Source organism: Polistes fuscatus, unplaced genomic scaffold (assembly GCF_010416935.1).
Source record: "Polistes fuscatus isolate 324 unplaced genomic scaffold, CU_Pfus_HIC Scaffold19, whole genome shotgun sequence".
NCBI classification, from domain to species: domain Eukaryota; kingdom Metazoa; phylum Arthropoda; class Insecta; order Hymenoptera; family Vespidae; genus Polistes; species Polistes fuscatus.
Window position 1 is genome coordinate 1,416,768 of NW_025113095.1, and position 269,403 is coordinate 1,686,170.

The 269,403-nt window shown below is 33.3% G+C and overlaps 22 protein-coding genes and 11 long non-coding RNA genes across 51 annotated transcripts; 10 read left to right on the top strand and 23 right to left on the bottom strand.

Moving 5' to 3' along the window:
• Window positions 1-28,598: 28,598 nt before the first annotated feature.
• On the top strand, window positions 28,599-30,416 carry LOC122515834. Its single transcript, XM_043633338.1, has 4 exons — window positions 28,599-28,628; window positions 28,948-29,153; window positions 29,626-29,769; window positions 29,971-30,416. The coding sequence occupies exons 1-4, from the start codon at window positions 28,622-28,624 to the stop codon at window positions 30,055-30,057; spliced, it is 444 nt and encodes a 147-aa protein (XP_043489273.1). The 5' UTR covers window positions 28,599-28,621; the 3' UTR covers window positions 30,058-30,416.
• Window positions 30,417-41,330: 10,914 nt separating this feature from the next.
• On the bottom strand, window positions 41,331-42,362 carry LOC122515889. The gene is made up of 3 exons (XM_043633382.1): window positions 42,106-42,362; window positions 41,682-42,003; window positions 41,331-41,594 (listed from the first exon to the last, which is right to left on the bottom strand). The coding sequence occupies exons 1-3, from the start codon at window positions 42,360-42,362 to the stop codon at window positions 41,355-41,357; spliced, it is 819 nt and encodes a 272-aa protein (XP_043489317.1). The 3' UTR covers window positions 41,331-41,354.
• Window positions 42,363-43,128: 766 nt separating this feature from the next.
• LOC122515890 (odorant receptor Or2-like) lies at window positions 43,129-44,767 on the bottom strand. Its single transcript, XM_043633383.1, has 6 exons — window positions 44,505-44,767; window positions 44,097-44,244; window positions 43,784-44,014; window positions 43,589-43,702; window positions 43,262-43,417; window positions 43,129-43,179 (listed from the first exon to the last, which is right to left on the bottom strand). The coding sequence occupies exons 1-6, from the start codon at window positions 44,765-44,767 to the stop codon at window positions 43,129-43,131; spliced, it is 963 nt and encodes a 320-aa protein (XP_043489318.1).
• Window positions 44,768-45,661: 894 nt separating this feature from the next.
• LOC122515891 (odorant receptor 4-like) lies at window positions 45,662-47,495 on the bottom strand. The gene is made up of 7 exons (XM_043633384.1): window positions 47,489-47,495; window positions 46,957-47,224; window positions 46,561-46,888; window positions 46,240-46,473; window positions 46,057-46,170; window positions 45,831-45,986; window positions 45,662-45,740 (listed from the first exon to the last, which is right to left on the bottom strand). Exons 1-7 carry the CDS (start codon window positions 47,493-47,495, stop codon window positions 45,690-45,692), a joined length of 1,158 nt encoding a protein of 385 aa, XP_043489319.1. The 3' UTR covers window positions 45,662-45,689.
• Window positions 47,496-48,223: 728 nt separating this feature from the next.
• On the bottom strand, window positions 48,224-52,634 carry LOC122515892 (odorant receptor 22c-like). Its single transcript, XM_043633386.1, has 13 exons — window positions 51,923-52,634; window positions 51,507-51,828; window positions 51,193-51,423; window positions 51,001-51,114; window positions 50,683-50,838; window positions 50,523-50,566; window positions 49,611-49,769; window positions 49,334-49,454; window positions 49,133-49,276; window positions 48,816-49,046; window positions 48,647-48,766; window positions 48,426-48,581; window positions 48,224-48,335 (listed from the first exon to the last, which is right to left on the bottom strand). Exons 1-13 carry the CDS (start codon window positions 52,186-52,188, stop codon window positions 48,285-48,287), a joined length of 2,115 nt encoding a protein of 704 aa, XP_043489321.1. The 5' UTR covers window positions 52,189-52,634; the 3' UTR covers window positions 48,224-48,284.
• Window positions 52,635-53,424: 790 nt separating this feature from the next.
• LOC122515827 (odorant receptor 4-like) lies at window positions 53,425-54,895 on the bottom strand. Its single transcript, XM_043633325.1, has 5 exons — window positions 54,495-54,895; window positions 54,172-54,402; window positions 53,979-54,092; window positions 53,685-53,840; window positions 53,425-53,475 (listed from the first exon to the last, which is right to left on the bottom strand). The coding sequence occupies exons 1-5, from the start codon at window positions 54,792-54,794 to the stop codon at window positions 53,425-53,427; spliced, it is 852 nt and encodes a 283-aa protein (XP_043489260.1). The 5' UTR covers window positions 54,795-54,895.
• Window positions 54,896-55,717: 822 nt separating this feature from the next.
• Window positions 55,718-60,169, bottom strand: LOC122515840 (electron transfer flavoprotein-ubiquinone oxidoreductase, mitochondrial). Its single transcript, XM_043633344.1, is given in 8 exon segments — window positions 55,718-56,014; window positions 57,101-57,322; window positions 57,417-57,811; window positions 57,873-58,114; window positions 58,178-58,495; window positions 58,568-58,914; window positions 59,001-59,111; window positions 59,880-60,169. Coding segments are annotated over 8 exon segments (1,833 nt in total). The 5' UTR covers window positions 59,914-60,169; the 3' UTR covers window positions 55,718-55,850.
• A 2,639-nt stretch (window positions 60,170-62,808) lies between these two features.
• On the top strand, window positions 62,809-106,522 carry LOC122515799. 3 transcript variants are annotated; one of them, XM_043633258.1, is made up of 12 exons: window positions 62,809-62,988; window positions 101,177-101,830; window positions 101,903-102,114; window positions 102,180-102,280; window positions 102,360-102,476; window positions 102,563-102,713; window positions 102,793-103,131; window positions 103,225-103,320; window positions 103,412-103,541; window positions 103,626-103,792; window positions 103,852-103,974; window positions 104,066-106,522. In XM_043633258.1, the coding sequence occupies exons 1-12, from the start codon at window positions 62,904-62,906 to the stop codon at window positions 106,442-106,444; spliced, it is 4,554 nt and encodes a 1,517-aa protein (XP_043489193.1). In that variant the 5' UTR covers window positions 62,809-62,903; the 3' UTR covers window positions 106,445-106,522. The 3 variants fall into 3 exon arrangements, with proteins under 3 accessions (XP_043489193.1, XP_043489195.1, XP_043489194.1); XM_043633260.1 differs by having other exon boundaries at window positions 62,822-62,988; window positions 103,867-103,974; XM_043633259.1 differs by lacking the exon at window positions 62,809-62,988 and adding an exon at window positions 92,407-92,981.
• On the bottom strand, window positions 98,719-101,228 carry LOC122515865. Its single transcript, XR_006303414.1, has 2 exons — window positions 101,191-101,228; window positions 98,719-98,909 (listed from the first exon to the last, which is right to left on the bottom strand). It is a non-coding gene; the product is annotated as an uncharacterized LOC122515865 (long non-coding RNA).
• Window positions 106,523-114,317: 7,795 nt separating the features above from the next.
• Window positions 114,318-122,432, bottom strand: LOC122515807 (mitogen-activated protein kinase kinase kinase kinase 5). 7 transcript variants are annotated; one of them, XM_043633280.1, is made up of 21 exons: window positions 122,166-122,432; window positions 122,035-122,092; window positions 121,671-121,826; window positions 121,231-121,463; window positions 120,890-121,153; window positions 120,617-120,812; window positions 120,436-120,539; window positions 120,280-120,347; window positions 120,003-120,032; window positions 118,630-118,668; window positions 117,712-117,765; window positions 116,857-116,927; window positions 116,634-116,780; window positions 116,377-116,552; window positions 116,090-116,294; window positions 115,799-115,982; window positions 115,446-115,723; window positions 115,286-115,369; window positions 115,111-115,203; window positions 114,897-115,023; window positions 114,318-114,819 (listed from the first exon to the last, which is right to left on the bottom strand). In XM_043633280.1, the coding sequence occupies exons 1-21, from the start codon at window positions 122,277-122,279 to the stop codon at window positions 114,720-114,722; spliced, it is 2,781 nt and encodes a 926-aa protein (XP_043489215.1). In that variant the 5' UTR covers window positions 122,280-122,432; the 3' UTR covers window positions 114,318-114,719. The 7 variants fall into 7 exon arrangements, with proteins under 7 accessions (XP_043489215.1, XP_043489216.1, XP_043489217.1 ...); XM_043633281.1 differs by lacking the exon at window positions 120,003-120,032; XM_043633282.1 differs by lacking the exon at window positions 118,630-118,668.
• A 1,193-nt stretch (window positions 122,433-123,625) lies between these two features.
• On the bottom strand, window positions 123,626-124,805 carry LOC122515844. 2 transcript variants are annotated; one of them, XR_006303389.1, is made up of 2 exons: window positions 124,189-124,805; window positions 123,626-124,068 (listed from the first exon to the last, which is right to left on the bottom strand). It is a non-coding gene; the product is annotated as an uncharacterized LOC122515844 (long non-coding RNA). The 2 variants fall into 2 exon arrangements; XR_006303390.1 differs by having other exon boundaries at window positions 124,178-124,805.
• LOC122515817 (ero1-like protein) lies at window positions 123,953-126,125 on the top strand. The gene is made up of 8 exons (XM_043633311.1): window positions 123,953-124,075; window positions 124,340-124,543; window positions 124,618-124,775; window positions 124,843-125,028; window positions 125,105-125,151; window positions 125,240-125,588; window positions 125,670-125,963; window positions 126,034-126,125. The coding sequence occupies exons 1-8, from the start codon at window positions 123,953-123,955 to the stop codon at window positions 126,083-126,085; spliced, it is 1,413 nt and encodes a 470-aa protein (XP_043489246.1). The 3' UTR covers window positions 126,086-126,125.
• Window positions 126,126-127,669: 1,544 nt separating this feature from the next.
• On the bottom strand, window positions 127,670-129,950 carry LOC122515821 (threonine aspartase 1). Its single transcript, XM_043633318.1, has 9 exons — window positions 129,585-129,950; window positions 129,417-129,484; window positions 129,038-129,309; window positions 128,880-128,959; window positions 128,657-128,724; window positions 128,468-128,584; window positions 128,095-128,275; window positions 127,863-128,014; window positions 127,670-127,781 (listed from the first exon to the last, which is right to left on the bottom strand). The coding sequence occupies exons 1-9, from the start codon at window positions 129,622-129,624 to the stop codon at window positions 127,707-127,709; spliced, it is 1,053 nt and encodes a 350-aa protein (XP_043489253.1). The 5' UTR covers window positions 129,625-129,950; the 3' UTR covers window positions 127,670-127,706.
• Window positions 129,951-130,042: 92 nt separating this feature from the next.
• Window positions 130,043-138,797, bottom strand: LOC122515797 (endoribonuclease Dcr-1). 3 transcript variants are annotated; one of them, XM_043633256.1, is made up of 25 exons: window positions 138,706-138,797; window positions 138,439-138,626; window positions 138,211-138,326; window positions 137,941-138,094; window positions 137,455-137,750; window positions 136,978-137,340; window positions 136,734-136,888; window positions 136,249-136,412; window positions 135,962-136,145; window positions 135,691-135,869; window positions 135,272-135,423; window positions 135,051-135,192; window positions 134,726-134,956; window positions 134,479-134,658; window positions 134,205-134,418; window positions 133,887-134,068; window positions 133,557-133,735; window positions 133,201-133,454; window positions 131,984-133,131; window positions 131,484-131,874; window positions 131,299-131,381; window positions 130,993-131,224; window positions 130,696-130,916; window positions 130,430-130,595; window positions 130,043-130,344 (listed from the first exon to the last, which is right to left on the bottom strand). In XM_043633256.1, exons 2-25 carry the CDS (start codon window positions 138,496-138,498, stop codon window positions 130,103-130,105), a joined length of 5,688 nt encoding a protein of 1,895 aa, XP_043489191.1. In that variant the 5' UTR covers window positions 138,499-138,626; window positions 138,706-138,797; the 3' UTR covers window positions 130,043-130,102. The 3 variants fall into 3 exon arrangements, with proteins under 3 accessions (XP_043489191.1, XP_043489190.1, XP_043489189.1); XM_043633255.1 differs by having other exon boundaries at window positions 131,299-131,874; window positions 136,294-136,412; XM_043633254.1 differs by having other exon boundaries at window positions 131,299-131,874.
• Window positions 138,760-140,625, top strand: LOC122515820 (protein arginine methyltransferase NDUFAF7, mitochondrial). 2 transcript variants are annotated; one of them, XM_043633317.1, is made up of 6 exons: window positions 138,760-138,841; window positions 138,910-139,265; window positions 139,338-139,445; window positions 139,516-139,803; window positions 139,895-140,011; window positions 140,111-140,625. In XM_043633317.1, the coding sequence occupies exons 2-6, from the start codon at window positions 138,942-138,944 to the stop codon at window positions 140,612-140,614; spliced, it is 1,341 nt and encodes a 446-aa protein (XP_043489252.1). In that variant the 5' UTR covers window positions 138,760-138,841; window positions 138,910-138,941; the 3' UTR covers window positions 140,615-140,625. The 2 variants fall into 2 exon arrangements, with proteins under 2 accessions (XP_043489252.1, XP_043489251.1); XM_043633316.1 differs by having other exon boundaries at window positions 138,835-139,265.
• Window positions 139,734-144,079, bottom strand: LOC122515813 (CWF19-like protein 2). Of its 3 annotated transcripts, XM_043633303.1 has the most exons (12): window positions 143,880-144,079; window positions 143,632-143,772; window positions 143,124-143,540; window positions 142,561-143,037; window positions 142,352-142,460; window positions 142,122-142,264; window positions 141,983-142,048; window positions 141,597-141,902; window positions 141,366-141,521; window positions 141,105-141,287; window positions 140,855-140,984; window positions 139,734-139,994 (listed from the first exon to the last, which is right to left on the bottom strand). In XM_043633303.1, the coding sequence occupies exons 2-11, from the start codon at window positions 143,764-143,766 to the stop codon at window positions 140,859-140,861; spliced, it is 2,118 nt and encodes a 705-aa protein (XP_043489238.1). In that variant the 5' UTR covers window positions 143,767-143,772; window positions 143,880-144,079; the 3' UTR covers window positions 139,734-139,994; window positions 140,855-140,858. The 3 variants fall into 3 exon arrangements, with proteins under 3 accessions (XP_043489238.1, XP_043489237.1, XP_043489239.1); XM_043633302.1 differs by lacking the exon at window positions 139,734-139,994 and having other exon boundaries at window positions 140,611-140,984; window positions 143,880-144,078; XM_043633304.1 differs by lacking the exons at window positions 139,734-139,994; window positions 143,880-144,079 and having other exon boundaries at window positions 140,611-140,984; window positions 143,124-143,535; window positions 143,632-143,723.
• Window positions 144,080-144,730: 651 nt separating this feature from the next.
• On the top strand, window positions 144,731-146,738 carry LOC122515893 (odorant receptor 49a-like). Its single transcript, XM_043633387.1, has 8 exons — window positions 144,731-144,874; window positions 144,952-145,071; window positions 145,184-145,635; window positions 145,711-145,845; window positions 145,941-146,031; window positions 146,113-146,249; window positions 146,329-146,461; window positions 146,542-146,738. The coding sequence occupies exons 1-8, from the start codon at window positions 144,731-144,733 to the stop codon at window positions 146,590-146,592; spliced, it is 1,263 nt and encodes a 420-aa protein (XP_043489322.1). The 3' UTR covers window positions 146,593-146,738.
• A 2,204-nt stretch (window positions 146,739-148,942) lies between these two features.
• LOC122515850 lies at window positions 148,943-149,602 on the bottom strand. Of its 2 annotated transcripts, none has more exons than XR_006303395.1 (3): window positions 149,560-149,602; window positions 149,388-149,477; window positions 148,943-149,308 (listed from the first exon to the last, which is right to left on the bottom strand). It is a non-coding gene; the product is annotated as an uncharacterized LOC122515850 (long non-coding RNA). The 2 variants fall into 2 exon arrangements; XR_006303396.1 differs by having other exon boundaries at window positions 148,943-149,311.
• Window positions 149,603-150,583: 981 nt separating this feature from the next.
• LOC122515894 lies at window positions 150,584-154,784 on the top strand. Its single transcript, XM_043633388.1, has 12 exons — window positions 150,584-151,053; window positions 151,134-151,256; window positions 151,364-151,454; window positions 151,537-151,673; window positions 151,752-151,884; window positions 152,971-153,090; window positions 153,162-153,279; window positions 153,387-153,624; window positions 153,717-153,836; window positions 153,908-153,998; window positions 154,131-154,270; window positions 154,324-154,784. The coding sequence occupies exons 1-12, from the start codon at window positions 150,809-150,811 to the stop codon at window positions 154,580-154,582; spliced, it is 1,815 nt and encodes a 604-aa protein (XP_043489323.1). The 5' UTR covers window positions 150,584-150,808; the 3' UTR covers window positions 154,583-154,784.
• A 457-nt stretch (window positions 154,785-155,241) lies between these two features.
• LOC122515895 (odorant receptor 46a-like) lies at window positions 155,242-157,098 on the top strand. Its single transcript, XM_043633389.1, has 8 exons — window positions 155,242-155,620; window positions 155,717-155,787; window positions 155,852-155,969; window positions 156,055-156,316; window positions 156,402-156,519; window positions 156,585-156,677; window positions 156,757-156,893; window positions 156,957-157,098. Exons 1-8 carry the CDS (start codon window positions 155,452-155,454, stop codon window positions 157,096-157,098), a joined length of 1,110 nt encoding a protein of 369 aa, XP_043489324.1. The 5' UTR covers window positions 155,242-155,451.
• A 582-nt stretch (window positions 157,099-157,680) lies between these two features.
• On the top strand, window positions 157,681-159,933 carry LOC122515896 (putative odorant receptor 85d). Its single transcript, XM_043633390.1, has 8 exons — window positions 157,681-157,956; window positions 158,022-158,141; window positions 158,209-158,365; window positions 158,416-158,677; window positions 158,759-158,878; window positions 158,963-159,053; window positions 159,142-159,278; window positions 159,351-159,933. The coding sequence occupies exons 1-8, from the start codon at window positions 157,819-157,821 to the stop codon at window positions 159,490-159,492; spliced, it is 1,167 nt and encodes a 388-aa protein (XP_043489325.1). The 5' UTR covers window positions 157,681-157,818; the 3' UTR covers window positions 159,493-159,933.
• A 1,637-nt stretch (window positions 159,934-161,570) lies between these two features.
• Window positions 161,571-167,721, bottom strand: LOC122515843. The gene is made up of 5 exons (XR_006303388.1): window positions 167,278-167,721; window positions 164,442-165,670; window positions 161,925-162,062; window positions 161,773-161,845; window positions 161,571-161,690 (listed from the first exon to the last, which is right to left on the bottom strand). It is a non-coding gene; the product is annotated as an uncharacterized LOC122515843 (long non-coding RNA).
• LOC122515824 (vascular endothelial growth factor C-like) lies at window positions 162,412-170,305 on the top strand. Its single transcript, XM_043633322.1, has 6 exons — window positions 162,412-162,956; window positions 166,708-166,807; window positions 168,031-168,242; window positions 168,333-168,443; window positions 168,723-168,907; window positions 169,995-170,305. Exons 1-6 carry the CDS (start codon window positions 162,771-162,773, stop codon window positions 170,146-170,148), a joined length of 948 nt encoding a protein of 315 aa, XP_043489257.1. The 5' UTR covers window positions 162,412-162,770; the 3' UTR covers window positions 170,149-170,305.
• Window positions 163,217-163,749, bottom strand: LOC122515864. The gene is made up of 2 exons (XR_006303413.1): window positions 163,710-163,749; window positions 163,217-163,635 (listed from the first exon to the last, which is right to left on the bottom strand). It is a non-coding gene; the product is annotated as an uncharacterized LOC122515864 (long non-coding RNA).
• Window positions 170,306-175,006: 4,701 nt separating the features above from the next.
• Window positions 175,007-183,910, bottom strand: LOC122515842. Of its 2 annotated transcripts, XR_006303387.1 has the most exons (9): window positions 183,762-183,910; window positions 183,112-183,663; window positions 181,216-182,508; window positions 180,641-181,084; window positions 179,514-179,985; window positions 176,744-177,170; window positions 176,196-176,305; window positions 175,404-175,591; window positions 175,007-175,328 (listed from the first exon to the last, which is right to left on the bottom strand). It is a non-coding gene; the product is annotated as an uncharacterized LOC122515842 (long non-coding RNA). The 2 variants fall into 2 exon arrangements; XR_006303386.1 differs by having other exon boundaries at window positions 175,007-175,591.
• On the top strand, window positions 177,103-179,154 carry LOC122515847. Its single transcript, XR_006303392.1, has 3 exons — window positions 177,103-177,856; window positions 177,942-178,159; window positions 178,258-179,154. It is a non-coding gene; the product is annotated as an uncharacterized LOC122515847 (long non-coding RNA).
• Window positions 183,911-184,227: 317 nt separating the features above from the next.
• On the bottom strand, window positions 184,228-187,361 carry LOC122515846. The gene is made up of 4 exons (XR_006303391.1): window positions 187,327-187,361; window positions 185,424-185,721; window positions 184,975-185,359; window positions 184,228-184,714 (listed from the first exon to the last, which is right to left on the bottom strand). It is a non-coding gene; the product is annotated as an uncharacterized LOC122515846 (long non-coding RNA).
• A 1,624-nt stretch (window positions 187,362-188,985) lies between these two features.
• Window positions 188,986-190,914, bottom strand: LOC122515854. Of its 2 annotated transcripts, none has more exons than XR_006303402.1 (3): window positions 190,113-190,914; window positions 189,406-189,784; window positions 188,986-189,313 (listed from the first exon to the last, which is right to left on the bottom strand). It is a non-coding gene; the product is annotated as an uncharacterized LOC122515854 (long non-coding RNA). The 2 variants fall into 2 exon arrangements; XR_006303403.1 differs by lacking the exon at window positions 190,113-190,914 and adding an exon at window positions 189,969-190,101.
• Window positions 190,915-191,327: 413 nt separating this feature from the next.
• Window positions 191,328-199,334, bottom strand: LOC122515851. Its single transcript, XR_006303397.1, has 8 exons — window positions 199,020-199,334; window positions 198,030-198,936; window positions 197,316-197,957; window positions 196,011-196,166; window positions 193,489-193,800; window positions 192,894-193,304; window positions 192,242-192,697; window positions 191,328-191,355 (listed from the first exon to the last, which is right to left on the bottom strand). It is a non-coding gene; the product is annotated as an uncharacterized LOC122515851 (long non-coding RNA).
• A 187-nt stretch (window positions 199,335-199,521) lies between these two features.
• Window positions 199,522-202,563, bottom strand: LOC122515852. The gene is made up of 2 exons (XR_006303398.1): window positions 201,887-202,563; window positions 199,522-199,649 (listed from the first exon to the last, which is right to left on the bottom strand). It is a non-coding gene; the product is annotated as an uncharacterized LOC122515852 (long non-coding RNA).
• Window positions 202,564-206,403: 3,840 nt separating this feature from the next.
• Window positions 206,404-215,625, bottom strand: LOC122515825. The gene is made up of 2 exons (XM_043633323.1): window positions 213,111-215,625; window positions 206,404-206,793 (listed from the first exon to the last, which is right to left on the bottom strand). The coding sequence occupies exons 1-2, from the start codon at window positions 213,913-213,915 to the stop codon at window positions 206,693-206,695; spliced, it is 906 nt and encodes a 301-aa protein (XP_043489258.1). The 5' UTR covers window positions 213,916-215,625; the 3' UTR covers window positions 206,404-206,692.
• Window positions 215,626-232,947: 17,322 nt separating this feature from the next.
• On the bottom strand, window positions 232,948-246,495 carry LOC122515832. Of its 2 annotated transcripts, none has more exons than XM_043633333.1 (3): window positions 246,398-246,495; window positions 233,544-233,730; window positions 232,948-233,330 (listed from the first exon to the last, which is right to left on the bottom strand). In XM_043633333.1, the coding sequence occupies exons 1-3, from the start codon at window positions 246,415-246,417 to the stop codon at window positions 233,022-233,024; spliced, it is 516 nt and encodes a 171-aa protein (XP_043489268.1). In that variant the 5' UTR covers window positions 246,418-246,495; the 3' UTR covers window positions 232,948-233,021. The 2 variants fall into 2 exon arrangements, with proteins under 2 accessions (XP_043489268.1, XP_043489267.1); XM_043633332.1 differs by lacking the exon at window positions 246,398-246,495 and adding an exon at window positions 236,615-236,940.
• A 10,131-nt stretch (window positions 246,496-256,626) lies between these two features.
• On the bottom strand, window positions 256,627-262,799 carry LOC122515897. The gene is made up of 2 exons (XM_043633391.1): window positions 262,161-262,799; window positions 256,627-256,745 (listed from the first exon to the last, which is right to left on the bottom strand). The coding sequence occupies exons 1-2, from the start codon at window positions 262,495-262,497 to the stop codon at window positions 256,627-256,629; spliced, it is 456 nt and encodes a 151-aa protein (XP_043489326.1). The 5' UTR covers window positions 262,498-262,799.
• Between the last annotated feature and the right edge of the window lie 6,604 nt (window positions 262,800-269,403).

A 269,403-nucleotide genomic window follows, 5' to 3' on the forward strand; every position in this document is an offset into this window, starting at 1 on the left:
ATTAACGAAGAGAAACTCGAAAGTTGTAACAGGTTAACACAAGTCAATTCCTGTGTATGGTACGGTATAGGCAAACTTGCAACACACATCGATACATAAATGTTCTATCCTCCTGCGTTGGCTTTGAAACTCTGAACGGGCATTTGGTGGTATATATACATAGAAGCAAGCGTCACAGGTCGTTAATGTCTATTCATAAATGTCAAAGTAACGAAAGACCTTAGCGATCACGAGTTAATGATCGTATCCTCCTTTTAATTACTCATACGTAACGTTTCTAATCGTCCTATCTTTCTTTTTATTTCTCTTTATTCCCTATGATCCTATTAAAAGTAATATATTTCTATGAAGAATACAAGAAAATACGAACGGCGAAATAAAACGTTAGGTACGTGTTTAGATTAATAGAATTATCCAACATGCGTGACAAAGTGGACGGTACATATTATATTATACGTAACGAATTTTCATTTTCGTGCTGTCAGCGAAAATTCCAGTTATTTTATCTTTCTCTTTCTCTCTCTCTCTCTCATTCTATGTATTTCTCTTTTACTCGTATCGTTTAATAGGTATCCATGTAGAAGTGTATGAATTTATATCGGTGAAATGGGCTTTACTTCCATTCATGCGTAAGATACATAGGAATTTATATCGATGTCTCTGATAGCTTCAATCGAATGAGTCATAAATTTGAGTAATTAGATAATAAAGAGATATCCAATGATATCATCGATTATTCCTGGAAACAAATTTATTCGAGTCCGAGAAAAATTCATGGTTGATTTATAAATAAAAAAAAAAATTCAAAACAAAAAACGAAATATATAGCACTAATAAAACTATCTACAAAATACGCGCAAAAGGTAATATTGATGTAAAAAAGATACAAGTACCAAGAGAAAAAAATACTTAACACAGTTAATAGAGCTTTAGAAAGGGAAGAGCTTTTGATATCGTTAAGGTTTGCTTTGTGTTTGGGTCGTGATACGAGTTATGGAGGTTTCGAGCAAGAATAGGACTTTCATAGGACGCATGCGCAATTAAATGCTACTCTAGCGCGGATATCGCTTTCGGCCGAATATTGACGTGTCTTTTGCGATCCATGGGTTAGTTAGCAGGTGGCAGAAGAGCCCTTGGCCTCGGCAAATCCCTTTCGCTGGCTAGGACTACGCGAAAATCGCTGGAAAACAAAACTCCTGGATATATGCTGAGTTAAAACTTCCATCCTAGTTCTCCATAGGACTCCTGTTGATAATGAAAAAAAAAGAGAGAAAGAGGCAGAGAAAAAGTTTATTAAATCATATTTATTTGATTGCGAGCGACGCAAGTTTACTTTTTATTTTCTTCTATTTGATTATTTTTTTATTTTCTTTTTTTATTTTAAATTTATTTGTACATTTTAAAATTGGATCTCAACTAGAATACAGACGTTAACATCTCAAGGTTTTCAAATAAAAGGAGAGAGAGAGAGCTAGAGAGATGCAAACCTCTAGCTAACTTACACTGTTTGCTCATTCGTTCAAAAGTCAGCTGTGGGAAACTCCAGCGAAATTTACGGTCGTGCTTGGGTACTTAGCCAAGGGGCTCGTATTACCAAACAGACCGCATAATAATGCATACCACAATATGGCTAGCCTACCTTCTCTTTCCCTCTCTTTCTCTCTCTCCCTCTCTAGAGAATACGTCCTAATTTCATGTATCTCATTTCATAATACACTTTTAATAAGTACTATCTCATTAGAGAACGAGTTAATGTAAATATATTTATTTAATTATTCACTTATATCGTACAAATGGTTTCGAATCTTTCTCTCTTTTCTTTTTATTACTTTCTTCCCTCGAATCTAGGAGAAAAAAATGCTAAAACATAGGAAATAAAAGATCGTCGAGGAGACGCCGTATCGTCAAGACTTCTCCATAAATTCGCGCCTTCAATCTTACCGACAATAAGCACACGTATGACAGGAAGTTGGTAGAAAGGTTTCATGGATTCCTCTTAACGAGCTGTCAAAAACAGACACAACCAGAGAACAAACCATCTGAGTATGACAAATAGACCATGGACTACTAACTTGTCCAGTTCACGTCCACTTCGTCCTTGGATGATTTTAGATTTCTCTTTTTCTCTCTAATCTACAAATATTGTAGTTTCACTACAACGTCAACATTTATTCTAATAGCTTAAGTCAATCTATAAATGTTTCTGTGCTAGATATCCAACAGTCATTTATTTTGGACATTTATTGCGCAACAAACGACTCTACTAAATTTCTAGAACGGAGAATCTCGTTTAATTATTCATACTATCTCTTTCATCTTCAAAATTCAATAATAGATGTTAAATTAATTCCTGTCCAAAGTTTCCTCGCCTTGAACATAGAGAAAAGAAAGACTAATTCCTGATGTACCTGTGATTAATTGTAAAAAAATCGAAAGTACGAGTCGTCTTTGATCCTTAATAATTGTAAATTATCAACTAAATGAAATCGATGAAGAGATTTCGATATATCGAACTAAATACTTGTTTAATGTCTTTCTTTTCTTCTCTCTCTCTCTCTCTCACTCTCTTTGACGCTATTACCTAGCTGTATTCCCAATAGTAACGACCGTCCAATCCAAACTAATCCAATAGCAAACACGCAAGGTTGATTAAATTGCGTCCGATCGTTCGCAAACTTGGTTCGAACGAAAGAACGATGGAGCCGTAGTTTCTCTTGGATTTCGGATAGAGGAATTCGAGATGAGGAAGTTAGGAGATAAAAAAAAGAACAAAGGAAAGACGAAAGTAAATTACTCGTGCGTTAGGAAATTATTTGGACATTCGAGTTTGCTTATGGTTAGTTGACAATCTATTTATTTGTATCTGACGCGAAAAAGATTTTCTCTCTTTCCCTTGTTAACGTTTATTTTTTCTATTTCATCAATGCGTGCACATGCACATATATAAGATGCACATATATAAAGATGGAGTTCTATTTGTCTATTATACTCTTCTCTTTTTTTTTGTGGAAAAAAGGAAGACGTAGGATCCTAATGGATTTAACTCCCCATGGAGAGTAGATAGCATAGTCCAGAGTTGCTTTTGAAAAGGAAAGAAGATTCTCCTCGGTGCTCTCTCGGATATCGCCGGCACGATTGAAAAATGAATAAGTAAAATCGTGGGAAATATTGGAAAGATCACCACCGAGCAAAATGATTCGATGCTTGCTTCGCAAAAGAGTTTGGCCTCCTTATCCAGATGTCTAATTTTCCTGATTTTATTCGATAACGTATGTTGCCCTAAACCAATACACACTTTCACCAACAAAACTACTTGTTTATTTTTTAATAATAGAAATATTAAATAACATTGATGAAAATCCATTCTCGTAGAAGAAAATAAATGTAAATCAAATTCAATCAGATTGGAACGGAGTTGTTAGCGCGAAAATTAGAAAAGTTCAGACGAAGGCATTCGATTTATTTCGAAATTATCTCCATTCATTGAATTCTCACTAGAATAAGACTTGATTAACGAGTAGAATACGTTAATCGTCGATCATTATCGATTAGATGGCAAGATTTGATTTAGAAACGTTTTAATTTGGAATTATGAGGGAAACACCGAGTTTAAATGATTAAACGAAACACGAAACCAACGAACTTCTCGTGTTCTGCTAGCTCCTGTTAACGTATTACATAATTACGTGTTAATGTGTGTCGCGATGCGATACTACAGACTGGGTTACGTGTGCATTACATAGCTATATATATATATACATATATATATACAAAGCTGAGATACAGTTGAATATCCCTACAGAAAGATTTTCTCTCTAATTCGAGATACCATTGCCGAGTTCATCATAAACGCGAAAGATTTAATCAATTTAACTTGGTATTACCGAATTATCACTTTACTTTTATTATCTAATATAATATATTATAATTTAAAACATTTCCAACTGGAGAAAAAACCTAAGGATTCACTCTAATAAATCATTCATTTATTTATTGGTCAATCTTTATCCATTTTTTATAGTAAATATATATTTATATATAAATAGCTATGTCGTACATATATATATAGATAGTTACGTTATGTTTAATGATAAATTACGATGGGATATAATGGGTTTGCAAGGAAGGAAGAACATATCGAGTAGGAGAGAGTAGCGTGTTCGCGCGCTAACGATATTAGACGGCTAATTGATCGTCGTCGTGGTTTCCCGCTTTCGGCAAATGTCACCAAGGTAATTACATCTAATGAAATGAGAAACTAAGGGATGATGTGGAGAGAGAACAAAAAAAAAAGAAGAGAAGGAAAGGGAAGAAACGAAAAAAAAGAGGAAAAAAACTCGAGCGTATTTCAAGTTGTCAAGCGTTCCAAACAATTTCTCTTTTCTTTACCGTTTTATTAAATGCAAAAGAATAAAGTGAAATAAAATGAAATAAAATAAAATAAAATAAAAAAGTTTAGGTGACATAATTCGTGTGTTAAAAATCTTATCTTCTAACGATAATAATTGCAACATTCGATGAAATCTTTCTGACAGGAAAAAGAATACTGTATTATACGTTATCTTTTGATTTCGTGTTTATTTTTTTTATTTTTTTTTCTCTTTTTTTCTTTCTCTCGGTAATTTCGTATAAGATACGCTGGAAGATATTTTTTGTTAGCACATCTTTCTCTCTTTCTCTCGTTGAAATAGCAACAGCAGCAGCAGCAGCAGCACTCGCTTTTACACGAGCATCAATCGAATTATTGGGAGAGTTCGTTCGAATCGAGGACATCGAAGATTCGCAATTAGTCGAACGAAATTTCATTCGAGCTTCATAGACGATCGAAGAGAGAGAGAGAGAGAGAAAAAGAGGGTTTGATAGATAGATGGAGATAAACATATACCGTTGTTTTATCTTTCTCGAAACGGTTTATATCATAGAGAATGATTTTATTTTATCGATGATTTGGTCCGAATTTATTCGTATTTTATTTTTTACATTAAAATTAAATAATCGATATTCTCATTTAGTGTGATTCGTTATAGTTAACAAGATTACAATATCATCGTAATAAAATTTAGTTAAATATCTCAATAAAAATTTATCGAGTTTAATTTTTCGGAAACCACCATCGTTCGAACGGTATTTCAAAGAATTTTCAAAAACGGGAGAGAGAGAGAGAATGGAAGAAAATAAAACAAGAGAGCCGTGAAATACGAAACATACGTGGCTACATAATGTTAGTAACCAGAGAAATAATTAGCCAAATTGGGAAGTAGATTTGCGAGTTTCATCGCGAGACAACGTTTCCAAACTTTTTGGATCACGCGAGAATAAATGTATACACGCACAAGTTAGTTATTCGTTAGTAGACGCGTATATATAGTTCTTCAGTTAGAGCAGAATCTAATATAATTTATCGACGTGAAAATAAATAAAATTACGTGAAGTGAAAAAAATGTACTCTCCGCGTTATTTCATTTTCGCTTGTAAGAAAAAGACCGTCGCAGTGTTCGATTCAATACAATTCAACTTGACTCGGCTCGAAGGGTGGTCTGATTAAATTCCTTAGGAAAAGTACGAAAGAGAAAAAAGAGAACAACATCGAACCATAGACAAGATAAAGAAGATTTATGAGTTCTGACTTTTCTTTCAGTCGAAAATTTGATAAAATGAAACGGGTAAATATATATCATTGCAAAAAGAAATATTATATGTGTGTCATTACAGTTTTACATATAATCTCTTTTATTTCTTTTCTTTTTACATATTTTTATTTCCGTTCATAGTTAGTCCCATTGTCAAAGATATTATCGATAATCGCATGCTCACAGTGTTAGAAAGAAAGTTTAAAGAGAGATAGGATCGATGAACATAGACGATACCTTTCATCTTGATCGACTAAATCGATGTAGGAAAATCCAATAATGGCAATCACACACGATTGTCAGGTAAAATCGTCTAGTATTCAGTAATTTAACAGAGACCTATGGTTACCCTTTGTTTCTATCTCAGCTCTTCTCCAACAAAATCATGCGAGATAAGCTATTGTGTTCTAGGATACATATATCATCCAATCCCCATCTTTCTCTCCCTCTCTCTCTTCTCTCTTAAACTCGTACTTACAAGTTAAGGAGAATGCTGAAGAAATATCCTCTCTCTCTCTCTCTCCCTAAGGATCGCGATACAATACGAATCGACTGGAATCGTCTCGAATCTTCTCGATTAAATGCTATAACCACTATACCAGCGGCTCTCAGTCTCAACAAATAGAAAGTGCTTAATTTTTAATGTCTTTTCAAACAGGCGTCATCTTGCTACCCTATAAATTTTATAATTGACTTAATAAAAGAACAGAATTCCACATATCAAATCTAATGAATTAAAGTTACCATAATTAACATATAAAGTTAAATAATAGATTCATGTTCTCTTTGAATTAAAATAGTTTATTATAGGGTATCTCTGAATGCTCACCCTACCATTATTCAATTTAGTTTGGTTTAGTCTTGTTTGAATATCCGTGAAGGAGCAAACACGTAGCCCTTAAGAGTACCTATATCCCAGGTTGGGAATCACTGAATTATACCTATTGTTTCGCATAGGTCGTCGACTAGCACGAGCTACCCCTCTGTGTTAACTCACCACAAAGCATACACAGATTCAGGAAGCTCCTACATATACTCTAGGAGAGTGTAACGTGAAGTCTTGTAACCTGCTTCGTTGATCGTAGTTACGATGACGACCCTAAACGTGAAAGGATCTTCAAGCTCTTCGCGCACTAATTATTCTGTGCATCGACCTCGTTCTCAATCATCATTCATGTCTCCTCCGTTCATTAATAAATTCCTCGCTTAAATAACAATTTATCTATTCAAGCATAAATCTTATTATCATATTTGTTGGAAAGATTTATAGTAGGTATGGCAAGTGTTATTCGATATTTTGTCGATAATTTAAATATAATAATCAAATGAAATATTTTTCAGTCAATATTTTAACTTTGATCGTCGAAATTTTAGTTGAGAAAAAAAACGAATACGAAAAGAAAATTGTAAGAATAAATCGCAATATCGTAGACTTTTGAAGGATGTGTTACGAATCTTGCTCTGATCTCTCTTTTCTTTGGGAGATTGCCCTAAGGGAAGAAAAGAAGCTAGAAGGGGATGTGAATTCGCGTAATCCGTGCGAAAAGGAAGCCACGTTTTGGAGCATTCGAGTGAGAGCTTGTAAGCTCTTCGGCAACGCATCTGCATCTCGCTTGGAGCTTACCCACGATGCTTAAGCTTTCAACGATCACCAGAGAACGGTGTGTGTGTGCTCTTCTGTTTTTCCTCGCGGTGGTCACAAGGCACGATCGCGAGCTTAAACTACCCGAGAATTGAGGACTTCATATTAAAACGTCCTTTTGGACTTTTCTTATCTCGCACGAATTAATCTTACCTAACACAAATTTCCAATTTTATTCCACGATCAATGTTTTCTTATCATACAATGATCTTCGAATAAAAATTGTAGAAAGACAGGGATACGTTTTTTCTTTTTTTAAATTATATTAATCCAATATCGATAAAGTTCGTATAAAAAAAAGGAAAGAAAATGTTAGAATGTCTTTCTTTTTACCACGAAATACAAATATCAGTCGTGTATATCTAGTCGTAATTCGACGTGACATCCCTCTTTCTCGTTTTCCTTGTTCCTTTTTATTTATTTATTTTTTTGTTTTTGAAGTGAAACTTCTTTTAGGAGGGTACCGAAAATTTTCAAGTCAAACAGAAAGTGAAAGGTTTTGAGGGGAGCGCATTATTTGAATGGTGGGAGAGAAACGGGGAAATATCGATCGGCCAATACTTGTGGTAGATATAAACAATTTAATATTCATTGTATATAATAATCTAATAATTCAATAAAGTTACTAATATAAAAATTTAAGAAATTTCACTTCAGTCGCTTGTGGGTTTCACGCGTTTTTATTTTGTTCTCTTTCTTTTTTTTTCTTTCTTTATTTTTTTCCTTTTTTTTTTGTTTCATTTTCCTTTAAAATAGGATCGAGTTTGTGGTTTAACTTCCTAACCGGACTTCCGTTGGTATCCGCTCGGCATGGTACTACATGGAAATCCGATTTAGTTCAATTTCTCTCTCTGCCAAAAGTATCGTCCAACTTTCTCGTCTGTCCTTTTTCATTTGTGGTTATCCATCCGAACGCCTACGAAACTTTGTCTCTTTTACTATTTAATCCGATCGACATGCAAGATCTCGGAAAGGCACGAAAAAGAAATATTCCGAGAAATCTGAATTACGTCGAAGGGACATAGGTATTCCATCCTATAATAATTTACGAACAAACAATATTTCAATCTTTATACAAAAATAAAAATAAAAATATATTCTTTCTCTTTATTCCCTTAGAAAATCGATATATATATGAACAAGCGCAAGATGATCCATCAAATACCGTGATCAAAACCTCGTGTCATTTTATCCAAAAAATGTTATTAAATAAATTCTCGACGATCCGGAAGTAATTAAAAATGACGAAGAGTACTATCGGACGTAATCTTTGGAGAATCTGCAAAAGCTTCGAGCCTTTTGCTCGATTTCTAGTCACGTGACCCGAGTTATTTAATTATCTTGGGCCGCACGAACGCGACTTGTCAGCACTGGACGTGAAACGATTTGATTTAACCGTTCCAAGTCGATTTAGAGGGAGAAATCAGGATCGGGAGCGTGTGTCACGCGAGACGAGAGCTTGTAAATCATCCAATTAGGATAATCCGTTCGCTATACCTCTCTCTCTCTCTTTCTCTCTTTCTTTCTTTCTATCTCCTGTTATCTCGGATTTTGATATGATATCTTGGTCAAAAAATGTACCATTTCAATTCACATTTTCTGGGAAAAATAATCTTTAACATTTAAACAATGTTCTATCGAGTTTGCTCATTTTTACCGATTCTTCTCCTTTAATCTCCAAACACTTCCTTATTGCTATTTCAAAATTAAAATTTATATATTCCCACGATCCAGGAATATAGAACAATCGAATCCGAATTCCATGGAAAACCAAGGGAAGATTCTTGGAAAATTCCATCCAAGCACATGCTTAAATTTCGAATTTAATCTTTGGCAAGGAGGTGGAGAAGAAAGAAGATTATAGAAGAAAAGGAAGAGAGAGGAGGGGAGGAAAACTAAAGAGCTAAGTTTACTGGTCGTTGTCCTAAGGGAACACTGTGATCTCGGTGAAAAGTAGACTTTAATAAAAGGATATGATTCAAGGAAAATGGAAGAAGGAAGAAGGAAGATTGGAGCCCAAGAGAGAAAAACCTATCCCAGAGCTTGTTTCGCGTGTCCTCGGCTTAAACGGATGCTTCTGTTAACCTCTGACCCTCTTCTCCTCTCTCTCGCTTATTCTTTTATTTTTTATGTTCCCTTTTCTTTAAGAAGGTCTTTTGAAAAATATTTCGAGCCGGGACTTTCCAATGAATTCTTCATAATAGATCCTTTTTATGAAATAATACCGATGACCGCAACGTGCTTTTCCATCGCTTCATTAATTAATCATGGTTTTAGATGAAACAAGAGGGAACAACTGGACAACGGTTATCTACCCCTAGGCAGTCATTGCCATCCACCCTTCGACCTTTCAGCTTTCAAATTTAACAAACTCGATGTATTTTCACTATCCTTTGCTGGTCCCATTAATAAGAGATATCAAGTTACAAGCTACTTTATGAAGCACCCTTTTAAATACTTTATTAGATCGTGCCAATTTAATTTTTTCTTTTCAATGACTTTGTTTTTACTTTTTAATCATTCGAATTCTTTTTATTTGTTTAATTTATTTAAATTTTTCTTTATATAGACATATCTTAAGAATTGACAAATATTCATCATTCGATAGAAAAGATAGAGACGAATTGAAAGAGAGAAAATAATTTGACTCAAGTTCGATAATAATACACGAATAGAAAAGGAATAGGATAGTACCCCGATGGGAACTTAATAATATTCCAGTGGTACCATTACCTTTAAGAGCATACCTAGTCATTCTAAAGTACCACGAATCTTCTTTCTCCACTCGCAATTGCACGAAACATATTGCAGTTAGTAATAGTAGTAGTTGTAGTAGATGTAGTAATCAGAAGAGTCAAGAAAAGACACACGAATAAAAAAGTAAAGAATTACAAGTTCTCTACAATTCTAGTAATCACTTCGGATAAGGGTGAGTAGGATCTCGCTCTACTAGCTTTTCCCTTCTTTACGAACTTTTACTTACACTCGAATAATTTCTTTTATTCTTGGAAAAATATCGACTAAGTTTGTTAGTTTATTAGTTTGGCTCGTATTTATTTAGAATAGGAAATAAATGTATTGTTACGAGTTTAATTTATAAAAATAAATTATTTTGTTATTCCCCACTAAAAAAGATCGGGTTAAAACAAAAAATGATGCATGATTCATCATCGGACTAGGAATACTCCCGAGTAAAGACATTTTTAAGCACGTATAAGTCCCGATTCCCTCGAAGTAGAGATTTTTTTTGAGAAACTCTTATCTCAACCACACACGAGGGCCACTAAACTGTTTCTGGCTGACATAAACATTAACACATGGCCGAAGAGAAAAGCAGAGAAAGAAGGAGAAAAAAGAATTTCTCGTTTGGAAGCAAGGGTGAGCAAGTAAAATAGGATTCTATTTTTATGACCAAGAATTACTACCTATTCTTCAAAAAAGAGAACAAGAGAGAGAAAAAAAATCGATCTCGAAAGGTTCTCGTTAAATTTAATCCAATGATACGTTCCTATTCAAAATCGAACAAAGGAGGAACTTCATTCTTCAAGTCTGATCAATTCAAAAAGAGAGAAAAGGAGAGAGAGAGAGAGAGACAATGCACATGGTGCACAAATAATTCCAAGTATCCAAGTATCTAATTTAATAAATAATATATTTTTGTTAATATTATCAGATGACCAGAAAGAATTATTTCTGCATCAGTCCAACAATAATCATCATCGATGAAAAAAAACATTGAGCATAATTACCCGTCCCTTTTTTTGCATAACATGATCTTATTTTTCATTGGCCAGGTGGCTCGTCATCGTACTAACGACACGTTCATTTGTACTCGAACATGTTCTGTCTGTCTCTCTCTCTCTCTCTCTCTCTGATTTTGTCGAATATTGGCGTAGTATATCCGGGCTGAGACATCAAAGAGAAACGCTCGGGGCTTGTTAGCATGGCCAACCTTAGAGCCATATCGATGTAGTTAGCGGCCTATGTAGGAAGATATATATGGGAGAAAGAGAGAGAGAGAGAAATTGAAGTGCACAGGGTTTCTCGCGCACGCGTATATCGTTAAAGAGAAAGAGAGAGAGAGAGAGAGGGAGAGGGATAGCGAATAAACCAGGAATCAAGGAAAAGCGTACAGGTGCTCTCACAAAGTGGCACCGATGTGTCATGAAGGCCGGATGAACGTTGCTAGCCAGCTGCCGCCATTTCTCTCAAATGACATCAATTTATCGTCCAACTTTACGCGTCTGTTCTTCTTTCTTTCTTCTTGTCCTTTTTTTTTCTTGTCCCTTTTCTTTTTTTCCTTTTCTCTCTGTTGGTTGGAGGTGCCATAGATCAAAATCATTTTTTATTAACTTAGTTCTCATACATTATTTATCAAATATATACGTATGTATTAGATAGTAACAATTTTGTGATTTCTTTTTTCTTTCCGAGATGGATTGTTTCTCTTCTAATTGATGGATTTGATTATCCTACTTTTTATTTCTTTTCTTTTCTCTCGTAATTAATATTACAACTGGACTGTTAGAGTTTTAGAAAGAAGAAAAAATATGGTCAACCAGCAATAATAAAGAAAAAATAAAGTCGTAAAAGTTAGGTATTTTTAATGACTCTTACATAGCCGAGAACAGGTGTTGCCGACGAAAAGAAGTAAGCTATGACGCAGGTTTGACGCACGTAATGTTCTCAACCTTTTTTTTATCGATCGAACGCGTTAAACGCGTAACTGATTATGAATTTCTATGTGTGCGAGTATGTACATACGGGTTCGCGTAATAAAACAAATCTAATAATCCGATGTGCATAAAATCGACTATAAGGTAATCGATAGATTCTACTTTATTTTCAGTACAACTAGGATACTCCAATATTCCAAGGTCAATTAAAAAGCGGTCATTTTATTGAACAAAAAAATCTAATAACTACATATATGCATATACTGCACAACTGCATTTATGCATGCGTGCATGCATGAATACACGTACGAAATAGACTATAAGATAAACGATAGGCTCTTATTGTTCGATATACCAACAAACGGTGTTGTATTGTGTGTTAAGCTTCGAATAGGAACAACATTGGACTAGGTAGAGAAAAATGCTTCGAGTCGAGTATACGTATAAGTACATATGTATATATGTATGTATAGGTAGAACGTAACCAGTGGGTTCACCCTTTTCTTCTTATTGTTAGTTGACCGTGGGTGCATCGATAGTGGGCTACCTTTTCCTCTTCCCTTTTCCTCCCCTTTCTTCTCTTCATACTATTCCAACCGGTCTGTTGCGACTCCGCACGCTTTTGCTAAAGTACCTTCCAAGCAAGCATTCATACCTTACAACCTATGTTCGTTACGCTACGAGCAATAGTAGTAGTAGTAGTAGTAGTAGTAGCAAAACTCTTACTAGAGTCGAGCTAGACCACTTGTTGCTGACTGCTTCTACAAACGATTAAAGTCTCTAGGCCTACCTAAGGATTCTACCGTTGCTGTTACTGTTTCTTTTTATTATTGTTGCTTATACTCTTGATATTTCTACTTCTCTACTTCGTGCCACTATTGTAACTCTGACTACATCGTCAGTTCCTAGTAGGTACTTGTACTTATCAATACTCCTTTCCCACGGAACGAACGATCCATAAGGTTGCATCTAGCCGGTCTATGCTACGTAATTATGTCATCGTCCATCGGACTTTTCTCGCGTGACTTCTCTTCCTATCTGAGTGTTCGTTGATAATCTTTTCTGATTGCACGAACTATTGCGTCTTTCTAGTTTCTCGAGAAATTGTTCACAGGATTTTCCTATGCAACGGTTCTTCTTATTCGTCCGTATCGACTAAATACAACGAACGCAACCACCCTGGAGACCCAGTTTCACGTCCCTGTCCCTTTAATTTTAAAGTTATTTACCTCGATGCTTATACGTACGTGCATACTTACATAATTACCACCGTAGATGTATGTAGGCTACGTCACGCATTATTAAACTTTACGAGACAGAAGCCCTAAGCCTTTTTAAAAGGGTGAAGTTAAATCATTTGTCGCTAACTACTTGTACGACCGATCAAAGTCTCCGTTTCTACTTCGCTTGGCACGCGTGTCCGTGTTTCAAACGCTTCTTCGCAGTTTCTAACGTTCTTTACTTCTGAAAAGAGATTTGCCTTTCGAAATGCATGCTATACACCATGTTTAACACGATGTACAACATGCACGAGCGGACGACGTTTGAGAATAACGATTTAAACTTTGCCATTGTAATTGCAACCAAAAATTCGAAGCCTCCTGTGTTATTTCTAATCAATTTTTTGTTTCAAATAAAAATATAACATTGACACGCAAATACTTTGAATATTTCAAATATTTCAACGAAACAAGCGGTTACGATTATTACGAAATAAAAAATCAAATTCCCATCGCCGTTTGAGATTTATCGACAACCGGACGAGAAGGAGGCGTTTTAACCGGTTCGAATACGACTTTCACTTTTCATCAGTTTGATGTAACCTGCCCGAATTCTTTGCGAAATACATCGGTCATGAATCCTGTCGTTTCCTTGTCCTTTCCATGGATCCTTGTGTTATCCTTAATATCAATTTCTTCATTTGTCGTCCATACATCTACGTTTCAAGTACACGCACTCTAGTTTATTTTTTTTTCACGTTACAATTATCAATTATTATAGAAGAACAAATAATATATAACACGTTTTACTTATAATCCCATAAATTGAAGAGCCTAGTAAAGTAGTAAAAAAAAAAAGAAATAAAAATAATAAAAAAAGGAAAAGAGAAAAAATAATGGAGCACTAAAAGACGTGTGTTAAGAGGACTGGAAAAGATAGAGGGCTGTGTTAGAGGGGCGAGACAAGAGGGAGGAAAAAGGACAAGCATATACGGAAGAGGCAAAAGAAGGGAGAGGGATGTTGGATAGTAAAAGCCAGCAGGTAGCTAGGAAGCTGGCACCAAAGCAACATTTTCTTATGTTACGGGCCACCATAAAAGTGGAATGACTACGTTAAGAAATTTTATAGGTCACTGCTCTCATTCTTTCTTTCTCTTTCTTTTTCTTTTTCTTTTTCTATAGTCATGACACAATTATAGTCTTTCGTTGAATCCATGCTTTTGTAATATCCAATTCGAGAGAGATAAACGATAATTTGTTTTAATCGATCGAAATTATAAACGCAATTAATGAAGAAGATTATTATTTATTAATGAAATAAAAAAGAAAGTAAAACAAAATTAAAATCCATTTATACATCGTATAATAACTTTTAAAAGAGAGGAAAGAATTAATGAGAGAGAAATGGAAAATTAATGAGATTTGTGGTGAATACTTTGTTTCAAAAGATTGCAATATCATTGATAAAATTAATGAATGAAATTAATAATAATGAAATAAAATATTGTATTAATGGAGAGAAGGAAAAAATTTAGATCGATCGAAAATAACGTAGAATAATTTGCAGAAAATTTACAAGGGAGTGGGAGTGGGAGTGGGGAAGATGAAATGAGATCAATGGGGAGTTTGGTGATGCATTCATTTTATAAAACGAGTCCCTTAGAATCGACTGGTAATAATTTGCATGTCGCGTGAGAGCGACAGATGTCCAATTTTCGGGCCTTTGCCACTTTCGTTAGCCTACCCTCTCTCTCTCCCTTAATCATCTTTATTTCTCTCTTACTTTCTTTTTTTTCTTTTTATTCAAATTCTATCTCGTGGAATAACCAGAGACCCCTCGCGGAGAGAAGCCACCGAGAGAGAAAATCAGGTCGACCCTTGCACGTACTTTTCCTTCTTCCCTTCCCTCTTTTTCCCTCTTCTTTCCTCTTCTTCCCTCTTTTTCTTTGCCGCAAGGGAGCCACCAGGACCATAATTTCAAAATGACGCGTCTCTTCCGCGACGATTTTTTATCCTCCACCTTCTTCGTGATATAAAAAAAAAACAAAAAAGAAAGAAATAAAAAAGATAAAGATAAAAAGAATAAGAGGGAGGGAAATAAAACAAATGCGAGGGGAATATGGGGGTGAACGAAAAAAAACGAGGCAGAGAAAGGTTTTTCTTTTTTATATTTATTTTTTTCTCCTCTTTTCCGTTAGACATTATTTTTCTACCAGTTATTAATATATAAAATAAATTGTTATATATATATCAATTCTCTCAGTGTAATTAATTGGTAAGAATAATTAATCGTATCGTTGGAAGTATAATGATATAATAAATATTAGATTTGTGGATAAAGTAAAAGCTTGGTTAAATGTGAGATAGCCAAAGCGATAACACGTTCCGTTTGCAATATAGGTACCGTCAGATATGGAAGGACGGCTCGTTTCCTAGGATTAGAAGATCTCTCGTGGGATGTGACCCAATCGTTGGCTCTGCATCATGCATCCTCGGATAATGCAATTAGATCTCTCTCCCTGTGTATATAAACTACGTATATAGACAGACTAAAAGTGCATCTTCGTATCCATCACAAGTTTTCGAACCAACGTTTCTACTTTTTCCTTCTTTTCCAATAATTTTATAAACCCATTCATAATACCTCCAATTATAATGGATTAAACCAGGTTAACAGTTACTAGCTGCGATTCGAAAAATCGATTAATCCTTTGTTAAATATTTTAGGCTAATTTTGGATGCACATTGTAAATCTACGAGCTTAGATTTTTCATACTATGAGACTGACACGAGAGGAGAAGACTAACTGTTTGAAAAAAGACAAAATAATTATTGTATGGAATTGGTTAGAAACTTGTAGCCCACTCTGTATATATAGGAACTACGTTTGAACGTTTTACTCGGGATGCTTCGCAGTCACGAAGGAATCTGGTCCCGGGTTTGTCGAGCGCAAAGCAGAGGTCATAGAGGTCAAGGCAGTGAGGGCGTTCACCAGAATTATTCTCCTCTTTTCTTCCTCTCTTTCTCTCTCTCTTTCCCTTCCTTGGATCGGTTCACTTCCTTCCATGCTCGAATAGTTCTTCTTCTTTGAAAATTTCACGTTCCGTGTGTTTTAGAAAATCTTCGAGAATTCATAATAAATATAGTCATTTTTTGTCATTTTAATATTTCCTAATAAAAATTCTATAATTCGATAATAAATTTAATCGTAGCTTCGCAAATTCGTGATATCAAAAATTGTCTGATTGATCTAATAGACAAGTTCCTTCTCAGTTTGACGATAGTCGAAATCGATTATGTTTGATGGAGTCGATGTTTCCGCGATCGAATAAAAGTCTATTTGGTAAGCAGGTAATCTGTGATTATGTTTCGATTTGGATAATTATTATAACCGAGTTTCTAATTGGTCACAAGCCAAACGTCCATTTAATTATGCAACCATAAGCGGCCACAATTTAATTACAATCTAGTAATGTAGAATAGGAGAATATAGGAGAGGAAATACAGAAATTAATATCCTCCGGCAACATTACAAATACATACATGTGTAATATATAAACTTATCATCATCATATATATATTTATATATATATATACATACACTTGCATATATCTGCGTACTCGTGTAAGCAAAGATTCTATATATTTCAGTATAACGTAACGCTTAGTATAATACACGTGAAATTTAATATTTGTTTCGAATTAAATTCTAATCCATCGTTTTTCTAATTTACTCGAACAATTTTCTAAATCATTTTTTGTTCAATTTTATTGATTTTTTTCTGCCTCGTTTTATTTAGGAGGGGATTTTTTTTTTCTTTAATTGGAAAGAAAAAAAGAAACGTTTACTTTATATCAAGATAGCTTAGTTTTTCCAATCGCGGTTTTCATAAAAGAAAGATGACTAGGTATATTTCCTGAAAGGAAATTGCACGATTTTAATTCGCGACTGTTTTCTCTCTCTCTTTCTCTCTCTCTCTCTCTCTCTCTCTCTCTCTCTATTTCTGCCTGTCTTGTTCTTTATCTTTTCAAGAAAGAAGCAGAAGAGGATAGAAAGATAAAGAATTGGAAGAACGTTTATTTTTAAGAAGGAACTAGAAGATATCTTTTTTCCGCGATAATAATTTCCTTTCCAATCTCACCGACGACGACTTATTTGTAGTTCCCTTAAATAAACTTCTCTGATAAAAGAACGATTGTGTATGTGTGTGTGTGTGTGCAAGAAAAGAAAAAAAAAATAGTCCTTGAAGGAGAGAAAAATGATTTTAAAATTCTCCCTTAAAGCCGATCCAACTTATCCTGCGTGATTTAATTTTTTTTCTTTATTTATTTTATTTTTATACTCATGTTCCTTTTTTTTTTCTCTCGGATTTCATTTAGAAATGGCTGCGTCATCTCGAAAAAAAGAAAATATATGATTAGAAAGATGCTCGGTCGAAATCGATGAGAAGAAAAAAAAAAAAATAAGAGAGAGAGAAGGAAGATAGAGGTAATCCTTCGTCCTTTTAGGGCTCACCCTTCGATAACGATTCGCTTTTCGCTTATCTTTTCTTAGAAGAAAAATTCTATGGCGTTTCCTTCCTTTTTCTCTTTTTTTTCTTCTTCTTTTTCCTTTGATTCGTTGGACTTGGGAACCCTTTTAGGGTGTGTGCGTCGAATCTTCAACTAAAGTTCTGTTGTATGTGTGCGAGTAGAAAAAAAAGGGTGTTCCAGCCAGAATAACTCTCAAATTCGTGATGAAGTAAAGTAAATGTGAGGTGAGAATAAGGGATGGCATGGAAAGGAACAAAAATCGAAGATTCCGGGTACTACGCCACGCGCGTGAATTCGAGAGGGTGATTTCTACCCCTAAAAAAGAAACCACCAGCTCTTCTTCCTCTTCTTTTTTCTGTCTCCCTGTCTCCGTCTAACTTTTTTCGACCCTTTGAAATCCTTATTGATGATATACCTTCCTTTACCTATTTCAAGGTCCCATTTTTATCCTAGATTAAAAGAAATATGTAGAGAATATCATCCTCCTTTACATTTGGATATTATTCTTTGTCAAACTACTCCAAACGAATTTTGTAATTTTATGAAAAAATTCCACAGAAGTTTATACCAATTGAAATCTTTTAAGAAAGAATCTTATATGTTTGTAATATGTGCTTATCATTTTTATGAATATCTTTCAAATATACGAAGGGGTTTTTGCTTTCGTTATTTCTTTCGCAAAACCAGAATATGTTATATATGAAATGAAAAGTATATTACAAAAATTATATTCTAAATAAAATAAAATATTGAATCGACGCAATTATAAAACGAACGTTTACAATAGACAACTGTAACACATACTATCTGTATCGAGTTAGTGGCAGTGAATTTTATTTAAATAATTCATTCGACATTGGGGGGGAGGGGGAGGAGGAGGGGAGACTGATATAAGCCACAAGCCCCGGAGTATTATCGGAGTATACAACGTCGACAAGATGGATGATAGATGAACGTATGTATCTACGTTCCACTCGTTTTCCTCGTAAATTCGATGCTTGTCGCACTGGAATTAATTTGAATAATCTACATTTTGCGCTAGAAACTTCCGTATAAAGGCAAACGATGTTATGCCTGAACGACGTTCAACGAAAAAGCGTATTCACATACACACGCACGCTCACGCACCCATACGTAAATGTAAACTATACATCCATTGATAAACGATTAATGAGCTCTTTAATACGATATTAATTGACTAATTAATATGTCAAGTAATTATGCACGTCAATATTATCTATCTAAACTTTAAAGTGATCAATTTAACATTATTTATCAAAAATCAGCGATCTAATTGATCTAAAGATATTTCTATTATAAAATAAAAGTAATCAATTTTGCGTTATTTAATTATTTTCCCTGAATATTATTATACGATTTAATAATCTATGATAATGATCTGGCTCATTAATATAGATATTATAATAAATGCATACACATTTTGTTTGTAAAAAATATATAATCTCGTATCGATGATAGATATAATTTGGATAAATTGTTATCTAAATTGTTTTCATAAATAACGCATAATCACATACTCGCTTCAATAATGGTATCACGTAACCTTTCTCAACGCCTCGTTGTAGCTCGACTAACGTTAATTAAAGGTCGAAGAAATAGCGTTTGAAAGACAATAGGAATCTTGGTAAGGTGCGAGGGAATAATAATTATTCGCTTTAACGAAGCGCGATTAAACGTTCCGCCTCGAGACAATAATAAACTCTGAACGTGTGTTGTTTTTACAAATAATAATACTAATAACATCTAATACTTTCTAGCGTGTTGCTCGAGCCGTGTTACATTCATATGTATATATGTATTATCTAGCTGTGCAACCATTACGATTATGAATATTTCTTCCCTTATTTTTTTCTATTTTTTTCTGCGTAATCTTTTCTATCTTCCGTTATCTAATCCCGTTTATTTTTTTTCTTTTTTTTTTACAAATTCCAAACAATTTGAAGCTAATTTCTTATTTGATAAAATTGCCATATATATACATATATCAAGAATAATTATCGTTAATAAATTACCACGAATTGCTTAAAATGCTGGAAATATTTCAATTAATATAATCCTTATCTCATTATCGTTATTCCATTACAATAAACACAGCGATTCGTTATCGATGAACTTTAAAACGCAATCTATAAGAGAAATTCAATTGGGAAATGTTGTTTCTCAAGAATAGAGACTGACAAAAGGGTTTACCAGAAGGAAGAAAAATATAATGTACATATTTATCCATTGCGTTTGTGAGTTAGCAATCTGTAAGAATTGGTTCGTACAGTTTACGTTAGATAGATGTATAACAAAATATAGAATGGGCCCTTTTGAGCTTGTAATTTAATAAGCTGAACTTGTAGTTTCATCCAACTAAAATATAAATTAAAAAGAACTTAAAACATTTAAGAACTCTCGTAACTCATTTCTATAAATTAGAAATAAAAGTTTCTTCTATATGCATTATTGTTTTGCAGCGAATTGCAGAACATCGTAAACATTGATATCACAACGAATTTCGTGCTTTCGGATATTTTCTTTTCCTTCTTTTGTTTATTTTTCATTTTGTTTATTTACTTTATGTGTTTTTTTCGTACTTTTTATTTTCTTTTTTTACGACAGAAGATCCGCAGCCGATCGTATCGATATATCAATCGAAAACGATAGTTATGGTTTCGATATGAAGTTACTTTTTCCGTATGGATTTACGCTCGATTCATAGATATTGATTGAACAAAACGTATGGACAAACGGAAAGAGAGACAGAGAGAAAAAACAAGAGAAAGAGAGAGCTTTCATTACAATTACCATCGATGTATATTGTATATTCGATTCCCCTACGATAAATCCGTAGAACGTTAAAATTGACAGAAACGATAGTTTGCAAACCGTCGAAGTTGATTCAAGTCATCTTTTTCAGAATAACATTTGTATTTTTGAGAAATGCACATCATTTATACAATAGCCTTATTAGGACCTTTCTTCCTAAATAGCCTTCCGCCTAAATAGCATTTGTCATTCTATGGGATGCATAAGGAAATTATGTAATAATTCTCATATTTCATACATTGCCAGTAATATGTATAACAGTTGTGCCAAGCTAGATAAAGCACTGAACAATACTTAGCCCGTTATTTATTTATCGTATTTTATCTTTTGCCCATCTCTCAAAGAGTTGAAAATTGCGAGGAAACTATGCGCGTAATTCTCAACGTTTTGCGTCGCGACGTCTACGTCGACGTCGACGTCGACGTTGGCGTTGGCGTCGGCGTCGTTGTCGTTGTCGAGTTTCTAGTCGCTTTCATTTCTATGACTCATACATTAATTACAAACTCTTTAGAAAAGCACAACTCGCTGAAGCGTGACTCAAAGAAGGAAAGACGTGCCAGCAAATCTTTTTTTTTCCTCTCTCTCTCTCTCTCTTTCTTTATTTTATTCCTTATTTTTTATTTATTTTAAGCCCGACGATGCTTCGTTTGCAACCCTCGTTAAAGAATATACAAAAAATATGCAAATAATATATAAGTAGACAAAATAATCCTATCAGGAGTGTTTCGTTTTAATCTAAAAGCTTAAAAGCAACTTCAAAATCTTTGGGAGAGTAGACAAGATTTTTCGATTAGAAAGCATACTTTCTGTTCTTATGGTGCGATAAATAAAACGAACAAATCATTAAAAATGAACGGTTTTCTAAAATATTAAAGTCACAAATGATCGTGTTATCGTTAGCAAACGTGTCCTTCTCGATGTATAACACACATATACACGTGAACATTGATTAAAGTAGCAGAAAACAAACACATACATATTTATAAGATCTTGGAAGAGAGTTGAGCATTTCAAAATCCAAAGAGTCATGAATTTTTCTTCTATACCTACACTATCGCATTAGCAACCTGATCGACGTAGGCAAAGAGGGCCAATGTTACTCACCCACTCACACTTATGTAACATTGTATCGCCTACATGGACACGTCTGACGTGTCAGAGCGCACGTTGTGCACTATATTTGCATACTCGGTCCACTCCACGCGGAATCGCGGCCTCTTATGTACTGACAGAAAGTGAGATAGAGAGACAGAGAGAAAGGAGGTGGAGGAGGAGGAGGAGGACTTAACGAACGTGGCACGAATGAATAATTTACGGTCCACGATCTATAGCGTCTTACGGAACGCCACCGTTAAACCTACACTTATGTATTACATACATGCATTTATACATATCGGTACATACGTATGCAGTAATATATCCATACATAGAAACATATAACATACGCATATATTTTAATGAAATACATATATACATACGTATATATATTAATGCACATAGGTGCATTTAATATTTGCATAAAGGTACATACAGGGATGAAATGTGTATGAATATACATACGTACAGAGTAAGAGAGGGGGAGAGAGAGAGGGAAGAGATAAATACGTAAAGATTGGTATATACATACATATATGTACATATATGTATACAAAGGTATATTTAATCGTCTTGGTTCTCTAACGATGTGACCTTAACTCTCTCTCTCTCCCTCTCTCTGTCCCTGTCCACGTATCTTCTCGACGACATAATAAATAATCTCTCTCTCTTTCTCTCTCTCTCTCTCAGTGTGGTATTCAGCTCGCGAACGAGAAAGAGGAGAGTCGAGAAATTATTGGTGAGCTTAATGATGAATGAATCTTTGAATATACATATCGGCTTTCTCTTTACCTCACCCATCTCTTTCCTTTTTTTTTTTTTATTTTGTATTTTTATTTCTTCTTTACCCAGCGTTAATTACGAGTACTAACGTAACATAAATACACGCAATTACTTGGTACTTATAAAGACAGAGATAAAGATTAGTATCATAGATTTGAGAGAGCATACCAGTCGTTTCTATGAATTTTTCTAACGATCGATAAATTTAATACACGAGTTTCAGATTACGGATTAATATCTCTTCTCGATTAGTTTTCCGACTAGATTTCAATATAGTAAAACAAATAAATACGTTTATTCTATCCTCCCCGTCTTTTTCGTTATCGTAAGGGAATGTTTAACAAGCTCGCGTACGTAGGACGAAATGTTTGTTTATTTTGTAAGACTAGATAAAAAAGGAGAATTGTTTGCACGAGTTCGACCTAACTTTACATGAGATTAGCCTTGGTATAAGTAATTTCTGACTTTTTTTTCTTTACGACGAGTATACTTTGGCCATATTCTTACCGACTAATGCGTTCTCTCTCTCTCTCTTTCTATCTTTATCTCTGCTCCTTTTTTTTTATCTTTTCACATTGAATTCTCATAAAAATTCTCGACAACAATAACCATCGATAGATTTACGACGAAACTGCATTACCTTATATACGTATTTATACAGATACACGTATAGAAGAATACATGCGAAGATAGGTCGAGGTTTCAAGATACGTACGTGTTCCGGAACTTTATCTCTGCTTTTATCTTCGTGTCAAAGAGATAGCAATAAAACCCTGAACTTCGTCCCTAGGAATTTATTCATATGCTCGGGACAATCATTTTTTGAAAATAAATAAAAATATTTTATTGGGAGGATCGAGTCAATAGTTATCTGTAACTAAAAAAAAAATTACTGTGATTAAAATTTACATAGGTGCATCGTATATGAGACAAAAATTATTACTAATAAATAATATGAGATTTTGAAATGAAAATGAAAAATGATGTAAGAAATATTGACCCAGTTCGATATTTGAAAAGGCTTATAGTACTCGCAGAGACAAATAAAAAATATCTATTTTACGTGGGCCCTAAAATCAAGTAGCATTTCGTCGTGGGATATGCTCTTCTGTTGCATAATAAAAGAGTAGGGAAAGTTAAGAGCGCAAAGAGGGATGAGAGTGAACTGGGGTTTGGAGTTAGGGGTTTGGGAAATAAGCATCCTTATTTCTCTATGGCTTTACTAGGATTTCGTATCTTACCCTTATTCCCACTCGCGCATTTACGCGAGATTATTCTACCTGTTTGGTAGAAGAAAGCAAAAAAGAGAGAAAGAGAGAGAAATGATATCCCTCTTACTTAGATGACAAATGCAAAAAAGATATTTGAAAAAGGATGCTTGCAAAAATGTAGATTTTTATTTGTCCATCTTTTAGTTAAATCTAACCTTTGATCTTAATCCTAAGATTTTTCTTACCAATACTCGGAGCATCGTATTTATTTTTTGTATACGTTCCAGTTAATATATTATTATATTTGTGTTTGTGAAAACGTTGAAAAATGAATGCCGGCAACAAATACATATCGGATTGTTGAGCAATAAAATAACGATATATATATATATTCACGTCGTAGAAGATTTTTCTTTTATATTTTGCCATAGGCCGGAAAGAAACGCAATGAATTCTTCGTAGAAACAGAACGCGAGTAAAAGAAAGAAAGGGAAGTAAAGTTACATAAGCTGTCGCCAAAACGTGCATGCTTGACTCGTAATACGAGAGGCATATCTTTCCAAAGCTTTTGAAAATAATCCTAATGGTAGTGACGTCGGACTAGTAGCGAGTGGAAATTCAGAAAGTAATGTGGACTTCTTAACGAGAAGGTGAGGCAAAGCGCTAGGAAAGCAAAAGAGAGGGGTTAATGCATTTTAAATGGAACGAATTCTCTCGGTAGATGCATTCGCCGAAGGATCGAGAAGATGTTGGTACTTCGAGAGAATCTCGAAAGAAGCCAAGTGTGACTAAACCTCTTTTTAAATCCTCCTTCTTACTTGTCGACTGTATCTTCTTCCTCTTCTTATTCTTCTATAGTTTCCACAAAGTTTCAAATAAAAGTATTCTTTTTCCCGAATCATCTATAAATGTAGAAATGTGTTATCGATTATCAAAGTATGGTCTACGGTCGACGTTAGAAACTAAAGGGTTTATTAGGAAGTTCTGTAACTGACAAGTACCTACTCTTTTACCATGTAAAAGAAAAGGAAGTTTCAATAAAAAAAATGATACTTATCGTCACGCAAGGATTTTCCTCGAAGTTTACTAGAGCACCACTTTTCTTTATCCACTTGGTAAGTTTATTCTATTGTTCGGAGTCAATGCAAGTGTACCGGAACGAGACGTTGTCTTCTCGTTCTTACGAGTTAATCGCCATCCTTTCGATGCGAACAATGGTTCAACGTTCAAACAAAAATAGACGAAGATTTAAAAAACGGTAAAAGATAGAACGAGATGAGAGAAAGAAAAGTATGAAAAGAAGTAGGAGAAGTATAGAAAATTTGTCGTTAATTAAATACACGTTCTCGCCGTAAGAAAATACGTGATCCTCGTAAAAAGATTGCATTACCCTTTGCATCGCAACAAAGATTAGAAGCAAGTTAGATCGAAACGATTCGGTATTATAGAAGATTTCAGTAGTACGCGTCGTTGTATAGTCGGGCAATCTTCCTTAGTCGCGCAAGAGAAACTATCTTTTATCTTCTTATGCATTCGAAGTTGTTTTCTCAACGATACCGGGCATAAACGTAAAACGAAGTGTTCCGAGTCCTTATCGAATCCAGATTTCCTTTTCTCGGTAAATACGCGGGTGTAAGATTTCTTGATATTTATTCAAGGGGAATAAACATTGAATATATTTTAGATTAAATTCATTTAACGGTTATAAAGCATAGGAAGTATTTTTGATCATAGATCGATCATGGAGATAACTACCGTATGATTTTCCAATTAGAAGCATATGAAGATCTTTGAAATAGATTATAGAATATTCTGTACCGAATAGAAGATAAAGGAATAATCAAAGGTAATTAGGAAATAGCAGGAAAGACATAAAGATGGTAGGACGGGGAGAGAGAAAGAAATAGAAGGTAACGTCGACCGACTGGAAGTTTAACGAACTCGAACAAAGAGAAAACGTTCTCTCGTTGGATAAGGGACGAGGATTGACGAATAGGGTGCTGCTACCATTGCAAAATGGAAGGAGTGCACGTACTATACACGTTCCATCCTTCTCTTTCTCTCAGTTTCCCTTGTACGCTCGCTAACTCTCGCTCCCTCGCGTGTATTACCGGAGAGAGCCACCCCCATAACACTCTACCCCTTGGTGCTGTATCGATCCATCGCCATGCCGGCTTCGTACCAAACCACCCCTCATTCGAAGCAACCCCTCTCCAATTCCCCGTGCCTACCAGAAACTTCGGCACGTCGCGTGGCGGCGAGAATCGAACAAAGGAAGCGTAAACCCGACAAAGAGAGCCCAACCAGCCCGATTTTCCTTTCTTTCTTTCTTTCTTTCCTCACCGTAAACGTCCACCCCAAACATCCACCCTCTTCTCTTTCTTTTTGCAACTTGGAAAGTATCCTTCCTTCCAACAATTTTCCTCCTTTCTTTTCCAAATATGATTTTAGATGGGAAAGTATCTGACCAAGTCGAATCAAAAACTTTAACTTTTCTTCTATCATATTTTTCTTTTTCTTCTTTCTCGTGATCAGAGAAAAGGCAGAACGTTCGTAGTCGAAGCTCTTCTAGTGCTCATTATTTCGTTCAGAGTAAGAAACAGAGAGAGAGAGAGAGAGAGAGAATTATCCTAGATGTTATTATTCATTTTTTAATAAAGATATTTTATGAAAATATTTCATCAAGAAGAAAGAACGTATTGGATTCGATTCGTAGTAGTTTTATTTGTCTATTTTTTTCCATTTCGGGTTCCCCATGATCCGGACCATCATTGTCCTCCCATGAGACCCCTCGACGCGTCATGGGAATTCTAGCGATTATTCGTCCTTCCTTTTATGCGTAGTGTGCCAACACCACCCTCCTTTTTCCAGCTCACTCGATAACCGAGAATAATAAGGGGAAAAGTTATCGAGGTCGCGTTCGCGGATTTGCGATTAAATGTAAATCTCATTCTATGGACTGCGCGTGTGCACACATGCGTGTGAACATATCAAATAAAATTTCGGAGAGAAAAAGAAATGAAATCATCGAAATATCGCGATATAATTTAGTTGAAAAAGATAAGATAAGATAATTAAATTAAAACGAACGACGTAGATATATATATTTTTGGTTTGTCGTTCCTACTTTTTTAGTAAGTTCACTGTAATATCGAATAGAAACGTATTCGCATGTTTAGGTTTCTTCATCCACTTACCGAGTTGGAGCTTTTACCGCGAAACGAAATGATTTTGGTCGAACCGATTTCATAGTAGATAATTACACGGTACGCCTGTACACCGCTATTTCCCGCTTGTTAAAGGTAAACCGCAAATTACGAAGCACCGCCGCGATTCCACGGAAGCGTTTCTCTTTCATTAAAAGCCTTCGACTTCGATTAAAAGGGAAAAGAATGTTTAGAAGGAAACGAATAAAAAATAAAGTTCGATACAAATTCTTTCTTTTTAACCAACTACTATCTCCGATATTTCTCTCTCTCTCTCTCTCTTTCTATTTCCGTGGAAAATAATAATACTCAGAAATATAGGGAATATTTCTAATTTCCGGAATATTTGTTTTCCATTTTGTTTAGAATTCATTTGATCTGTGATTCTTTTTTTTTTTTTTAATATCATCATCCTTACTTGGCGTAGGAGTTCAGAGATTAACCGTTTGCTCTTCTATTATTATATTCGAAAAAAATACACGAACGTTTAAGAGAGTATGCGTAAAACACTCCTACAGACATGACAAAATTTCATAGTGATCTTAGGCAGCTTATAAAAAATGTAAAAGACCCATCGATCGACTTAAAATCATACTCGGTTGGTTTACGACCATACTTCTCATCGTCGACAATGCATCCTCTTGTGTTTATGATACTTCAAATATTCCTTAATCTTTAGACGCGTAGTGAACGCAACTATACATATGTATAAGAAGCGAAAACACATTAATCATCGAAGTATTATCGATAAGATACTCGATTTTGAAAATCGATCTATCTACTCTTATGATCAATGATCAATCTTATCTCGGTCTTCCATGAAACGTGGCGATACTTAGGCTAAAGACCATATTGATAACGTTTATATTTATCTTTTACTATCTATATACTTTTGAAATAGTACGGAAGAAAAATATGTAGGAATTTTTGTTCTTATTTTTGTTTCTTTCAGTTAAAAACGAATTCCATGAGTCGGATATTTTATAGAGTAGTTTTAAAAAGAGAATAGAAATCGGTAAAAGTTAATAGATTTTTCGTTATTAATCGGGTCAATTAATCGAGTCAATTAATCGAGTGCCTCGAGCACACACTCATATAGACGCACATATATATCCACATACGCGCTCGCATTAGATGGCTCTTAATCATTCTGCCTCGCCTACCATGAAACGAATGAAATTATCTCGCAACGTAATCCGTCGTCGGTGCGCAACGAATTATGCAATTAATCCAGATTGACTTTAAATCGAATCGTCGTCGGACGACGCGCGAGCTCATTTTTAAATCGAACCGCGTCGCCTCCATTACGAATGATCATCTTCCTTTCATCCTATTTATATGCATAAATATACCGGGTGCCTCGCGTATCGAATGATCTAATGAACGTATTTCCATTTTTTTCATCAACAAATGTACGACTATTTGTACTACATTATGTTTTATTCGATAATTAAAAGCCGACAGAGCCGTGAGTTACTTTCGTAGAAAGAAATACCATCGAATCTAACCAGACAAAATACGTTTCATATGTTTGAACTGAGCAGACGAGTTCTAGCGAGAAACGATAAGCCTGTTTGAGATAACGCGTTAAACGTGTCTATACTTCGTTTTTGATCTTGTCAGTTACGCCCAGTCCGTCGCACGTTACTCTCATAAAACGTTAGCAATCGTTTAACGTTAGATAATAAACTTTCAAACTTGGACGTGTCGGAAAACGCGAGGAGAGTTCATTGCGCAAAATATATATTAAAAATAAGAAGCGTTATATCTTATCGATTAATCGACGCAACAAAATGCCAGGTATATATATATACATACTATTTGAAATATTTCTAATTCGTTAAACAAGCCTGATTTATATTCTAACAAATTTTCACGCGACTAAAGTACGCATCATTTGATATTTTTGACTCGTGTTTTGACACCTATAATAGCAAGTCGTAATTCAGATAAATCTTATCTAGATTCGATATCTCTATCGCGATATGTTCTTTTAAATAACTTATTATTAAAACGTAAATGTGTTCTATCAATGGAATAAGAAACTTCTCGAAAAATCTCAAGCATTGGGACGAAAAAATAATTAAGAAGAATACACCATCATTCTTCGTCATTTTAGGATATAAATGGGTTCCTTATCATCACGGTGTGAGATGTTACTGGCAACCAAATATGATTACAATTGGCAGAGATTTAGATGGTATGAATCTCGTGGTTGGTCGTGCCAGACACCATGGCGATGTTTTACCAGCTAAAGTAAAACCAGATCACAATGTTGCTTATGTTTGTTACGATGGGGGTGAACATATAAAACATGAATACGAGGTAAATCAAAAATCTAAATACTCCATTGATATTTTCCTTAAAAATTTTCAACGTCGAGTCGTTAAAAGTAGTTTAAATCTGTAAATGTTGATTTTACGAACAAACAGACGAACAAAGACGTAGAATTTCTTCGTGGAATATTATGCTAATGATTTCACGCATAAACATGAAATCCTCTGTTTGCCGTAATACTTTCGAGTATCAGCAAAGAAGAGAGAAGCGTGAATAATTAACGCTATATAGCCATGTATAATAATTTATTTGCTCTGGCACGATATTAAAGAGGATTAGCTAATAAACTTTTGTACAAATTGTATATACGTATATATTCTAAAGTATATAATTATATCAACTATATTCCTTATCTCTTTACTCGAGAGACTTACGAATCGATTAGAGCAAGTATAGGCCACTCGAAGAATATTTCTAAACAAAGTTTAATAATCCTCGTCGTCTATTCTCTGTCGATTAGATTCTAATGACAGCGGAGTTCAAATGGATTCCTGCGAGTCATGGACATGTACCCGAGGATGCCGTTGAAGCTGGTAGGACAGTTGATGGCGAAGTTCTATTCGTTGGTCGTACTTATCACAATGGTGTCCCTTGCGTTGGCAAGGTAATTTCTATATTCTTATATATTAGCTTGTCCCATAAGTTCCTTCCTTTTTTTTCATGCCAAATCAATAGACGATATTTATTGTTTAATAGACAATAGATAGTTCCAAACAAACGACCAAAATGTGCACTTTCCTCCGTTGCATCCTCCGAACTCTTGAGCCTTTCGCATGCTAGACTCCATTTTTTTTGTCTATTTTAGGTGCAAAGAAGTCATGGGGTTTTGTATATACCTTTCAACGGACAGGAAGTTCCTTACAGGCAATACGAGGTCCTCGTTCAAAATTGATTCTTTCGGCAATTTGATTGCTTTGGATTCTTTTAAACGAAATAGATCAAAATCGTACATAACTCGAAAGTTGTCTTTTTCATAATAGAAAACTCATAGGAAAGAAGATGGTTGTTCTTTGCGATATATACGACGATCGTCCCGTTATCTGCTTTTGGCAAGGAACTTCTAACGACGTGCTTAGTATGCGAAGAAAAGTCATTTATCATCCCCTTTCTCTTCCGATGAAAACGATCTCTGTGTTTCGTTTATGGGGTCCTCCATCGAGTGTACGAGGATGACTATTAAATTCGCTTCCATTTTAATCGTGTACTTTGAAACCGTTGTTAAATCTTCCATTAAATTATTCGTTCGAGGTATACACAGATCATCTTTAAAGAACATACTGCCTTGATTATGACACATTACATATTATTATTACATATGCCTTGAAAGCGATTAGAAAAATAATTCGAGTAAGATGTTCAATCGAAAAGAAACCATCGATCTACTCGCGAACAAATGGACGAATACAAATAAATCTGGCTTGCGTGGGATTTACTTTTCATCCTCAGTCTTTCTTTCTCGTTCGCTTCTTTGTTCCAAACCGTTCTCTTCGCGATAATTCAAAAAACTTTGGCAAAAAGTAATATAATGGAAGAAAGGAGAGCAACCGGTGGTCGTTTCCTCAGAGTACACCCGTTACGTGTTGGGCACGTGGCCGTTGCGGCATTACAACTCCCATGGACGGCACGTGGCCAGCCGGCAATTTCCCCTCCTACCCCTTTATCCACCCCGTTACTACCGTCATGGACACGTTCGTAGGGTGAACGAAAGATAAGAAAGATAGAAAAGGAGAAGGGCAACGTAACTAGAAGAAAAAAAAACAGTAAGAGGGAAAGGGAATAAGCTTTGGTAAGAATAGTTGAACGTTGTTCATGCTATTTAATATTTGATCGAAGTGAGATGCTTCCCCATGAAGAAAGAGAGAGAGAGAGAAGAGAGAAGGTGGTAAGGGGGCGATGTCCACGTGCAGACGATCCGTTCCCTTTTGATTAATTTTGGTACGGATCGTCGCTCGGTACGTGGATGATTTTCAACAAAGGAAAATGCGCGTTGGAAAAAAGGGGGAGGTGAATGAGTATGAGAGAAAGAAAAACGGGGGGAGGAAGGGGAAAAAAAATGGCAACAGCTGGCACTGAGACGAGAATCTACGTAGGACAATGAACAACCCTCGTCCCACCCAATTCCCTCCCCTTTTTTCGACACTGGGGGCATATATGTATATGCACGCGTATATATACATGTATATTATATTAGGAACAAGAGCACTGCTACCCTTCTTACTTTTACTTCGAAATCGTTTCTAACTCGTTTCGCGATTGAACGATTTGCCCGAAGGCAGTACCAGAGTGATTATTCTCGAATGCAATTGTGAACGACAAAATGAGAGAGAAGACCAGGGAGAGATTTATAAAAGGATTATCGATTCTTTTTAACTTTCGTTTCTTTTTTAATTCGTAAATAAATTTTCTTTTAGTCAACATTATAATATATTTGATATTTAATTCGGGAGAAAGAAGTACGCTTGTTTCGCAATTAACTGGAACGATTATCGTTTATATTTTTTTTTTTTTGTATCTTTTGGAAATAATATTTTTTTTGGGGGAAAAAGAAAAATGTAAAAGGCGTTGTTAAATAGGAAAAAATTGTTTGAAAAAATAACGTGACAGGCAATTTCGGCACGGTAGATATCCGTTCGTACTCACGGTGGGAAGACAAAAGTGGATATGAACTAGCACCACGCGGATTTAATAAACGCGTTGCATCCGTGGCGCATCCGTGGCGCATCCGTACCGCGTATACCGTCGGAAAATAATCCGCATACACGCGATTGTCTTTTCATTCGCCATTCCATCTCGCTCGAAACGCATATCATTCTACCTTTTATCCGTGTACGCGTGTATATGTATATCGAAATCCTCGTTTATTGCGATTTCCTCTGGACACACGTCGATTCGTCACCATCGATAAACGACTATGACGACGAGCGGAATTACGCGCTCGCGCGCACCATTGCCGGTCAACCCTTTCCTCGCACCCACCCACCCACGCACACACACGCACACACACGTTTATCTGGATAGATAATCTGCATCGAGAATCCAACAAATGCTTCTCTGTCTCGTTGAAATTCCGACAGTTCGGTACTACTCTCTCGACAAAAATAATCATTTCTTCGAGATGAAACGGACAATATTTTTTCGAGGATTAAATATTAACAAAAAAAGAATAGAGAGAAAAAAAAGGATATCTAAAACTGGTGAAAAACGTTTAGAAATTAGTTTCAAATATAAATCACGCGTAAACGTAAATAATATATTTACCGACTCGTTGATTAACAAAATAAAAAAACGAAAAAGAAAGAGAAAAGGAGTATACATATCTAGAAATGTACCGTTTTATCAGCACAGTAGTAGTTCGATTAGAAAAACTTTGACACGAGATTGGCGAGACTGGTTGGACGAAGAATTTATTTAGGGAATACAGAGCCCACTCGAATCTAGACGGTCCATATGGTGCAAGAGACACGAAATCCAGAAGCAGAATCGGGATATTCGAAAAGAGAGAAGGAGAGAGAGCAAGAGAGAAAGAGGGAGAGAGGAAGAGGACAGCTGCTCACTCGAGTCGATTCAAATAATTTCGCAGCTGCTGTTGCTGTTTCTTCTCTTGTCCTGTTAGCATCGGTACTGTTTTCCATCTTGTGGATATAACACCTCTTTCATTCTAAAGCTTTCACGTAAATTGTAACTTACGAATAAAAGCTCCATGATTTTATTGAATCCTTATTGTACGGAAAAATACACGAACACTACGAGAAATAGGAAAACCTTAAGAGGTAAATTTTTTAAATCCATTTTTCTTCTTATTCTTCTCGCACGAATAGGAGTATTACTTTGATTCGACTTCGTAAAAACTCACGCAGACTTTTCTTTACAGGGGGGGGGGGAGGAAGGAAAACGATTACTCGAGTAAAATCGAATGTTTCCTACGCGCGTTCTTATTTTTTTTCTTATTTTCTTCTACACTCTCGAACGAATATCATGTGTTAATAATTAATTATATTACGATAGGTGTATATATATGGCCGCGCATCTCAGTAAGTTTTTGTTAAAAGAATAGATAGATAAAAAGAAAGAGAGAGAAAGAGAGAGGTCCCCCGGAGACCTGTAGGTTTTTATTAAAGTAACCATACTCGCTTAGTTGCCAACCAAAAAATCCGCACTTATTTGCCAACCCAATAAAACGAACAGGTTCTTCTCGTTGAGAATAGAATTTTTCCTTGGTATTCGAAGAGACCCAATTCATGGGGCCTGCTCATTTTGGACCCTCCCCTTTTTTATGAGGCTTCTCGTTGGTCTACCTTAATACGCGTATATGCATGCTACTATCTGCCACGCTCTAATTTCTCTCTGTCTCTCTCTCTCTCTCTCTCTCTCTGTCTTTTTTTTTCTGTAGAGCACATATGCATACTTATATGTGTATATACACATAGGATATGTCCGAGTTGCAGCTGCCTGACGCACGGGCCTCCTCGTGCCATCTGCCATAAGTAGAGGCTATGCGTACACGCCTCCATCACAGGACCCCAAGGTCCTTAATGGCTTCACGACAATACAGGGTGTACCAAAATTTAACGAATAATCTACCAACTTCTTCTTTATACATCTCCCCAGCTTTATTCTATTCGAATCTACAGTTTGATTCTTTCTATGGTAACTTTACACCCACTTACGCGTGTTTCTGCGAAAATGAAAATTCGTTGGTTCGATGGAAGATGATTAAGTATCATATTTAATATATCAACGAACAAAATTCGTGTAATAATTGGATTAATTGTCGATTGAAAAATCATAAACAATAACGTGACAGGCGTTAGTTCGCGATATTAGATCGGTAGAACGAATCGATTAGGCTCGTCCGATCGTCGTGCATACATATATTAAAAATAAAGAGAGAGGATTGGACGCGGGATTTCTTTTACTCTCTCGGATGAAATAAAAGTGGACACACCCGAGCAATTTTCAAAAGAGGGAACGGAAGGGAAGGGAAGGGGGGTGGGAGAGGTTGTTGCAAAAGATTTAACAATAGCGAATCTAATGTTATACGTGACCTAAATAAGGTAAAATAAAGAAAGAATTTTTGTATGGGGATTCTCTTGGTAGAAAAGAAGAGAGAGAGAACAAGTATCCGTATAAAAATTAACATAACGAGTGCAAAAGCCGAGCGAAAATAATACGCGTGCGAGAAGAAGGGGTAGAAAGGGAGGAACGGGGTGATGAAACGGATGGGGGGTTAGTCTCGCACGCAACTGGCACGCGACGACATCAGCTGGCTCTTAACAATGGATCGGATCAACGATCCTCTCTCTTTTTTCTTTTTTTTTTGTTCATGCAACCATAGCCTCGGGCTCTTTTGAAAAAAAAAAAGAAAAAGAAGTTACACTAACCGAGCACCCTTTTGCGCTTGTACAATATCGTTTTCTCTCTCTTTTTATGTCGTACTTTTTACTATTCTACATTATTCTCTCCATCATAACACCCCAATCGTGTGCGGCGCAGGAAGAAGATTAAATAACGTATATCGTTGCAGAATTCTTCTTATCGTTTCTCTCGTGAAAGTATGAAAATCCAATATTAAAATGGAATGCAATTGAAATGCGAGCTTCGATAGGTGGAAATATATTTTTCAATAGACGAACTTTCCTCGCTAAATCGAATGTTATTTTAACGTTCGAGTTAATGTAGCGTAGGAGAGTTACAATCAAATATTTACAATATTAATGTATTATATTTTAATTTTCATTCATTTATCCCAGAGATAGAAATTTTATGATAGAATGCAATTATACGTTATATGAAATTAATGAAATTTCTCTTTTCCCCGAAAAGATTAATATCACGCGTTAGAAAAAAAATAAAGAGAAAAGGATGAACGAAAATACAAATAAAGAAAAATAGAGAGAGAAAGAGAGAGAGAGAGAGAAAGAGAGAGAGAGAGTGAGAGTGAGATTTGCTTTGCGAATTAGCATGAATAAATAGAACCTTTTGTTTTCACGAGTTTTACATATGCATGCATACCTGCCTCCGTGTATATCTTTTCAGACACACATATTTACATATACGTATACATATACATACATACATACATACATATATATGTTGGAGATACAGAGGAAAAGGGCAGTTTCTGTTAGAACTGCATCCTTGAATTAACACGTACAATTGAAGATGTCGAGGGTGCAAACGTTCCTCTTTGAATTAAATCTTTTCGATGTACACGTACACACACACACACACACACACACACGCGTTGATGAAATTTCCTAGAACATTCGTAAATAAATTAACATAATCAAAAAGTATGATATTATCAATCGAACAATTTTCTGCAGTTAAATAAAAATAAATAAGGAAAGAATGGAGAAAGATTTTCGTGTAATTGCCTTTACTCGAGTAAGAACGGTTTGTAATGGTATCACGATAGAATAGTACTCTCCTTCTCTCCCTCTCTCTCTCTCTCTTTTGATGGATATTGTTGAACATATATCGTAGTTGGTAGGGGTATATGCCCAGACACTATCTCTCTTCGTGAGCAATGCAAGCAGTAAGCTCCGGTGCTTTCACGATCAACAATAGAAAGAGGAAAAAAATAAAAATGCGAGATAGAAAAGCAACCACCCCCTCCTCACCCCTTACGATATATATATGTAGCCCGTCTAAGGTTTAAAGCATACTGATAGATATACACTGCAAAACGTATCTAGATTCAAGGATATCTTTCTTTCTTTCTTCTGCGCTCTTTGTAGGATGTTAAACTCGCGTGCGCGAAAAAGATTGGCGTGCCAGGTTCGCATTATCGAAAATTCGTTTACCTTAACATCGTAAAGTATTCTTTCCACGTATCAAGACAACGCGTGGATATGCCAGTGAATTGTTATACTCTTGGTCTCTTTTTGTCTGGCCGTTTTTATCTTTCCTTCCATAAACAAATATAATCGATCCGCATAGAAAAAAGACCTCGTTCGATAATTCACGTTTGATTATTTCTATCAACGATTTGCGTATATAAATCTATCGAAATTCAGCATGTGTATACGGTCCGTTTGCTATTATCGATTACCGGTGTCGGTATTATTGGAAATGAATTCGTTTCATTAAGCACCTAATCCAACGTTATTTCAGGCTCGATCGTTGACACTCGAATCGAATAAAACAAGTGGTCGATTGTTTAAACGAAATTATGGTTAGTCGATAGTAATCGTTTGTATCTTCTACTGTGTATAAAAAAAGAAATAAGAGGATCAAAATAAAAACGGCAGGAATATGAGACAATTGTTCGTTAAATTTAGTAGAAAAAGATTAAAGTATAGAAATTAGATCCGACTTCGTACATCAACCGCATTATGGTTGTTTGTTAGAACTCGAAAGTATGGATGGAAAGATAGGGAGAGGGTTCTTCCTTCTCTCGAAAAAGAAGAAAGAAATATAGGAAGCTTCGATGTTCCTTCTTCTATCGCTTGTTCGCGACAAGAGCACAAAGGAAAATCTTCTTCCTCTATATAGTTCCTAAGCTTTTCCTCCCTCATCTCACCAGAGATTTAATTATCGAAGTTTTCGTTAAGGGCTGGCTGGCTCGCCCTTCTTTCATCGTCCTTCTCCAACTCCTCGACTGAGTTTACCTTATCGAAATAAGGATATACCGAAGATCTCGCCGCGAGCAAAACTCAAATTTCAATATATACATGGATAGTCAAATTTATATTACTTGTACAAACATTGAAAATTTTTCATTTCGTATAACGTAAATTCAAATGAAGACACTTGAAAAAGAAAGAAAACAAAATCTTTCTCCCTCGAATCGAATAAAAAATTATACTTAAAAATGAATATAATTTGTTTTACAAAAAATCTATGGAATCTAAAGGAAATAAATAAATAAATAATTAATAATCAGAAAATTGTTTATATCGCGTATATAAATAATAGAAGATTGTATAATATAAAAGGGATGTATGACTAAGGGTCCTAAGGATTAAACGTTCGGTCCTGGGCAATCGGGCACGCAACAGTGTCTGCGGGGTTGCATGGTGCTAGGCGCACAGGGAAAAATCAACGATAAAGAGAGATGGAAATACAGACAGACAGGAACGAGGGAAAGAGGGAGAGAGAGAAGGAAGAAGCAGAGGGAGAAGGGTGAAAATGCTGCTGGAATATAGAAGAGAGAAAGATAGGGGTTGAAGAGGGGTGTGGAAAGCGAGGTAGTTGCAGACGCGCCTCGACAGGGGTAAATGTCCGTACGAATGCACCCCGGATTGGCTTTGGGGTGGTTTCCATGGAGACCAATTCGCTCGGCCCGGGGAAGTTCCTACTGCTGGCAATACCGAGCAAGAGGGAGAGAGAGAAGGAAGCATCAGCTTTTCCTGGAGAGAATCGTGCACGAAAAGCCTTCGTCGTTGTGCTTTCGATTCCAAAATAGTCGAAACTCTCTCTCTCTCTGACGTAGTCGCATGTATTTCGTCGAGCATATACATACAATATTATATAAACGTCCTTTTTTCTATTTCTATTTCTCTATGACTGATAAAACTGCTTTGAACGTTGTTAGAATGATCGATTCGATCTCTAAACTTCGATCGTCGATCATTTTCCTATCTTTTTTTCTTTTTTATCTTCCTACGATTAATCTTTCTATCTTTCTTCTACTTTCTTCTACTAAGATCGATCACACTTTTTTCTCTATTTTCTAAAATTGTTTCAACATTAATAATAATTATCATTATTATTAGCTTCAATATACGCGTATGCACGTTTCTGTAGTTTTATTTTCTTTTTCTTTTTCTTTTTTCCTTTTTCTTTTTTCTACGATAAATATATGCGAGGATCGACAATAGGGATAATCTAGAAATTTTTAGTTATATAAAGTGTACGTATATATAAGGTATTATGAACATTAGTTATATAAACCATGGGATAATTTAATATGACGTCCGAACGTTGCGTAAAACAATTTCTAACAATATCTTCTTACAGAATAGTTGTTTGTTCGTTCCTATTGTTTGTTATACATTAATCACATTTATTTTGACGCATGGACATTAGCACGTATCTAATCTGTGTTTAGTTTGTTGTATTATTATTATAAAAGAATTATTATCAATTAAAATTGACTAAAGACTATCGTTCAAAATTATTCTATCATTGATAGCAATTGTAATTTGAAATATAGCATATGTAGAATTGAAAAATTTAATATGTTAACTCGTAATAATTATTAATATTTTAACAGAATTTTGAATGCATATTCACGTACGGATAGATATACGTATAAATGACTATTAATAATCATCTGATCGATATATGACGAGCAGAATAGAGACGTGTACAACAGCCGAAGCTGTTATAATTTAAAACAATTTAATATTAATCGGTAAAAGAAATAAAAAGAAAAGACAAAACCAAATAAAAATTGCTTGATTGGATTATTATGAAATATAGAAAAAAATATGTAGAAAATATAAATTTGTTGGTTTTGTTTTTCGACAACATGAGGAAAGAGAGAGAGGATAGAAAGGAAGGAAGGAGGAAGGAAGGAAGGAAGGAAGAAGAGAAAAGGACAGACGAATAGCGTCGAATCGATCGTGTCTGGCTCCGACCTTGGCAGTGACGTACTCTCCTGCGAACCAGATGACAAAGGCCTCGATCACGATCGCTATGTACAACAAAAAATAGAAGAAATTGCATCTTTGTATTCCTTCTGCTTCAATTTTTAATTACTTGCTCGATTACAACGATCCAATTTATTTATTTTCCTTTCTCTAATATATATTTTATTTAAAAACCATACCTTATCTAATTTTATTCGATATATTACATCGTATTAAATGCATTCGCGTTAAAAAATGCACTTTTACATTTATCTCTATTCTTTTACACGATGCACGAAATTTGTATTTCCATGTGTCTTCTTCATTTTCCTTGTTTTCTACATTTTGTTGTACATCACATTTATATCAAATGTATTTTTAATTTTTTTCTTATCATTTTTTACCTACCCTCCCCACGACATTTATAATACATTAAATGTGTTCGTTATTATTTTCTTTTTTCTTTTCACTCTTGACGTTTCTATTAAAATGTATTTTCAATTTGTTACTCGCGTCTCTTGATAAATTTATTTTACGAGGATACGTTTAATACCAATGTTTTTATTCGTGGCTTTCCGATTTTCATTATATTTTTTTTCTTTTTTATCAGGATACATCCAACGTAGACAAAGTTAATGCAAACGCATTTTGATATTTGTTTAGTTGTATTTTGTTTTTTATATTTTTGGATTTTAATATACTCACAGCAACATACGATGAATATGTTTGTCACAAATTGCATGAGATTGAAATATACGAAGAGAGATTCGATGTTATTCGAGAAAAAGGATGATTCTTTGATGTTTAAAGATCGCAGACAGAGTGTATCGAACGGTGTACCTCTTCCTTTCATATCCTTTCCACTTATACGTAACAGGATTTCACAGAGTCTATCGTCTTGACCACCCAACGTGAATTACCTGCAAAAGAACATACGAGTAAACACTTTTTTTCAAAGAGTTTTTACGTTTGTAGAATCACATACCAAAGAGACGATCACCAAAAGTATAAAACTGCAATCACAGCTGTGATCGTAAGTTCGTGAAAAAATTAATAATAACAAGAACATCGTTTTATATTTCGATGCCACGTTGCTACTGTTGAAAGGTAGAATCATTTTCATTAATAAGAATTAAGGATCGGTATCCTCGTCGTAATTAACATAATCGATAACGAATTTACCAGTATAATACAATAACGTAATAAAGGCCGATAATTAAATTTGAAACACAATGAGCCCAAATGATTTTACTTATTATAATAGAAGAAGCCTTTACCTTCTGTATCGTAGAATGATCTAGAACAATACTGAAAGCGATCTTAATCTATTATTACCATAAGATACGGTATTTTATTTCAAACGTTCTCTCCTACACAACACACACACACACACACACACACACTCGGCAAACTAAACACAGTTTATCTATTATTCTCTATCCGTAATTTCCACCTACTGAATACTTCATCGTAAAACTCGTACTCTCGGCGTAAAACAAAGTTTCTCAATGATCGTGAAACTCCTCGAATAGAAAAAGGTGACGAAGTACAATATTACGAATTAATATTAATAAGAAAAAGAACGGACATTTATAGCAGTGGAACATTATTCACGATCGTATTGGAAACAGCAGTGATCGTTAAATATGTAATACTTTGAAAACAAAAAAATGGTCAAAGAGAAAGAGAAAAAGATGATTGCGTTTCGTAGCCAAGCCAAGCTTGTAATTTCCTTTTGTTTTAAATAAGCAATAAAAGAGAGATGATACAAAAAGATAAGGTTTTATAAAGTGAACTTTGAACTCTACTCTCTCTCTCTCTCTCTCTCTCTATTTTTATCCGATGCAACCACAAGTATTATGGAATTGATATCTTAGAAAACGATGAAAGGGCTCTACGAGAAAGATGCATTGATTTAATTATCAAAATACGCTATTTCAATATTCTTTTGTTAATATATATGCAAAATAATTATATATTTATTTAATTTTCTTTTAATAAATAGAGATAACTAAAAATATAATAAATTTCAAAATTCAATTTAATAGCTGGCATAAAGTACAGAAACGTAGGAAGCTGATGCTTTCAACATCTACAACGATAAAAAAAACAAACGAACAAGAGAATTAAATTAAGAAAAATATCAAAATACTAAATTTATTTTTCAGAGAGAGAGAGAGAGAGAGAACTTACTTGAGCGAATCCTTCCAAAGATAACTCCATAAATTTGGCAGCAGTGATTTTAAATCGTTTTTGAGATCTGATCATCAGAAACAGTAAAGATCTGCTGTCGTTGTGATCGAGTTCGTACCAATTACATTCGTATGCTGCTTTTTCGATAGCCGTGCTCTAAAAATAAAAATGATACATTTTGAAATCATTTATGAACTTGCGTATCATTGCTAATATTATTAATAATTATTACTTTACCTTAGATCTTATAAATTCGCCAGCAAAACAAAGAACAAAAGCTTCCAAATTGACTAAAATATAATATGGAATAGTCCTTGCCAATATAACAGATCTTTGTTCCGAATCGAGCGACTGTTATCGAACAGCATATTTTCCACAATCTTCGAATGAATAATTTAAGAGAAAGAAAAATCAAATATCAGCTCACCGTAACGATCAAAAAACCCAATAAACCGATCACCAATGTATTCGAAAGAAATTGCATCAATGCTATGTAAGAAAATATATTCTCAATATTCTCAGCGAAAGTTATGACCTTTTGATGACTGTTGATCAAAGGTCTGAACGTTTTATTACAGGGTAGACGATCCTTCACCATTTTAGAAATTTCTGACAACTTTTGACAGATTATTTCCGCTTGGCCGTCGACGTGGAGTATCTCAAAATTTCATATAAAATAAAACGTTGAAAAAGAAAAAAGTAAAAGGCAAAGTATTTAAGTTTTTCGGTGGTAACTTTTTCTCACCAAAGTAACCAGCAACGCGTTCGTCATACCCGAGGTAGAAGCAGCCACGAATTCTAAAAGAAACTGAGCAAGATTGACGAGCTCGTAAATCGGCGATCTCGTAGCGTCAAATGGTAATTCCATCTTAAGAAGCAATTGTTTTTCTTGAGCAAATAGACCGAACGAAAGGAAGAATGTAACGCCTACGGAATAAGAACCAACGAAGAAGTTCGTGTAACGACGCGATAATTTCACTTTCTTCGACATTATTTCAACGTTTTCTTTCAGGATTAGACACTCTCTCCACTCGTCTATCATCATTTTCAAAATCTCACTAAACACTCTGATGGAATAGATCTTTTCATTGAATTTTATCAACGATCTCGACGAATTATATCAAAAATGAAATTAAACAAATAAATCTTATTGATAAAGTAACACTTACCTGTGTTTCATCCAAAGTATAATTAATTTCAGAAAAAGTAAACTATTAGAAACAGTGATACTTAAACAATCCATCAAACCTGGTAAATCCCCCGATCGATAGTGCGTCAAAATATACCAAAACTGAAAAGACAGGGTAGAACACATTGTCAAAATCCAAAGAACTCGATGAATAATAGCGTAAGCGTAACCAGGCCATAATCCAGTGAAACGTAGACTAAACTCGAGCAAAAGATTTATTGGACTGGCAGGTAACATTGAATTTGTGATTTCGAATTTTCTTCAACTTCGAAACTTTCAATGCGTATTATTTATTTATTTTTTATCACCATCGATAAAACAGTATCTCGATCATTAGACAACAACGAAGAAAAAGAAGAAGAAGAAGGAACTCCGATCGAAAGAAAATGAAGTAGAAATGATACGAGATTTGTTGCATAAACGATTTCTATTGGTGCCTCTATCAGCCCCCTCCCCTCAATCTTTCCTTTTCCTCACTTCATTTTAAATTGATAGTTTTTCAAGTATGATTATAGCGTCCAACGTTAAAGAATACATAAAGAAAGAGGAAAAACATATTATTACGTAGATCTTGAATTGAGAAGGAAAAAAACTAAAATATAGAAATAATAAGTTTAAGAGAGAGAGAGAACCCTTCGTGATCGAAAATCATTCGATTTAATAATGCAAATCCATATTCATGGGAGTTACACGCGAGAGCTGTCCACATCGTTCTTGTTTTTCTTACTAAAGAAATAACGTACAAAGTTTTATTTCCACGAAAATGTGACAGAGAGAGAGAGAGAGAAAAGAAAAAATGAAAACAAATTGAATTTTGTTCTAACAAAAATTCCAACATAGTTTCTGGTAAGTTCAACGTTAATTCGATTTAAAAAAATATCGTATTTTTTGGAGGAAAGAAAAAGCATACAAAAGAAATATTATAAAAGCTACCTAAGGGTTCTATTTATATTATACGAATTGCCAAAAGAGTGTGTGATAGAATTAAATTAGTTAGAAATGTTTAATACATCGCATAAAGAACCGATACGTATGATCCAGAAGCTTTTAACATCTGAAACATATGATTTCTATATACTATTATTCTAATTAGAAAAAGAAAATAAATAAAATCTCGTCGGGGAAGAATATCTTACACTAGCGAATACTTCCAACGATAAATTCATAAACTTTCCAGCAGTGATGACAAATGGTTTTCTTGATCTGGCCATTAGAAGCAATAAAAATCGACTTTCGTTCGGATCCAATTCGTACCAAGTCGAATCGTAAGCTGCTCTCTCGATATCTGCGCTCTAAAAATAAAACAGTTACATATTTATAGCAATTAACATTTTTTTATATAATCTGTCGAATGAAGAAAATGGATGTTAGGTGATTTTAAAAATTATTACGCATTTTTCAATACTCGGTATGTTATTTTTGGAAGTAATTTATATTTCAAATTACTTAGGAATTAAACATACCCTGGAACTGAGATATTCACCAGCATAACAAAGGGCAAATGCTTCGAGATTTGCAAGAACGTAATAAGGGACCGTTTTAGCTAAAATTACAGACCTCAATTCGGAATCCAAAGACTGCAAAAAGAGAAGAGATTTTTTGAAAGAAACAAAAAGATATAATACATAATTACGAAATATCGATCGATATTTATTTACCGTAACAATCAGAAATCCAAGGGAACATATAACAAGTGTATTTGATAAGAATTGAATCAGTGCAATGTACGTAAATATATTTTCAATATTATCTGTAAAAGTTATGATCCTTTGATGTTTGTAGATCGATAATTTTAATATCTTACTACAGGATTCGCCGTTTCGGATCATCGATGATATATCTGATAGTTGACGACATATTATTTCAACTTGACCATCAACGTGCAATATCTAAATTGATTTTAGCTTTTAAATTTTTATAATTGTTAAATGAAAAACTTAGAAAAATGATTATTATTAATATTGCGCTTACCAATGTAACAAGAAATGCACTGAGCATACTTGACATCGAAGCAGCCATAAATTCTTGAAGAAACTGAACGATATTAACCAATTCGTAGATCGGTGATCTCGTAGCATCGAATGGCAATTCCATTTTCAAAATTAACTGTTTTTCTTGGCTGAACAAAGCGAAAGATAGAAAAAAAGTAACGCCTATCGAATAAGAACTGACGAAGAAACTCGAAAAACGTTTGGACAACGTCACCCTGTTCGACATCGTTTCCAAATTATTTTGTACGTTCGCGCAGTTCAACCAATCTTCGTTCATCATTTTTAAAATATCACCGAAGACACTGAGAATAATATATGCACAGTTTGAAAGAGAAAACAATTGACCAAAACTTCTAGATGCGTAGAAATGAATTTATCTAACGCTTACCGATTTTTCACCCAAAGTATAATTAACTTAATAAAAAAGACACTATTGGACAGGGTTATACTCAAACAATCCATCAAATCGGGCAAATCACCTGACGTTAAATGCATCACGAGATACCAATATTGAAAAACAAGAGTAGAACACATACTAATTATCCAAACGATACGATGAATTACTTCGTAAGAATAACCAGGCCAGAGACCAATAAGACGAAGACTTAACTCTACGAGTCGATTTATCGGACTGACGTTAGAAATCATCATCGTTGAAATTTTACTTTATAAAATACGCCGCCAACACTTGGTTAGAAAATTATCTCGATGATATGAACCGAACAAAACTTTCTTTTCTTTTCTTTTCTTTTTTTCTTTTTTTCTTTAACTCTCAACACGTTTGTCCTGAGTGAAACATTTTTATTCTACAGGCTACATAACTTCTTTTCTTTTTTTTTTATTTTCTTCTTCTAATCTCCAACGTAAGAGAGTTGGAAGAAAATAAATAAAAAAAGAAGAAGAAGAAGAAGAACGATCGACGTTCGAAGAAAAGTTTTGCAATATAAAATCCTGCGTGTATTAAACGAAATCGTTCTTTATATCTAGACGATGATTATAGGTTTTACGCGAGATTGAAAAAGATAGAAAGATTGCGAGCGTAGGGTGTGATGCCTCTTCTTTCTTGAACTTAGAAAACAAAAAGGAAATGAAAAAATAAAAAAAATATATATATATAAAAGTAAGAACGCGATCCTCCCCCTCTTCGCTAAGAAAATAAAACAGAGACTATGATAATCGAAAGACATTTGATTGAATTATTCAAAAACTTATGTGAGTTTACACGCAAACTTCTTTGCTATATGTCAACCACCCCTCATCTTCTTCCTCCTTCTTTTCCCCCACCTCCTTCATTATAGTCATCGTGAAACGTTGAAGTTGTTTCTTGCTTGTAAACTTCGTCAGAATAAACGCATCATCGAAATAACTATTTTTGTTGTAACTAACAATAAGTTTTAACTACCATCACATCGTTACTCCTACGTAGGAAGACACTGCAATTTGTCTTCATCGATAAAACTATTATTTCTAATCATTCGAACGATTTAATCCTCTCGATCGTATTTTATTCTATTTACATTGCAACTAATGAATCTTTATATTGGACAAGATTCTCTTCGACTATATTAGGAATTTAATACATCGCGTGTAATACGGATGCGTAAGAAGCCGAAGCCTTTAGAATCTAGAAATAAAAAAAAGGTAATTTTTTAATTCGATTATTAGAATATATAATGTCGCTCAACAAAAATATCATGAACAAAATATTTCTCACGCTCGCAAAACTTTCCAACGACAAATCCAAAAATTTGCCAACGGTTATGGTCAATTTTTTTTGACCACGAAGTATCAGCAACAAAATGTATCTGCTCTCTTTTGGATCCAATCTGTACCATGAAAAATTGTATGCTGCTACTCCAATCAATACACTCTGGAAAACAATTATATTTAAGCCCCTAACAGGAATTATACAAAAAAAATACGAATATACAATATCTCACCTTTGAACTGAGGTATTCACCGATATAACAAAGAATAAATGCTTCTATGTTAATGATCACATAATATGGAATAGTTTTTCCTAAAATAGCACCAGCCTCATCGCTGTCCACTGACTTTACCATTAATTATGATCAATTTAATTGTTTAAACGTATAGACAAAAATGAATATAAATGCACTCACAGTCATAATGACGAATCCTGAAAAACATATAGCCATGGTGTTAGACAAAAATTGCAACAAAGCTATGTAAGTAAACATGTCCTCGATGTAACTCGAAAATAATATTATTCTATCGTGTTTGACTATCAAATATTTCAAAGTTGTCAAAGGAGACGAGCCATTTTGTTGGACTCGATCGAACGTATCTTCTATTTCTCTACACATCACATCGATCTGACCACCAACGTGAAGTATCTACGAAAATCAGAATATAATTCGTTCTCTTGTTATATGTTTCATAATTCTATAACGAACGAACAAATTATACCGATAGTCCCTTACCATAGTCATGATGACACAATTGAGCATACCAGAAGTGGCAGCGAATGCAATTTCCTCGACTAGCTGAACGATACAAATGATCTCATAAATCGGTGAAACGAATGGATCGAATGGTAATTCCATTTTGAGTACAAGTATCCTATCGTCGGATAATAATACAGGAAATATGAACATAATGGCACTGAAGGAGTAACCACAGAAACATAGTTTGGTAAAACGACGTAACGATTTAATCTTATCGATCATGGCATTGCAATGTTCGATGGGAAGGGTTGAAATTGTCTTGGACCAATCGTCCTTCATCATAAGTAGAAGATCACGAAGAGTGCTAATAGGCGAAATTGTTCATTTGTTGATCGATAAAGTACTTTTTGTTTTAAAACGCGATCGACGTACCCTTGATGATGCCAAAGAATACAAAGTTTCATCAACAATAAACTGTTGGATACGGTGATACTGAAGCAATCCATTAGTTCGGCCAGGTCATCGGTAAGAACGTGCATCACGATATATCGATATTGAAATATTAAAACTGAACCCAAAGCGATTACCCAAAGAATCCGATGTAAAATCGCATAAGTATAATCTGGCCATAGTCCAATAAAGTATAGAATATATTTTACGGGCTTGATAACCAAGTTTGGAGGTATAGTCAAAGTTAATCCTTCAAAATTGATTGAATTCTCTCAAATCCCATCCAGCCATCCATCCACGCGCGCACGCACAACATACGCGCGCGCGCGCCTTGCGTTATAATTCACCTTTTTTTTTTTTGTTTCTTTTATACATATTTCATTGAACAATAAATGATGTCCAAAATTTGGAGATAACAAAATATTGGCGTTATTTGTAATCAAATATAAGCTGATCATAAATTCCGGCATTATTTATTGATCAATTTTTCGATAATAAATAAAAATCAACTTACTCTTCATCGTTCGTTCGTTTGTTCGTTTGTTCGTGTATCGTAGCAAAGAAAAACCCTTGTATAGGTTCTAATCGTAGATCTCTTGGCGATAGAACGAAACGTTTGCCCCATTAACGCGAACTGTTCGAACCTCCGACCGCGTTCGTCTTCGTTCCTCATCAAATATTCTTCTCGTGCGAGCTCGAACGGAAATCGACTCCTCCTGATTATAGGTTTTACGGGGAAACGTAATGGGGAAAAGAAGAGGAAGCTTTTTTCCCGACAACAAAAAAAGAAAAGAAAAAATAAGTCGACGATTCTAATGCCATCTAATACCTATCTAATACCTATCGAACAGTTTCATTTGTTTGAATAATCCAAGAGTCGTGGACGCGACTGTTAGAACTTGGCGAACGCGCCAAATTGCAACTTTACAAAAATATAACAAAAAAATAAACAAGTTAAAGGATGGTAGAAAGAACACTTAAAAGAAGTTTACGGTCTTGCCAATGAAGTTAAATCTAATTCTGTTGAAAGTGTGTCGCGTTGCACTTCTCTCTTTGCTTTTTTTTTTCCTTTCTTTTTCCCTTCAAGTTCAAAGAAAGTTTCTCGCGTTGAATGGAATGGTCGTATAGGTCATAGGTCATAAAATAATTTATGCGCAAAGTAAGTTAGAAAAGTAAGCCGAGTAAATGATAATAAGTATTGGTCGAAAGTTCTTTTAGATTGGAGGAATACAAAAGCGATGGAAAAATCTTCTCTTTCAAAGTTTATTCCTATATTGGTAACAACTAATTATAAACTGAGGTAATCTTTTTCAATACATTGCGTACAATACCGATAAGTATGATCCAGATGCTTTCAACATCTAACACAATGAGAAATAAAAATCCAATATTTAATTGATCGGAACGAAATTCGTTGAGAGAAACTTTCGAAATAATTCAATATCACTTACACTGGCGAATCCTTCTAAAGACATGTTCATAAATTTCCCGGCAGTTATGGCAAATCGTTTTTGAGATCTGATCAATAGCAGCAAGAAAATTCGACTATCGATTTGATCGAACTCGTACCATGCTGTATCATAAACTGCCCTTTCGATGATCGAACTCTGAAATAAATCATTGAAATTGTTTAATCGTAAAAACATCTCAATTGTAAAAAAATCGTTCGAACCTTGGCGCTTAGAAATTCGCCAGCGAAACAAAGAACAAATGCTTCGATGTTAGCCAGGATGTAATAAGGACCAATTTTACTTAATATCGCATACCTTTGATCGGTATTCAATGACTGGAAAAATAACAAGTTAAACGAATGAAAATAGTAAAAATATTATCGACCATACCGTGACGATTACAAATCCGAGAGCACAAATGACGATTGTGTTTGAAAGAAATTGTATCAATGCTATGTACGTGAAAACATTTTCAAGATTATCGGTAAAAGAGATGATCTTTTGATGTCTAATCACGGACAATTTCAACATTTTATTACAAGATTCGTGTTTTTTAGCCATAGCAGAGATCTTTGATAATTCTCGACATATTATTTCTACTTGACCATCAACGTGTAATACCTAAAAAGAAAAAACATTAAGAATGATTATTTAAATATTATCTTTTTCTTTCTCACTGATTTTTTGTCATAAATCATTATGCTCACCAAAGTAACGAGAAGTGCACTGAGCATGCTCGATGAAGACGTTGCGAATAATAACAAGACGAACTGATCGAGATTGACTATCTCGTAGAGCGGAGATCTCGTGAAATCAAATGGCAATTCCATTTTTAGAATCAACTGTTTGTCCTTGTTCAAGAAAACGAACGATGAGAAAAATATTACGTTTATTACGTAAGAACTTACAAAAAAACGAGAAAAACGATAAGACAATGTAACTCTGCTCGTCATAGCGTCGATATTGTTTTTCGTTGCAACGCATTCTTCCCAATCCTTCCTCATAGTTTCAAGGATCTCTCTGAAGATCCTAAAATAAAAGGTCAACGTCATCGTCCGATCGGCCGACTTTCGACCCAAAATGCTTACGCTTACCGATTTTTAATCCAAAGTATAATTAATTTGATAAAGAAAACACTGTTAGACAAGGTAATGCTCAGACAATCCATCAGATCAGGCAAATCACCTGATTTCAGGTGTGCCACAACGTACCAATATTGAAATACCAAAATCGAACACATCGAACTCACCCAAAATATTCGACATATTATCGCGTACGCATAATCTGGCCAAATTCCCATAAAACGTAGGCTCAATTCGACGAGATTGTTTATTGGGCCTGTTGCTGTTGGTATCATCGAATTTAATTTACGTTTCTATCTATTTTATAGTTGTACAAAATAATCGTATATTTTGTAATTCTTCAAATTTTGAAAAATTCACGATGATCGATACTTTAGAATTAGATCGGGAAAAGATATTACTCGAAATTCGTTATTCGAAAGCCGATTAAAGTCTTCTATGCCGTTGAAAAACAAAGTATTGCGAGAAAAATAAAAAAAAAGCACACGCACGCGCACGCGCACGCACGTACACAGAAAAAGCAAGTATAAAATCGTTCACGGTTTTACGAAATTACTGGTTTCCTTCGTTGATTGCAGGTTTCCTCGTAAAGTTGTCAATTGAAGGAAAAGCACGGGGGGGTAGTAGCGTCATTATTTCTTATCCGCAAAGCTCGAAGAATAAAAAAGAGAAGTAAAATAGAAAAGGGAAGGAGAAAGCGAAAAGAAAAACAAGTAACAATTCCTTGATAATCAAAAGGCATTTTGTTTAATAATGCATAAGTGTCTATTCGTGTAAGTTTCGCTACATGTAAGCCATAATTTCCACTTTGTCTCTTTGAATCTATAGAAAAGTTCGTCAATGAAACCGCTAAGAAAAATAAATGAAATCAAACTTATGCTTCTTCTCTATCTTACACTTATTGTTTCTTCTCTTATGTTAGTTGTACATCATTTTATTTTATATATCTCTGATATAATCATAACAGTTGATAGATAAACTAATGTAAGTATCGATAAATTTAATTTTCTAATACATTGCGTGGAGTACGGATGCATATGATGCAGAAGCTTTCAATATCTAAACATAAAAGGGTAAGTGTTACGGAATATATTACTCCTGTTTTTTGAATTCATATAAATTCTGTTTTATCATTAATAAAATTGTTAATTATAATTAATTTCAATGATTCTTACGCTCGCAAAACTTTCCAATGACAAATCCAAAAATTTGCCTACGGTGATAGTCAATCGTCTTTGGGCTCGAAGCATTAGAAATAAAATATATTTGCTCTCGTTTGGTTTTAGATCATACCAGTCGGTATCGTATGCTTTCTGGCCGATTATCAAGCTCTAAAATTAATTCACATTAACATAAGAGAAATAATGGATCCTTCTGCAACTCTGTAGAATTTATAAAGACAAAATAATTGATGTCCCGTCGACGTGGCTTTCCCTTTCCTAATGAAATATCGTATAAACGTGCTATAAAATGATGCAATTAATTGTACTAACTTTGGAACTGAGATATTCTCCAGCGAAACAAAGTATGAAAGCTTCCACGTTGACCACAGTATAATATGGTACAGTTTTTGCTAATATCGCGTTCCCTTCTTCCGTGCCAATTGACTGTATAACAATTTCACACGCATTTAAGGATTCGATTCTCAGTTGTAATGGAAAAACAACGAACAAATTTCAGCTCACCGTCATTATAACGAATCCCGAGAAACAGATGGCCATTGTATTGGAAAAAAATTGCAACAAGGCAATGTAAGTGAACAATTCTTCGATGTAACCGGAAAACAATATAATCCTATCGTGTTTGACAATTAATTTTTTCAATACGTTCAAACAGGAACCGTGTTCGTCTATTTGGTTCATAAATTCTTCCATAGCTTGACACATTATTTCAACTTGGCCACCTGTATGAAGTATCTACAAGTAAAAAACGAACGAACGAACATTTTCATTAAAAAAAAGAGAATGTAATAAATAGAAAAGGAAAATAAAACTCTCACCATGGTCATCATGACGCCATTCAACATTCCAGATGCCGAGGCAAAGGTTACTTCTTGAAAGAATTGTATCATGTTGATGAGTTCATAAAATGGTGAAACAGTAGCGTCGAATGGAAATTCCATTTTTAATACGAATATTCTTTCGTCGGCAAAAATGACGGGGATCAAGAACATGATAACTCCACCCCCGTAAATGATCGTTGATATTTTGGAAAATTTATGAGCTATGAAAATTTTGCTCGTCATCATATCGACGTTTCTACCAATAGTTATACATTCCAACCAATCCTCGTTCATCATAGCTACGATCTCGTCGAAAGTTCTACCTTATTAGGATAGTCCCTTTAGTAGTCATTTCATTATACGTTATAGATACATGCTATTATAATTAATTGATTATTTCAAAATCAACTCACCGTTGTTTGAACCAAAGTATAATTAATTTGATGAACAAGAGACTGTTGGACACGGTGATACTAAAACAATCCATTAACTCTGCTAGATCATCCGTTGCAATGTGTAACATCACGTATCGATATTCTAAGATCAAAACTATTCCTAATATTACCACCCAAAGTAAACGATGAATTATACTGTAAGTATAATTTGGCCATAATCCAATAAAGTATAGACCTAATTCGACCGGTTTACTGATAGGATTGTTATATGTAAGTTCGGTCATCTTTCCAGTTTATTTTTATTCTATTTTCTAGGATCACACTCGGGCAAACCAAATCGTTCACAGGGACGAGTAAAAATGTATTTAAATTGATTCTTTTGATGCTTTTTTTGTTCGCTCCTCGATCTCTGATATAATCTAACGTGACTTATAGTCTAATGTGACCATTCGCGACACTGTTCGATGTTTTTTTTTTCCCGAGCGACATGACAGTTTCATCTGCGAGATATCCTGAGCTAATAAAAGTACGCTCCGATCAAATATTCTCTCTCTCTCGATAATTATACGTCTAAAACTCGTCTCCTCTCCTTCTCTATCCGAACGTTCGTAAATATATACTAACTTTGAAAAAAGTTCATGGATAAAAACGTTGAAAGTTCTAAACAAAAAAAAAAAAGAAACATCCAGCTAGAAAAATAATCATTTGTCCTGAAAACTTTTGTTAATGCACTTAAACGTTATTATCTTAGTTCCTAATGAACGGTTTTGATTCCAAGAGTTAGGAGAATTACCTACCCCCAAAGCTAAAATTTATTTATCCCCGTATCTACGTACCCGTCGCGAGTACGCGCCCGCTTACCCGCGATAAACGGGAAATTGCAGAGGAACACGTGAAAAAAGAAAAAAAGAAACAAAGGAAATAGAAGAAAAAGCAAAAGACAGAAAACGAAAAAAGCGAGAGAGAAAAGTTTACAGCTAAAATTGTACGGCCAATCAATCGCTTTGTACGAGACCATAAGATAATTATAGTTCGTCAGCCAGGAGTGGATTGATGATAAGCTCTCTCTTCGTCAATTTTACTCTTTGGTTTGGCTTTTTTTCTTTTTCTTTTTAACGTTCAACACGTCACTTCCCACTCCGGTCCCTCTTCTATCGTGAATTTTGAAGAAAAATAAAAAAATAGGAGGAGAGAGAAAACTAAAGTCCACTCTACCGACGAGTACTTTTAATTCTCTTTTTTTCGACAGACCACACGCATCGTCCAGTTATTTCTTTTCTGCTTCTTTTATACCTTGCCATGGATATCGTGGGTGAGTTGAGAAAGATACGAAAAAATTCCAAAATAAAAATAACAAAAATATATATATAATATAGAGACTTTATATTAAATTATTCCATGCAAGATTTGTATCCAAACGTTGCATACCTTTGTGTATTATCTAATCTTGCAATTATAATATATAATATAATATAATACATTTTCCAATAATAATTAATTAAAACGATAACATATGTTATTCAGTACATAGCGTAAAGTACTGAAACGTACGAGGCTGATGCTTTTAATATCTGAAAGATAACAAAATATTAGTGCAGATATGTTTGCGTTAGAAGATCGTTTTTAACAAATTAAATATAACCGAAGGTTTTCTTTTTTTGCTCTAGTTTTTGGAGATATGCTGGCCTGGTTTTTATAACGAGTAAGGTGATTTTCTGAGTTGACCCTCATTTTTTATGGGGTCACGTTTGATTAACTGTACGGTTAATAAAAATCTTACACTTGCGAAACCTTCCAAAGATAAATCCATGAATTTTCCGACGGTGATCGTTAATCTTTTCTGGGACCTGAGTATCAAAAGCAAGAAATATCGACTTTCATTCGGTTTCAGTTCGTACCAAGTGGATGTGTATGCGGCTTCGCCGATAGCTTTGCCCTGCGAAAAAGTATTCGATCGAAAGTTCTATCGAAAAATTCCGAAAGAGATGAAATCTTATTCGAGCCAAAAAGAAATCAGCTTCAAAGTAAAAAAGAAACAAATAAGTAGCGTCGAAATAATAAGAGAAAAGAAAACCTTTGAGGTGAGATATTCGCCAGCGAAACAAAGAACGAATGCTTCCAAATTGACCACAGTGTAATACGGTAAAGTCTTGGCCAATATTACCAATCCTTGATCAGAATCAAAGGACTATGAATAATAAGGATACAAAAATTATTTATCTTAATAATAAATTCATAAATAAGAACCCCCCTAATGCTACATTCACCGTTATTATCACAAATCCAGAAAAGCAAATGGCCAAAGTATTGGACAAAAATTGTAACAAGGCGATATAAGTGAATACACTTTCGATGTCGAGAGAAAAATTGACGATCCTTTCGTGAGAAACGATCAACGATTTCAAAGTATCCTTGCAAGATTTTCCTTTGATTATTTTAAATGAGATGTCAGTCAGTCTTTGGCACATAATCTCTGCTTGTCCACCGAGATGTAGCATCTAAAACTATGCTCAATAATGTAACACCGTTGATGTAACACTGATGTAACACTTGATTGCTCCCGGTAAAAAATAATTTAATTTAAACTTACCAAGGTCACGATCAGGCCATTCAACAGGCCAGAAGTCGAGGCGAATAATAATTCTTGAAGAAATTGTAATATAGAAACCAACTCGTAAATAGGAGATCGCATCGCGTCGAAAGGTAATTCCATCTTTAATACTGGTACTCTTTCAGGTGCAAAAATTACCGACGCCGAGAAAAGGATTACCGTTGTTGAATATAACAAAATGGTACAACTTGCGAAACGTTGAGATAGCATAACTTTCTTGTACATTCTTTCGCGATCGTTTTCTTCCTCGTTGTTTTCGTAATCTTCTGTTATCGTCATTAAAATTGCTTCGAGAATTCTGTCGAAAAAAACGAGTTCATTACGATTCTTAATTGTATATTTTCATTATCAATCTTTCACCACTCTGACTCGAATTAATTTATCGCTGAAAACGTTCGCTTACCGATCATTGAACCAAAGTATGATAAGTTTAAAAAATAGAAGACCATTGGACAACGTAATGGTCAAGGAATCCATTAGATCAGGCAACTGATCCGTCTTGATATGTTTTACCACGTATACGCATTCAAAATAAAGAGAAAATATCATAGCGATCGTCCAAAAAATTCTATGAATCATCGCGTAAGCATAATTCGGCCAGAGACCTATCAAACGCAGCCCAAATTCGACAGGACTGCATATTGAATTTTCCCTCATCGTTAGAATCATGCTATCAAGCTTACGTTTTTTTTTCTATATATGTTTGTTCCGATTCCCTTTTTATTCTCGGTATTTTTTTCTCCGTTTACACTGCGGGAACGCTGATTACGAAATGTACTTCGCGACAGACAGTTTTCTTTTCTCCATCGTCGCAAGAAAAATGTATTTTTCATGAAACATGAATAATTTGTTATTCTCGACGCAAGAATATATTGCATATACGTAAAAGGCTATCAAAAGTTCTCGAAAATAGGTATCTTCAACTTCACCCCACCTACCTAGCCACCCCCAACTCGGTCGATCTCTCCAATGCAATCAAGAGTTGTTTTCTTTAAAAATTCAACGATCGCGGCCCTCAACACACGCGATCGTATGTTCGCAATAAAATATCAGCGAACGGTGAAAATTGCAACGATGCAATATCACAAGGAAAACAAAATATTGAAAGCTTTTACAAAATATGAGAGAGGAATCGGTGGAAAAAAGGTACACACGCATTACAATTCTAATTTTTTAAACGGTCATTCGCTAATTATACAACATTTTTTATACAAATTTGAATACCTTTACTTTGTTTAACTAATTATTTACAAATAATAACCATGCAGTTTACGAAAATCGATATAAAAAAACAACGTTAACTCGCGAATAGAATACAGTCTATCGATTGTCCGTTCACATTCCGTTATAAGCTGGACCACCGCCACCCTCTGGTACAACCCAATTAATATTTTGACTGGGGTCTTTGATATCGCAAGTTTTACAGTGAATGCAATTTTGTGCATTGATCTGTAATCTCTCGCCATCGCCACTTTCAATTGGAACGAATTCGTACACTCCTGCGAACGAGAACAAAACGTTTTTGATTAAAACCATGGAAGAAAAAAATAAATAGAAAGGAAAAAACATAATTACGATATCACATAAGCCTGAAATATATCAATTAAAATCATACTTTCTTTTTACAGAGGATTTTCAAATTTATAGTTTGTATCATCGAAAGAACCTTTATTCAAATGTACCCAGGGAAAATCTCGACTATGAAAAATCATTCTAATCACGAAAAATAAATGTTTCGGGTGAAATTATTCATCGGAAGCGTGAAAAGGGATGGTTGGGCGGATGGTTGGATAGAAGATGAACAAAGAATTCCGTATTCCGAGGTTGTTGGCCCAGCCTACGTGCAGTGTGACCCTCAATTTTGGTGGTTGTGCTTGGTCGGGGGTTGTCTAGCCGAGCGGGGGTGGTTGCCCGGGCGGTTCAGGTTCAAGGACGCTCCGGTCGATAAACTCCCGACGTTGGGGAGCTGGCAAGAGTAAGGGAAGAGAGGGAGAAAGCTCCTGCAAAGGAACTCAAGCCGGAAATGGAAGAGGTATGTAGTCGATCTATCAAAGAGGAAAGGAAAAAGATATGGATAGAAAGAGAAACTAGAGTTACTCGAGTTATTTAAGGACTCCACAGTTCTTACTATCCATAGACCATTTAAAACTCCAAATCTGCAATCACTTCGTACTTGTTGATAAAAGAAAACGAGTGGAAAAAAATAAAGAAAGAAAATTGCAAGTTTAAAATATCGGAAGGAAGTATGCGTTTACAATGAACTGATAAATATCAGCTATAAATATTCGTGGACATTTCAAATATAGCTATGAGAAAAATTTCTTCGTCAAATATCAAATAACAAAGGAAAATATATTAATATGCGGAGGAAAAAAAAAAGAACAGAATACTCCCGGCTATGTGAAAATCCGCAATGCGGATTTCGCAGAGTGAGCTTGGCGAATGGTGAATGCAGTTACAAGACAGATAGACTTTTTCTATAGATTTGTCAACGACACAGTACAATTTTGACTTCTTACACGAAAATATAAAAGGCTGAAGTAATCTTTGCATCTAATATTACTGTAAAATATATTTTTACATACCCGCGGGACAAAAACGACCTTCGGGGCCATCGTATATAGCCAAGTTTTTTTTTACTGGCACAGTGTCGTCTTGCAAAGTCAAGTGAGGTGGTTGGTCGCCTTCGTGATTTGTTCCAGTAAGAGCGACCGACGATAATAAATCGAACGATACCTCGTTATCCGGTTTTGGATATTCGATTGGTGTACACTTAGATGCAGGTTTTAATTTTGCATGATCAGGTCCTGATAATAAAATAACACATGATAAATACATCGGGTGATATCTCTAACAATTTTGATATTATATATTTTCTGAGAGAAGAGAAATATTAAATACCTCCATGAGAAAAGGTCCAAGGTTCTCTACCACCGATTAACATAGAAAATCCAGAATACATAATTCCTCCATAAAGACCAAGAGTCGTGTGAAAACTTGGTCTCATATTTCTAACAGCCTTTAATTCTTTGTATATCCAACTATTCTTTATTTTGTCAGAATAAGTTTTTGGTTCAAGACCTTTGCTTGACGAAGGATTCGTTTCTGCTTCTACGATAGCTTCAACCACGCTCTCCGCTGCTAACATACCGCTCTTCATAGCGTTGTGCGTACCTTTGATTTTAGGTACATTGAGGAAACCTGCCGTACAACCAACCAAACAACCACCAGGAAATTGAAGCTTTGGAAGGGATTGAAATCCACCTTCTACTAATGCTCTTGCACCATAAGCTATCCTATATTTATCATAATCAGGATCAAAAATCATATTTATAATTATTATATTTATATTATTACCTCTTTCCTCCTTCGAAAGTAGGCCTAATGCTAGGATGTTGTTTGAATTTTTGAAATTCTTTAAATGGATGCAAGTAAGGATTAGAATAATCTAATCCTACAACGAAACCTACTGCAACAAGCGGTGTTTCTTCGTTGAGATGATATAAAAATGATCCACCATATGTATTCTTATCCAATGGCCAACCAACCGTGTGTTCTACCGAACCAGGCTTATGTTTCTTAGGATCAATTTCCCATATCTGAATAATGAAATAGAAGTTATTAGAATTGGAAATTGTAGAGTAGTTTTACAAGATACGTACTTCTTTCAATCCTATACCATAGCTTTGCGGTTCACAGTCCTTCCTCAAATTCAGTTTCTTCGAAAGCTGTTTAGTAAGATGACCGTGACAACCTTCGGCAAAGATAGTACACTTTGCGTGTAACTCCATACCTCTTTCAAAAGTTTCTTTCGGAGAACCATCTTTTGCAATTCCAACGTCATTCGTTGCTATTCCTTTCACGGAACCATCTTCGTGGTATAAAACTTCTGAGCCAGCATAACCAGGATATATTTCTACACCTGCAGCTTCAGCTTGTTCTCCAAGCCATGATACAACATGGCCTAATCTGTAAACAACCTACTTCTTTACAAATTTTTAAAGGATATAAGAAAATTCTATTTCCATATAGAATGTAAAATGTATTTTTACCTAACTATAATTCCCATGATTGTACATAGGCATACCCTTGAAAATAGGTATCGATATTCTTCCTTTTTCTGTAAGAAAAGCAAATTTATCTTCCGTCACTGGCGTATGTAACGGTGCACCTAATTCTTTCCAATTTGGAAAGAGTTCAACCAAGGCAATTGGATCTAAACATGCACCACTAAGGATGTGTCCTCCTACAGTAGAAGCTTTTTCCACTAAAGTAACCCTAAGTTCTTTTCCATGCTTCTCTGCTAATCTTCGAGCTTGTATAGCTGCTGACAATCCTGCTGGACCTCCACCAACAATTAATATATCTGTCTCGTCTACGAATCTTTCCATATTCACATCTAAAACATATACAGATATTTATATACGATATATCAGTAATAATAATTAATATTTAAGTGATAATTAGTTAGAATAATACACCAACCTTTCCATCTTGGATCTGTTTCTCTCGGTACTATGGTATAATGAGTTGTAATTTTTGGATATTTGACATCCGAATAAGCACGATAAAAAATTTGTCGTGATCTCTGCTGCACTATCAAAAAGGAATAAATAAATTAAATTTTCGTGATTAGATACATAGTTATATACTATAACGAAAAAAAAAAAGATTTTTAATTGCATAATCGTATTGAAAACAAGAAAACAACGTTGCATATGATTCATAAATCGCGCGCAAATATTTAATGCATTAGCATGCAGACCGCCATGTTGCATCAGCCAATCAGAAGGCAATGTATCGTTGCCATATCAACTAGCAAGCTTCCTATTAGTCGATGCGCGTTCACGTCGAGATGCATCTACATCGCATGCGTGTACCTCAATAGTAAACAGACACGATGCAACAACCTTAACCTATACGAGAATTTCTAAGGACTATTCGATAAATGAAACGATAAAACAAACAAGTATAACATATAAATTTTAGACCGATAAAATATTGTACTCAATTAGTTACATAAAAATTACAATTGGAACAACCTAACGATTGATGATAAATTCGTTTCGATCGATCAAATTGATTCTAATAATCGACCCCGATCAAAGTCCAACTTTCTCGTGTATTATTTTTCGATTTCGTCGCTTTCGAAAAAACAAAATATATTGAAACATGATTTTTTTTTAAATATAGAAATATATTTTTAATTAAAACATTTAGTAGATATCAGCATAATAAGTGCAACAAATGTTTTATATAGGAAACGAAGTTATCACATAGGCATAATTTTTTATTTTTTTATTATTAATGCAACAATTTTATTAACAAAAAAAAACAATATCGACGATACAATAATCAACTTACCAATTCTTGAAGAGCGAAACACAGAGAAGGCCATGTCTACACACTGGCAAAGCACGGATATCAAAGATTAGATATAAATAAATGAATAACTTTATTAGACAATACAAAGAGTCGTAATTAATTCTATATCACATAGAAGTTCGTGCCTTGTAACAGCAACGATATTATTTCTTTTTTACTGCAATTACATTTATTATCTGACAACAAGTGATATCTCATACGTATTAAAAAGACAACGAACGATTTCGAAAGTCAAACAGTTCTATCGTCTTTGATTTATTTCAAGAAAAAAATAGTCGTTGATTAACTTATCATCTCGAATACATACAAGTAACGACATCTACAAGTGGAACTAAGAACTAGGAACTAATTCTTGACTGTCGGTAACGATAATGAACGAACGTCGGTAATAGTAAGTTTCTATTTGTAAAACATCGACCGTTTTTAATGAGAGTTTGTACTTTAATAATATTGACCGTCAGGAACTTAAATACAAAATATTATCGACGTAGAGTAAAAAAAATTTTAAGTCTATTATTACCGACGTGGCAGTTACCGACGTGGTAGTTACCGACGGTAGCAGTTACCGACATGGCAGTTACCGACATGGCAGTTACCGACGTGGCAGTTACCGACGTGGCAGTTACCGACGGTAGCAGTTACCGACGTGGCAGTTACCGACGTGGCATTTACCGACGGTGGCATTTACCGACGGTCGGAAGATAAAGGTAGAGCACTGCAATTACCGATATGCGCCTTAGCCGGCCTGCCACTAAAGTGGCTTTTACGATTATTTTTTCCAGGTCGATGGCCACTATAGTGGCTCACTCGAGTAGTCCACTGTCTCACCGTTTGAATTAAATAATCGTCTTCATAGTCATTCATATTTAAGTGAAATGTTAAAGTTTAAGTATATATATATATATATGTACAATATATTTTAAGAAAAATTATAATTTAATCATTAAGGAATCTTTACGTAAAACATACGAACTTTGTTTATATACGGTTGATAATTTAAAAACATTTAGAAAGTAAAGTATGCCAAGTTTTTTGAGCTGCATGTTAGTCCTATCTGAAATGGCGAGCAGATTCTTGGAATAAAGTTTGGCAAAGGAACACAAGGGTGTAAAAAAAGGAAAGAAGAAGAAAAAGAAAACGCAAGCGAGCAAGAAAGAAAGAAAGGAAGAAAGAAAGAAAGATCAGCAGTCTGCAATGGTAGGATCTCGAAAGGGCTAACGTCCTAATATTCAAAAACCGTCCCTCCCATTCATCCTGTCGTGAGATGCAACGGCAAAGGCAGGCATTGCGCCCGTCTTCTAATAATAGAACACCGATTCCGTCGACATATTATACATATGCTCCCTAATATGCATACGAGTATGCGTAGTACGTATATGTGTACGTCGTCGATGCGCCGCGTACCGAAAAAATAAACGCATCGTGCGTGGGGGTGGGAGGTTTGAAGAAGAAGAAGAGGAAGAATGTAAGGCTGCTTTCACGCCGGACACGTTGTTGTTGTAGTCCCATCGAATTTATATGTACATACTAAACGTCTTATTCTTTTTCTCGGAAGGACGAGAATTCGTTTCAAGATAATGAATGAACGCGACTAATAAATAATCATGAATATATATATATATATATATCCGTTCGATTGCAAATAATCGAACGAATGATCGAGCATTTTGGATAATATATAAACGATCATTGCGGCGCGTTGTTTGGAATTTCTATATAAACTTGTAGAAATTGAATGAGTAATGAAAGAAGAAGGGGAAAAAGGAAAAATTGTCTCAGGCACTTTAGGTTATTCCACTCTTTGACTGTTTTTGAAAAGAGTAAGAAGAGCTTATCGGTTAAACGCGATCCACATTGCCTGGTTCTGTTGAGCGGGCGAGGATACTCGGTGCATTGAGCCGGCTTAAATACGACGTTGCGCAGAGACAGAGGCGTGGGACAGACGCTAAAAGAGAAAGAGAGAATGCATAGGAGGAAGAAAGAAGAGTACACGTAGAAGAGGGAGAAAGAGGGAGAAAGAGAGGTTGGTGTACTACGCACGCATGCACGAAGTTGGAGAGCGAGCGCGTGTGGCGATTCCGCGGGTCCGTGGCTTTGGTACCAGCCGAGGGCTCCTCAGTCCGTCTCGCGAACTCGGCGCCGAGGGAATGCGGCTCCTCCTCGGAAGGCGCCCTCCCTGCATTACCAGCCCCTTCCGTGATCTACCTCTTAATAACAACAACAACGGGAACGAGTAAACAACGAGTTCTACTCCCTTTTTTCTATCTGTCCTTCTTCCTCTTTCCTCACCCGCCATACAAATAGACACGGAAAAGAGGAAGATCGAAGTTTACAAAGAAAAACTGTATATTAGTCTCGATCTCTCTTACATTTTTATCATCCGTAGTCTTTTTTTTTTCCGTTACACGCAAATCCCAAACTTAAAGAAGAGAGTGATCCAGAAGAGGAAGAAGAAAAACGAGAGGAGGAAGAAAATGAAGATCGAAAGATAGAAAAGAATTCCGTATTCCTCGTTTCTTTCTCTCTTACGTTAAATGCACGTTTGTACTTAGAAAAAGAGAGAGAAGAGTAGTCCACAAGAGGAAGAAGAAAATTACAAGATAGAAAGAAAGAGAGAGTGTATTCCGGCGCCTCGATAAAAGCATCATCCCTCCTTCTCTTTCCGTTGCTCGTATCGTCATCTCGGGGAAGCTAGCTGGCTAGCTCTGTTAGCAGTCCGCTGATCGTCCGCCCGCGTGCGGGCGCGACGCGGCCTCTTCGTACACGAATAATACCAACTTTTCATCGCATCCTTCTTCTTCTTCTTCTTCCTCTTCTTCTTCTTTTATTCATTTTTCTTTATCCCGATTTGTTGTTTATCCTACCGATTTTAATTGCATCAAATCGTAGAGAGAGAGAGAGAGTTGTTTGATTAGTTAACGCGAGTGTTGATTAGAAAACAATAAAACAGTTGAAGAACATTGCAAGGCCGCAAAGAGGCGGGAGAAAGGATATTAGAAGAAAATGGGTTGCTCCGAGGCCGATGCCGAAGCTGCCAGCTCCAATGCCGTTGACTCGGATGGATCCGTCAGCTGGGAGGATTTCTTTGGTATTTTTATATATTTTATTTATCATTAATATCTTTTGTATTTTATTTTCACGATATTTCGGTGAATTATAACATAGTATAATGATCGTAATAAAAAATGTGCCGTCGGAAATCGGAAGTTCTTATCGTTGTAAGATTAGAATCTAATTGATCCGATTAGATCCATTTAATCGATTGAATCATACAGAAAGGTTGACTCATAATTACTTGCAATACATTAGAACATTCATTTTTCTTTTCTTTTTCTTTTTGTTCTTATAGATAAGGAATATTTCCACGTAGTTTGACATCGTCTTAGAATTGTTCAAACAATTTTGTAACTGTCGTTAACGAAAACTTCCTCGACTCGTTAAGATATTCCAACTCCTTATCTCTAAGTATACGTATGCATTAGTTTTTGCATATCGCGTTAAAAATACCGAACGTTTCGCGCTCGTCCAATATTTCACTTCGCAAGGACATATTTCTCGATCGTTTTGCGATGCACGAACGTATTGTTATTGAAAATATTTCCAAAGGTAAAAAAAAAGAAAAAAAGAAAAAAGAAAATAATAATTAAGGAGTAATTAAAACGTACAAAAATAATTTCATACAAAGTTATAAATATTTTCAACGTAAAAATGCATTCACAGTAATCGAGTATAAATCTAAGATTCATTTCTCTTTAGAATTCTCTGTCTCTGAGGCATGCACAGTCTTCTCCGTTTCTCTGCTTGCCACGTGTTGCACGCTCGGTGAGCACGTCTAAAAGATCTTTCAAGCATCTTCACCGAGAGACGAAAAAAAAAGAAAGAATGAAAGAGATAGATGCATTGATAGATAGATAGATAGATAAAGTTTATTACATAACACATCTCTCATTTGAAACGGTCATTAATAACAATGAATGTTAAGAATTTTCTGAAACCGGTACGTCCGCGTCCGCGACTTCCGATCGAATGATCTTTCCTATTTTTTTATTTATTTATTTATTTATTTTCTATTTCGTTTCTATGTTTTAAAATAGAATAATCCGCGCGTAATCTGCGGAAAATTTACGAGCAGAGATAAAAGAAACTTCCGAAAGAGAAGAAGAATTTGTATCTTTTTTCCCAAATATTATACATCGATACTTTGAACGTAAAGGGAAAGAATAGAAAAGAAGAAATGATAGGTCGGTGATGGGAAACTACGAGCGGCTTTTACTCGGAAAGCCTTTAAAACTCGTCTTTTTAAGCGCGGCGTCTTTCTTCCAAAGAGGATAGACCTTCCAAGTCGACAACGACGACAACGGCCGATTATAAAGCGAACAAAAAGAGAGAATTGCTACCTACCTGCTGAAGGAGAAGTTTGCTTTGATATTTTGACGAAATTATTTCACGTTGATTCCCCGTGAGAAAGGGCTGGAGGGGGGAGGGGGAGCAGTCTTTTTTCGAATTTGAATAAGCTTGTTTTTTCGTTCGTTTAAAAAAAGAAATGTCGAAACAAATTCGTCGAAGGTGTTCGCGTGAAGAAAGAAAATATCTAAGTAGGAATGGCGCAAATAGCAGATCCTTCGGCTCATAGAAAATGCTCGGCACGAGTATCGGGAGGATGTGAAAGAACGATTCACACTAATGACTTTCGTGTAGGTGCACTTCGTAGAGATTTACGCGTACACATTTATGCTCGTCGTAGCGCCGTGATGGCACGTTGAGTTTAAATGGCGACGGCGACGGCGACGGCGACGACGACGACGACGACGAAGACGAAGACGGCTAAGTCCTTTTCTTTCTCGTCCTATTCGCCGACGAAGGTGCCTCTCGCAGGTGCCTCTCCGACACCCTAAGAGAATAAATTATGATCGAGCGCCGCTGACAAGATTATCGAAGCAACCTCAAAGCCTTTTCCTTCTTCTCTTCCTGAATTCTCCTCCCCCTTTAGCCATTGGACTTCGTGACTTATCTTATTTAATCAAAAATTTCAACTACGATAATAATAGTAATAATCTCGTTCGTAAAATAAGAAGGAAAAGGGGAGAAGAATACGACGTTTTAAAACAATTAGGATTTCATCGAATACTTCTAATTGAACGATTTAACAATGATCGATAGCAATCGATCCGTAAGTAATCTCGAATGAAATGAATTGTTCGACGAAATAACGGATATCTAAAGCACGATCGATAATGTTCCTAACGGTTTACACACTCGTGATTCCAAAGTGAAATGAGGAATCGTAATAGAACTATTTGCTAGATATACGTAAGTAGAGATAACGCCATTATTGCCACCATTTTGATTATTTTCAAGACCACTGTGCATTATAATCGCGTCGTTTCGTATATCTTTCGAATACCGAATTAATACGAAAGATATGTTATTTACGTTTAACAATGAATTCTTTAAAAGATCGATGTGGAAATTCATGTATATATGTAAGTATGTGGTAAATAAGATTAAATAAGATATAGGCGAGAATGATCGTGGCGTATTTCACGCCATGGAAGAGAAAACGTTCGCGAGGTTCCTTCCACTGATACAAAGATACTCCTAGGAGATACTCATACGTATAGATAGACGTACACGCGCGCGCGCGCACGCATATCAATTTATTTATATATACGGATATGGTATAGATGTAGGATTCGATTCGATTCGTCCGTAGTATCTTTCTCTCTTTGCGAGCCACGATTCGTGTGTACCGTGAAAGCGACATTACGCTCTATCCTTCCCTTATCTCGAAATTATCTCGAACACGCTCTCGACGATTCCTTCATTTTTCCTCTTCTCTTCCCTTTTTTTTTGTCATACTTATATATACATGTATATATATATACCATATATCTATATCCTATGTCTTTGACGATCGCAAAATTCCTCGATAAAATGTTCGAGTAAAAAGAACGATCAAAAAGATGAATAAAACTGCATGGAAAATTTAGGAACGTAAACGCGAAAGTTTTCATTTTGGTTGCTGCAAGGAGACGGTGATTATGATTAATACGGAACGAGACGTAACGAAGGCAACGACTTTGAAGACACAAGTGCTGAACTTAAGGATGCTGGGTGCTAAACAAAAAACTCTTTCTCTCTCTCTCTCTCTCTCTCTTTCTGTCTCTGCCGGATGCAGTTTATGTTAGAGAAAATGAGAGAAAGAGAGAGGGATTATTCCGAAGGGGAGACAGAGATCGTCTCGCTTCCGTTCCGTCTCCGAGTTTCTCCTATCCGTCTTTCTGTCTCTCTCTTATGTATGCACGTCACGTGAATATATTTCCCCAGCCCCCCCCCCCCATATTACACCCCACACGTTTGCGAGGTGGACGAATGTTCGTCCAAAAATTGAGCAACTCCTATCCGTCGTCTGGATTTTTATAATATTTGATTATTATGGTTAACGAACGCGTCTCGAAACAAGAAGAAATATAATTCGAGAATCATTACTGTTAATTAAAGTTAGATAAGAATTCATTATCTCATCCCCATTTGGCGATAGACGTTCGGCATTTTAGTAAAAACACGATGGCTGCATTATAATCCACCTCGAACATTCCGAGATATTATTTAAACTCATTTTAAAATAATGAACGAAGAAAATATCGAGGAATTCGTTTAGAAAAAGAATAAATTCTCGCGAAGAAGAATAAGAAGTAGTTTGTTGCGAGATACTAAAACGCAAAAAGCAAAAAACAAGGGGAGGAAGAAGAAGAAGAAGAAGAAGAAGAAGTGTAGTTACTTGTTGAAGATTTCAGGCACAGGCAAAATGCGATTTCGAAGGGCCCGGCAAATTACCGCGAACGAAAAGAAGTCGGCGGCGAGGTTGTTACTCGTAAGATCGAATGTGCCTACACACCTTTTGTTGCCACCCGTAGGAATTGCCTACCCTCTCTCTCTCTCTCTCTCTCTCTGTGTTCCTCAGAGTTACACCGACGACCACTTGTGTGGCCTCTCTTTTCCTCGCGTCGGCTCGTTTCGATCGAATTCTTCGAAGAAATTGCCTTCTCCAACTTCCTGGAGAAAGAAGCTAAACGAAAAATCCCAAACGGATAATCTCACGATGATATCATCTTCGTGCGGAAACTTTCAAACGGTTCGAGAAACTAACAAAATTGATGTTTCTATTCTCCCCCCTCTCCACCCCCCGCCCCCGCGGCGAGGATTTTGTCCCCTTTGATATATTACGCTGACAATAAGCGAGAACGGAAAAATATTCACGAGTCGAGATTTTCGTAGACCCCCATCGTAGAAAAAGAAAAACTCCGGGGGGAGGGAGGGAGGGAACTTAGAATTTGAGAAGAGAGCAACGAAGGAGAACTACGGGCGTACGTTTCGAAAAAGGAGAAGATACGATCTTCTTTTTTTAATTCTCGGAGCATTCCAGAAATAAAGGGAAGAGAAAAAAGAAAAGGAAGAAACCTGGTCAGCAGCATTCTGATCGTCGGAGTTCAGTCTCAAATGTGTCTCCCGTTTGTTCGCGTGGGTTTTAGTAAAGCGTAGGCGTATACCTCGGGCCAGCTGCATTTGTAACTCCCGCCGGTTGAATAGAAGTAGGGTATATATACTTGTACGGTGCAGCCAGCACGCAGCTAGCTGGTGTTTCAGAGAGACACGTGAAAGCATCGAGAGCAAGCCGCAAATAAGAAGGAGAGAGAAAGGTATATGGAAAGAGAGTATTCTCTATCCTTTTCTATATTTCTCTTTCTCTTTCTTCATTTTTTTCTTTCTTTATTTCTCTCCGTACTTAGGAACAGGTTGCTTTTGTTGCATTGCCTAGTCGTTGTTGGTCGTTGGGTCGTATGGAGGAAAACGTGTCTCGCGTGTGCTAGGAACTCTGATCTTCGTTCGACTTGGAACTTGACGCCATTGAACTTGATTTCCCGAGCGTTGCACGTGCGAAAACTTTAAAAGGAGACGAACGAGACTATCGACTACGTATTCCTCTATGCGAGACTGTTCATCTATTATGCGCGTACGAAACGTAACGTAAAAACTCGATTTGGCGCGATACGTTTTCTTTCCAAAAATTCGCGCTAAACGATTTGTTTTGAAAAAGAATTCAATTCCATAGCGGAACTGGGTCAACCTGTATAACATAGTTTATATATTACACGTGCGCGAATACGGAAAAGAAAATATTCTCTAGTGTTATCGAACCTGGTACAGTAATCTCGTCGAAAATCACGTTCGTTAGAGTTTACAACTTTTAACTGGAAGAGAGAATGCGCAACTTTACAACGAAGTATATACTCGTTAGACGTACTTCCATATCTACTTATTGAACTACATTGCAATGCGATAAGATTACGAATGCACGTAAGAATTATATGTAAGAATCTTTATCGATTAGCTAAGGAGAACAAAAATATTCTTTCTTTTATGCGAAAAAAGATTACTCGTTTGCTTACTGACGTCATTTGGAACACGGGAGAGAAACAGGAGCAAGGCGAGAGATGCGTTTTCTAAGAATTCCGTTCTTTGGGAAGTTTCTTCTCGTATCGGGTGGACGAAAAGTATCTACATTGGAAAGAATAACTTGAAAAGAAAATCGATCGATTTTGAAAATGATTCGACTATTGGTTTACCGCGTATCAGTCTTGCACCGTTGTAATGCGAACTTTAGTGACGCAGTCAATGCGAAGGTAGGATGACGAACGAGAGTCGGATTATCGTAATCGCTTTGAAAAATGTTATACCAGCGATAACATTTCTACGGATAACATTATTTTTTTTGTCCGCTAAACAATTATAACGTTCGGCGATAATAAACGAGCGCAATTATCGTAAGTATTTACCTTGGTATTCTCGATCGTCAAACTCCCATTAATTCTTTGCAAATTTGCCAGATGTAATGCCGAGTGTAGTTTATTTTTTCTTTTTTTTTGTCATTTATTATTCTTCTCCTCGTTAGGTTTAAAAATTGAGTTAACACGAGAAAAGATAAGCAACTATGTACATCCTTTTCCTTTCGGTTCTCTCGCGTCGTCATAAATGGCGAAACATCAGCGATATCATCCACCCCACCCCATAATGGCGAGGATGTTTATTGGCTTTGTTCTTCGTCACATCGGAGAGCTCGTATCTCGTGTGAACTTTTTGGTTGCTCGAGTCCACACCCACGCAGTCCTGTCCCATTAAAGGCCTTTCATCAAATCGTATATTATAATATAATAATCGTCGAGTCGACTGACGCTAAATAATTAAAATCGATCAATGCTTTCAATTTCCTGGAGGAATATTATGAAATATAGCCTGACGAGAAGAATGAATTTAACTCGCAAAGAGATGGCGAGCATCGAACGAACTCCAGTGTCCCAAATCCAACTATTTTTTTCCCCCCAACTTTTGGATAATCATCAAACCAAAGTTCCACGAAGAAAAAAAGATGAGGAAAGAAGCATAAGAAGGAACACGCGAGTAAATGTCTCGAGCAAGAGCTCTTCTAGTCAGAGTCGTCTATGCATTTATCGATCGAGAAAGGGGTCAGCACGAACTCCGTTGGAAGGTTTCAAAGTATGTTTCTATCGGTGATTTCCCTATTAGCAACGAGTTACCGGAAGAAAAGTTCCCTAGGATGAAAAAGAACGAGAAAAAGAAGAAGAAGAAGAAAGGAAAACAAAGAGAAGAGGACCTTAGGAACCTAATCGTGCTTTGGGGTGGGGGGGGGCGAGGGAAGGACTCGAAGGATCCTTTTTTTCCTCATTAACGAAATCACTCGCTAGAAATCGTGCTTAAAGCGAAATAAGAAGAAGAGAATAAAAATAAGAATAAGAAGAAGAAGAAGATGCTTAAAGAGTTTTCGACGAAGATGGAACGTGTAAACGTGTAAAAGGTTTATCTTCGATCCATGAGCCGGTGCAAACACAACGAAAGAGAGAGAAGAAAATATATATATATATATATACTCGGTGGTGTTACATATAAGGAAATCGTAACGAGTAACGACATTAGGCATCGTTGCTATCACGTACATGGCAGCCGAGAAGTCAGCTTAGACTCCCTCGGATCCGGTTTTCTTCGGCCATATTGGATACACGCGAGTCAATTGTGGAGAGTCTCGAAGAAGTCCACCGTATGTGGCCGGATCGGGATGTACTTTTTTCTGCTGTGCACTTTAAACTCCTCTCCTCTTTCTCTTTCTCTCTTCTCTCTCTCTCTCTCTCTCTTTAGCAGTGTTTTACTCAGTCGGAACGTTCGTGCCTTACCAGGAATCTCAATGAACCCGGAATTCTCCTGATCGGAGTTGCTTTTCAATTCGTGCACGTGATTGTGTTAACTCGACGAGAAGGAACAACCCTCCTCTCTAGGTCGCGAGAATAGTTTAGCACGAACTTTGCTGACGTGTTTGAAATGATATTCGAAAAAAGACTCTTACGATTATTAGTCATAAAGACCACCATGCGCGAGTATCGATATGGGAATAATCCTAACTAGACCTGCGTTACTTCGTAAACACTTTATCGCGAACGTGCCGTAAAGAGAAAGAGGCGGAGGATTGAAAAGTTTTGAGCCTAACTCGAGCATTACAGATCTTTTATTATTTTGATTTTCTTTCGTAGGAACGCGAATGCATTGGATCGCGGCCGATTAATAAAATTCGATGTTATCTTTGCCGCGATCGTTATTGGTTTATAATCGTTACTATCGAGTTCGAATAAGATAAAAAAGAAAACTGTAAAAAAGAGATATTAGTCCGCGAGTTAACGCGTATTTCTATTCACTCGGTCTTGTTGAAAGAACACACCATGGAGACGTTAATGTGCATGTCGTTCCTAATATGTAACAGGAGTGTGAACGCACTCGTAAATCGTACTCCTCGTTTCTCTCTCTCTCTCTCTCTCTCTCTCTTTCTTTCGTATTCCCTTATGCCGCTTAGGCTCGTTCACGAGTAGGCGAACGAACGAACAAACGCGTTGTGGTAATCGGTGCAGCCAACGGTAATATCGTTACCAAGCTTTGTGACCAATCCATAGGATTTTCTTTCTTAAGCCTGCTTAGCCGCAGAAAAAAATGCATTCGAGCTAAACGAAAACTCCATAACGATAACGAACCTTCCTTCGCCATTCAGTGATCGTACCGTGGTATATGTGAATAAGTAAGTACTTTAAGTACTATATCTGGAGCTTAGCTCGCAGTTCGTTTCTGCCCATTCAACTCCTCTCGAAAGTTTTATTTTATTTTATTTTATTTTGTTTTTTGTTTTTTTTATTTATTTACAATAGCACAAGACCGTAATTATAGTATAACATTTAACGTCCTATTGTATTAATAATAATGATCGATAGATCATCGAGAGGGGAGGATTTCCGATCGAGTCATTGAATAATTCTAAGAAATATTCCGGAGTCACGCATACATCGTGTTTTACACGTACGCCCAATAATTGTTACATACGAGGATTGATTTAGAACCAGTTGTTATAACCCAAGGCAGATTTACCTGTTGCTCCGTTGCGCTGTATCAGCGTTGTAAGTATGTGTATTCGAGTTACACGAATCATAATGCATTCTCATCGAAGGGAACACGGTAATTGGCCTGTCGTCGAGTACTTAACTGATTAATTCACTGACCGTGGTACACGTACGCTATTTTATTACCTAGCTCCGTTTTATTCTTGTTCTTTTCTTCTTTTTTCTTTCTTTTTATCAGCCAAATAACAATATTAAATGAATCAGATAATATGGAATAGAAATAAAAGATGTAACGGTGTTATATAAACAGGGTGTTCGTAAAAAACCATTAGAAGTGGAAGATGGACGCGTGGTGGACGGTAGTAAGTCAATTATGATAATATCGAACAAAAATGCTTATATCCGAAAAGACGGTTGACCATTACCTATATATACCATATAAATATTGAATGGTTCTCGAACACCCCGTATATATATAATATGTCGATAGTCGAATCGATCAAGATAGTAAACATTTATGTAATAACGCGTGAGGTATAAATATTGTGTATACGGGGAGAAGAAATTTCTCTCTCCGTGCATTAGCGGCCGCTTTTGCGATGGAACGTTCATATTACCACCGTTATATCACGACTATGTTTCACGTAGTAGTATAAATAGCTCGCGTTACGTCTATCGATGCGCTATTTTCAACCGGTGTCACTGTCGCCGCGACGAGTTGCAAAGACTAATATAAAAAAGAAAATAAAGAAAGTTATCTCCGTTATTATTATTCCGATCTTTATATGTCGCGCGATTCCACAAATTTCGTTCCTCGATAAATCGCATACATTTTTCATTTCGCATAATTCGTAAGATTTATTTTTTATCAGACTGGTTACGCGACGCGGGGATCGCAGGGATTTCAATGACCGGATAAGAGAGACTTTATTTCGTATCTTTCTTTCGTTATATATTTCTTCATTTCTATCGGAATGAACAAACGAGCGGCCTGAAATCGTTAGAAATGCATTCGCGTGAGCATCGTCACGCGCGTGACCGACGACAGAGCGCGTTTGTTCCACGCCAAACGTTTATGTGTTTTTCCCTTTTTGAACCGACCGACCGACCGACCGATCGACCCACCAATCGTCGTCGTCGTCGTTCTTGCTTTCTCCACCGGAACGAACTTATTTATTTCCGTCTCATACGTTACCAACCGACTAATGTGTTTTAATTTCTATTATCATTCCGCTTATTTTTTTTTCTTTTCCGTTGGATAAATCATCGGGGCGAAAGACAGATGCATTTCCGATCAAATCCAATGGAATTTACGCGAATTCTAATCTGTTTCTCGGATTAAGAAATTATAAGCTTAGAAAGTATCGTTTCATTTTTCATCGAAGTTATCTAATGATTCTTATTAGAAACCTACGTCATCGTTTTATATCAGCGAAACGAATCCCATTTCCGAATCGTATTCTCGATAAACTTTTCTCATCATCGTCTAACAATTTAACCCCCATAAGATCGAAGTCTCGAGATAGATATATCACTCGCAATTAGATCAATATATACCTAGTCAAATGTATATAACCCATAAATTTTCATAATATAACCGTGCAGACACTAAATTCTTCTTTCCTAGCCTCTTTCAATGAACTTTTCGATCCTCACCTTTGATCTTCTCGTTGAACTCTCTTTTCTTTTCTCTTCTCTTCTCTTTAAAGCACGTTCCAAATTACATAATCGAACTGAACGCATAAAACACAAATATATATATACGTATAATCAAACGCGATCGAATTAACCAACCAAATGTACAAATATCTTTATTTAATTTGTAATAAATTTAAAGAAAAAAAAATAGAACGAGATCATTTATTTTTATAAATGATTTATTTACAATGATAGTAAAGTGTTCAAATAAATCATTGGGAGACTCGTGGGTAGTTAATAAGATCGAGCGGAAGCCGTGCCCTTTGAATCGTTTAGAAAGGGGGGTAGGAGCAGGAACCATGAACGCTGTCAAGAAAAAAAGAAGGAGAGAGAAAGAGAGGTGGGGGTGGAGAGGGATAAATAGATCTTTCACGTGGGAGATTAAACGACCAATTGCTTCTATCCTTTCGATATGGACGCGCACGTGACACACACTTCCAACTTCGCTAACTGGATCGATAGATCCCGATCTATACTTCTAACGTTCGAGAACGTTTCGTAACATATTTAGCCAATTAACGTATCCATTTTAATTAACGAGTCATGCATTCGTTTCGCGCATTTCTTCCATGTCAATTTAACATTTCGCATTATTTTCAATAATCATTTGAATTTGTATCCAAACATTTTTTATCGCGGGTGAAAAATTTGATCGTAAGTGAAAAAGTACGCGGGTGGTCTTCGATTTTTTTTTCTTTTTTTCTTTTTTTCCTTTTCCTTTGGTAGAATTTGAATGAATAAGAGAATTCAAAAGGGGACGGCCTTGAAAGCATTCGTGCGATTTTGCAGCCACACATCATGCTCGTTCGTTCCGCTTAGAAATTTGTTAAATGCGAGCGTATACCGTAGTCTGTATAGCCTTAACCTTGCAAGCACGGATCGTATGTTTAAAACGTAAGAGAGACAAAACAAGCTTTTATACCCGAGGCTATTTCGTATATCATTCTAGTATACTTCTTATATACGCTCGTCTAATCTCTATCAGGCTCGATGTATTATCATAATTATTAACTATTATCGTATTAAATCGATCTACTCTTAAAGAGAAATCTAATTAAATCTTTCCTCCGTGTACGTATATGTCCTGTCCTATGTGTACGTGAATATGTATGTGCATTAAATTTTATCTAATGTTGATCTTGATTATTATTTCATTACAATTTTTAATATTTTCTCTTTTTTAATTATCATCATAGATTTAATAAAACACATAACGATTATCACTGTAAGGGGAAAAGAAAATTAAATGATATAATTATTTTCCTTCTATTTTTCTCTCTTTTATGATTGTCTTGAAATGTTTTTTACGGAATATAGAAATAAATAGATAGATGGTCATTTAGTTAATGATTCAATAAACAATTTATACTTGATGAAAGATTAATGATCGAACGATCTGCACCCGATTAGTTAGATGGCAAATAGGAATACGCAATTTGCAGGTTGCTAAAAGGGAAAGTAAAATACATTCCTATTACATACATGCATATACATAGACACACATACACACATATATATATATATATATTTATATATTTAAGAAAAGTATATATACAAATATGTGCATGTACATTCGTACACATGCAGTTTATTATGCTCGTTTTGTGAACTTTCTCTTTGACTCAAATACGCGAAGAAAACTTCCGTTCTTTGAAAATTCGATCGATTCTTTGATTTTATTTATATAAACATATTTCAAATAATATATATATATATATATATATGTATTCTAAGAAATCTTAAAGGATGTCGGAAGGTTTCGAGCCCTCGAAGAAGAAACAAATCCCACGGGATGAAACGCGTTCGAGAATAAACGCTCTCGTTATATTTGTCTGTTCGAAGATACTTTTTCTTTTTTTTTTTTTTCTTTTCATTAGAGAAAACGTTAGAATCCCCCACGTGTTTCTTTCATCTCATGAGAGGGAGAGAAAGAAAGAGAGAGAAAAATAATATTCGGCGAGTAACGAATATACGAATTTACACTAAAATAGAAACATTTACAATAGGAAGAGTGGTACGCGCTTTTTTCTTTCTTTTTTCAAAGTATTTCTTCTCTTTTTTCATGCGAAACGAAAATAATCGGTTCAGTCTTTTAAACGATAGTAAATCTTCTAATGTTTTATGTCTGTTCTCTCTAATGTTTTCTTATTCACAGTTTATACGAACGATCCTCTCTGGCAATTAAAATGTTGACTTAAAACATTAGAATTAATCAAATTTTCTTTATATAAACGATAACAAGTTTTCTACCAATGATAAAATCAAGATAATCGAGACAGGAAGATTTATTATACGAAAAATTCATTCAAATGTTTTCTATATAAAACATATACACACCATGAATAATACCACCATAATTTCTGTTCGTCTTGTTTAATTTCAAAGAGAAAATGATTTTTGAATAATTCTTTCTCGATGCTCGCGAGATACGTATACTTCTAAACAAGGAAGCCAGCTTATGCCATTACAGTTTCTACCACACATGTACATAATACGAATGTACGTATGTGGTACTCGCGTGTCTATGGGCAGATCACTTTTCTATAGATCATTTCTTCCGCGATCATCCTTATAAGAGATTATTTATGCATGTGTCTTCGGTAAGCTTAGAAAATAACACCAGGTATGTTGCAATCTACTATGTTTTAAAACTAGAATTATCGTATTTTACTATCTCTCGTATTTGTCTATTTATTTCTTCAAACATATGTTGAAATCAATTGATTTGTGTCTAATAACGTTGCGATTGAAATTTGCAATAAATTCGATCATACGTTAATATATAATATATCTCTCATCATATTTATTCTAACGCAATATAAAATGTGTTATGTAATATATATATATATATAAATTAGATAGACAGTGTTTGCACTTTGCAGATAAACCGTGACTACGAATCTAAATTGCGAGCAGCTGGTCGCGATAAAATGCGTCGTTCTCGGACGATTCTTTCAGATACACATGCACGTTTGAAGTATCAACAATTTTAGATAAGCTAAGACAGTAGAAGACATTGTAATATAGAAACAGACAAGGGATAAATTATTTAGACAACGACAAAATTATTATCATCATTTTCGGATAGATAAGAAAGGAAAACGTAATTGAAATTAAAAATAAAAAAGAGATAGCACCTAGAGATCAAATTGATATTTGCCGTATATCGGAATGCGAATGAACGTCCAAATATAAATATAAATATAAATATTGTGAATGACTATAAGTACATTCATTTCTGCGTAGAAGTTAAAAAGTACACGTGGGAGTTGAAATAAATGGTGTACTCCGTTGGTGGTGTATCAATGGCGTAACCACGATAAACAAACTCTAGTCTAACGTTCGAGAATCGAGTTAATAACATTAATGTATTTGTTAGAAACCTGTTGAGTTTTCCAAGTTAGTCTATCGATCTAACGATCGATCAATCCAGATCGATCCAGCTTACTTTTTCTATTTTACAATCGCCCACTTGTACGTTTCTACCCACTTTTCGTCGGTTCTCTCGATCGTTCCTGTTCCTTTATATTCGATCGATAACAACGTTCGTACACCTAATTAACTCACTCGATTACTCACATACATATTTTGTATATCTCATTGGAACAAATGGGGGAAATGAAAGTATTTTACATTAAATCGAATTAAATTTAATCCTTCGATTAGTCGCGCCAATGTTTAGAAGAATTCGTACGATTTAATCGAAGCAATATTTCGATATTTATCGTAATATTTCTATGGGATATCTCTAACAAGCCGTTGAATTCCATTTAATTTTCATTTTCTTATGAGGAGGAACGAGCAAATGCATCGTATGTCCTTGTAGTAGTCGGGATACGGGTTACGGCACTGCGTGATGCAACTTTGTGGGTGCAATGACAGGAAAGCAAGCAAGCAAGCAAGCAGGAGCAGCAGCTGATCGTAGTATAGTTGTCGCGAAGAGAGAACTATCGTTTCTCTCGTAGTCCGTTGTGTGTTGCCGTTGCTGTCAGAGACCCGTCGATCTGCGGACTCGTTTCAGACCGGTTCTCTTCTTTCCAAAGAGAAAGAGAAAGAGAAAGAGAGATAGAAAAGGGCCGTGGCAAAACGAGACCGCACCCCGTTGGTCCCCGTTGGTTATTTCCGTCCTAAACGTGAATCTTCCCAACTACGATGATCTAAATTGTATAGATCTTTCAGTGTTTCAACATCCCTCAGCCATTTCGTTCAACCTTTTAAGATGATATCCTTGAAGTAGGGATGAACGACGTTTAGTGCGGTAATTATTCTATTTTTTGTTACTATTGTATTCTTTGACGATTTTATTTCTGACATTTGTCCGATGCAATTTGTTCGCGTGACACCAATTGGACGACATAGTGTTCAATGTAAAATATTAATCACAGCGTTATTTCGTTAGTGCACGTATAGCAGTTGTGCTGTCCAATTGGCGAGCCGCGAAGCAAGGTAATTTTTTAAAATAAAAATTTAAATAAACATCCATCGATTTGCAAGTGAATAATAATTAATCGCATCGTAGATATGTCGAGACGAGATGTCGTGGGCGTTGTCTCAAGGCTTGAAAAAAAGAAAAAGAACAAAACGAGCAACGCAATCTTCCGATATTGTTCTCCGTTACATCGGTTATTATTATTACGATCACGAATGCATGTCCTTGTTCAATATTCATTGTTTCTCTCTCTCTCTCTCTCTCTCTCTTATTTTTTCTCTTTTTTTCATCAACCGTAATCCACATGTGTAATATGCATGATCGTAATCGTATTATACGTGTAATCCACGAGCATAATCGTATAAATTATAATAATATCAAAGTATCGTTAAGTATTACTCTCGTTAATTTTACAATTCGTGTAATATACGTGGGAAAGAAAATCTAGAAAATGGATAAGAAATAATGGAAGTTGTTTGCTCGGAATATGAAATTTGATTTCAAAGGTTTGTAAGTTCTGTGATACTTACAAACCCTTATCGTTCATGGCGCCTGGCACGATCATTAATCAGGGACAATGATAAGGAAAATACCATAGACGATTTAACTTCGACTATAATTAGTTCACATGTACCAGCAATAGTTCAATGCTTCGGGGATTTATCGAAGATTTTATTTCTTTCTTTTTTTTGTTTTTTTTTGGATTCACGAGTAAAAAATTATCTCACAATAACATAATTAGAAACAGCGTTAAGGATTAAACATATCTAGCTTATCATTTTTCCATGAGATTCTCAATTCATTCTCGTAAATTATAATAACAGGAATCGTGCGTAGAATTTTCATGGTGAAAAATAAATAAGAATAAATACAAACGTCCGACGAAAACGTGTGCGCGTGTATCTGGAATTTCTCCGAGAGGCTAAAAAAAATATAAAAAGAAAAAAGAACGAAGCAACGCGAGAACGCATTGAAATTTCGTCAAGTTTTCTCTTTTTTCTGGTTAGAACGAAGCGTTCTTTCGAAAATTGGATTTCGTCATCGGTGCTGAGAAGAAGAAAAAGAGGAAGAAAAAAAAAGAACGCACGTAAGATGAGGAGTACAGATCGCACCTGAAATTTGTAGAAAACTTGAGATTTTTTTCCTTCTCTCTCTCTCTCTTTTTTTTCTATTTCTCTAGTCGTAATATAGGATAGATGATTAGGATTAGATGATTACTAAACTCAAACGTACTTTTTCACGCACACTCTTAACGACAGATGAAAATGACAACTTTCACGTATCATAACTGAAATAAAAAAGATAGAGAGAGAGAGAGAAAGATAGCTTACTGTGTGTAAAAGTATGACGATTAGGTTGTGTCTTTCGCAAGCGTTTGATAGACGAGAGATCAGTTATGTTGAATCATAGAAAATATGAAATCGATCTATTCGATACCATGATTCTCCTTTCAAAAGAACGATCATTTATCAATCTTAAATATTCTCCCATTTATGGGTGTTAAATTTATTCGAGTTAACACTACAGATACATATCTCTGCAACTTTCGTTCAAGCAAATAAACTAAAAAAAATCCGAACGAGAAACGGTGTAAAACATGTAATAAATGTACTTCGAAAAATATAGTTGCAGAAAATTGCTATGGAAATAGTAAGAAGGAGTAGAAGAAAAAGTATCTCAAACGTTAGCGCTCAGTCATTCTGCTATACTAAGTTCGTAGAGTATGAACACTAGTCTGCTTATGTAGGTTCGATGTACTATGGCATTAGAGTTAAACCGTATGCAATTATCGGCATTGCCTAGCATGTTCTCATCCTTGTTTCTTGTCGCCGTTTTGCGAAAAGAAGAAGAAAAAATAAAGCGGGAGCTTCTCGAGACATCTTTTATCTAGACTCGATACCTATATTTATCGAGTCAATAGTTATTTCTTTCTTTTTCAATATTTTTAATCATTATAATATTCGAAATAAGCGATCAACAACATTTATAATAGAATATCGGGATGTAATAGAACGATTAAATTAAATTGAACAATTTTAATAACAAAATAATATTTCCCATATCATATATTCGTACGCCTATAACGACAATTTATTTTACAAAATGTTTGATATCGATCGATATTCAAATACTATAGCATTTCGTTTAATTTCATCTTAAAATTAGAATATTTTGTATCGATTTTTGCGCATCATCCTTTCCCTATCTCTTTGATTATTTCAATTTGGATGGTGTACGAAGGTAAAAGATATTAGCTAAGCCAAGTTACAGCGAGTACATATATGGAGGTGAAACAGCTCGGTCACAAAGGACATTCCATTCCATCTTACGTTGGTTGCATTAGCTTTGTCCCGCTACTACTGTGCCTTCTCTCTCTTTCTCTCTCATCTTCTCCTCGTTGTCGGGTCAGAGGCAAAGGGACCTAAGTCCTGGACTAAAATATTCTCGAGCATGCTATCCTCTCTCTGCAAGAGTCCAATCCTCCGCCTCCTCCTCCTCCTCCTCCTCTTCTAAATTTTTCTCCTCTGTTCTTCAAAATTTAAAATATTTGCTACTTCATTCTTTTAAGTTTCGCGTCACGAATTTCATTAGATTTCTAATATTATTTTATTAGAAATGGACAAAGATGATAATCGATCGATGCGAAATTTAATAGGACACATGGCGAAACACAAAAAGCTATTCTATTCTCTCGTGTCTGTAATCGTTATCGTTATCTAACATCCGCAGAAGATAAGATAATGCTTTACTCGTAAATGTTCGTGGAGTAAGTTAACGCGTCAGGTGAGAAGAACAAAAAATACGGAGTAGACAGCCTCGTGTAAATGCATATTCCCTCGCACATTCGTAAATGTACAAATAGTAAAATACACGTATGCACATATAGAGACACATAAACGTGTAACACTTACGGAATACGTGGAAGTGGTACACGCATGCACCACATACGCGAAAACGTACACGTATATAAGATAAATGTCATAGTTAGTAATAAAATACAATATTAAACGTTGTTAAGAGGTTGATTCATTTATGAAAATATCTGTATTACATAAAAAAGAAAAAAAAAAGATGCAAGTCTTGCAACGTGCAGTCGAAGCACATTTTATTTTGTATTTTTTTTATACCGTTTGTTTATCGACGACCCAATTTGGAACAACGACAACGTCATCGTTTCTTCTTCTTTGTTTTCTCTCTCTCTTTTTTCCAGTTTTATATTACGCAAAATGCGATTTTTCTTCTTCTTTTTTCTATTTATCTTTTTTTATTCTCCGAGGTTACTCCATGGTAACCTTGAAGATTAATTACTCATTGACAGAAAGAGACGCTCTCTCGAGTCATTTCGAGTTGTTTTTGAAGTTATACTTCTTTTGGCGCGTTTGGAAAAAAATAATGAGAGCGAATTTTTACGATGCGTGCGTTTAAAAAAGGGCTAAAGTAAATACGAAAAGAGTGGGAACAGCTGCATTTGATTCACGCGGCAAACTCGGCGTTCTAATTGCTACAATTGGTTGTCATTGTTCTTAAAGAGACACGTGTGTGTGTAAACGTGTTTAGATGTGTCGATAATTCTTATGTGTAAAATGTCTGGTAGTAAAGGATAGGGTTAACATCGTGAGTGTCACCGTCCTCAATACAGTTACTCGAATTTTCCCTCCTTTTTCTTTTTCTCTTTCATTATGACATCAAATTGTCTTTATGGTGTTATTAGACGTTTACAATGTAGCCTCGAATTTGATATTACCAAGAAAATCCTCGTCAAATTTATCCTGCTGCAAATATTTATATATATATATCGCGCGCGTAAAAACATTTAAAAAAAAGTATTAAGAAGAATAATCCACACCATGGGAATTCGAAATAAAAGTAAGAAGAAAAAATAATAAAATGAAAGTTTCTAATAAAGATATCGAAAGATACTTAATGACGAAGACAACGACGATGTTAATGATAATGACAATGATAATGGCAATAGTAATAATCGTGATAATGATAATGACGTTCATAGATTTGCCCCTTTTCTTGTATAAAAAAAAAAAAGAAAAAAGAAAAAAAAATATATTAAAAAATACAAAAAATCTGGGCAAGAGATATCGGAAAGGCAAACATTGGCAACATTTCTTAAGAACATTTAATGAGTATTATTAAAAGAAAAGTATAGTTATGTAGGTGTGTATGTGTATGTGCGTTTGTGTATGCGTTTGTGGAATGGACCGTACGAGAGTTTGCCATTGAAAATGAAGAATCCGGTTAAATGTTCTCTCCCTCTTTTTCTCTCTCTCTCTCTCTCTTTCTCTTTAATGATCTCACTCACGATCGGTCACAGATTTCTCGTACGATTTTATCGGCTCTAATTCTATATGGCGAAACGTTCAAATATTATCTGCTTATACAATCTATAACGAGTTTTCTGATTAGAAAGTACGAACACACAACGGGAATACAACTACACATAACACGCACTCACGCATGCACGTATACATATAATACACACACACACACACAGACACAGGTAGGAACTAGCCCGTTACTACAATCGTTATGGTATTACCCTGCTTGGATAATTATGGGCACGCGACCATAACACAACCTTTTCTCGTCCCATCATTTAATATCCATTGTCGTTTCTCGAATTATAACTATGGTTGGGTTAACAATCGTTGTTGAAAATCAATGATTAACGATATTAGGCGCGATGACCGTCATCGTGGATCTTTAATTAAGCAATTTAATTTGTCTTCGGGAAAGATCAGACGATTTTTATTTGTTTATTTATTTTTTTATTCAAACATTAACGGGAATTACTCATTTTTACATAACCAGAATAAATATTAAAAAATAAAGATAATATAAAGATAATATAAATATCAACTCAAAATTATTACTGGCCGGAAACGTTAAAAAACTTCAAGTGTCTTTATTAACAACGAAATAACAACAAATTAGTTTACCGTTGGATTTCGAGGATAATGGTACGTTGAAATTTTACCGATACCGATACTTTTTTTTTCTTTTACTTTTGCTGATACTGTTTTTACTTTTAAATTATATTAAAATCAGATCGGATAAATTGGTCAAAGTTCAAATATTTCGTTTACTCTGTTTTACGAATCGATTCGTCGAAAAGAAAATAAAAGAGAGAGAGAGAGAGAGAGAGAGAGAGATATTGCAGAGACGTTAATAACTTCTCGGTATTTCATTAAAAACACGGTCATTAAAAGTGACGTACAATTTATTAAAAGGGCCCCCTTTCTCTGAACATTATGAATAATCGTGATCGCGTTTATTTCCCATAGATTTCTTCGTGGAATTCGTTCATTCGCATATAATTCGTTCCATGCGCAGTTCGTCCCTTTTCGATTTACATAGAATCGATTGCACGATTAATACGATACTTTAAAACGATTTCCTCGACGTTCGATTCTCTCCCCCTCTCTATCCTTTTTTTATATATACTATGATATTTATTTTATTTGCATGAAAGTGCACCTGCTTTAAGAAATGTATTTAATTTATATATTAATTATGTATATTAAACGTATATGTACACGTGAGTTCGTTGTATCGAGAAGAGGAGGAGGAGGAGGAGGAGGAGGAGGAGGAGGACCGGTATTGGAGTAGAAAGGGATGGCCGGCTTTTAAAATCGCCAGGTTCAGTCCTTTTTTGGAAACTTCTTGCAGTAGGTAGGATGAAACTTTTATACGAGTCTCGTGGTGTCGTCGTTCCTACGCGATCCAAGGAATCATATTTTGCAATTGGTTGGAAATTAAGTTGAGTAACGTTGTTGTTGGTTCGATCGGATCCTTGCTTTACCCAACAGAGAGGAAATATAATAATAGGATATGCATTATATATGTTATAGTATATATAGAAACGTAGGGTTCGATTATATCAAAGGTGGATTTTATTGTACGTAAGATTTCTCCAAGAAATCGTGCGTCACCTGCCGTCTCGATATCGATTATCGATTCGCCGAGCCGTCGTCCGTCGATCTCCTTCGTCTCGGTTCGATTAAATCGCTGAAGGAGGAACGAAAGAACGATCTGGCACACCTTGGGAAGAAGAGAGTACGTTAACACGAAAACAAGCTTATCGAGTTTATCGACTCGTTGTTTGATCGTCTACGCGATCGACAAATCAAATGATTCATCGTCCATCCAATGATTTTCTCTTATTTAACACTGACCATTTCTCAACGTACTATTATATTTCGTCAAACCTCTATCAAAATTACTTTAACTATTATTTCCTCGTTACTTGTTTTCCCTTTTTCGTCGTAATTCATTCGTAATATTGTCTTAAAGCAAAAAAAAATCTCCTCTCGCTTTCCGTGTTCTATAAAAATGATCTATAAAAATAATCTATAAAAATAACGCGCGAAGAGATCTTCATCCCCAACTTAAAGCAACCCAAAAGAGAAAAAAGAGAAAACGAGAGACAGCTACAATACGTTAATCTGAAAGTTCCTAAAACTGATCTATAAAAAAAGCCTAGATCTTCGTAACTTCATAGATCATTGTGGCTCGAAACGAGACCAACTCGAGTGAAAAAAAAGAAAAAGACAAAAACTAAAGGGACGACATGTATAATACATAAATCTAGATGGTTCGTAAAAGTGAGATCCCCGGCGGTTGGGCTGGAACACGTGCCCTTTTGGTCGTAAGGGCGATAAAAATATATCGAATGATTTTTCATCGATTGGACAAGGACTAAAGCAAGTGATTGCGAGAGATCTTGGATCGCGAGTAGCGGTCACGAGGCGCCGTTCCTCCGAGAAAAACGATCCGCCGAGCCAGACATCCGAGACAGCCGCCTTTCTTTCTCTTATAAGCCCCCCTTCTACCACCCTACCCTACCCTACCCTACCCTTCCTTGCCCTCTCTCTTTCTTTCTTTCTCTCTCACACTTGTACTCTTCTTCCAATCGGTCGACGGTCCCCTTTCGTTGCCCCTCTCTCTCTCTCTCACTCTTTCTCTTTCTTTCTTTCTTTCTTTCTCTTTTTCTTTCCTTAGAAAGAGGAGGAGAGAGAGAGAGAAGAAAAAGGGTGTGGGGAAGGGCAGAGGGGCACAGGGCGTCTCGTATTGGCGCCATCCTGCTGCCACTGCACGCATTATTCCGTACGCATTTTTATCATATCGATGTGGACGCGCGTATGTGTGTTTGTGTTACTTACTTACGTTCTCCGCGTTTCACTCTAAATAGGCTTGTTTGATTTCTCATCGAAAGTTCTTCGGAATTTTTAAGGGATTTTCTTTCTTTCTTTTTCTTTTTCTTTTTTAAGATAAGCAGACGTTCTTGAAACTTCGTAGTTATTGTATTTACAGAAAAAAAGATTAATAATATCAGGGATATCTAATGAACTATAAAATAAAGATATTTTCTAATCATTCTTAATCTTCTTAGAGAGAGACAGAGAGAGAGAGAGAGAGAAAAGGGCGAGAGATGGAGAGAAATCAAAAATGTATGAGTTTCGGTGTTCCCGATTTCACTTTTTCATCTTTTCATTTTCGACCATAAATTTTGATGGGATATAAAAGATAAAGAAATAAAAGAGTAAAAAAAAGAAAAAGAAAAAAATGTGTAAGAGCGCGTATATGCATTCTCAGGTATTATGAACTTATAACATGGGTGTAGAAAGAGAGAAAGAGAGACCTTCCAGTGGATTCTAATTTAAGCATAAGATACGCACGCGATACTTAGAATGCATGTTTCTAAATATATGTGAGAGTTTAAGCGAAAGATTGCTCCTAGCTCGCGTGAACTTCTACGATGACGGAATATAAACTGAAATCCCCCCACGTGAAAAAGAGAGAAAGAAAGAGAAAATAAAAAAGAAAGAGAGAAAGAGAGAGAACGACATCGCGATCGGATTTCTCTTTCCATCGGCTAATAACAGCTTAGACTCTATCTTAATTACCTAGACGCATATCGCGACTTATTAATTTGAGATCATTTATAAATACGTTTAATTTTTTACCAACAACAAATTCAGTCTTATCCTTAAGCGCGTTTATTTGCAAACGTAACACGAATTTTTCATAAGATCGATATACGATCAAAATCATTTTCAAATTGCTTTCTAACATTTCTTCCTAATGATTAATATAATACTTTGAGAATTTTTTATCGAATATTATAATCATTACTTTATATATATATTTCTTGGAATAAATTTGAATTAATTTTTGATCTTATACGTTGTCCTATAATTCGAACATTCAAAATCAAAAGGGGTGTCGAGAGAATTGAAAATAATTTGCGATGCAAATTGGGAGGGCAGACGAGATTTAAAAATTCGATTAAAAATTATCCGTCGATACGAAAAGATGACTAAATCAGTAGTTATAGTATATACCAAAGAGATTCCTTTGAAGGAAGGAATGCGAAAAACGAAGGGACTCGTGTCACGCTAGTGGAAAGGGAAGATTGAAGGAGTAGTCCTGTGGTAGAAGGGGGGGATATGAATGAGAGGAAGAAGGGGAAACATCACGCAGGATGTACCAAAAATTCCAGGTCTCTCTCTCTCTCTCTCTCTCTGTCTCTCTTCTCCACTTAATCGCGACCTGTTCTGAGGTATCCTTCGCACACGTACGCACAGAGATACCCACAGACGCGCACGTATACAAATATCCATAACGTGCAATCTTCTTTTCAAATATGTACATTCGTTGCATACAAATATATAAATGCATACCTATATAGAATATACATGCAGTACGCGCAATTTTCTTCTCTCGGATACATTTGTTCTATACAAATATATTTACACGGCGAGGGGGGTGGATATTTTCTCAACGCACACATTCCTTGTATACAAATCTATATCATGCATACAATTACGTGCAATCTTTTTTTTTTCAATACACTTCTCGGATATACACATATTTTTATATAAATGAATACACAAATGCACATGAACTTGCACACATGTATGCGAGTATGAATTTCTCTTAAATATAGAAATATGTATATATAAGTATATAGATGGGATTCTTATGAAAGCAACGTCCAGTTTCCGATCGACAACGATAATAACAGGACTCTAACTACGGTGTATATTTATATGTATAGGTAAAAGCAAAGGAACACATGGATATATCGACTTTATGCTCGTAATTATTCGCGAAGTCGGGCAAACTAATCGCGAGAGAGGATTACTCGGTGAGAACGCGTATACGGTAAGCTCTCCGTTACTATATATAGACATTTCTAATGCATTCTCTCTATGTATTAGAGAGAAGGTTTTGTTGCAACAAAGAGAGAGAGAGTTCTATTTATATTAGAATAATAATATTTCTCTCTCTCTCTCTATCTCTATCTCTCTATCTTTCTATTTAGAAGTGTAACGCACGATTATGCAACGTCGATTGATTTTATTCCTACATTGAAATCTTTAATTAAAACAAAATTAAACTTTTTATATATTAGAAACGCAAACGTAGACGGAGATAAATTAAATAGAAATAAAAAAAAGATAGAAGGATAGAACGAGTTAGGGAGAGGAAAAAAAGTAGAAAGGGAATAAGTAATAAAAAAAGATCATAAAGAGAGAATGATAGATAAAAAATTAGAGAAAAAGAGAGAGTGAGAGAGAAAAAGAATGAGAGGAAGAGATAATAACAGTTTGAGCACGTAGAGCATATGTGTATATCTATATATATATATATATAGTCTTCCATACATCTCATTTGCAAGACGATGATTATTTCTTGCGGCGTTCACGATTTACACGCACGGCATATATTCCTCTCTCTCTCTCTCTCTTTCTTTCTTTTAACACGCGATACGTATAAAACATCTTACATGCATTCTTTGATGCATTTTCATTCCCCGATCGAGAAAGTTTCTAAACTGTTGTCACGTTCAGTGAACCCCTTCCGTCTAGTTTTCGAATGATATTAGACGAATACACTCTCTTCGACACTTCGTGTAATTACTATTTACTAGTATGTTTTAGACCAGTTATGTTCTTAGAACACGCGTGCGCGCGCTTGTGTGCGTTTAACTACAGATGGGCAAGGAAAGATGGAAAACGAGGACGAGACTCGAACAATTGGCAAATCGTGTTTTTCCGTCATCTTCTATATATAGATCGTCTCGATCATTTATCTAGGTCAAACAGATTATCTCGAAAATTCATGTTCGTTGTCAATGTTAAAGAATAATCCCCCGTAATACTATGATTATTAATATTCTTATCATTAGATCGATATTTTGAATGATTTGATAAGTGAATATATTAACAAGGATAAATAATTAAATATATTTTCTTATTTTATCTTGCGTGGAATTCTAATTCTAATAATAATCTCTGATTGTCGATTAGAAGAAAAGAGAAAAAACAAGACATCATCTTTATAGTTTCATTATATACATTTTTCTCATTCTTCTAATATACGCCATAGTCTTTTATAAATTCTATGTCTAATAATAATCTATCTATCTTTCTTCAGCTATCTATTAAAAAAATACGAAAAAAGGAAAAAAAACACAAGATTGTCATTATATAGCTTCATTTTATGTCTACATTCTTCATATTCCTTTCAGTATACTCTACACGCACCTTCATATAAATTCTCATTCTAATTCTAATAATAATCAACGATTTCTATAAATACCAATCGACAACTATCGAGTTTCACCATAGATTCTTTATAATTATCAACCTATCGACTAACAGAAATAAACTAATAATCAGAGACTCCATGTTGAAGCTTTCCTTATGCTATCCTAACGTGCATACATATAGATGCGTACACATTTTATATACTATGACTCATGATAGGAAAATCCAAAGAACATCGAAGATCGTAGCAATGTATAACTAAACACATCAACGATTCCCATGATCAAACATTTACAAGAGTGTGTGTATGTGTGTGTGTATGCATGCGTGTTGGAGGATTCCCATCCTCGGAGCAAGCAGACACGACGCACGCATCGATCTTCCTGTTAGACATTGGCACGCGTGAGATCACGATCGTTTTGCAAATATCATTTCTTTATCGATTCTCAAGTGCGAAAGGTGTATGAATAAAAGATGATTATTATATTGATTCTATATACACGGTGTCTCTCGGAATAATAATCAAATGTTTTAGAAATGATTTGAAAGTATCCAAACGATAAAGAAAATTCATAGAAGTCTAATTAATGGGGGAGGGGGATTTAAAATAATTCATCGTACGATTAAAAAATATAAAACAATGTTCAATGTTAGGTGATGCATCTGGTAGGAACTTTCGTCGATTGTTTTATCTACTGAAAATAATATTAAACATTTTCTTGACTAATTTCGAGACACTTAGTAGGTGTTGGTAGTAATGTTAAATATCGAGAGAGAGAGAGAGAGAGAGAGAGACTTCTCGCATCGATCTCTCACGCTTAGGAGAACAGAACTTCCGTGCTGAGAATAATTGGCACGGTATGCGAGTGAGAGGGCGTTGATCGTAGAAAGAAAAAGGAGAAAAGGGAAGAGAGAAGAGAGGAGGAGGAGGAGGAGGAGGAGGAAATAGAAATCATTGCTTGCTCGTGCCAACCATAAGAGAATTAAGGTGCTTACACGCGAGGAAAGAATTAGGATGATTTCTCGTTCGTTTAGGATTAAATAAATAGGATTAAATACATTTTTCGTGACATAGTTACTTGCTACTTGCTACTGCAAGGTTTGATGAAATCCCCCCTTGTAAGTTTTAAATAAATATAAATTATAATAGAAAAGAGAGAGAAAGATCTTTTTACGACATAGGCTTTGACCTCGAATGAACGCAAGTAATGGCAACGAAAGAGAGTCACGTTACGTGTGACAAGTCCGCACATAACTGCTACTAGTACTTCTACTTACTATACTGTCTCATAAGTATCACCGTACGATTCAATGCTTATCGAGGATTAACGGTCAGGAGTGGAACTCGGCAACAGCAGCAGCAACTAAAAGTCTGAGAAAAGAACACCATGGACGAACGCCATTAGTAGTATCGTATCGGATTACTCTTCTTCTCCTTTCGATGATTATTATCATCTTTCTGACACTTATATTTGGTGTTAATGACGTTTGGTAAAAAAAGTCAATGCATGACCTCTCTCTCTCTCTCTCTCTTTGAAATATCTTACGTGAAAATATTTTGAGAAAGAAAGAATGCGAGTCATTTCTCACATACGTAAAATACTTATAAATATTGGTTGTATACGAAGGAAGTACTCGGAAGTCATTGAAATCTCCATTACCCTGATTCAAGATGGCGTAGCCCGTTGGATGAAATCTCTCGTGAAAAATGCATGCTCCTTAACCCCAACAACATAAATCACTGGGATTTAACGGGCTTCCGAGATACTATTATTATTTTTATTATTATAAATAGAATTTATTGTTCGAAAAGTCCAAATTCGATCGACTTGCATACTCGGTCGAACGGGGAATTTCGATTTATTAGCAATCATTTACGCGTAACATACATGCACGCACGCACACGCAACTTAAACGCAACACTATACTAAAAGCTTTCATCATTTCGTTCAACTATCGATCAATTGCGAGTAAAACTGCAAGGACAAACTATACAAAAAATGGTTTTAAAAATGATCTACGAATTTTTAGCTTATCTAAGAATTTATGGTTAACTTTCTATTATGAAATTATTCGATGTTTTTTGATATTTCGAGTAAGACTCTGTTGGTTTTGAATCGAAATTCCTCGTTAACAGAATAGCGTGGCTGGAAGAAAAGCTTTTATCAGGGTGACTCTTTCTCTCTCGTCGATGCAACGGCGGCTAAAGCACCGAGTGCTCTGGTGAGTCACTCTCAGTGACTGGCTCGTTGTAATTCATTGCGATGATTGAAATTCCCCCTCTCTCTTTTTCTCTTTTATTCTTTTTCTCTCTCTCTCTCTCTCTCTCTTTTTCTCCCACTCTGTTAGAGAAACGTCAAAGGAGCATGCTCGCAAGCTAAGACTTTGTTCACACCGAACGCGAGTTGCTGCCATTGTCAAGACAATTCTTTTGTTACGATTTCAGATCCGTTGATTTGAAATTTCGTTAAGTAATTATTTATTTATAAGGTAAGCAGGAATTATGATATTTTATTATTTCAACTGTTAGGGAAGATTTTTTGTATCTAATGAAATATATTAGCGGCCTAGTCGATCTTTTTCAATTGTCGAAGTCGACCTATTTATTGTGAGTAATCAATATATCGATATATACATATATATATCGACATATCATTACGATCTGTACGGTTAACCTTTCCCCTAGAAGATATTAACAAGATTTGCATAACCTGTATGTGTATACATAAATGCATAATGCCTTGCACGTGTATTACGCGCATTCATATATTATTCTTTCAATTTACTCGGTCGACCGCGTATCGGAAAATAATAAAATTGACATTAATGAAAAATCTTTCCTTTTGCAATTGTAAATAATAAAATTTATAGTAATGTATATATATATATATGTACGCGTTTGAAAAATGAATTGAAATGAAATATCATAAGTTGGGGTTACTGATAGAAAGTCTAAGATAAGATTGATCATGCAGGTATAACATAATCTGTCCACGTATACAGGATGAATTAAAAAAATATTCTACATTATTTTTAAAATCACTCGTACATATTCTCCAAATCTATCGTACTCTCTTAATTAGTATAATATTTTTATTAGAAACATTTTATTTCCATCCAAATGAAGAAATAGTGCAAGAAAGTGTGTGACTCGAAAAAAATACGATAGAAATATTATCGCAAAATCTATTAAATGATTTAGTTGGCGCGTTCGCGCTTGTTCGATACTTCCTGGAAACATGATACGAGAGAAACGATTACTCTCGATCGGTTAGGCTAGTGCGAATAGAAAATTACGAGCGGAAGGATGTAAAACGAGAGGAGGAGAAAATAGAAAAGAATTAGATGGAGAAAGAAGAAAGAGAAAGACTCGGAAAAGAAAAACCTGCAAAAGATATATCTTACTTTTGTTTCGTTCCTTTACATAATTATAAATACAAAATAAATATTGTAATAATTAGAAAATACCGTAAAAAACGAACTATCTATATCTCTCTCTCCCTCTCTCTTCCTTTCTTTCTTTCATTCATTCTTTCTTTCTCTCTCTCTCTTTCTTACTGGTAAGAATTTATCAATGAGTACGAGCTCTGAGAATCGAGCACTCGAAAGTCCAATATTATTAATGGCCCAGGACTTGATACGTCGAATTAACATATTTCAAAATGAAGTACCCCCACCTTCCCCTGCTTCTGTTACGATAGTTGATTCCGTCAGATACGGATAGATAGCAGCTTAATGATTTCTGACACCGATAGAATGTATCTATCCTTTTTCTTTGAATACACGCGCGTTTATGTGCTACTAGAAATAATATATAGAAAGATAATACACATAGTTCTCTCTAATCTCACGTTAACGTCATAAGTAGTAAACAGGCAGGCTGCTGCTGCTGCTGCTGCTGCTGTTGCTGCTAAGAGAACCAGCACGAAATTTTATCTAGATCTTGTTCACCTCCAACCATAGATCTCGATCGTGTATGCGTGTTCCATTTCTTTCATCCTTGCACAACACGTTCAACTGCATTTTTTGTCTTTCATATTTTTTTTCGCGTTAGAATTCATAAACCCATCTAGGAACATTTGGAATTTTTTTTCTACTGCCCAGAAACTTCAATATATATCTCGACTAGAGATATTTATTATATATTTAATTTTTATTTTAACATAATGTTTTTTTTCTTTTTTTTAAGATAAGATAGTATGTTTTTTTTTACCAGTATGAGAAATAAATAATTTCCTAATTGTAGGATCAAAATTAAATGGAATAGAAGTAAATTGATTGGACAGTTAGAGGAGTGTCGCTCATTGTGAACGAACTTTAACGATACTACCAATAGCTGCTGCGTTCGTTCCTCCACATTCGGATTCGCCCATCCGGAGTGGCACGCTCGTTCCATTCCCATCCTCGACTCACATTCAGTATCTACCTGTTGCTCGAACAGTAAAGTCTACACGTTCTCGGGTTTACCTGTTTACTACTACACAGCGGCTAAGAATTACGCGTGCGTGGGTTTCCCGAAAGAAAATCTTTGTTCTTTCTTTCTTTGTTTTTCATTATATTTTTCTTTTTTACATAAATGCACGTGTTATTCTCGTACCTTTCTAAATTAAAAAAAGAAATAAATAAGTTGACGCTTTATTTGTATCGTCCGTTTAAGAACTTATAAACAAACGTGTCAGATTAAAAAAGTTAGAAAATGAATCTTGATGATTATTCTCATTCGACGTTACTGGAAAATATCTACGAATCTTACAACCTTGTGATCATCGAATACACGCTTTCAATGGATTCCCGTTTCTGTTGGTGCTATTTACCGTTCGCGATCGATACCGAATGTGACAATTAAAATAAATGTTTAATCATTCGGAAAGAAGGGATAAAAAGTGTCCGCGTCTTTTTGGATCGATCAGAAGAATCGGCCGGAAGATAAGAAGTAAGCATTTTATCTCTTTTTTTCTCTTTCTTCTTCTTCTTCTTCTTATTTCTTATCAAATATCGAGATACTGTTTTATTTGTATTTTGATTAATCGAGAACATATTTCGTATATTCGGTTGAAATTTAAAATTCTAAGAACAATCTAGAAAGAGACAAAATTGTAATGTTTAAAAAATGAAAAGTGAATTTTATAAGACACCGCGACAAATGTGGAACGATTTCTATCTTTCTTGTTGGATGTGTGTGTGTTGTATGTGTATGTGTGCGCGTGTTCTTATTCATTGTTCCCCCTCGAGTGTAATTTAAGTGGCAAATTAACGTACGATCCTAGTCTCTCTCTCTCTCTCTCTCTTTTCTAATGTTCAAAGTTCCCCTTTGCTTTTAACGATTTAGAATTTTACTATGCAATACGAGACCTTTGTAATAATAGAACATTTTTATATCTTCCTATAATGATTTAAGATAAAAATCGATAAATTGTTATTCGTTATAAGAAAATATTATTCGCGTTCATTCATTTGGAACAATTAGTTAGCCGATAAGACAAGTCGTTTACGTTACGTAACCTTTCTTTTCTCGAATACCTTGAAAATACGAATCATCATCGTAAATTATCTCTTTCTCTTTTTCTATCTTTCTTTCTCGATTACGTTAAATATTATGTGATTTTTTTTTGCGTAATACTTAATCAAATTTATGCAAGAATTTTCTTCGAATTGCAGAGTATGAAATAAATCGAATGATAAAAAGAAACATACATATAATTTCTTTTAATAAATATAATAGAAATAAATAATCGTATTATATAGATAATAACATAGTAATTTCGCGTTAATCGCATTGACAAATGATAAGAATAATAAGAATCGTATTGTGATACGATTCCATGAAAAGATTATGTAAGTTAATGAACGTTCTATTATCTCTCCGAATGAAAATTGTGTCCAATGGCAAAATGATCGCAAGGCTTTCATTAGCTATCATTATACGTCTGGCATACGAATGCATACGAATGCATACGAATGCATACGTGCATAGAGATATATAAATGATGTATACACGTAGAATCAGATTATGCGAATATTCAGAGTGTATAGAAAGTCATGAGATTATTAAAGCTTAGCACAAACTCGTCTTCTAAGCGTAAATTCCTGTATGGTGGTGGTGGTGATGGTGGTGGTGATGGTGGTGGTGATGGTGGCGGTGGAGGGTCTTAATAGAGCCGCTTCTCGTTCTCGCGTGGGTTGCATTGCCGATCTTTGCTCCTAAAGGCAAGAAAGAGACAACCAATAAAAACGAGAGAAAGAGAGAGAGATGGAAATACCTTGTCGAATGCCAAAGTAGAAGCGTCACGGGTTTAATCGATGTTAACCACTTTATCAAGGTTTCCTGAATTTCTAATGTCGCTCCTTCCAAGATTATCTTATCTAGTTGATCTATAGCTAAATTATTCGCTTGTCCGATCTATAGATCTCTGTCTCTCTCTCTCTTCCTTTCGTATGCAATTTACGAACTATCTCGGATGAATTAGAACGTTTTGATATACCGTAATTATGTCATATCGACAGCTTGATATCTCCCCAAGATTAATTAGAACGTTTTGTCGTGTCATCAATTATCTTACATTTAACTACCATTTGTTTTGATTATTTTCTTTTATTTCTAATTAATCCCTCTAATGTTTTTATCTTTTTAATATTTACTTACAGATACCGTTAGAACAAATTTAAACAATGTAAACGGAATATAAACTTTAGATCCTATCTCAAAAGTAATCAAAGTTACCATCTATATATTTTATTATCTCCTCGATAATAATTTTAATTTAAAAACCATTAGCGTAAAATGTTTCGAAATATGAATTAGAAATTTTTCGACCGAACCATAAAGATCTACAAAAGAGAACAATAGATTTCATGAGTAAACCACGATACAGAGAAGAGTCAACGTTTCTCCTCCTCCTCGCGTGGAGTCGAATGAAATCATTCTTCCGAGAATGAATCATGGTGTTCCGTTCAATATTCTTTCACAATTTACTACGACTCATTCTTAGATATCTCCTAACAGAACTCGAACATGACCCATAATAATAAAAAGAAAAACAAAATATTTTCACGTTTCTTTATGTACATTTAAACGATAAATTCTGAATTATTTGGAAGTTCATTTTACCCTTAGCAACAACAACAACAACAAAAATTAGAAAAGGTAAAAATATTAGAATCGAGTTCATTGTATTCGGTAATTATTCCTCGTCATGTAAACGTTCAGCAGACTAGGAAGAAGAAGAAGAAGAAGAAGAAGAAGAAGAAGAAGAAGAAGGAGGAGGAAAAGGAGGAACAGGAGGATATAAAGACTAGGTTGGAAGGATGAAAAAGCGGAAAACTAAGAAATGTATATCAGAAAAGGATAGACGGTGAGCGAAAAAAAAATAGAATATTCCGATCACGTATATGGCAGAGTAAAGCGACAAGTACAAGGATCACGTTGCTCGAACGTGAGACTCCTTCGCTCTGGAATTCCTCGAGTAGCCTTTTGTAAGGCTCTCTTATCTCTTACCGGAGATGCACCCGGAAACAAGTAGACTCTAGCGAGCAAGTAAGCTCAAGTGCATTCCAACCTTTGTACGATCCTTTCTCTTTCCTTTTTCTTTCCTCTTTCTTCTCTTATGGTTAGTCATCTTCTTCTTCGTGCTATGTCACATTCGTCTTTCCCTTTCTAGACAAATTTTCACTTCGATGATACTTCGATAACAACTCTAAAAGAAATTTTTCAAAACGTTGCAACCCCCTCCAACTTATAAACTTTTGAACGATCCTATCTTGCTGTATCTCATTTTAATGGTAATGTTGTTTCGAACTCTACGTTAAACGAATAAATGTTCTAATCATTTCGTTCGACAACTCTAAAGGAAATTTTTGAAAACGTTGCAACCCCCTTCCCGATACATTTACTCCCACCTATAAACTTTTGAACGATCCTATCTTGCGATACCTCATTTTAATGGTAATGTTGTTTCTAACTCTACGTTAAACGAATAAATGTTGTAATGATTTTGTTCGTACTGCTTTTTTCGTCTGTTTCTTTTCCCTTGCAAGCCCTCGAAATGTCGATTAGTTGAAATCCATTGGTAGGGGGGTAGGAGAGTGAATAACGGTTATAGCGAACGCACGTTTCGACGAACATAAAGTGTCTCGTTATCGTTTTACTCTTTTCTTAGCAAGCATTGCGCCATTCGATGACGTTCCACCGACGACGTTCCATCGACGACTACTATAGGCACGCGGCTTATGTGCACTCAACCAACCAACCATACTTCGGATATTCAAAGAGAAAGAGAGTAGTAGTTTCGATCGACAGCTCGATTGTACTATTTCGTTTAACGTTGAAATACGAGAGTACGTCGTCGTGTTCCAAGCGAGAGAATGCACTTTTCTTCTCAAACTTTCCTTTCTTAATATTCTTTTTCTCTTTTTTGTTTCTTTCTCTTAGGATTAACGTATCTCAACGAGAGATCAATTATTTTGTTTAGTTGGCTTCGTAAGATAATTTATCGAGAAAAAGGAACGCGATGCTAAAAGATTGATAGATCCTTGGAGAAATTATCTGGATCATTATCGATCTCTTTAATCCTAATCCGTGTCATAGATTTTTTTCGTTACCTCATTAAGAGATAATTTTATTTCGAAACATCATCATCATCATCATCATCATCATCATCGTCATTTTGTTTAATTACAAATGTACGGTTAATGAGAGATCGATGGATCTTTGAGATATATTATTTAGATCGTTCATTATTTTTCTTTCTTTTGAAACTTTAATAATGACAAATATTTGTCTAATAAAAGAACTATATCTAATAAGTTTTCTTTTGATCCGGATTCGATAAAACGACGCGTTAAGTGTTCGAATAGGATCTCAGGCCACTCTAAGAAATTTAAAACCTACTTAGTGGTTTGTGAGTTTATGACGTGAGCCAGTGAAAAATCCGAAGAATTTACGGCCACTTATAGAGTGCACGCCTCTGAGGTAGGTGTCCCTTCGAGCAGAATAAGAAGCCTTCGGCGGGTCCTTCTTCGAGGGCTCTTGAGAAAATCTTGCCTTGCCTTTACCTTTGCCCTTTTTCGATTCACCGAGGTACATTATTTGACAAAAGCGTAGAATTTATTTATTATTTAATTATCCTATTTAGTATTACACTTCATTTACTTTATTTTTGAATATTCAACCAAGTATAGATATTTTGAAACGCAATGGAGGTGTTTTCTATTCGAACTATCGATTGAATTTTTTTTCCGTTTCGAATCTTTGATACTTTGATTGAAATAAATATTTTTCATCACCTCCTGCTCCTTTTCTCGTTTGACTTCTCGCACGAAGAAACTTAGTTAGAAAGCAAAGCACAGCGAGAAGTCGAGCCACGAAAGATCGTGTACTCGAGATTCTTGGTAGATAAGGTACGCGAGAGAAAGAAGGGTCTTTCTCATAAAATTCCCCCTCCCCATTCCCCCATAAAGACACCTAAGTGTTATTCGCTTGCATAACCTTTCGATTACATAACACCGAAGTCGTTCGCGAGGTAATACGCGCGAGATTAAAACGCGACTGGCCAATTAATCGATGTAAATTATTGTCTGCATCGAAGAAACCGAAGTGTTGTAAACTCCAAAAGAAGAAAAAGAAAGAGAATGGAGAAAAAAAACAAACGAAAATGACTATATCAAAGAAGTAAAGTAGTTAATTAGAAATATAATTAAGAAATTACGTGCACACACGCGCGCACAGCTTTAAATATTTATATACGTTTAAACGTAATTCGTATAGTTTCGTGTGACGTATAAGAAAATATGACGAGAAATAATTTGATAAATACGCCGAAACGAGAATATTCTAATGATGTATCAAAATTGGTCGAATAATATGGCGCTTAAGAAAGATAAGACCCCAATCGTTGGAATTCGAGTGGATTGAGAGAAAGGCTAAATTTATTGCTCGATCTTTCTCTTCGTTCGGGTCAACGACGGCAAACTGAGATGTAACGGTAAACTGATTGTGAGTCAGTCAGACAATGCTACTCACTACACAAACAGTAGTCGGTAATAGCAAACAGCTAAACTTTGCGACGTTTTACTACTGTTCGATTTAGTACTATCAGTCACCTACGGTTATCTAATGTTTCGTATTCGAGAAAACAGAAGAAGTTAAATCGATCGATCAATCAAAATCAATCATTCAAAAATGATTCTTTCATAGCGTAGTAATATTCTCGGTCATTGACGAGTAAACTGGCGCCTTGGGATGATGCCGAATGGATGGACCAAAAGAAGAAGAAGAAGAAGAAGAGGGGGAGAGAGAGGGGGGGATTGGGGATTTACGATGAGAGTAAAAATAGCCAAGAAAGAGAGAAAAGAGAAGAGGAGGAGGAATACGTCCGTTCATTGACGAAAAGCAATACGGTCGTCGGCTTTGGTCCAAATGAAAGAAATAGAATAACTAGGGGGGGAAAAGGGGGCCAGAGGGGGATTCAAGTGGCCACAAACGTCGGCCGTTCCACCCGCAGTTTCGAACGCACGCACACATAATATAAAGCGTATGATGATACACTAACAAACGGGATGCCTGTTACGCTTGACCGAAGAAGAAACCGAAACTATATCTTTGTTGCGCGCTTTTAATAATACGACGATAATGTGTCATAGGAAAAAGTTACGTGGTATTACATTAGAGATAGTTTACAAGTTGGACCGAAAGTTGTTTTCATATAGATTGTTTTATTTGAAATATCATTTAGAAAAGATTTCAAAGTTTTGCTTAGAAACGAGCACGACGAAAGTTTGGGTCCTCTCGTACTATTATTAGAGTAGCTCCAGCCAAGTGCATCGACTGCACGTTCTAAGCCGGTGACTGTTGGCTGCATTCAACCTTACGAATAAGGAAAAAAAGAGATAGAGAGAAAAAGATGATAAATTTATTAATCTTCTAAATCTCCTCGAGATATTATAATCGAGCTATTAAATACGAGAACCCACCCCCTTCCTAAAGAATGAAATCGTATTCGCATGAGACGCAAATATTTATATCATTTCAATTGGATGAAATAAAGAAAATAAATAAAAAGATATTTTATATAAATGATTATTATACGTATCAAAAGATGGATTACGATCTTATGAATAAATAATCGTGATGTGTAACACGCGGAAAACTAGTCGCGCATAAAACGCAGAAATGCATCGAAGACGTTGTTGCACTTCTACAGATAGTTTCGCTTCACGTCATTAAATCGTAGCCGGTTTCTTTGCTAGTACATGCCGGTGAAACTAAGACTCTTAGGTGTATACACCAACGAAGAACGATACGTATAGATGTAGAGTACGTACTCTAACATACGAAAGCGTCCAATTAAATCAAGGCCATCTTGATAACGTCGTTTAGAAGACTCGATCGAGCAAATGCACGGACATCCGTGTTTGGCGCCTTCGATCAATTTTTCTTTTTTTTTATACTTTTATTTATTTTTTTCTCTACGTTGGCATCATCATCAACGCAGCAGCATCTTCTTCCTCCTCCTCTTTCTCCCCCGCTTCTTCTTTTGGTAAAGTGTAAAATATTGCAACGCATGACCGAACGTTTAGAACGATACTCGTTGTCGGTTTTGCATCGCTAAATTTGACGTTAGATTTTCTAAATCTATCTCTCTAGAAGTTTAGAAATATATACCCATTTGAACACTAAATCAATTCTATGTAATATTGAAATAACAAACACTATCTAACGATTCATTTTGAATTAATTTGATTTAAAATAATGTGGTGTGAAACGACTGATAAATTTATTTGTTCTTTTTTTTTGTTGATTTTGACTTAGACCACTTTCATAATTATAGGCAAATATATTACTAAAGTTTCAATATATTAAGGGAAGATCTATTCCAACACGCGAATAGCTGAAGAGATCGAGGCCGTTAACCAGAACGAAGAGAAGAGAAAGAAAGTCCATGAGGAGGAGATCGTTCGTTCCTACACTCGTATATATATATATATACGTTAACGTTCTGCATCAGAAATAGATCTACGTGGTGGTTTCTTAACTACACCTCTAATCAATTTCAAACAAAAAACTCATCGTAAATCTGAAAACGCATAGTTTATATAGGAAACAGCCCGTATAAAGTTCTCCTCCCGTTCACCGTAAGTAGTAAAAGAAGAAAAGTAGCCTATTACAAATATGGCGGAGAGTGATTTAATTTGAAATAAATCAATCTCGACGTACTCCTAACAATAATTAACACTAACTAAAAGGAAGAAGAAAAAAAATGCGCGCAACTGTTGCAAATGGTAATCGATTAAATGGATAAATAATTTCGATAAAAGACCAAAATCTGATAATAGTTAGGAAAACAGGGTACTGCTGCTGCTGTTGCTGCTGCTGTAAGTAGTAAAAGAAATAAGGTTGCTATCGCAAATATGGCGGTTATAGTAGTATATGTATATCTAACATTAGAGAGGAAAGGATACTTGGGAACGCAAGAAAAACGCATCGATGCAAGTCGAGTTGGAGAACGTTGATTTCACGTCTGCCGCCAAGGAAATTGGAAACCATCATCCTGCTCGTTTGTTTGTCCAACCGACTCTCCGAGCTATCGTCGTGGCCGCAGACGAGAGAGAATCAGCCAAGCGTGTGCTCGTTCTCTCTCTCACTCTCTCTCTGTTCGGTGCATATCGAAAGACGATGCAATACGAATTATATATTCAACGGCAATGTTTTAGCGCCGATAAAGGACTACCGTGTTAATTGGCAGGTGATCGTATTAGCGATTAAACCTCACTTTTCATATCTTCCTTTTTCTTCTCGTCGAGTAATTTGTCTTATCTTTCTTATATTATTGGTTTATCTTTCGATATACACACGGTGTGGTTTTCTCCTTGTATCGCGCGCTCGTTAATATTCTAATTAAATTCATTTAATTAATAAACTATAATAAAGAGAGAATTATGGGTATGATATTTTGTAACAAACTGAACTTAACTCCGGAAACAATATACAATAGTATAGCATAAAAAATTGAGACAAAAGAAGCTTGAAAAACTGTTGTATACATGAACTAGCCTAAGAAAAATAATATTTAAGCTAATCGAATATAAAATGAAATGAAATGAAATGAAGCAATGATAAAAATGAAATTTCAGGCACGAGTACGGACCTGGTGCCACAATTATTGGGCATGTTCGACGAGCTTGCACGTCGTGGAAACGGTTACGATCACGATCACGTAGTCCTCTCGGCATCGTGTAATATACCAGCGGCTTTGCAGAAGCGATTGAGCTTGGTACCGCACTCCCAACGAGGTTCCATATTCGGTCAGCTTTGTGGCGAGGCAACTAAGAAAGGTAGTAGCGGTAGTGGTAGTGGTACCGGTAATAGTAATAGTCATCGAGAAAAGAGTGACGAGATGTGTGAGAGAACGGAAGAAACGGATACAACAAGTACGATAGACGTTGTGGTCACTCACCATCGAGTAGACAACAACAACGAAGATGACGACGAAGAGGAGGATGAGGAGGTCAAGGTGGACAAAGAAAAAGATGGAAGTAGATTGTCGATCAACGTTCTCGAGCAAGACGATAAGAAGAATTCATATGTACAAGAAACAAACGCCAATGCCAATGGACTGAATCAACTCAGGTACAAAAGAAGATGCAGAAGTGGAAGACCATTGTCTGGTAGTTCAATAGCCTCTAGTACATCGTCCAGTGGCTGCAGCAATCAGGGAAACACATGTGCGACTAATCCATACTTGGCTTCCGTCGAATCTTTAGCTGACACTTGTGCCAGTTCTCAAGGTACCATTTTGAATTTACTCAAACTTCCATAAAACAATTTATAATGTCTTTAACTCGGGTGATTATTCGTAGGCTCGGGTGATAGCGGAGTTGCTACGGTATCCGAAGCTAGCTGTCGTATCGGTAATGGTACCAATGGTCAAAGAAGGGACAGCACCGAAGGAAATACGCCCTGTCATCGTCCACGTTATTGCGATCCTCATCGTAATCCTGTGGAAAGAGTACTTCTCGAAATCATTGATACCGAAGCAATATATGTTGAACACTTGCGACAAGTCATACAGGTAAGATTGTTGAAGATTCGTTTGAAATTTGTCTTCAACGATCTATACGAATCTTTTGTAATCAGGGCTATCTCATCTTTTGGCGAGACAATCCCACGTCTTTTGTACATCAATTACAACTGAGTGATTTATTCAGCAACATCGAGGATATTTTCGAATTCAACAGGTACGTTATTTGTTAGAAAAACCTAACACGGATTATCGAGAAAATACGAATACCAAATATATAATATTTCATTTCGCAGAGAATTTCTCAAAGAAATCGAAAAATGTTCTTTTGATCCGGTTCGTCTCGCGAACACTTTCATCAAGCACAATTCAGGATTTAAAGTCTATACCGAATACTGTACAAATTATCCCAGGTAAAAACGCTCTTACCAATTGATTCCATTGCAAATCCCTAATGGCAAAAATTCCAAAGAAACTTTACGACATGCTAAAATTGTAGAACTGTCTCTGTGTTAACCGACTTGATGGGACAAGAGGAGACAGCCAAAGCTTTTAGAGAAAGACAGGCAGCTTTAGATCATGCTTTACCTCTGGGATCATTTTTGTTGAAGCCTGTTCAAAGGATTCTCAAGTATCACCTGCTGCTAGAGGTAAAAAAAAGTCGATCGATCGATCGATTCGCATGATTGGACAATCCTGATGAATAACAATTGTCGATGGAATTTTCAGAATTTATCGAAAGAGTATGGCGCAGGCTGTGACGCTCGAGAAAACGAAGCTGAAGGAAGAAATGCGATCGAGGGTGCACTCGCAGCGATGACTGGAATAGCGAAACACATTAACGCGATGAAGAGAAGACACGAACACGCTGTAAGAGTCCAAGAAATTCAATCGCTTCTTTATGGATGGTCAGGACCAGATTTAACTACCAGTGGTGAACTTATCGCCGAAGGTCGCTTCAGAATGAGAGGAGCCAAAGCACCGAGACATGCATTTCTCTTTGACAGGATGTTACTCCTGACGAAGAAGAAGGAGGATGGTTTATTGGTCTACAAAGCTCATATCATGGTCAGTTGCGATGTCTTATATTTTTTTAACTAAATCTATCGATCGAGCCAATATTTTGCAACATTTCATACTAATATTAAAATATTATTTCAGTGTTCCAACTTGATGTTGATCGAGAGCATCCCAGGAGAACTATTAAGTTTCCATGTAATACCCTTTGACAATCCAAGGTTGCAATACACATTGCAGGTAAAATATAAAACGAGAAAATATATTCTACGCAAAATGATGAATATGAAATAAAGAAATTAATATAATTTCTTTTGTTTTCTCTCTTCAGGCACGCAACCTGGAACAAAAGAGGGAGTGGACATTGCAAATAAAAAGGGTAATCCTTGAGAATTACAATGCTGTTATACCTTCTCACGCCAGGCAGCTGTTTCTACAACTTGGTCAGACTCAACACGAAGGTAATGGTTATTGAGAAATACTAGATGCGAAAGATTTTAATTAGCGGTTTATTAATTTTATACTAATTGAAATTAATTAAGCAGACGATTCTCCGACCGACAAAAGCTCGGCGAAAAAGTTGTACTCGGCTCCACCGGAATATTTAGAGAAACGTAAGCAAGAAAGAGAAAGAAGAAGATCGGAAACTGGTATCAGACATAAGTTCAAAAAGGGTACAAGAAAACCCGAGTCACCTGCTATCACTACTGAGGTAAAAATTAATTTTCTTAGCATTAACACTTTAAATCCGAGACAACAAAGTAAATGTAGGTGTCGATTCTTCAGGATTCACCGGCATCTTTACGGAAAAATCCTAGTCACGAGACTGAAGTACACGACTCGAGAGATCAAAATCTTAACAGATGTTCCGATGGACGTACTCTGAAAGTTAAGGTATACCATGGATGTTTTTTCAGAATGATAAATACTTTAGAATAAAATAATACTGTGAAAATATTTAATACTCGAATCTCATTTTTCATAGGATCGTTTTACTGGATGGCGAAGAAAATCCGAGCCAGGATTTCAATCTTACGTTTGCCTGAATCAATCGGACGAGGATCAAAAAGAGGACATGGTTGATATAGGAACAATTCAGGTGGAATCTGATCGTACGATCAATGCTTCTAGCAACGAGGAGAGCAAGCCAACGAATTCTCAACAAGTTGAAACCAAAGAGAACAATGAACAACAGACTGCAACGACGCCAGTAGCCCAAACAGTTGAGGAAATAGTTGGTCATATTCTGATGCAGAATCAAGAATTCCAAAAGTTGTTAGAAAAGCAGAGAACTAGTAGCAGCATAAACGTTAGACAACAGCAAAGATTCATCAAGAGAATTTCAGCTGACACTTCGGACGAAAGCGATTGCGAGAATGCAAATTACGTTGGGGGAACATCGAACAATCGCGTACGTTCATCTCATCGCGAAAGCCAAAGATTGGTGAGAACGAACAACGCATGGAATACGTTTTCTTCGTCCAGTGCACGTGACACGCCTCAGCCAGCTCTCAGGCTACTCTATGATAACTTCAAATCTTCGGATAGTAAGACTAGTGTACATGAAACTAGTAGTGCAAAGAACAACGTAAATAGAGTACACGAGAAGAGGGCTCTTTTCGAAGCTTTTAAAAGACAAAGTATCGTGACTGAGAGTAAAATCATAAAGACTGCTCTGAGAATTCGAGAGAACTCAACATCTACCAACGATGATCCGAATGAAACTACTCCTGTATTAAGTAACGATCAGGATTATTCGGAGAAGGCTAACGAAGTTCAAGTATGTTCGGAAGGAAAAGATAAAACTGATGATAATCAACAGGAGATCGTCAAGGAAACTGACGAATCCAAAGGTTTCGGTAACTACGATAATCTTCAACATGTTTGGGAAGGTCTTCAAGAGGAACAAGATGTTAATGGAAGTGACAGTCCAACCAGGCCGGCTATTTGGTTGACCAAACTCTGTGAAGGTTTACCAACTTCTCCGCAAAAGTGTGGATCGTTGCCTCGTAGCTTTCAGATCAATCCAAATTCTCCTCAACCTAGCGTGACCAAATCTCGATTTCTTCAAAGGGATGGAAAACCAATGACCGAGAGACCTTTTACGATAGCCTCGGACAAACCTGCTGAGATCAATCTCGAGGACATGGAAAGATATGCTTCGAGTTGTCAACCCGAAGGTAGGATTGCTAAATTTCCAACATCTGTTTCGACATCAACCTCAACGTTTTTCTGCTCGCTCGATGATACTTTGAACGACGCTTACTCTGAAATTCACATGGTTTCACCTACGACCACCAACATTCATCCTGATCATAAAATTTATAGAGCCAATGGTAGTACCATGTTCAAAAATGTATTGTCCAAAGCTGGAAGTCGTTTGCAAGGTCTCAGAAATACTCTCAGTACTGAAACCCTCGAATGCAGCGAAGAGATAGAAAGAACAAAATACTTCCGTTCATTGAGTAATGTAAAATCAAAGAGAAAAGGCAAATCTAAACATTCTAGAGAAAGTTCTTCGGACGTTGAGGAACTGGTTGGATGTGTATCAGCTGGTGGACCTTCGGATTATAGAATACCATCGTTGTATTACAAACAAGGAAGTTCTAGTTTGGGTGCTCGTATAGCTCAATCCGATTATGCAGACCCTACTGTACTTTTTGCTGAAAACAAACGCAATGGTCAACAAGCATCCAACGTTCCCGAAGAGACAACGAAAAAAGATGAGAATTCGAAAGAATATGGAAGGAATAAGGAAGAAGAAGAGGAAGAAGACGAGGAGGAATCTCCCAGAAGAGAAACTAATCGACGGGAAAGCGAAACTGATAGTTTCTACGAAAGATCCTTCGAAATCATTGAAAATTACGTTGACGTTGATGTCGACGAAGTTTTTCGGGACAGTGCAATATTCAGTGATGCCGATGATGTCCTCCTAATGCGTTCAGACTTCAGAGAAGCTGGTACGTCGTCTGGTAATAAACAAAAAGTAGCACCTCCAGTTCCTGCAAAAAAAAGATCAGAATATTCGTCGGTGTCATCAACAGTGTCATCGACGGTATCAAATAATGTTCAAGAAAGTACGATTGGCAGACCTTACGTAGCACAAAAACCTGATTACCTGAAAATCAAGTCAATATTCTTGAAAACACAGAGTAATAATAGTCCAGAAATTAAAACTTCATCTGTTAGGTCGTCCTTCATGAAAAGAGATGTTGAACGAAAGTGCATAATGAGTGACGAAGCTCCAAATGAAGGACCTGATGATGTTCCCAGCAATGATAACGATGATGTATCTGCTGGACAAAGTCAGGCCGGTTGGGTTAAAAAAATAGTTTGTCAATTGCAAGGACACGTTGAGACATAATTTAATAGCATAAGAATAATTCTTTTTTTCTATCCCCTGTCTTTCAAAATTCCAAGACGTAATCGACGATCTAGTGTTGTTTTTTTATTTCAATGAAATTTTATCTCAATTATTTTTCGTTCTATTATTTCTTTTTAAGTTAGAAAAATCGTTCGATTCGTTTGAAATTTCATGGATTGATCTCTATTACGTACGAATGATATTTCGTGCTTAATTATAATTCTTGTTTAATTTTATTTTATGTATTATCGAAAACGGAAACAAGTACTGCCTATTTTTACTTACTTCGTGTAGAAAGTACAATTGTTAATTTAACAAGAGATGTAAACGTGTGTGACGCGTTCTTTATTTTATTTAATTCTAATATCTTTAATATTCAAAATTATTTTGTATTATCTGAATCTAATAACGCGATACTCTAATATTTTTTGGACGAAATTCAATTAAATAATGAATGTTTTTTTTCTCAGAAATATCAATTAATTTTCTCATCTAATTGTAAGAGAAAACCTGATCCAAGAACGAGTATCAATTTTGTTCGTTGTTTGAAGAAAGAAAGAAAGAGAAATTGTGTTCAACTAGTAAGGTACAACGTAAGCATTATCTATTCAAAATCAAAGAAATAATATTGTATCTATGAAGGAAGTAACTGATGTTACGTCGCATGTGTTTCAGGATAGATTATGTTATTTTGTATAAAGCTAAAAATTAAAGAGAAAGAGGACTCTATACATTGTTGTATCGTAACGTGCTGTTAATGTATATAGTAATATAATTTTTTTGTAAAATTTCAACTGCGATCAGCTCCAATCATTTATCCTGTTTTGTTTTATCTTTACCCCTTTCGTTACGGCATGCTCGTTCCTTATAAATTCGTTCGTACATGAAAAATATTATCGACACTTTGACTATCATTATGCAATGTCACATACATATAAAAATATATATATGTTATGCACATATATTATTTCAGGTAGGTTTTATTATGAGAATGTCTATGTACAGTAGAGGTTTAGAACTAGTCGTGCTTAAAAATATAAGTTGTAAATTATACATAAGAAATCATAAATTATATTTTCACAATACTGTATTTATATAAAAACTTCTAAAATCAAAGCTTCTCATAAGTCGAAGATAAAATTCGTTATACACATTATGTACAACTGCAGTAATTACGCTTTTAATTACTACTTCTTCCATTAACGCTCAGTCCTATATATTTTTTTTGTTCTTATTCATTTTCTTTTTGTTTATTTTTTTTTTATTTTTTTTTTTTTTTTTTAATATATTTCTTGGAGAGTCGTTCCTCTTCCTTGTCTCGCAATTCGAATATAAAGAATAAAATAACATTCATTTGTCGTCTATATGATTTAAGGAATCCTCCTCCTCTGCAATCGACGTTGCACAGATGATTCATATTTATTATTGTTTTATAATTACATTTGTTATTTTATGCATAGCGATTAATGTTGTAATAGTTAATGTGAAATAATGAATCTTCGATATGCAACATCGTTTATTATCGGAGGATGATGCTCCTTAAAAAAATCTACTTTCTCTTTTTTTTATCGAGTTACATTATCGTACCATATTTTTGTCTAGAATAATTATATTCCATCATGAAAGAATATTCGTATCCGTTGCTATATGCATGTGTCACTAAAGCTTTGGTTAACAACATATCGACGAATAAATTTATGTATGTATATAGAATTTCTTTATCCTTAATCTCACGAGCTAACGAAGTTCTTGAGAGAATACTTTTTTTTCTTTTTCTCGTTTTACACAAAATCACGTATATTATTTATCTCTTTTATCTTTTATAATTACTTTTTCTCCTCTTCAAAAAGCTGCTTTGCATTATTTAAATATAGATATATATATATATATATACACACACACATTTATTTACACACGTGTGTATGTATGCATATACATATATACTTAATCTTTCTTTCTCTTTTTCTTATTCTTCTTTTTCGTTTCTTTTTCATTTTCTTTAATTTTTTTTTCAAAATATTCGAATGTCTTTTATACTTTTTAATACATTATACATTCGTCTCTTTCTCTCCTTAAAAATTAATACAAATTAGAACAAAAATTCAAATTGTTACAACTTCTCTTCGTTATAAAAAAGAAATCTATTCCGGGTAATATGTACGTAAATAAAAAACTTGAAATCAATGTTTCTACATTATACACCATAGAGACAAAGTCATCAATCAATCAATCAATCAATCAATCTATCTATCTATCTATCTATCAATCAATCAATCTGGTCGATGTGGACAGGTACACAATTATCGCTGTAATACCACTACATGAACCTAATTTTTCTGTTCTTCTTTTTCTTTCTCTCCTCTCCTCTACAAATAGATTTAATATAAATCACTATTTCGTTAACTATTTTCACTATAAAAAAAGATACAATAAATACATATATATATATAGTCAATTATATACAGATTTTGCACTTAAAATTCAATTTTTTGCAAATCAAATTCCTCCTTTGCAAAAGAGTTGAATTTGGACCGCAAAACCTGTATTATATATAATATATATATATGTATTAAATATATATATCAGGACGTTCTAAAACTCGTGGTCGTGAGCAGAATATAGATATGTGTTGATCTGCGTATGTATAGGTTTATGGACACTTTCTTTCTCATTGTCAGTTACAATTAAACGTTACGTGTCTTTGTGTTAGTTTGTTTGTTTAATATATGCGATTTGTTTTATCTTTTAAAGGGGGGAATTATTATATTTTTGTTGTTGTTGTCTTTTTTCTTTCGTCTTTTCGTTACTTCGTCGTATCGCGCGGTGTGTTTGGTCTATTCATTATAATTATTATTTTAATAAATGTCAAAGCTCTCGCTCTCTATTTTTATTTTCTCAATGAATTACTTCGTCGTTGAAATGTTCTCTTTTTAAATCCTACATGCTCGTACACGTATATACAATTAAACTAACAGAAAATTTTACGTTATTTTCCTTTCGTTTGGATTAATATCTTTTTTTAAAATTTTCTCTGCGTTTTAATATATTTTTTTTATTGTTTTTATTGTTGTCACGCTATACGCTCGCATGCCGATCATCTATGAACATCTATATATTTTCTCTATTTTCAAATATTATTAATTGAAAATTGTATTAGAATCGTGTTTTTAGAAATTATTGTCGTTATAATAATAACATCGAAAACTTTTGTGGACCGACACGTTCCTACGAGGAAAAATATTTTACGAGACACACACGTACATAAGCATGCTTGTGTGTTTACGTCTAATTAATTTCTTTTTTTTATCTCTTTTCTTTTTTTTTGTTTTAGCACGAATATCGTAATGTTTACAATGCAATTTTGATGCCTCGAACGATGCAGCACGCATAAAATCTCATTAAACATTTATATTTCATATATATGTATATCGATTTCTTTTTCTATTTTTTCTTTCTATTTTTTTATTTTTATTAGTTAATAAATAAAAGCAAAAATTACGTATTCGCGTTCCTTGTTAAGAAAGGAACTTTTATTTCTTATTTTTTTTTTCTTTCACGAGCGTACGCGTGCTACATTTATTATATTTTTTTTGTTACTTTTCCCTTTAATTTTCAATTTTTTTTTTGTCATATTTTTCTTTCTTATATTTTTGGTTTATTTTTTTACGAAATTATTTCTAATTACACAACATATATACGTACATCAGTCAATCATTTAATCCGTCATATAACACAATAATTATTACGATCTGTGCTACAACAATGTCTTATCAAACTTTTTTTATATTAAATTCATTAATTCCTTCATTTTAATAATTAATTACGGATCTCTGACGCTTGTACTCTTCGTTAAAGTTAGAAAGAAGATGCATCGTAAAATATTTTGCACATATTTTTGTGTATATATGTATGTGTTTCTACGTGGTATATGTATTTGTGTATGTATTTGTTCGTGTGTGAGTGTGTATTAAAATGCATAGCATACGACCATAAAACGTACCTAATATATGACTAAATTTTTTTATTTAAATACGATTAATAGGGAAGACATTGTTGTATCTATTTTCCTTTTTTAATTCTTCCTATCCTCCACCACCATCTCATTATCATTATCATCCTCACCATCATTATCGTCGTTTAATTTATACCGTTAAGTATGCATATTTGTTCATTTCTCCCCCCATCTCCAAAAAATAATGAATGAATTACCGAAAACTTTGATTGAATAATTCGATTTGGTGTTTGATTGCAACATAGCAACGATTATAATATATTACAGGCTTAATTATCAAACATGTCTTCCCACAAACGGGTAAGATATCGTTTCCTTTCTAATATATTTTTTATTTACACTTCGCATTTGAATTCGGCATTCGGCTCGCTAAGGCAACGCATGAGAGGAAATAATATAGCAAATGATTGATTTTTAAATCTCTATCTTGTCATCATTTTTAAATGCAATTATTTACGTGCACGCATTTACATAAATTTCTTTTCCTTTCCTTTACTTTCGTAAAACAAATCCAACCTCGTGAAGTAATATATGCATACATATTATTATATATATATATATATATATATATATATATATACATGCATATATTATTTCAAATCACAGCACAGGTGGTGTAAAAGAAATAATCGTATCAACGATGCATAGAAAACAAAGAAAATGTATAGTAAAAAGAATATAAGAAATATGATCTTAAAAAAGCGTCGCTATAAATCTCTATAATATATACTAACATTATACAATAATAAAATAATTATTATTACAATGATATTTTACAATGAAACATAAGTGGGGAATAAGTAATGAATGAATCATACTTTTCTTTTTTTTAATTGTGAACAAATTAACGATAATTATACCACCCATGCTCCGCCATGATGAACGAGCGCGAGTATAGGAAGCTTTTATATTTTGCATCTCGTCTCACTAATATTATGACAATAATAATAATAATAATAATAATAATAATAATAATAATAATAAATTTTGTTGATAATATGTAATACTTTCTTCAGTCATCTATATCCTATGTACAGAGCAAAATTTTATATAAAATACCGAAATACTTCAACATTTCCAAGAGAAGTCCATCTCCATCTTCTTCTTCTTCTTTACGCATTCGACGATACTTTTTACACGTTTCTCCTTCTTTTTTTTAATTATTAATTCATTATTGCGTATGCCTGTCTTTCTCTCTTTCACTCTCTTTCTATCATAATTTGTAATTATTAATAATGCATACACAATAATTGGAAAAAAGAAAAAAAATAAAGTGGAGAGGTGGAAAAGTGCCAGACTTTATTGACGAAAGATCGTATATATTCGATCTTCGAAAATTTTCCACGTTTGATCTATCTTATATCTTCGATTTTTTATAACGCAGATAAAATAAATAATACGTGCACTTAAATATGTTCACGGAAATGTATGTATGTGTTATGTGTCTGTTACATTATTCTCTATTAATCTCATATTTGCGCAAGCGATATACGATTTAAAAAAAATCAAAATTAAAAAAGCAAAGTAAATAAAACGCAATATTATATTGACTTAAATTTATGCCAGTTTATACCATGCTCAAACTAAATGATGATCGATATAAATTTATTCATTCCAACTACCTTCCTGATACAATTAACCCTCTATAATCTAATTTAATTATTTTTTGTTTTTGAGAATGCCTATAGGAAATATTTATTTAATATAAAACTTATAGTATAATTAAATATATTATACTAATTACAAGTATATACTTTGTTACAGTGAAACTAAGCAGATACATTAGTGTGCGTCAAAATAACATAGCGTTATAGAGGGTTAAGGTATGCTAAATAAAAAACTAAACAATTATTACCGATGACTCGTGACAATGAAAAAATTGATGAAGTTGATAGCTTAATTGTAATAGTTACGCGTATTAAATTTTCATATTCACTTTGTGCAGCTTTTTTGCCTTTAAAATGCTAATAACTTATTTGTTCTATGTTTTTTATTTTGTGGAGGCCATAATCTAGTCGTCAATTTAGTCGTCTTAAAATAGTAATCTATAGTGAGTGTCACTTAAAATTGTACACCATTATGCTTAGTAAACCAATAGTTTTCAAACAAAAATCTATTAAGCGTAATGGTGTATGATTTTAAGTAACACTCGCTGTAGATTTGTTTTTTGTTTAAAAATTCAAGTAACAAACAGTGTGTTTTTTTTTCTTTTGTGTGACTTCCTATAATTAAATATTTTCCTTTCCTTTCTCTCTCTTTAAATTTGAATTTAGCAAGTAAGCGAAATGGATAAGATGATTCTTAAACTACGATTTTATACAATGTAATATCATGTATTACGTATATTAGTTAGATTTAAATCGACAGTAGACTAGACTCAGCCTCTACAAATTCTAAAAATTTTTGTCGAACAAATCGGAGTCAACATGAACTGGTTGGAAAAAAAAAGAAAAAGAAAAAGAAATCTTCATGCAATTAGCTTAACGATAAGTTTTCAAATTACTTTACTTTTGACGAAGTTCTATTAAATCCAGCACTCTTCCTTCTTGCAAGACCATAGTCTCTCCTCTCTTATACAATATAGCACAAACGAGAAACTTCATTTCTTCCAGTCTTCAAGCCAATCACAAGAGAATTCATTTAGTTGTTTTTCTTTTCCTAAATATTTTCAAGCGCGATACTTATTAATATCACATTATAATAATTATGAACATAAAACTTATATATTTATCTGATCGAATATCCGGCTGACATTTATTATTAATCGTTAATTATCGAGCAATATTGATTTCATCTTTAATTTTTCCTTTTTTAAAATCACATTGCATTTAAGGCTATTCGCAAATATTAAATAATAAACTGTTGATAATATTATCCTGCATAATTATCAACAGAATATTTTCTCTTAAACTTAAATATACATATATATATATAAACTGGATCAATTATCTGAACATATATCATTCGAAGATAAAATAATTTCAGATTACTTTCATCAACATTAATTACTTTTTTTTTATATGAAATGTGCATTGTTATTATTGTAATTATTAAAAATGATAGAGCACTGGACATGATTTTATCCAATGTTCATATAATAAAATTAGACATTTTCAAAATAGCCCTATGCCTACCAAGTCAAAACTTATACTGAAAAAGGGAAGAAGATATTGTGCTTTATATTATTTCATTTATAATAATAAAACTTTAATAAAAAGAGGTTTGTACTAATGATTATTTCAATGTTACTTTTAACGTTATATAATTATTGTGTTATATTGAAAATAACGTTATATAGTTTCTGCCAGAAAAATATACATATATACTATATGTTGTGTTACTTTTTTTTTATTTTTTAGAATCGATGAACTATACCATTTATTATTCACTTAATATTTCGTATCTAAATCGTTGTATTTTCTTTCATCTATAATTAGTTAAATTATTTAATTATGTATGTATATATATATATATACGTGTGTGTGTGTGTGTATGCTATTGTAAACTACATCGAATAAGTAAGAATTATTAGACGAAATTTACAGACGTTAGAGAATATTATTTGTAATATGGCAAGCTTGCTCGTAAATAGACATTGCATATAATTCTCATAAAATCTTTGAAGAAAAGTATTATTCTCTTTTTTGAAAAATATAAGCTAACACTTGTTTTTCCATCCCTATATTCGTACCTACTCTCTAAATAAATAAATACTAATTCTTTTTAATTAAATACTATTAAAGAAAAAAAATGTACAAAAAGTAAAATAAAAAGAAAGACATTTAAATAATATAAGCTTTGTTTTGTCAGGCAAAAGGGCACATTTGGACATATATATATATATATATATATGTTTTCTTATTGTTGTTTTTAAATTGTGACATGCTTTTTTAATCTAACTTGGTATTTCGTTCGATTATCGACACTTATTGAAAAGAATACTTAATTTTTAAAAACTGTTTTGGCCAATGTACTAGTCTCTACGTAACATCAACTATATTCAAAGATAGATAGTATTGAGTAAATTATGTACAATTGGTGTACATGTTTTTGTAATTATACTATATCCGTCACCTTTCTCATGACTTTTAATCAGGAGGAGAAACTAGTTATAATCTTTTTACCTTACCAATTTATCCAACAATCTTTTTTCGATTAAATCATTGCATCCGTATATAATCGACGGTGAATCATTAACATTCACTTGCGACGTGAGAGGCTTGTTTTTTTTATTTACATATTAAGATGTAAGAGAGTTGTCGCTCAATAACTAGCCTCATGCCCTGCAAGTATATATAAATCTGCTCCTTCAGTCTCTGTCAATGTTCCCGTGTGAACCAAATGACTTTCCAACATTACAACCCTGTTGTATAAAGAACATTGATTAATTAAAATTTAATTTTAAGATGATCTAATAAATTTTAATCACTATGTACTTACTTATCAGATCCAAGTAACCTATATGTTCTGCTGGGATCACTTATTTCCTGCGTAACTTCGCCATTCTTAAAACTTCTACCTTGCATACCATGTTTATGGAATGCCAATACACTATCCGGTAGACAAACTAATAAAAAATAGAAAATAATAATTAATACAACTATTACGTATGTAACAATGATTGATCATTATACTTGTCTCATAAAATACTTACTAATTGATTCTATCTGAAAATTGAAATGCAGTTCCGACATCTGTTTCTTGCTTACCCTGAGTTTTCCTTGTAACGTAACAACCTTAACTACATCTAAATGAAAAATATCACGTTGAGAATAATTATGTTAAAGATAAATTATTATATATAATTACTTGTAATATTAATGGCTTACTTTCATAACATACAAGTATTGCATCCTTCTCGAGTTGCGTCACGTTAATGACATGAAGATTTTCTCTCCTTGGTATCACAGTTGCTAAAACAATATTATATAATTATTAGTTTATTTTTAATATAACAATGATTTTAAAAAATGTGAAGTAAAGAATCACCTGAACCATCCATATCTTCTAACTCGTCACTATGGAACCAGCTTGCTCCGGAGTTCATATTAATTAAATCCAATTTTAATTTATTTTGTTGATATGGTTGCTTGACCGATACACACACCATCGGATATTCCATTTCAGGTGTAATAATCATTTCAAACACATTTAAAGGTGACGGAAGAGCGCAATCAAAGTGCTTTAAAAGCATAAATTTGTTTAAAGGATCGTACCACTGCATCAAAAATATTCCTGCTGGCATTGCCCCGCAAAGGTACTTGTATCTGTATTTATATAATTTGTTTTAAATAGTTGAATATTTACATTATATGTTATACATGATCAAAACTTCAACTCACCCATTGTACGGATTTCTTCCAACGCAACATTTAGTGCAACCTTTAGTATCTGGTACTTTAGTAGTGAGTGCAAATTTTCTAGGTACTAATCTCTCTGGTATTTTGTTCATATGCAATGAAAACCTATGAGTCTGTTTGCTTTGCATTGCTAATAAATCATGTCTGTATAATTGAGGTGTTTTCCCTACAAAATACAATCAATTTAATACAATATTATTCATTTTAATATTTTCAAATATATAACCAAAGCAATATTTAAAAATCTTTTAGAAAGACAAATAAAAATTTTACCAGACAAGGACATAAGGACATCCTTGATAACATACATCCAAATTGTACGTCTAGGATATAGTTGATCTATTGCGGTTTCATGGAGTTCGTTTAAGTTTAAATTATAAATCCCTTCCTCTGCAGCGATAAGTAAGTGTTGGTCTCTTGTGTCGGGATGTATCCAACTAGCTGTACAATGTATTCTCAAAGGACAACCATTAAATACCTAAAAATTATATCAAAAAATTATTTATAAATATAACGCATGTCTAATATATTTTTATATTAAACAAAAAATAAAATTCTACCTTTGAAAAACATGCTCCCATATGAACCTTAGGAGTTGGAGGCAACCCATTACTTATAGGTCTTGGAGGTGTATGCCTTTTTCTGTCCCTCCTTCTCGGTGGTACAGGTGGTGTATCCGATAGGAGATCTGGACTAATATTTTCTCTTTCTCCGTCTCTTGATATTTCATTATCTCCTGAAAAATGTAATTTTATCAATAAAATAAATTTGTATACATCTTAGAGTATATTTTATTTATAGGAACACATGCTACTACCATTAGATTGTGGGGATTCTTCTCTAGGGCCACTATCTGAAAGAGATCTTTGACGTTGTCCATTTACAGCTGTTAAAGAATGGGAATTGTTCACCAGGCCAAATAATTCATCTACAGAACTGTGACGTCTAGGACTTGCTTGAGATCCTAACCAATCAATTATTTAAATATAATAATTTCTGTAGACTATAATTTCTAAATTCTAAATTTTTCATTTACTTACCAGATACATTATTGTAATATCCGCAATGTACCTCACACTCGTTCGAAGACTCTCCAAGAGGAAGCGTGGCCCTACAAATATATAATTGTTAATTAATATTTTTACTATTATTATTATATGAAACAATAATTCTTGAAAATAAACTAGTGCAATGAATATATTTTCTGTTAATAGGTTGCATATGATATACATTCAATGAAAATATATATTAGTACCTGACACTTCAAATTATTAAACAAGCATTTAACATTTTCAACAAATTTTGCATAAAATAAATATATCATTTGCATAAGAAAAAATAATAATAATATAATTGTATAAATAAAAAAAATGCAGCAATGTGTTAAGAGCCAAATAAAGCAGTGTGTATTTTGAACATATTTTAGCGACGCTTCATAAAAAAGAAAACTTAAATATGAAAAATGAAAAATGAGAATTTCTGCAAGCATAAATATCAATTTTATGCTAATGATATAAAATATATTAAAGTCCTACGATCCATGATAAATGTAAACTCATATTGAAACAATGATATTAACACAAATATTTTCTTCTGGTTATACAAATGATTATAAATAATAATTTACTTAACAATCTTACCCCATTCATTGATTTGATCTACTCAATACCCCTATGTTAGTAATTAATGAAATATTTTTAAAAATATGATACGTATGTGTGATATATTCTTCTTCAGGCATGATTTTACAAATATTTCTATTTACTTTCGATCAGTTTTAATCGTTGAAATTCCTCTACATTAGTATTTATATTCATATAAATAAAAATGTAAAAAACTAGATGTAAGAAAAAATAAAACATTTTACAATAATTTATCATTGTTGGTTTACTTACTGCAGGGAGTATAGCTGATCGCAATGCCCACCAACCATCGACATTGCATTTCCCCTGCACATATGAAACTATGGTCATATACTACAAAATAATTGCAAATACAATAAACACATTTTGTATTTCTGTAAAATTGTCTTCTCTATCGTTATTCATAATAGTTAAAATAATTTATAATTTTCTTTTTTAAAAAAGTAAAATCAAATGTAGATCTGAATATTTTGCTTGTTAATCGAATAACTTGCACAACTTAACTTAACAACTTTATAAATATGAACCAATTAGTTACAATTAGATTATAAATCAAATTGGGGATAATTATTTTACATCGTGTGTATATCATTTTGATAAGCACATAACATTTTTGCAATAAATATACGAACTTCCACCACCAATATGGTTAATGCCAAGGTTCAAAGCAAAAGCATAAATAACGAAAATTGTCATGCAACTAATAATCAAATATATATTTACAAATATATATCTGAATATGGAAATAGAAATTATTTTATAAGTGTAAGTAATATATGAGTCATATTTCGTATGTACAGTATTTCATTAACAAGATCTATTATCGTTTCTTCCATTTAATCCTTTCGTTACAGCATGGGTCGGTCGTTCATACGAAGCATTTGCATGGATGATCCTCATTATATGGATCGGTAGTAACGAAAGAATTAATTAAAATATTTTAGAAAATATTATATTAAACCATCACCAAATATAAGAAAAATCTATGTGTAAAAATCTATCTGTGTATAAATGTATAATATAATCTACAGAAAGAACAAGTATATTCTGTTAATCTAATCTATCATTAAATATATAATGATGCACAATTATTAATTAATATATGTATAAGGAAAGAGAGAAATAAGTGCAAGGTGCAAGGTGCAAGGGAAAAGGGTTACCTGCCAATACCTTAGCAACAACTCCTCATCAATGTACTGCAATAGACTCCTGTAGGGAGAAATTATTAAAATTACAAACTGATCAGAAAAATTAATGCTACAAAGAATATATAATCTGACTAAATGACAAAACTATAATACATTGTTACGTATACCAGAAAGAAGAGATAATGATTGTCATATAAAATAAATCTAACAATATGTTTATTACTATTATAAAATAATATCTCCTCGATCAAAAATATCTTCTAAACAGTACAGCAAATCGTACCCTTCTAATTATTTACATTTTTCGTTAAATAATTTAACGTTGTAGTTTCAAAAATGTGTTTGTAAATGAATAAGTGAATAAATAAATCTTGACGAGTGATATAAGTATGATCAAAATATATGTACAAATGAAATAAAGGTGATTATACTTACTGAAACAAAATTTATAACAGAAATCATTTCTTAAATTGACAATCATTAACATGCAATCAAAATGCAATATCATACAGCATAAACTATTATCGTACACCATGCATTAGTCTTTTACTAATATTAAAAAAACTTGTACTCTCATTCTAAACAGTGGTATATTATCAAGAGATTTAAATATTTCTCGTCTCTATATAAGATTATGGATATAATCTTATATATGCGACTAAAAACTTTGCTTATATATGTGTAAGACCATTATTTATTCGTATTATTTGTTCAACATATAGTAGTTAATTTAACATCCATCCCATATATTAATATATGGAATCAAAATCTTCAAAGAATGAAAAAGATTTAAATATTACTTATTATAAATAATTAATATTTAAAAACTTATTTATTTTTTATATACAAAAACTTTAATACTCTTATGATAATATTTGTTAATTACATTATCCTAATAAAATAAATTTGGAATAATGTCAAATTATGACATAGGTTCACACCAAGCCAATTTTTGTATTTAGTATTTTTTTACCTTAAACTCATATGAAATAACTCTGTGCCAGTTTTGCTTCGACGTGATCGTCTGTTACCTTCGGTAACATTTGCGCCAAGTGTACTAATACAGAATACACAGATAAATATTGTATCACTTTTAAAAAAAGAAAGAAAATCATATATAATTGATCCTGTTATTAATTTTTTTTTATCAAAAATAAGTTATAAAATCTGAGAAATAAATAATATTCATCAGTGCTCTTACACAATGCGAAGCATAAGCAAACGTGCTATGTGCAACTATAAACGAATATTAGCATCAGCCACAGAGTAGCTAAAATTTCTGTTATATTTAAATAAAATTGCTGTTTTGTTCAATTAATTTCAACATATAACATGGATGTTAACAAAATTAGGAATGCATGCCTAAATAGATTTTATACTAATCGAAGTACTTACTCGTGAAGATTAGCGGATGTATGTGAAAAACTGTATTTAATAATAAACAAGAGAACATTAAACTATCAAATTTTAATAGAAAAATTTGACATACAATGCAAGAATAACTAGATCAAAAATTCAAACAAAACAGCATTTACCATATTAGTGGAAGTGATTGATAAGCTGTAACCCTTTCCACATCTTGTGACAGTAAATATATTATATGTATAAATTAAAGTATATAATGAAAGAAAGAGAGAAAGAGAAAAAAAAAGAAATATTGCAAGTAACTTACTTTTCTTGTACATCTTCAAATGCAGTGCCAATTCCACAGTCTGGATGAACATCACAGTTATGTACAGCCTAAATGTAATCATAATTTGCAATCATTATGCACATCTATAAAAATATATTGTTTTTTATTAATCATAACTATATGCCAATTATTTACCTTCACGTTATTCATAATGTCCATAATATCCCACGCAGGATTAGTATCAACTGAAGGAGTTATAGAATCTCTTTGTAATGTGTTGCCATCCAGGTTAATTAGATCTATAAAATTTACATTTATAATAAACAACGTTATAGTTGATATCGATTAATTTAATATACTCCTGATAAATATTTACCATCACTATCTAATTGCGATATGGGGCTTTTTGGCCTTGGTCTTGCTGTATGCCTCGAAGCAATTCTTTGTGGTACATTAGGTACTGCTCCATCTTCATCAGCTTCTAAATCAGTGAACATATGACTAGGATTCGATACCTTTTGTAGTAATTCCAAAGCCAATCGTTTATTCATTTCTCCTTGAAAAAATGCATGCTGCAAAAGAAAATAAATTATTTGATAAATTTAACATAAACATACATTTATATTACACTTAAAGATGGGATATTAACCTGCAATAATTTTTCTGCAGTTGGTCTCTTTTTAGGGTTTTTAGTTAAAGCAACTTTAACAAAATTATGAAATGTTGGACTCCATTTGTCACGATCTTTTAATGTCGGAGGTTTGAAACCAGATTTGGACATCAGGAATAAAGCTCTCATTGGATGTAAATCAAACATGGGAGGTTGCAACTCTGCTAATTCTATTGCAGTTATACCGCATGCCCAAATATCACATAACTGATTGTACCCACCCTTTCTTTCTACTGCTGCAACCTAATAAGAATGAAACGAAAAAAAAATAATTACAAAAATCTATATTTTATTACAATGACTTATTTATTTGTACGTACCTCAGGTGCCATCCAATAAGGTGTACCAATAAAACTTTTCCTTTTATTTATCGTTGCAGTAATTTGAGCTGACACACCAAAATCAGCTAATTTGACATCTCCTGCCTCGGTCAACAATATATTGGCACCCTTAATATCACGATGCATTTTTCCCATAGTATGCAAATAAGCTAATCCCATGAGAGTCTCTCTGCACATATACGCTATCTGTATCTCGGATAATGGTCCAGTTACTATAAAACCCAACATACAACTTATAAATTAGAAAAAAAATAAACAAACTCTATGATTCTTCTTTAAAAAAATTAAAATAATATTAACCCATTGACTGCCACACAAATTTTACATATTTTGCTATGGAGGCTATGATTCTAAGATAAGATATAAAACAATATAATAACACCATGGCAGTCAACACGTTAAAAATAATTAACACATACTGTGATAAATATCTTGCAAAGATCCACCCCCGCAGTATTCCATACATATCCACAATTTGTCCCTTCTCAAGTAGCTGCCATAATATGCTATGATATTGGGATGCCTACAATCTTTCATCATCAAGATTTCTTGCTGGATGATAGCGAAATCATCACCTACAAGAAAAAGAAAGTATTTTTAATTAGAAATAATTAATCCATAATTATGCGACCCTGCAATAAATACGTTTTATCTTAATTAACATTAATATAAATAGAAAATTTCTCAAAGTACAAAATTATAGTTTATGAATTGAACATAAAAATATGATAGATGAAATTTGCATGTCTCAAGTTTAGGGTAATGTACCATAATTGGTCTTACCTGGTTCCAATTTGATAACCTTGATGGCGGCAAGGTCGTTCATGGATAACCTTTTAGCCTATAGAAAATATAAAAGAGAATAAGTTAATAAAACTGATGACAATTTCTACAATAATAAAAAGAATAAAAACCTTATAAACATCTCCATAAGTTCCACTGCCTATTCGTTGGATGAGTTCGTACTCGTCCTGCGGATTTCTACGACTTATGTCACTGGACAGTGCGTTAGCGTTTAATGCCATCATGAACCGCAGGATCTTCAAAGCTAATGCTTAAATGGCGTAATTAATATCTAGAAAAGAATGTTATCGTTAAAGTGTAAAAACACATTTGCCCAGTAGGATGTCACTTTAATCGAAACGTCGCCATTGTTCACAACACCTCTGAGATTGCTTACTATCGAGAGTACTTGAACGACGTTCGATATATCGAAAAGTGGCAAATCTCGAAAGGAATTTAGCGCGATTATTTGAATATACTAATATGTATATAAAAAAGAAGAAAAAATATATTTTAAAAAGCAATGAAAGAGTAGAAAGAATATAATTACTAATCCGACGAAAAGAAATTAATATCTAAATGGAGACGACGAGTTTTACATCGTAAAAGAGAAATGTCGCGATTACGTTGAACCAATCGATGCATTTATACGACTGATAACAATCAAATAGAAAAATGTTTCGTCAAATCGAATGGAAACATATCGTGATATCAAAAATTAAATATTAATGACCTTGGTCGTAATGATACTGCGATATATCTAATTGACACGATCGTGTGCTAGCATGTGCGTTATTCATTTTCAGTAATTATTGAAAAATTCTCTCTCTTTTTCTTTTCGAAAATTAAACTGAAACAGTTGGTATTTTGTATATATATATAAAATGATTATTGGCAAGCATCGCACCAGATACATATTTAATTTGACTTTACCACCTTCTAGCTATAATAAATACATACTTGAAATGTACACACATCATCAATTTCTTGTATGCTTTCAATATGCAAATTCCAAAAGAAGAAGCGACAAAATTATTCAATGAAAAGGAAGTTTCAAAAGTCCAATGAAAAATATTTGATAAGTATATATAAATGTATCACAGTACGAGTTAGTAAGAAATTATATGTAAGAAGAAATACTCGAGCAAGAGAAAACAACGGATAGAGTACGACCACGTGTAACACAAATCGATCAAAAAGTGGTGGGGGTAATAACGTGATCGTATTTTTCTATTTATTTACATATATATATATATATATATATATATATATTGCATTTACGCGTCATCATTTTTTAATGTGAATGAAAATGTATTAAAAATATTACATACTCTCTAAAGATTGTGACTGACAATGAGCTTGAGAAAAGATATATATGTCTAAAAAGAAATAGAAAAATAAACGATAGAAGGAGGAGTATATCGATTAAAATTGATCATTTCGGTGCATTAATCGTGTTGACCTTCTTGAATCGTGTACGCCCCTTTTCCCCTACTCTGATGACTTGCATCGTCGACCTCCCACCACTTTTACTACTCTTTTTACATCGTTATCGGTCATTTGTCTCTCTTTCTCTCTCTCTTTTTCTTTCTTTGACAGCGCGCGATTAATCGGCGTGCTTTGGCATCGCATTCGTGGGTTGACAGATTCGCGGCGTGTTCAACTACGAACTTGTGTGTCCCGTTAAATCGTTTCTCTTTGCTGTTAAAAGTCACGTAGACATCCCGTCCGAATGAAAGTCACGATTTCCTTACAGATAGTTTCAAAGATCAACCGATAATCGTTTATCTTTGTCGTCGTCGTCGTCATTTTTCACCAATGTGAAAAGAAGGAAGAGGAAAGAAAAGAACTTGTAAAGGGACACGTCAGTTTGTTCCTCGACTTATATAGTATAATAGGATTGGTGTTGAAGTTTTCAATGCGAACGATGTTTTCCTCAATCTTTCTCCTTCTAATTGTTCTAACGAATTTTTCTAATACCAGGGTGCACGGTAATTATTTTGGAACCAATGCACAAACGGACGATCAGTGTTTCTGCAAGGTAAATAAATTATATATTAAAATAAAGTCTATCTGTATTTGAATGAATTATTACGAATTTGTTGTTATAATGATGCAACTTTAAAGATACTAAATTTATAACCTTTCACATACATGTAACTATCAGGAACATTTTTACGTGATATTGTACATGATCTTTTATTTTTTTCAGTTTTATTCTGTTTTTTACATGTTTTTCTGTTACTTCTTGCATGTTGTATATTCAACAATATCATCATTATCATTATTATAATGTTTGTTTCAGTTAAAGGGATCAATCGATGATTGTAGCTGTAATGTAGATACAGTGGATTATTTTAACAATGTAAAGATATATCCTAGATTGCAAAGTCTTCTATTGAAGGATTACTTTAGATTTTACAAAGTTAATCTGAAGCAACAGTGTCCTTTTTGGGCGGATGACAGTAAATGCGCTATACGTTATTGTCATATACAACCTTGTCATGATGTAAGATATTTCTATTCTATTTGATTTATCATTTTAATACAGATAACAAGATTTTATCCTCTTGTTTGTCGTAGGATGATATTCCGGAAGGATTGAAAGGAGAAGTTCCTAGAAATTTACATTTCAATGAAAGCCCTGCTGACAAATATAAATTATCCACACAATTAGCAAATTGTAATCAAAATGCAAGAGATCATAACATGGAATTGGGTTATCTTAATACTACTATCAGGTAATAAAAATAAATAATTACCAATATTCACACACAAGATAAATGAGAAAATGTTATTTTTGTTTAGCTCTGAAAATTATAAAGAATTTGAGCGTTGGCAACAATACGACGATGCTCAAGATAATTTCTGCGTGAAAGAATCCAGTCCTGGTGAATATGTCGATCTTTTACTTAATCCGGAACGATATACAGGATATAAAGGACCAAGTGCTCATAGAATATGGCGAAGTATTTATATGGAAAATTGTTTTAGGTACACACCTATGATAATCTTATTTCTTTAATAGAATTTCAATTAGCTTATTATTTCTTTTATATGTTTGTTTCAGACCTAAAAATTCTCCTCATAATTTTATACAATCGTCTAAAATAAATGGTATGTTTATCAATAATTTAATATGTATTGAATTTTATATATAATATTTGTACTTGAATATCTACTTAACTTATTGTATATATCACAGGAATGTGTTTAGAAAAGAGAGTATTCTATCGTGTTATATCAGGATTACATGCAAGTATTAACATTCACTTATGTTCAAAATATTTATTATCTTCGGGAGATGGCTTGACTGCTGTATCAGGTGCAAAATGGGGCCCTAATCTAGGAGAATTGCAAAGACGATTTTCCCCTGAAACAACCGGTGATGAAGGACCTAATTGGTTAAAAAATTTATATTTCATATATTTACTTGAACTAAGGGCTTTAGCTAAGGCTGCACCTTATTTAGAAAGAGAAGAATATTATACTGGCAATGAAGTTGACGATAAAGATACACGTCTAGCTATTAACGACGTTCTACAAACTGTTAAGTTAGTATATTCTAAACACAGCATTTACTTTTTACAAAATTTATTAAAATAAATGCTATTATTGTACGTGTATCATTTCAGATCGTTTCCTGAACATTTTAATGAAACAGTCATGTTTTCTGGAGGTGCTCACGCACAGATATTAAAAGAAGAATTTAGACAACACTTTAGAAATATTTCTCGCATAATGGATTGTGTCGGATGCGATAAATGTAAACTCTGGGGTAAATTGCAAATACAAGGCTTAGGAACTGCATTAAAAATTCTTTTCTCTGGCAAATTTGATAAATGGGAATCAACGCTACATAATTTTAGTAGAAAACAATTTTTTTTGGAAAGAAGTGAAATTGTAGCTCTTATTAACGGATTTGGAAGGTAAAATTTATAATGCGGTACCTTGTATAAAACTGATATACTAATATTTCATGGATACCATTTTTTTCAGATTATCAGAAAGTATATTTGAATTGGATAAATTTCGACAAATGATGAGATAGCATAGCAACAAGTAGGTAATGACTTTTTAAATACTACGACAAGACACATCACATTAATTTAATTAGCTTTCCATAGGAATAACTATATATTGTAGGATTTATGAATTGTTATAATTAAGTTTCTCATGCTCATATCTTTATTAACATTTAATGTGAAATCGCAATGAAAATTATTTAAATTTTGATATATAAATAATTTCGCGTTAATCTTATATTGGTAACAAGAAAACGAATGGTTAGAAATGCGATTATCATTGCAATATTTATTCATAAAATTAATTTCACTGCGATTTCATTTTAAACCTTAACTCCGTCTGTGATAAATATCTATTCTGACATATATTTCTGTAATAATTTCCTTTACAATTCATCCCAATGAATGAATTATTCTGAAGAACTTTTCCATACTTATAAAAACATGTTCTAAGATGACAATTACGTTAGCAAGTTTTTTATAACATACTATTTTCAAATAGCTAATTAAGTTAGACAAAAAAAATGACCAAGATTTGTAACAGACATTTGCATTATTGAAGTGGAGAACTAATGTAAGACACGCAAGCATCTTTATTGGCTTTGGAAATATGTACAACTAAAATAATTGTTTTTGAAAAATACATTTATATTTATTAAAAATTAATAAATAATATTTTAATTCTGTAAATCTGTACAAACGTACAGACTTCTTGGAAGTATTATGTATCTACATTTTATACCTTTTTCTTGATCATTTTTATATTTAAATAATGAATATTTACGATATATATATATATGTATATATTAAGAACATTAGCGTATTATATTATCTTCCTTGTGAAACTGCTTCTGTGTCCTTCAGTAAAGTCAATTATAAAAGTACCTTTCAATGATTATTGTTTCTAACTTATACAACGACTTAATGCGATTATGATCGTGATCCTAGTACATTATTATTGTATCGGATAATTATTATATAAAATGTAAATTAGCCGAGCTAATGTAAGGAAACTTGTAGTAAAGCATCATAATTATATCGTCAAATATATAAAAAGTTCTTGCTTAATCCTTCATGGAAGGGCTTGCATGATATGATTCTTATACGAGCCGCTAGTAATGAAAGAGTTAAATAAATAAAACACTTCTAAATAATTACCCAAAAATACCAGTTTAAATTAATTGAACATAAAAAGGATATTATTTATAATTTAGCACGATCATTATAATAAATAATAAAAGAAAATTAAATTTGAATCGAATTAAGCGTAGCTAATTTTCCTAACAGTATTTGCGTCGAAAATGTTTTGCAATAGTATTTTAATAAGAGACTAATTACCACTAATGTCAGTTTTGGCCATCTTGAACTCTGCTGTGGCTATAGGCAATAGGAATTTCCGAGAGCAGTCCTTTAGTTAACTTCCAGCCGATAAATAACAGCACCATATCTTACTTTAATCACGTGCTTTACACATAAACAAATTAATTAATTAACAAATGCTATACAAAATGTATTTTCAAATAAAAATATAAATTTTATTGAATAATATAATAAGTTGATAACTAATAATTGTTCTTTTCATTTGATTCCCTGATTTGATTAAAGTTTTATGTTGTATCCTTATGTTTTAATTTAAATTTCAATTGTTTACATTCGAAAACAGACCCCTTCGACCACAGCCTTTTTTCCAACTTCAATTGTAGGTAAAACTGACATATGACTCTAAAATAAAACATTTATGTGTTATATATAACTATTAACATTTTCTGAAGAAAAGAATATTCTTTTTTTTTAATGTATTACTATTGATGTTCGTTCATTAGAATTCATATAGCCTATGATCATTGAATTGGTAGAATAACTCCAAAGAAAATCTCCGAGTTTTTCCTGGGGTGAATAACGAATTGCAATAACTCCACCTAATTTCTTTTCGATTCCATTTAAGAATCTAGATTCTAAAAATAATCAATTCTTTTAAATTGTTAACGTTAGTTAAAAAGAAACAAATAAATATATGTTTGATCAAAGTTTCAACCTATAAAATTAATTTTCATAGCTTGATGCAAGCTAGTTGTTGGACAGGATGTATTTACAATTGCTTCTGCTATTGATCTAGCAAGCGTAGTACGAATGAGATGTTCCCCGCAACCTGATGTACTTGTACCAACTGAATACTTATCCTTACACGCCCAAGTACCACATCCCCATACTCCAGCCTAAAAAGAATTAGGCTAAGAGCTAAAATGGTAAAATATGTAATATAATCTCCTGACAAATGAAAATTGTAAATTTAACGAATTGATTAAAAAAGAATAAGTAATTGAGAAAGAGAGAACATATTAAAAATTAAATGGAATTATTGAAAATGGATATAAAATTAGTATAAATATCAATTATCAATTACATACTTGACCCACTCTTCCTGGGTATTTTAAAATAATACCACCGCTAGAACAAGCCGATGCTATATTCCCATTTTTATCTACACAAATTGCTCCAACTGTATCCATTCGTCTTTTAGCATACTGCAAATATAAGACAAAATATTAACAATCTTAAAATGAGTAATTTGTTGTTACAATATTAGTTATTAATACCTTATGAACTTCATTATCACTATTTTCTACTTGTCTTTTATAATACTTGTATATTTTTTCTGCTTTCTCTACAAATGGATAAATACATTAAATAAAAAATAATATAATTCATACCGATATGATAATACACTAAATGATCGATTAATGAACACTTAGAATATTGTCTTTGAATGGATTATGTTTGATAACCGATCACTCACTGTGCCTATTTATTTACACGTACTTGATATTAATTGGTCAGGAGATAATATTTGTATACCCATTTCTTGTGCCCATGTATGCGCTCCATGTCCGACCAAAAAGCTAATAAAAGATAATTCAAATAATTGTAAATAAATATATTGATTAATAATTATGAATACGAGATTTTGTTAAATCTACCTCGGTGGAATTCTTCCATATCCAATTTTTTTTGACTGTTGTTCGCATAAACGCTTAGCAAGAAAGACTGGATTTTTTATACCACTAACCGCACCTATTGCACCAAACTGCAAATTAGTACCATCCATTACACTGGCATCGCATTCTACCGTTCCATTAACTGTAAGGTTAGAACCAAATCCAGCATTTGTCAGAGGTGAATCTTCTAACACAATTGTAGCATCGACCACTGCATCTAGGGCACTACCACCAGATTTAATATTTTCGATACCCTAAAACATTTATTTTCATGATTTAGGTATATATAATAAAATCAGTAAGGAATTAATACAAATTGTAGGATTGTAGGAAAAAATGTAGGATTTAAAAAGAAACTTACTATTTTACAAGCATCCCGACATAACTTTTGATATTTGTCTTTAGTTGAATCAGAATGCTGTCCCGCACCTATATTTACAAGAGAATATAATAAAAAATATTAGTTTTTTGTACAATATCAAAATTCATTCATTCACTGTATAAAAACAATAATAAGTAAATAACCTACCAACGTGAACAGCAATAAATCCATGATTAACATTATTCATTGCATAAATTACTGTATCACAGTTTTCTTAGTTTTTATTTTTCTAATCTATAACGATTTTAATTTACATCAGACGTAAATAGTTTCAACAAATATTCACAAAATCACATAACGAACGTTAAACAAATTTTACATGTCTACCAACCAAAAAACTTATTACTATTTACATATTCTCTTTGGTACTGCTTCCGCCATTTACATTCAAATTATAATTAACCAATCAGAAGCTGAATTTACGAAAAGTGCTGATTCATTGGTGCATGTTATTTTAGATACATAATTTAAATTGTATTTATTGCATTACTAATTATATATATTTCGAAATATAAATTATTTATGTACATATCTGTAGAACGAATAAAAAAACATTTACAAAATCAATCTTTTTGATTTTCATTTATATATACATATATTAAAGCTTTTTGAATTAATTTAATTTTAATCAAATACACATTTTTTATTGACTATTATAAATGACATCAAAATTTTGCCTTCGAAGAAACCTTTTTTAATTGTTTTAGAGCACACTTAGCTGCTGTACATTTGGCAATTCTATAATTTCTTCCGATTCCTTTAAAGACACCTTTATTAATAACATCCACTGATACTCTCACTCTGCGTCCATCAGCCAATTTTTCTGGATTGCCAAATTTGGCTGTTTCTGGTTCTAATTCTAACAATTCTCTAATTGGAGATTTAGGAACATTTATACTGAATAATTCTGAGGAAAAAAAAGAAAAACATTGTAAAATTTGCGTTAATTTTTTTTTCTCTCTCTCTAAAGGAAATATAATAAAATGACTTACCAATTTCTGATTTCATTATTTTATAATAAACGCTCCAAACAGCATCAAGAGACATACCACTATCCAAATAAATTGCACCAGCTAAAGATTCAAAAACATCACCTAAAGCTTTTGGCACTTCGATATCTTCGGCTTCTTCAAACTCAGATCCTCCAATTAAGTAATACTATTTGTGTGAAAACATATTGTATAAATGATAAATATATAAGTAAAATTACATTATAATTAATTTTGATTTTAAGTATTAAAAACAAATATGTATAAACCTCTTCACTAATAGAATGTCCATTCGCTTCTTGAATTCTCACAAAGCGGTTAATGACGACATTTAAACCAGGTGAGAGATGACGAAAATATTTATGAAATCCACATCGAACGGCCAACGAAGCAAATATCGTATTGTTTACTAATGCTGATCTTAAATCTGTTAAAGCACCCGGTGAATGTTGTCGAGCATCCTCATACAAATGTCTTGTTATTAAATAATCTAAAAAAATTATAAAGATATTTACACTATTTTATACATATATAGTTATTAGATACTGTTTCAAATAAATAAATACCTAAAACAGCATCTCCAAGGAATTCTAAACGTTGATAACAATCTGTTAAATTATTTAGTTGATAAGATGCATGTGTGAATGCTTGTAAAAGATAGCTAGCATTGTTGAACTTATATCCTATACTTTTTTCTAATTCATCATATCCGTCGAGCATCATTTTTAATTCAGCCTCCAGATTAGGAATGTTAGTATTTAATAGATTTTGCGGTTCTTCTAGTTTCCCATATTTAGTCTATTAGATATAAATGAAATATAATTTAATAAAGTTTATTAGAAATTATTTCATTTCCTAAATTTTATACTTACTCGTACCCAAGTGTTTTTACCATTTTCATCAACTTTTTTCTCATAAGGCGTGCTTCCTGGCTGGAAATCATCTTGCGGTTTCTCTGTTTGTACGACACAAATTTCTTCTGATGGTAAAACATGAATCCCTAACCAAGTCATGAACAAAAGAGCACCTCTTGGACCACATGCAATTAAATACGCACCGATCAATGCTTCTACGCAATCAGCGATACTTTTATCTGGAATACTGTGCTGTGTAATTAAATTGTATGGCATGTAATGTTGCAAACCATCTAGTTTTTTTTTCTTTTTCTTTTCAGTTTTATATAGTTCACTTTTTCTACCAACAAGTTTTTCTTCCATTTCTTTAACTAAATCAGATATTTCAACTGACTTTGGATGCTCTATAGTTGGACTGCTAGGTTGGTACCACACAACAGAGGATAAACCTGAATCAATTAAAGCATTTTCGAACTCTTTTGGAACATAATAACAAGGTGGTAACCAATTGTCGTGTGGCTCAAATTTTGTAGCTATCATATTTTCACCTAATTCTTTTTTCTTTCCTAATCTATACAAATTTAAATTGCTAACCTGAAAAATATATATGAAATATTAATAAAAAATAAAGCCAAATTTATATAAATATATATATATATATATATATATGTATATATATATCAATGTTGAAATAATATTTTACATGTTTCGATCGTAAATGGCTAAGTTTGCCTTCATGAATATTCTCATAGGTACAATATAAATATGTTGTTATTGCATACTTGAGAAAAGAATCACCAATAGTCTCTAAACGTTCTAAATTGATTCCATCATTAGCATTAGACATAGTTAAAGCTTGTAAAATTAAACTAGGACTTGGTCCTGGGTGACCCTCCAATTCTGGTTGAAAATCAAAACTAAAAAGATCATTATCTTTGAAATACGTTCTTTTTACTTTATTGACTTCCTTCTTCACTGGTGGTTTGACGTAATCTTTAATTAATATTTCATTATTAAACCTCTCTACAATATTATCTATATAATCCTTGTGTTTATAAGATTCTTCTTCAACTCTCTGTGATAAATACTCATCTTCTCTATTGACTTCAGTTTCGTGTTTTTCGTGTTTTCTAGTGACTTTAGTTTCTTTTGCCGTAGAGATGTAAAATTCAGATTTCAGCAATATTCTTCGAATTTTTTCTGCCTCCTTGTAAAGTTCTTGTGCGTGCTTCCTAAGTAAACCTCCATCGCTTCCCTCGACATATATCCAATATTGGTCCATATATACATGCTCTTCTTTTTCTAACGCCGACAACATTTGTCTATTCCTCTCTCGGATTTGTATTTGTTCCGGATCCTCCACAGCTTCGGCTGTATTTGCACTCATATAAGAAATTCTTAATCCTTTACTTTCGTTCTCGGAACTGTCAGACACATTACTAGCAGTATCGCTTATTGAATCGTCTTTCTGTGCAGATTCAGGATGACCAAATTGCAACTCCGAAATATTCCATTTAAATATATGTCCTAATGGTATAAATTTGTCATCATCGAATAATTTCATAGCATCTGTAACCATGTCATTTGACCAAACACCAATTTCCATTTCACCCTCTTTTGAATCAGTTTTTGGTTCTGTATCTTCAATTTGATCAGAAGTAATAGAACTAATAGGGTCAATCTCTAGATCTTCGATGTCACTGTCGTCTTGTGTATCGTCAATCTCCTTCAGTTGTATACTATGGGGTTTGCTTGTAGATGCATAAGATTGTTTATCTTTTTCAGCTTCTTTCGATTTTTTTAATACTTCTGCCAAACTCCATCCAAAGTTTAGCGGTGGCCATTCAAAATCTATAAAGCAATATTACATGATTATGCTAGACTGACAAACAAAATGATATTCGTTAATTATATACATACCTGGATTTAAATCAGCTTTTCCTAAATTAATCATTTGTGCAACTTCACAACGTATTTGATCGGCAAGTAATAATGCATTAATTCTATATAAAATACATGGTAAACAAACTGCTTGTCTCCACAAAGAAGCTGGAAATGGATGAATTACGCATAACTCAGGTACAAGAATTTGTTTTTGTTCTAAATTTTCTCTTTTCGCTCGTTTTGTTTCTTCACTACTTGTAGGCAATGCTACACCTTTACGATTTACATATCTGAAATATGTTTTAAAAATAATTGAAAAAAATTTATTATTTATCATACAAACGCGCTGTATAGTTATTTATTTATTTATTTATTATGAAAAGAAAATTTACCTGGGAGTTAAAAAATTTAATCTAGCAGACGTATGATCTACATCTAATAAAGGTTGATCTAAATTTTGTATTTGTACATTATATTTCTTTAGATAATATTCTTCAAAACTACTGTAATCATCACCAGGAAACGAAGATTTTGGATTTAAATTGGTACAAATTTCAGCAACATAAAAATACTAAAATGATAGAAATATTAATTTAAGTATTTATTTATAATAAACACAGTGGGTGATTGATCAGTTAACAAGCATAATTCATTCAAAAACAATGTTCGTTAATCGATTACCTACTGTATTTATTATATATTTGTTTAGATTGATAATATACCTGTGGTTGATCTTGACTTCTGTACCATGGCATGATTACAGCATCATTATATTTTGACGAATCAAATGTAAATTCCCTTCTATTTTCTTCAGGTACTTCGATAGGAAATGTATTTCGATTATCATAAATACACTCCAAAAAATCCCAATCAATATTAATAGTGGCATTTTTATGTTTATCAACTATAATTACATAGATTTAATTATTTATTATTTTGAACAGAGAAATGTAAATTTGACTTTTACATTTGATATTGCAAGCCGAATTGACATATTTTGATTTATAAGGTAATGAAAAAGATATATTTCATGCATTTACCTAATTTAATTGGTACAATAATATAAGAATCTTCTGAAACATCCATATCAAAGAGCATTAAATATTTTTGCAATCTTAACACATTTGTGAAAGTGTACTGAAGAAATGTAGCTATTCTTTCTATTTGAATGTCAGTTAAAACTATAGTCTTTTTAGATAATTTTAAATTAACGTGAACTTCACCGGATCTTGTATAAATAGGAAATGGGCATAACTGAAATAAGATACAGATAATATTGTTTTGGATTAATAATATTTGCATTGAAATTATTACCTTCGGTATTTTTTTAAGCGTGAGAATACCAAAACCTATAGAGGATTCTTCCGGAGGATATATTTTACGTCCTCTTGTATTTTGTTCTTCTGGTAAAGGACAATTTAGTACCATGTTTATATGATATAGATATGATGGAGTACCAGCTACTGGTCTGCACTGTGTTAATACCTTTGCTGTCTGCAATATATAATTTAATTGTTGTAGATATTTGATAAGAATTGATTTGAAATTATCAAAGCAATACCTTTTTGTCGTAATATTGCCTACGTTTAGTTGTACCAGGTCGAGCTTCTATCTCATCTAATTCATCTTCATCTGGCAAAGCAGGTAACTCGGCATCTTCGGGTTTGGCTTTAAAATTTTCTTTTCCGATAGGTAATAAATTATCATCTATTTCATCTTTTCTATACAATTCAATACAAAATTGTAATGCAGCCATACGTCTAGCCATAGCTCTATTAGGCATTGGATAAGACTAAATTGAAATAAATCAATATGTATTTTATATTGAATAAAAATATTTTGTAAGGTACTATTTATAAATCTACATGAAAATAAATATTACATACCGTAATAACGTATTTCAGTGGTGAATTTATAGGCAATCGTAAACTACATGTATAATAAGTTGAATCTTGTTGTTTTACAGGATTAATAAGCCATTCTGGTGTTAATCTTGTGAAAGTATCACTGGGTAATTTTGCGCAATATCTAGAAACAGAAATGTCCTTAAACATTGCTTTGATAATACTAAAATATAATAAGATAAATCACTGCACAAACAAATTACCTGTTTATTAATGAAATAGCCGAATTAAAAGTAACTTTAGCTGCACCAGGCGTATCAAGTGGCTGAAAATGTGGTATCATATCAGCATACATATCTGCTTCACGTTCATCTTCCTCAATTGGCTCATAGCTTGTAGTTTTTGATAATAATTTCTACAAAACACATTGATGCTCTTTCATTAAAACTTTACATTTGTATTGGCATCGGAATGAATTGTCTTAAAGATTGATATTTAAACTGTATGTGTGTGTGATATAGATAGATGTAATTATTAATAGATAATATATAAGAAACGGTTTCATCTCATTAATATTTTCAATTTTAAACATAAATAGAAATTTAATACTTAAATAAAATTTTATACTTTAATTAGTTTAAACGTTATATAAAATAAATAGATTTGATTGTTTTTTAAATACCTTTTCTGTGGCACCAAATAGAGAAAATTTCCAAATACCATACTTGGCTGTTATTCTCGGTAACAATAATATATGTATCGGATCCAAAGCCTTGGCTTTGGTCTTACATTGCACGTAAGACTGATACTCTTTTGGAAAGTCGTATCTCAGTACCAAATTACATTTTGGTATATCGATACCTTTAAAAATTATATTCAACTTGATATATTTCCTTTAAATGTATTGTCAAAGAAATAATTTAAGTTAATTTAATTAAGATCTAGATACGAACCTTCTTCTAAAATCTTAGTTGATACTAATAAATTACATTCGTGCATTCTAAATTTTTTCAGAACTTCTTCTTGCTTTTTGTGTTGTGTATCTACATCTTTAAAGTAACCAAAATCATCAGCACTACTTTCGATCACATGAAGACAAGAGATAAAACTAAACCTCTCATCGTATTTAGATACTTCCTATAAAACATGAAATATTAAAAAAAGAAAATCATATTTTATTTTGTTTTTACGTTATTTATCCTTGCGATATAGAACATAGTATTTGTTTTCATAAGCATACATTTAGAAAAGATGATAAAACTTTAGCAGTAAATGCTTTATTTACAAATATAATTCCGCATAGTAAATCAGGATCCAAGATTCCACGAAGATATCGATGCGTTCTATATGTTCTTCTACGGAAATCTTCGGCTTTCTTTTTTCCTTTAGTGATTTCCTTAGGAACTATTTTTCCATTACGTAAAACAAATGATATATGTAATAAAATGTTAACACTTTAACTGCCACGTTGATCATATATGACCAGCCACGGTTTTTCCTATGATGCCACAGTGGTCATTGGTAAGAATATACTTTGAGATAAAAAGTGCCCCATTGAACAATTAAAAATGTTGTCTTATATCACCAATTTATTATTATTTTGCCATTATATGCTTTGAATAATAAAAATATTACTGTGGCGTCCTTAGTGAAACATGTGATTTCGGCGTGGCAGTCAAAGTGTTAAATAATAATATTCAATTAAATCGTGAAATATGTTTTTACCGGTAATCCGCATTGTATCTATAATATCTTTATATTTGGAATAAAACGGAGTGTATATTTTTAATACATCTAAAATTCGATGAATTTTCGGAGAACTAAATTTATATGCCTTATCTTCATTCTCATAATGTTCAAATTCGTATTGAAAAATAGCTCTGTAATTTATAACGTAAATTAATTATTTTATTCATCAAGATGATATATCGTGTAATTTATTAATTGATATATTGTATAATATTTTTACCTTATTTTAGTAAAAGTTGTTGTCATTAAATTTAATAGAAGAAAACTCCTTTCGTAAGGAGTATTAAGTTTTAACTTTTCTATTAGTAATAAAAGAAATAATGCTGCACGATCTGCACACCATGTTCCAAGAGTTTTTAATATAAATAAAAACTCCTTTATTAAGTGGCGTGGTGTGATTGTGGGATTAGGTATTTTTTTAATTTCCTCGAGAAATGAGTCATCATAAATTTCAGATGGATCAAAGCGATGGTCTCGTAAAAAAGCTCTTGCATCTATTACACATTGTTCCATTAATTTAGACAGTTCATCCTGATGTCCTTTCTCATATTCTATTATATATTCTTTAGGTTTAGGACAATACCTATTAGCAGGTATATATAAACATCAAGAAATAAATAGTATATGTATATAAATATTATATATGTACACAAATAATCTATTATCCATAATTTATTATTTATCTAAATTATTTTACCTGAGTATTGATATTATTTCACTATTTGATTCTAGTCTACATCTGAAAGCTATTTCTGCTTTATATATCTCTACTCCGAGCCTTCCTGGTTCTAGTGTTAAATTATATAAAGGTACGGCTATGCCAATTATTCTAGGAGCATTTATACCGTATGAAAATTTTCTTACAATAGCACCAACAGTTTTATCTTTCATGAATTTATGGCAGTTATCAATTATGAGTAGACATACATCATAACCAACGAGTATTTTTCTTTTAAATAGAGACAAGCATACTTTAGGAGATCCTATTAATACCTAAAATTAAAATATATTATAATTATATTGTTATACGATGTAAATAAGCTTTAAATGACTTATATTTTAATAATATATTTTTCTTATTTTTTTTGATAGAATACGCAGGCACCATTTGGCTGGAGAAACCTCAGACACCTCGTACATATCTATCAAGATAATAAAATGTTTATATAAATCTATAATTTACCGTGTAATTTGGGACTTCTTTTCGTAAATTCGTACATTCATCACAGAATAATGCTTTGATATCTGTAAACTGATTGATATATATAGTTCGCAGACGGCATCTTTCTTTATCTAATATCATATAAATTATGTGTTTTCTCCTACTTCCACCAAAGCTAGATTAAAAAAAGCATAAATTATCTGTTTTGAATTTTATACGGTTTCAATCGTATAAATATTTTCTTTCTCTCTCTCTCTCTTTGAAGCATTTAATTAATTTGAAGCGATTTACCTCCTGTTATTCGTAGCATATTCTTGCACTAATTTTAAAGCAATAAAAATCTGATCATAATTACTTTCCAAGCAAAAGATAACATTTTTTTGTTTACCTTCATAAAAGATCTCTACCTAAATATTTAAAAAGAAAAAGAAAGAAATACAAAATTATCTTCTTATTATAATTTGATAAAATGCAATGTATTACATATCATAGATAAGAAAATATTTAAGTAAAACTCACTTGGTACTCTCGAGGAGTAAAGGACTTGATATGAATTGGATCATTCATTGGAAATGCCATGGAATCTAAAGTTATTTACTTAAATATAGTAAAAATTATTTCTCTTCTTTCTAGCTTTTCTGATCGTTTATTTTATAAACGATCTTTTAAATCAGTCGTTGATCTTCAGTTTAAAATTTTAAATTAGGCTAGGATCAAGGACACGATAACAATATAGAAAAAAACATATACTATTTCTTAAAGTATACAATTATAATAAGTACTCACTGAATTTATAAACCACGAAGCTCACTCCTATTAATTTAAAGCATGTACGACTTTAACGACACGTACAGACAAAGTATAAACTATAAATGCAATAGGGGAATCAAGGAGAACAGTATTCCCACCATGCGACTACTGTGTCGGTATATATACAAACTTGTTAGGTTATAATCGTAGCTTATAATTTTTAATTTTTTTTTATTATAGAAAAAAAAAATATCAACGACAATAATACAAAGATGACACAAATTCTACGTTCATTTAACAGAGTACTTTTAAATCATGGATTAACTAATATATTAATGAAACAAAATCTTAGATCCGTGATACATTTAACAAAATATTATTACTCGTCTGAAAATTCTTCTAATGTTAAGAACAAGAAATCACCTTTGTATCGTCAATTGTATTCTAAAATGATGACTTGCGGACCATTGTCTGTAGCAGAATATATGAAAGAAATTTTAACTCATCCTAATGTCGGTTACTACATGACAAAAGATGTTTTCGGTCTTAAAGGAGATTTCATAACTTCTCCAGAAATATCTCAACTGTTTGGAGAAGTGTGTAATTTAAATTAAATTATTTCTTTTTTCTTGATATTCATTATTATAAGATTATGTAATATTTTATAGATAATAGCTGTTTGGATTATTAACGAATGGATTAAAATTTCTAAAGATCCCTTTCAGCTCATCGAGTTAGGCCCAGGAAAGGGAACATTGATACAAGATGTTTTACGGGTACATATCTGTTAGTTATAATCTTACAAAATAATTCTTATTGTTAATTAATAAATGTTATATTTTATAGGTATTTAAAAAGTTAAAATTTCTTAACAAAATATCTATACATTTAGTAGAAATCAGTCCAGCTTTATCTAAAATTCAAGCACAGAATTTATGTATACATATAGAAGAAATTAATCTTGCAGATTCTAAGACACAAACTAAAGAAAATTCTATAGGTCATTATAAAAAAGGTATTACAGAAGACGGCATAGAAGTATATTGGTATTATTCGGTTACGGATATTCCTAAAAAGTTCAGTATATTTCTTGCACATGAATTTTTTGATGCGCTACCAATACATAAGTTTCAGGTACTTGAAATGTAGAAATATAAAAAGTGTTTCACTTTTTGTTCTTACTTGCATCGATTCACTGCATATGGTTGTTGCAATCAAATTTTAGAAAACGGATCAAGGCTGGAGTGAAGTCTTAGTGGATGTGATTCCAGGAATAGAAGAAGAGAAATTTCGTTACGTATTATCCAAAGGGTTGACTCCTGCAGCTAAAGTTTATATATCCGTATATTATCATTTATATTTATATATATATATATATACATATATAATTTATTTCATTTATATAATATATATGAATTACATAAAACCAATTATATTTCAGGAGGATGAATCGAGAGATCACGTTGAAATAAGCCCTCAAAGTATAGTCATAATAGATTATATATCGTCATTTTTGATGGAATGTGGAGGTTTTGCTTTAATTATTGATTATGGTCATGTAGCTGATAAAACAGATACCTTCCGTGCTTTCCGAAAGCACAAATTGCATGATCCCTTACTAAATCCTGGTTCGGCTGACTTAACTGCGGATGTTGATTTTTCATTGATACAAAAAATTGCACTAAAAGATAACAGAGTAATATCTTTTGGTCCAATAAGTCAAAGAACATTTTTGAAAAATCTTGGAATCGATCTAAGATTAGAAATGATTTTAAAAAACTCAACCGATGTTCAAAAAGAACATATATTGTCAGGATATCACATGATAATGGATGCTGATAAAATGGGAGAACGTTTTAAAGTATTGTCGCTATTTCCTTACGTTTTAAGTAAATACGTGGACAAATGGAAAGTCGATGGATTTAAAAAAGAAAATAAAAATTAGCATTAACAAAATTAAGAACAAATTCTTAAAACCATTATATTCCCCTCCCTGTAACAGTGCAACTTTTTCTATAAATTAAAACTATTTTCACGTTCTGTATTGCAATAATTGCTTCATATATACAGACCGAGAGTAACCTCTCGAGTGCAAAGGGTTAAATATTAACCCATTTATAAGTCGACATGAGTTCTCCAGGCAACCCCCATACATTTTTATAAAATTTATTTACACAATTGTTACCTAATTAATGTTTATATTTGTCCCATATATTCTTAAAATTTAAGACTTTCTCCCTTTGTTGTTCAAACGTTTCCCTTTTTGGTTTTCTCCATAAATAATGATCCAAATCTAATATTCCACCAATTATTTCCTAGAATAAAGATTAAAAAAAAAAATTAAAGAAAATAAAAAGACAATATTATTTGTTAAATGTATAAAACTAATATGCAATATATTTTCCTTATAAATCATAAAGAGAGCGTTGATTTACCTCAGCAAAATTGATTGGAAACATGCGTTCATCTTCAATTACATGTGCATATCCATCCTTATCTCCAAATTGTACCATAAAATATGGTAATCCTTTTGGTATTGATCTACGCAGATCCTTGTTTTGTAAATCAATAATTTTTTTGTTGATGTTCCATTCAGTTTCACATTCTAACAAAGCTTTCTACCAATAAAATTAATTATTAAAAATATTGTTAGACAGAGATCTTTCTGCTTGATTAAAAAAAATACAATTTCTTACCTTGAAATACATGGGTGCTAAGTCTGCACTTTCATTGGGTAATGGAACACATTCCAATTGCATGTGTGGAAATCTATGACGATTCTTATAGATTTCAAAAAATATTGGAGTTTGTTTGGAATCCATAAACATTTTAATTAATGTTTGTTTGAAAATCTAAGAAAAAAATGCATTAATAAAGAGAATTTTTATGGATTTAAAAGATAGCATTTAAAAATCATTTATATATACCTTCATTTTCTCCCAAATGTCTTCGTCTAATTGCAATTGACAAGATATATGTTGTAAAGGTGTTAATATACAATGTCCAGTTACTAATGATACTCTGGTCGGAAGACTAAGACAGATATGTGAATCCATTGTAACAATCATATGCTTGATCATATTTTTGGATTCTATGCACCACAAACATCCTTCCAGACTTTTCGATATTCTTTTATGTTCTTTAATCGCCCTCGTTTTATCTCGATCATCTTGTCTACTGTCCGTATCTGCTCGTGCAATTTGTTCTTCAAATATATCGTTCATATCCATGTTCTAAAAATATAAAAAATTATTTATAAGTACAATCGCATTTATATTTTTGATAATTACAATAATCGTTAAGAATTGTCTACCTTAGATGCAATTTTAACAAACGCAGCATTGTCATCATCCGCAGAACGTCCTTTTTCGCGCTGAAACTAATGATACAATGTTAATATTCATACTTTTAATATTAATTTCACATTAATTTCACTATTTTCTAATTCTTACCAGTTGATGCAATGAATATTTATCGTCGTCACCGAAGTAACGAACTCGTTCACCAGAAACATGTGTTTCCACGTTCTTATTCTTTTTAGATTTAGTTGAAGACTCTTTAGGTTGACACCTTGGTTGTATGGGTCTTGTAACACCTATTAGATGAAATTTTGTATTAGAATAATGATCAAAAACAATAAAAACATTAAAATCTAATATTAGGTGTATATCATTACTTGTACCTTTTGAATCTGTTCTTGAAAGAATAATATTTTCTGTTTCAGATTTATCTGCTTGATTTGAACATTCTCTTGCTTTTTCTAATTGTTCCTTCAAGCGATTTGCCAATTCCTAAAAAATATATATTTCATTAGTAAGAGTATTTTATAATTATATTGCAAGTATTTGTAAACTGTGTTATTTATAATTAATGTAATATTTTTTATCGTACATTATCACCCATTATTTCAGCTTTGATAATTTTTGCTCCTAATTTATTCATTTCTTCTTTGGTTAAAATGTCATTTGATTGCGTGTTTGTATCAAAAACTTGGTCGTTCTTTTCTACAATTTCTTTGGTAACTGTTTCTACATTTGATTCTGATTGAATTTTAGTATCATTATCTTTTCTCCAATTTTTTGTACGATGTGAATTTGATTTACTTGAAGCTGATGTGTAACGATAATCACCATCATCTGTAGGTTTATGATAATTTGGTTTACGCAATGGTTTATCAGACCTATAAGATTCATATTTTTGTTCATAATCCCGATTTCGTGATTTATACCAAGAATGATCTTGTTCCGATTCTCTATATCTATTAGAGTATCTATCACGATAACGACTATTATTAGATTCACAATTTTTATTATACTTGGAGGATGATTGTTCGGCTTCTGCTATCATTGCATTTATAGTTTCTAGAGACTACGTAAGAAAATAAATATTAAATATTAATAAAAATATCAGATAAATATCGAAGAAATGTAAATTATGTTTGTCGATAAACTTACACCCCATCTTTCTTCAGCTATTTCTTCTAAAGATTTTCCTTCCTCCAGAGCTTGTTCTTTAGCACGTTGCAATGATCTTTTTAACCAAATAGGATCTATTATTTTTTTATTGACTGATTTGTCAGGTTCATTTTGAGGTAAACCAGTACCACCATCTTTCCAATACGGATTTAATTCCTTATTACTTTGTCCTGGCTTATCAAGGATTGACGAAGTACTATTATCTTTTTTCTGTAATTCCTGTTTACCATTTTGTAAGTCAGACCGAGATACACATGGAAATAAATTTCCAAGGGTCATCCATTCGTCTCTCTTAACAGATTCTTTTATATTATTATCTGAAGTAGATTTTTGTACAGATTGTATAGTTTCAATAGTTTTCTCAACCCAAACTTCATTGTCACTGCCACTACTACTCTAAAATATAATAATATATATACAAAAGTTATAGAAATTGCAAATGTTATGGACACAATAAGATTGAGCATTTTATGAATTGATATTTTACATTGCTAGAAGTTGAAGGACTACGTTTCATCTTCTTCTTGCTCTTTTTATTTTTTTTTTTACTATGTTTCCTTTTCTTATCGTCTAAATTCTTATGTGACTTTTTACGTGAAGATAATTCTTCATCTGATGCCATGTTAACCTATAAATTATTATTAATTGTGTATATTATATGAATACTTAATTTATAGATTTTTTAGTTTATAGAATAACGATATAAAACGTACATATATATATAAAAATTCTTACCAATTAAATAAATTGTTAAATAGACACGTACTGAAAAAATATAAACATAACACTACCTTAAGCATCAACAGTTACTCCTCGACTGACTCATGCGCTTCACTAACAATGAGTGCGCACGCACAAACGTTTAGCGCGACACATTTGGAGAAAAAGAGAACTAACATGCGCGAATTTCTTTTTTGAACAAACAAAAATGTGTAAGTCGATATATATTATTTTGTTAAACAATATAATAGTTAAGTAATAAATATTAAAACCTGTTTCATATCTTAATCAATATTTATATTTATTATATAAATTATAAAACATAAAATCCTTAATAATAGTAGAACTCATTAAAAACGAATCACGCATAAAATGTATAGATACGATTTTAAAATTACACAGTAACAAATAAAAAAGAAATTTACCTTTGAATAAAGTCTGACTCAGCTTTCCATGATGTAGAATTCGTATTTTACGAGAAACACAAATAATATGTAAAAGTTAGAAGAATAAAATTATAGTTTTCAAAGATAAGAGTAATCCATGGGTATATACTGGCCCTATATAGTATAGTTAGTTGAATAATGAACCGACGACACATACTCGCTTCTATAAGTCCTATATGTTTGACATTAAGAAAATTACATACTCTCAATCCCTAACAATAAGTTTTGTTCTTCAAACCATATCTTATTTGCGTGACAAACACAATTGGATGATTGATACTTGTTCCCTTCTTTTTGGTTCTATGCAATCATATTTTCGGATAAATGTAAATCCTCTCTGATTATTTTATGTTGACTCCTCCCAATAAGACTTCCTTTTAACTTCGATCACTTCAGAATACTTGGTATTTTTGAAACGCTATGGACGCTTTCGATCACCCCTACTATAGGCTCAATAAGAGACTATTATTACTTGTAGGACAATGGCCTTATCAGGATTCCAGTGAACATCATTTTCGTGTTTTCATAGTGACCCTCGGATTACTTAATTTCATATTCCCACAGGTAATACGAATAATATCTTTTTATATTGTGCCTGTATGTGTGTTCATTAAGTCCCAATTACATACTATTAGCTATAGATAACATTGCTTTGCACCTGTAACGGAGACGTTGAAATTATTATCGCATCTATGGCACCTATTTCTGCATTACTGGTTTGCGCTTTTAAATACTACACCATGGAATTCAAGAAAGATAAAGTAAGTTTCTTGCACTACAATTTTTGTTTATAATTTTAATATATTGTCTCTCTCTCTTTCTCTTTTTCTTTTTTTCTCTCATAGATAAAAGAACTTCTGAAACATTTAATAGGTAATTGGAAATTATGTAGAACTAGAGAAGAATTGGAAATTATGCATAAATTTGGAAGAGAAACTAAATTACTTACTTTTTGGTATACAAGTAAGATTACAATTTACTAGAAATAATATAGAATATCCCATCTTTTCTGATATATTACATATTGTTAATAATATATATATATATATTGTCTTTTTGAAAGTATACATATATACATGTATGACGATGTTTCTCGTATTACCATTTTTACCATGTATCATGGATATCGTAGTACCATTGAACGAATCTCGTTCTTTAAAACCAATATTCAGAGGTGAATACTTTATCAACGAGGATGAAAATTTCTTTCCAATTTATTTCCACATGAGTGTAACTATAGTGATAGCTATAACAACGTTAATTACAGCAGATAATCTATTTCTTATGTGTAATTCACACATTTGTGGTATATTCGCAGCAGTTGGGTAAGAAAAATTTAATCCGTGATCGTTCTAATAGTTTTTGAGTCTCAATGATGTGTGATTAATTAATTTAATTAGGTATAATTACAGATTTCGTTTGGAAAATTTTTTAAAGGATCAAACCGATTCCATATCTTCCTTAGATCATTTATCAAATCACAAGTGTTTGGAAACTATTCGGTATTCTATAAGAAATCATGCAAATGCATTAAAGTTAGTATACCATATATTACACATATATGCACACACACATGTAATAATTAATTATTATATTTAATATATTATATATTGTGTGGTTTATTGGGAAGGTTTGCTGAACTCATTGAGTCTTGCTTCTCAATATCATTACTTCTGCAAGCTGGCTTAAGTTTGATTTGTATGAGCATCTCTTTATATCAAGTAATTGTTATAAATATTATTTCTTTTCTTCTTTTTCTTATTATTAGGAATCGCTTCTAATATCTCTGTATTCTTACGTAGATACTAATAGTCTTTAAAAGATCAGCAGAATCGGTGAGGTTTATCGTTTTTGCCGTTGCTCAATTGGTTCATCTTTTCTGTATGTGTTATCCTGGTCAAAGAATGATAGATTATAGCACCGACATACGTATTAAAGCGTAAATATAATATATTCATTTTTGTTACATAAATATTTTAATTGTTCAATACAAATCGCGCATATTTATTTATTTCTAGATACAATGGACTATGGTATAAAGCACCATTGGCAATCCACAAATTTCTAATATTAATAATACGAAAAAGTTTGGAACCATCTTGCTTGACTGCTGGAAAAATATTCGTATTTTGTTTGGAAAGTTTTGCTACAGTATGAACAATAATTATTACGAATATAAATAATCCACTTAAATAATTGACTATTAATATTACTTTTGTTTTCTTTTTAAGATTTTACAAACTTCTACTTCATATTTTATGGTAATTTCATCCGCTCAATAATTATAAATATAATAACAATGTTAATAAATTGTAGATTTGAAATATATAACGTTTCTATTCACGAATAGAATGATCGTTTTAATCATTAAATTTGCGTACTAAATTGAATATTGTAAATTAAATAACTCGAATTTTTATAATTGGATATTTGAAGTTTTTATAGAAAAGAAATAAATAAAAAAGAATTTACCTTTGAATAAAATCTTCGATTTTCTTTCCCCGACGAAAGAATCAAAATGATAGTATAAAGAGACTAGTATTAGATACGTACTGGGTTAAGAATCCAATATCGAATCGGTTGAATAATAAATCCATGACATCTACTCCATTCCTTGTACATTTTACGTTTGACACCAAGAAAATTATATATCATTTTACCTAACAGCAAATTTCACTATATGTTTTTAAAGAAAAACACATCTTACCCATGTGTTAAATTCGTTCGAGGGATGATTTATACTTGTTCTTTTCTTTTTGATTCTATAGAATCATATTTTCAGGATAAACACGGCTTATCTCTGATTATTTTATGTCACCTTCTCCCAATAATAAGGGAAAGAGCCTTTCTTTTTGGATTCTTCGATAACTTAGGAACAGTTGATGCTTTTGAAACACCATGGACGAACAGATTTTTGAACATTCTTACTATAGGCTTAACAAACGTCTTTTGTCACTGAAGAGTGACACAATGCGATGGGCCTATATAAGGAATAACAATGATTGAAACGGTCAGATATTTACTGTAGATTGCAAGAAGTGATATCTGCTGATTAGATGTTTAATAATCTGCTGGCTCAGATAATATTAATTTAAACATCTATCTACGTAACGTCAGATAGCAATCTTTAACTATAATATACGTACACGGGCTGTGTACGGTGTATGTAAGAAAATACGGATCGTATTAACCGTTGTGCTCAAAAGTGATCCGACGATATCCAATAGCTTGAGTATCAAACGAAGCGGAAGGTATGACTCATGGACACGTGTGTGAGATTATACCCATGGGGAGGCAAATAAAAGGAAAACATATCGAAGTATTGAATACAAGATAACTAAGTTGATACCAGAAATATTCGTAGCAATGTCGTATATACAATGGCACAAGAAGTACAACGGAGAGGTTAACTGTAATGTTCTCGCAGATAGAGAAATGACATGAGGATACTAATTGACAGCGTATGGACACAGTACAAGTACGTATAGAGGATGATGATATTAAAATAGAAAAGTACTATATGCAAGATGAAGATGACAAACACAAAATTTAGCTGTATAGATAGACTACGAGAATACTACGAAATAGAAAAATAATTAGGGAAAACAGATAGTATGGGAGTCACGAAGACGGACTACGATACTCCAGGGCACGAATACAGTGGTGTGGGAAAAGTTTATATAATTAATGTTATTTTATACCTGTAGCGATGACATAATATTGAAGTAGGTGGTGTACTAGCAATTATTACTAACGCATTGCAAATAAAAGGAAGATTAATATAAGAGTATATAGTATACTATTCTGGGACTATTACAGATAAGCCTGATAGAGATTCCGTGGAGGGACTTGTTCCTTATAATGCCATTTTGTTCACACGTATGATGGGGAGAGGAAAGCATACAGCCATTGAAAATCAGAAATCTCGTCTGCTATGAATCCTATAAGTAAATAGCGAATAGGTCAATTGATACGATGAGCACACACAGTCTTTCTAAGGCGAGTTTCAACAGGAAGTTAAGGGCATCGATTAGCGGAATAGACATGATTAAAGTTCAACGGAGATGTCTGTTGTGTGGGCTAAGAACTCAGACTCTATTACTACGATGGTAGAGTGGATGGAATATTCACATCAGTGGTGGGTTAAACTTATGTTATTATGGAATGAAGCAAGTGTGCATGGTGTCGTGTATTGAGTGATAATAACATCAGAGCGCGTACAGGAGATTCGGCGCGGAACAATTTGTTAAAAACGGAGCCAGAGTGCGATCTCTATCGATTAAAGCCTGGAACATTTGTTGGATCAAATCGATCCATCATTCGCAGGATGTGTGCTTTGAACACGTTGTCCATACCATTGAAATACATAAAAAGGCATTAGAGTTAGTAGATAAAGGCGAACAATTTTATGAAATTTAGATAATTCGTTATATTTAAAGTATTCTTCTTTTTTTTTTATCCTTTTGTCTCTTCTTTTTGGTTTCTTTTTTTCATAAGGTTCGCCGACCTCATTGAATCTTCTTATTCGTTTTTTTTACTTTCCCAAGTTGGCTCGAGTTTAGCGTGCATGACTCTTTCTTTGTTTCAAGTAAGTTTTAAGTATTTCTCTCTTTCTCTTCTTCTTTTTTTTGGTGTTGTTGGATATAATACCAATGCATTCAATTATACTTTATTATCTTTATAGATAATAAGTGTGTTTAAAACATCTAGCGAAGGGTTTAGATACATCGCTTTTACAGCTGCACAAATTGTTCACATTTTTTGCATGTGCTATCCTGGTCAAAAATTGATCGATTATAGCATCGATGTCCGTTTTAAAGCGTTAGTAATACAATCAACAATAATCTTTTCTTATTCTGTAAATATTTCATTTATGATATTAATCATTTTGTTTTAATATATTATACAGGTATAGTGGAAAATGGTACGAGGCACCAATTGAAATACACAGATTAGTATTATTGATAATTCGAAGAAGTCTCCAGCCTTGTTATTTAACTGCTGGAAAAATATTTATCTTTTGTTTCGAAAGCTTTTCGACGGTATGCATGTATATAAATACAAATAATATACGTACGAATTGGTACATTTAACAAGTATCAATTTCTTTTTTAAGATCGTGCAGACTGCTACCTCGTATTTCATGGTAATTTCAACGGTGCATTAACTGTATAAATAATATTAATTATTAGTAGTTATACAATGCAATGTTTCTACTCATATAATAATAGAACTTTGAGTTATGTTACCTGTTGGTATTGAGTTGATTATTTCTAATAATCCTTACGCGATTTAAAATTATGAAAATCTTCTTTTTTGAGATTTAAATTACATTTGTATTAACTGGAATAAAATGTAATTAAACAAGCATTAATTAAAAGTTAGCCGAAAAGTACGATGAAAGCAAAAAACTATGTATACGATAAGATGTAAGTGAATATATTTATCCATAAGAGGAAAAATCAATGAAACAAAAACTCGAGTATACACGCAGCATGCAACAAACATCTATAATAGAGTTAAAAAAAAAATAAAAATTATATACTTTCAAGCTCTCTGTCTCATTGAAATTATTTTTTCCTCAAGTCAGTTGAAAGCAAATTAATACTTGTCCTTATTTCCCCTTTCTCGTTCAATCATACTCAATGTATGGGCAATAGACAGGGGTTTTCTGTAAGAAGAAAAAGCTCTGATTATTTAATGCTGATACGCCCATCAAAAGGGGAAGCTTGTCCTTAGTTTGATAACTTTAGAATGCTTTACGCTTTTGACACGCTATGATCAGTTTTGAGCACCCTTACTATAAAGTTAACAAACGTTTCTTAAGGCTGATAGGACAATGGCCTTATCAGAATTCATATGATCGTTTTTTCCGTAGGTGCTTTGTGAATTTCATATTTATTACTTTTGCTATTACACAGGTATATCATAGATTTAAAATAAACCTGTGTGTGAATGTGTTCGTGTACGTATTTAAGGGAATTTAAATTTACAATTAGTTATTGTTTTAACTATAAGATTATCGACAGGTAGCATTGATTTATACCTGTAACGGAGACATCGATGTGATACTTCAAAGTGTACCATTTATATGTGTTTTTATAGCTATGGTAATTAAATATTACACATATCAGCTTCAAAAAAACAATGTAAGTTTTCTTTGAATTCATTTAATAGTTGAAAGACATATAATAAATAATTTAAAATTTCTTTTACATTATTTTGTTTTTTAATATTAGTAACAATAAATGTAAAGTATTTTTTAATGTAGAAATTACTGTTTCAGATACAGGATCTTTTGAAAAATATGTTAAACAATTGGCAAATATGGAAAACTCGAGAAGAAATGAATATCATGCATGAATTTGCAGTCGAAGGGAGATTCTTTACGTTGTTCTACATATGTAAATATTTGATACAATTTTAATAAAAAATATTTTTTTATTTTAGATCAAAATTCATTAATAACTTTTTATTGCAGCATATATTTACACGTGTATGGTATTGTTCTTAACAATGCCACTTTTTCCACGCTTCATGGATATCTTAGCACCTTTGAACGAGTCTCGCCCTTTGAGAGCTACTGTTAAAAGCTATTACTTTGTCGATGAACAGGAATATTTCTATTATATTCATTGTCACATGAGTATTGAAATTACAGTTGGAATTACGGTATTAGTTGCTACAGATAGTCAATTTTTGACTTTTAATTCACACATATGCGGCTTGTTTTCTGCAGTAGGGTAAGAAAGCATTTGTTTTTTTTTTTATAGAAATTTTCATTGATACTTTACGATTAGATTTATTCTTGATAACACTGTAGATTTCGTCTAGAACATTTGTTGAACGATCAGCTCAAGTCTGAAGTTTTATTGGATCATCAAACTAGAAAGATGTATTTCGATAGCATTGTACATTCTATTAAAAATCATAAAAGGGCATTAGAGTTAGTATAAGTATAATTAAAATTTAAGTTTATAGAAAATTATTTATAGTTGCTTACACAAATGAATTTACTGCTTTTTGTAATTTATTGAAATCTTTTTTCAAAAGGTTTGCAAAAATTATTGAATCTTCTTATTCAGTATCTTTTCTAATGCAGGCTTTTATGGGATTGATATGTTTGAGTATTTCTATGTTCCAAGTAAGTGTCTTATATTCTTTCTTTTGTACTCATAATTTTAAAACAAATTTTCTTCATTTTTTATATTTATCGTTATACGTAGATATTAATATTGTTGAATAAAAAAGCAGAAGCATTTACATTTATCATTTTTTCATGTGCTCAATTTTTACATCTTTTATGTATATGTTATCCTGGTCAAAGAATGATAGATTACAGCACTGCAATACTTTTTAAAGCGTGAGTTTATCTAATATCGTAACGAAAAAATATTATATTAATTAATATTTAGAATAAAAAATCTATACCTTCTTGTAGATATAGTGGATTATGGTATGAAGCACCAATTGAAATTCATAGATTATTACTATTAGTAATACGAAGAAGCATAGAACCTTGTTACCTGACTGCTGGAAAAACATTCATATTTTGTTTAGAAACTTTTTCGAAGGTAGATAAATTTAAAAAAATCCATTTGTGTGCCGTGCTTCACATTCATTTAGCAATTTAGAACATTCATTTGTCTTTTTTAAGATCGTCCAAACTTCTGGGTCGTATTTCATGGTAATTGTATCGATGCATTAGTGAATGCATATCTAATTCATAGCTAATGATGAATGTTAAAGAATCGTAGTAGTTGTTAAATATAACAAATTTTCACACACGCCTTTTCTTTGAAAATATTTCGTTCGTATATATCGTAAATATATTGATAAACTATTGATTTTCTCTTCCCGAAACCTTTTTATTAATTTATTTAATCACTAAGTTAATGATTTAATAAAATGAAGAAGAACGTACCAAGCACGAGTATAGATTTCTTACATCTGAAGAATGGATTTCGTCCTAAGAAACAACTGATATTTCCTGAAACACCAGCGACTATCGTATATTTAAAACAGAAATGCAAGCTACCGAGTAAATTACACGATAAAACGACTTGCTACATTTTACGGGTTTGCTGTAAAGATAAAATGTTATGTGTATTTTCAACTCTAGTTTCTAACATAGACATACAATTAAAATAGTCTCGTTTCTAAACTGGTACAACGAGACGTTTGAAATGAAAGACACAAAGAAAATGTTAAAACTTCAGTCATATTACTAATTGTCATCTACGTCAAAGATAATAATAGCTTTTGTATAAACTCCTCTTTGGAATACACAGAGGACACGTACGACCTGTAATGAGAAGCATGAACAAAGGGTGGTTCTGAATATTTTACATGAAACCGCCTCCTCTTAGTAAAGGGAAGTTACCTTTATGCTCCTTAGAAAATTTCGTTTAGAATGAATCGTGTCTTTGGCGTGACATGGATATCTTTGAGAGTGGCTTGTATAATTTTAACTATCGTCTATTATCTTTTATTGGATTGTGGCCTTATCAAAAGTCTCGTTCATATCGTTTCTGTATGTCTAATATAATGTTATTGTCCTTTAATTTACCTCAGGTGATTTATTACTCTTGTTCCCGAATATCCTGTAACAATAAACATTAATTAGATTAATATTTGATTTGATATAATATTAATTCTAGTCTTTAAAAATGTGGACTTCAAAAGGAGATCTCAATCTTATATTAAAAATTATTCCTTTTTGGAGTACTGCAATAAATATGATTATTAAGTATTATACGTGTCAAATAATGTTGGGTAATGTAAGTGTGTGATCATTTCAATACGATTAATTATAATAGAAATGTTAAGTTTACTGTGATTTTTTTTCTAGATAAGAGCGTTATTCAATAATATTATTGTAGATTGGCAAATGTGGAATTCAGAAGAAGAAATAGATATTATAAAAAAATATGCAAAGGAAGGACGGTTGAATACTATACTATATGCAGGTAAAATTCATTTCTAGATCATAAGAATTATTTAAAGAATATTTCAACTTCTTCTAAGAATATTTTTCTTACTTTTTTATTAGGATATGTATATTTTCTCTCGATAGCATATTATAGTATTACTTTCGTGCCACGTTTGATGGATGTAATTGAACCTTTAAATGAATCTCGTCCTTTGAAACTACCCATTTTGTCCGAATACTTTATTGATGAAGAAGAACATTTTTATCCACTTTTTACTTTAAATTTTTGTTCACTATTATACTCTGCTACAGTTTTAATAGCTGTTGACACCCAACTTATGATCCTTACTTGCCACGTTTGCAGTGTATTTGCGATCGTAGGGTAAGATAATAAACGCTAATTTGAATTATTTTGAATTAGAGGATCTTCGATTATCTAAAAATCAGAAGAAGAGATGATCTTATAAATTATAGATATCGTCTGGAACATTTTCTAAAGGATGCTCATACAATAGATAATTGGAGTAATCATCGACGTAAGAAATATATTGAAAATATCGTGCTTTCCATTAATGGTCACAAAAGGGCTATAGAGTTAGTATAAAAACAGAGATCGCATGTGTCAATTAAATTCACATTTTTTAAATAATTTCTTTCTACTGAAGGTTCGCCAATTGTATCGAATCTTCGTTTTCATATTCTTTGCTGCTACAAAGCGGTTTCAACATTCTTTGCATGACCATTTCTTTATATCAAGTAAGTCATTTTTATTTATATTATTTAGGTTGGCCAATAAGTAATGCTAGAATTTTTTTGTATTGGAATTGTCAACTCAATAAAATAATTAAAATTGCTGACAATTATATAACAGTCGCATGGACGTTATAGATAACCGAAGAAATGAGCGATCAATTGGCTGAAAGTTTACCATTCGCTGGCTTTATACTTGCTCAATTATTTCACATATTTTGTACTTGTTATGTTGGACAGAGGATAATAGATCATAGTATTCATATAGGCGAAAAAGCGTAAGTTAAATTAAAATAAAAAAGTAAAATTTTCCTTATTATAATATTTTTAGATACAATTCAATGTGGTACGAAGCACCAACGGAAATAAATAAACTATTATTATTAATAATGAGAAAAAGTATCGAACCTTCTAATTTGACTGCTGGAAAAATCTTCATATTTTGCATCCAAAGTTTTTCATCGGTAATTTTATTTAACTTGGCCAATTTAAGTACAAATACAAACAAATCTTGTAATGTATTATTTTCTGTTTTTAAGATCCTACATACATCAACCTCATACTTCATGGTACTATCGTCAGTACAATAACCATAAAGGATCTTAAAAGACATACTTTTTATTATATAATAATAGAATTTAATACTTCTAATTACCTGAAAAGAAACCATTTCTATATAATTATTATATCTACAAAACATACTTGAGAAGGAGTGACCAGCAATGAACAATACTTTGAATCATAAATGTATAACCAGTTTTTTACAATAAAGCCTCGAATTTAGAAAAAAAACGGCGGAAACAAAATTGTACACGTAATAATAAAACACATTAATTCCCTAAATGTATATATATATATATATATATCTTAATCAATTTTTTCGAACACTTATATATACCATAATTTGATATAAAAGAAAAACATACCAATAGCAAAAAAATATTGAAGAACAACTTTACACACGCACATTTCTAACAGTTTCTCTCTTGGAATCATCAAAGACAAACGACGAACTAATGCGAACTGAAATAAGGTGATACATATAGTTACAAGTCGAGGTATCAGTCAAATGATTAATTGATGATGAAGTAGTACTTACATACTTGTTAGAAAATGACGTTTCTCGTATCATTGATTGCTCGTTACAAAGACGTTCGCTTCAGAAGAAAATAAAACGTCCCCTATAGAAAGCGATAATTAAAACCTGTCCCTTCTGTTAACTTCATAGAAAGAAAATAATAAACTTACATAGATGCCTGTTATTTATCTGTCATTCTTCAATGATTTAATAACTCGTTTCTCTCGTACGACACGGGTGTGCTTGGAATCCTTTAGCAGAAGAGAAGTTTTTGAATATTTAATTAAAGAAACGCCCATTACAAAGGGTTGTAAGAGAATTTTCTTTAGTTTCTTCTAGAAATTCTATTCTTTAGAATGTTTTACAACATCATACAGAGATATGGATATTTTTCAACATCATTTCTATAAGCTTAATTATCAATTATTATCCTTAGTAGGTTTATGGCCATATCAGGATAATAAATCACGTTTATTCCGTGTATATTTTCTAAACATCGCAGTGATGACTTTCAATATAACCCAGGTGAGTACTGATATTTCATCTACAAGCACAATAAAATAAATTATATTTCATTTTGTCACTCATTTTATACAGATATTTCAATTGTATACTTCTAAAGGTAATTTCGATATAATTATTGAAGTTGTACCAACTATGGCAACAATGATTAACATGACGATCAAATATTATACCTATTACATTGGTATGTTTAATGTAAGTTTGTGTAACAATTCTAAGATTTCAACGAGTTTGAATAGCTTTATGGTGTTCTTATTAGATAAGAAAACTTTTGGATAAGATGATGCTGGATTGGAAGACGTGGAATTCCAAGGAAGAAATAGAAATAATGAAGAAATATGCTGAAGAGGGTCGTCTTTATAGTCTGGCATACACTTGTAAGATTTCATATATCTTATTTCGTAAGATTATATTTAATATATTTTTTTTTTAAAATGATCTAGATTATATTATTGTTTTCAGTGTACATATATATCAGTACGATATTATTTTTTTCGATATCATTTTTACCACTTCTTCTGGATGTTGTTTTACCACTGAACGAGTCTCGTCCTTTGCAACCAATCGTCTTGGGAGAATATTTTATCGATCAGCAAAAACATTTTTATTTTATCTTCTGTCACATGGCTTTTACGATTTTACTCGCTATGACAATTTTTATAGCAACAGATACTCAATTCTTCGTTTTTACTTGCCATGCCTGTGGAGTGTTTTCAGTAGTGGGGTATACAAATACTGTATTTTACTTCGTGAATTTTGTAATAATCAAAATCATATATAAATAATTAGTAAAAATGAATGAATTTTAGATTTCGTTTGGAACAATTAATGAAAGATGATAATACTATGAACAAATATTTCGATAAACGAAGATATTTCAAACACGTTGTACTATCCATCAAAGGCCATAGCAGAGCTATAGAGTTAGTATAATAAATCGAAATACTCTTAGCTGTGACGTTGACTAGTTGAGAATGACATTTTTTCAATGAAGGTTTGCAAATCTCATCGAATCTTCTTTCTCGTCTCCATTGCTTATACAATGTGGAATAAATATAGCTTGCTTGAGCGTCTCCTTATATCGAGTTAGTTTATCCTTATTTACTATTGAAATTAAAAATAAATAAATTCAGAATAATTAATGATTATTAAACGAACTTACAGATGAAAACATTACTGGACATATCCACGGAAATGTTTAAATACATTGCATTTTTGGCTGCACAATTGTTTCATATATTTTGTATTTGCTATTCTGGGCAAAGGATTATAGATCATAGCAGTGAGACCTTAATAAAAGCGTAAGTATAAAAGCAATTAAATGATAATAGAATACTTAAGATGATTTTTGCATACTTTTAAAGATACAATGGTTTATGGTACGAAGCACCGATAGAAATTAGAAAATTAATACTCTTGGTAATAAGACGAAGTATTGAATCTACTCGATTGACGGGTGGAAAAGTATTTGTCTTTTGTCTAAAAGGTTTTTCAACGGTAAATTAATTACCTAATCATACACATTAATATCTTTCGAATAATTAATGTTAAGTAATTCCTTTTAAAGATCGTTCATACATCTACCTCATACTTCATGGTGCTGTCCTCGGTAAATTAATTATTGACAATAATAATAAATCAAAACTTGGACTATCGCAATTTCTTCTGTAGCACTTCAAATGAATGATACGAAAAATGTTAATGTAAATATCTAAAAATTAACTACAATGTAGAAAGAAAAAGAACTTGTAATTCTCCTTTATAAATTCTCCCTCTGAATAAACAGTACTTTTCAAAGTAATGTAGAGACACTATATACTATTAGAAGAATGTATATATGCCAATACTGCTGAAGTAGATAAACTGATGGTAAATCATTACCACGTGTCATATGCTTGTTATCAAAGTAATACTCTCACCTAAGTTTCATTTCTTCAACCAAAGACATTTATTTCTTATGACAATCCGAGGGAGTTCGAACTTATAATTAAAACTCGTAAAATTTTCCCTTTGTATGACTAGATAGATGTCTATGACGTGATAGAATATCAATACTACACTAATAATTATCTCGTATTCGTGATAATAACAGTTGAAGGGGACTTCTACTTGATATAATGTCTGCCATATTCTTGATTGAAATCTTCTTGAATATTTAATGTAGGGAAACTACCCTTTAACTTCTTAGAAAATGTTCTTCAGATAGTCTTACATTCTATCGACGTTATGGATATCTTTGAGAATCGTTTCTATAAACTTAATTATCGTCTCTTATCCGCTGTCGGTTTGTGGCCATACGAAAAATCTCGTTTACTTCGTATGTGTATTGTAAATATTCCAGTCTTTTTGTTCAACATAACACAGGTAACTCTTTATTCTTCTAATAAATTCTAGAAAAATATTAGACTTATCTGCCTTATTGATTTTAGTTTTTCAAAATATGTACTTCCGAAGGAAACTTTGATATACTGAAAGAAGTTATACCGATTTTGGTAGCGTCATTAGCTGCCTCTATTAAATATTATTTCTTTGATCTTGGTATATTCGATGTAAGTTTATAATAATTTAAATATTGAAATATTAAATACCAAATATATAATTTACTTACGTTTGTAGATTAAATTACTCATGGATAATATGATCAAAGATTGGAATATGTGGAAGTCCAAGGAAGAAATTAAAATTATGGAAAAATTCGCTCATTTAGGAAAAATGTATACTCTTGGATATACAGGTAGGAATATCAAAGACTTCTATTTTACGCTGAAAGAAAGAAATAAAAAATTTATTGTAATTTTCTTTTACTTTCTTTTGTGCTTCTAGTATACATATACATCATTGCATCACTTTTTCTTTTGGTGACATTCATACCACCTTTAATGGATATAATTATACCTTTAAACGAGAGTCGTCCTATGGAATTACCTGTCTATGCCGAATACTTTGTTAATGATGAGGATTATTTTTACTTGTTTTATTTTCACATATCTCTTTCGATAATGATTAATATTACGACTTTAGTTGCCACTGATACTCAACTTATGGTGTTTTGTTGTCACGTTAGTGGTGTATTTGCAGTTATAGGGTGAGAATCAAATTTGTGATTAATTTTCTTTTTACTACTTTGAGTTCTTCTACTTAAACAAGATACATTTATTTATTGTAGTTCTCGTTTGGAAAATTTCTTGGAGAAGGACATGAGTCTGCATGGATTGACTGATCTTCAAAGGAAAGAATGTTATAAACATGTTTCGTTATCTATCAAAGGACACAAAAGAGCTTTAGAGTTAGTATTATAAAAGAAAGAAATTATGTTAATTAATTACGGCAATGTCTTGTCGTGATTAACGAATGAATTTTTTAAACGAAGGTTCGTCAAGCTCATGGAATCGTCATTTTCGTATTCCTTACTATTGCAATGCGGCTTGAACATTATTTGTATGAGCATGTGTCTGTATCAAGTGAGCATCGATTATAATTTACATATTTTCTTTTTTTTTATAATGCTTCTCTTCATTTCCATAAAAAGAGTTTCATTTTTTATTACAGATAGTAGTATTGTATGGTCAATCTGCAGAAATAGTTAAATTTATTGCATTTGTCGTTGGTGAGTTATTCCATTTATTCGTTGCTAGTTTATCAGGTCAAACTATAATAGACTACAGCAGCGAAGTTTATTTCAAAGCGTAAGTAATATGTAGTTGATTGAAGCAAACACAATCTGAAATAAATTAATAAATTATTTTTTGTATTTATAGCTACAGTGGTCTCTGGTACGAGGCACCTATTGAAGTACGTAAATTACTGATATTGATAATGAAAAGAAGTCTTGAACCTTCTCGATTAACCGCTGGAAAAATATTTACCTACTGTCTGGATGGTTTTTCAACTGTAAGCTAAATTTAAAATAACAAATGTATGTATTCATCTAATCTTTTTAACTGATCTTAAAATATTCTTTAAGATTCTGCGAACTTCTAGTTCATACTTCATGGTACTTTCATCGATCAAATAATTAACAATTGATATTTATGAGTTATTTATTAGTTGTTAAAATATTAAAAAGCAATTTCAAGTGATTATCAATTGTCAATTGTCATCCACGACATGTACATATGTATGTCCATAATTCACAAAATGGTAGATTATTTTTCAACTTCTAATTCAAGAATTTGTGATAAAAATGACGAGAGAAATGATTTTAAAAGTTCTACGAGTACATCTGTGATTATGAATCAATTGTTAAAAAAACAAGATCAAATTTTGTCACCCGAGGACATAGCCTCTGATGCTTTGACAAGGTGTTACGATTTACTGAATAAAAAACAATTGTTCTTTAAATCTTGACGAATAAGAATGGTTCATTGCAATTCTTTTTAAGAGAATTAATCTTATTAATAATTTATAAATAGTTCACCTTTCTAGTCTTTCCAATGAAACAGAGGGATGCTGGAATAATCAACGATACATCAAAACTCCTATCCATTGGTTGTCGACACATCAAGTATATATATCATAATACTAATTGATTGATTTTATCCATCAATTCATCATAAAATTATTTTCACTCCGAGCAGACGTATACTACGATTGCATCTTCTTCAAGTGAAATCAGTCCAAATTTCCAACAGAAATCAATCGTACATCGATACATTTCACCTCAACCACCTTCATTTAGGCAAGGCATCACTGACACCAATACTTCCAAATCTATAAGAAAAACAAGATCCATGATATTTCCTAAAAGTGTGACATTTTCGTAATATTGTTATATATTAATAAATAATATTTTAATATATTTCAATATATATATTCTTATCGATCTAAAACTACATATAGTAATGAATACAACTCGGCATAGAAGTCGCAGTGCTTCCACTCCAGATTTAAAAGTTGATCACCAAAAGGCAGTATTGGTAACAGCATTGCCTAAAGAAAATATAAAATGGCGAAGAATGTATAGAATATGGACTTTAATATATGATATGCATGTCATAGAAATAATACTTGATTGTATTATTTTGGTGGGTAAAATGTTTGTTAACACTCTACAACAAATATTATATAATTATTATCTTTAGGTAGCAGGATTTATTCATTTGGCTGCAGCTATAATTTTGGTGGTGCAAGAAAACCTTATACTGATGATAGTGAAACAAGAAATACATACTTTAATACAAACAGCTTTTATAATTTTATCTTTAGTACTTTTAATTTATTCTATTATCGTACTTTATTTTCTTCGCAAAGGACGACAAAGAAGAGCAACAGTTAGTTATAATATAAGCATTGCATCTCATTTCTTTTCTGTATTAAACATGTATTTCTTTTCTTTAGCATGCAGCTTGTTCCTTAATCATGGCATTAATTATGCTATTCGTTGCTTCAATGCAAAATAGAGTAGAGACAAATATTTTAAAAAATGTGGAAATGAGTATGTTATCAATGATCGATTCAGAAACAATTTACCTTTCTTCGTCTATTTTGGATAAATTTCATGTAATGGTATGCGCATTATTTTCTAAATAAATTAACAATGTATGATTATGCAATGAACATTTCATAAATCTATTCCATACGAAAAAGTTTAAATGTTGTGGAGCAAAAGGAAATTTGGATTGGTGTAGAGACGAAAAGTTTTTTGAAGAAATTAATTTAAAAACCGATCAGATAGATTCTAGAAATCTTTTAGGCATTTACATTTGCCATATTCCCATATCTTGTTGCACATCGTCTATCAATGAATATAATGTATCTGCGGTATCAAACAGGTAAAAATATAATGACAAAGATCCCAGCGAGTATAAATTTCTAATATAAAATTATAACGATTAATATTCTTAGTCAAAAGTTGTGTTCGTCTTACCCAACGCCATGGAACACCCATCGTCCTGGATGCTTAACACCATTGAAACTTGAAATATATTACATGGGCACAATATATAGAGTTATATGCTACACAACTATCACTGTATTGGTAAATATTTCATTTTTTCTTGGAATATAACTTTTTGAAAATAATTTGAAATTTCTTGCACAGCTTTTATCCATGGCATCTTCAATACTTCTCTGCATTTATCCATAAAGGAATTGTAGCACTACAAATAAAAACCATAAAAAAATAAGTATTTCTTTTAAATATAAAAAATATAAAAATATATAAAAAATAAAAATATGTACCATGCAATAAACGAAGAGATATCTCGAGCTATTATCATCCACGTAACGAATATTTTACACGTCTAACGTAAATCTAATTAATTTTTAAATAATTAATGTATAAGCGAGCATATATGTATAAATATTTTAATATATAATAATAAACTACTCACAGAACTTTCCACCATTTTCGCACACTCTGTCACTCGACTACGAAAGGGGTGGCGCTAGTGTCGCTCTACGAGAATCAGATCAACCGCGCCAACTTTCGAACGATTTAAATTTTTCTTCTTTTTGATTCCAAAATAAATCTACAATATAATTCTTCTTATGAATTATCATCGTGAAAATATTCTATCGTACTACTACAAATAAATTTTAACGTTCTAACTTAGATGCAAAATTCTAAATGAATATAATAGCGTGAAAGTTGTTATTAAATAAAGTTAATTCAAAATTAATGCGTAAAGAAATCATTCGATTACTTTGGAGATTGAGTTCCGATTATATCCTTCGATACAATTTTCAATTATTTGATAAGTAAAATATAAAAAATTTAATTTTTATTGGTAATAAAAATATATTGCAAGCGATTCTTCTAATCGTGCAATTCATTTTAGCGCGCTTACGTTCTCGGCAAGAAAGAAGAGAGACACAAAATACATAAATACGTGCGTCGACTTATTCGATCTAGCAGTCGATCACGGAACGCTTAGGTGTGCATTTATCGCATTATTTTAACATTAAAACTGCAAAATTGATACAGAAGTTATTGTATGTCGTGATACACGTGGATCTAATAAAAATATTTAGAAAGAATTGTGCATTACAATATCGTGATCATTATACAAAAAAATAAAAAAACAAATATAACAAAAACATTAAAAATATTGAAAGCGTGAACATAACAATTTTTTATAAGCATAGAATAGTATATAAATTATAAGTTCATACTCTTTTTTTCGTTATTCATAAGAAAACAAGAACATCGAAAACACATTTCCTTCACCAGAAGAAATATGTCGTACTTCGGAACGAAACTTGCTGTTTTTATGCTTGTGTGTGGCATTGTTTTCAGTCAAACTGATAGTAGAGAGATCGATAATTCAGACAAGATCGTTTTTCCTGGACAAATTGGCCAAGATGACATCGATAATATAAGAAGATCTACAGGAGCTTCGAAATCAGAAGACGACGTATTATCGGTAAATTAATATTTACGTACAATATTTACATGCTTTCGTCTACGTGAAAATAATTAATACAAAGTTATTTGTATCAATAACAATAATTACAAAATTACATAAAGAAAATAAAAAAATAAACAAGACTATACATTATTAAACGTAATAACATCTCTTTCTGATGTAATTTCGATATTTAAACAAATCTTTCACAGATAAATAAAAAATAATAAAAGAAAAAAGAGAGATGAGGAAAAAAGAAATGATCATTAAAAACGCCGTTGTCATTCCAATTAGAACTTTTTCCTCGAAATACTGTTTACAAAACATCTACGATTTACAAAGCTTTGCATTTGTAACTTGCGTAATCCTTCCCGCGAAAATTGGATCTGTTTAGAATTTCGTTCTTTTCTTCATCGACACGTTATTTATTCTTTTGTTTTGACGTTATTTACACGTATTTGCTCACACTGTTGCACAGTGGCACAGTAACATAGTTATTCAGATACAGAGTCTACCTGTAAACAGGTAGACAGATATACCGATTCGATTTAAAGGTTGTTACGTGAATGATATTGAATGTAAAACGTGTCTTGTTTCATTCCAAGAGAAACGTTGATACGTTTTCTATTTAGACCCAGGATGACGTCAAAGGCCAAATTGTAACTAATGTCGAGGACATATGTACACCTTCGATTACCTAGTAGAATGTGCAAACGTGTATTAGTATAGATGTATCATACTTGTGAATTCTTTTCACGATGCCGACCATACTCTGTTCGATATATATAATACTTAATTATCCAAACGATAGACGGTATAATAATTGTATAAATTCCATATTTGTCATCACGCATATGTTTTTTTATCATTGATAAAATCCTTATCTACTTTTAAAATATTTCGCATAATTTTCTTGGAAAGTCATCGGAATTATGTTTCGTTCAAAGTGAAAGTATGTATTCGTTATTTTCTTGTTTGTTATATCATCAAGTTGAGTCGATCAAAATGTTATACACGTAAAGAAGATTTGTCATCTATGGATTAGTAATTGGATCTATAGAAAAATTATAAAATATATTAATTATAACTATATAAAAAATAAATTAAAAGTAAAAAACGATTAATATATGTTTCATATATTCTGTTTTATGTAAAAATTCAATCGTCATTGTTAATTACGCATTATATATTAGTTTGTTATTCAATCGTTGGAAAAAACTGGATCAGACAAGTCACGATCCCGAATGATCATTAAGTTGGCCGATTATCGTTAATCTTATCTAATCTAATCGTTGCAGCTTCCTACAAGGACGAAGGAAGTTTTGCATTCTTGCTAGATTTGAATTAACCGGATACATTAATCCGCGAATACTGACTAAGTTTATCACCTTCGTTTAAACGAACTAGCGTGGCATCTTGTAACAATTGAACTTTGCATTCTTACACTTCATTTCATTAGTATAATCATATTATTAACGTGTATGTACGTATGTAATTACATACCAATGATATTTCATCGTTGTATTTATGGAACATCGTTAACAAATGAATGAATGATGTTTAAACAATTTGAGTCTTCGTTGCATACCAACACGTCATCTCCAGTTCGATAAGTACTATTTCCAATTCCAGTTGAACTGTCCGTAATCGTTTCTTCTCGCATTTCTTACCTGCAACAAAATATTAATATTAGTAATTGGTTTTGTGTATTTTAATTATTAAATTAATATTCACCGAAGAGAGGAATATTTTTGCAATATTATTTTTTAGATATTTCTAAAGTAAGAACTCGTTCTCTTTGTATAAACAACTTATTATATTTATTGGAATATATTCAAACGAGTTCAGAAACAGGTTCTCCTCTTAATTACCGACCGGATTTTGTGGTTGTAGAATTGTGCTAAGAAGGTAGTACGTATTTTATCAGAAATACTGAGCTATTTTTTGCATCGAATCTAATAATATTACCAATGTAATATTGTTGATCCTGGGAATATAATATTTGAATTATAACTCTCATTATTTTCACCTGTACTTGATAAGTTTAATCGATTGTATGCAGTTGAAACGATAAATATGAAACACAGAGTTGTTTTAGTACCGGTTCAATTATTTTTCAATGTCATCGTCATACATAAGACGACATCACAGATCATTGCATTTACCAAACGTCCTTCGCTCGATACGAGACTTATTTTTATTATAACGCGTAATGATGTTATCAAGAAACGATCTAACATTGCAATTATGCACTTTTGTTATTTTTTTTATTCGAGAACAAATTAATAATCTGCGAAGAAACTTTGATAACATCGTATCATAAAATAGTAGATGATTAAGTAAGAAATATCCGATTTCGAACTGAAAATAATCAGAGTAATTAGAGTAATTAGACATTGCATGCTGCTCAATGACCTAATATATTTAAATTGCAGGTCTTATTAATTACCATTGTAATTTATAATAATTCTCAAAAAGATTCGTCTAAAAATATATTTTTCGATGAAATGTTTTCTCTCATTTTTTTTAACTTTACGGATTATTGACCTAAGAGATCGATTTAAAAGATAATTATCACCTTAGTCACGGCAGTATCCGCGATCGAAGACGATGACTCAGGAATTGGTTAGTACTGGGAATACCCTGATACCGATGGATCAACTTTTATTTTTAATATTTTTTAGTTTTTCACATTTTTTTTTCTCATGTCGGTACACTTTACGTATTTTTAGCTGTAAACAGAAATATATAATATATGTATGAGGAAAAAGGAAAAAGATGAACGATAAAATGACATGTTTAGTGGGATAAGATAATTTGTTCAATTTTCGAGAAATCTTTTCCTACAATTTTGAATTACAACATTTAAGTACATTCCTTATTGGGTTGGTCAATAATTAGTTTTGACATTAATTAGTAATTTATATAAAAATAAATAACACAAAAGTTTTTTTTTATCGAGAATTCTAACATCACTTATTGGTCAACCCGATAGATTATCTTCTGATAGAACTAATCCATCTTGGAGATAAACTCTGAGAAAAACACGAAGTTTTTTTATTGACGATTAATAAAGTAAATAGATAAATATTAGTACTCTGTAAAGAGTGTACTTTATGATCTTCTTCTATATGCTTACAATAAATTATCAAAGTTAACGATTTTCTTATTGCATTTGATAAGAAAATTATAGAAACAGAGACTATTATTTGTTGGTAGATTTAGTGTATTATACACATACATATGTACGTACGAGAGAGAAAATTCTTACGTGGGTAACACGGTAAAGTGCAATTTATAAAGTAGACAATAAGATTATCGTTGGGAGTATAAGTGCGTCACAAAATATTGCTAAGCATGTGAAAGAATGTTTTTTAAAACGTTAAGAGTTATCTTACGTATCTCTTTTTCTACCTCTGGTATTATTTTTGTTTTACTTTTCCTTCGTTAAAATATATGACTGACTTTTCAAAAGAATATGTGTGCTTGCGGTAGAGTAGCATTTACGAGGAAAGAAAAACACTATAAAATATTATCGATATTTAAGAGATATTTGAAATAGTTGAGTATGTTTAATAGATTAATGCGTGTGACGAATATATGATTTATCCAATGAAGAATAAAAAATTTAAAATGACCAGACAATTAGTTATTTTAAATGGTTTTCCATTAAATGGTTTTTAATGGTTTTTCCATTTAACACGTTATTTAATATAGAATACATAAATAAATTGACTTAATTATTTCTAACATTTTGTTATCTTTCTAGACTTCATTAAGAATTGCTCAACGAATAAATTCGATATCATCGTACGAAGAATTTCTCAAATTTATCAATGTGCCTTCAGAAAAAAAAATTCTAATAGCTGGTAAGCATTTGATTTAATTAATTAAGTAATTAATTATTATAATAATGATTTAATGTAGAACTTTTTTTTACTTTTTTTTTACGATACCAAAAATAAAAAAGGAAATTTGCTTTACTATGTATTTGGTGCTGAATGTGGAGTTTATTACAAATTAAAAAAAAGAGAAGGTAAATATTTTTAATTACGAATAAAATACACACACGTGTATGTTCAAAAAGAATCGCTTATCGAAATGTGTATCCAAACGTTATCAGTAAAAATATGAGATCATTCTATAAATTATTGCCATGTGATATCTCTTCTAAATATCTTATTCGATATTTCCAATCGTTCTAAGATATAAAAAGAAAGCGAAAAAAGGCACTTTTAAGATTTCTGATCAGGCTTGCAATTTTACATTTTGAAAAATAAAATCATCCGAAGAAAAAGTAATTGATTTAAAAAATGAATCATATGAATTTTTAGCACACCCTATATTTTATCGTAGCTACTCGCTTGGTTCGTACCAAACGTATCTTCTTGCTTGTGCTCACTCTAATGGTCCTGATCTCATTGGTGCCATTTCCTCTTCCAATTTTATTCTATTGATGCTCTTCTCTCTTTGTACGTTCTAAAGCTTCAAAAGATTGCACAAATCACCTTCATTTTAACACACACATGTACACGTACTTTATATATATATATATATATATGTAACATAATCTTTCTTCTTTAGAAAACTTTATTCAAATTTATACTTCATTTTTCCTTCTTCCGTACGTCTCTTCGATTTCAAAAGATCTCGTTTTCTAATTGAGTCATATGCATACAAATTAATATTAAAGATGTCTAAGACGTTCCTCTTTTTTTAATCTATGATTTCCAAGAAGATATGGGAAAGTGGCTTGCGAAATCACATTCGATATATATAAAAAAGTGAATCATTAAATGGATTATTACCTGTTCCTACGGTTTCTCTTCATAATCTATGCTGGCGATAGGTTTTAAGTGTTCGTCAATGATATTGCTTATAAATATTTATCAGCCATATTATCTGCCACCTAAAAATAAAATTTTAGTCAGTATATATTCAGTAAACAGAAATACTTAATCATCTATTTAAATTATTCACGAATTATTATTTATTCTGAAAAAATGTTCAAAAAATATACTGACTAAATAAATGATGAAAATAATTATCTAAAAGGTCAAATTTTAATTATAGAAATTTGATTTTTAATTAGGTAGAACTGGAAGTAGCGAAGAAAAATCGAACGCCGAACGACCAAAGCCAGCTGGCTGTGTGCCGGAAAATCAAACAGTATCTTTGAGACCAGAAAATGAATTTTCGTCATTTTATTATCCTTCTTGTACGAGAGTCAAAAGATGCGGTGGATGTTGTGGACATTATCTACTCAGTTGTCAACCAATTGAAACTGAAACTCGAAATTTTGAGGTGAGTCTTTTGATCGATCCAATATAAATTAATTATTTTTTGTTTAATACTTCATTTTTAATAATTCATGTTTCTTTTTTAATATCAAAGGTAATAGTTTCGGAACTCACTTCAAATTCACAAGTGACATTTAAGAATAGAGAAATTATCCCGGTGGAGGAACACACGAAATGCAAATGTGATTGCAAAATTAAGGCAGAGGTAATCGTCGAGATTTAATTATATTCCGCATACGAACAATTTTCATTTTTTTCTGAATCTTTAAATAGCTAATATGTGACTTAAAAATGACTATATTCCTTTTGCTTAATTAATAAACTTCTTTTATTTTATATTCTATCCCGATATCAAATCACAGCGTCGAACGAAAGCATACCGTAACGAAAAAGTTAATACCAATGCGTTTGATTGATGCTTAGCTTGTTATATTTAAAATACATTTTATTATTTAAATAAACATTATATTATTATAATTCTTAGCATTGCAACAAGAAGCAATCCTACAAAAGGAACGAATGTAGATGCGTTTGTGTAAACATCGACGAAGAAAACAAATGCAAGGCAAATAAAGGTGTTAAAATCTGGGACAGTGAAACCTGTACGTGTGCTTGTAGAGAGAGCGAAATATGTTCGAGTGGCTTTTATTTCGACAACAATACGTGCAGGTGTGAACAAAGAAAATAAAGGGAAACTGCTAAAAGGAAAAATTCTACACTATTAAACATCTATTCTTCTCTCTATCATTATCTTGTAAACTCTCAAATGCACGAAATGTACTTATTTCATATTTATTTTATATCCTTTTTTTTGGTAAAACTTTTAATTAGACTTAATAACTTTGATCCTGGATTATATACAAGAATCACAATTATGAGCAACAATCAAAAGGTTTTATAGCTGTCGTTCGTTGTTTATTAAATATTTACTAATAAAAAAGCACACAAAAAGTTGATTAAATAAAATGCATTCATTTGACTTCATGAGTGTTTAATTGAATGTATCTTATAATTAGTATGTAAATTTATTTATGTATAGAAAAATCGAATAATGTATCCCTGCTTAGAAGAAAGATACAGCCTCTCCAACCGCTAACATAAATCTGTAAATATCTTTTATCCTTCTCATGTATCCCACAATCTACTATTTATTTATATTTGCGTCCTACAGAACGTGTTCTTTTGTAGTTTTTTCTCGTCGATCTAGTTCTTGTTAGTCTCGTTAACTGATAACATTGTTGAAAAAATAATTATGTATATATGCATAAATAAATGAGTCTGATAATAGATACATTATAAAACGGTCGTAAAAAGTTGCATAAAATTTATCGAGTTTCGTTTGCTTATAATTCTGTAATAAACGATGAGCGACGTCTAAAAACTCTTGATTTTTATTAAGGACGGTTGCCTTGGCATTAATACTTATATGTCAAAACCATTAAGATTATTTAGCATAATCAGTAGTTGAAATTCAATACATTTTTTCTTTTTTTATCTTTTTTATCTCTCAGCACTAAATACCTATTTCTTTCCTCTAAGCTTTCTGCATTCATCATCTTTTTCTAAAAATTATTTAACCACTAATCTTACTATTATATTTAATACTAATATTGTCGATTTACTTTCATGCCATTTACATAATTTTTAATATATGTTTAACATTTATTTTCTTATTAACAATTACTTATGATTAACATAAAGTTATTAAAATCTTATCAGCTGAATAATTTTCTAATAGAAATAATATTTATTCAAGGTGTCGACAAGTTCCAATATTATCAAAGTTTGGTGATATATCAGGATACAGGTTCGGACAAACTGAAAGGCCTGAAAGCGTACCACCTGTTATAGTAACTTTGGATGCGTCAGATCCAAGACGCAAGCATAGAGATGATCCAGAATATAAGTGAAAATTAGATTAATTGAACTTGGCACAACGATCAATGATAGACAGCTCCTTTTTACCTAATAACGCTTATATTTATGAGACTTACATACTCATATTATTTAGTTAACTAGTAAATATGCCTATAACTTAATAAATATACCGCAGACAAGAGATTTCAACCACAGCCTAGAACTTATTTTTCACATTGCTTACAGTCATAAATGTATGACACTAGGCTCTCAATGGTAAACGGTGTGTCACAGATAGATATGTGATACTGGTAGCGGACATGTTAAGCTATAAAATTTTACATTTAGTATTTATATAAGCATTAAGTATTACCTATTTAATTATTGTTATTTGGCTCGATATGCTGCATTTTGACATATCATAGAACTTTGTGATATAGTTACAAATGTAGATACTATTGTATAAATCTTATTCATATTATCTTTTATCCTTATTGCCTAGAGGTTTATAAAATATATTTCAAATATAAATAAATATAAATAAATATAAATAAATATTTTTGAATTATATACATACATACAAAAATAAATATCATTTAAAATTAATCTAGTGGAAAGAATATCCTATCTTAAAATTATAAAATTTAAACTATCAAACTACTAGAACATACTTCATCACAGAATGCATTTGTTCAGGTATACATATAAAAATCTAACTAAACCTTATCTTCAGATGTCTGTAATGATCTTGACAGATGCTCTCTTAATGTTTCTTCAAAATTTTCAATTGCCATTGTTTCTTTACAGATTCTTTCTTTTCGTTCTTTTTCAATATTTGCTACGTATAACGCCAATGCTTCGTTGACTTTTAAAAACTTGATTTGATTTTTCAGGATGGAATCCATTGACTTAGTTATAGATTCTAGAATAATAAAAGGATTAAAAGCAAGTTAATCATTTAGAATAAATAATACACAACTTTTAAAACAACAAACAATAATTTCATTAGTGCATTCCTTGTTTTCAAAGTTGTCATTGAAATATTACAATTATTCATAACCTATCATTTGGACCAAATTTATATATTCCAAATAATTGCATAATTTTATTATTGAAGATTATTTTCATTTTAATGATTTATTAAAGACAATAAATAACAATTATTAAAGTTTAAAATGGAGCTTGTAATACGTACCAATGGAATATGCAATTTCGTCTAATATTCCTTCATCCGAGTCTTTAAAATGTTTGTTTATTTGTTCTATTATATTATCCTTTGTATAATCTATATTCGAATATTTGTTTTTTATCGGCTCCATAATGAAAGCTTAAATATTTTTAAGAACGCACAGAGAACTAGAACGAACAAAGCTGTTATGCGAAATGGACATCTATTTCCCGCTAATTTTACTGACTATCAAATCAAGTACATATTTGTAAAAAATCAACCGTAATAACTATTAAATTATTTTTAACGTAATAATTCGTATATAATTTTCTTTAATATAAAATGAAAAAGGAGATAACAATATAAATTAATTTTAAATAATCATTACGATAAAGTATGGAGAGCATGAATTTAGTATTAAAATGCTCTTTTGAATTTGATAGTATATCCGTTGTGGCGCGAATATATAAAACAATTATTTTTATTTGAAATTAATTATGTTATTACTGGTGAAACTTATTGCAATTTTATATACTTATATACAAATATGTATAATATGAATGAATAATATTATTTTATAATCTAATTATTGATAAATGTAATGTGTTAAATAAAAAAAAGAATCTTTAAAAACTAGATCGTTCTACCATCTATTGAAAAAAAAAGAAACTTCCTTTCTACTTTCTTCTTATATTATTGGTAGATGGCGTACCATGATATTTTTTTGTGAATTTTAAACAAATTTATAACATAATAAAATGTAATTTAATTCAAACAAAAAATATAAATTGTTCAATCATGAATTACACAAATTTGACTTAGTATAAAAAAATATACTATTAGGTGTACAAATAAGTTTCCGCCGTTTTAATGTAGATAGCGCGGCGCGGAGTTTCCGTTAACTTTCGCAGATGATATCCTGCTTAAAAATTAGTTTGGACGTTTAAGAACAACATAACCTATTAATATTATTGATTTCATATTTGTAAAATATAATTTTTTTTAGTTGAAAATGTCCAAATTTAAGCCAAATAAGCGTCATTTGCGGGAAATATTAGTTTACTTCTTTAATATAAAGAAATCTGCTGCTGAGGCGCATCGATTGCTCGTACAAGCATATAATGAGGCTGCCTTGAGTGAGAGAACGTGTCGTGAATGGTTTCAAAAGTTTAAAAACGGTGATTTTGATGTAAAAGACAAAGATCGCAAAGGAAGGCCAAAAATTTACGAGGATGCAGAATTGAAGGAATTATTGGAGGGAAATTCGTCTCAAACACAAAAAGAACTTGCACTTACTTTAGAAGTCACTCAGCAAGCAGTCTCACATCGTTTAAAATCGTTAGGAATGATTCAAAAACAAGGTAATTGGGTTCCATACGAATTAAAACCGAGAGATGTTAATCGAGATCTAGATAATGTCTTCTCGATACAACACGTCTAGAAAGAGAGAGAGAAATGATTTATTTTTATTTTTATATTATATATGTACGTTTCAATCATTCCGAGAAAATAATTATTGATACACTCGGTTAATTTCTTAAAAGGCAACAATTAGTAAATCGAACATTCTATTATCTTTCTCAGATAGATATATCTATACTTATGTATTTTCTGTTCTTGATGATACGTATCTAATGATAATTAATTAGATTTGTACTTTCTATTGTTGTTTTTATCAAAATATTAGGCACTCGTAATTTTTTGAAATTGAAATGAATAATTGTATCTCGAAAAACAATAGAGATATCGAATGATCGATACTGCAATTTATGAGATGCAAGGTGATTCAAAGGTGACTGTGATGTAAAGAGGATAAAAAAAAGAGGAAAGAGAAAGAGAGAGACAGAGAAAAAAAAGAGATAGAAGCAACAAACAGTAGCTGGTCGAGACGCCGATTCACGGCGCCATTTTTTTGTGCCACCCGTTATAATTGCTGGGGCCTTGTCACTTTTGCCGTAGCTCGGGCCGCATGGCCTCCCCACATGCACTGAGGTATCTTGTTTCTAGGTCGCCCTGTACCTTCTGTCGGCTATCTCAAAGACATTAATTAAGATTAAAAGACGACAGAAAGAGCAAAAAAAAAAAAGAGAGAAAAAATCAAAATGGCTGACACGCTTCAATGTTCTCTCTTTTTTCATGACGTAGTAGGTCAAAACATGAACTAAATTCTTTTTTTCCTAGAAAAAAAATGTTAAAAACTTGTAATATTATAAATAAATTAATTTGATCAGGAGATACGTTTTATTACGTATTTTGAAGTCAACGTGTATATATAAATTTAGCAATCATTTGGTAAAGGGTCCGGTCTATAATGATACATTTAACGTTCCGTAAATAATGTCTTCTTATGTACACGTCGAGTTGATTTGCCCCACTGACCTAATTTTCTTATCGATTTTTCATATTTAGTTAGCAACGACGAGCAATAAGGATTCCTCGTAAATGTTGTCGATGTATTTATCGATAATGGTAAGGATAACGTTAATGTAAAAAACAAATACAATTGTCGCGCGTTAAAAATAATGGAGAATGTGTGAAGGCGGGAAATTTAAAAATTCCAAGAAGGTCGAGCAAGAGAAGGGAAGAAAAAAAAAAGCATAACTCGCCTACATATTTTACGCCACTTTCTTGCGTGTACGCACGCGTCCATATCTTTCTCTCTCTTTCACACTCTTGTACATTTCAAGGTCTTCGGGGGAAGGTCCATGCAACAGCAAAAGGAGTAGCAGCAAGAGCAGCAGCAGGAGCAGGAGCGGCAGCTCGTACGAGTTCGAACGGTCGTAACACGGTAGCCAACACGGTGGTAGGTTTAAATCATATTAAAGCACGTCCAGGACGCGCGAACCGTAAGCCTGGATTACGGGGCTACAGTCGGTTTCAACCTTCCTACATCGAACCCACAATATAAGCCCAACGTATTTCTATAACGCTGTAATTCGATCGTCTTAGAAGACCAAAGCGAGGAAGAAGAATAGATGGCAAGGGGAAAAAGAGATCCAGAGATCGGAAACTACGAGTGTGTCGAAGATTTACATATATATATATATATATATATATATATATATATATATATATATATACATAATACATGTTAGAAATTTAATATATTCTTTTTCTTATTAATTTTAAAAGATATATATACTATTATTTATCGAATCTGAAACCTGTGTCTTTTAATTAATTATTATTAGTAATTAATTAATGTTAATTTGACTAGGTCAGTAACGCCATCTTGGAGTTAACGATATATCGATGATTAATCGATTATTTCGATAATTTTCAAACTGTTTGAAATTCAAAGTAATTAAATAGTTTATATATTATTATACATATTATATATGTATGTATATATAGAACACACATAAGAGATAAAGCGATCTCGTGGAAAGTTACAAAGCGACGTGGGCAGTACGACGGTAGAAAATGGCGTGGGTCGTGACGGGTCCAGGTGGAACGTGTTTATACAAGATAGGACTCGATAAAGCATCGTCGATGCTAGCAAGAAAAATACCGAAAGAACGAAAGCGAAAAGATTTCTATTTTTCTCTTTTTCTCTCTAGTTTTGTTGAAGTAAATATTAATTCCATATTTTTGCATGGTTTCTTAAAATTCAACATAGTGTCTTGAGATATTTTAAATAGATTTTTGCAAATGGGAACTTAAATATTTTATTTCACGATATTTTTAAAGAAAAAGAATATTTTTCAAGACATAGAAGAGAATAATCGAGTATAAAGCTTGCGTTAGAGGTATTGAGCACGATTTTATTCCACCTACGCAGAGTTAGGGAGCTATTTACATGAGAAAGATAGAGATAGAATGATAGCGTGAGAGAGATAGATTATTCGTCGACGTTGACACGCGTGTCGCATTAAACGCTATCTTTTAATCCTCGTTATAATGTATCGGTCTTCTTTTAACAATGTCACGAATATGCTTATGCATTTTTTATTTGAATATTATTGTTGGAAGTAGCTTGAGTATTTTAATTCGTATACATACATGGTTCTAATTTTGAAAAACTTATTCCCTCTATTTCACAATTTTTATATTTTCCTCTTTTTTCTATCAACCATGTAGAGTATTATTATCATTAGTTATAAAGAGTGCAAAAAAATGCAAGAACAACCGTATGGTTACCTTCAGCACGTTGTGCGGACGTAAAGGATCATTCGTAATGACTGCAAATGTGAACGTAAGTCCGCGTAGTTAGGTTTTTCCTTCCTTGCATTTCTTTCATTTCAACCCGTGATTCCTTCTACGAGCCTTGATATAATTTACCAGCGGGAAGACTTTTTATACATTAGGACTCTTTCGACTTCTTTACACTGCGAAAAGAATTTTCATATATTATCTACGTGCATCTACACACATTCATATTAGTAATATATGCAATAAAAGAAAAGAAACAAAGTAAAAAAAAAAATGGAAAAAAAATGAATGGTGTAAGCGAAGAGGCAAAGAGAAATGACTATCCAATAGTAAGAAAGAAAATAAAAAAGAAGAAGAAAAAAAGAAAGAAGAAGAAGCAAGAGCCGCAGAGTCGCTCACAAAGCGCTCTGTGTTTACGAACTATCCGTGGCTCGTACGCACCAGTTGTAAATTACCACGTGTCCAAGACGTAATGCTCGCTTTTACTATTCCACTTTAGACCTGGTAAGCTTCGTGTGTCGCATTCACCCTTGATAAAACGCGCACGCTTAACTACCTATATATATATACGTACTTATATACATGCATAATACATACATTCAACTGTACGCACATATTTATATATATATATATATGTATGTACGAAGGAGGTAAGGTTGGTAGGAAGGATACATGAGCGAAGCAAAACGTTTAACTACCATAAAGCCGAGCCACGGTAAATCGGAAACAAGACTGTATAAAGGAGAAACGCGAGTAAGAAGTAGAGAAAATTGTAGGCACCTAGGCTTCCAAGGAGAAACGCTGGAACGCGCTCTAAGAGTTTATAAAATAATCGGCGAATCCAATGGTGTGAGCGTATATAACGTGGGCGGTTGTAATGAGGAAGATTTCTGAAAAGAGAGAAAGAAATATTTTCATTATAAAGTACTGACACTCGAATTGTTTTTTTAAATTTGCCGCGCATGTTACCGCTGTTTTAGTCAAATCAACAACTCGCAGATTATTTAAATAGTTGTTGATTTGACTTTATCGAAGTGATGTCAATTTAGGCGCCAAATTTAAAAAAAGTACAAAGCTATATGCATTTATATGAGTTATAAAATTGAAGCATTTTTTAAATTCTAATTGAATTTATCAAATACGAGTTCTAACGACGATTGCAAATGCAATTCCCTGAAACTTTCTCTGAAACAAAACTTGACATTCAAGTTGAGTATCAACCCTCCAACACAGAGAATGTCCTCTCCCCTTTAGCCATAGTAAAACAACGTGATATGAATTTTGTATAATCTCTTCTCCCATAAACCGTCTCGTATGTGTATACTTACCTATATGATCGTGAATTATGGAAAGAAAATGCAACGACGTGCTAGGCAAATGAATTGAAATCTCCCGATCGTTTTCTTCACTCGAACCCCTCTTTACCATACCCATTACATAGTTAAGTAAATCTCACGGCTTGAAATTCCGCTAGATATTACGTGAGAGAACAGTGATAATAATAGAGACGTGACGTTAATGAACTCCAAGCTAAACTTTTACCGGGGGTAATGTTTTTATTTATGGAAATCAGAATTTAAAATGGTCTGCCTGCCTGTCTGTCTGTCTTTCTATTTGTCTGTCTGTCCCCTCAACATCCTTCTCTTTGTTATCTCTATCTTTCTTTTCTTTCTTCATTTTCTCCAAGTCCTGTTATCTTTGAATAGATAAGAGGGTAGACACCGCTTACAACTTCATTGATTATTGTCTTGTAACCTGTAAAGAATAGAGCACTTATAATGAATAGAAATGTTTCCCGGGGATTCTGATTAGATTATTTAAACTACCAGATTAAAATAGTGTATAAATATACAGGAAGATATTTTGCAAGAAAGGGAGAATGTGTAAGAAGTCAAAGTTAAATGCAAGGTGATAAATACAAAACCATAAATATGTATACCACAGTGATACCACAAACCCCTTCCCCAATGGCTGTGATATTTCTTCTCTTTCTCTCTTAAGAAAGCAATAAGAAGGATGTTTGAGAGGAAACGAAAGGAAGGTAGAGGGAAAAAAGGAGTAACAATTTACGAGTCCCCTGAATTTACGATTTGGCGGGTGGAGAGAAAGGAAATAAAGAAAGGATGAAATAAAAAGCAAAAGAAAGAAACAAAGAGAAAGAAAGAGAGAGACGGACAGACGGACAAAAAGAAGTAAAAAGGAGAAAGAAAGAAGAAAAGAGTCTAGTGGTGAAACGAGGTGGTTAACTCGTACTCGAGAATCGCTTGGTAACTTCCAAGACTCCGTGTCGAGTACTCAAAGAGTAAACTCGAGAGCAAGAGTGAGAGAGAAGGATAGAAAGAATACATGATGATAACCACGTGGAGTCAGAGTGAAGCCGTAAATGGTAACGCGAGAGGAAGATGGGACCAGCAAGCAAGCAAAAGGGGGTAGAAAACTAGGTGAGTGTGCGAAATCTTCTCTTTCTCTTTCTTTCTTAAGAGATCATTCGATCGCAAATTTATAAGATTAAACCGGTTCCCTTAGTTCTCCTCTTCGATGCTCACGATCTTACCTGGGTTACTGCACACCAACGTAGCCAAAGTAAATTTAACAACTGTGTGCCAACGTTTTTATCTCTGTCTGTCTGTCTGTCTGTTTGTCTACCTGCCTGTCTGTGTATATTTGACACAACGTAACAAACAATATCGTGGATAAAATAATATCGTTTAGATGTCTCTCGTGTTAAAGATGACTCGACAAAGGTAATACTATTTGGAAGTAACAATGCTCGTTTTCGCATGGGAATTAGTCATTATTTTCAATCGTATAATATTCAATTATTTATTTTTTCTTTTTCAAGGTAAATAAAAATTTATTCAAGATCATATTTAAAACAGTATCGAATGAATTCTAATTTATACAAAACCGAACGCGTTCTCCAAAACGTGCTTATAAACTGAACGTTTCTGATAAGTTTAGAGAATAAAAAAGAGAGAACCTATCTCTCGGGGAACAACCTTTTTCTGTCAACGTCAAATCGAAGGAAAAAAAAAGAAAAAATAAAATAAAATAAAAGACAAGTTAAAATAGAAAAAGAAAAGGGGAACCGAGGAGAATGATCCAAGAGATCGAGACTTTCGTGAATCCGGATCCGTGGGTCGAATCCGATCCAGCATCTCGCGTGTCGAGACACGCTTCGCTCAACTGTGTTCCTTCCCTCTTCCCTGTCCCTCTTCCTTGTCCCTCTTCCTCTCCACCTTCTCACTCGCTCTGTCTTTCTCTCTCTCTCTTTTGTGTATTCTTTCACGGTCCCTCCAGTCCCTCCTGAAGAGTTTCTATCTCTTTCTTTCTTCCTCACTCGTGTGTTAAGTCCACCATCTCGCTCTTTCTTATTCTGGATTGACCAGTTGTTCCTTTTGTTTTTCACTAACATGAGTGAGCAAGCGAAAGAGAGAAAAATAGACAGGGAAAGAAAAACAGAGAAGGAGAAAGAGAAAAGAGAAAGAAAAGAACTGGATGGGTGTACGAGAGAGGAACTGAAGAGAGAACATCTCTTGAAGAGGACCGTATTTTCTCTCTTTTACTTCCCAAAGAATAAGAGAGAAAGAGAAAGAGAATGCGAGGAGCAACAAGAGCAACCGTGACGCCGTACAAAGAGAGCAACGGATCTAAGGAAGAAAAAGGAGGAAAAAACGGGCCTTCGGGGCAAACGGAAAAGGATAGGTCGTTGGTTTGGTTGAGAGGGCAGAAGAGAAAAGAGTGAGAGAGAGAAAGAAGGAGAGACATGTATATATACATAATATATATATAGGTATAGTAAAAGAAGAAGGAGAAGAAGTAGAAGAAGAAATAAAAGGAGAAGGAGAAGGAGAAGAAGAAGAAGAAGAAGACTCCAGGGATGTAAGGTGCAAACCTTCGTGCCTTATGCCGACTGACACGGATTTGATGATCAAGAAACTAGTTCTCATAATATTTGACAATTTAGAAATTAGTCCCGTTAGATCATTCATTATTTTTTCCTAAACATTTTGTAATCTTTCATCTATCCTCGCTCCTTATTCTTCTATAATGTTTTTCAATAAAATTTGATTATTAAAATGAGAGTTTTGATCTTACAGTTTTATCCCCAGAAAGTTTCCAAAATTTTCAATTTTCTCGCTCATCTTCTTGGTGGATCATTTTATTCTTCTTCTTCTTCATATTCTTTTTTTGTTTTTAATGCAAACGTATCGAAGAAGCACCGGCTCGCATCTTCATGTTACTCTGTTGTCGAGAACGAGTTTGACTTGAAGTTCGATCGAAGACGAGGGACGCACAGCGCTAGCAAGAAGCAGATACATACACCGATCGGACCTGAAGAAAAGGAACGACCCATGTAATTGATCTCGCTCAAGCAACGAGATACGAAGTGTTAAACTTATTTCGTTGCTCTTATCCGATCGAAACTTTGGCCTACTTTTCTTTTTTGTTTTGTATTATTTTTTTTCTTCTCATAGTTGTTATAGCATGTTTTTGTTTTTACAATTGTTATATTAATTCAAACAATTTCTCGAAATGAAATAAATCCAGCCAAGATCCTTCTTCGTTTCTGTAAAAATATTGTTACATGTTAGTTATACATTAATATAATTTTTGTAGAAGATTACAATAAAATTTATTTTATTTTGATTTTATTAGATAGAGAAAATGAGCTACGTTTTTCTTTTTTTTTCCACATACACGCATACTTAAGCAATTTCACTCGCAGAAGATATTTTTCTACTCTTCATAGAGGTAATTACGTTAATCCGTAAACGGGAAAATAGTTGCCGTGCGCTATCGAATGCATCGCCAGGAATATATGACGCGATCAAAGGTCGGCATGCAAATTACGGTCGGTTAAGGCGAGTTGCCGCATTACGGTAATTACCGGTTTTGTTAAGTACAGAAATAAAAGATCAAAGAGAGATACGTTATAGTCCTATCGCTTTGTAACAGATAAATTGGTATGGAATAATTGGAAAGAAAAAGTTTTTCCCTTTTTTTTATCAACCCATAGATAGTACACTGATTTAGGGTCCTTTGATTTCATTTTGATTCTTTTCTTTTCGCTAATAAATTCACGAATTTATATTGTAGATTTTTAAGTAGAAATTATCTCATGTTCAATAATTCAATAATTGTTAAATGAATGAGATTGAAAGTGATCTCATTCGAAGATACTGAAAGAAAATATTTAATTAGACAAATCTTTGACAACTTACATCGATTAATTTTGTTTTCTTAGAACATTAAGTGCTTGATTGATTGATAACGAGAATAAAATCGATGTTTCATTTTCTTCACGGGGATGAGAAGAGGCATATAAAAAGAGGAGATATCGTGTAGCAAAGAAAACGTAAAGCCGGCTGTAACGACGGATGTGGTTGTGGCACGTCTTCCATTTCTTCTCTGTTTCTCTCTCTTTTCTTCTTTCTTTCGAGAGATATGTAACTTGCACGTTCATAACCGCAGTGCTTCAATGACTTCCGTAATTTGACTCGTCACCTGCCTGTCGTTCGACTTAAATTCATTCGATGTGAGAAGAACAGAGAGAAGCCAACGAAAAGTAGAGCTAAGTGTAACGGATCTTCACGAACGTTAGACGTTTAACAGTTAAAACGGTAACATTTCAAGTCATCTTCATTTCCATGAGACGTGTTTGGTATCTGTAATTTAAATATATTCATTTTTTAGTTTAAATACTGCTCTATTTTAATTAAAAATATGTTGTATTGTTTAAATCAAATGTATTTTGATTTCTACGACTAATTTTATATTCATAAATAAAAAAACTCACCCTGCATAATGTATTTAAAATATTGACATATACACATACATATATGCCAGCTTTGTATTATTCGCAAATAATTCATATCATTTATATAAAGAACCACCTTATAATCGTTATCGATAATACGTGACGATAAGTTCTCGCTGGTATATAGAAAGGGAGAAGTGTCAAGATGAGTCTTGGAATACAACTGGCATGGGATGACTTTGTGATTCTCTAGTAGGAGGTGACGCGGTCAGGACGACTTCGGTAATGGGAGGTAGATGAGTAGAGATTAGCCGTTTTACCAATCCTTCTTTTTTTCTCTTGTGTAAGATAGAAATGTACAAAATAAATTTTGATAATTTATCATATTAACGACTACGTCGTTCTAAAAATATTTAGAAAAATATATATTAGGTTCACTATCCTAACTCGTTGACCATCAATGGACTTAGAATTCATTGACCGTGCACTTATACACGAGCACTCTATCTCTTTCAAGATAATGTCTATGCATAATCAAACAATTTAAAATGTTCCAGTCTGTTAATCAATCAAATTATCTCACTAATATCAATAAAAAATCCATCTACAAAAAGAAACATCTGCAAACAATAAAATTGTGAAGAAACAAATTACTTTTGCCTACCTAAATAAATTTTCTCGGCTTTACCAAACATCAATCTTTGTTACATATAATTTATCTACTTAAAATATATGTAAACTAAAGAAATATGTAAAATTTCTCTCTGTCAGTTGGTCGGTCCGTCCCTGTTTTACAGCAAAGATGGTGAAGAAGAGTGTGAGGAGTAGGAGAAGGAAGAAGAAGAGGAGGAGGACGGTGGATGAGGAAAGAAGAGGACGAGAAAAAAAGGCAGAACTGGCAAAAGGGGCAAAACCGCTCTCTCCCTTTCCTCCTTCTCTTCTCCTCTCGCCCCGCCATTTCTTTTTCCAGTTTGCTCATCTCTCTCTCTTTTTCTCTTCGAACTCCTCCTCTTTTTCTTCCCTCCTCCCTCGCCTTCTCATCACAAGACTCATGGTGTAGTAATGGTACAGTATGGTAAGACGTAGTACGATGCAACGTGTGTGCATCGACTTTCGCCGCTTACGTGCACGTGTGGCTACTCCAAAGCGTCGTTTCTTCTTTAAAGAAGATGAGCAGAAGGAGGAGGAAGATGAGAATGGCGTAGTGTTGAAGAAAGCAAGCTGATAACCACTCGATGTCAAGGTCCTTTTGATGGAACACTCTTCTTTTATACGCATTTCTTATCTTCTTCATCTAATTTATGAAAAAGAACTTTTCTCGACATTTTTTGCCTGTTCATAACAAAATAAAAGAAAACAATTATTATGCGTTATAGAAAAAATTATTCCAGACATATCATATGAATCTGTAATAGTTTAAATTGGTACGGTATTATTTTTGAAGTTAAAAAAAAAAGTACCAATCTCTCTAATGAATCTTCGATAAATATTGAAGTAAAGAAGAAGAAGAAAAAATAAGCATTAGAGAAGTCTAAGAATGTAACTTTACAAATCTTTCCGAATCTCTTTTTGCTTCTTCTACTGGTTACTGTTTAGAGCAACAAGAGATAGAAAAGAAAGAGAGAGAGAAGAGACAAAAAGGAATAAAATAAGAAGGAGAGTAGAGGGAGAGATGCGGAACCGGAGAGAAAGTGAACCGGAGAAGAAGAAATAGAGAGTAAAGAAAAGGGAGAGTAAGAGCAACAGCAACCGGTGTGTACTGCTGACCACTGCCTCGCAAGATTCAGAAAAGAAGAGCAGAACGAGACACCTCCGGGAAAATGGAAGCAAAACAGGAAGGAGGAAGAACAGGAAGAGGGGGAGGAAAAGGGAGAAGATAATCAAATAGAGACGCACACGAATGGCGAATATAAACATAGTGAACAACGACTTTACCTTCAGGCTTCTTTCTTCTTTCCAACTTCAAAGAAAAAGAATATATAGTAGCTTCTATATCCTTGTATTTCAATCGTTATATATATATATATGCACCATAATATCCTTTATTCAGTAACTTTATTACATCCTTCCCATATTGTTTTTTCCTTATTCTTCTTCACTCTTGCAACAACCTCTTAGCCTACGATTTCAAGAAACCAGATATTCAAAGTGCTTTCTTTACGAAGTAAGTAAGTACATTACTGATTGTGAGCCTTGTTTGTTATTTGTAGGTAATATCGAAGACTATTACTTATCCTTATTATTATTATTATTCGAGAAAATAGATGTAATTTAAGTGTCTTCTTGAATGAGATTGTTAATCATCAAGAGAGATTTGTAATTTCATCTCATTTGAGAGATGATTGCTCTGAAAATTACTGATCCTACTCGGATTCTTTTCAGCGTTATCACATTAATCAAGATCTGATTATCATTTTATAATATTAATTAATCTATTTATTATATCTTCGTCATTTTTTCACCAAGATCTTAGTGGTACCTTGATATCTGAAGAATAAATAAAAAGAATAATAATTCAATAAATGGTTTAATTAAATATTTCTAAACAAAAGTATAAAGGTGTAGCAGGCAGATTGAAAGCTTACGAAGAGAGTATCTCCGGTAGGCAAGAAGAAATTCAGGGAGCTCGAATTATTAAAGCACATCCTCTTCTTTTCTTCAAGGGGAGGTAAAAGGTAGAGCGAGGGACAATAAAAGAAAAGAAAGAGAAAGAGATAGAGAGAGAGAAAGAGAAAGGGTGACCGGTGCTAATACGAAAAATGGTAATCGACGTCAACGTCGGAGATCGGAACTGTTGATTTAAATTGCCTAATTGTAAGTTCCCTTCTCTCGGGGAGAGCTCTCTTGGCAGAAGAGATCGGTAGTCCTGTTGCTGCTGTGGCTTGGCTTCGTGCCTGCCGGTAGCCGTTGCACGTAATAGCGTTCGAAACGGTGAGAAAGGGGAGGAGGATGAGGAAAAGAAAGAGAAGAAAGAGTAGAAGGAGGAGTTGAAGGAGGAAGAGGATGAGTTACGTTGAAGAAATAAAAAGTATAAGAGGAAGGAGAAGGAGAAGAAGAAGAAGAAGAAGAAGGAACAGAGAAGAGAGAAGATATTACGAGAGAAAGAAAAAGAGAGATAGAAAGAGGACAAGCTTGGCTGTTAAAAGAGGACAGGTTTGCAGAAGTCTCCAGGAGGTACCAAGGAGGAGGATATCAGAAGAGGAGAGATTAAAATCGTCGAATCTTGCGATGCCCTCCTCTTTGCTGAACAACCCCCCACTGATCCTGAAATCATTCTTTCCTTCCCCCACATCTTCTTTTCTTCGTTCTTCTCTCACACTGACAGTAAAACTTCTTCTACGAAGAGAAAAAAGGAGTATATGGATACAATGTAAACTTGTGTATGTTAGGTTGTAATTAACTCGACTCTCTCTCTTCTTCTTGACTTACTACGTAGCATATACCTACGTTACAACGGATGGAAATGATGATTTGTTATCGAATCTTCATCGTCTTTCTTATTTTTTATAATTCCTTACCTTGTCAGACGAACGATAGTCTGAAAGAAATAAAAGAGTCGATTAGAATCTTAGATGGTTATTTTTTTAATATTATCTTTTCTTAAATCGTTTTATAAAATATAGACGACGATAACTCATGCATTTACGTATTTTGTTAAAGGAGATAAAAAAACAAGGTCGATGATCTGAAACATTAACCTACATTTGCTTATTCAACTATATTAAAAAATCAATTCATACACCCTATAATTCCAATACTTTCGACTTTGTCATGAATGATAAATAAAAAACGACTTACTATGTATAATTTCCCATTAAGCGTACGGAAAGGTTAAAGTATCTCAATACATAGCAGCATAAGACCTTTAGCCAGGTTTCAACATCGTTTCTTTTTACATCCTGCGTTTCAATGGCATTCTCAGCAGTAGTAATACAATGTATATACTTTGTAAAGAGGAGGAAGAAAGGAGAAGAGAAGGACGTTAGGTTAAAAATCCTCTCGTATGGAGTCTTGATTTGACGTAATCGCCTTTACTTTAAGTTGAGTAGCCAACATACTACCAACCAACCAGCCAAGACACACCTTGTAATATACTTGCAGAATGCATCTCTTCCCTGTCTTTTTATCCGTCTACTTTTATCCTTTTCTTCTTCTTCTTCATCGTGTTCTCTCTCTCATTTACCTAGAAATCCTGTATAATATAGGATTCTCATCGCGTTGCTTTTTAAAGATTCTTGTTTACTTACTTTTTTCTCATTCATCGTTTCCCGAGCAAACAGAACACCTACGTTAGCTGGTATTATTTTTTACATAAAGATCAATGGAATTCATTCGATTCGCGATTAGGTCGATTCTCCTTCTTCCTTTTTCGGTTGTTTTTCCCGCCATTCACATTCTTGGTAATTTTGTTCGAAAGATATTCACGCACAAGCCAAAGGCCTCCTTTATATTCTAGATCTGTGGCCTTGTTCGAAAAGAATTCGGATGTGTTGCGTAACGTTGTGTTCGATCTAACATTCCAAGAGCGTTAGTGAGATGCGTTTTCTATAGGCAAAAAAAATATTTATCTATTAGTTCTCAAATATTCAGATTTTAATTTAGTTAATATTTCTTCATATAATAAGAAGTACTATAACAAATTTTATCTAATTATTATTTAAAATAAAAGAACAAAAAAAGAAACACGACCCGCGAAACTTTTCAACAAAAGCATTCAATTCGGCTGATTTTGAAAGGATTTAGTTTTGTCGCTAAGCATTTAAAGTGGACACTTTATTACACGGACGAATATTCGAGGGGTGGTAAGAAAAAGAGAGAGAGAGAGAGAAAGAGAGATCCTTGGCATTTCACAGTTGTGATTTACACGTCGTAAAGGGTACGAGCAAGACTCCTCGTGAGCGTGTTAATACGCGTGCTTTCAAGAATGCTTGCGACCACTTTTCTCTCGTATGCGTGTCGGTTATGTCGTAGACGAGTAGTATAAGTAAGTATGTATAGCAGTATAGTGACGTCACTAATGCAGGCTTTTACAAGAAGGTCAGAAAGATCATATGGTCGCACGAACGAGGGAAAGAGAGAAACATAGTGTTAAAGAAGCTTTTAGAAATGTCATGCAATTCTTTGCTCACATCTGAAATACTAACAATAAGTTTGGACTCACATATCTACAGGGTGAGTTAATAATTACTTTCATTTAAAGTACACGTAATTTTATATTTGCTACAAATAAAAAATATATTTTAAATAAAATGTTAGGTTTAATAAACGGATAAGATGATTGAAATATATTATATGTTAGTATTTAAATAATTTTGGAATATATAATAAAAAGGATTTTTTTGTTGGAATACTGAGTTACTATTGACTCACCCTATATATTATGTTTATGTATATATGTTGACGGATATATGTGGATAATAAAACGTTCACAGTCTCGAGTTTTGCTTCTTGAAAAGGCTAAATTATGTGCTAACATAAATACAGGATTAAATATAATTTTCTGGAGAGAGAAGAGCGTTATAAGGAAAGAAGTCATTTTTTTAAAAGAGGATTTACACCCTCTTCTCTTCTGGATAAACTTATTTTTTGTATTAAACTTTGTCGTCCGATTGTTTCATCATTTCTCTCTCTCTTTCCCTTTCTTAAGAATTACGGAGAAGTCGCATTGAAAAATTTCTCGAGCACGAGGCCGTGGCGATTCAATTAACTGCGGGTTAATAATGGTCACGGTGAGAGAAGGAATCCTGACGTCTCTTGGAGATGAGGAGGACGCTCTCGAGAAATAAAGGATCCGAAAGAGGATCCAAAGAAGAATAAGAATAAGAATAAGAGGAATAAGAAGAATAAGAAAAAGAAGAGGAGGGATTCTCTCCCTCGCACATACCGCTCGAACCATGTACGAGAGATTTATTGGCGTACGGATTTGCATTTTAAATATGCGAAGTGGTGTGCTGGATGTTAAGCTGCCTCAAAAGAATATTCACCCTCTTCGACCTCGTCGCCATTATCTTCCCTCTTTCTCGCTCTCACCCTTTTATCTCTCCTCTCTTTCTTATTATTTCTTTTTTTCTTCTTCTTAAGGGTGCATGGGTGTTCTGGTGCAAGATTGCAAAGATTTCAGATTATAACAATAAATGGTCTTAATTATACCTTCATAATAACATATTATCTTCTTTTTTATCTTGAAAGGTACAAGTTATATTAGAAAATCCTTTTTTTATTATGTTCCTATATATCCTATATATTTTATTTTGTTATTGATTATCCTAATCATTTGGTTAGGCTAGCAGTAATTCAGAATACTAATTAGCATTTGAAAATATGCCCTCGTATGTTTAATAAATCTGTTTGATCTGCCGAGTAAAACACGTCGTTGCGTAATCAATCAGCTTCCACCTGTACATACAAAACACACAGAAATATATACATGTATTTAATTATTCAGAATTATTTTCAATTCCATTTCTCGTTCTATCGCTTAGAATTTCACATTAAAAAATACCTTTTCCTTCTATTTTTTTTCCATTTAATTTCGATGATTTCAGGTATATCGTAACGTGTTGTCTTGGAAGCAAAAGTGGTAGCGAAAAATGGTAGAGACGAGAAGGTAGGTATATTTTTCAACTGGACGGACGTCACTGATAAATTTACGCCAAAGTATTTTGAAGGGTTATTCCAAGCGTGCGCGCGTGAGTCTACAAAAGCGGCACTGAAACCGGACGGCTGCCGGTCTTGTTCCATTAACGCCGTTTGGCACTGGATCAGAAATCATGAAGAAAATAATCCTTTCTGACCATCTCTTCTCTCTTTCTTTTTCTTTTTCTTTTTAAGTTTATAAATTTCATGCAATCCGGACCAAAAACTGACCTGAAAATGAATATATAATTTTAATGTATAGATCATTGAACGAAATTACAATGGAACAAAAGTGTCTTAAATAAAAATTGACTAAATATAAAATTCAAATAACAAAATGAAGAAAGATTATTTGTAGATTATGTTGAGATCTCATTCATTATTCATCCACTAATCCATATATCCATTCATTCATTTATTATTCATCCACCCATCCATCCATCCATCCATCCATCCATCTATACATAAATATATCCATACATTTTCGTTTGACGGGTATTTGAAGCGACCTTAAATCCGTTTCGAAAGGATGCCAACGAAATCACGCGGATTGGTCGCCGGACGTTTTGTCGTCGGACCGTGACAGCGGCTTAAGATGGGAGTCAAGAAATGGGGACGAACAAAGGCTTCGAGTAAAGAGTGGAACAGAGAAAGAGAGAGAAAGAACAAGAACGAGAGGAAGATGCAACCTCTCGTTCAAACGTAAAAGAGAAAGAGAGACGGATTCAAACTTAAAAGAAGAAGAAGAGAAGAAGAAGAAGAAGAAAAGAGACTGAAATCTTCGGACGCGAGAGCTGACAAAATAAAGGAGGTGAAAGAAGACGAAAGAAAACAAGCGAGCCCAACAGAGCACAGAGAAGAGAATAAAGAAAGAAAGAAAGAGAGAAGGTGGAGTGCGAACGCGAGAGTTAGTTTTAATATTCCTACGGCGTGGCTCTGCACCTTCTTCTTCGACTTCTTCTTCTTCGTGCATCGCCATCACGTTCCTCCCCTTTACTTCTCCCTCCTCGCCCCCTCTCCTTTTACTCCTACTCCTCCTTCCACCGACTTCTTCATTCTCGCCAGTTCTCTCTCGATTTCTTCTTCTTCTTCTTGTACTTCTTATCTTTTTCTTTTTCTTTTTCTTCATCTGTCCACCCTCTTTCTCTTATTCCTTTTTTTTTCTTTCTTTTCGTCATCTTTTTCTTCTTCTTGTTTTTATTCTTTTTCCTTTTTGTGCTTTCTAGTCGAAAGCCGTATGACGAGGGGAAGGAAGAGGGACGGGTACTGATGATGGTGCTGGTGCTGGACCAAAAGAGGAAGACACTCTTTCAACATGGAACGAGAAAATCAATTTAGTCCACACGCCATCACCGCCGATTGATTCCGCAACGCGTGATTCGAATAAATCGATTATTGTCTGTGTGGATCTACTCGGTTGTGTCGTATAAATTAATGTCAAACGTTCCTCTCTTTTTCTATTTTTTCTTCTTCTGTTCCTCTCCCTCTTGGATTCTCATATCTATAAAAATGATTCATTTATTAGTAAGAGAGATTCTCGTCGACAGTTTTCTTCTTTAAAATTATTAAACAGAGAATGTACAGTTACTTTACACAATTTATTTCTAATTAATTAAAGCGTTGTTGTTATTAAGACATCATAGCCTTTGTTTGGAATAGAAGCGTGTCAGAAAAATGGTTGGAAGCTAGTAGATTAGATCGATTGTAATTGCAAGAAGAAGAGACGTAATCGGATTCCCTTAGCAACAGTGTCGTCGTCGAAGGTAAAGCTAGAAGTCGGTGCCCCGGCGTGTGTACTCGCGGTGTCGGATAACGAGACGACTCTGCGATAGCAACGATCTCTGGGTGAATCTAGCCACGCTCAAGCCTCCGGCTTCTTGCCCGACCAACAACCATGGGGGCATCGACTTTTTCGTGTCACGCGACACTACCACGTTTCCTCTTCCTCGCCTAATTCTTCTTTCTTTTTTACCTACAAACATTTTACATTAATATCACATTAATAATAAACAGTCTACAATATATATATATATTTATGAAATTAATTGACATTAATTAATATTTTCCCTTGGCCCAAAATTGTCTTATTTTAATGTAAAAAAAGGAGTTATTGTAACAAATACAAAAACATGCATATAGATAAGTGTAAAAATAACCAATTCAGAAGCTAATTAATGTATTAAGGATATAAATAAAATTGAAAGGAAGTGTGGCTGCTAATACAAAAGGGAAAGTTTATAGAAAGAGTATATCGTTTCTGGGCGATAATGCTAGGACGTTAGCAAAGCAGTAACTACTACCTTGCTGTTAGTTTCAGAATTAAGTTAGCGGTTGAATCGACATGGCAATTCGTTCCTATCGCTAGCCTCGATCGACGTTGTTTTCGCCCAAATGATAAATGCGCTGCGCTATTAAAATGGCCTTGGCTGCAGAAGTAGCGTTCGTATAAAGAGGAGGAGGAAGAGGAGGACGACGACGGCGACGAAGAAGAGAAGGGAGAGGATGAGAGGATGAGAGGTCGCTTTTCTCTCTTTCTCCCTCTCTCTCTTTCTCTCTTTCTTTCGATCGTGACTAAAAATGGCGATGCAGGTCGAGCCTCTTGCCGAGGGCGGATCGAGATCGAAGCCCGCGGTAAGATCGGCCGCAGCTGCGTCAGCGTTTTCACGGTCGTCCGGATCGACCGTCGATGATACTGCACCAACCAAACATGATATTTCGACTTTTTAAACGCAATTGTACATCTCATAGATTCCTACACTATTTGCTATTTTATAGAAATGATTTTTTTTCGAGGCCTGATCCATGTTGAAATACTTATGTCTCATATGCGTATGTGAATATTTCTTTCTGTTTTATACAACAAATGAATGATTCGAAGAAGGAAACTTAATTGCAATCGCAATTTTGCAAATGAAATTTGATCTACGCTAGCATTCAATTAAATTTCAATTGAAGTCAATCAATTTAATTTCCCTTGGGATTGATGTTAAACGTTGAAATTGAAACGCCTTGAATCTGGTTAACGACGTCTTCCGACGTTGACAAAAGTTGTAAAAATATTCATCAGTAATTTCACGAATTTATGAGAGAGATAGAGAGAAAGAGTGGTAACGTATATTTCAATGAAAACAACGCCATCCAACATCATCACCACCACCACACAACAACACCATATCACGTAATCTTCCTTTTCTCAGAAGATTTAAAGCGATCCTCGTTAATCACAGCCAAGCTTCTCGATAAACTTCACGATTATCGTGATTGCCGGTGCAAGCAAGTCGAAAGTCCAACCAAACCCAGAGAGAAGCTGTTGGCCCCAGGCTGATGTACGTGCGTTTAATGCATACGCTAAGAAAGCAAGCGCAAGAGGAGCTAGGCTCCAGAGAGTATGTACTCGCCACAGGTGCAACGAGTCCTGATGCATTATCAAGTCGTTCGCTTCGAAATTTTCGCAACCCTCCTTCTTTCCTATCCTTTTTTCTCTTTTTAGTTACCTTTCTTCTTTTCCAATCTTCTTTGTTTAACCCATCATTTTTATTTTACCTAAAGCAGAAAAAAGTAAACGTTAGCAATTAATGATCCTGTTGAATATTATAAGTTCATGATTAAAACAAATATATTAAGACCTAGAGTATTGTATTAATGATTTGTACACGAGTAAAACTTGAAAAGAAACAGATGATCTAGTGATCATGTTCGCTCGTCTCATTCAAAGATCGTAATTTACAATCAGAGTCAGGACCATGAACGAGAGACTTATAATTGCGCTAAATAACCGGAAAGTTCCTTTCTCACACTGTCGCAAAAGAAAAATAAATGAAGAGCAAGAGAGACAGATCCCTTTATTACGATATATGGTTTTCCATGATTCATGACTACCATACAAGACTATGCTCGTAAACTCTTTTCTATTTCTTTTTCTTTTGTCTTTACTTGCCATTGATCTTATTGTTAGTTCAAAATGTATTCGCGAATTTAAATTTTAAAAAATGAACTATTTTTAGAATTATTAAAAATCGATTAGACTACATGATAAATAGAACATTAATGTAAAACTCTAAGTTAAGATAAATGTAGATCTTATGTACACAAAAGTTGGCCACCACTGTTCTATAGAATGCCCGGCTTGATTATTATTTTGTATTAAAAATGCTGAGCTTGTTAAATTAAGTATTTTTGGAGTACTTTGTACAATAAAAATGTGGACAATATTTATTAGCCGATTGAGAATATGTATAAAGATAAAAAAAAAAAGAGGAAAAAATATAATATGAAATAAATGTGCCAATGGAGTATAAAAAATTGTCAAAAGCCGTTGGAGTTGAAAGGGACCGTGTCTCTTTAGAGGCGTGGCGAAGAACCATTTACAGGTAATAAAGAGTAAAGTACAGGACACATGTTGAGCACGAGATTGCTCCTATATACTAACCCGTTCTCTTTCTATCCTTTTTCTTTCTCTTTTTCTTAATCGCGCGAATATTCGTTTGCGAAGCTCAGTTCCACAATTTCTTGTGCGAGTTCCAGTACTTTGTACCGGAGCGTTTTCTCTCTCTCCGGATTTATCCTGTTTCTCAGAAAGAGAGAAAGAGAAAGGAGCTTCTCTCCACGCTACTTTAACACCAACGTTTCCACGCGACGCTGAAGCAATTTCTGCAGCAAAGTCATTGCCTGGCAATTACAGTTTCTTATTCCTCACCTCGTGTATCTCTTTCTCTAGGCTGTCTCTCTTCTTTGATATCGCCTCATCTTTTTCTATCTTCTATCCTTTATCTTCCCTTCTCTTCTCTTTTCACACGATATTATCTTTTCTCTTTTTATGTCTTTAAAAGGATTAAATAGATGTGAGCCTTGAAAATCTTTTTTTTTTCCTTAAGAAGTTCATTACCTGTACATAAGATTTGTTATTTGTATTATTAAGTGTGAACTTGTGTTATACGTTAGCAATACTTTCTTCTATAATCACTGTTATTAATCATTCTCAAAAATGTAGCAGAAGACTTAAGAAAATAATTAATTCTTACGATAAATCAAATTCATAACAAGTAAGAAATGTAAATAAAATAACAAAATATATACTTAACTTTAAAACCGCAATTGAGCTAACAGTTCTATTAAATTAAACGACGAGCCACAAGGTTCTTCAAAATAATATTCCAAGAAAACGTTATAAACCTTCAAGATCATTTTCATAGAATTCCTAAGAAGAGGGAACCCTTTGTTTCACCGTTTAAGGGTTAAGCACCATTAGAAGATGCATGTTTTGTGCTACGTCGTACTTCAAAGAGAAGAAGAAGGAGAAGTAGAAGAAAAAGAAAAAGAAGTAGAAGTAGAGGGGAGCTGCACGAAGAGATGCAGGTCATTTTTCGATCATTGACCTTTAGGAGGGTAGCACGCTTCAAAAGGAAAGTTTTTCGTCGAGCTACCGTCATACAAAGTGTCTTACATGACGACTGATTATATTTTGTCCATGTCCAAATGTCCTTTCTTATGGTCTGAAAGAAAAATAAATTAAATTTATTAGCTTGCTTCCCCTGAAATTATACAAAAAATTTAACTGTTAACATGAGATTATTATGGGTTAAAAATTTCTAGATGACTATAAAATTGAATTATTCTTTTTTGCAACTTTTTTTCGACACTTTGTAAATGAATTATTATTGTTATATCAAAGTATACCTGTTCGATTTTGTTCTTCCTAACAATTCATCAATGTAGAACTGTTGTAATAATATATTTCTATTACTTTCAACTAGTATACTAAATGCTGTGTTGCAAGAAGAAGATATCCAGGAAAAAGTTCTTGGCGGTGGTCTTCCCACAATGTTGAACAACTACGGAGGGAGGACAAGACTTTTCCTAGCTCAACCGAACTCCTCTTCGATTTACGACTCGGACATAGAAACCATGATGGAAATTCTTTAAGAGGTTTCCTTGTTGCTATGTGAGAGACTGGGTTGCTTTACTCGATCCGGTTTCTAAATTCCCATGCTGGAATCATATAACAGTTTAAAGTAGCAATAGTTGTAATAGTTTTAAGTAGATGTTACTGTAACAGTTTAACAAAGATTATAATATAAAAATATACAAAATATATATATAAATATATTTAAAAAGAATTAATAATTACGTAAAAATATATAAAAAAAAATCTGTTCAGCATAAAGGTACGTTCACCATAAAACAATCATAACCGAGTAAAAACCGAAGAACCGAGTTTTTCTCGAACAGTCATAAATTCGTAAAAGATTTAGTCTCGCTCCAGGGTGGAACCTTTACGATCGATCATTTTCGTAAAGTCAAAAGACATCTAAAAAAGAATTTTAAAAAAAGAGGAAAGAAATACAACAAGAGAGAGAGAGAAAGTAGCAGCAAGTAGAGAAGAGAAACGATCCGGTGACTAGCGAGGCGAATCGAAAGAACGAAGACACACACACAGTGTGAAAAAGAAAGATAAAGAGAGGGGCCTTGGACCAAATTGCTTCGTGGAATGCAATCTCCTAACCTCGCGCAACTCTCGGAAGAAGAAACTACAATTGACCAGAGAGCATGCCCTGGTATGAAGAAGAAACACCAGCAGCAGCAGCAACAGCAACAACAACAGACGTAAGAACAAGAAAAATAAAAAGTAAAACAGTCTTGAGATTTCAACGTGTATCTATATCTTTAAACTGACCAATCTCTTTCTATCTCTGTCTTTCTCTTTAACGTTAATAAAGGCCAACTCGAGGTACGTAAAACCAACGAAGAAAAATACCGTGTTCGTTTCCTTTCTCATGCTCTATACTATGGCCTTTTGTCTTTATTTTTATTACCAAAGATTTCCGAACCGTCAATACCTTTCTTTAATTTTTTAATCTTTTTTTTCAAGAAGGCCTCTCCTCTTTTTCCAGGTGTATTGTTGCTACCTGCTGATAATAATAATTTCGTTCAAAGTCTTCTCTTCTGTGAGAAAGCAATTTTTACTTTGACCTCGTATTTCTTTTTCTTCTTTTATTTATTTCTTTTTAATACTTTTTATATTTTGTTGAGTCATACAATTAATTACCTATGTTACGATATTACTTTTATATTATATCATTTATTTTATTTTTTATTTTAAGAGAAGCTGTTTGCTTTATGTCTCTCTCTCTCTCTCTGTCTTTTTCAAAGAGACTACTGATGCTCAAGAGCGCGTGTCTTAGAGAGCCCCACATTTAATTCAAAAAAATCCTGGCGTGATATAAGCAGTGAAAGTTGTCCGCGTATCCTCACCTAGTCGATCGTTTACTATTTTGTATGATAGATACACGCGTACATATAGTACATATGAATCAGTCTAGATATTATATAAAATGAGATATTATATAAAAAAAGGCAATAATGTATTAAAATAATTGTTAATTAATCGATAGAAATGTCTATTGTTGTCTAGAAGCTCGGTGTATCGATCGGTGTACGATCTATGTACCGTCCCCTTCGAAATCCGCCGTTGAAATGAGACATTGTCCTCTATACAATTACTTTTAATAAAAGTTGTTTACGTGACTTTCCTAACGTTGCGCATGTGTATAAAGGGTGTCACATCTAATACATAATATTTAAGATTAAAACGTTATGATTTTTGTATTTTTATCTATTTTATGTAATTAAAAACAAGAGAAGAAGATAAATTTAATAAATAAATAAAAATAAATTTTTTTACATGAATACAAGACTAGTAAGATTATAATAATCACAAGTTAAGCCTATTTAAAAAGAATCTTGAAAATTTGTTCTTTCTATCATTTCTTTTTTTTTAAATATCAAATGATAAAACAACAACTGGCCAATTCATAACAATATTGGACCCTCTTTCTCTCTTGAACCCTGATCTTTTCATTCTCTAACTCTCTTTCTTATCATAATATTTCTCATAGTGAATAATATCGTCGCTCGCGATAACGAAGAGGAAGCGAATCTTCAAATTTACTATATTACCATCTCTCCTAACGTTTAATTACGTCGCAAGATTCCTTCCCTATCTCCGTCTCGCTCGCACATTCTCATTTGCGATTAGATTTTGGCGGAAAATATTTATACAGCGAACTAGCGAGTAGAGCCAACCTCGCGCTATATAAATTGATAACCAAGAATGTGATAATGGCAACGCACACACGCACGAGATTAAGTCTTATCGTGTTGACCGTATAGGAGAGTAGATATACAAATACAATAAGTACCCAACTTGTGTGTCTGATATTTGCAGAGACTCCTTCTTGGTGTACGAGCACATAGATATTTCTATCTTCGATATTATTCATGGATACGCAGCTTCCTCGTCGTTCAGTGTACGTTTCTTGAAATATGAATAATTTATTGAATTCACAACCAGGAACCTAAAATGAACAAGATATTAACAATTTTGCAAACACTTCATCTAACAAAATAAACAACGTTCTAATTACAAATTTCATACGTTTTCTATGACATGAGTATACTTCATGACCGGCCCACGATATGGTAACTAAATTGAAATGATAAAAATAAAAAGAATATGCATTTAAGTTTGCGTGTATGTACAGCTGTGCGTGGACTTGTTTTAATTAAATTAAAGAATCATTAGCTACAAAGTTGTTGATTAAAGGCAGTTAGAAGAGCCGCAGTAATGGCGAACTCTATCAGATTTTATTTAATTCGCTCGATGGAAGAATATAACTTGTATATATGTATAAGGACCTTCCCTTTATCTTTGCCTGTCTCTCTCCCTCTCTCTCTCTCTTTCTCTGCAATACGCATGTACGTACGTACATGCATACATACATATCTATGCACATTGCCAAGGAGGTCTCTACTCTAACGATGCGTGTACCAACGAGGTCGATGACCATCTCGTAAACAGATCGCTTACGCTCAAGGACGCCTGCGTAGTACGCAGTGTGGCTCCTCTTCTTACTTGCATACGCATAATATCGTTTTGTACTAAGGATCGGATACAAGGAAATCCTTTGAATTTCCATACATGGCATCACGTTTAGAAAAAAGTGTCAAATGTCTATATATTTTGTAAATATGCATTAGATATTTATTCATGACTTTTTCTGTAATTTATCTATACATCTATTTGATAATATCTGTCGGGATATTTTTTCTAAGAAATTATTTCTTTTGATTAAATAAAAAAATAATAAAAATAAATACAAATGCACACTTTTTATTTTTCTTCCTTAAAAAAAAAATAACAAATGTATGTGTGTGTGCAATATAATATTCAATGAACGAACGAAGAGAATAATCCCAATATCCAAACGAAACTGAATCAGACTCATTCAGTCAGTGTAGAAAAAAGCTATGAGAATCGTTGAGAACGTATCTTCGGAATAAATTCGTCTAAACAAAACCTCCGAGAGAAAAGAGAGAAGACGCATTGGTAAGATCAAGCTGTGGGCCCTTTTAATACCCTTTCTCCCATCCTTCAAATCTCTTTCTGCATACGAGAGAGAAACCGATCGACAGTTTTTCCCCGAAGGCTTGCCTCTCCGTACTACCTTTTGGTCCACCGTGATGCGGATCACGTAGTCATCCCTTTCCTTTCCCCTTGTGTCTCTACCCTTTTCTCTCTCTCCCTTCCGATCCCTTAGTCCCTCCCCGCATCCATTCGCTCTGAATCGCACTCTTTTTATTGGCCTCTTATCTTCGGCCGATGGTGAATCACCAGCAGAGCCCGAATACAACAGCCTCAGGGCAAAGAGGAGCAAGACTCGAAGAAGAAGAAGAAGAAGGAGAAGAAGAAGAGGGGGAGAGAAACAGGAGGAGAAGGAGGAAGAGAAGAGTGATCCCAGTTTGCGTGTTGTGTTATTGCCGAGAGGTTTGTGTTCGTGAAATGGCCGAGAGGAGAGATACACGAACAGAAGAAAACAGAAGAACTTGAGTGGGGGGAAACGAAAGAGAGAGAGAAAGAAGTATGGACATGGTGTTGACCGGGCTTTGAACCCTGGTCCCTCTGGAGTACTACGCCGTAGTACGGAGCTTGGCCGGATTGGCCAATCCGGTCCTCTTCTTCGGAGCATCGGGTTCACTATCAACCCTACTTTCATCGTTTTCGTTTCTCTTTCCCTTCCTGTATGTCTTATATCCTCAACCCTTCCTCTTCGGACTTTTCAAACGTTATCTTCTTTTCTTTGCTATATCTGCATAAAAATATGCTATTTAGCCACTATAAATACCATCGTGTTTTATATAAATTACACACACATATATACCATATATCCATGTGCTAAAAGATAAGTGTTCTTGAAATATGAATCAAACGGATTTATAACAGATTTCTAAGTTGGTTCCGTTATCCAGGAAAAGTCCAGTGTACCCCCTGCCAGGTATATTGATACTGAACAGGTGGTACCTACTTCTACTTCTAACTGATGTTGCTGATGCTGTTAGAAAAAACTTATTCCTCTCTCTCTCTCTCTCTCTCTCTACTGAAGATAAAAGGAGAGAGAGAGAGAGAGAGAGAGAGAGAGAAGGAGCGAAAAAAGGATGAAGAGGAACTCCTGGACGCGTCAGTTCGTCCATACCATTTTGCAGACGAGACGAGAACGGCTTCTGGTGTTGAGCTTCCTCGAAGAAGAGTTGGAAGAACGGCCTACTACCAACTCTCTCTCTCTCTTTCTCTTTATCCTTTCTTTCTCAGCCTTGCATTGCCTTGCTGGACTACACGATGGATGATCTTCTCTTTTCTACTTGCTTGCTGATTCTCTTTCTTTCTGTCTTTCTGTTTGTCTCTCTCTCTTTCTTTATATCTTCGACGGTGGGGAGAAAAACAGAGACAGAAGAGAGTTGAGCAGGGTAAGGAAGGAAGGAAAGGACCGTTGTACTGACCGGGCTTTGAACCCGCTATGTGGTAAACAACAGGTACGTTGCACCCGTGCCGCAATTTGTAAGACTCGACCTGACGAAGATCTCTGCACCGGGAAGTCTTTGCTCCGAAAATACTTGGTGAAAGACTTCCTAACGGCAGTGTACTCTATCCTCTTCCCCTCCCTCTTATCATATCACCCCTTCTCTACTCTATCTAAGCTTTCCTTATACTTTCTTCTTCAACAAACTGCTGACTAGAAACTTGACTTCATTTTCTTCAATCAGAACTTTGTAATGGCCTCTTCGACATCTCTAACAATCAAAATTTATATGCATTTTAATTTGATTCTACGTGCATAAACAAAATATATTTTTGTTGACAATTTTTATAATACCTGATGACTAATAAATCGTTTATGAATCCGTTCCAATTGCTGTGGTCTTTTCGTGGGTGGATTTAATAGGAAGACAATAGCGATGATTAATCATCAAAAATGTTTTTTACTTTGTTTGTTAGATAAGGTTTGGTATTGTTCACCAGGAAATGGGCTATCGGTTTGAAACGGTGCCAAACGGTATCTTGACTCAGGAACGGACGTCATCAACTTCCGGTGTTGTTTAGACGAAGCGCCTAGTACTCTTTCATGACCGATCATGACTCGTCGTTTCGCTTACGAGAGATGGCGTAATACGTTCGTGCAATGAGCACTTTCTATCAGAAAGAGAGAGGGAAATGAAACAAAATCTATTTCACATATTTACCTGCAAACTATCGATCCTTTTTTTTTTATTTTCGCTGAAAAATATCGTCATTCGTAATTAGAAATATTTCCAATTGACTGAGATGATAATGAGTTCATTTTTCAAATGTTTTTTTAAAATTTATCAAGATGTCACCTTTAGATTTTTCCAAGTCAAACAGAAAAATACTTTGCTATTCGAGTGTTCTCCATTACCGACATTTGAAATTTGTTACTCGGCGAACCTTCGGCGCCACTGTCGTTGAATTACCAATAGAAGGCCACCTATACAATTTTTGGCGACTTTTTCAAAATTTCATACACTTTCTATAATATATCATTTAAAAAATAAAATATATAAAATTTGTTGTAAATAGAAAGATACTATTTAACAAACACAAACAACATTTAGAGATTATGATATTTTTAATGTATACCTAATGTACTATCTTTGCCAAAAAAGGAAAAAGAACAATATAGCAGAATTATGCATATCTTCTTATGCATATTTTACAAATAAAATTCGTGATTTTGCACGTTGTTGTTATTAATATTATTATTATTATTATTATTGTCACGTTTCTCTTTCCTCCACTTAAGCTTGTCAGACAATAAACACGCAACGCTTGGTAATAATAGTAGTAATAATATAACCGAAAAAGAAGAGAATATCGAGAGAGAGATAAAGAGATTGCTCATTTTGTTTCATTCTGGTTCGAGGAGGAAGTGGTAAAAAAATGCATACTGCAATTCAAAGATATATAAGTGTAGGGACAATTGTGTTGTCCACTGCGAAACCAGTTCATGGTTCGACTGCTCTCACGGTACCGATCCACTACCGGAATCGAGGTCATTTCCGGCTTACTACTTTGCTTTGGAACGGAGATTGAAGTGCAAAAGAAGAAGACATGATCGATCATCTTGATTTATATTATTTTCTTCTCCCTTCCCCATCAGTTTTCAATTTCTTTTTCTCATTTTACTGTATTATCAGCATCCAGTCAAATAATTTATATCAAAACAAAGTGTACTATTTTCTAATAATAATTGTCTACAATCTGTCATTTAAAATTAAAAATTATTTCTGCAACGTTAGTATAAATGTTAGTAAAAAAAAGTATGTAAAATAAAATAAGTTTTGTAAATTGACTGGAAAAAAAAAAGAAGAAATAAGATGCGCGACACATTTGGAAATCATCAATCAAAAAGTCTGTCAGTGAAGTGTCAAACGATGTCTTTTTCTTTCACTTATCGATTCCAAAGTACAAAAAAAAAAAGAAAAAGAAAAGAAATAAGCAGGTTCTTCGTCTCATTGAATAACGAGTGCGAAATGTGAACGTATCGTCTAAAAATATTGTCGGGGAGGCCCAAGGTGCGCCTAGCAACAGAGATTGCATAGAAGCATGTAACTATAGTGAACGTGCGTGTTGTATACGTACTACATCGTCTACACGGTCGTCGTCGTCGTCGTCGTCGTCGTCGTCATCGTAGTCGCACAAAGAGACCGCGAGAAACCATGAAAATGAAAAGATGAAGATAGAGAAAAAAAGAAAAATAAAAAAAATATATCACAGAATTAATATTTAAATAAAAATGTAGCAACTTTTTAAAATAGCATAATAGAATTCAAAATAAACGTTTCAAATTGAATACAAGAATATATATACTCGTTCCAATTATTCTATCAATCTATAATTCTTAGATTTTTTCCAATTAAAAAATATCTCCGGATAAATTTAAACGTCTGATTCACGTAGTAAGTCATGTGAGCACTCTTTTAGTCACGTGAACTTACTACAATATTCAAATTTTACCGGTACAACGTTAAGAGATATATTATGTCGAATAATTTATATAATTTTCATTTTTTTTTTATTTCAATTAATCTTTCAATCTTATTTTTATGTTTTTAATCGAATAATATAGACGGACGCTTCTTAACTTCTTCATCTTCACGGCTTCGCGGTTAACAGGGTAACATTATAAGCTCTTAAATTCGAGTATGAAAAACGAGCGTAGTTTTTCTATTTTTTTTTTCCTTCTTTGTTTGTTTGTTTTTTTTTTATAATCGAGACAAGCCGGATACGCTAATTACAAGATGATACGAGGAACGATCGATAATGATATCTTACTGAAATCGGTGAAGGTATATTTTTTTTCTTTTTTTTTTTTATATCGGTCGAAGACTTCTCTCTTTCCTCTCTCTCTCTTCTCTCTTTGTCTGTCTTTTGAAGAAAGATTGCTCTTCTCTACACCACTGTAGTAGGACAATTATCCTCAATCACGTTCCACGATTCGAATCGGATTGGTGTGCAGATGCTGCTGCTGTACTTTGTCTTCCATTTTGAAACCCGATATCCGATGACCGTTAAGAACCACAATAATAATAATAATAATAGTAATAATAATAATAATAATAGTAATAATATAGCAACAACAGTACAAAACGGAAGCAAAGTCAATTTTACTCTTACGTGTGTCGAATGGGAGTTTCGTAAAGGGTCCACAGTAAAAGAACGCACCTGTTTCTGAATTCTCCCAAAGAAGCGCGCATCACCGAGTCTCGAAATCTCACGAAGCACCTGTACACCTTGCTTACTAATTCTTTTTCTTCAATTTCCTTTTTTTCAAACTGTAAATTTCAAGCTCACCTTCTTTCCTGTTCAGATTTGTACTATTTTTTCGTATTTTTCTAAAAATATTCTGTAACAAGGAACGAGATGGTAAGGATAAGAACGTGTGGAAAGCAAAAGGAATTAAATGTAATTAATCAATTAATTAATTAACCTGGAGAAAAACAGGATGGCTAGGATGGAAGGATCAGTTTTTTCTTCTTTAGTAGCAACATTGGAAATTCCAGCTTTCAAACTTCTTACGTTGAAAATGACCATTCGTTTATATGGGATTTTCTGTAACAAGGAACAATGATAAGGAAAAGATGGCACGGAAAAGATGATAAGTATTGGATTCAAATTGTGAAGAAAAAGAAAATGGCTATGAAATGAAAAGGATAGACCTACTTTGTTTAATTGTATTTTTTTTTGTTTCTTTTTTTTTGTTTTCTTTTATAGATAATTTCTTTTTCTTAATAAACAATAGCCGCTGTAGTTTTACTTACTTATGTTAGTTTTCATTTTTTGTTTAGACTCTCTTACGATTACGATTTATATATATATAATAATAATAATAATAATTAATACATTTATATATATTTTTATATATATTTTATATATGATATAAATATATATAATGTGTCAGATTTAAACTAAATTAATTCTTAAAGATATACCACGAATACCGGTCTAGAAAATAGAGGCTCTTGGATCACTGGGAGTAGTTCTGTTCTTTTTTCTTCACACATTCTCTCTCTCTCTCTCGTTTGCTTTCTTTCTTTTTCATCCCTTATGCTTAATACAGATGCTCATGTTATGCTCGCACACGTCATATTTATGCACATTCCTGAACACACATACACACTGCCAAACACACGAAAGAAGATTCTGCGAAAGAAAAAATACATTAAACTAAGATCGAGTATAATTAATCTAATTAAACGATTAAGAAGAAGTACATACTAAGTTATGTTTACTGAGATCACACTAATACATCACAGGGTTACATAGACATAAGACTTTCCACATGCTTTTCATTTGTTATACATATATATATATTTTTTTATTTTTTTAATTTCAATTTGACCATTTTCGTTTTCTTCTACAATGGCAGACTTCTAATTAATCAGAGATTCTAAACATATTTTTAAATACATGGCCAATTAATTCTTGTACGCGTGTGTTAATACGTGCACGTGAGCTGTGAAAAATTAAAACATAAGAATAAAATAACAAAAACAACAGAGGTCTGCCATTCGTCAAATGCATCGATATGGGGGAGGGAAAAAGAAAATATAATCCATTCGAAATTACAACACTTACGTGTGGCTTGGGGATGATTTACGTACAATAATTTACGTAAAAATAATATAATAATGTAATAATATTAAAATAATAATAATTATAATAATAATAAAAATAATAATAATAATAATAATAAAAATAATAATAATAATAATAATAATAATAATAATAATAATAATAATAAAGATATTATTTTACAAATATATATATATATTAATCATGGTCATTTTTAAGTGAGAATTGGTCCTAGCTATAAATTTGATTAGAATAGAATTACAAAAATTGATCAATAAATTGCAACAACAACAAAAAATCAAGAAAATTAGAAAGAAATGAACAAACGAGTATAAAATTTAAAAAAAAGAAATAAACGAAGATAAACTATAGGAAAATTTAAAAAAAAGAAATAAGAAAAATAAATTTTCTTGTATAGACGCAGATAACGTCCATCTTTGAATGCAAAAGAAAGAAAGAAAGAAAAAAAAAAAAGAAAAGAAGGACACGCAATTTTGATTCGACCTCTTGCCATGGCACTCTTGCGGAAGAAACTTATTTCTTTGTGGATTGTTTAAGTGTGTACGTTTTTGAAAAATATACGCACGTACACGCACACACACGTACATGAACTATAGTAATAACGCAATATGCTTTTCTGATATAATGATCTTTTTATCGGAAACTATACCTTTGTAACCGCAATTCGTATTAACTGTTTCTTTTTCTTTTTATCAGTTATAATCTCTTTAACAAGTTTTTGGGGGTTGTAAGGGTGAAGGATGGGAATTAAGTTTAGTGAAAAATCAGTAGGAAAGTCGGGGGAAAAAAAGATAAATGGACTTTTATATACAAATATATTCTTGGATTATAACAGAAGGAAACACTTTCTCTGATATCTTTTAAAAAAAAACACAAAGAATTTTATAGATATTAATTATTTTTTTTTCTGACCTAATGAAACAAAGTCCATTTTATCTTTCTTTCACTTTTTTTCAGTTAGCTCACAGTTAGCTTCGAAGGTACGAAAGAAAGAAGAACGCGGGGTGTGATTTGGCATCGGCTGTACTTTCATTATTCTTTTTTTTTTTCTTTTTAATTGTCGTACAGGAGATCAATGCTTAGAGAAAATATAAAAAAAAAAAAAAAAAACAAAAAAAAAAAAAAAGATATTTAAAAGGGTAACAAAGTACGGCTAAGCCTAAATTACACTACACAGTTAGCAATCATCATTGAGGCTTTGGCTGTTGCGTCTTTGAACGTCACAATTACCCCATACAAAAAAAAAAATTAACTTGTTCGCGTTAATTTCGAGTATAATTTCAAATCAATCGAAATGAACGCGAAAAGATTTTCTTTTGTTTTTTTTTTTTTTTTTTTTATTATTTTTTTTCTTTTCTTATTTTCTCTCGTCTCTTTGTTAAGAAGTTTAACCTGGTCACACACGCGTAAAGTTCCACGAACCTTCGAGGAGGTTAAGAAAGGTCATCGAACGTTCGTGGAATGTAGGACGACCAAGAAAGAAGACTTAGAAAAATTCTCAGACCAGCCTAAATTGCCTCTTTCCTTTCTAATACATACACACGCACGCTCGCAAACACATCATGCGCACACATATTTTATATTTATATTTATATATGTATTTTTATATATATAGAAAAATATACTACCGACATAGTTATATGCTTATACTTAATACGACGAAAATTCAATGTATTTCTATCTTTCAACTTAAATTTCTATTTCATTATATATCTAATTCCTATAATAATCATAAGACACACACGTACGCAGAATTTTGAAATCATACATCCACGAACAAAACATACAGTCAAAAAACTCATTAATGCAAATGAACATTCATTCATTCATTCATTCATTCATTCATTTTTCTTTTTTCATTTACACATAACATACACACAACTCTTAATTTTTAATTACAGCATGATCTTTCGTCGTTTATGTCCAAGAAAAGAAAAGAAAACAAAAAATATGTTGAATATATTACAATAATTAATTTCGACAAAAAAAAAAGATTTATCCTTTTTTTTTTCTTCTTCTTCTAATCCTAAACAAATTTTTCCTTCACCCCATAATCATTCCTTTCAATCTTATCGTCACCATCTCATCATCATTATCATCATCAATCATGATCTTAAGTATGAATAATAATTATTATCATTTGTTATTACTTACATCGGTGTGATCAACATCCTCGTCATTTCACATATATATATAAATATATGTACAATATATTTATATAAATATGACCGAATCGTAGTTATTAATTTATTTTAACCCTTTGACTACAAACGACGCATATATATATGTATTATACGTTCTCGAAGATTCATCAATATATACGAGAAGCGCATATATGCGTTTTGTGTAAATAATGATAAATAAATGAGCAAAACAATTTACGAAAAAAGGGTTAAACCACTTATGCAAGAAAAAGCCCATGTGAATGATACAAAAATATCCGACGACCTCGATGAAATACATACTTTCTTTACTTATTTTAATTTCTTCTTCTTTATTTTTCATCAAAAGCCGTCGTTTTTCTCTCTATTTATACGTAATATTAATATTGTTGTTGTTGTTGTTGCTGCTGTTGCTGCTGCTGATATCGTTGATACTATTTTCTAGCTGTCTTATGCTCCTACTTAACCGTCATCCTATTTATTCATTCTTATAGAATATCAGAATCGTGTGAATACTCACGAACGCAAAAATGAAATTAATATTTATTATAGGGTAGAAAATAAAATTTTAAAAGATTATTTTTAAAAAAAGGGAGACAAAAAGAATTATATATTAAGAGAAGAAAAAGCATCTTTCTCTCTCTCTCTCTCTCACGCTCGCTCTCTCTCTCTCTCTATATATATATATATTTTTATATATATGTATAAACAAAAACAAAAAAAATGAATCGTAATTCTAATCTTTTCGCCGTTCGCATGTATTATTGGTTTTTTATTTTCATTTATCTCTGTCTCTTTTTTCTCAATTTAGCTGACACGTGGATTCGTGGCGCTTCGATAAAATCTAGGTGAATGGCACAGCCTAAGGACCTCGCCTAATTTGTCTTCTTCACGCTTATTTTGTTGTTCTTGTCCTTTCCTTCATTTTTCGTCGTTAACATTTGATCTTATCTCTCTTCGCTGTCTTCTTCATACATATTTAATTATTAATCTTCTTATTTTTTCTTTTTATTATTTATCTAATTTGATTGTGCTTCTATCTTTCGATATTTTGTTCATTTTAGAAATGAAAATTCACTCCCTGAAATTTTGTAGGATGGATTTGTTTTTGCGATATGATTTAATTAACGTAGACAACGCGATTGGGCCAGTCGAAGAAACAGAGAAGAAGAAAAATTTCAGGCCGAGGCTGAAGGAGAATGCCGAAGGCTCTTTAGCTGCGTATTTGTCCTGCATTACGTGCAACCTTTTCCGGTGGTTCTATTACACTCTTCGTACCACCGTTTAGGCGACGTTTACGGCTCTTCATGTAGTCTGTAATCAAAGAAATCAAAAAAAAAAAAAAAAAAAAACAAATAATTCATTAGTTTACAATTCATTTACAATTGTTTTCTTATCTTCTAAAAGGTATGGGTCAAGGGTTCTTATTGGGATGATATTATAAATCAATTACTCGTTAGACATATAATTATGACTGCAGTTCTACAATCTAAGTTGAGAAAAAACAAAAAAAAAAAAAAAAGATACATAAATTTATCTAAGTTCAGAAAAAAAAAGAGTAATTAATTTTTCAAATATCCCATTTCGTTTCTTCTTCTTGCGTTTAAATTATTCTCCTCGGTCGCGAGAGGTAATTAATTATACAATTAATTAGAAATGAAATGAGATCTTTTAAAATGTGTTGAGAAATCACTGATGGAATATAAAAAAGCAAAGTTGAATATATCCTGTGTATGTGTTATAGGAATGTACCATATGGACTATGACGATAACGTTGTAACGAACAACTCGCTATGTCGTCGTCATTGTCGTCTGACGCACAGTTATCTCCAAAGAGTTACAGCGTTTTTTTGTATTCTCTTTCTCTCTCTATTTATCTTCTTTTCCCCCCTCTTTTCTAATTGCTAAAACGCAGCCTCCAAACTTGACCTCCTTGTGCACGATATCGGCCTATGAACTTAGTCTCCCATGTTAAATGCACGCTGCTACTAATCTTCGTGATTAAAAAAGAAAAAAAAAAGAAACAACGCAACAGCAACAAATAAAAAAAAAAAAGGAAAAAAAAGCACTCGAAGATAAAAGCGAAAGGCAAACAAATTTTCGACGTAAAATTTGTATTTTAAAATGTACCATAGTTACGAAATCGCATATAGAAATGAATTATTTTCCATCGTAAATTATTTCTCAAGGAAAGACGATGGAACGAATCGTTGAAGAGGAAAAAATTTCCCGCAATGAGTCATGGCAACATACGCAGTTAGCTCATTGCAACTAGAAAAAGACTATACTCGTAAAAGCTTCCACCAACTTTTCTCCCCTTTTCCCCCCTCATCCAAGATGGAAGATGAGTTCTATTATTCTTCTAAACAACATTTGGCCAAATTTTCGCAGGAAAAATCGATGCATCTGTTTCTACGTGTGCTAGATGAGAACCAACGCGACCCCATGGATGCACGCGCGCGTGTGTGTGTGTGAAAGGTATCGTGCATTTTGCGTTTAGTTTTGTTCCTGACACGTGACAAGAATTATGGCTCCGGTAGGAACGTCAATGGCAGTCGTCGTTCCCGTTTTACCACCCTTTCAAGTTCCCACAGGGTTGTACAGGGTGTTCACACCCTTCTCGAAACCCCTCTCTATGCACGCGTGCCGTTCGTATGTCGATTTTCTCTTCTCAATCGAACAAAAAAAAAAAAAAGAAATAGAATTTTTATTTTATTCGCAAAACGATCATTGTTATCGAACACGCGTTGATTTTTTTTTTTTCTTTCTTGTAGATAGAACACTTTTTATCATTCATTTTATCATTACTTTTTGTATTGCATATATAATTTCAATATGGTGTTGTAATTAAATTGATTTTATTTAAATTAACATAAAAATATAATGCACACACAAAATATAATGCAAGTATGACGCTTGGACATTTTTGATGACTAAAAATTGATAAAGGAGAAAACAGCGGTTATCAAGAAATTACCGCAACTGGAAGAACATAATTTCAAGATAAAGAAAAAAAAGAAAAGAAAAAAGAAAAATGGAAAGAAACGAGGAACTTAAAGATGATCATCTCGGAGATAAATCGATTCTAGAAAGGCTATCGAACTTCTATTACTAGTTTTCATTTCCTCCTTCTCCCTCCTCTCCACCCAACATTATTGCAACGATATTTTCCTATCTCTTCTCTTCTTCCACGTTCATTATATAGATTATATATATGTGGTACGTTCACCGGACGTCAAGTAAACAGGATACATGCACGAATTACGTTATTGTGAAGTCCTCGATCCTTCCTACCAAGACAACATTTATTGCAATAAATAGAAAAAAAAACCAAATAAAACAAATTAAAATAATTAGCATATAGCAATGATTAATAACGAACACGTTGTATAATTTAACGAATCAAATACTTTGAAACAGCGTCGTTTTAACGATGAAAATCGTTGAAACTAACGTTGAAGTTTCTAATCTCGAATCGATTATCGATTCAGGGGAGTGCATCTAATCGTACGATAATAATAATAAGAATAATCTTCATCATCGGCACCCGGTGAATCTGATTCATATTTGCCAATTCGAAATCGCAACGTTTCGAGTGAGCATATGCGGGTATAAAAAAAAAAAAAAAAAAAAGAGAGAAGGAAGAAGAAGGATGAGGAGAAAGAAGTGGGGAAGAGGGGAGCCGAGTGCATCGTTGACGATCTTGATTTAAAATGCCGAGGACGATGACGAGTCTTGTGGGGATCGTGGCATGTTCACCCCCTAGGCTCTGCGTCACGATTGTGAGCACAGCTGATACCCCCATACAGACTGCAAACACATACACGCACACATATACAAATATGTTTATTCGCTTACTTACACAGCTATGCATTCGAAAGAGAAAGGTAATGCAATGGACGGCTGCACCCGCCCATCGTTTCGAGAACAAAAGGTGTAGAAAAGACAGAGTACGTTCGATAGAAAAGGAGGGGAAGTGGAGAGGTTATGGTAAGTTACGGGGGTGGCTCGACAACCCCATATGGGTCGCTCCTCTACAGCTGACCGCTCGGCTCATTAATAAAGTACGTTACGAAAATCGTTCGAGACCCCACTGTGTATGGATGTATTTTTATTTGTATGGGGGTGTACACGTGTGTAAAAGAGAAAAAGCAAAGTACGTTAGTAACCTATGCGTTCGTTCTACCGTGAACGGATTCGTTACAACGCAATCTAATCGATTAATATCTACCGTGTCTTTATATAATTATTCACAGAAAATTTATTATTTCTCTTTATTATTATTTAGATTCATTACCGACCGATTTATGTATCTTTTGTTTTTTCTTTTCTTTGCATACTCGAATGATAATTTATTTGCTCGAAATTCGTGGGAATGTTCGAATAATCACGTAGACAGTGTGGTTATTCTATAAAAGTTCGATAAAATGTTGCTTTTCTCTCTTTCTTCTTCTTATTTTTTGAAATATATAGAATGACACGTTTCGTACGAAGTATTTCTACCCCTGCATTTCGTTGACGCCCAGACAAAAATGGCACCGGCATCCCGCGGTGCAACACAAAAATATAAACACAGAGGAGAGAATTTTCGTTGTCATCGCGTGCATCGAACAACGACAACGACGACGGAGAATGACGACGAAGAGTCATATCCAGAAATAGTCACGTCGCGTGGGTGGCTTGCACGAACGAACAATAAATAGAGAAATGAACGAAAGAGAATTAGATCACGAGATGCAACTCGAAAAGGAATGAAATGGCTGTCCTCTCAACGACAACAACACAACAACAACAAAAATAAAAAATAAATAATACGCGAGGCGTCGAACGATTATTCCTAATTAAACATGCAAATAAAATTGAAATGCAAAAGAAAAATTAGATCGAATGAGTAATTCTCAACAATAGTTAGCGCGTCACCAGACTTCCCGGCAATATTTGTCAACCTTGAAACCACGTGCGAGGTTTGCACGTGCGTTTAAATACCCCTTACGCTATTATTTTTCATCTTCGTTTCTTTTTATTTATTTTTTTATTTTCTACAAAAAAATCTATCCTTCAACGAGCTAGATAACCAGTTGCAACGCGTTATCGATGTTATCAACGCGAGGACGAGTAAATGACCATCTCGAAAGTAACAACGAAGGAACGTGAAAGATAACGCGGGAAATTTAAAAACAAAAAAAGACCAACAGAAAAGATTTTTCTATTCTTCGCGAAAGATAAGAAATATAATCTTGATTTTTCAGTATATCAAAGTCGTATTACAACGAGAAGATTTTAAATGCTACGATTAGATAGATCTCAACGGATAAATAGATATAGATCTAGATTAGATTAGAATTTAATTCCTCTAATAATAAGTTGAATTGTTTCGCGAGTATGACAAATAGAAGAAGAAAAGGAATAAAAGAGCTAACGAAGTATAAAACGATGATCAACTGTTAAACACGAAAAAAAACAAATATTCCTCTTGTCTTTACAATTATACTAATAAACACGTACGATTTTTATATACATTATTTTTACTATATTTACTATATTTTATTAACAGACGTACGATTTTAAATGATATTCACTGTATGTACTCTCTTTCTTTCTCTTGTTCTCGAACGATGATGCTCACTGCGCTTATCCGTGAAAAAAAAGAAATAAAAACAACAAAAAAAGTATTGAACCGATATCTATTTTTAACTTTATCGCATTCGGCCACCGATACACCGCGATGCAGATATATAGGAGGCACGGTCATAATCGTTAACTAAACTTTTCCGTCGGTGAAGAAAAAGTTTATTTCTTTCCTTTTTTTTTTCATTTAATCCGTTTATCCTCGTCCTAAATTATGATTGAAAAGCAACAATAGAAATATTACGAATACTCTCGACGCGTAATGTATAATATAACAAATACAGGTAAATGCATAACGCAAAAAAAAATATAAAAAAATAAAAATGTATAAGCTACGTCTATATCTTGCAATATATATATATATATATATATATACGTGAACAAAAATTAATGACAAAAAGAAAAAAGCAAATGCAATTTCTTATTATTACGGACTCTGACTTGCGTAATTACGTAAATTGAGATGACCTTGCCGATCACTGGATTAGATTGACCTAGGCTGCAACGTTTTATTGTTATCTCTTTCTAGACGAAAATTATCGAACAAAAAATATTTATTTTATAAGAGAAAAAAACAAATGGTTGACCCTTGAAATAAAATGGCGTGACATCGGCAGAACATTTATCTCGCTAAACAAACGATTGACGAAAGTAAAGAATATGGCTGACCACCGAAAAAATGGCGCGTGATTCGTTAATCGTCAACTCCCATCGATTCTAAACGAAATTCTGCGATTCTAGGAAATAAGATGAATAATATTTCATAGAAAATATAATGAAGGAAAGAAAATGCAATTTTTAAATAAATAAAATGGTACGTAAACGATAGAGAAGTACTGCAAATATATGCGCGAAATATGCAACGATATAAACACTACTGTTTCGCCTTTGAACCTTGCTTTTAATCGTCAAAGATACGCGCGTCATTTCAAAGAGATTAGAGGCGCGAAAATTGGAGGTTTGTTCGTTAAACGTTCATTTTACACACATATATTTATATCTTTTTCTTTCTTTTATATTCTTGTATTTTCTTTCTTTCATTTTTATAACTCCAATCGAGGCATTTCTTTTTCTCTTCCTTTCATTGTTTCGATAGATGAATGAATAGATAGATATAAATAGATGGATAGATAAAAGAGAGATAGAAACGTTTTATTCTACGCTCGTATAAGCCTTTAAAACAAACGTTTTCCAGCACTGATCGAGGTTACGCAATCGGCATTTATATAATCAAGAAAGATCTCTAAACGAAACACACACGATTACGCTACTATCCGAGTTAAAGACATTTTTCTCTCTATCTCTTTCTTCGGAAGAAAAAAATAAGCGCTTATTTCTTGCTGGAGAGTTAAACGTTAGCCATTCGAAAGCCCTTGACCACTCGAAGCAATTGGGAAAAGCAAAAAAACTTAGATTTATGGGTATCTCGACAACACTTTTTTTAAGCAAACGAAAGAATTCATTTTTTTAGCGTATTATAATCTAATTTAAGATAAAAACTCGATCATTTACGACAACCGAAAGCAACCAAATATTTTCAAAACTCAAATTAATACATGTATAAGTTTATTTAATATCATAACATGAATGACACGTCGCCGATTCGATACAGTCAAATGCAACGAACCTAATCGATTGAAATTTTGTTTTCTCGTTTATATCTCTCTTTCTTTCTCATTTAATGGATTTCTTTATTGCTCGATAGGAGTCACGTGTTATTTTTTTCTAACTCCACGTGGTATACGAAACGAAGTACACAAAAACAAACCATGTTTTTTTATTAATTACGAATTCGTTGTGTTTACATCCGACGGATATCTCGTCAATTGTACGATATCAATTAGATAAATCGAGTATTTATTCTTGACTTTATTTCGATATGCACGTGTCAAAATAAAATAACGTAAGCAAAGGGTTATATGTCAGAATGGCGCGCAATATTTGAAGCCAGAAAGATTTGATACATATAGACAAATAAATATGATAAAAAGGAATAAACTTACGCGTGATGGTGGTGATTTTTCTCGTGCTCATCGGCAAGACAGGCGTGGAAGGTTCGATAGTGGAATATTTCTTTTTCCTGGCACTCTCATAAGTGGTATGATCATCGGAGGAGGTCTCGTTCGGCGTAATTTCGCCAATTTCCGGTACTCTGGATCGTTCTCGTTGGGGTGGTGTCCTTTCGGACTTGGTATTTTCATCGACAACTTCTTCGGTAGTTTCAACATCTTCTTCTGGCCGCTGAGTAATCGTAGTTTTCTTCGATTTTCCATTGGTAATAATAGGTGCTGTTGCTATCGTCGTAGTCGAAGCTGCAACGACAACGACCGCGGTAGCAGTGGTGGCTGCTGGTGTTGTTCCTGTTGCCACCGCTTTCACATTGGTCGTTCCATTCAACGTTCGTTGGGGAGGCGTAGGAAGAAGAGTCGTAGTTTGCTGCTGTTGTACAACAACGTTATTATCTTCACATTTTCTTGGCGTCGAAGGCGCGTGTTTCCTCAAGTATGGCATACTGCGAAGCGCATAAGGCTCCGGTATGATATCCTTCGACGTAACAACCTCCCACTCGTATCTGGAATTAGATTTAGGCATTTCCAAGTGAAAGTCGAATCCCCATCTTTCGGTGTCCAGCAAGGATTGAGCGCGTAACTCGCGTTCGGCCAAGGCACGAGCAGCGGCATGGTCAACAGGACCAAACAGATCCCTTCTAACGCGCGCGAGAGCTGCTGTGCTCGGCACCGTTCGCCCTCCCCCTAAGTTCCGACTCATTTCCGTCATCATCGCCGGATTCAACACTCTTGCGCTCATATTTTTCGTTGTTACTCCTTCCAGAGCGCGCCAACGTCGCTCTCTCTCTTTCTTTTTCCTTATTTTTTTTCTCCAATATATTCTAATACTTTTTTTTTCAAGCGTTCACTTAAAAAAAATCACTGTCCCTCCGCCGCCCGCCGACACGACGTTCGAACAATCCGCGTCGTAATATCGACGTAATGAAAATTTCTTTTGCCCGGCATAAAAGCCGTCTTTTCTTCTTCGTTCACTCGTTACCGTTCAACTCTTTCTTTCCCACTCGCACCACCGCCCAACAGAGATGATTATCCTTCTCAGAATCGTCGTGTCTCGAAGCGTTGAAATACTCGCGCCGAACAACAACCCGGCAACGCCGCGCGATCCACCGAATTTCGAATAATGGCCGCACGTTCCTCTTACTACCACTCTGCGCTGCTGTTCTTTAACTAACTCTTTCTCTTTCTTTCTCTCTCTCTCTCTCTTGAGATCAGAGATCAGCGAGAAGTTAACTGAGAACACACGATGTTATGTATGCAGTAATACGACTCCGATACCTTTCACTTCGAACGATTATATTCCAATCGGATTATTCTCCACGATCCTGTTTTTCCCAGCACATGAGTTTATCGAAACGAAAATGCTCCAAGAGTCTAAGAGAGAAGCAGAGGGGGAGGCAGTACGCGGCGGGACACGGCGCAACGTTCGAACGCTGCTCGACAATCTGACAACACTGCAAGCGCAAGAGACGGAAGGCTGAAAACAAACTTCGAACGTTCACGAACGAGGACGAAGCCTTCGGCTTTTCTCTTTTTCTCTTTTTTTATTATATATTTTCTCCTTCTTTCCTTTTCTTTTGCGAAAATGTTGATATTCCTATGACAATCTCACTTTCTCTCTCTCACTCTCCGTATTATTTCTACTTTTCTTTCTCTCTCTCACACTTTCCTCGTAACATTTTTCTTCTCACGTTAGGATTCTCCTCGTCACAAGGCCCGCAAGAAGTTTGATCCGGCAACGTTGTACGCACTTGCGCGCGCGAGACGACGACGACCACGACGACGACGGTGGGAGGAGAATGAGGAGAAGATAGAAGAAGGAGGAGGAAGAGAAGGAGGAGGAGGAGGAATGACGACGAAGACTGGAACGCGTTGAAGCGCGCGTGCGAATTTCGAACCTGCTCGTCGCGCGCTTTTTGTGTTATTCGTATTCGGTGACGATGACACACGCGACGACGAGAAAACACTTGCGAGATATTCAAACAAAAGAATAATAATTATCCTTAATCCTTTTTCGAATATGAGATTTCGCTTCGTATATATATATATGTATTTGTGTATATATAAATTGCACACGGCCCGTAGGCTTCGTCGAATAACTCTCCAATGCTCTTATTAATTTGTCAATAAATTTCCGTCAAAGTTTGATTGATAAACAACGACGATCGACTATCACAATTAACCGTTATGTTTGATCTCCCGATGAAAATTGCGAGAAACGATAACGACAATGATGACGACGATAGGATAGTAATTATAAAAACACCGAAAGGCTTGCGTTTATTATAATATTTTCTTTCTATCTGAAACGAGAGAAAACAGTTGTAAGCGGAATACAAGCGAACGATTGATGCGATTCGTTGTCTAATGCTCTTGTTACAAAAAAATGTATAACGGAGATGCGCGAAAACGCGTTAAACGCGTGTGAAGCGCCTTCTAGCGACTAACTGTGGTTCCTCTTGCTGCAACTGTGCGAGGTCTTCGTCGCGACGACCTCGGCCATTTCCGTCGTTGTCTCGGCCATTCCCGTCACCGTAGCGACCCCCACTATCAATATGCCCGTGGTACTCCCCACTCTACCCTACTCCTTCCCTTTCTCTGCTATGTATTACTCCGCGCAACATACATTCTCTCTCTCTCTCTCACGAAAGGAACACCGAAAGGAGGGACGCGAAATAACCGTCGTTTGAAAGTCTCGCGCCCTGTTGTATATTCGAGACGAGCGCAACGACGAGCGATCTTTGAAGCAAACTCGATAAATACACATATACATTCATGTCTCTGAATACGTGTCTCTGTACAGTTATATATATCGAACTTTTCCCTCTCCTACTCAGTCTACCAACCATATACATATACCTTTACTCTTCGCAACGAACACGATCGAGAATACTCGAACACAGTTTCTCTCTCTTCGTTCAAAGGATTGATCTTACCTATTCTTTTTCTCTATCATCCTTACTCTCTCTCCCTCTTTCTTTTTCTTATCTATATACTCACTGAGATATACCGTATTCTCTCGTCACTTCTTCTCTTTTTCTCCCTTTCCTTCTTCTTCTTCTCCTTTTTCTTGTACGCAAACAAGCACGAAATGACTTACGTATTTGGAAGATCTTCGACTGCGGGGGGTATGTAAAAGAGTGAGCAAGAAAGATAGAACAAACTAGTCCTTTCTTTTTATCTCTTTTCTTTGGCCTCTTTTACTCTCCTTGAGGATGCTCGCGTGCTTGCTTCTACACGTTTTCAGATTTGGAACTCGCATTGATTTCTTTGACTTGATTTTATCTTGATCCACCTATTCATGATGAAAATTGATTAGAAATTATTAAAAATTTCACTTTTTAATTAGGTTACTTCTCAAACAGGAAAAGCTAATACAAGTAAGAGACTCATTCATTAAGAGATGATAGAATGCATCCGTCCTATTATTCTATTAAATATTATGAACTCATATATATGTATATTCTTACCTATATATATATGTATTTATCTTTTATATAGTTTTAATTCGTTACCGCTTTCTCTCTACGTAAAAGTATCACATCAAACTTCGAAGGACACTAATTAAAATACGTTTTAAAATACGTTTTAAAATACGTCTTTACTTTTTGACCTGATTAGCCAATTGCGATGCGGAAATAAATCTATGACTTGATTGGTCCATAAATTATATCGATTTACTGATATAAAATAATAAATTAATTTTGTAAGCAAAATAAGGTAATTTATTCTTTTTATCATTCTATTCGATAATATTTATTAATTACATCAATATTTACGACATATTAATATTATTTCAATATATTTTTAATATTTTTAATTCTTATATACTGTTACTATAAAAATAGATCGCACATAATTGGCTAATTATTAAATTACCCGAAATTTGACCAATCACGATCGTCGTTACTCATTTGGCGGTTATTACTCTGTGGGAAATTCAACGGGACGGATTGTACATCGATGAAGTCGGAAAATTGTAAGTTTTTATTCTTTTCTAATCCATTTTCACTTTTAAATTATAATAATCGATCGATTCAAACAGAAAAGAAAATATATTGTAATAATTAAATATAATCCGATGGAATAAAGATCATTAATCGATATTCAATATTTCGTAGATAGAAAGATGGAGAGGCTATGTTTGAACGCATAAATTGATAGGAATCGTCACCCTCATAATTACAGGTAATTAACAAATATTTTTAACCGACACCCTTTTCCTATGAATCAAATTATTATTTATAACGTGTTTTCTAATATGCATTATTTATAGGTGGAAATATCATCGGATTTAAAAAATATTCGCCGAAAAAAATCGACAATCTGGCATCTTTTTGAAGGTTATAAGGTAATAAGATTTTTTCTAATTTTTAACTTTTATGTTCGAAATATCGATACCTATTTTGCTTCTTAATGATTTTTTATTAATAATCTTTTTATTAATTAATCACCATCGATTGTATTCTGTACTATATTAGATATACATATATGCCTATGCAACTACACACACACACATAGTATAGACATTCTATACACATATGCATACATATACATATACATTTAAGTTGAATTTATTTATTACTTATATACAATTTTATTTTTACAGAATTAAAAGAAGAATTTTATATTGATTGTTGTTATATTAATTGTATAATTATCTTAACAAAAGTACTCTTTTTTTTAAAGTTACATAGGCATAATTAAATGTGAAAATAAAGTCATTTTAATTCTACATTTCATTATTTAATCACTGTGTTAAACTGTTTAAACAAATATGCTTTTATTTAAAAAATTGTTACTGGTAAAAAAACGTTAGAATAAAATAATTGTAATCAAAAATTCATTAAGAAGAAAACTGGGGTATCCTGCAATCTGTAATATGTATATATATTGCAATTAGGCTTATTCAAATTTGAGATACACTCTATCTATAAAAATCTAACTTTAAAAAAAGAAAACATAGATCAATAAAAAAAGTAGCTTTCAAAACATTTATTTTGTTCTTTTATTTCTAAAAGTTTATTTTATAACAAGCGTATTTACTTTTTATGTTTACACATAGTAATAATCCGTACGGTTGAATAGATACATATATATATATATACGTATAGAGTGAGAGATAGACAAAAGGGGAAGGTCAAAGTCAAACGAAATAAACGTCGACTATGCTTATAACGTTCATCGAATTCCAGGAATACTAGTCCTTCGTGAAGTACACATAGAAAAACATTTGGGGGAGCGGTGGGGAAAAGGTGACTCATACATACATTAGTCTCATTTAGAACGTCTTAGAGACAAGTCGAAACGTATTCGTTGCTCGGTAAGAGTTTAATCTTGCGTAATTAAATAACTTTTTATTACAGGATTTGATATCTAATCAAATCTCATTTGATTTACAGGTAATTGCAATCATTATCGATGACGTGAATGTATGGAAGTAAGGTAAGAAGATTTTTAATTAGAATTATATGATCTTATATTTTTCTATGGTTTCACACAGATTTTTACCATAATCTCTCATTCTTTTTATAGTTTCAGAAACGCGTATGCAATCATCCCATTGTTTCCATTTTCTCAGAAAGACGTTCACCATCGTTCCACCATGGAAATCATTCTAATCAATGGTAGTATACACAACTGTGTACAGACGTGCAAGCATATTTCTTTATTTTTTTTCTTTAATTTTAAAAATGTATCAATTTCCAAATGGATCTCCGACGCAGCAACCTCCCAGTGGTGAGATCCGGTAACCGATATTGCTTACGGTGTCCATAGAATTTGTATGGTACAACGTAAGCACTGTCGGGCCAATGGCTGACGTTCGGTGCATTAGAAAATTTTAACTTCTCGTTTCGTTAATTAATAGTAATGTAAATGAAATGATTTATTGAATTAATTATTTAATTACGCGTTGCAATTGTTGTTTAAATTTTATTAATATAAATTCATTTTATTTCTTATGGTATTAAATTCATATAAATAATTCAAGACACGTACAATCGAGATTCTAATTAATTGTTCAAATGATTATTTATTTATATTGTACCTTGTTTAGTTTTACATTAATGCTATATCTATTTTTTCCTATAGGTATTAACGCAATTAGCATACTTCTGTAAAAATAACCCTATCGCGATTAAATTTATACTTTGAAAGATAGAATGCAACGCGATATTTGTTCGTTTGTATTTTATCTTATTTTTTTTTTGTAGTTTACAAGTTTGTGGTTGCATCTTTTGAATAATTTTTTTTTATTAATAATTAAAGCATATAAAAATAGTAGCACGATTCTAGAATTTTTGGAATACGTAATTTAAATAATTGAATTATAAAACGATTAATATATTTTTTATTAGTAACATAATAAATAAACAGAAGTACGCTACGACTTGCTTTAACTAAACTTTGATTTTCAGAGCTTCAGTTGCGATTGCGGGCAATGCAATCTTAGAGTCACTTTGTTTCGAAAAATGTTGCATTTTTTGTATGCAATCGTATAGATTGCTTTAAAAGTAATTCAATCGTTATTTAAAATCAATGCAAGAATTTGTTGAAATATTCTTGTTAAAAAACATTTTGCTCGGTACGCGATTAGAATCATTAACACACTTTCGACCAATTCGGTAGAAGAGGATTTGCGTTTCGATTAAAATATTGTCATGGTCGAAAGTGTGAATTAACATCTTTATTTCTTCTGGATCATCTTTATCAACGAATCTGGGGCTTCGTCTGGATAAATCAACGGTTAGTATTATTTTCTAATCTTAATTATTACTTCTCACACATTCATTTTTTAAATCATGATTGTTTTTATTCATGTCTTTCATTCATGAAAAATCTATTGAATGATATGAAAGATAATTAATTTTATTTTTTATTTTTAATTACAGATTACTCATCAAATCAACGATACATCGATTCATCCAATTTAAATCAACTTTACATCTTTATTTCTTCTGGATCATCTTTATCAACGAATCTGGGGCTTCGTCTGGATAAATCAACGGTTAGTATTATTTTCTAATCTTAATTATTACTTCTCACACATTCATTTTTTAAATCGTGATTGCTTTTATTCATGTTTTTCATTCATGAAAAATCTTTTGAATGATATGAAACATAATTAATTTTATTTTTTATTTTTAATTACAGAATACTCATCAAATCAACGATTCAACGATTCAACGATACATCGATTCAACGATACATCGATACAACAATTCATCGATTCAACAATTCATCGATTCAACAATACATCAATTCAACAATTCATCGATTCAACAATTCATCGATTCAACAATACATCAATTCAACAATTCATCGATTCAACAATTCATCGATTCATCCAATTTAAATCAACTTCACGACATCGTTCAACCAACAGCGAGGGGGACGAGTGTTTTGGAGCCATCGCAGAACTTCTACTGCCAATTGTTCAGTTTCATTTTTTATTTTATTTTTATGGTAACAATTGGTAATGAGTGAGTGAACAAATTTAAAGTTCCTCCAGTGACCCAATCATGCCGAGGATGAAAGGTCCAATATCGGCACGGGTTCCTGGTTGTATTCGTAGATGTGTTTTGTCCGAAACGAGCATAAGCGACCGTGAGTAAAATCTTTGATTTTGCTCACGAGTGATTCCCAATATATATGTGATTTTTATATATGTGATTTATTTAGATTAGGCCAGGATCTTCTTGTTTCATCGGTTTCAATTCACTTAATTAACATTGCAATTAATTATTGTACTTATTTTTTTTTTCTTTACGTATTTAATCGTGTTAGTAATGGTGAAATCGAGCATTAATTTACTCGATTTCGTGCCAATAAAAAGCATATAAAAATTGTTTTATATGCATTGCTTCGTAATTAGTTTTTCAATCTTGATTAGTTTTTCAATCGTGATTAGTATTTCAATCTTGATTAGTATTTCAATCGTGATTTATCTCGATATATCGATACTTCGATATTGTTATCAATAAATGAGCAAGAAGACAAACAAAATTCGCGACCGGATAGATTCTGGCAATTAAGTGGTGGTTTAAAACCCAGTTCTTTAATTAGAACAGCCATTTAGTGAAAGAGTCGTCCGAGGTTTTTAAGAAATATCCATCTTTTGTCACCGTTAGAATCACTCTACACTGCACTACCTCGAAACAGTATTATATAATAATATAAAACGTTTCTTATGGGGTATTTTTTTTTTTTCATTCACTTGCTTAAGTCATTATTCACCAAATGACTTGTAGAGTCCTTAATCCGTTTAGATGAATTTTTATAAAAATGTTTTTTCATGTATGTTAATTATGTTTTATTAGATCAGGATTTTCAGCCTAATATACTAATTCCCCTTTTCTCCCCCCTATGCTCTCTTCGTTCTCATCGATGCGTGTTGCCCAGGTGTTACACGTATGGGTGAGAAAAAGTTTGCATGGGTTTTAGTTTTTAAGTTTTCCTCCTTTGGCGGCTGTCATTGTGTTAGTGATTGCACGATGTACTTTACACCGGTGTGTGCGTATTAGGTAGTGTGTACTGTACATCGTTTCGCGAAACTTTTTTATTAATGCATCATTCAATATTTAAATAAATACTTGTACAGTCACGTGAGATATGTACTTGTATTTTTATACTTATATTAAATTTTTCTCATTTTTTTTTCGAATCGTTTTGAATAGTAGAGTTTTCACATTTATTTGTGGAAATTTGACAATACTTGTATCATATTAGTATGCAGATATATACTAGTATGTACCAGTATTTTTGCATTAGTTATTATTGCAATAATCACTAGCCTTGGCAGACGATTACAGCATTGGGTACGTAACCTTATAGAATATAAGTTTAGAACGTGGTTGAACTAGGGTGTCGGAGGTGCCCCGGGGCATGCTCTCTAGTTTAGGCTTTTTGCACCCTGGTGGTATGTGAGTAACAGATCCAGCGTGGAATGATTGTGTTGGTGTGTCTGTTTGCACTTTTAAATATAGGTTTATAGGCAGGCAGGTAGCATACTTTTCTGAGTGTATGTGTAAACTTTAATTTTAAGTAGGTAAGGACCGGGTACGGCAAAAGGTTTGCTTCCATTCAGGGTGGACATTCCTGCCTCCGGGGTTTCGGCTAAGTGTCAGCAAATTTTGTACACTTTTCATTATTCCTTTTCTCTCCATTTTTTTGCTGATACTATGCATTTTAAGTTAAGATTATTGTATCAAACAGTTCAAAAATACTTTGCAACCAATGAGAACATTAGATAGATCACCCAATATCTTTTGAACTTAGCAAAGGATTTTGAATTAGTTTTGATACTTAGTTTTTTAAGTATATTAACACTTGCACCTCGCGATTTTTAGTAATATACTTTTCCTAATGTTAGAAATAACATACACTTATTCGAATAAAATGAGATTATTACAATTGTTGTAATTTTTTCTTTTTATCGAAACATTGTCACCTTTAATGTGCAACGTGTTAATCCTAGTTTTTAATAGGTTCATCATTCAGAAAAATATATCTGCTGGAGCATTCGATTAAATGTGCTTGTGTAGTTGCGTACGATCATTGAATTCTTTCGAGTTCATTGATCGTCCACAAGCTAGTATAATTACTTTACGGAATTAATTCAATATTTTTTCAATCTATTACACATATCTTTTTTTTTTATTTTATTTTACAAATAAGTAATTAATTAAAACTTGTGTTAGAAAAAATCGAGACGCACTCAGGTAGGAACGCAGTTGAGTTTGCGTGTTGGGATTCGTCAGTGGCGTTTGGGATGATGCATTTATGAACTTTGTCATATTTCAGTGGTTATATTATTTAGAATAAATCGATACTGTACGTTGCAAGCTCTTACCTCTCGTTAGGTTAAGTAATAATAAGAATAAAAACAAACAAACAAAAACAAAAAAAAATACCAGCGTAAAACCTGCGGAAATAAAATTACTAATAACTGTGTTGATTCCTTCCCAATTTTCTTTCAGCTTAATATCAAATGCGTCTCGTATAATAGAATAAGTTTTATTAAACACGAGGGTTTGAGTCTTGTCGCGTATGGTGAGAACAGGTCGGGATTAGGTCGGTTTAGCTTAGGGACGATTTCATTCTTTTGATATAATCCACTGAAATGTGCCAATTTTTGTGAATGTTTTGTTTCAAACGGTAGGGCGTTTTTTGACACGTAATTCTTTTCTTGCGTCGCACGTAGGGAATGCTCCATTGCAGTGGTCAGGGCACGAAGCAAAGAAGAGGCAAAATGCCGAAGAGGCCCCCACAAATTGTGGTATCAAGTGGGCAACTATTCGACTACGAGTTATTTTTCAAAGGATATCTTTGATAACCCTTTGATCAATGATTCGTGGTCATATCAAAATCCCTTTGTCTACCCCTTTATCACGTTGTCACTTATGCTCGTAGTAGTATTAGTTATAAGTTGTTCCTGAATGGAGATGATGGACCATTCCATCTCCCAACGATGTCCCACACTCGCGTTCGTGAAATATTAAAAGTCTTTTAAATACTAGAATCTAGATTTTGCTATTTTTATTTAATTAATAGAGTCATTGCATTTTTTTCTATTTAATTAAAAGTCGAGTCATTGCAGTTTTCTCGTTAGATGATATTAAAAGTCGAGTCATTGCAATTTTCTTATTAAATTAGATTAAAAGTCGAGTCATTGGAATTTTTTTATTACATTAGATTAAAACTAGAGTCTCATTGCATTTTTCTTATTAAAATAAATTAATAGTCGAGTCATTGCATTTTTAAGTATATAAATTAGAGTTTTGTCTTAGATATTTTTCATAAAATTAGAGTCACGTTCGTTTAAATTGTGTGGACGTCCATGGATTGCTGCAGCATGCACAAATAGTGCATTTGGATACAACGATGGAAGAAGAGGACATTCCTGCATTCATGAATGCAGATAAGGACACAATATAAAGGTTTCACCATTCAGAATGATTCAAATTGAACTAATAAACACATTAATCAAAGTATATAATAATTAAATATTTTAAATATTTCAATATATTTCAATTCATTTGTCAATTCAATATATTTCAATTTTTTTCCAAGATATAATAATTTATTGAATATATATAATGTAATGTATTTTTTATTGCATCTCAATGGTTACCAGACACTTATTTTCACTTTGCTTTACATAGTCTTTTATCCTATTTATACATTTCTTTTTTATTGAATATATGATCGTTGATTTTTTTTTTTTTTTTTAATAGTAACAAATTAATAAAAAGAAAATTTGAATCATTCTTATTGAATGCACTGAAGAGTGCATACAAAAATCGCAGTAAGTACATGCCTGCACTGAAAAGTGCGTATGAAAATCGCAGTAAGTACATGCCTGCACTGAAAAGTGCATATGAAAATCGCAGTAAGTACAAACATACCTGCTTAATGCAGATGGAAATGCCTGCTAAATGCAGATGAACATACAGTAAGAATATACATTTCTCATTCAGAATGATCAAAAATAAACGAATAAATGCAGTGATAAAAGTACTTAATAAATAAATAATAAATAAATAATTAATAAATAAATAAATTAATAATAAATTAATAATAAATAATATTTTTAATATTTCAATCTTCATAATATTTTTTTTTAAACCAAAGAAATTTATCTAATAATAATTAGAAAATTTCATTTTATATATAATCTATATATAATAATTGATTTATATTTACATAGTGCTAATTAATGAGAAGGTATTTTGAATCATTCTGATTAGAAACGTATATGTCTTGCTAAATAAATGAAATAAAACAAATGGCAGTCAGCACTCATAAGTAAATATTAATATGTCCGGAATATACATTTTCATTCCAAAATTATTTATAAATAAATATCAAATGAAAGAGTTAATAAGTTCATAAGAAAGAGTGGGAGAAAATATTTTTATTAGACATAAATATTTGAAGAAAGATTTTACAAGAGATGTATGGAGGAGAAATAATGAGTAGTATGAAAACACAATTTTAATATATTTTTTATTTATTATATATAAAAGTAGAATAATTATTTTTTTGGAATAAAAATGTATAGTTTTGGTACATAAATGAAACAATTTAAAAGGCTTGCCTGCACTTTAAAAGTGCATACGAAAATCGCAGTAAATACAAACACACCTGCTAAATGCAGATAAATATAATTGCTAAATGCAATCGAACGTACCAAAAATCGCAGTAAGTACAAACACACCTGCTAAATGCAGATAAATATAGTTGCTAAATGCAATCGAACATACCTGCTAAATGCAGATGAATATAATTATGCTGGCTGCCAGCACTCATAAGTGCATATTAATATGTCCGGAATATATATTTTCATTCCAAAATTATTTATAAATAAATATCAAATGAAAGAGTTAATAAGTTCATAAGAGAGAGTGGGAGAAACTATTTTTACTATACACAAATATTTAAAGAAAGATTTTACAAGAGATATATGGAGGAGAAATAATGAGTAATATGAAAACAATTTTTTTAATATATATCTTTTTATTTATTATATATAAAAGTAGAATAGTAATTTTTTTGGAATAAAAATGTATAGTTTTGGTACATAAATGAAACAATTTAAAAGGCTTGCCTGCACTGAAAAGTGCATACGAAAATCGCAGTAAGTACAAACATATCTGCTAAACGCAGATGAACAAAACTGCCAAATGCAGTCGAACATACCTGCCAAATGCAGATGAATATAACTGCTAAATGCAGTCGAATGTACCTGCTAAATGCAGATGAAAATATGGTAAGAATATACATTTCTCATTCAGAATGATCAAAAATGAATGAATAAGTGCACTGATGAAAGTATTTAATAAATAAATATTTTTAATATTTCAATCTTCATATTATTTTTTTTTAACCAAAGAAATTTATCTAATAATAATTAGAAAATTTCATTTTGTATATAATCTATATATAATAATTAAATAGTGCAAATTAAAATGAAAAGCTATTTTGAATGATTCTGATTAGAAACGTATAAGTCTTGCTAAGCGAATGAAAATACACGAAAGTACAGCCAGCACATGCGAGTGCATATAAATATGTCAAGGTTGTGCATTTTGATTCTAAAATTATTAACAAATAAATATCAACTTTGCATAAGAAATATTTAAAGAAAGTATTTTTAATAAATATAATATATAAATAAAAGTTTTTTTAAGAGAGGAAACTAAAGAGAGGAAATCAAAGAGAGATGATATAAAAATCATTGAAATATTTTTACACAGAGATTTATAATAGAAGAAATTATACAATATGAATAAAAATGCATAAATCTTGATATACAAATAAACCGAATTAAAAGGCTGCCCCACACTCTCTCTCGAGAGTGTGGATTATTATGAATAAGTTGAGAACAGGGACCCCAGGCTTGTATACGGGATTGTAAATGCACCTGGGGATGATCAAGCTTGTAGATTTTAACTTGGAATAATCTTACCCAACTATTTTATTTTTTTTATTTTTTATAATCATAAAAAACGTATATGAGTACCTGCCACATTTGGGGCAGAGCTGCGATGTAAGGTTGCACCCCTTATTAAAATTAAAAATTACTCCCATTATTCCGGTTAATAATCTATGAGACTTGATTAGCCTAGAATCTGTTAAAGCAAGCAATAGCAATTAATTAATTATCAATATTGTATCACTGTTCAATTAATATTTTTGTATATTGAATTTAAATTTTTTCTTCTTTTAAGATTTCATATTGCATTGATATACTTTAATTCATATTCATTTAAAATATGTGCTTCGAAAATTGTGGAATTGTATTACTATTTTTTGTGTTTTTTTTTATAGTTTAGTAGAAATAAAAAAGTGTCTTCTACTTATATGAATGATGTAATATGTACATCAGACACTCGATGTAACTGCATACTTCGCGTTAAATATAAATATAAATAAATGAGAGATTTATGTAATCTATCGATCAAATATAGATTTGATCTCGTTATGGTTATAGTTATGGCGATATGCATAATTGCGTATGCATTTTGTAATACGACCCAAGGTGCAATATTGTTTATTTTTTTTTCCTTTGAAAACGGTGTTTATAAATTTTTAAATATTGTGATATATTCACAATTATTTAAGTTTTTCATAATGTGTCTTGAATAATTTCCTATGTGTATTTGTAATTGTATTAATCGATTAATAATTTTGTATGAAATTGAAACATTTTTCTATTCATATATTTGTTTATTGAAAAAAGCGTGCATCAGAGACATGCATTTTTTTATATTCACTTGTGTTTAAATATAGAAAAACACATTTTCTAATGCATCGAGAATCCGGTATTTTGTAATGTCCACTTTTCGGTCATTTAAATCCTTTTGTTTTTAAATTTCATTATTCATTAAATAATTTAAATTAAAAACTTTTGATCGCGGATTGTACATCGAATTTCATTTTTCCACACATGCCCTTTTCATCTAGTTTTTTGTTACAGAAAGTACTGTTCTTTCAAGCCCTAAGATTTAATATTGTAAAATACCATTTTATTAATGGATATTTACAACAATGTCAGTCAACGAACATTAAGGTAAAGAATGATGGGAATAGGTAAAAATAGATTTTTTTTTATTAAGAACTGGAATTGGATTAGAAGAATTGGAAGAATTGGGATTAAAAAATTAAGAAATCAAAGTTTCCGTATTTTTTTTTTTATCCGTTAAAAATATTTTTCCGATAAATTTAAAAAATTAATTTTTGTTTCAGGGTCATCGATATATTGGCAAGATTCGATTCGACTGTTTCTAGTCTGTTCTCGTAGTAGTTGTGTCTAGATGTATGAATGTACTTGTGTGTGTGTGAGATCAAATTCGTAGTATTTGTTTAATATATCAATTATCCATTTATTTAGCTTTCACCGGTGGCTGTTGATTTTTTCACTGTTTCTTGTTTAATTATAAATCTTTTTAGATGTTTCTGTTCACAGGTAGCAATATTGTTAATAGCATCTGAAGAGGATTAGTCGTAATTAGAATAATATATTAGATGATAAGATAATAAGATGAGTAATGCGACAAGAATTTTGTCAATTATTTTAATCTTACAAAAAACATTAAAATACAAATTTAATAATAATGAGATAATTCTAAAAGAAATTTTAAAATATTTTTATCAGATTTTCAAATAATATAAGAAGGGATATTTTATTATAACATTGCGAATTCTTAAATTATTAATGTAATACTCGATGCACGTCAGTGCACATCAAAATGCGTGCGTGCGTATTGTAATAATTTGCATGTTAAATTTAAGGTTTCAATCGAATGTCGATCAGAATGTTAATATTGTTGCGTTTGTTGAGTGAGAACTTGCGTTTTATAATTGAAATTTCAAGCGAATCTACGTCAAAGCGTTTGCATGTTTGCGTTAATTTAGGAATGTTAATCGGGTAGGAAGGATCGATTTAAAACGATGTTCATGATTTTTCATCCAACTTATTATTCAAGTTGGATGAAAAAAATTAATGACTCGTTTTACGCGTTGCATTTTTCAAATAAATTTCTTTTTAACAAATATGACTTTAATATAATAAATTTGTTAGAAAAATAAATGTAGAAGTAGAGTCTTAGCCCGGGGGTCTCCGAACACAGCAACCTCCTCGCGGTGAGACCTGGGTCGGTATTACTTGCGATCTATTCAAATCTAATCGTAAACTATGTAACGCAAGTACTACCGGGCGAATGGCTGTGCTAAATTCAATCTAAATTTATTTATATGTTTAATTATTATTCATTTTCATTTGGTCCTTCCGACATATTACTTTTTTTCGAATAATCAAATGAAACTTTTAGATTTATCAAATAATTTATTAAAAAATTAAATGTATGTACACATAAAATAAATATTTCAAGTATGTTATGCGTGCGTGTGAGTATGTACAAATACTTATAATAATTAATAATCTAATAATTTAATACAGTTAGCGCAACATAAAAAACTTGTGAAGTTTCGCTTCAGTCGAGTGTTGGTTCAACGAACTTTCCTTTTTCTTTTTCTTTTTCTTTTAATTTTGATCATACTTGTAATTGTAATTATTGAGACAGAGACCAAAATGATGTTATTAATATTTTTATAATATTTATATAATTTAATAAAGTGTGGAATCGAGGGAACGGTTCTCATGTTCTCATGGTGTTTTAATGCGTGTGTCCTTGAAAAAAAAAAAAAAAAAATAATTATAATAAAGAAAGAAAAAAGAAAAAGGAAAAGAAAGAAAGAAAGAAATCCCACGCAGCATCCAGGAAGCAGAGCGAGGGTGGCACCGGATGCATCTCAATGAAGAGGAAACGAGTGAATGAGTACGCGCGTAAAACAATCCTTCTCAGCTTTTGCGTACCTCTTTTTCAATACCCTAATTTGCTTTTTACATGCTGAGTTTTGCATGGCGTGCACTTGTATGGTATGGAAAGGTGAAATTCCATCAAGTGAACCTGCCGACGCGTCAAGTGTTCTTTACAAAAAATTTATAATAGATGTAGATTCGCGAAAGAGATTAAGAAATGAATTGTTTAATATTGTTTCAATATATTATACTGTATTTATATGAAATAACATGTGTATATTTAAATTTGTATAATGAATTTCAAGTTTTCCGCACGATTAATTTTGATTGAGCGATATTTTGAAAATCTAATTGCATAAGCGTGTTAATTACGGACGATTAGGATCGATCGATCATTTGATCGAGAATTTAATCGAGAATTTAATCGAGAATTTAATCGATTGGATGCGCGATACTCTTTGAAACAATTGTAACGTTGTTTTTGATGCAGCAGCAGGTGCTTCGCTTCCTGCTGCGTGTTAAGAACGATGGCCGAAAACGTGCTGTGTTTTTGTTTGATTATCGTCAAGTATGTGCTCGTGCACATATATGCACGTGTATATACTTGTATAGTTATGTACGTCTACTTGAGATTAAAGCTTCCAGGAACAAGGAGAGCTCTTCTCGCGATAACGAAAACCTACCCGGAAGAACGTTGCTTGATAATAATTGCAATGACTGCTTGCATTTCATTGCTTACTTTTCAAAAGATCTCACCTGCATTCTGACTTCAAGAATAGAACGTTTCTTTTCTCTCCGCGTATGCGTGTATGTGTGTGTGTATGCGTAGGTGAGCCAATGCGTGTTATCAAATTTACGATAAGGTTTGACAATTTTAATTGCATAAAAAAAGAAAAAAAAAGAAGAAGAAGGAAAAGGTGTCGCTCAGCGTTCAAATATATTTCTAAAGATTCGTATGTTTGCTTTTAGATTATTTCTCGAAAAACTCCGACTAAATCGATTTAACAAGATAACCAATTTAACTTTTTTGCATTTATTTATTCTTCTTCTTCTTTTTATTATTCTTTTTAGTATTTTATCGTCGCGTCCAATAGTCGTGTTTATATTTGTATTTTAATTTTATTTTTTTGCGTAAAACATAATAGAGAGAAAGAGAAGAGATAAGGTGTTTTTAAAGGAATATTAAAGCAACAAATTCTATCAGGATTACGAATATGTTTTGATTCTCCTTCTCTCTATTTTTCTATTTTGGAGGCACAACAACCCGCCCTCGCGAAAATTTCTTGTAGAAGGATTTTCAATGTTCTCGAGCGAGAACAATGAAAGGTGGTGATGGTGATACTGGTTGTGGTGGTGGTCGATGGTGGTCGGTGGTGGTCGGTGGCGATGTTGGTGGTGTTGGTGGTGGTGGTGTACGCGAATATCCTTTGTCACGGTGATTGTGCCCACTTCCGTGGGAATTTGCGGAACGGAAGTGCAATTTCTGGCAATGGGTACACACCAGTTCTATTACCAGTTCCACCATCACCATTACCACCACCACTACACTATCATCATCATCATCATCATCAGCAGCAGCAGCAGCAGAAGCAGCAGAAGCAGCAGCAACAGCACCAGCAACAGCACCAGTAGCAGCAGCTACAGCAGCAGCAGCAGCAGCAACAGCAACAACAGCAACAGCAGCAGTAGCAGCACTAGCAGCAGTAGCAGCACTAGCAGTAGCATTGCTGCTAACCGACACGACGAACGAATTCGTTCGTTTGAACAGCCTCACGTGCAACGTGTAAAAAGCGATCCTTAAGAAGGAGACGCCAGGTGCGTGCTTCTTTTGCTCCTTCTCACGAGGAGGAATTCGGATTAATCCGAAGATATCTTGATACTCGTGGAATTCAAGATTCTTTATTCTTTTTCATCTTTTTTGTTTTTTTTTTAACTCTGTGCAAGGTGTACTGGTAAATAGGATTGTTAGGTCTTGATCATGACTCATGAGGGTATTATGAGGATTGCATATCTTTTTTATGGTTCATCTCGTGTAATAGTTTTACTCTCTCTCTCTCTCTCTTTTCTCTCTTTTGATCAGGCTAATTAAATAATATTTTGACCAGATTAAATCTCGATTAGTGTCTGATTTTTCGATCGATAATTGAAATTATAAAAATATCGACTCGATCGTGTTTTGAGATACGAAGGAGCAGTGTTTTGTTGCTGTTTAAGTTACGTGCATCTCCAGCATCAGCCTATTGCACGCGAGTTATGCACGACCTAATTTCATGTTTCCCTCTATAATCTCTCCATCTCTTTTACTCTACCGAATAGACGAGATGAAACATCTGCCGTTCGTGTCTTCCTCCAAGGCGTAAACATTTCATAAAGCTTTCCTCCTCTTCCTAGAGATGCTTCGATGTTGTATCGTTTATGTGGGTCGAGTTAACCACACATTGCTTATGGGACTTCATTCAAACGTTGGGTTCGCTGCCTTAGAGTTAGAATATTTTTAGAGGAAATTTTGGAGGATTTATTTCTTTTTAAAAGGATTCGATTGAATTCAAAGAATTTCACAGAAATATATATATATTTTTTCTTTTTTTTTTTTATAAAATTTGTTGTCGTAGAAACATCATTTAATACATCATAGTTATGTTTTTTTCTTTTTCAATCATCTCCCACGTGTCTTGTACAAAATATTATTGATTTTTTAAATTTATTTAAAGTATATATTATATAAATTTAATGGTTGTAAAGAGAGTAGCGTATATTATTGCACGTTACCATTAGAATAAATACATTTGTATATCGAATTAAATAATGTCACTTATCTATGCGTGACTTAAAATTTAAAATACATAATATAAATAATATCATTTTTTATTTTCTTGTTATATATATATTCTGGGACGTAAAAAATTAAAAAAAGAAAAAAAAAGAAAAAATGCTCAATTCCCAAGTTAATTTCCAATTATTAAAACAACGAAGAAGAAATTTTTACAAATTGTTTCACTTTGGTATCGTTTGGTCGTATTTAAATAAATAGACATCATCGCATTGGTTCTGACTAGAACTTAGCTGACAAGAGAGAAGAAACCACATAAAATAATAATATAATAAATAAATAAATAACAATAAGAAATATATATATATATTCACAAATTGTCCGTTAATATTCTCAGTCAAATTTATAAATAATAATTTTCAGTCGTCGTGTTAATTAAAAACAAAACAACGTTACAATAATAATAATAATAATAATAATAATAATAATAATAATAATAATAATAATAATAATAATAGTTACAATAAGGGTTCTATAAAAATTAAAAAAAAGAATACCCATTCTTTAATATCAATATATATAAATTATATATTATTAATTTTTGTTAATTACTGAAAAATATTTGTGGCAATTATAAAAATTTAGAAAAAGAAATGTTTTCTCTTTTCAATTTTTCGTTTTTCTTTTCTCTCTGTTTCTTAGAAATACGAGTAATATCACGGTGGTTCATTTTTCGCAGTTGAGTAGTTCATCATAAAACGTCGACGATGCGAGAATGACTTTGATTTTTTTGCCTTCTCGACTCAGTTTTATCGTCCGCATCGACTTCTTTCCCTTCCGGAGGTACCTCCCCTTCATTCTCTTCGTTTTTATTTTCCTTCACCTCGTCTTCCTTTAGCTGCCCCAACTCGTCCATCTCATTTTTTTCCATCTTTTCAGTTTTGTTTCGAACTTCCGCGTTCGTTGGAATTTCGTTTCCATCGCGGTCGAGTTTTACCCATTGGTAATTTCCTGCCAGAGGTATTTCCTTTTCGAAATCGAAGTTCCATTTTTTTTTCGCCTGTGATAATAAATATAATAATTGATTTCTTAGAATGATTAGTAGCGTATTAACGATTTATATTATATTAGCGATTCGTGTTTGATAAATAGAAAGATAGCAAACTCGAACGTGATCGGAATTATAATTAAAATTAATATTAAAAAGTTGAAATTGTTTATTTTCGTTTTTCTTCGATATTCTACTCCACTACATTTTGATAATTTCGTTAACCTCTTCTCGATGTTTGCGGGTCTCCTCGAAGATACAATTAACAACGTTGTCTTCGTTTCCTGTGTTTAAATCACGCCTTGGACCACCTTCTATTTCTTCTTCCTCTTGAAAGAGTCTTCTGCGAACGCTCCGAAATCTTATGCCTTCTTGAACGTCGACGTTCCTATCTTGCATCGTCAGACGAGCCCTGTGACATCCACAAAAAAATATTAAAAAACAAAACAAAATTACAATTAGTTATATAGTCGTATTCTTATTAACATTTTTCTCCAACAAAAGATTTCATTCGGATTTTTGTCTTTTATTATATTCCAAAATACTTTTTCAAACACTAATTCTAATTCTAAATTCCATCCACTTTTTTTCGTACAATCATTTTTCATTCTTTCCTTCCTTATTTTAAATTCATTCATTCAGTCGTGAATCAACAAGGGGAACAGTGTGAAGTGTTTTAAAAGGTTTATAAAAAGGAAATGTTAGCAATGTAAAACAGGAGTTTGTTATTTTTATTTTCTTCTTCTTGTTCTTCCATTCTTTTCCATTCCATCGTTCCTCTGGTTCATGGCAACAATCGATAAGAGAGCAGAGCAGAAAGAGAGACGACGACGACGACGACGACGACGATGAAGAGTATCGTTTAAAAGTCATTTTCTTTTTCTATCGTTGGTAGTTAGATACACAATGCACTAGCAAGAGTGCATGTGCACGACTCCTGGCTTGTTTAAAAGCTGTCCGCTAATCAGTGACTCGACACGCGCCACACACGCGTGTGCTTTCCTTCCTTCAGTTATGTTTTGTAAACAACCCAACGTAAGATCAACGTGTATGCGTGTATTTCTATTTCTTTCCTCTTTCTATGTTGTATTTTTTAAATGTTTGTGCGCGTGTGTAATAGAAAAAGAGAAAGAGAGAGAGAGAGATGGAAGAAGACTGTTGGCATTGTTGACTAATGTGCCGTTGCTCGGATGTGTTGGAATGCAGTTTGTTTCCGGTACGAAACCAACAACCGCACGTTTCGGTGGAATGGTCTACGCACACTGGCTAGTTGTTAATAATTTACTCTAACGCGTTGCGCAAAAATTTCTATTATTTATTGTTTCGATTTGAAAGCTTGTTTATCGTAGAATTGTCGACGAGTAAGATAGAGTAACGGTGAGAATTTTCTTTGCTTTTAATTCGCGAATGATATTCGTCTCGGGGATATTCTTGTAATGTCATTTCTCATTCCTTCTTTTTCTTTTTTATTTTTTTATTGTTAGATAAAGAGAGAGAGAGAGAAAGAATCTTTCTTGCTTGACGTTATTTAAGTCGGTCGTAAGGAGAATCCGGTATGATCGTAATTCTCGTTGAACAAGGTACGAGAAGAGATCGCCAATCGGACAAAGAAGAGTAGTAGTACACTCGTATACTCTCTTGCGAGAAAATAGGGATGAGATTGAGAAGAGGAGAAGAATATAATGTAAAAGAGAGAGAGAGAGAAAACATACGCACCTGCTCGAGCTTTACAATATGCGTCCACGTCGTTTATGGTTGCACGACATTTTACGGTGCTCGTGTTAACGTTTTTTCAATGATCTCTCTCTCTCTCTTTCTCTTTCTCGTTTCTTTTTCTTAATTTAATTTTTATCTTTGTTTTTATTGTCTTTAAAGTAGTAATGAGAACGTTCATGAATCAATCATCAATCACGTTGAAGAAATTCGATAGCATAGTCCCCCTTTTATCTTTTCCCATTCTTTCTCATATCTCTTATTTCTTAATAAGTTGATATCACGTAGATTATTCCCAGTAGTATATCATCAAAGTTAATACCTATCGAATGAACCTTCATTTCTACATACACGTAGTACTTTAACGATAATGATATTCTTCGTATTTTTCTCTCTGATCGTACCTCGTGCACCTGTATACTATGTTTACTATGTTATTCAAGAATTTTACGTTTTCCGTATTCATTCATTTGAAATTTCATTAGAAATTGTATCTCATTATTTTAGTATCTTTCATACAATTTATTTCGTAATTTTTTCAATGGATTATTATATAGTATCATCAAATAATTAAAATTCAGTATATTCCGTGCATGGGTTAGAATACATTTGCTAAACGATTTCATTTAATTTAATCGAACATTTGCATAACATTTAATTTGTTTGATCAGTTTAATCGATTTGGTTTATTTCGTTGAGTTCAATTATTTGATGATAGAATTTTCTCTAAACAGACGATAATGTGGTTAAAGAGAAACCAGTTTTTGATATTAACAGCATATCGTCAGGATTTGAACGGCTGAGAATTACTCGTGCATTTACTTCTGCAAGAAAGCAAGCAAGCAAGCAAGCAAGCAAGCAAGAGTTCTTTCTCTTTCTCTTTCTCTGTATATATCCTAGCGGACAGGTAGTACGAGTTGGAGAGCTCGAACGTGCACAACACGCCTTTCCCTGGCCTACTTTTACGCGATGAAGAAAACTATTCCGAACGAATGAGAGACACCGATTCCATCTTTCGTATTATTCTATCCATTATTCGCTCAAAGTTTACTTTTAAACAATTAACGTAAATAAAAATCAGAAATTTATTATTTGCAATTATTGCACTGTCCGTTTTAGAAAATTATGTTATGTTTTCTTTTTTTTAAAATAAATAATTATAGATTATTACGAACATCGTAAATATACAATATTAATTTATTATACACATTTGACAATTATTATCTAAATTTAAATTACAAATTTGATATACGTGGATGGGTTCAAGAGTTTTCAGCTTAAAAATAAAAAATTTAACTTTTTTGTTTAGGTTTAAAACTTGTCAACCCATTCTCGTATAATATTGGTAGATAATAGAAATGACGACGATATTACTCGCATAATTGCATAATAATAACTTATAAACAGCGACCTCTCTCTCTCTCTCGTTTGTCTTTCAATTAAACGCAATCTAATTTGCAAAGTAATCAACACTTCCTACGACAACTTTTCAATCATCTTATTCAATGAATTTATTAATGAAATAATCACAAGATTACGTTTATATAATAACGATTATAATATTAGTTAACAATTGTACTCACTTATTGGTAGGGTCTCTCATCGTTAAATAAACAAATTACACGAAGATAAATCGCAAGAAAGGAACGAACACGCGATGTTTTAAGTATCACATGACGATAATATTAAATAATATCGAATAATATCGAATTTAGAGTATGGCGTCTTTGGAGTCTCGCGTAGAATTAAATGTCCCGAGTATAATATTAGCAAGACGATCGATAGGCAGACATAGTCTTCGTCGTTCGGGGGTGTGGACGTAAACTAAACTCAGCTGGGGTGCCTTTTAGATTTCTACGCATGCGTGGAATGATGCATTGCGAACAACGAGATATCGTTTTGCTATACTGCATTCGCACGACTATCGATAACCAGAACAAGTCTCTTTCTCTCTCTTTCTCTCTCTCTTATGTTATCGATGCAAATCTGTTCTTTTTTTTTTTTTTTTGATTGTTCATTAATCGACTTTTATTCAAGCATTTGTTTATGATTTGCGATAGCGGTGAGAAACGTGCAAAACAATCGATTAGAATTTATTGCTAATTTTTTAATTCCTATTATATATTTCTTCAATTATATTTTATTCCTCTATTTATATAAATTATACAAATGAAAAATACAAATGAAATCTTTCTCTAATACCTTGAAACAATAAGCTCTCGATAATAGAAGCATTAGAAAAAATTTGTTTTAGGAAGTATCGATAATTTTGCACGGATCTTGGAGATAAGATAAAAGATAATTATAATGTATATATATATATATACGTATGTTTCTCTATGTAGGAAATAAAAAATTTCTCACGTACACTTGACACACAATTACAAGTTCACATTTATAATTGGAGAGAATTTTTGTCCGTAAATTTGTTTTCTTTCTTGCACAGCACGTTAGAAGAACCAAGTGCAACTGGCCTAGGAGGTGAGACCACTAGTCACTTGCATCCCGGTTGCAGCTAACTAGCCTAGATTCTCATTGCGAACTAACCGTGCTCTGTTGCACGCATGCGCGAGTGTCCGTTAACAGACCGTTTTATTCCATATATGCATTTATTTATGTGTGCAATATATATATATACGTGTGTACACGTTTAAGTATATGTTGCATTTATGCATGCACGTATTATGTAGGTGTATGTATAGATTCTCGTTCGTCCTACGATGCGAATTTATCGGTCGAGAAATCACACCGGATTTTGCTACAACGTCCTTTCGATGAAACTATTTTTAGTGTGGTGTATATGCATCGTCAAAGATTAGAATTTTAATATATAACAAGATAAAAGGGTCAATGTGTTTTCCAGGATTGGCAAATTAATTGTGATTTAGTATTTAATATTGATTAAACGATTAATTAAAAAATATTTATGATTATAGGAATATAAATAGAAAATAATTGTTTAGATTATTTTTAAATAACAGATTCGCTAATAGGTATTGTTCCAAGTAAATTTTAGTAATTATTTGTATTCCATTATACTTAGACATTTTATCTTTCTAACAATAAGTTGTGTGAGAATCCTGGAGAATACAACTTCCCGCCATTCTCTATCGAGTTCTTCTTTCTTCCTTCTCACGGAAACGTTACCAGTTTTCTTTCTCTTATTTTTCTTTCTTCTTCGACTCTTCTTCCTCTTCTTCTTCTTCTTCCTTTTCTTTTTCTTTTTCTTTTTCTTTTTCTTCTTTTTAGTTTGCCAGAGAGGATCATCCTCTATCGATGTTTATTCAATTTCTAAGAAATTACGAGGACGACCAGAAAAAAAGTATCGTTGAACCTTCATAAATTCTTCTTATTGGCGATCGTAACAATAAGAAATTATTTTATATATAAGCAATTTTTAAATTGTTAAATTTCCCAGAAGTATCGCAGTGTTAAATAATTAGGATTCCTCGCGCGATTGTTCAATATTTAATTTAAGTTCTTTATAAAAAAATCTAACAAATGTGTGCGTGCAATCCCAATTGAATCAGGTCTTGAATCAGTTTGAATCTGTTTGAATCTGATTAAATAATCGGAACGAAAGATACATTTTGCGTGTATTTTCTTTTATCACAATCTCGCGCATGTTGTGCATCGTAACGCAAAACGTCACCTAGAAAATACAGTTGAACGATTGTCGAGAAAAAAAAATATTGACTCTTTCCCGTGTTCTGTTCTACTTTTACAAGTGATTATATTATAAAAAGAATAATATATCTGTATATACTCTTTCTCTATATACCTAGAAATATTTGTAATCATTTTTTGAAACATTAAAACGGTAGCGATACTTCGAACGTCCTTCGATTCTTCGAAATGATCGGAATATCAATGAATGCGTCATACGTTTTATTGTTTCGATATACAATGAAGAACACTTGACACGACACTTTTATTTCATGTCTCGTACGATATTTTTTATTCGATAGATCCTGTGTCTTATAATACTGAGAATCGAAATAAAAGGGATAGAAGTATCATAGAAATAATGATCATAGATGTCATTTGCATACGATTAGAATATTTTGTTGTATTTAAAGGGTATAATACCACCAAGTAACGGTAAGCCTAATTTCCTATATTCCTAGAAAAATAAATACGTGATCTACTATAAAAACTAATCGAATATAAAAATTCAAACGACAAAAGTAAATCATCCGGTAATAATTTTTGCACGGGCTTTAGCGAAAAATTTAAAAGCAATTGATAACAATTAAAAATTAGAAACGAAAACGCGAATCAATTGATTTTGGATTGAAATGCGTTGACCTATCGAAAAATAACAAAATACCAGGAGTCCTACTTTCTTCTCGAACTACACTCCTTCTTTAACGGCTTCCATGCGAGAAAATAAATACCGGCACGAGAACTTACCGTTCTAGAAAGAGAACGAGGGAGGAGAATCGGATGTTCCGCTTTACGATTTGTCGAGGAAATGCGATGCCTCGAAATTCTGCATAAGCTTTTCCGCCTGTTAAATCCGCTCGAGGTTCACAAACCTGGAACGACTTTCTGTCTCTTACGTGTCCCTTTCCCTTTCCCTTTCTTTCCCTTCTCTTCTCTTCTCTTCTCTTCTCTTCTCTTCTCTTCGCGACACCTGCCTTTTTTCTTTCTTGTCATTTAAGTTTCTCTCATTTTTTTTTCACATAAATTAAATTTACAAAGGAACGATTTTAATACAGTTTTAACTGTTAAGTACTTTCATACGTTATTATTTGTTATTTTTATTTTTTTTTTTTTATAATTGATGTTTACAAGAGAAAAACCTTGACCAGTTTCCACCAATCAACTTCGGCCTTAACTTGACAAACGTTGCCACTGTAGTCTTTCATGATTCGATCATGTGACTAGCATAAATAAGATTCTCGGCCAGAGAACGTATACCTGATTAATATTAACGTAAGAACGGAGGGACCGTTACTAACCAGAAGAAGAACAAACAATATGACCACTATGTTGATCAAACAGTATACAAAAATTCAAGGATTTCAAACTAGGATTTCCTTTTTTTCTCTATTAGTTTTTTCCTCTTGGTCGTTCTTTCTCGTCAAAGTTTTCCTGTTATCCCAATTTGTTTTCATTGAAAATTATCGATCGACCTTTTTTTTTTTATAATCGTTTGTTTTTATTTGGTTTCAATTGAAACAAATTCGTTAATTATCGTTTACGAGTAGTTTTACGTCGTTGTATCTCTTAGAAACGTGAATGATAACGAATGAATTATTTGTTCGTGCACTCGTTTGCATTTCTAAGTTAACCTTCCGCAATGCATTAAGAGATTAGCTAATCGTATTCGTCGTATTTATGGAAGGTCGTTTTGTTTCAATATTTAATCGTATGCAGACTTTGTGTTTGATTAAAATTCCAATGAAATTCACGTAATATCATTTCGATGCGCGTGTATGCGCGTATCGTTGTATGCGTTGCGAGAGAGTCGTTGAAAATTATTTATTTATTTATTACAATATTATGGCATACGGTTTATAAATTGTATTTTATTTTTCATAATTAATGATCAATCTCTTTCGATCGATAATAATTAATACGAATTTATGTTCGAAATAACTCGTAACATTTGACTTTGACAATTCATTAGTTTTTCAGTACGTCAAACGTATTATACAAATTTGTCATCTATTTTCAACGAAAAGTCTTTGACGATTAATTAGAACGACTGATGGAATAAACGACATAGAAAAAAAAAGGAAAGAAAGTGATTCCCATGAATGGAATGCATATTCATTCATTCCCGTTCTTTCAAACGAACGAACGAACGAACGAACGAACGAACGATGCACGTGTTTTGTGTTCTTGTTTCTCGAGTGATCTCAACATATGCTAAAATCTTTCGTGCCAACTGTCGCTTCCTGCATATATCCACGTACCTTGAAATGTATTCCCGCGAGAAAGAAATCACTTTGGTTACGGTTCGGTTAGACTCGCGGTTGGTAACAAACTAAAACTCGTCTCTATACGATTCAACACACATTCACGCGTATGCATGTTTCCAAATACGTGTGATAGGGTATTCCCTAATTCATATTCCGAAATAAAACTACAAATCTTTTGACTTTTATTTCTATATTTTTATTTCTTCTGGAAGAACATATGATTACTTTATTTCGTACGTATTTATTTCTTATCATTTTTCTTATTTTTATCTCTCTCTCTCTCTCTCTCCCTGAATCTCATAAATTTCGTTCGTAAATTGAAACGGAAAAACGAGGCTAGAGTTCTCGATCACGAGTAAAGAAAAAGAGGTGCTATGCATTTAGTGTCAATGAACTCAGACTTCTTCTACATCCACAGCACCCCTCTTTCTTTCTCTCTCTCTCTCTCTCTTTCTTTATTTTCTTGTTATTTTTCTTTTTCTTTACTTAGACAAACCCTCCTCAACCCGCGTTACCTCTTCGTACTTCTCATCAACGAGGTCTTTACCACGAGGAAGGAAAAACTTGTAGCTTAGATCGCAATTTTTCCGCCAAGAGTCGTCGATAAGTGGGGAGGATGTGTACTGGCTTGTCCGTTACTAACCGTGGGACATTGTATGCATAAGAGAGAAAGAGAAAGAGAAAGAATGAGAGAGGGTAGATAAGTTCATTTGAACAAGTATTTCCTCGATAAATTTTATCTCTATCTTCTTTCTTTTCTCTTATTTTATTTCTTCCTTTATTTATTTCTTTACCCACACCTAAAAGCAGTTGCTAGTTGGTGGTGGTGATGTTGCATTATTCGGTTGATGCGTTAACTCTTTTTCAATTATTTCGAATAACGTACAGTGATTATTTTATTTTTATTATTATTTTGCCGTATATATTGAAAATTATTATATTAATGGATAATAATTACTTTTCTTGCAAAATTATATATAAATTCGAACGAATGTTCAATTTAATCATTATGAAAGTATACAAATAAGAAAGCATATAATTTCATTCTTCAAATTGCAATACTACAATGCAAGTACGTGGCGTGGAACACGTTTAATATAATAATTTATTCGAACCTAACTTCTCTCTCTCTCTTTCTTTCTTTTTCTCTTTTGTGCATTGATACTAATATTCAAAGACCCCTTTGAAAGGAAACATTTGTTGGTTGAAAAGCAGACTTATTTACCAATTCTTCAGGCTTCCTTTTACTCAACTCGAATGAAATAAATATAACGAGAGAAGAACCCCCATCCATTAGGGGCTGAGGTTGCTCAGCTTGCTAACCGTCTATTCCACCCTCCCTTTTCTTTCCCTTTTACTTTTTCTCCCCCCTTTTTTCGAATCTGCTTGACACTCTCTCCTTCTCTCTCTCTCTCTATCTCTACATTCTCCTTTCTTTTTTTTCTTCCACGTCACGAATTTTACCTACACACATTTTCCTTTCTTTTCTTTCTTTCCCCTATCCATTTATACATCTATCTCTCTCTTTCCCTTTCCCTTTTTGGTTTTTCTCTTCGAGTGTTGTGTGGTGGTTTTCTCTGATCGTAAAACGTAACATTCGTGTCGATATTTTGGACACGCCTTCGAAAGAGTAAACGGGGGAGGAAGAGGGAGGAGGAAGAGGGAGGAGGAAAAGGTTTCCTGGCGGACGTTTTCATCCGGCAGACGTGCTTTACCGAGGTGAAAGGTCATATGTGGGAAAAAGAAAGAAAGATAGAAAGAGTAACGCGTGTTACTAAACTGCATCACGTGTTGCCAATCTGTTTCGCTTGCAATCCAATTCCAAAAATTATCCTTTTAAACACCCCCTTTTATATAAGATACATAAGAAATAATTTTAAGTTATTTTTATCGAAGATTCGATCAGATCGATCACCTATTTATCAAATAATTGTTAATCATTCGAATTAGAAAGTGCACTTATATTGTTAGTTGCAATTTATTCCTTATCATAAATAGATCGATCAAGAATATTAAAACGTGTTCTAGGAGTAACGTTGTTTCATATAAAGACACACATATATATATACTCACCATAAACTGTCATTTAAGTGTCACCGATGGTTATCTAATGGCTTCATTAATACGCAAATTACATAGTAACGTGCTTATGTGGTATATAATATAGACACATACAACACTATATCGGTATAGCAACTGCATACATATACATACATAAATACGATACGATAGGTGCAAATTTCTTAACTCGGCTTTGAACGGAAAGTCATGGCGAAAAATGAATTCATCGTCGGCCATTCCCTAAGTGAACTTTCCCCGTTGGAATGTGGATATCGCGTTCTTACCACAGGCCTCGTTCAAGTATTCAAATACTTTGTACGATTGAAAATTATACTTATACAATTAATTTTCGTACTTTGTATTTCCAAAAAAAGAAAAGAAAAAAAATTTCGCCGAAATATAATTACATATGATTACGTCATATGTAGGTGATCTTGATGAATGATTTATAATTTAAATATTGCAAATAATTAATACATGCATAAATATATATACTGGGTGTGATATATTTGTATGGTGACATATAATTATTATTTTAATCGTATAATTAAATAATATTTTATAAAAGATTACAAATCAAGAACTTTGATGTAAATTCAAATGACAACAAAAATTCGTATAATCTAACAATTAATTTAACGTGTAATACATCATGCGTGTATGTGAAAAGAGGAAGAATATTGTAAGATAGTATAGGATAGACATTAACATATGTATGTGTGTGTTCGTGTGTACGTGCTTGACGAAAATAGACACGTAGATCGGACTAACGTGAGTTAGAAGAAGATAGAAAATGATGATAGAGATAGATAGATGATGGGTTAGAAGAGAAACAGTGCTCTTTTGGCTACCGCAAATTCTCTCGGTCTAATATTTATTTCGCGACCATGTAACGTTCGCCCATTTGCGGCAGGTCAGTGACGTTTCTTTTCTCTCTTTCACTCGCTCACTCTCTCTCTCTCTTTCTATCTACCTACCTATCTATCTATCTATGTATTATCTATCTCTGTCTTTCTTTCGGCCCACGTATAGAAACGAACAACCGTCGGTGGTCTTTCGTGATTATCTGCCGGAAATAAACTAACCGAACGATCTGGACCTTCTTAACCATAGTCCATATATTATGTCTCTCTCTCTCTCTCTCTCTCTCTCTGTCTTCCTTTCGTCTTATTTTTTTTTTTTTTATATTACTCGCTGCACAATCGTATTTTATACTTTCGTCGTTACTTTACGTTTCATTTTTATTTTTCGAATATCGTTCAGATTTTTGTCTTCTATTCCACGTTACCTTAATTCGAGGGGGGTATGTTTATCGTAATTTAACGCGTGCACGCCGTTTTTTTACATTTTCTTTTTTTTATAATAATTTATTTAACCGCGACGATTATTATTCAGGATTTGTTTCTTTTCTTCTTTTCTTTTTTGCCAGGTCTAATCTGTAAAGAGATATTTCTTTCTTTCTTTTCTTCTTTTTCTTTTCTTTTCTTTTTGTTCATTCTCCGGAAGGAATTATAATGCAAAGTAAAACCGGGCTAAAAAATAAAAAAGTTTCTTTAAATTTACACACTCGATGAGAGAGAAAAAGAGAGAGGGAGAGAGAGAGAACACGCGAGCACTTAACTTAACTTAACGCATCGACCTCGGATTTCCAAATATTTGCCCTCGCACACCGTCTGGAACTCTTACGAAAGAGAACGAGAACGCGCACGCGTTCGAAATTAAATGTTTTAGTTAGTAGAACGTACGATTTGTTCGTTTCTTTCTTTCTTTTTATTATTTCTTTCTTTATTTTCTCCGATGGAAATAATACAGACAGAAACGGAACGAAGAAGGGAACGAATTTCTGGCACGGAATTGAAAGATTTTCGGTTGAAATTACTCGTTAAGGATTACTCATCTTTTTCTTCTTCTTCTACTACTACCACGTAAACGTACCTAACAGGAACATTAATGCGTTTGTATGCGTGTATGTTCGAGCGCCCGTGTATACGTGCATGCGTGTGTTACATTTTTAAGTGAATTAATCAAACTGGGTGATCGTTCTCGTGTTTTTTTTTTTTGTATAAGAGAGCGAGAAAGAAAGAAAGAGTGGATGAGTAATCAGACAGTTTAAACGAAAAAGAGTATTCTTTGTGTGCGCTTGACCTTTATCAGTTTTCTCTTACGTTAATGAGAATTAAAATTGATATGTGACAATTTAAAATACGATTGTAGGAAGTATGTCGCTAATGCCTTATCGTTTTTAAAGATTATTTCTATTATTATTAATATTATATATCGGTCTTATCACACCTTCTGATATTAATATATATATATATATATGAAAAATAATAAGGTATATATTATCCAGACAGTGTTATCGCGATGATATACTATCGATATATCAAGATTATAATATACACAACGAACCAAGTATGCACCAACAAAAATGTATTTTAAAAATGAAAGTGTACCCAACTAACGAAAGAAGATCCGAACATTATTTTTAGGTCCCAAGGATAACGTCGAGTTTGTTACAGTTTCACATTGAACACCGTAAGACAAATAATAGACCATCGAAAGGTAGAAAAGGATGGAAGGGTTAGGTAGTAGTAGCAGCACCTTTCGGTACCCTTCCTGCGGGTGCATTCAACCTGTCCGGAATTTAAAACCCCCCTGTGTGTGCGCAATAACCTCTTGGATGGCTCCTCGAGAAATCCAAGACTCGGCTCTCGTGAACTCGAGGAGCCCAGGAAAGGCCAAACCGGCGATGTAACGTTACACTGTTAAATCCCGTATGTAACGTTAGTCACGAGTACATTCTCTTTCTCTTTCTCTTTCGGTCTTGTATAGGGTGGGACTCATTACCGGATGCGGACCAACCACAAGACGACAGGATCTATGCTGTCCTGAGTTCTTATCTCTCAGACGCATCACCTTTGTAATCTCAATGTATTGTACGTGTTCCTATTTACTATCTCTCCATGTATTATATTATATTTTTTTTTCTACGCGTATATTTTCGTGCTCTTATTTAATGAAAGGGAGTTTTTTTTATCTTTTTTATACGTGCTCGTGGTTTTCTTACCGAAGATCCTTATACAATTTTTAAATTAATTTAATAACCGTGTGCGACGTGTGTCTATAAAAAGAATTATTTAAAACTTTGAGTTAATTAATATAAATTAGTAATATAATTAGTATCATTTGTATAGTTAAATGACGACCCTATAATCGATTAGAAAAAACAAACGAAAATAAAAATGATATATAATACAAGCATGCAGTTATTTCGATCGATCGATTAATCATATTATTAATACAATTGCATAATAGAAATGTAAATTAAACACACACACACACAGAGATTAGATATATATATATGATATATCTCACCTGTGTCTTGCCGCCAACATTTTTCTGTCGATTCGAGTTATAATTCAAATTTGGCGCCCAGTCGTTTATCGACGAGCAACAAAACGAGGGATGCGATAAAATTGTCGTTGTTGTTAGAGGTGGGGGCGAGGGGGGTAGGGGGTGGGTAGTAGTTAGAAACGAGCCGCTGACACCCCCGCGTTGTTTTGTTCTCGGGGACAGGAGGGGTTTCTTTTTCGTGGTTTCTTCGCAAAACGTGTAACAACTAATGCAATAGGAAATGTTTTTTAATGGAAGGAGATGAAATTGGAGAACCGTTCTTCGCAAGTTTGTACCGGCAACTGAAGCTCGCTCAGTGCTATCGCGACTCTCGGTCGCGAGCAACTCGGCTCCTCTTCTTCTGCGCCTCCGACTGAACTGCATGCATTCCCTACGGTTAATCCATCTACGTACGTCTATTTATAAATGGCCGCATGCACGGCCACCGTGTTTCGGACGTTTATAGGATATGTCGACTCGGGAACAAACCGAAGGGGCGGGGGGTTGAGGGAGGAAAGGAGGAAGAGAGAGAAAAACACTCGCTGGAACTATGATTCATCCGCGAAATTTCTGCATCTCAAAATTATCTTCCAAAAAAGTCATACTTTTATTTTTGTCTTTTTCATTTGGCTACGTATATATTTTTCTCTTTTTTTTTTTCTTTTTACATTTTATTATTTATACGAATGTAACGTGGCCAAGACCGATACCGCCATTTTGGTTAACGCGAGAGTACTTTTACTTTTTTTTTTTAAATTCTACCACGAGTATTTGAAAATTTTGGATTAATTTTAGATCTATCCTTTTTTATTATTTTTTTTTTAATTGTCACATATAAATTTGTATAGGACGTTTATTAAAGTTAATAGAATAAAGTGAAAGTTTTGGATGAAAGTATTCTAAATATTGGTGCACGTTTTCGAAACATATTGGAGTATTTTTATTTATAGAACGCGTTTGGTGACAGACAGGAGGAGAAGATAGAGAGAGAGAGAGAGAAAAGAGAGAGAGAGTGTGTTTCATAGAGAATATTAGGGTGCATTAGAAGCGAGCGAGGGAGTATCGCGAGACTCCTCCGTAAGCTCGATTCTAAAAAGGAAGTCTATTTCCGGAAAAAAAAGGGGAGGAACTTGAAAATGTCTCCTCTCTCTCTCTCTTTACGAACATACGCGTATCTTCTCTCGTTTTAGAAAGCAATCCTCCTAACATGTGTGCGATGTATGACGAAAATCTGTCTCTCTTACGATTGGTGCTAGTGGATGTATAATAATTTTCATGTTAAAACGAAATTTATTTTACGGATATAAAAATTTCTAAAATCTACAAACAATACAACTAACTTTCTCTTCCTCCTTTTTAAATTTGTTTTTTTTTTTTATTTTTCGTTTGTTTGAAGTACCACCAGGTACGAACGACGAGATACAAAATTAAGAATAAAAAACAGATGTTTTAATCGGAAGATCTTGATGTCATGTGCGTTAAAAACGGGTAAATTATAGAGTTAATGTATTTCCATGTACCCTTATTTTCGGAAGCATCTTGTACTTTTAGAGATAAGTGTCAAATGGAAGATTTTGACTCTCTCCCTCTCTCTATCTCTCTTCTTTAGTTGTTATCTGAAAGTGGATGCATTTTGGACAGATAATACGAGAAAGGATGGAAGGGGTCCAGCATCCAACTCCCTAAGGATATTCCAAAGTGCGTCCTTTTTTTTTTGGGTAGAGTATCCGAAGATTTTCTCGGTAAACCGTACGAAGCAACACTTCAAATCTGGAATTTTAAGTGCCATCGTGTTTCTTTTGCATTTCGTTCATCATCAACTCTTTTACAAGCATTTTATTTCCATCCGCGGGCACACGCTCGCGAAGAAATTTGTTCAAAATTCAACTCGTTAATTTTACATCTCATTTGAAATTTTCTTATTAAATAATTTCACCGCGTTGTCGTAAAACGAAGATAATATTAATATAATACCGATAGTGGATTTAAATTAAACGATAAAATAATATAATATTTTCAGTTAGATGTGAGATTACATCTAAATGAATAATTAACTTCGGCACGAATCACGATCCATACTACGATCTATTACTAATCTTTTCGATCAGCTATCTCCTCCCTTTCTTCATTCGCTAGACATTAATACCATATTACACGCATACAAACACACGCTCGCAAAGCATTATGTATAGCGATGCTAACTCAGGCGAATTATGTTGCACTTTTCCACGCCGTTTGCTTCGAATTAATTCGAATCTGATAGAGGGAGAGTTTACAACAAAAAAATAACAAAAAGAAGTATCTTACACAATTAGTATACTTAGTGCATTTAGATTATTTCCATAAAAATATGACTTTTAATTTTGGAAATGAGTCAGTAGCGAGATCCGTCCGTGTGAGACAAATTATATCTCACCCCTTTCTTTTTGTTTTTTTTTTTACGAATCATCCTACATTCATCATAGTCGTGTCTTCATTATTACGTTGTTCATTTGATCAGATAAATGGGGTGGGGTTTGAGGAAGGGACGGAGTAGGGAGACAATTTTTGTTTAAACGATTTTTTTCAATTTCTTAATCATTCTATCGTAATTATCGTATAATTATGGTGCGTGTTGGTTGGTTGGTCGACGCGTTTTCCGGCCTACGCGTAGGACGTGAAGATGATCGACAGGGGCAGTTTCATGACTCGTATTTGATCGTATTTGAAAGTTGTTGGCGTTTGTAACGAGGCGGTGGTACGGAACGAAACGAAACGAAACGAACGAACGAACGAAACGAAACGCAAACGGACACATTAGCTTTTTTCGGTCTTTATATTCAGGCTGGAAGTGATTTCACGGTTCGAAAGACGTTTGCGTCGGGAGTCCAGACAGGATCTAGGCGAGGCATCCTGCCAACCCAGAAAGAGTATTTCTTTTCCTAATATATACTCCTTCCTTGTCCGTTTATACATTTCTATGAACGCGTGTATATGTGTTTTGCGTGTATATGTATAGGTATAAGTATGTACGACTTATTGTAACGAAACCATTTTCTTCTATTTAATTCAGGAATTTCGAATTTTCTCTTTATCTTTGAAGTGTTTAAAAAAGATGTTACAGTCGTGAAAATATTGATAATAATAATAAATAATTAATATAGAATAATTCTCGAGAGAGAATTTCATAAGCATTGCCGCCTGTTGTGTCGTCGTCGTCGTAACACAGAGAGAACGATTTCTTTCACAGGCCGATCAATTTCTTTCTCATGTTTTCTCAACAAACTAATTTTTCCCACCGTTCTCATCTCGGGATGCGAGAAGCAGATCGGATTCGAGAAGAGAGAAAAGGGTTGAAAGGGAAAGGGAGATAGGATTATTAATAGATTTATCAGAGAATCGTTGCGAGATATCATTCGCAATGTAAACAGATCAAGATTCGATTCGATTCGATATAGAAAGAAAGAGATGGTAGAAATAATCTCAGGATTTTTTTAATCGTAAAATCGCAAGCGTGACACATTCGTCGTCGTTCATTGGGTCGTGTCGATACTGGTCGGTAAGATTTTCTTTTCTTTTCTTTTTTTTTAATTTTTTTTTGTTTATTTTGCGGGTACGTTTTGCTCGAACGAACAAGAATATAAAAGCAGGAGAAACGAGATGATCAAACTGTAAGAAAGAAAAATCCCATGGGACACGAGAAACGAACGAATGAACGAACGAACCGCACGTAAAATACGAGAACCTACTTTTACGGGTAACCATAACCCTTAGATGAAGGAGGAGGAGGGTGGGGTCGGAAGAAAAGGTGATCGATCCGAAGGAGGAAACTTTGGAGTTTCGAGGGTGAAGAAGAAGAAGAAGAAGAAGAAGATGATGATGAGTGGAACGGGGGGGATGAAAGTAGGGGGAATAGTGGGTGGGGGGGAATATATACTGGGATCGGTTGAAATTTCATCGTGTCGAGTGAAGACGAGGAGAAATCTTTTCTCTCTCTCTCTCTCTCTTTCTTTCTTTTTATTTTTTTTTTGTTTTATTTGTTAGGTTCTTTCGAGTAGGATCATCTCATAACGACGGATATTTCCTTACACCTCGAAACAATGGTACAAACGTGAGAAGATAACGAAACATTTCGTATGGATACATAGAAAAAGTGTTTAAAAGTCATTCAATTTTTGAATTTGATTTTTTTTCTTATATTCAAACATTATATATATATATATATATCTTGTAAGATTAATTATACATATTAATTATATTTGGTTAATAGATAAAAATTGGAGTAACATTATTTAATGATTCGTTCGGATTTCTCGTCGTATTAATAATGACGTTCGTGATATCTATTTATATATAAATAAGATGTACGTTTATATATAAGCACGTGTGTTTAATGTCAATGGGATTATTGTAAGCATTCGAGATTAATAAGGAGGAGCAAGAGGAGTGTAGTAACACAGTCGTTAACTGGCTTTCCGTCAAAGACGACGATTGAAATTCTTAGGAAGCGTCACGTGCTTTCATTCCTCTCTCTCTCTCTCTCTCCCTCTCTCTCAGTTTTTATTTATTTTTATTTTTTAATAAATTCCTTTTACTTTTGTTATATCTTCTTATTGATGAACAATCGTTATATTGTCTTAGTTCTTTTTATCGTTACTAACTTACACAACAAAATATTGAGATTAACGGAAAATATGTAATTTTCCTTGAAAAAATAATCCAATGAATGTCCTCCCCCTTGATAATAATTCATAAAAATATCAATGAAAATAAATATTGAAACGAAGTCAAAACGTAGTTTACAAAATGTCTTGAAGTGTCTCTTAGAAGATGTGTTCGAAGTTATTCGAGATTTATATTACCGACACGTACTACGTAAAGAAAGAAAGAGAGGGAGAAAGAGAGGAAGAAAGAGAGGGAGAGAGAGAAACAAAAAAGTTTCCTTCCCCATTAATATTTTTTTTTTTCGCGTAATTTCGACTTCCCTTCAGGCATCATCGACATGTGCACCTTCTTGCACGCGTATCCGGTCCAGGCCTTCTTCTTCTTCTTCTTCTTCTTCTTCTTCTTCTCGCTCGTGCTCCATCGAAAAGACGAGCTAAATATAGAAGGAAGTTTTGGAAAGAAAAAAAAAATACAGAAAAAGAAAAGAAAGGGGAAAGAAAAAAATATAGGAAAGTACGGAGTAGGAATCTTCTTCGGTTTTTTTTTTCTTTTATTTTTTTTTCTTTTCTTTAGAAGCCCTTCTTATACTCGTACATGTGTTACGAGAACGAATAATAATAGTAGTAGTAGTAGTAATAGTGTTGTAGCAAGTATATTAGTGTTGGTGTTGTTAAATACGTGTTCGAACACTCGACGAATTTACGAGCACGAGTACGAGCCACGAGCACGAGCACGAGCACGATCGTCTTCAATTTTTAGGATATTAAACTTAATCGCTCTGTTTTTTCGAACTATAGTTTTCGTGCCGGAAATATGTTCGGATAGAAGGACGCCCGAAGGGGTGCTTTCAACTTTCGCTTTTTGGATAATTATTTTTCTGCTTGGAGAACGTAATAACACGTATATCTATCTGTATGTATGTATGTATGTATGTATGCATGTGTGGATTTTTATTTCTTGCGCGTGTAGATTTTTTATTTCTTAGATTTTTAAGACGAAAGTGCGTACGTTTTATTTTGTTACAAATTTTGTTGTAATAGGTGTAAATAATACACACCTCTCGGGGTATAGTTCGATGATTTATTTTGCTCATCTTTTTATATTTTATTATAACGAATTTTTAATTATTCAATTTTTTTGTTTCTTATGTTAGATTTATTTGAAGAGAAATAATTGCATCTACGCATATTATATAAGATTTCAATTGAATAATATTAGTTTTCTTTCTTTTTCTATACGTTTCTATTTAACAGCCAAACTTTCTCTCTCTATTTTTAGCCCAGTCACGATCACGATATTTCACATCCCCCATAGCAATATAATCCCATCCGATCAATACCAACCAATCACAACGAAGGTTGCTCAAAAATGACTCTTTTCGTTTCTTCTTGGTGACCGCACTCGCCAGGTGGAACGCGTCGGTAACCACGTGTCTTTTTCCCGGAGAAAAAGTTTGAATTAATAATAATAATAATAATAATAATAATAAAAAATCACCGTCTTCAAACCGTCGTGTCTCAAACGCGAACTAGTAGCCGGCAAAAAATAATACAATAAAATAAATATTTAAGGGATGATCGGACAATCGAATTGTCGGGGTGTCTCGTTTACGTTAGAAATGAACAGGAATATGAAAATACTCGATTTGTATGAATCCCCCTTTAATTGCAGACAGGTCAGGGTGGTCATTGAAACCCTTTTACCCCTACCCTTACATTATTTATTTATTTATTTTATTTTTTCTCGTAGGATCGCAGGGGGTAACTTTCGTGCCATATTTAAAACGAGTATTAACTAATAGGCTTTCGTTTTGAATCAACTATAATAATCTACGTGTAATACGCGCGTCCCATTACCGTTGAAAAATAAAATGCCACTTGGCAAGTTCGTTAAGCTATTGTGTGCATATGTGTGTGTATGTGTGTGTATGGATGCTTCAGATAGAATAGGGAAAGCTTATTCAACATTTTTATTTATCTAGATCTACCTAAATTATTTATCGTCGAAAAGTATGTTTAAATATACGTTGAGATAAACGACAGTTAGAGTGTTTTTTTTCTTTTTAAATTTCTTTTTAAATTTCTTTTTAAAGAACGTGTTTCTTATATTTTTCTATTTTTAATATGTTTTTATGATCATTTTAATTAAATTCCGTTATAAGATAGATGGGAAACGATTTGATATTTTAATTTGATTTTATTCTTTTATTTTATTTTATTTTATTTTATTTTATGGTATCGCGTATCGATGTTACATTCGAGTAGAAAAAGTATCGATTGGTTTAGTTAATATAAAGGATTATTGACAGCCGTCAATTCGTTCTTTCCAGGTGTAGAACTGTTCTCGACGTAAATCGATAATTCAGTTAATTCAATTGCGAGTTGGTAGCCATCCGTTTGATTATGCGTGTCTGACTGGGGTGATAGGTATAATCGGTCATGGAACACTTTACATTCTATGTATATGTTACATATGTATATATACACGTGTCGAATTATTTCTAGTCTCATCTTCATTACACCGCAATAGTTATAATTTTAAAAAAAGATGTATGCAAATAACAGGCCATTTAACGAACGTTCTTCCTTAAAATATACAACATTTGAAACGTTAATGTTTTTGCATGGAAATCATTCGAAGACAGCTGTAAGAAATTCAACAAACATGTGTAAAATCGTCTCCAGTGTAAAAGGGTTAATAATATCTTTGTATCGATGTAAATGGTACATTAACTGTAACCAATGAACTGTATTCATTTTTTGTGAAACACCAAAAATATGAACATAAATTAATTAGAAATATATTGCAAAGAAAAGTAATATTCTACATACATATTTAACAAGCTTATTACAACGTTTATAATTTTCTTAATGTATAAAAAAAAAAAAAAAAAAAACAAAAGGAAAAAGTTGAAGTTATGCTCACGGGCGTCTGCTCTTATCTTTAGGGGGTCTGTAAACTGGGGCTAACATGGGGGTGAGTTGTAGGAACCATATATACGGTTAATTACAACACACGCGATGTTTTCTAGAGGGTCTTCCGAGTAGTAGGTTTGTATGTATATGGGGGTATATGAAGAATACAACATAGCAGCTGGTGCGTACTTTTAATGGCTGTCATCCCATAACCCCACGGTCAGTTTCGATAATACTAACTAATACTCTTCTCTCTCTCACTCTCTCTATTCCCCCTATAACATTTTTTTAGCATGGTCGGCACGATACCGTTAAATCGAAAAATCGACAAACTATTTCCCCATATCGATGGTGTTCCTTCCTCCTACGCGCTTCAATAATGGATTTCCGACCGTTACACCATCGAAAAATCCGATGAATGTTCGGTTAACTAATTGTGAGAAAATACGTAGTACGGGAAGTGATGCCAATAATTGTTTCGTTGCTATACTTGTGGGAATATTCCCACAACGTCCTATTAAAAAGAAGAAAATAAAACGAACTAACGGAGAAAATAAAATTCAAACGGTTAGACGATGTTTTTTTTTTTTTATGCGCTACCAAATAATTATTCAAATTGTTAGAATTTTATATTACGAGAAGAAACAATCGAATCTAACGTTTAATTCATTTATTTTGTTAAACGCAATTATTTATAACGGAACGTTTAGAAATATACATTTTTTTTCTTTTTTACATTATATTTTAATAATCAAATCATAAATGATCTTATACTTTTATAATCGTATAATAATGAATTTTAAATTGATTAAATAACACGTCGCAAATTTTTATTCTAATTACAAATTTGCTATACTTATTTAATGTAAGGATAAAATGATTCTATCCAATGATAACACTTACCTAAAATATTAATATTTCGATAAGATAAGAAAGATGTAATAAATAGATCAGCGACGACAGAACCCATGTTACTTCGTTGTCACCCCGTATGGTATGGTATTCTCGTGTATTAACATGAAGACCACCATGGCACGCGACCAGGTGGGATCATGCGAGAGAATGTTCATTACAAAATGTGATACACTGTTTATTCTCTCTCTTTCTCTTTCTCTTTTTCTTTCTCTCTCGTCTGCTATGTAATTTTCTCAAATGATTCTGTTTTTTTTTTCCTCTCGCTTTCCACGTGCTCTTTGCTATCCGATCATGCTATAACCTATTATTAAAATGATAGGAGATAATTATTACTCATGTTAGAGTCATAATAATCTTCATCCACGTGTCAAACTTTTACGATTACAATTTAACGGTAGCTCAATTATTTTCTTTCGTAATATAATGCTTCATTAAAATATATTAAATATATATATATATTTTATTTAATTTTTTTTGTTTAATTTAATTTAATAATTCTTAATCTTAAAATGGTTTATAGAAAATTAGGATAGGGGAATTGGAATGAAAATAAAAAGATGAAAGGCAAAGGAAAAGAAAAACTTATAAAAGCATGTGTTTATTAATATTATTCTTTCGCATGTAACCTTAAACGACTAAATGACTAGAATTTGATTATAATTCTACTGCTGGTCAAAATATATGAACATGGCTTTCTCTCCTCCTCCTCTTCCTCCTCCTTCTCCTCCTCATCCTCCTCCTCCCACTCCCCCGCCCACGCTTCTTTTCTTTTCTTTTCTTTTCTCTCTTTCTTACGTGGTAATATAAAATAGATAGATAGATAGATTGATAGATTAGAATCTTTGGAGGTGCTGTATCGTTGCTCCTAATAACGTGGAACGAACAGTTTAACAGGCTTTCAGTGGATTTATTTTCGTCTCCATTTAGAAAATTATTTTATACAACGAGAAAGCACGGATCGGCATATACGTGTGTGTATGTATAATTAAATAATTCATTCAAATAATATTATTACTTTAATAATTTAATAATAATCTCTCGTACGACGATCAAAAATATCATTGATCGTCGAGAAAGAATAATATTGTTATCGAATTTTTATGATTTTTCTTTTTTTGTTTTTTTTTTCTTTCATATAGCTGCCACGATCACGACTTTCATGATAATGATGGACGACGATCCACTTTAAACCTCCATTTAAAATCACGTATCACTTTTTAATTCATTTTTTTGTTTTCTTTTTTGTTTTTTGTTTTTCTTCTTTTTTGTTTCTTTAACATAACATGTAATATATATATATATATCTATTTGTAGGTCTTTACGAAATGCATTATTTACAAAACTAATTATTTATAAAACTAAACAAAAAAATTGTAGTTAACGATAGGTTGAAAGTTAATTAACGAATAGCACTTAACGACACCAGCCAAAATTCTGGTTGAACGATAAAGAATAAATATACAAAATTTTAAATGATAATAATCATAAAAATAAAAGTAATAATAAGTAATAATTAATAATAATAATAATAATAATAATAATAATAATAATAATAATAATGTTGTTAATATTAATAGCGGTAATAGTAAAAAATAATAATAACAATAATAAGAATAATAGCAATTGGGATTGTCATTAGTAATGAACAGATAAATTATCTTCATTCGTATTACAATCATTTGCAGTTCCACACACACACCAACGGATTAGAAATTATTATTGATTTTTATTAGAATTTTAATGGCTTCGTGGACTCCTTCGAGGACTTCGTTCCAAACCTTGTTGCTTCGTTATGTCACTCGATGATGTCAATGGCTTCTTACCACTTTCGCTACCTTTTCGGGAACGCCAGTAATCTGTAAAAAAATAAGAAAAAAGAAAAACAAATAAGAATCGTGAAAAGAGAAATAAATGAAATTTAATTGTCGAATTATTCAATTAATTATACGAGCACAATTTAAATTGATACAATAATAAAAATACTCGTATTAATTATTAACAGGTAGAGTAATTTATCCAGTTAAAAAAAAAAGAGAAAAAGAAAAAGCAAGTGCACACCGCAAGGAAAAAGAAGGAGAACAAAAATACCCCCTCGGTCAAACAAACAAAAAAAATAAATAAAAGGAAAGATAAAGAGTGGTTGGAATAACAAGTATATCTCGTAGGTCTTCTTCTTTTTCTTGGCCAAGGCCCCCTAAGGGATTCGGCCCTTTCCCTTTTGTCGACGCATCAGGGACAGCTTATTACGTTGGCATACACAACACCTTAACTTTTTGTGTGTATCCAGATCGTCACGAAGTTTGTTGTATATGCTATTTCTCTATGTATGCGCGTTTAGTATAGTGAAGTAAGAAAAAAAAAGAAAAAAAAGAAAAAAGCCATGAAATTTTCACGACAATAGGATCTTCGAAATAACGAACGTAGGACACACCATCATAACGATGATGTGTCGGGTTTTTTTAGCATTGGGAAGATTTGGCAGGAACACAAAACGCGTCTTTTGACGTTTTCTTTCTTTCTTTCTTTCTTTCTTTCTTTCTTCGATCACAGGTAGTCGTAGTCGTCGTTGTCACCTGAACACTCAACCTTTACACCTTCTCTATACAAACGCTTCTTCCCTTACTTTTTTGTTCTCTTTACTTCTTACCTCGACAGACAGGTGATCAAATTTTTCAAAAAAAACTATAATATAATCTTTCCTATCAATTTCTCTAACTTAATCTACACGTCAAACCGAATATTAATTGCTTTTTTCTGTTCTCAAGATCAATTTTTAAAATGGAATCTAACGAATCGTATATTAGTTAGAGCGTAAAATCAAATATGGACGATCCAAGATGGCGGGAGATTTATAAATAACAAGATGGAATCGACAAAGTGAGGTTAGGAATGATTGGATTAAAAAAAGAACTAGATCCATTTGTTATCTCCCTTTTTTATATTTTCTTTTTTGAAAAGAAGATGAAAAAGCTACGTAATAAAGAGAAGAACGGTACAGTAAGAGCCATATGTTCGGTAAGATCATCGTGGATCCTCTAGTAGTCTCCTCTTTTTTCTTTTTTCTTTCTTTCTTTATTTCTTTATTTCTCTTTTCGCATTGGTTGCTTCTTCGCCATATGGTGTTCGCGAAACCGAGCTTTCTCAGTGGTTCAACTAAAGTTCATTCCTTCTCTCTCTCACTCTTTCACATTTTACGCAGAAAGAGAGAAGAGAAAAAGATAGATAGATGTAATTCTGACCAGGATTTCATTTGTCAACATCTGTTTCCATGGTTGGGCCATGAGATTCTAATACTAGGAACCTCTCCCGAAGGAGTAAACCAATAAGAAGAACAAGAATCCTTATCCACTCACTACTACCTGTCCATATGTTTTTAGGGTGGCCCCCATAAGTGATATTCCACCATGAAAATCTAGATCTTTCTCTCTCTCTCTCTTTGTTCCCTCAAACTCTTACGTGTAAGAGATTGGAATAAGAAAATAAAAAAGAAAAGGAACTTAGAAGGGAACAAAAAAATATATATATGTGTATGTATGTATGTATGTATGTAAGTGTATAGGTGTGGGTATATCACATAAAGGTAATCCAAATCCTCCTACATACTTTTTCATACGAACTACGGATTTTTGCTATAGAAATTTGAACGGAAAGGTGAACACCATAAAGCAGGTCTTCGCTTTTATTTTTCTTTCACTATAAATTTCCTTCCTTTCATTTCTTTTTCTCTCCCTCTCTTATGCGAATCGTAAAAGATTCTCCCCTAGGATCTTGTGTACCGATATTTTTTTCTTTTTCCACCTGGTAGAAGATTTGTATTCACCGTTACTTTCTTTATTATCGTTAGGATTACCATGGAAGAATGATATCGATATTGGTTGAAAATTTAACAGAGTTCAATGAAATTCGTTAGAATGAATCGTGTCATGGGTAAATAATAAAAACTTGAAATAATTAATCTGCCGAGATAGAAAGGGAAATAAATAAAAAAAAAAAGAAGAGAAATAATCTCTGTTTCTTTTGAAATTATTACAAAGTGTTAACAGCAGAAGAAACGAATCGATGGATTGGTTAGCCATGTAAGAAAGTTTTTTAATGGGGGCGGAGGAGGAGGAGGAGTAAGTTCGACGCGGAAACACTTGGGAAGAAAGAAAACAGATGGTGTACGACCTTCTTAAGGTCTCTGTGTGCCGGTTGCATACGGTGTGTTTGTGTCTCTGTGTGTATGTATAATGCATTTATTATATCGCGTGTTCTTCGCGGACCTGATTTAATCGTGGGAAAAGAGGATCGGTACGAACCGGTGCCACTGCTGGTGCCGGTGCTGTTGCTGTGCAGTTGCATTGCCTATTGATATTGCTACCGTTTCAAGCATATCTAACTTCTAAAGAGTGAAACAGGTGTCTCCCTTAGGCAGAAAATAAAGAAGGAAAGAAATAAAAGAGAAGAAGGGTCGAAGAAGTGCCCCCCCCCCCATTTGCATTCACACGTACACGTTTATCTATCCGAGTATGCGTTTCGTTTCGTTTAGTTTACGATTTGTAAAGAAAATAATAAGTTGAATGAAGCATCAATAATTTAACCACCCCCCCGTGCCCGCCCCCATGACTGAGCCAATTAACGATAAGAAAAATCTTGCATAAGAGAAATAGACGACAAAGAACACATTGTGCAAGAGATTAAAAGAATGAACGAAAGAAAAATAAAATAAAATAAAATAAAATAAAAGAAGCACAAATTGATGACCCGGACTGGTGGAATTCCTACTGATGCTTTTTGTCATTGGAATGTTTAGTATCTCTTGACGAGTATGTTACGTATAAAAAGAAAACAAAAAAGAGAAAGCAAAAGGATTTAAAAAGAGAGAAAGAGTTATTTTTTGTCCATCTTTTTTCTTTTTTCTTTTGACATTTGGTTTGACTGCGGTAATAATATCCGTCTTGCATGAAAGCGTGTGAACGGTACATGTGCAGAAAGTCTGATGAGGGATCTCTTTTCTCCAGGCACCGAAAGTATTCAAGGAATGCGATAGTAAGTTCGTTTTACTCCTTGAAAACTGGGGCCCCTTTTCGATGAGTCATTTTCGAAGAGAGTTGAGTAAGAAAGAAAGAGGGTGAGTGGTGAGTGAGAGAGAGAGAGAGAGTTAGGGAGGTAGGGAGAAAGATTCTACAGGTATGTATTTCACATCGCCCACCCATGAGTATAGATGACTCATATTTTAGAGAAAGAGGGAGAAAGAAAATGAGAGCGTGATTCATTCGACGAACAATTTCATGCGTTTCTTTTATCTCTCCAGGTAGTTCCTATCCAAACAGAATATTTCTCACGATTCAATCGTGTCCATTTTTTTCTTCATTATCTTCTGAACGCATGCACGCTAATACAATATATAATAATGTAAAATAATACGGGTGTTCAGTAATTCATCAATTGTAAGCATGTATTGTATACTTTTATCAATACTTTCATACACATTTGTATTTTTACTAATTATAAACAAACACTTCAAATTAATTATCACAAGCTAATTTAATGTATAAATTAAAAAAAAAGAAAAGAAAGGAGAAATGATATTTGTTCGAAGATCAGAATACGAAGAACGAGAGAGAAAACGGTGTCGGTCTAGTCGACGAAAGATTTGGGCTCTAGAAAGAGTTTCGAAACGATGCTGGTGATGATGCTGATGATGATGCTGATGATGATGGGGATCGGGGCAAAGAGGGGAAGAAAGAACCATAGATCCCTCGGCGCGTAAGACGAGAAGCCAAAAAGAGAAAAAGGAAGAAGAGACATCAATAGTAGTAGTAGTAGTAGTAGTAATAGTAGTAGTATTAGGAGTGTAGTAGGAGAAGCAGGATGAGGAGAGGACGGGGATGAAAGGGGCATAGTAGTAGAAGTAGTAGTAAAAGAAGAATACCAAGGGGAAAAGGGGGGAAGAGGAGGAGCAGAGGGAGAAGGAGAGAAGGCGGAAGAGACAAAGAGAGGAGTGTGCGAGGTTAGAATAAGAAAACAGGTCGGAGAGCCACGCGACCGGCCTGCGCTTGCGCGTTTGTTTCTCTTTTCCTTTTCCTCCCCGTCACTATCTCTTCTTTTTCTTCTTCTTCTTCTCCTTCTCCTCTTTCTCTTCTATCCCCTCTACCCTCCGTTTCTCTTTCTCCCCTCCTACATCGTCGCACGAAGCAACGTTTCGTTTCCCGCCTAAAGTCCACCACGAGACTCGCTGAGCGTCGTTTCCCGCCAAAAAGCTGCCTCCACCACCGGGCACGCACGCTCCGTCTTCTTTCCCGCCAAAAAATTGCCACGAGGCTTCATTTCTTATCTAAATACTTTTATATAATTTTTCTCTTCTTCTACGTTATTAATAATTATTATTATTTTCTTTATATGTAGTCGATACTTTAATATTTGAACGAACAATTCGAACGAAATAGATTAATAATTGTGATGCAATATAATTGTGCAATGAAAAGAAATTTATGATATACCGTTTAGGTTTCCAAATGATAAAACATTTCAGATATATCTTGGATAATTATAGTTGCCTTGCTAAGTAAAAATCTACTGTTTTTTCCCTCCTACTTCTTTTTTTTTTCTTCTTCTTCTTCCAAAGACATTCTCTTTTGCGTCAGAGTTGGAATATGTACGATGACTCGTTTTGTCGTTGATATCATCCAATCGGGTGATGTTAAAAAAAGATAAAAGAGAAAGGAAAGAAAGGGAGAAACAAGTAAGTAGCTAAAATAAATGGAAACATTTCTAACAGAAACGTTTCGAATGTTAGACGTAGATAAAGTTTTCGAAAAAACGTAGATATGAAAAAGAGAGAGAGGGAGAAAAAAGAAAGATATTTGTCCTAAGATAAAATTTGGACACGCTCGTGTCCTCCATTAGCCTGAGCCAGCGGGTCGCGTCTACCGTATTATCAAAATCCTTCATCCTTTGAACAATCCTTAACCTTTTTTTTCTTTTCTTTAAGAAAACAAGATAAACAGGTATAGCTATCGGTCAAAGTACATCCCAATAGGAAATAATATAGAAGAATAGTTAAATCTTATCGACAGATCTATTGAAAAGTCAAGACGTGATCGTATCGAAGCAATTAAATCGGACCCGTATCAATCGCAACTAAAAATATCCATTTCCCGCCAAATTGTATTCCTATCGAGAATCATCATATTTTCGTGCGAATAATTTACACTTCGTCGTAAGATAAAAATATCTTATACATACATATATATATATATGCTTTGATTTGATTGTCGAACGAAACTTACCGTGAATATTGGTCTGCTTGGAGTAAGGACTGGATCGTTTTTTCGGCGTATGCTCGTTGTACGACCACCGGCAATCATTTTCTTTATTTTCGGAGCACGGATCGATTCCCCATCTCCTGGTGAATCGTTTTCTCTCCGTATCCAAAGCCTCTTGCAACATCTCCGCGGTTTCCCGAGAATTTGGTGATCCAAATAGGCAACGGGATACACGAGACGATGCGTTGTAAGAAGAGGCAGCAGTAGCAGAAGCACCACCTCCGTTCCGGCCACCATTCATCGTCGTATTACTTGGTAACACAGTGAAGTGCACCTCGCGACAGATCGAAGTAGCCAACATCTCGTCCCCTTCTTTTATTTTCACTTGCTCGAGCGCGGGCTCTCTTCGTCGATTAAACGACGAGAGAGGGATAGATGTTGCTGTTGTTGCTGCTGTTCCCGCCACCGCTGCTGCTGTTGCTGCTGCTGCTACTGCCGGTGAGGATGGTGACGATGACGATGAACTAACTTTTCGACATTTGAAAGATCCTCGAATTCGAGGACGTGGTCTAGGTTCGAAATGATCTTTTCTTATTTGATCCACGATTTCGGAATATTTAACTTATTCGTGCTACCACCAAAATGGCAGCTTGAAACTTTTCCCGCGCACTTCTGTCCGTCTCTCTCTGTCTCTTTCTCTCTCTCTACTCTCTTTCGTTCCCTCCCTTTTTATTTTTTCAATATTAATTTATTTCTTTTCCTTTTTCTTTTTTTTATTCTTACGCAAATTTTGTTGGAAAGATCAAAATCTTTTTCTATCTTTCATTTGCAAATGTTGTATTAAAGTTCAAGGATCTTTTTTTTCCCTTCAAGATATCATAATCTCCTTTCTCTTTCTTTCATTTGCTAATTTTTATTCGAGTTGAAGTATCTAGTTTCTTTACCTTTCTTTCTTTCAAATAATCACCATATATGCTGGCCTCTCTCGACAAATTTTCTTTCATTCGAAGTCACTAAAATTTCTTCTATATTATTTTCGCGCTGACGATTATTATCCCTCGTTATCTTTCTTTTAGTATTTGATGCAAAATTTCATAGACAAATCTTGGATATATCGCGTATGAAAATGATGAGGGGGCCGTAGAAATCGCGACGTCTATGCCGTTCGACGGTCGGACTCGTTCTGGTTGTTCGTTCGTAAAGAAACTACAGAGTGGTCTGGGCCTGAACTCAAGTTCTTCGCTGATGAGATGGTGTCGGGCAGTGGTGTGTGTGTGTGTGTGTGTGTATGTTGGCGTCGGTGGTGGTAGTAGTGGCAATGGTGATGGTGATGGCGATGGCGATGGTGATTGTAATAATGACGATGGTGGTAGTGGTACTGTGCGATGGTGGTACGATGGTGGTAGTGGTAGGATTTCAGGTTCGTCGTTAGAAGGTAGCAGGGAAAAGGCCTGAGGAGGAGAGTCCACGAGGAGAATCTGCCTTACACGAACGCCCCTCCACCGCTTACATCGGAGAATTCAAATCTGATTGGTGCGCGGGATTGGTTGCGCGGTAAAAATGGCGCGCGATTTACCGTCTCTCTCTTACTTATTGCTAACGGCTATCCTACTGTCTCTCTCTCTCTCTCTCTTTCTTTTTTTTTTTTTTCTCTCGGGCACTTTGTTGAACTGTGGGCCACGTTTCTTCATTCTACCTCTCTCTCACTCCTCCCCCCTCCCTTTTATTTAGACGTTCACTGTATCTGCGCGCGCTCGCGTGTTTGTCTCTCTATCTCACATACGAGAAACATTTTTTTCTCGTATCCCTCTCTCTGTCTTTCTCATACAGTGGCTCCAACGGATTATGCTAAGCGATTTCGTTCGAGGAGGAGTACCATGGAAGAAGAAGAAGAAGAAGAAGAAGGAGAAGAAGAAGAAGGAGAAGAAGAAGAAGAAGAAGAGGCTCGCGCCATAAAGCCTACCTTTTATTTCTTTTCTAAGTAGCACGACGTATAGAGCGATCACGAAGAGCACCGCAGTGTTCAACGTTTTGCCAATGTTCAGGGATAGTGTTTCGAATCGATAATTCTTGATAATGCATTTTTATTGTATTTCATCCCCTTTTTATTTTTATTTTCTCGCGGTGGGGAAATCGTAGTTCGGAGAATTTATGCTTTTTGTTCAAAATAAAATTTCAATTAGAAAATTTGTAATTTCCTACGATTACATTTAACAATACGTGGATCGATTATTAATAAAGATTATTATTTGTCGAAATGTTCGTAATACAAAAATATATCTCACATGTTAATGCAATTTTTAGGCTCATAGATCTAAAATAAAACAAACAAAATAATCCCCATAATTTAAAGTCAATCATTTTATATTCGTTCGACCAAAAGAAATTTCTCTTGGCAGGTGGAAGGGATTCAGCACGTGTACATGTGTTCCTTCTTTATGTGTATGTATTAGAGAGAGAGGGAAGACACTAGGAACGAGTTCCAAGCAGAAAATTGCCCTTCTCTCTGGGTCTCTCAGCATCGATCTTCCTAGCTCGGCAAAATGTGATGGCAAAGAGAAAAAGATAAGAAAGGGTAGGAAAGAGAAGGGAAGGGAAGGAAGAGAAAGAGAAAGAAAGAAAGAAAGAAAGAAAGAAAGAAAGAAAGAAAGAAAGATAGCAAGCACACCGAATCATCGCTTCGCGTTTTCCGCTCGATCGTATCTTGCCAAGGGCTGCTCGATTAAATCGCGGTAGCAGGTGCCCAGAACGCATCAAGAGAAAGACAGAAGGATTGAAAGACCAAACGAAAGAGAGAAAGAGAGAGAGAGAAAGAGAGAGAAAGATACTGGGATGTAGTCTGACATTAAGCGACCACGAAAAACGGGGACCAATTATGGTGCTACGACGACGAGTGTCTTTTAAGTTCTCTCTACGCTTAGTGCATACGTATGTGTGTGCGTGTATTTGTGTGTTGGTTGCCAGGCACTGATTTACTTTTATTGCCGTCCTTCGTGTAACTTTCTGTCTCTCTTTCTCTTTCTCTTATTATTATCTTCCTTCTCTCATTTTTATTCTGTTCTCTCTTGTACATAATCTTGCGCGCGAGAGCATCGAAATTATTCCAACGAAAGACCTTCGGGAAGCTCACGAATGGTCTTTTTACAAAACTATATCTTTTCGTTCGATCTTGAAAAATGGAAAGAAAATTATTGGATAATATATTAATGAAAAGTCGTTAAAAAATATTCATATTGTATATCGCACTTTGTGCAATTTGATATTCCATCGATGAGGGTTGGAAAAAAGGGCTGAAATAAGTTGGAAAGAGTAACCGTATCGGTAAAGCAAAATGATGGGGGTAGATTTAACGGTTAGAAAAGAAAAGTATCCCTAGTCTAGTATGAGGACTCGCTGCATTGAATGCTACGAGGGTTGGGGGGCTAATGCTAAGGGGTGGAAGATTGCGTTGCGTTGCGTTGCGTTGCGTGCATTTTGAGAAAAGTGGGCACACGTGTGTGCACGCGTGCAACACTCAGCATACACAGAGACAGGTTAATACCGTGACCGTCGTGGTCACTCTACCCTAACACGATCTTTATCGTTCCCAACCTTTTCTCTCTCTCTCTCTTTTTCTGTGATTTCATCTAACTTTGTAATACAATTTCTTTCGTTTCATTTGAAATTATTCTTTACAAATAATATCGTTGAAATAATTAATTATTAATGTATACGAGTTTTTTCATATTATTCATTTTTTCAATACATTTATCTTTGAATACTTTAAACAATCATTTAAATCTCGCAATGCAAATGTTCAATAAAAATGATAGATCACACATTCATAATCGTATCACCCTATCAATCATCCGAAAATGTCTACTCGTATGATCAATTATTATCAAAATATTAAACGATCCATCAATCTGCTCAACAATCAGATAACATCCTTGCCAATTTAATATGCTCATATTAACGGATAATCAAGACTAATCTCTTTTTAATTATTTCATACTTTTATTGAAATCTTTGTTATTTTTATATTTTCCTGTAACATTTTTATTCAAAATATTTCATTCAAACATTTCAAATCAAATACCACAATCATTATTTTATTTTCTAATATTATTCTAATTAAAGTAATCAACCAATGGTTAATACTTTTATTGAGTTTTTTTACTGGCACGAATGGGATTTGATTTAAAAAATCTTGTAATAAAAATTTGTATTATTTATTTCATCATAGTCTCATCGTTAAGCATTTAACAAAATATGAGAACGTATATGTATCAATATCATCGTATCTCAATGGGGGGGATTATTTCATAGGAACAAATTTCTCCCCCACCGTGTGTCGTGTTCTCTCTCTCTCTCTCTCTCTTTTGCTAACTTATTTCCGGTGTGGAAGGAAAGCAAACGAGTGAAGCAGAGACCGGAACACAACACGGACGCGTCGTGTTCCTTTCCCGGGAACACTTCGCTGACGTCACGATGCGTATCAGCCGAAAAATAAAATAAAATAATATAAAAAGAATAAAAAGACGAACAAAAATAAAGACAGAGGGTGGGAGGAGGAGGGGTGGGAGGGAAAACGATTCGCAGGGGTTCCCTCTCTTGTTCCTCTTCACCAGGATGTAGTTAATATCCGAGCAAGTTTTTTTTGAAGATTATTAGCTCTGCCTCAACGATCATTTTCCAGACTTACGAACAACCTAATTGAAAAAGGAAACTCCTATATAAATTGATTACTTTTATTATTATTATTATTATTATAATTATTCGTTTGTTTTATTCCAATGAATTATTTTATTTTGATTTTTGATTTTACGATCGAATTTGTTAACAAACAGCTGCTGATTCGTTTGTTGATTCTCTCAAAGAAAGAAACGAGTTGAATATTATTCAAAAATGATGAAAAAATGATGAAAAAAAAGAGAGACGAATTATTCTCTCGGTTGGACAAAATTTTGTAGAGTTGACAGATGATTTACACAGTCGATCGAAAGATATGTATGGGAATGCTTGGGGAAAAGAGAAAGAAAAAAATGTCGGTGTACTGGTACGAAAATTGGAAAGTTCAATTGACCCTTTCGGCAACCGACGGATCGAAGCAAGGAAGAAGTAGGAAAGAAGAATAAGAATAAGAATAAGAAGAAGAAGGAACGAAAAGAAGCAGACAGACGCACCTGGCAACATGTGCGTTTGCGACGATGATCGAGAAGAAAGAAAGAAAGGAAGGAAGGAAGGAAGGTTGGAGAGAAGCCTTGTCGTCTTTACTTTCCACCAAAATCGTTCTTTCGTGCGTAACCATTTTGACTCTTACCTTTTATAAACGCGTACGTGCACATAAATATTCCTTCCTTCTTTTTTATACGACTTCAATAGACGATATTTGTTGTTTAAGGTTGATTTACTGTGTCATATATGAATCGTTCTGCTCTATTACCTTCTCCCATCACTCGGGAAGCCTCATTATGCCCTCTTTTCAAAAAATTCTTGACACTTACTTGCAAAATATTCATCGAGGTGCGTTTTTATTTCGTTTAATAATAAATATAATTAATAACGAGATAAAATATATCCTGCATGTCTTACAAACATAGTCGGCTCGAAATCGTGCATAACGTGGCACTGAAAAAACTTATGGGACACAACCTAATACATACACATATTATAGAATACTAGCTTTTCATACATTGTATATACGAGATAATGCAAAAATATCTTTTTTAGAGAAAATGTTGTATTTATATATTTTAAAATGAATGGGGAAGACAAGAAAGGTAACGTTTTGAAGACACCTGTATAGTATCAGGAATATCTTCAAAGTGTTGTAAAGAAAACAAAGCTGGTTATGTTACCACGTGATATACCAAAAGATAGAAGATAGAGGAGGAAACATGGAATAGGGGAAAGGAAAAAAACAAATAGAATGAAATCTCCTTCTTTCTCTTTCGCGTGAACAAACTCACCTTTTACATAGAAATATGATATAGAATATATGCCGGCTGTGTGTGGGTTGGTTGGTTGGTTGGTTGGTTGGTTGGTCATCATCTGTTCTCAAAGAGACACGCGCTGTTTGCACACATCTTTCTCTCTTCCTTTCTTTTATAAACTTCCTCCCGATAAGTGATATATTTATTGCACGTACTTCTTATGCAGAATATTTGTCATTCGAATTATGGTTTATTTTTTGTTCTCCTTTGATTTAGGATTGCATTAGGATTTCTTATGGATTTAATTATCTTTAATAATGTGTATAGAATTCGTCGTCTTGTGTTTATCGAATAATGTTCGTGCATTTATTAAATGAATATTTCCAAAGTACATTTTATATAAAAAAAAAAAATAAAAACAATCCATTACGCGGTTTCAAAGTAAAGAACATTCGACGAAACGTACGAACATTTGGTTCAGCCTGATATAATCGTAAGACCAATCGCATTGAATTTCGAGTATTTTCTGTTAACCGCAGTTGGCAACGTTCGGCCGAGTGTTGCAAGTTTCAACGAGCGAAACGTATTATTTTCAATTATTTTCAATCCTTTCCCTAGCGACCCTTTTTCTATTGAATAAACGTATGGTACAACGTTTGCTAGCATTATTGATCATTCGGTTTATTATTCGCCAAGAGATTTCTCAGATTCGTGGATAAAAGTAGAGATTTTGTATATTGTCTGGTTTTCATCCTTTTTTTCAATGACAATGTTCGAGATGAGAGGAAAGAAAAACGGGTGATGGGGGATACACAGCATCAGCATCAGCAGCATCAGCAGCAGCAGCAGCAACGGCAGCTGGTAAATGTAGTCGATTACTATAAGAAGATGCAGATGTACCTCTTAAAAAAGATCTTTCCAAAATGTCAAGAAATATAACTTTGACTTTGTTAACAAACAGCGTTTCAGTTTAAAAGTACCCTTTACCTTCTGTTTCTTTTCACGAATTTCATTCTTGATAGTTTTAATATTTCTTCTCGAGATGAATATACATATATATATATATGAAAAAATTCGATCGATTCTACGATGATATTTTGATTATTTTTCAAAAACAACCATATCATTCGTTCGAAAACTTATCGTACATAAAATTCGTAGATATAATATAAGAAATATTGTTCTCTCTTAAAAAAAGAAAAAGAAAAATCTCTCTAATTCTCGTACGTTGTTTGGTTGAAATAGAAAATAGAAAAAGAAGAAAAGAAAGGATGAAAAACATTTGTAAAAAGTGGATAAGAGTATGGAGACCGTTAAAAATTCAATGCGGAGAGCGAGAGGAGGTTGAGGTA

What these genes read in the sequence shown, in the direction of transcription:
- LOC122515834 (XM_043633338.1), top strand. An exon ending in ATATAAAACATGAATACGAG is followed by an intron (nt 29,154 to 29,625) that starts GTAAATCAAAAA and finishes TCTGTCGATTAG; the next exon opens with ATTCTAATGACAGCGGAGTT. An exon ending in GTGTCCCTTGCGTTGGCAAG is followed by an intron (nt 29,770 to 29,970) that starts GTAATTTCTATA and finishes TGTCTATTTTAG; the next exon opens with GTGCAAAGAAGTCATGGGGT.
- LOC122515889 (XM_043633382.1), bottom strand. Translation starts at nt 42,362, where the DNA reads ATGTTACCTGCCAGTCCAATAAATCTTTTGCTCGAGTTTAGTCTACGT. An exon ending in ATACTTTGGATGAAACACAG is followed by an intron (nt 42,004 to 42,105) that starts GTAAGTGTTACT and finishes CTATTCCATCAG; the next exon opens with AGTGTTTAGTGAGATTTTGA. An exon ending in ACGCGTTGCTGGTTACTTTG is followed by an intron (nt 41,595 to 41,681) that starts GTGAGAAAAAGT and finishes TGAAATTTTGAG; the next exon opens with ATACTCCACGTCGACGGCCA.
- LOC122515890 (XM_043633383.1), bottom strand. Translation starts at nt 44,767, where the DNA reads ATGATGATTTCTAACGTCAGTCCGATAAATCGACTCGTAGAGTTAAGT. An exon ending in GTGAATATCTCAGTTCCAGG is followed by an intron (nt 43,418 to 43,588) that starts GTATGTTTAATT and finishes TTTTATTTTTAG; the next exon opens with AGCGCAGATATCGAGAGAGC. An exon ending in CGTTGGAAGTATTCGCTAGT is followed by an intron (nt 43,180 to 43,261) that starts GTAAGATATTCT and finishes CATATGTTTCAG; the next exon opens with ATGTTAAAAGCTTCTGGATC.
- LOC122515891 (XM_043633384.1), bottom strand. An exon ending in ATTCTTTGGCATCATCAAGG is followed by an intron (nt 46,889 to 46,956) that starts GTACGTCGATCG and finishes TTCGCCTATTAG; the next exon opens with CACTCTTCGTGATCTTCTAC. An exon ending in CGTTGGAAAGTTTTGCGAGC is followed by an intron (nt 45,741 to 45,830) that starts GTGAGAAATATT and finishes TTTTATTTCTAG; the next exon opens with ATTCTAAAGGCTTCGGCTTC.
- LOC122515892 (XM_043633386.1), bottom strand. Translation starts at nt 52,188, where the DNA reads ATGACCGAACTTACATATAACAATCCTATCAGTAAACCGGTCGAATTA. An exon ending in CGGGATTCGTTATAATGACG is followed by an intron (nt 51,115 to 51,192) that starts GTGAGCTGAAAT and finishes ATTGTTATACAG; the next exon opens with TCAATTGGCACGGAAGAAGG. An exon ending in TCGGATTTGTAATCGTCACG is followed by an intron (nt 48,767 to 48,815) that starts GTATGGTCGATA and finishes AACTTGTTATTT; the next exon opens with TTCCAGTCATTGAATACCGA.
- LOC122515827 (XM_043633325.1), bottom strand. Translation starts at nt 54,794, where the DNA reads ATGACGATAACAGAAGATTACGAAAACAACGAGGAAGAAAACGATCGC. An exon ending in ATGGCCTGATCGTGACCTTG is followed by an intron (nt 54,403 to 54,494) that starts GTAAGTTTAAAT and finishes GCATAGTTTTAG; the next exon opens with ATGCTACATCTCGGTGGACA. An exon ending in CTTTGGAAGGTTTCGCAAGT is followed by an intron (nt 53,476 to 53,684) that starts GTAAGATTTTTA and finishes GTTATCTTTCAG; the next exon opens with ATATTAAAAGCATCAGCCTC.
- LOC122515799 (XM_043633258.1), top strand. Translation starts at nt 62,904, where the DNA reads ATGGGTTGCTCCGAGGCCGATGCCGAAGCTGCCAGCTCCAATGCCGTT. An exon ending in TACTGTACAAATTATCCCAG is followed by an intron (nt 102,477 to 102,562) that starts GTAAAAACGCTC and finishes CTAAAATTGTAG; the next exon opens with AACTGTCTCTGTGTTAACCG. An exon ending in GACGTACTCTGAAAGTTAAG is followed by an intron (nt 103,975 to 104,065) that starts GTATACCATGGA and finishes CATTTTTCATAG; the next exon opens with GATCGTTTTACTGGATGGCG.
- LOC122515807 (XM_043633280.1), bottom strand. Translation starts at nt 122,279, where the DNA reads ATGATGGCATTAAACGCTAACGCACTGTCCAGTGACATAAGTCGTAGA. An exon ending in CTTATGGAGATGTTTATAAG is followed by an intron (nt 122,093 to 122,165) that starts GTTTTTATTCTT and finishes TATTTTCTATAG; the next exon opens with GCTAAAAGGTTATCCATGAA. An exon ending in GGAAGAAATCCGTACAATGG is followed by an intron (nt 115,724 to 115,798) that starts GTGAGTTGAAGT and finishes ATATAAATACAG; the next exon opens with ATACAAGTACCTTTGCGGGG.
- LOC122515817 (XM_043633311.1), top strand. Translation starts at nt 123,953, where the DNA reads ATGCGAACGATGTTTTCCTCAATCTTTCTCCTTCTAATTGTTCTAACG. An exon ending in ATATACAACCTTGTCATGAT is followed by an intron (nt 124,544 to 124,617) that starts GTAAGATATTTC and finishes TGTTTGTCGTAG; the next exon opens with GATGATATTCCGGAAGGATT. An exon ending in TATATGGAAAATTGTTTTAG is followed by an intron (nt 125,029 to 125,104) that starts GTACACACCTAT and finishes TGTTTGTTTCAG; the next exon opens with ACCTAAAAATTCTCCTCATA.
- LOC122515821 (XM_043633318.1), bottom strand. Translation starts at nt 129,624, where the DNA reads ATGAATAATGTTAATCATGGATTTATTGCTGTTCACGTTG. An exon ending in ATTTATTGCTGTTCACGTTG is followed by an intron (nt 129,485 to 129,584) that starts GTAGGTTATTTA and finishes TTGTAAATATAG; the next exon opens with GTGCGGGACAGCATTCTGAT. An exon ending in GTCGGGATGCTTGTAAAATA is followed by an intron (nt 129,310 to 129,416) that starts GTAAGTTTCTTT and finishes TAAATGTTTTAG; the next exon opens with GGTATCGAAAATATTAAATC.
- LOC122515797 (XM_043633254.1), bottom strand. Translation starts at nt 138,498, where the DNA reads ATGGCATTTCCAATGAATGATCCAATTCATATCAAGTCCTTTACTCCT. An exon ending in TTACTCCTCGAGAGTACCAA is followed by an intron (nt 138,327 to 138,438) that starts GTGAGTTTTACT and finishes TTAAATATTTAG; the next exon opens with GTAGAGATCTTTTATGAAGG. An exon ending in AATAATGAAATCAGAAATTG is followed by an intron (nt 130,345 to 130,429) that starts GTAAGTCATTTT and finishes TTTTTTCCTCAG; the next exon opens with AATTATTCAGTATAAATGTT.
- LOC122515820 (XM_043633317.1), top strand. Translation starts at nt 138,942, where the DNA reads ATGACACAAATTCTACGTTCATTTAACAGAGTACTTTTAAATCATGGA. An exon ending in TATCTCAACTGTTTGGAGAA is followed by an intron (nt 139,266 to 139,337) that starts GTGTGTAATTTA and finishes AATATTTTATAG; the next exon opens with ATAATAGCTGTTTGGATTAT. An exon ending in TGATACAAGATGTTTTACGG is followed by an intron (nt 139,446 to 139,515) that starts GTACATATCTGT and finishes TATATTTTATAG; the next exon opens with GTATTTAAAAAGTTAAAATT.
- LOC122515813 (XM_043633303.1), bottom strand. Translation starts at nt 143,766, where the DNA reads ATGGCATCAGATGAAGAATTATCTTCACGTAAAAAGTCACATAAGAAT. An exon ending in ACATTTGGGAGAAAATGAAG is followed by an intron (nt 141,522 to 141,596) that starts GTATATATAAAT and finishes TTTTTTTCTTAG; the next exon opens with ATTTTCAAACAAACATTAAT. An exon ending in TAGCACCCATGTATTTCAAG is followed by an intron (nt 141,288 to 141,365) that starts GTAAGAAATTGT and finishes TTTTATTGGTAG; the next exon opens with AAAGCTTTGTTAGAATGTGA.
- LOC122515893 (XM_043633387.1), top strand. Translation starts at nt 144,731, where the DNA reads ATGGACGCTTTCGATCACCCCTACTATAGGCTCAATAAGAGACTATTA. An exon ending in TGAGCATCTCTTTATATCAA is followed by an intron (nt 146,032 to 146,112) that starts GTAATTGTTATA and finishes ATTCTTACGTAG; the next exon opens with ATACTAATAGTCTTTAAAAG. An exon ending in ACCGACATACGTATTAAAGC is followed by an intron (nt 146,250 to 146,328) that starts GTAAATATAATA and finishes ATTTATTTCTAG; the next exon opens with ATACAATGGACTATGGTATA.
- LOC122515894 (XM_043633388.1), top strand. Translation starts at nt 150,809, where the DNA reads ATGGTATTGTTCTTAACAATGCCACTTTTTCCACGCTTCATGGATATC. An exon ending in GAATACTATACTATATGCAG is followed by an intron (nt 153,280 to 153,386) that starts GTAAAATTCATT and finishes TTCTCTCGATAG; the next exon opens with CATATTATAGTATTACTTTC. An exon ending in AGTGTATTTGCGATCGTAGG is followed by an intron (nt 153,625 to 153,716) that starts GTAAGATAATAA and finishes TATAAATTATAG; the next exon opens with ATATCGTCTGGAACATTTTC.
- LOC122515895 (XM_043633389.1), top strand. Translation starts at nt 155,452, where the DNA reads ATGGATATTTTTCAACATCATTTCTATAAGCTTAATTATCAATTATTA. An exon ending in TTATAGTCTGGCATACACTT is followed by an intron (nt 155,970 to 156,054) that starts GTAAGATTTCAT and finishes TATTGTTTTCAG; the next exon opens with TGTACATATATATCAGTACG. An exon ending in GGAGTGTTTTCAGTAGTGGG is followed by an intron (nt 156,317 to 156,401) that starts GTATACAAATAC and finishes AATGAATTTTAG; the next exon opens with ATTTCGTTTGGAACAATTAA.
- LOC122515896 (XM_043633390.1), top strand. Translation starts at nt 157,819, where the DNA reads ATGGATATCTTTGAGAATCGTTTCTATAAACTTAATTATCGTCTCTTA. An exon ending in CTATTTTACGCTGAAAGAAA is followed by an intron (nt 158,366 to 158,415) that starts GAAATAAAAAAT and finishes TTGTGCTTCTAG; the next exon opens with TATACATATACATCATTGCA. An exon ending in AGCGAAGTTTATTTCAAAGC is followed by an intron (nt 159,279 to 159,350) that starts GTAAGTAATATG and finishes TTGTATTTATAG; the next exon opens with CTACAGTGGTCTCTGGTACG.
- LOC122515824 (XM_043633322.1), top strand. Translation starts at nt 162,771, where the DNA reads ATGTCGTACTTCGGAACGAAACTTGCTGTTTTTATGCTTGTGTGTGGC. An exon ending in CAGAAGACGACGTATTATCG is followed by an intron (nt 162,957 to 166,707) that starts GTAAATTAATAT and finishes TTATCTTTCTAG; the next exon opens with ACTTCATTAAGAATTGCTCA. An exon ending in AAAAAAAATTCTAATAGCTG is followed by an intron (nt 166,808 to 168,030) that starts GTAAGCATTTGA and finishes ATTTTTAATTAG; the next exon opens with GTAGAACTGGAAGTAGCGAA.
- LOC122515825 (XM_043633323.1), bottom strand. Translation starts at nt 213,915, where the DNA reads ATGAGCGCAAGAGTGTTGAATCCGGCGATGATGACGGAAATGAGTCGG. An exon ending in AAAAATCACCACCATCACGC is followed by an intron (nt 206,794 to 213,110) that starts GTAAGTTTATTC and finishes CTTTGATTACAG; the next exon opens with ACTACATGAAGAGCCGTAAA.
- LOC122515832 (XM_043633333.1), bottom strand. Translation starts at nt 246,417, where the DNA reads ATGTTGGCGGCAAGACACAG. An exon ending in ATGTTGGCGGCAAGACACAG is followed by an intron (nt 233,731 to 246,397) that starts GTGAGATATATC and finishes TGGATGTCACAG; the next exon opens with GGCTCGTCTGACGATGCAAG. An exon ending in CCCGCAAACATCGAGAAGAG is followed by an intron (nt 233,331 to 233,543) that starts GTTAACGAAATT and finishes TTATTATCACAG; the next exon opens with GCGAAAAAAAAATGGAACTT.
- LOC122515897 (XM_043633391.1), bottom strand. Translation starts at nt 262,497, where the DNA reads ATGTTGGCTACTTCGATCTGTCGCGAGGTGCACTTCACTGTGTTACCA. An exon ending in CAAGCAGACCAATATTCACG is followed by an intron (nt 256,746 to 262,160) that starts GTAAGTTTCGTT and finishes ATTTTTTTACAG; the next exon opens with ATTACTGGCGTTCCCGAAAA.